This window comes from Adiantum capillus-veneris, chromosome 19 (genome assembly GCF_014529385.1).
Source record: "Adiantum capillus-veneris isolate H3 chromosome 19, ASM1452938v2, whole genome shotgun sequence".
Lineage (NCBI taxonomy): Eukaryota > Viridiplantae > Streptophyta > Polypodiopsida > Polypodiales > Pteridaceae > Adiantum > Adiantum capillus-veneris.
The window spans coordinates 148,728,368-149,016,725 of NC_140949.1; the positions used below are offsets into that span (position 1 = coordinate 148,728,368).

At 43.1% G+C, this 288,358-nt stretch overlaps 4 protein-coding genes and 2 pseudogenes across 13 annotated transcripts; 4 read left to right on the forward strand and 2 right to left on the reverse strand.

Moving 5' to 3' along the window:
* Positions 1-11,780: 11,780 nt before the first annotated feature.
* On the forward strand, positions 11,781-15,900 carry LOC147435045 (stromal cell-derived factor 2-like protein). Of its 3 annotated transcripts, XR_015185259.1 has the most exons (7): positions 11,782-12,053; positions 12,202-12,360; positions 12,485-12,625; positions 12,710-12,756; positions 12,842-12,971; positions 14,064-14,290; positions 15,680-15,900. XR_015185259.1 is itself a non-coding variant. In XM_086490079.1 (6 exons), exons 1-6 carry the CDS (start codon positions 11,958-11,960, stop codon positions 13,229-13,231), a joined length of 591 nt encoding a protein of 196 aa, XP_086346205.1. In that variant the 5' UTR covers positions 11,781-11,957; the 3' UTR covers positions 13,232-14,008. The 3 variants fall into 3 exon arrangements, 2 of the variants coding, with proteins under 2 accessions (XP_086346205.1, XP_086346204.1); XM_086490079.1 differs by lacking the exons at positions 14,064-14,290; positions 15,680-15,900 and adding an exon at positions 13,214-14,008 and having other exon boundaries at positions 11,781-12,053; XM_086490078.1 differs by lacking the exon at positions 15,680-15,900 and having other exon boundaries at positions 14,064-14,387.
* Positions 15,901-109,173: 93,273 nt separating this feature from the next.
* LOC147435046 (uncharacterized) lies at positions 109,174-114,779 on the forward strand. Of its 6 annotated transcripts, none has more exons than XR_015185407.1 (3): positions 109,174-110,054; positions 110,124-112,170; positions 112,236-114,779. XR_015185407.1 is itself a non-coding variant. In XM_086491411.1 (3 exons), exons 1-2 carry the CDS (start codon positions 109,511-109,513, stop codon positions 110,013-110,015), a joined length of 405 nt encoding a protein of 134 aa, XP_086347537.1. In that variant the 5' UTR covers positions 109,174-109,510; the 3' UTR covers positions 110,016-110,048; positions 110,124-110,188. The 6 variants fall into 6 exon arrangements, 4 of the variants coding, with proteins under 4 accessions (XP_086347537.1, XP_086347536.1, XP_086347534.1 ...); XR_015185408.1 differs by having other exon boundaries at positions 110,124-112,132; XM_086491411.1 differs by lacking the exon at positions 112,236-114,779 and having other exon boundaries at positions 109,174-109,875; positions 109,976-110,048; positions 110,124-110,188.
* On the forward strand, positions 111,214-114,397 carry LOC147435047 (dolichyl-diphosphooligosaccharide--protein glycosyltransferase subunit 1B-like; annotated as a pseudogene).
* Positions 114,780-131,807: 17,028 nt separating the features above from the next.
* LOC147435048 (imidazole glycerol phosphate synthase hisHF, chloroplastic-like) lies at positions 131,808-207,162 on the reverse strand. 3 transcript variants are annotated; one of them, XM_086491412.1, is made up of 15 exons: positions 206,650-207,161; positions 206,367-206,417; positions 206,192-206,290; positions 205,936-205,998; positions 205,560-205,622; positions 205,377-205,459; positions 134,227-134,335; positions 134,080-134,133; positions 133,910-133,997; positions 133,747-133,784; positions 133,458-133,563; positions 133,087-133,185; positions 132,549-132,715; positions 132,044-132,150; positions 131,808-131,951 (listed from the first exon to the last, which is right to left on the reverse strand). In XM_086491412.1, the coding sequence occupies exons 1-15, from the start codon at positions 206,722-206,724 to the stop codon at positions 131,942-131,944; spliced, it is 1,212 nt and encodes a 403-aa protein (XP_086347538.1). In that variant the 5' UTR covers positions 206,725-207,161; the 3' UTR covers positions 131,808-131,941. The 3 variants fall into 3 exon arrangements, with proteins under 3 accessions (XP_086347538.1, XP_086347540.1, XP_086347539.1); XM_086491413.1 differs by having other exon boundaries at positions 131,813-132,000; positions 132,098-132,150; positions 206,650-207,162; XM_086491414.1 differs by lacking the exon at positions 133,087-133,185 and having other exon boundaries at positions 206,650-207,155.
* LOC147435049 (uncharacterized) lies at positions 190,144-192,673 on the forward strand. Its single transcript, XM_086490081.1, has one exon. The coding sequence runs from the start codon at positions 191,112-191,114 to the stop codon at positions 192,168-192,170; it is 1,059 nt and encodes a 352-aa protein (XP_086346207.1). The 5' UTR covers positions 190,144-191,111; the 3' UTR covers positions 192,171-192,673.
* Positions 207,163-261,218: 54,056 nt separating the features above from the next.
* On the reverse strand, positions 261,219-263,612 carry LOC147435050 (uncharacterized; annotated as a pseudogene).
* Between the last annotated feature and the right edge of the window lie 24,746 nt (positions 263,613-288,358).

The following is a 288,358-nucleotide window of genomic DNA, read 5'->3' on the forward strand; positions in this document are numbered from 1 at the left end:
TGGCTTGCCTGATTCCTATTGGCCCGGAGGCAAAGGGGTCCAATGAGAGTTTAGTTGCATCTATTAACTACCTAAATCTCTCACAAAAGGGGAAAGGGGGACACATGTCAGAAGTCTATCACTTATGCTGCTTAATTTCCATTGGCTGAGGCTGGGGAGGTCCAATAGGGCTGTACCATGAGTAATTAGCAAGGGAGGTCGACCAAGAGAGAGGGGGGGGGTTGATTTTTGCAAGGCATTATCACACACACATACACTCACACAATCTTAGGTGTGAAGAAAAGAAGACTCTCTCTCCTTCTCAAGCTTTAATGGAAAGCTTACCACCTACTCCAAGCTTGTGAGAAGGGAGGCCTACACCAATAACTCTTGGATTTGTGATGCAGATCCAACCAAGGGCCAAGCTTCAATGCAGGCTCATCTCCTCTACTAAGCTAATCACTAAGCTAAGCTATGCTAATATGAGTGATTATGTGAGGATATGTACATCTTTCGCGTAAGAATACTCCTTCTTCCTCTCAATCTACTCTCATACCCCGCTAGCTCTCACCATCTTCGAAGGTGTGTGAGGTCTTGGGTCTGAGACCGTGAGGGAATTGATGTTGTGTGTGATAAGTGTTTTGCTTAGTGCATGAAGTTTCCATCGTCATTGCACTAGCTAGTATTAAAGGAACACAAAGAATTGTATTGTAAAATGTCTCTCTTGATCGTAGAAACCATAATACAAAGCCTTTTGGAGGGGGGACAGGCTCCATGCAAATCCGGTCCTCAACTGTTGTCCATTGCTTAATTTCTCTCTCTTTTGAAGTATTGTTCATGCTATCTAACTAGGTGTTATGCTTTTTGTTGCTCTCTCCACCCAAGCACTCTTGTTAATCTCATTAGGAATTTATTCTAATGAAATGCTCACTATGTTCATGCGATTTTCCGCTACACACAAGTTACTAGGCCATTAAATATTACACACGCCCCCAAGGGTTGGCCGTAAAACCCCTCCAAAGCCCACCAAAACTCATGAAACTCCAAAAAAGAAACTTGTTTTTTGTCCCACATTCAATGCCTTGGCTTTTCCTGCTCACTTGCCCAATCTCCCAGCAACAAAGTACCATCAATATCCTTGGTCCTCGACCTCGTCTCGTGTAGACATCACCACCTTCCCATATTTTAGGACCCACCAATCGAGATGATAAAAATGTCAAAAGACATCCGATTGCTCCCTGTTGATCACCACCGTCAACTTTCGACTGTTATAACTTGTCCATCCAGACTCTTTTTGAGATGCCATCACTTTCTACTAGCTTTGTTTGGTGTGCACTACCTCTGTGTACCTTGTCGAGCTTCAAAAATCATCAAATGGAACATCGATTGACGCGACCAACTCGGCACAAACCTGGCCCCCGACAAAACTTCGATCGGTCGTATCTCTGCATCCAGGACTCCGATCGACGATTTGAAAAGACTAACATTGTCAGGACAACGGCAAAGCCGCACTAGACAAGGGCAAGGCCGGGGTAGGCAGTGTGGAAAGGGAGTCTAACTAGGGCAAAGGGCTAGGAGCCATGCTATATAGTGGGTGGTTGGGAAGTGGACTCCTAGGTTCTAGTTCCCCTTGTCTAACATTGGTATCAAAGCTCAGGGGAGGGGAGAGCTATGGCGAAGGGGGAAGGACTCTCTCTCTCTCTCTCTCTCTCTCTCTCTCTCTCTCTCTCTCTCTCTCTCTCTCTCTCTCTCTCTCTCTCTCTCTCTCTCTCTCTCGCAGCAGCAGCAGCATGAGGCATGGCCTCCCTCTCTCCGAAGTCGGCTCTCCCTCCCTCGTTTTCGAGAGCAGGCCGTGCATGGTCTTGCATATCATGCAAGCCGTGGTATTTGAGGTCAAGGACAAGGCACACAGTGTGTGCATGAACAGGGACGGCGATGAAGCGGTGACCCCCTTGAGGCGACAGGAGGTGGTGTGTCGATTGGCTCCAAATCAAGCGTTGTAGAGCTTAACAGGAGCGCGCGGCCATGCCGAGGAGATTCCGTCACTGGGGCGAGCACAAAGCCATGCAGAGCGACTGGCAGGTGACCCTGCTCTTGACAGCACTACAGAGAAGGCATCACCAACGTTTATTTTTATATTTTACTTTTTTTTGTTTGTTGGGGGTTCACAAGCGGGTGGCCCAAGTTTGCAAACCTACTCCTAAGGGCCTTAGACCACGACAGAGACCGGTAGATTGACGCACGGCTCGGCAACTCAAAGCGACTGATGGGCATTCCAAGCCTATCAAGGACATGGGCAACACCTGCTCAAGACTACTCAAGGCAGCATGCAGATTTCGAATTTCCTATCAGGAAGGTATCCAAATTTTTGAATTTTTGTCGGCACAATTTTACCAAAGTGGTTTTTGACAGGGACACTTCGCCGAGTCGGTTATGCGGCATGCTAGATGTTTCTCAAGGGTATCAACAATACGAAGATCTATATGCTTGAGAAACACACGCACAAACACCATGGTCATCATGTTTGCCATTTCAAAATTCCAAAGGTTTCCTTAATCCCTATGTGAGGATATTTTGCAGAATTCTACGGATGGGTTTCCGAAAGTTTCTTTTAATGCAACAGCAAGGCCTGTTGTTAGTTCGGCTAATGGGTCCAAAGCTGTTCGGCATGGCCGGATTGATGATTGGCAAGGCCGATCCTAAAGACAATTCTCAGAAGCCAGCAATCAGCAATCACACATTCCAAGGATTTGAGAAAGATAGTACGCCTATTTTTCTCCAATCTTTAAAGACGGTTTCTTTTATTATTGGGACAAAAGAGCAAGGCTCGTCGACAACTACTCATGGCCACGAGTTGTATAACCCAACTTGAGCATTGAATTGCTCACAAGTTTCCAATTTGTTTGCGCATCGGGCAAGGCCCTTTGCAGCAACAAGTAGAGCATCTCTTGAAACAAACAATAATGTCTGGAACATACTTTCTCGATTTCTTTTTTATTGCAACTCATTTGGTTCTTATGACTGCAAGATTCGTCGACCGGTAGGTGTGCTTAATGAGGTACGTAGTTGATTTTTTGTTTGTTGTCATCTGCATAACTAGTTACACAATTATGGCCGTATCTCTACATAAGGTAATGTATGATACTAGCATGAGGCACTTAGCATACATATTTTGATCGTCGACCATGAATTGATGTAATCACAGCAGGGTTGTCAGAGCCATGCATGGCCTCTTTTTGGACTTGTTGAAGGAAGCAAGTTCCTCGGCATGGCCGACTCCTTGTCACAATTTCTACACGTTGACAAAGGATCCTATCCACACAGTACTGGTTAATTTCAATTGAAATTGCTCGACACGGTCGATTCTTTTTGTCATGATATCTGCCGCCACATCCATTGATTCTTAGCACAAACATATTTATGTGAAGCAAGGCTTCAATTTACAACTCTTGCATTGATATTTTTCCCGTTTAGGGGTATGCTATGAGCACACGCCTTTGGGGAATTTCTCCATATGCCTACAGGATAATTCAGGCCAACTGTCTCTCGCACAACAGAGATGGTTATGATCTACATTTGAGCAAGTTTTTCTTCCGACATCTTCAGACAACTGGTTACAGCAGGGTGACCAGGTTAGACCATGTTCAGTATTGTTTATTTTTCCATGTTTATACATTTACATTGGAAATTAATGCTTTTCTACAAAGAAAAGTTCTTTGACAATTTTACATGAAGCAAGGCTTCTCCCTTGTGCCAAGGTACTGCCCACTGCCTTGGAATCATGGGCAGTGACACACAAGTTTGAAAAAACTGGCAAAATAGGGCATATCACCTCACAGAATCCCTACCAGTTTAGATTGTGCAAGGCACTAAAGGTTTTGGCTCTCACGTTTGAGGCCATCACGTTCGCCAAGGGCTTTAAAAAAACTGTATACAAGGCATACTAACCAAGTGGCAGGTATTTCACCGCTTCGGAGATTACGCTTCTGCTATCACACCAGACACTCTGTCACAGACAAACTAAGTTCTGGATTTTTTTAATTTTTGGTTACTGAAAATGCACAATACCACTAAATGGAACCTAAATCTAGAACTTAATTCACAGGCAAAGTGCCATATTAAAGTCCTTTTTGTAAAGTCACGACCCCATACATGGTAAGTGGGTCAAGCTGTGGCTTGTGTTTTCTGTTCCCTCTCTCGATGAGAGCGTTATATAGGCAAATTGTTGCATGCTCATAGAATAAGCTGCAAGTCAGGCATAAGATGCATCAGAGCACACATATTGGGCACAACATATACAAAGTTGTCCCTTAAGGAAGTTCCTCAGCCCAGCATTCTCTCTCTCTTTCTTATTCATCTCCATGAATAATGAAAACTTTCTACGCAATTTGTGCTACATGTTTTATTTGGGATTCAACATGAGCCAAGGTGCTCTAACTCTCAGCTAGAAATTGGGCAAGATGCCGTCTACATTAGTCTTCATCGTCTAGTCGATTGAACACTAATTGCCATAAGGGCTATGAGCCACACACGCTGGCTAAGAGTCATTGTCAGATCTTGAATATGACCCAACTGTTGGCATTCCTTGGGTGATTGTTCTTAAGATCGAACAGATTACCCACTGGAATACACAACGACGTTAATGGACAAGCAAGAGTCTTATCATTACGGGTGTTTCGAGTGTCATGTTGCACTACATGTTTTCAGTGCGATGCTCGAGTTGAGTTTTTGAGTTTGTGATCTCTACCACGGAGTATAGATGCAACAATAGGTTGAGACAGCATGGCTATCCATAAGAGCTAGGCATTTCACTTGTGTGGATCTCTGGCTCCCTCTACAGCACTACGGATTGTCTATGGACATACTGTTTTGGGGTCAGACCCGACGGGTGATTGCTAAATCTCCCCATAGGCATTGAGGATCATAGTTTGATCTATCCCAGTTCTACTTTCAAGGAAAGAAGCCAGTAATCTACACGGGGTAGCGGACAAATTAAAATTTTTAAGTTGATTCCAATCATTCTGTACACGGTTGACTATGTTGGTTATCGTTACCTGCTAGTTGAGCAGTTTCTCCAAAGGGTCTTACCAAGGGGTTGACTACGTAGATTCTACCCAAGGGGTTTGGATTGCGAAGGCAACACCCAGGGTTTCCAGTGCAATGTTTCTTGTTTTTTTTTCATAGGTGGGAGACGTGCTCCTGTACATTTGAATACAGGTAAATGAAACTTCTGTTCCCCAGGGCCATGCCAAGGGCATGTCGGAACAAGTATTTTGGGCCGAGTGTCCAATGTACATTATGCTATTATGAATCCACTTGTCGGATTCAATTTGGCACATGTTGTCACATGGGATACAACATGGTCTAGGGACTCAAGGAGTTTGGTTTAGAAAGTGTGGAGCAATAAATGAGGGTCCCTCTCACTCTTGTCACTGAGTGTTTAGAGTTACCTCCACACACAAGTACATCTTATACTTGTAGGATGTTCTTTTTTCAGACATCCTTAGTTGAGACATATTCCACATGTCGAGAATATGAGTCACTGGGATTGGCACTGGCGCCCCCTATTCCAAGTATGTGTCACGACAAAGTCCCTAGGTACTAGTCAAATCAGTTTGCTAGACCATTTTCAGCATGACGTATCAGGAGCAATTTCAGTGGCTAGAAATTGTCGGATACTTAGAATGACTCGTTAAGGTACAAGTGCTGCTAAACAATATTACAAATGGTTGTTTTACATATAGAACGGCTATGAGTTCTTAATGAAAAAGTTTTATTGTTTGTACCTAGAAGTGATCATTGTTTCACCTTCTATTATGGTTCAGACATTTCAGCAAGGCTTGCAAATGATTGCAACTCACAGTATTTAGTTTCTTTCCAAAACTATTTACATTCCTCTTTAATGTGTGCTAGGCGCATCACATTTGCCATAAGTATTGGCAAGGATAATCATGGATATACAGGTTCGGATCTGTTTTTTGCTAAATGCATGCACACTAGGTGTTATGGGCCCTAGTGTTTAGCAAAGGCTGATTTGGAACGGCATGCGTAGTCATCAAGTTGTTGCTTCTGAAGCATTTTGCAATCGGTGTGCAGTACCTCTATGAGATTACTTTTGGGTCTACTAATCACCAATAGAGGTCATGGCTCGATTTGGGTGATTGTGGATTTTTTCCAGTTAACCACGATGGTTATTCCGGACATTGTTGATTCCTCAGCAATGTTATACGACATTATGATTCCCTTTTACCAGTCATCTGGGAAGATTGTCTGTAAACCATGGGGGAAACACACCTCAGTACTGTCAGTTATCCAAGGGGATAGGCAGATTACAAAGTGCAATCTTGGGCTAAAAGATATCCAAAGTGCGTACATTAGCACCAAGCACTATAATTAATAATCATTTATTGCTCCACTTGGAGTTTACTTACTATCAGTTAACGCATGGTTGCGACTAAGTTTAGTCTCTTCATGTATAAGTCAGGTTCCCAACCTTGAACTTGGCTGATAAGTCATGTTAACAAGTTACTTTCATGGGAAGTGAAAAGAGGTACTCTTTAAGGTACATCTTTGTGTGATAACTCGTTTTGCATACTCATGTGTGTTCTAAATGGAGTCTAGTATACACTATGATTGGATAGGAATCAGTAACACAAGATGGTTGCAAATGGACAACAATGTGAAAAATCAAGATGTTACTCTTGGTTTCATTGAACCTCCTGCTGAACCGTGTTCCGGTCAACCAAATAGCTAGATCCATGAAGGATGCCATTTGGGAAAACATTAGTGTTCTTAAGAAGAAGTTCCCCACTTTTGTTTTCGAGGACAAAAACTCTTCTTTAAGGGGGGAGTAATGTCAAGACAACGGCAAGGCCGGACTAACAAGGGCAAGACCCGGCTACGGAGTGTGGAAAGGGAGTCCAACTAGGGCAAAGGGCTAGGAGCTATGCTATATAGTGGGTGGTTGGGAGGTGGACTCCTAGGTTCTAGTTCCCCTTGTCTAACAAACAAGCTCCACATGATGAGCACTTCAGGCCCACACATTCACTTTTCCTCTAGTGCTCCATCTGCAAACTGCCCAATCCGGTACGACGGATCTGGTCCCTGATAAAACTTCGACTGCTAATATCTTGACATTCGAGACTCAGATCCTCGATTTGAAAAGACCGACATGCTCCATAAATCAAGCACTACACAGTTATAACTCCAAACTAGCTTGGACTACCTGACATCACTTGGCCTATCCGTCTTGGATCTGCAATCACTTTCAGCTTCAAAGTCAAATATCTTGCACTCTAGAGCTCCATTTGATGAGCTGTCTGGACCAGCTGAATCAACACTTCAAGCTCTACATTCCCAAGCCACAAAACCTCACCTTGAATCTCCTTCACCTACCATTATAATTGGTCCTTTCTGGAGCCCTCTTGGTCTAGAATCCCACATAAAGCATACATCTCCACCCTCTTTCTGACATAACAAATGTTAATATTATTCATAAGTTTGGCAAAAGCTCGAATATGTATGCATATTTGCATCTTTCACCCCGTGCGTTCAAAGCGGCACGACAACGGTTCCCCCAGTCTTATATCTGCATGGGAAGAGAAATTTTAATTTTTTCTTGCAAACATTATTGGGGCTAAACAAGGATGTCTATTGTCACCAAATCTCTTTGGTCTCTGCATTGATCAATTGAAACAAATGGTTCTTAACTTTATGCAAGAAGAAGGCATTGAAGAGGTCACTATTTGCAATACGATAATCATGCTTTTGTTGTATACGGATGATGTAGTGCTTTTAGCACACACTTTAGAGGATGCACAAAAGCTTATGGTTGTCCTTGAGAACTTTTGCTTGCACAATGGGCTGATTGTGAATGAATCCAAAACAAAGGGTATGCTTGTGAAAACCAACCATAAGGAGAATCCATGCATTATATACAACAATGAGACACTTGAACTTGTTGAGAGATTTAAGTACCTTGGCCTTGAGGTTCCGGCCAATCACAAGTGGCATGAATATGCTATGCATCATTTGGAAGCCGGGAAGAGAGCATACTATGCATTTGTGAACATGTTTAATGCGGGAAACATAAAATGTTAGGTTCTCACATTGCTGACACCGGTTCTTCTTTATGGAGTTGAAGTGTGGAGCGGAAGCATCTCAAAGTCTACTTGAAAAGAGTTTGAGAATGTCCAAAAGCGTTTTCTTACAAACTTTCTCCAAGATAAGACGCAAACACCATCTATGCTCTTAGTTCTTGAGTCAAGATCTCTTCCAATTGAGGCAATAGGCATGGAAAGGATTGTGGAGTACATGATAAAGATGCGTCAAAACCCCACATTGACTTCCTACAATTGCATGGAAAGCAAGTTAAAAAAATTCAAATGGTGCATAAAAGCAAGATCTTGAGCACGAGATGGATGCAAGACATAAAGAAGTGGTTTGGGAGATGGGATGCATTACACTTACTGCATGATGTCTTAATAGAATCCCAAGTGAATGAATCTTTTCTACAATACCAATGTAATATGGCTAGGGAGGAAGCCGCTGGGTCAAGCTTCATACATTACACCACCCATATTTCCCCCAACTACAAAACCATGTTCTTCGCTGCTTGAGCCTATCCCCTTGTCAGGGATACTCACTATCACAACCATTTGGCTTAGCTCCCAGTCCCTTTGATGCGAGGCAGGGTTTTTGGGCAATGGAGAAGAGTCAAATTGATTGTGCACATTATGCTCATTGCAAGTTCGAGAGTTTGAGTGCCACACACTACTAGAGTGCTCAACTTTTGGTCACATCCGAACTTGCTTCCTTCACATTTTAGCCATGACTTGGACCTACACACTTTCCTCTCCCAGTCATAGTGTGGGCTCTCCATTGCAACTCTCATAATTTTGGACCATCAAAAATCACTCATCAGCCGCACAGATACTACATCACATGTAACTTTGATCCCATAGGTCATATGTGACCTCCAAGGAGTGGACAATAAAAATATCTCTCTCTCTCTCTCTCTCTCTCTCTCTCTCTATCTCTCTCTCTCTCTCTCTCTCTCTCTCTCTCCATATGCTATCAAAGGTAGTGACGCTTGCACAGAGTCATCATCGTCCTTGTGAGGGCAGCCAACCCAAGGGTTCTCTATATCTCTCTTGCAAAGATGTGCGCACAGGTTTTGTCCAACATGGACGTTTGCAAGTTATCTTGCCATTGTATTGCCGACACTCCCTACTGAGGAAAATGTCATCGGGCCGTCATTGATCTCTTAAAAAATGCCACATGAGTGGCATTTTCTTTGAGGTTTATTTTATAACCTTGTAGTAGGGAGGTTACACATCACCAAATGCACATGGGTGCCTGTCTAAATAATGGTGGCCCATTTCACATATAGCGGGCAGGCTGCTCCAGGGTAATGACACTGTGAAGCTTAAAATTATTCACCAAAATAATGTTGATTGGTTGTTACTAAATGGTGGAGGCAATGCCATATTTGGGCAACCACACCCCCTGTTCAAAACTTTCAAGAAATGGTGGTGATGTGGGATGCCAGCAAGGAAATGGCAGGGCCGCATATATGGCATTGTGTAATACAGATGCTCGCCATTTCTTCTGTGTAAGCTTTTGATTGGTCATTGAAGAGGATGAATAGTGGGCACTACTAAATGTGTAACCAACCTTAAACTAACTCTCTATCTACAGAAATATTAAAGATAAGTTCCAGTAGGGGATACCAACTAGGATATATATATATTTTCTAAAGGGAATCAAGCGAGATGCATAGATAAAGAAAAGTGGGGCGACAAAGCACCCAGAGCAGGCAAGTTGGGTGATGGGCAGACAAACAGAGGTAGGGTGATAGGCAGAGCGCGCAGAGGAAAGGTGACGAGAAGGGATGCTCAAGTGGAGGCAAATTTCTAGCATTGTTTTTTGTCATAGGTGGCCAGGATGAGCACTTGACGTGCCCGCTAGAGTGGTTATGGGAGCAGTTCGAAAGATTTACCTTTGAATGGTGAGAGTTCTAATCTGTTGCTCCCTTTTGTGAAGGTAGTGAATCCTTGAGAGAAAAGTAAGGGAATACTGGAGACTCTCAGGAGGTATTCAATAAACTTACGAAGCTGCTAGTACATACAGGGTACCGGCCACATGTCTAAGTTGCACGAGATCTTAAATGACTCCGAGCAGTGAGATGAATGGAGGGGGTTGAAGGGGTTGAATCTTGAGGGCTTCAACAGTCAAAAAGTCAACTCGGAATGCATGAAGGTGGGTTTGAGCCTGAGCGGCCCCCATGAGAGGGTCATGCCCTATCGCACGCACGCGTGCATTTGGTTGTATATGGGGAAAACAAAACATATAAGCTAAACAAAAAAGTTGAAAAGTAAACTCTGACTTGAAAAGTAAACTCGGACACATCCAACAGGTGAGTGCCTTTTTGGTTTTTGTGTCTCGCTTCCCTCGCGTCGATCCTATCGCTTGACGCTTCCACTTCCTTCAATACCCCGTGTTCTTTAGGCTGGGTACCGATGGAGCAACGACACAATAGTGGACAGAGACGAGCTACTTGCGTGGCATGGTTGCATTGAATTTGCATGTCTTCGGACCCGCCATGAGATTGGGTCACAAGGTACAAACACACAACCCCCCCCCCCCCCCCCCCCCCCCCGCGTCTATAAGTGTCACGGGTAGAGACAAGGGATCGGCGGCTGGGTCTGATCGATCGTTGATCGATTTGAATGGAAAAAAAAAATTAGGGCTCCCTGCGTCGCCTCACGCCCTTGAACCCGCGACCTTCCACTCCACAGGCTCGTCTCTTATCCACCTGCGCTAACGCACATCGTTGCACATATGGCGAGTGCAGGTGTATATACTCCCGTCCCCCCCCCCCCCCCCCCCCCCCTGTCGATCCGACGGTCCAAATCACGCACGCCGCTGATAAGGAGCCCCTTTTGTCGATTCCTTGTCTCTCGTGTCGCGCACAGGGCGGGAGAGTTGAGGAGGTCTTCCGCGCAAGTTTTTGCCTTCAGTAGCTCTCACGCGATTTGCTGCTGCTCTGGCGCAAGTTTTCGCTTTTTGGCTTTCTAAAAGAAACCCTTAGTGTTGTGTTGGGTTAGGAAGACTCTTTTCATTTCATATCCTGACATGATGGAGACTTACCTTTCATTTCACATCTTGACATGTCTTTACTTTTCTTGAATTCTACTATTTTAGAATGCTAAAATGAAGCTTCACCTTGCATAAATTTAGTAAATTTTACACACACACACATACATGTTTTTTTTTAATTCTATTGTTTTAGAATGCTAAAGTGAAGCTTCACTTTGCATTCACTTTGCATAATTCTAATAAATTCTATACACACATATATATTAATTAGTTCTTTTTATTTCACCTTTCATTTCACAACTTCACATGGCTTTACATTTTTTGCATTTTATAGCTTGATTCCAATCAGTGTTAAGTCTCTTTTATTAAGCGGCTGTTGCTGATCAAGTTTCTTCCTCATAAAGAAGTAAATCGGAAATACTAGCAAAAATTTTGAGATTTGCAAAATGTTTGAACGGCTTTTTCACAAATTTCATCGATTTTTTTTTTGTTTACCATGGTTTGCAGTTAGCTAGTTTCGATTTTCAATCAGCTCAAGACTAAGCTGAGGCAATCCTTTCCCAAACACTGATATTAGTTTAATTCAACTTAACAATTTTATCACTTTCTTATTGTTTCTGAAAGCCATTGTGACCCTTTCACTTGATACAGTTGCTGCCGGCTTATGTGAAGAGAGAGAGAGAGAGAGAGAGAGAGAGAGAGAGGCGGCGTCCTGAGGGGTACCAACTACCAACTGAGAAAGAAAATTAAGTGAAAACTCTATCACCCCGACCGCGCACGATGGCGTGTTTACAAGGAATGGCGAATCTGCAATGGTCAGGAATTGCAACAGGGACGTTAAGCTTCTCGCGTAAACAGGACTTTACATATTCCGCACGATGCACCTCAGAATTTGTGCTTTGCTCGCCATCGTCATTGTGGGTCTTGTGGGCGCCCAAGCTTCACCCGAAGCAAAGACTGTGTTAGCAACGAATGTAAGCAGTCTAGACAGTTTACACCGTATCATATCACAATTGAGTTTGCATGCTCTCGTCATGCATGGGCACCATTCTGTTTCAGTTCCTTCTGTCTTTAGGGTTAGGCTTTTCACGCGTTACAAGAGAGCCATGTGTTCTTTGCCAGAATGAAGGTGTCGCAGTAACCTATGGAAGTGTGCTGAAGTTAATGCATGACACGACAAATGGCCGGTTGCACGCTTCTGATATCCGGTATAACGCAGGAGGCCCCCAATATTTCGTTGTTACTGGTCATAGAGGAGTTGTTAACTCTGACAGCTATTGGGTATGACCTTTTCTTCCCTTGCAACAACTCATGATGTTGTCGTAGTGTGCAATGTGGGAATTATAATGAGAATTTGTCTAAACCTTTTTGTGATTAGTGCTGACTGAGCTTTGGTTGCCGTTAGGTGGTTAAGCCAGTGGAAGGTTCCTCTTTAGAACAAGGTGATTTAATCCCTAATGGCTCTGTAGTAAGGCTGCAACACATGCGGACGAATAATTGGCTGCATAGTCGATCGTTCCCCTCACCTTTGTCGAGAAACTTAGAGGTACTTTGTTTTATCTATGTGCTCCATTTCTGTAAATTGTCGCATATGCTCATCAAACAAGAACAAACCCTTGCATGTTCTCAGGTAAGTTCTCGTGAGGGACAAGATGAAGATACAGGTGATTTATGGAGGTAAGCATTTGTGCTTTTAATTTATGATGAATCAACATTTGGATTGCTCTTATGCGTACTGCCTCCTGTCTGTTGGTGATTTCAGGCTGGAGCTTGTTGATGAGAGTGAGGTTTGGATGAAAGATCGTAAGATCAGACTGAAGCATGTTGTGACTGGAAGTTTCCTTCACAGTCATGAGATGACGTATGTGCGGGTGCTGCCGAGGCAAATGGAGGTACGTGGCAGACGTTTGCCAGCTATTTTTTAAAGACTCTGCCTGATGACCCTGGACTTGGAGATTAGAGCTCACTAGCTACGGAGGTTGTTTTTAAAGGTTTTGAGCTCGGGGGGTTCATTGAGGGCTACAGTATGGTAACACGTGAGTGTAAGGGAGGGGGGCTATTATAGAGGAAAGGTGAATTTCACATAGAAGAATCTCATATATAGGGCTAAAACTGGGACATTTGATGCACGCAGGTGTCGTCCCCTTATTAGTGCTAGTGAATCCCCTTGGGGTTATGAGGTGTTCTCTGTTGGCATATATGGAAAGATAACTTTGCAGCATGGAAACGAGAAAGTGGGTGCAGTTGCTGGCACCGGTTCTTTCTTTTATATTTCAGGAAAGATGTGGAAAATGGGTCGGAATCTTTCTGCTTTGGGGCCATTTGGGCAAGCTTGTGAGGTTTCCACTCATGCAATTGCCAAGTTATTTATTGGGATCCTATCAATTGTAGACGGCTTCGGCTATTACTGCTGATAAGGCATGACTCGACTCCAATTAAAGAATTTCAAAAGTTTAAAGAGGGGTTCATGAAGGGGCTAATGTGTTAACTGGGGAAGGTGATGTCCTTCATACGCGAAGGGTTTCGTTTATCTTCATTGTAGTTACTCCACAATTGTTGGGTCATTCTTCTGAGTAACTCTACCATTCTTCAACAAAAGATCCTTTGATAGGACCACCATGGGCTCTATTGACCCCGAGTGGTTTTATACAATCACGCTTTGCAAAAGAGATAATGACATTTTATAGTTCAAAGGGAATTTCAACGTCCACCTTGATGTCCGCCTTGGACAATTACTCCAATTACTCCAATCTGCTAGCCATCTTTGCATCCTTGCTCGAATCTGAGTCTCTTCATGGCGATAAAGTGTTACAGTTACGGACTAATTATTGTCATCACCTGTAACAAGGAGCAGTTAATGAGATGCCTCAACTTAAAGCCATGCACCTACCATAATTTAGGCATAGGTTTTTCTGTCACACCCAAAATTGGTAGTGTCTTGTAAACCCCACCATTATGTGATTCAATGTTTGAAGCTTTTGCAGGTTTGCAGTGTCGGTGAAGAGAGTGTAGACAACGTTTGGCTTGCCAGTGAAGGAGTCTACCTACAGGCTGGATCCGCAGCGACGCCCGAAAGTGTAGAAAAATAGACAAGCTGATGGGTTGTGGTGTGCCAAAGTTGGTGAAACGCCATCTTTTAAGGTTGTTAGATTAAAATGACCGAGGTTACCTTCAGGAGTCGATCTTCACTCAAGAGTCCGTTTTTTGTGAGGTGTGTATGTGCACGTCTCTCTCTCTCTCTCTCTCTCTCTCTCTCTCTCTCTTAACATGTCACATGTGTTCTAATAATCATTCAATTTATTATAGCAAAAAATGTTGCCTCTTGAGGCCATCATGAAGTTTTCACCATGTTTGATTTTTTGAAATGGTGTGGACCTAATTACCTAAGAGGATTTGAAATGGTTGTAGTTTCACATGTTAAAATTTCCTATAAAGACGTAAATGACATTAGAGTAAAGAAGTTCATATAATAATTGTTTCAGTTTCAGTGTATATATCACCATAATTTGTATCCATGGGAAGATGTCGCCATAGTGAACCACTAATGGGCCACCAACACAACACAAATTTTATTTAGATTGATTCCAAAAACCTAATAAATAATGGTTTTTTGTTTTTTGAATGACTTGTGTGCCAAACAAAAGCCTCGCATGAAGGTAACCCACAAATAACAAAAAATGTGAGTAAAATTACACCTTTGATGTCAAATGTTCAATTCACATCCCAAAAGTATAAATTCAATGTCATCTCAACTACCCCTTCAACCACCTAATGAGAAGAATGGCTCAACCCAATGAAAATATCCATAGTAGGAAAACAAGCACACCTTGACTTAGGCTCTAATGCCATTGTTAGTCCAAGAAGCTATGGAGGGTAGCTTAGTGTAGCATTCATCTGTGGGGAGAGAGAGAGAGAGAGAGAGAGAGAGAGAGAGAGAGAGAGAGAGAGGAAATGCCAACTAAAAAGTAATGCATAACTTCTACTACACAATAGGTCTTTGTAACATCACTACTTACATACGTGTTCTTTGACCTCAATGCTTAGATCACATCCTCATCTCTAGTCCATACAAGCTCCCACACTCAACACAACTAGACTCTCTGACACCCCATCCATATTGGTGTGCCCCAAGAGCCCAAGCATAAATACATTGCATCTAACATATGCTTCTCGATCATAATCTTTTGTTGTGGATGCTTGCCCGCAAAAGAGTGTTGATGCCTCTGGTAAGGCTAGAATGCATTACATTGATGTTGACTCCATGAAAGCACTCCAAACCTCTAATAGTATTCATTAGGTACTTCACGGACTTTACAAGGCTACAAAATACTCCAAAAAGCCTAGGGGGCCCACCTTCCAAAATCACCTATAGCATGTACAATTGAAGAGGTATTTTTCAACACACACACACACACACACACACACACACACACACACACACTTTGCCTTGAATTCAATGGCCCCTTTTCCTTGATAAACTTGTAAGTTTTTTTTCAAAAATTCTAGTTTTTAATCTCTCTTATAAATGTAATACTTTAACTCTTTGAAATTAAAAACACCCCTCCTGATAAACTCACTTGCTACACTTACACATTTCAAGGTGGTGGACCCATCGGGCTAAAAAGATGACCTTCAAATATCCAACTCCTGGGAGAACCTACCCCTACTTAACTTGGTACTGTCAAACTCCTAGTGTGGGAGTCGATTTAGTAAAGAATATGGTTTATGGTCAAGGACTGAGATCTCTCATGGATTATTGTTACAATTTTGACTGTGGAAGCCAATGTGGCTCTTGGATATTCTTTTAAGATATGGTTGTGTTGTCGAAATTTTCGCAGCCATGTTATGTACTAAAGTGGTTTTGTAGGATTGGATGTGAATCATCTGAGTTGGGTAGAGTACTCACCCATGTGATGAGATTGGATTATGGTTTATGGTTTTGGATTGGATAGGAAGTGGTTTTGATAGGTTATGGTGGATGTGTAAGGGTAGCAACCCTGTACATTTTGACTGCTTGGAAAAGATTATTTTTGCATATGGAAGATGGTATTGTGATTGGACTCATGTGTTATGCATTGCTACAAGACTATGATCACTTATATTGCTTAGCCTTAGACAAAAGGGTCGATGACTTGGGGCTTTGCTGGATCAGGGGTGTTCAATAGGCCTTCTTTCTTGTTAGGCTCATCTACACGGTTAGTGCGTCGGGGGTTGAATGACCTACATGGCTAACGCGTTGGGAATCTTGCCTTGGATTTGCATAAACACCCAATGTTGGGCATTGAAAAGAAGTGGCACATAAACTGGCATGGTTTATGTTGATACCCTACCACCCGCTGGTATTTGCGATCCTTTCAGAGCTCGGGTTCATGGATGGGGACGAAGCGACCTCAGTCTATGTCTGGCACAAGTAGGTTGAAGGTGTTCTAGCTCGCTCCCCAGTGAAGTGAAACTCTCTCTATCCATAGTAGAGCGGAAGTGGATGGGTGGACCGGTCGATCTCTACACAAGGTCCGGTGCTCTGCTAGTCATTTATATTTTTGATGTTATGGTATACCCAGATTTTGTTATTGCGTTAATTCATGGTTGCCTGTTTCATATAGATGGGACATTTGAAGTTTCTCTTTTGTCATTCTCCTGTGTCTGTGCACTCTATTTCACCCTCCACTCTTCTCTCTCTCTCTCTCTCTCTCTCTCTCTCTCTCTCTCTATTCTTCACTTATATTCACCCTCAACCTTGCTATTTTCTTGAGTATGATTTTATTCACATCCATTCAGAGGTGGCACTAGTCACTAGGTGCCTCTGTATGCAATCCGTAATGGAAATGGCCTATGATCTTTGAGAGTAGCGGAATTAGGAAATTAGCACTTTTGAGAGATTACTTTGTGAGCATAGCGGGTGAACTTAATTGATGGTAGCAACATAAACATGATACTTAGTTAACTTGGCATGAACAATACTTTTCCAAGAGAGAGAGTTTAGAGAACATGACAATAGTTGAGGAACGGATTCATATGGAGCCGGTCCCCTCTCCAATAGGCATTTGTATTATAGTTTCTCCCATCAAGAGAGACTTGGTAAAATACAATCTTTGTGTTCCTTGTGACCTACGTGATGCAATGAAGATGGGAAGCTTCATGCATCACAATCATAACATAAACTTGTAGGCATTTGTATTATAGTTTCTCCTATCAAGAGAGACTTGGTACAATACAATCTCTGTGTTCCTTGTGACCTACGTGATGCATTGAAGATGGAAAGCTTCATACATCACAAGCATAACATAAACTTGTAGAAAGCATTAACTATCCCAAGCCTCAATTCCAAGGCCTCCAACACCTTTGAAGGTGGAGAGAGCTAGCGGAAAATGAGGATAGGGAAGAGAAGAAGAAACATTCCATAGGAGAAAGAAATAGTTTCTCACTTATCATTACTCTTCTTGCTAGCATACATAATAGCATAGTAATGAAAATGGAGAAGATGACAATCTTAAGCATTGAAGCATGACTCTTGGTTGGATTTGCATTCCATAGCCAAGAGTGATGGTGTAGACTTTCACTCTCACAAGCTTGGAGAAGGAGGTGGTGTTCCTCAACTTTCACCAAGTGAGAATGGCCTTGCAAATGAGTGTGTGTGTGGAGTATATCCCCCTAGCACCCCCCCTTCCTTGCTTTGGGAGAAATTTCTACATGCTAGAAGCTCATTGGACCCCTCTCCCCTTAGCCAATAACATGCAGCATGCAGTCAAGCACATGGGTAGTCTTTTGACAAGTGTCCTCCTTACCCCTTAGAGAGAGAGAGCTTGAAAATATCTAGATATTTTTTAGATAGAGGTAGAAGCTCATTGGACGACTCTTTAGCCCAACCAATAGCATTCAAGCACACCATGTGGTTAAGCTTAGTGAGAGTCTGACATGCGTCCCATGTGCTCTTTTAGAATTCCCCTAACTTTGAGATTTTTATGCATAGAAAGTTTCTCAAGCAACTTCCTCATCAAGTGTGTAGGTTCTCTTTTTGACTCAAGCATCTTACCCCCTATGCATAGGAATCTTCTCAAGCAACTTCCTCATTAAATGTGACAAGTACCTCACGTACCTTAGTCATCCAGCATGACAAGCACCTGAGGTGGAGTTCCCACCTCAAGCACAACCCTAGCTTGTTTAAGTTTAGGTCGGGTTTCCACCTCAAGCACAACCCTAGCTTGCTTAAGTTTAGGTCGGGTTCCCACCTCAAGCACAGCCCTAGCTTGCTTAAGTTTAGGTTGGGTTCCCATCTCAAGCTCAGCCCTAGCTTGCTTAAGGTCAAAGGACTTATAACACTAACCATTGGAGGTCTTTAATGAAGCTAACCATAAGGTCTTTTAAGCTTCATTAGTTAACCTTGCTCTTTGACAGACCCTCTCTCATTTGGGCCCCTTTACCATTGGCCTCATGTTGAGATAGATCCGTAAGCACATGTCTATATTCTACCCTTGTTCCCGTTTATTATCCCATATTAAATGATCAGTTTAATATGACAAAATCATTTGGGTTGGTTAGATATTAGATATTTAATGACATTACCTCTCTCTTGAAATCATAGTCATCCTCGACTATGAGGTAAAAGAGATAAAGTCATAGTCATAGTCACTAGTCAATTTGTCTAGCGGTTAGATGATCCCTTTTTACCCTACGACATCATTCCAAGATGGATGACTAATTCATTTGGTGATTGGGAGACATAGCTGCCGCAAGCATGTCTGCTCTTTAGTCTATTTCATCCTCCGAAGTAGAGTGACAAATTCTACATGGTGTTTGAGAGACGTCTTCATCCCAAACATGATTTTAAGCATGCATACTTCTTAAATTTGTGCACAATAAAAAGAGAACTCGTCTTATAAGACAAAAACATTTTTCATTTAAAATGAATTTTTATATGCTTACTCTAGTGCAGCATTGTAAGCATTCACAAGGTTCATATTATCCTTAAGCTAGGTTCCTTGCGTCCATTTAGCATCTTAAAAAGGATAATTCTTTAACTTAATAAGATATCATCAGATAATCTTACCGTTTCTTAATACCTTGCCTTCTTGTCATAGGATGGACTTAGATTGAAGTACTTCTTCTTGATCTTCGATTTTTGGAGGGTCTGCAACAACTTTTGCTTCTTTTGATGGCGCTCCTTTGTAAGGCTTACGTAGGCTCTCATGGAAAACATGGTGCATGAGCCAATGGTTGGGCAACTTTAATTGATAAGCTATCTCATTGATTAGCTTAAGAATTTAAAAAGGACCATAATGCATCACATTCTTGGTGGTCCATAGGACTCTTGCCCGTAGTATGCCTCAAATGAGCCTTGAGGAACTTTAGCAAGACCCAATCATTTTCCTTAAAGGCTAAGACTCTTCTGTGCTTATTAGCAGCAATCCTTTTTGCCTTTCCTGTGAGATGGATATAGCCCCTTTAATCTTTGGAAAAAGATTCTTGTAGGTCTCGACTATATTCATCAGCAGCGAAGATCTTCCCATGTACTTTAAGTAGTAAGGGACTTTTGGATCTTCCTTCTTTAACCTCAAAAGGTACTTTCCCCATAGAAGTATGTATCATTGTATGCATAATCTATAAGAGGTAGGTACTTCTATCATTGAGAACATTGATCTACTTCCATGACATAGGCTTTTAGTAGATCAAGAATCATTAGTTTAGTTATTTCACTTTGGTCATCCGTTTGTGGATGATAGGTCGAAAGAGAAATTTAATCTACTTTCTAGATTCTCAAAGAGACCCTTCTAAAAATTACTGGTCATTCTAGGATCTTTGTCCGACACTATGGGTGTTGGAAATCCGTGATGCTTGAAAATTCCAAATCTTAAGAGGGTTGCCATTTGATGTGCCTCAATAGTCTTTTTGACAGGCATAGAGTGTGTTTTCTTGTTAAGCTTGTCAACTGAAACAATCCAAGTTTCTTCCCTCGATGAAATTTCAACTTTTAGTATACCACGCATTTTGAGACATACTCTTGTATGTTTAGTTTTCATGGTAGACCAACAGAAAAACATTTCTACTCCTTGAAGAGTAGATTATGGATTTCCTCTTTGCCCCACATAAGGAGATGTATGGGATTCATACATGACATTCTTATTGTATGGGTGATTAACACATAGTCTATGCAATTTGGAAGATAACCATCCTTCAAGGTGAATGGTTCTTGTTACTTACCCATTGCAAAGGATGTAATTACGTACTTAAAGTCTCGGTTAGTAGCAAACTCATCTATCATAAAAGATAGATCATTGTGAGTTGCCATAGACACCACATTGATCCATGGTCGTTGTGAAAGTGCATCGACCACTTGATTGTGCTTGCCAACAATGTGAGCAATATGAAATTTAAATTGCAAAAGAAATTTTGCCTACCTCATTGGTTTGTCGGGGAGCTTGGTTTGCATCATGAAGTTCTTGAGGCTTTGTGATCCATTCGTAGGATGAATGGAGTCCCCAAGAGATAGTGTTTCCACGTGTTTAGGGCATATAGAATAGCTAGTAGCTTTTTTTCGTATTTGCCCAATACTCACTTATTGAAGTTGAGTCTTTGACTCTCATATGCTATGGCATGCCCTTCTTGAAGCAAAATAGCTCCAAGGCAATCACCACAAGCATCATATTGGACCTCAAATGGCTTTGGGAGATCTAGTAGTATGAACACACGTTGAGAAATAAGATTCTCCTTAAGCTTCTTCAAAGGATTCTTGCACTTTTGCAGTCCATGAATACTTAACATTCTTTTTTTGTTATGTAATGGGCACACATACCTACAAATATTCGTACCTCTTTTAGATTCCTTGGATTAGGCCATGCTTTTATTACCTCTAACTTTGTTGCATCCATACGGGTGCTATCTTTAGAGATAATGTTTCCTAAGTATTGAATTTCTTGTAGAAAAAATTCACTTTTCTTTTGATTAATGAAAAGCTTATTCTCTCTCACAACTTGAAAGGTTACCTGGAGGTGTCGCTTGTACTCTTCAAGAGAAATTGTATGGCCTGAAGATTTTTGTCCATCATGAGTTTGAATGCGTCTGGTGCATTTGTCAGGCCAAAACTTGCAAATTATCAAATAGATTTTCTACCCATGGCACAGGAATTCTATTTTTGATAGTGATATTATTTAGTGCTCTATAGTCGACACACATGTGATATGTGTTGTCTTTCTTTTGCACTAAAAGCAATGGTGAACAAAATGGAGAGGAGCTAGACCTCACCATTCCCTTTTTTTTTAATTAAACAAATTCATGCACTTGCCTCATGATCTCCTCTTGTTGAGCTTGTGAAACTCGATAAGGAGGCTTGTTAGGCGGTGAGCTTCTTGATAGGAGCTCAATTGCATGGTCATCATCCCTCATTTTAGAGATAGCTCATTAGGGATTTCATCAATGAAAACATCTTGGATCCTTTTAGAAAATTAGACAACTCTAATTCCTCTTGATTCCCTTTATTGCAGGGATATGGTGTTCCCCAACTCATTAGCATCTATGTACATGCTCTTTTCCCTGTAGGTGAAGTAGATTCTCCTTTCAAGGAACTTCATGTTGAAAGCCATGCGGTTAAACCATGGTGCCCCAACGATAACATCCTCATGTTTGAGAGGGGAGATGAAGAAATCCTCTTTGTCCAAATAGCTTTGGAAATGAAGCCTTAATTTTCCAATGAAAGAAGTAACTGAGACGTCTTGCCCCTTGATAGCTCCATTGGCTTTCAATGCATCTCCCATCTTGTGGGCTTGCATGCCTAGCTTAGTGGTCAACTCTGTGGATATGAAGTTGTGAGTTGAACTAGGGTCAAACAAAATAAAGGCATTATGCTCTTGCATATTTCCCCAAGCATAGGAAAGGAGAAATCCTTGGCAATGAGCATCCTCTTTTGGAGCTTCAAACATAGAGACTCTAGGAGTCTCATTGCGAGCAATTCTCTTGGGGCAAGGACGATAACCATGGGCTTGCTCCCCACACTTAAGACATTTGTGGTCCTTACTAAAAGTTCTAGCTCTTTAGGAGAGAGTTTATATTTACCTTTGTAAACTCCCTTCTCCTCGGACCAATTGTTGTTGTTGTTGGAATAGCCTTGGTAAGAATTTTGGGCATTGGTTTTCCCCTTGGCATCATTTTTGTCTTTATTTTCCATGGGCTTGACATTCCATCTAGCCCCTTGTTGGAAATTGATGTGCGAGCAACCATGGTGTGGTGGATTACTTTGGTGATAGAACTAAGCCGTTGAGAGTTGACATACTCGGCCATCTCTTTGGGTAATCCCGCATAGAATTGTTGCTTTTGCTCGATCTTTTGAAACATAGTAGCCTTGAGATGTAAATCCCAAAACTTGTTCACATATTTGTGAATAGACTCATGAGAGAGAAGCTTTAAACTTCACCATTTAGTAAGCACTTTTTCCTTTGCATCACTTGCAAGGAATTGCTTCATGATGGAAACTCATAGAGTTTTCCATGTCTTTGGGGATTCACCGTTGCCACGAAGGCTAGCCCACCATTGACAAGCCAATTTTGGAAGTTCATAGCTACATGGTGTAGCTTGGAGGACTCCGTGAAGCCCTCGTCTCCAAAGGCCCATCAAATTTTTGGATGAAGGCCAATACTTTGTCGGTAGCATTAAAGGTGCCATCATAGGTGAGAAAGGAGATACTCTTTCCTCCCTCTTTGAAGTTCTTTAGCTTTTGTGACCTTAACCATGCAGGGTAAGATTTGCGATGTCCTCCCCTCTTGTATTCTCTAGGAGAATAGCCATAGCTTTCATCGGTAGAGGAGGAAGGTGAAGAAGAGGGAGAAGAGGGTGACCTCTTTCTTGCCCTTTTCTTCCTTTGTTTTCTCTCTTCCCTTTTGGAGGGACGAGGATAAGGACTATGGGTTAACCGTTTCCTCTTGGGAGGAGTTGGCAATCGTCTAGACCGCCATCTTCATGGAGCCCCATATTTTGAGGAACCTAGGGAGTCATTACTTTCTCGTTCTTTGGATTCCTCCTCTCGTATGGGAGAGAGTCTTCTTTTGGGGGTCTCACCAAGAGGCCTCCTAAGCTCTCTCTCCTCTTTGAGAGGAAAGAAAATCCCATAAGCACGAAGTTGTTGAGTAACTTCGGCTTGCAACGAGGGGTTGCCCATAGCATGTTGCAACCTAGTAACAAGATAATTAACAAACATGGGGGCATCATCATTAGCACCTTCATGTGCAAAATCAAAGTTATCAATGTTCATTCTACTCTCTTGGTTATTGTCAGCCATGTTAATTGAACTTATGTGTTTACTTAGTGTATGCTTTGGAAATTCAAAACCTTAGTTGCTACTCCTCTTAGCCTTTGAAAAGTATCTACACCCATGGCTGGAATTGGTTAAATATAGAGAGTAGTGGAGTGAGTCTAACATAGCGAAGTTGCCAAGGGATAGATCCTTTCGGACTTCTTATGGCTCAATAATGGTAAAGCCGTAGGCAAGTCTAAAAAGACTCCACTAGTAAGACCAAAGCTCCCGAGGTGTGCACTATATCCCACATAGAAGGCTCAACAAAACCAATAATAGATCCCAGTCCCACTTACCCTAATATAATTAACAAAATCAACCATTGATAGGCTACTTAAGGACCTCTCTTCTTAAGACGGAAAAGAGAAACCTAATGCTCTGATACCAATGTATTGGAAATGACCTATGATCTTTGAGAGTAGCGGAATTAGGAAATTAGGTGAAGCACTTTTGAGAGATTACTTTGTGAGCATAGCGGGTGAACTTAATTGATGGTAGCAACATAAACATGGTACCTAGTTAACTTGGCATAAACAATATTTTTGTAAGAGAGAGAGTTTAGATAATATGACAATAGTTGAGGACCGGATTCATATGGAGCCGGTCCCCTCTCCAATAGGCATTTGTATTATAGTTTCTCCCATCAAGAGAGACTTGGTAAAATACAATCTTTGTGTTCCTTGTGACCTACATGATGCAATGAAGATGGAAAGCTTCATGCATCACAATCATAACATAAACTTGTAGGCATTTGTATTATAGTTTCTCCTATCAAGAGAGACTTGGTACAATACAATCTTTGTGTTCCTTGTGACCTACGTGATGCATTGAAGATGGAAAGCTTCATGCATCACAAGAATAACATAAACTTGTAGAAAGCATTAACTATCCCAAGCCTCAATTCCAAGGCCTCCAACACCTTTGAAGGTGGAGAGAGCTAGCGGAAAATGAGGATAGGGAAGAGAAGAAGAAACATTCCATAGGAGAAAGAAATAGTTCCTCACTTATCATTACTCTTCTTGCTAGCATACATAATAGCATAGTAATGAAAATGGAGAAGATGACAATCTTAAGCATTGAAGCATGACTCTTGGTTGGATTTGCATTCCATAGCCAAGAGTGATGGTGTAGGCTTTCACTCTCACAAGCTTGGAGAAGGAGGTGGTGTTCCTCAACTTTCACCAAGTGAGAATGGCCTTGCAAATGAGTGTGCGTGTGGAGTATATCCCCCTAGCACCCCCCTTCCTTGCTTTGGGAGAAATTTCTACATGCTAGAAGCTCATTGGACCCCTCTCCCCTTAGCCAATCACATGCAGCATGCAGTCAAGCACATGGGTAGTCTTTTGACAAGTGTCCTCCTTACCCCTTAGAGAGAGAGAGCTTGAAAATATCTAGATATTTGTTAGATGGAAGCAGAAGCTCATTGGACCCCTCTTTAGCCCAACCAATAGTATTCAAGCACACCATGTGGTTAAGCTTAGTGAGAGTCTGACATGTGTTCCATGTGCTCTTTTAGAATTCCCCTAACTTTGAGATATTTATGCATAGGAAGTTTCTCAAGAAAATTCCTCATTAAGTGTGTAGGTTCTCTTTTTGACTCAAGCATCTTACCCCCCATGCATAGGAAGCTTCTCAAGCAACTTCCTCATTAAATGTGACAAGTAACGCAAGTACCTTAGTCATCAAGCATGAAAAGCACCTTAGGTGGAGTTCCCACCTCAAGCACAGCCCTAGCTTGTTTAAGTTTAGGTCGGGTTCCCACCTCAAGCACAGTCCTAGCTTGCTTAAGTTTAGGTCGGGTTCCCACCTCAAGCAAAGCCCTAGCTTGCTTAAGGTTCCCACCTTAAGCACAGCCCTAGCTTGCTTAAGTTTAGGTTGGTTCCCACCTCAAGCTCAGCCCTAGCTTGCTTAAGGTCAAAGGACTTTTAACACTAACCATTGGAGGTGTTTAATAAAGCTAACCATAAGGTCTTTTAAGCTTCATTAGTTAACCTTGCTCTTTGACAGACCATCTCTCATTTGGGCCCCTTTACCATTGGTCCCGTGTTGAGATAGATACGTAAGCACATGTCTATATTCTAACCCTTGTTCCCGTTTATTATCCCATATTAAATGATCATTTTAATATGATAAAATCATTTGGGTTTGTTAGATATTAGATATTTAATGACACAATCCGACTCATGGCCTAGATTCCATGCTAGATCGGGCGCTGAGAACTCCTTCCCTATGCAAATGCTTTTACAAATCTGACGTATATTGAAATTATATAAAGGTGTAAATGGTGTATTTTGTGCATAGACCCCTGGGGAGGGATATCTCTCACCTGGTATCAAAGAAAGAAGATTATACGCATAGCTTGAAGTCTAATACTAGTCGGGTAAGTTATGCATCATGCCCGCATTCATGCATGCTATTTGAGAAAGAATACTACATTCACAATGCATTTATGAGTGACATTGATTGGTGACGACTGCGTAAATTTTCCTCTTCTGCGGATTTACGTGGTATTGGGTTACAATGAATTGATTATAGTGTCATATAAGTGTATTAAGGATTTCTTTGAATGTTTATTTTATAGTTAAAAATGGATCTTAAGGTGACTTCTAATTACTTTAGCAAAAGGGTAGGAGGTTTTGACGATAGTATAACTAACTTGTGATACCTCATAAACTAGATCTTGTCTTTTGACTAGTTGTAAATGAATATCCATCCTTAGAAAATTATGGTTTAAAAATTCTACTCACATCCACCCTTTTGACTTATAGTACATGAATATATTGTTAACAATTTAATATAGGGTTTTGAATTTGACATGATGTAGTAATCAATCATGCCTCCTAGAGAAAATGGAGTGGTTGCTAATGCCAATGTCCAAATCACACCTTAACCTACTATTATTGATAGTGACATCGATGCTATGCTTCGAAAGTCACAACATGGGAGCTTGAGCGGAAGGAAAAGATGTGGGCAAGGTTTTTGAGGATTGGATTGAGCATATGGATGATTACTTTGATTTAGCTCATTCATCTTCTGGGAACAAGGCTATCATTACTAGGTTCAAACTTGAAAATACGGCTAAGCATTGGTGGATAGACCATTGTACTGAGAACAATGTCGACCCTAATGCCGCAACTTGCGATTATCTAAAGACTAAGCTAAAGAAGATTTATCAAAACAAGGTTTATCATTCGGACCACATGAATGATTTTCTTGATTGTACTCAAGGGACAAGAGACTTGGAGTTGTATTATGAACATTTCTTCACCCTTGTCAAGTATGCTTTAGCAAGAATGACTTAGGAATCAAAGTAGCATGATTTGTGTGAGGCCTACATAATCCTTTGACGACTATACTTTAGAGCTTACTCTTTACAAATTTTGCAAATGTTCTTGATGCAGGTAGGCTGATTGAGATCGAAATATCAAATGGTAGTAAAATAACTCGACTAGAGAGCCTAGATCTTCAATATATTAGACGACTCAAGAAGCCATGTTACATAGGAGGGAAAAAAGAGATCACCTTTGCTTTTATTTTTTTGAGCCTAACCATGTGTCTCAAGATTGTCCATTTAATGATCCACAAAATTATGAACTTTCAAGACTGAATGATGTTGAAATTTTTCACCCTAACAGAAACTTCACAAATTCACATCCTACACCTAATATGACACAATAGGACCTGTATCAAGAACAAAGACCACTTCAGACGAAGGAAATTTCAGACAAGAAATGGACCACCCAACAGACCACCTTGTGCAGGAGGGAATCACCAACCTCAAGGAGGAACCCAAGCCAATAGAACATAGAATGCTCGAAGTGGAGGAAATCCATCAAGTGTTCGTGTCCATGAAGCCACTGCCAAAATGAAGGAGAAAATGAAGCACTTTTGGTGCCTTTTAAACTTGCTTAACGCTTCAATATATTATTCCATATTGTCGTAACCGAAATATCTTCAAGACATTACCATAACTAGATATCTTATGTAGTAGTTAGTTTAGCTTATATTTATAAAGAATTTAAACTTCATTATCTAGATTTCATGTCGAGGTGAGAACAACTCCAATTTTTCAAGTGTGGGAGGAAGTAAGATCCCTAATTTTTGGGTCTTTTTTTAAAAATAAGAAAAAATAGGTTTCGATGCTTATTCCATAAAACTTTTGGTTTAGAATGCTTGTTTGGCATTGTTGTAAGGTTCTAAAGTGAAAAGCAAGGTCATTTTTATGTTTTGGTAGGTCAAACAAACATTTCGTTCAGTATTAAAAAAATAAGTTTTTTTAAGCCTTTTCATGCTTTTTGTGTTTTTCGGTGCTTTTTTGCAAAACTCAAGGTTGGATCCTTAATTTACGAGTCTCGAGGATGCTATGGTTCAATTTTGTAAAAATCTGCTTTTCAAATGCTTTTCATGCTATTTTTAGCTTTTTATGATTTTTTGTGTTTAGTTGAAAACGAGCACGCTTTCTTGTTCCGATGAATAAGAGAAACCAATGGTTCAATTTGCTTTCTTTTTTTGCTTCTTATGCTATTTTTATCTTTTCGTGCTTTTTGGCGTTTTGGAAAAGCAAAGCGCATTTTAGGATGACCTAAGCATAAAAATATTACTTTTAGTCACCTTCGTATATAAAAACGACCATCCGATGAAGAAACGAGATTAAACGATATTTTTATGGAAACTATTTCTATAAAATGCGACATCATAAATACGCCGAGGTAGTATGAAAAGGTCATAATCATGTCGGGGCATCACGTTGCAACATAGTTTAGTCACAGTCACATTAGTTGCCAGGATACTGTCTAATTAATCAATTTTTACTATAAAAATTGAAGGGAATGAGATAAGAGTTCACCACCAAAAGCAAAGCCATGTTTTTAGAAAAGACTAGAGTCTTTTCCCAAAAGCTTGCAGCTAATTCTGATAGAAGAGGGCAACCTGTCTCATCTTGGGCAACACTCTAGCCTAACACAATTCCTATAAATTGGGTTGTAGTGCTCAGTTTTCAATGCTGACACATGTATCTACTACTGCAGGACAATACCTACATATTATACAGAGTGGTGCAAGCTCTCCATCACCATCTCCATAAGATCTTCTCTCTCGTTTGCAGGAAGAAGAAGAAGAAGAAGAACACACACTCTCTCTACTTGCTTACTATCTTCTCTTCTCTTTTCATGATGTGCATGCTCTCCAATGACTTTGTAGCAAAAACTCTACTTAGTTCTCATTAACTCTCTCTTGCGGCAAAGCAAGAATCCTTTTCACAGCCCTTAATCGCTTCTAAAGGAGTGTGTTTTTTTTGTGAGCTTCTGATTTTGAGCTTTTGCAATGAAAACCATTTTTGCAAATGCAAGGTCACTCTACTCCTAGTAGAACAGGCATGCGCACTCCATCCCTTGCATCACATTATTCATTCTTTCATTATATAGCCCATGTTGCTAACCAATTAGCTCTAGCTTCTTTAGCTTGCTATAGGTTTGGCTCATGAGTGCAACCATGGTGATGTCATAAGAGCAACTCTTCATGCTCTCAAAAAGACCAAGTCTTTTCTGACAGGATACGACATTCTAAATCCCAAGAACAAGACCTTGGGTGTAACGTTGCTACATGTTGTGGCATCATATGGTACAACAAACGTCATTGAATGGTTGGAAACACCTTTAGAGAAGACCAAGCTTGTAAGTGCTATTTGCAATGGGTCTAGGGGGTCTCCTCTCCATTGGGATGCAAGAAACGGTAACTCAAGTTTCTTGAAAGTGCATGCGATTTCTCTCAATGCGGATCTTATACAGAAGAGCAAAACGCCACTGTGGGATGCAGGAAACGGTAACACAAGTTTCTTTGAAAGTGCATGCGGTTTCTCTCAATGTGGATCTTATACAGAAGAGAAAAACGCCGTTGTTTCTTTCTCTTGGAGAAGACATCACCTAAATTTTGCAAAGGAGCTTTTGAAGTGTGATGAGGAGGTTTAAATTGGACTCTACCAAGTGCTTGAGTAGTGGTGAGTGGATGAAGGGCGTGGATTTGTGGCTGAAAAGCTATTATGAGACCAAGGTGGAGGTGTAAGAAAGGATAGAGCTAGAGAGAAAATTTCTCTCGCAACATGTCTCCAATTTGAAATGATTCCATGTCCTTAGCCATGTTGGGCATCTCCTACAATCATCTCACTTCAAGAGAGACCATCCTTGAATAGATGACCATCAAGAATTCTCATAATAACTAATATCTAATTCTCCATGTTAAACTGATCATTTAACATGGGGAAGCACGAGGGGAGAAAAAGCTAGAATATTGGTAAGTCTTGCAGATTCGTCATAGTAGGGATCCAAGGTAGGGAAAATAGGGATCCAAAGGGGGGGCCATCTGCAAAAGAGAAATGTGCATGGTGCTTCAAAGACCGTAGGGTTTAGCCCATTAAGACTTCCAAAATGCTAAGGTTCCAAAATTCAAAGGTAAAGTCCAAATGGTCAAGCTTAACAGAATTGGATGCTTTTGTGAAGACCATAAAGTTTTCACATATCCCTATATGGAAGGGGGTGAGCCGATAAGGTAGGGGAAGAGAGAGAAGAGGTGAGAGAACACACACACACACACTCAAGGCTTCCCTTTACACAAAGGCCATATTGGACACCTATCAGGTTCCTAGCCCAGTTGCCCCCAAAGTGCATTCAAATCCTATTGGATAGCCATAGAGGTGGACCAATGTAAATTAGGGTAGAGTAAAGTTAGTTTAATTCTTTTATAAACACTTGATAAAAGAACCAATGATAATTAAGTCTCCTAGAAGATTATTGGACAACCTGCCAAGGGGTCCAATGGGAATTAAGCAACCCAATGGTTTGCTTAATTCCTATTGGCCAGAAGGGTAAGGTCCAATGGGTATTTAAATGTAATATTTGAATTAGCTAAAGCTCTCAATAAAGAGGAAAGAGGGACACTTGTCACAAGGCTCTTCATTTGACCTCTTATTTTCTATTGGCTAAACTTGGCAAGAGCCAATGAGGTGCCAGCAAGAGGAAATAGCTAGAGGGGACCAAGAGAGAGAGGGCGACTAATTTTGCAAAGGTATTATGGCACACACACTCACAAAAGCTCATGTATGAAGTAAACAAGACTATCTCCTTCTCAAGATTTAATGGAAAGCTCATCATCTACTCCAAGCTTGTGTGAGAAGGGAGGCCTGCACCAATAACTCTTGGCTTTGTGATGCAAATCCAACCAAGAGCCAAGCTCCAATGCATGCTCATCTTCTCTACCATGGTAATTACTAAGCTATGCTAAGCTATTAAGAGTGATAATGTTAGGAGAAATACTTTAGAATACTTCTTCTTCCTCTAGATCTACTCTCATACCCCGCTAGCTCTCACCATCTTCGAAGGTGTGTGACATTAGGTGAAATTTGGACTCACAAAGGGGCCCTTTAAGGAGTTTGACTTTACCTCTCTCTACCAAAACGGACGCATGGATAAATTTTTGTAAACAAACTCCAAAGTTGGCGAAGGTTTGACAGTTAGAATGTCCTCTTCAAGCTCTATCTACTGATATATAGCACGCCATCAGATTTCTCATATTTTATAAGATTCTTTGTTTGATATACCTATGATGTGACAACTCTATCAAAATCTAAGTGAATCAGAAAAAGAATCTTCTAAAATATGAGGAAACTCATGGCGTGCTATATATCACTAGATAGAGCTTGAAGAGGACATTCTAACTGTCAAACCTTCGCCAACTGTGGAGTTTGTTTGCAAAAATTTATCCATGCGCCCATTTTGGTAGACAGAGGTAAAGTCAAACTCCTTAAAGGGCCCCTTTGTGAGTCCAAATTTCACCTAATGGGTCTTGGGTCTGAGACCGTGAGGGAATTGATGTAATGATGCCCCTATGCTTGTAAATTACCTTGTTACTAGGGTTCAACAAGCCATGAGAAATCCATCCCTCCAAGGTGAAGTGCAACGGCAGTTACATACTTACGGGATTCTCCAAACTCCCCACCAAGAAGAGAGAGTACCTAGGAAGCCTCCTTGTGAGACTTCCAAAAGAGGCCTCTCTCTGATAATGGAAGAAGAAGAGGATCAGTACGAAGGGCTCAAAAATATACTACTTGACGACGCATCTCCTTCCCAGAGGGGAACTCAAGTTTCAACGATAGAGCCCCCACTGAAAGAACGAGAAAGAAGTGAGTCTCCTGCAACCTCGACGGAGATGGCTCCACAAAGACGGCGGGCAAAATGCTCTCCAATACCCCCTAAATGGAGAAGACCATCGCACACTTATCTACATCATAATTCAAAGAGGGACGAGAGAAAACAAGAGAAGAAAAATGTGAGAAATAGGTCACCCTCTTCTCCATCTTCTTCATCCTCTTCCTCTTTTGAAGAAAGTGATGATGCAGACAAGGAAGAACAAGGGAAGAAAAAGGTGAGAAAGAGGTTATGCTCTTCTCCATCCTCCTCATACTCTTCCTCTTCTAAAGAAAGTGATGGTGCAGCTCTTGAACCACCTAAAAAAAGAGGCCATAGGAAATCCTATGCCACGTGGAAGAGGTTGTCTAAGCTCAAAAAGTTCAAAGAGGGAGAAAAGAACATCTCTTTCCTTACCTGTGATGGCATCTTTGGTGCTACAGACAAAGTCTTGGCCTTCATCCAACAATTTGATGTGGCATTTGGAGATGAGGGCTTCAGGGAGTCCTCTAAGGTACGTCATGTAGCTATGCATTTTCAAAAGTTCGCTAGGCATTGATGGTCTAGCCTACGAGCAAACGGTGAAGCTCCACAAACGTGGAAAGATTTAAGAGCTTCCATCATGAAGCAGTTTTGGCTACCGATGCCAAAGACAAAGTACTCACCGAATGGCGAAGCTTGAAGCTCTCTCCCTACGAATCTGTTCACAAATATGTAGACGAGTTTTGGGATTTACATCTCAAAGCCACTATCTTTAGAAATATGGATTTTCAAGAGCAAAAACAACAATTTTGTGCGGGTTTAATGAAGATATGCGGAGTATGTCAACTCCCAAAGGCCACGCACCATATCTGTGATCATACACCATACCATGGTGGCTTCACGAATCAATTTACAACAAGGGGCTAAGAGAAATCTTAAGCCCATGGAAAACAAGGACCGTAAAGAGTCTAAGGGGAAGGACAATGTCCAAAAGTCTCCCAAAGGCAATGCCAACAACAACAAAGCTAAGGAAAAGAGAGTTTATAAAGGCAAAAATAAACTCTCTCTTGAAGAGCTAAAACATTACCAAAAAGATAACCGTTGTTTCAAGTGCGGGGAGCAAGGGCATGCCTATCATGCTTGCCCCCACAAGAATACACGTAATGAGCCTCCTAGAGCTATCTTGGTCAAAATTCAAGAAGAGGATACTCATCACAAAGGATCTCCTCTATGCCATGCTTGGGGAAAGGTAAGAGAACATGATGCTTTTATTCTCTTTGACCTTGGTTCTACTCACAATTTCATATCCACAGAGTTGGCCACCAAGCTGGGCATCCAAGCCTATGAGATGGGAGATGTCCTACTTGCTGATGGTTCTTTCAAGGGGCAAGAAGCCTCAGTCACTCCCTTAATGGCTCCATGTCCAAAGCTATGTGGACAAGGAGGATTTCTTTATCTCTCCTCTCAAGCACGAGGATGTAATCCTAGGGGCACCATGGTTTGATCGCATGGCTGCCAATGTTAAATTCCCTGAAAGGAAAATCTACTTTAGGTTCATGGAAAAAGATATGTACATAGATGCTAAGGAGTTGGGTAGTACCATACCTCTTGTACATAAGCAAGCTTTCAATAAGTCAATAAAGAGCTCTATTTTCGTGTACATGATTTTTGTTAAAGATTCTCAAAATGAACCTAATGGTTTACCAAAAGAAAATATAAACAATCAAAAGGAATTAGAGCTATCCAATTTCCTCAAGGGGTTCCAAGATGTTTTTATTGATGGTATCCCTTGTGAACTACCTCCCAAACAAGGCAATGACGACCATGCAATTGAACTTCTTTGAAGGAGTTCACCGCCTAATAAACCTCCTTATAGAGTTTCCCAAGCTCAACAAGAGGAGATTATGTGGAAAGTGCATGAGCTAGTTGAGAAAGGCATGGTTAGGCCTAGCTCATCTCCATTTTGTTCACCCGTGTTATTAGTGCAAAAGAAAGATGACACATATCATATGTGTGTCGATTATAGACCACTAAATAGGATCACTATCAAGAATAGGTTTCCCGTTCCATTGGTAGAAGACCTATTTGATAAGCTAAAGGATCGACCTACTTCAATAGGATTGACCTAAAAAGTGGCTACCATCAAATAAGAATAGTTAATCGAGACATTGTAAAGACTGCATTTCACACTACGTTTGGTCTTTACGAGTACATTGTCATGCCTTTTGGCTTGACCAATGCAACAACCACATTTAACCGCTTGATGGAGAAGCTAGTCAGGCCTCACCAAACCTTTAATGGAGTGTTCTTTGATGATATAATCATCTACTCTAATTCACTAGACAAACACAAGCAACACCTCCAAGTAATATTTCAAGTTTTATGAGAGAATAAACTTTACATTAATTTAAAAAAATTGAGTTTTTCTTACAAGAGATTCAATATTTAGGTCACATTATCTCTCAAAATGGCATCCAAATGGATACATCAAAGCTGGAGGTAATAAAAGGATGGCCTAATCCAAGGTATCTACATGAACTAAGAAGCTTTATAGGTATGTGTGCATACTATAGATGCTTCATAGAAAAGTTCTCACAAATCGCAGGACCATTACATGACCTAACAAAGAAAAACGTTAGGTATATATGGTCCACCAAGGAGAACAATGCTTTCGAAAAGCTTAAAGAAAAGCTTATCTCTCAACATGTGCTTACACTGCTGGATCTCTCAAAGCCATTTGAGGTCCAATGCGATACTTGAGGTGATCTCATTGGAGTTTTTTTGCTCCAAGAAGGGCACACCATAGCCTATGAAAGTCGAAGGCTCAACCCTGTTGAGAAATCTCTAGGCATATGAGAAGCAACTCTTAGCAATTCTACATGCTCTAGACTCGTGGAAGCACTATCTATTGGGGACTCCTTTCATTCTGTGAACGGATCACCAAAGCCTTAAGTACTTCATGATGCAGACCAAGCTCTCCGACAAACAAATGAGGTGGAAAAATTTCCTTTCTCAATTTCATTTTCATATTGCTCACATTACTGGTGGCAGGCATAATCAAGTAGTCGATGCACTCTCAAGATGACCAAGAGTGAAAGCAGTTTCCATAGCAACTCACAATGATCTATCTTCTATGATAGATGAGTATGATATACACCCCGATTTTAGAGATGTGATTTCAGCCCTTGCACTAGGGAGAAAGAAGAACCATTTACCCTACAAGATGGTTATCTTCTATATGGCAATAGACTATGTGTTACTAACTCACTACGTGAGAAAGCAATGTATGAATCTCATGCTCCTTCTTATGTGGAGCATAGAGGGATTCAGTCTACCCTAAAAGGGATAAAAACATATTTCTATTGGTCGACCATGAAAGCAAACATACAAGAGTATGTTTCAGAATGTGTGGTATGCCAAAAGATGAAGTTTGATAGAGGGAAGCAACCCGGATTGCTTTAACCTTTGTCAATCCCTAATTCACCATGGGAGAGCATATCCATGGATTTTATCTTTGGATTGGTTAATTCTATCCATGGGAATACAAGAATAGACAATAGTAGACAGGTTTAGTAAACAAGCACATTTCATACCTGTCAAAAAGACTATCAAAGCCCATCAAATGGCAACCCTCTTTATATCACAAATCTTCAAGTACCACGGCTTGCCAATGTCCATAGTGTCGGATAGAGATCCTAGAAAGACCAGTAATTTCTGGAAGGGTCTCTTTGGGAATCTAGGTACAAGACTAAATTTATCCTCAGTCTATCACCCACAAACGGATGGACAAAGCGAGATAGCTAACCTATCAATTCTTGATCTACTAAAAGCTTATGTCCCAGTAGTAGACCAAAGATCCCAATGGGAGAAGTACTTACCATTGGTGGAGTATGCCTACAATAACACTGTAAATATCTCTACGAGAAAAGCACCTTTTGAGGTGATTGAGGGAAGATAAAAAAGTCCCCTGCTACTTAAGGTGCGTGGGAAGATCTTTGCTGCAGATGAGTATAGTCGAGACCTACAAGAATCTTTTGAAAAGATTAAGGATGCTATATCCATCTTACAGCAAAGGCTGTTGCTAATAAGCACAGAAGAGCTTTAACCTTTAAAGAAAATGATTGGGTCTTGCTTAAGTTTTCCAAGGCTCGATTAAGGCACACGACGGGCAAGAATCCTACGGGACACCAAAAGTACTATGCTAAGCTAGCAAAAAGGTACTATGTTCCCTTTCAAATTCTAAGGCCAATCAACGAGACGACTTACCAACTCAAGTTTCCCAACCATTGGCTCATACACAATGCTTTCCACATGAGCCTATTGAAGCCTTACAAAGGAGAGACACCCCATGAAGCAACCATTGAAGATCCACCGGAGATCAAGGACCAAGAAGAGGTGTTGCAGCTCAAGTCTATCCTCCGATGGTATCTTATTAAGTTTAAGAACTATCCTTTTGAAGATGCTAGATGGATGCAAGGCATACAGTTAAAGGATAATCTAAATCTTGTCAATGCTTACAATGCTTCACATCATTCTACCTCTATAACATCTCCTTCTAGATTTGCAACCTCTTCCTCCATAGCTACAACATCTCCTTCTAAACCTGCAATCTCTTCCTCCATAGCTACAACATCTCCTTGTAAAACTGCAACCTCTTTCTCCATAGATACAACATCTCCCTTTAGATCTGCAACCTCTTTCTCCATATCTCCAACATTGAATCTCTTTTTACTTTGAAATTATAAGGATTCTTTATCAATCATCTCTTGTTTGCGGCAGATTCTCGTATATTCATCAACATTGAAAACTGGTACTAGTGCCTCTAAAAGATTTATTTGAAAGCTACTATCAATGGTTGGAAAACTTGAGTCCGATGCATTTCAGCAATGTAGGCCACAATATGGGTTGGTCTAAATTCAACAATGTTCAAATACTTGCTCTTGGAAGAGGTGAAGTTTTGAATGTTTATATTGCAATCAAATTCAACTATGGATTTAAGAAACTCACATTGTATTTAGCTTCTGATGTTGGATATCTATGTGTTCATGTTTTATCTGCAGAAGGTGTATCGCAAAAGTTAATGACGTGGAATTTCATGTGTGCAATATTTAAATAATCAAGCCCTAGGGAGATATAATCAGTCACTTTGTGGCTCAATTGCAAACCAAGAACCAACCAAGCCAAGATGGACATTCAAGAGTGGAACCAAATCTCAAGAACCAAGAATCGGTTGAAAGTGTGTGCTAAACTTACAATTGCAAAGAAAGGTGCTGCAAATGGGAGGCAAGACGAAGGGGCCAAAAGGCGGAGCAATAGAGTGGTAGTGAGAGAGAGAGAGAGAGAGAGAGAGAGAGAGAGCCTAGCTTTGTTCTCATGTACAGAACACTTAAGTACAAAACTCATATGCTAATCCAGTGGTCTCATGTAATTCATTAATGCAATACAACCTTTACCATCTTATTGTGTCATCTCTTTACTTGCAGTGAACTTTGTCATTGTTTTAAAGTTACTTTATGTTGTCATTCAGGTTGATTGTGTGCACTTGTCTTGAAATACTATTGTTTTCCTCATTTTCTAGGCCCCACAAAAATTGTGGTGAGAACCAGGTTAGCCAAGAATGTTTGTAGTTGACACATTCTTGTACATAATTGGATATCAATAGTGGTTGGTGAAAGGATGGTCAGAAGGCAATTAAGTCCTTTCTCTCAAAGAGGAAGAAAAGGACACACGTCCCAAATGATGTAATTAAATATTACTAGAGAGAGAGAGAGAGAGAGAGGTGTGGACCAAGCAAGAGAGGGGGGGTATACTCTCCCACACACACACACACATTCTCTCATTGTGTGGAGTGGAAAGTGCAAGAGCTCCATCTCCTTCTCTAAGCTTGTTGAGAAGTGGAGAGCGTACACCAAAACTCTTGGCTATGGAATGCAAATCCAACCAAGAGCCATGCTTCAATGCTTAAGCTTTCCATCTTCTTGATCTTCATTACTATGCTATTATGCTATGCTAATCAAGAAGAGTGATGATTTTTGAGGAACTATTTCTTTCTCCTATAAATGATTCTTCTTCCTCTTCCCTACCCTCATTCCTGGCTAGCACTCTCAACCTTCAAAGGTGTTTGAGGCCTTAGGATAGTTAATGCTTTTTGCAAAGTTTATGTTATACTCATGATGCATGAAGCTTTCCATATTCATAGCATCACCAAGGTCACATGGAACACAAAGATTGTATTGTACCAAGTCTCTCTTGATGGGAGAATCTATAATACAAACGTCTTTTGGAGGGGGGATTGGCTCCAAGTAAATCCGGTCCTCAACTATTTTCATGTTCTCTAATACTCTCTCTCTTGCAAAAGTATTGTTCATGCCAAGTTAATTAAGTACTACGTTCATGCTGCTACCATCAATTAAGTTCACCCTCTATGTTCTCAAAGTAATCTCACAAAAACGCTCACTCTAATTCTCATAATTCCGCTATTCTCAAAGTTCATAGGCCATTCCCATTACAAGAAATGGGGAAAGAATTGATCAGAATCAAGATGGAAGACAACTATAAACAATATTTAGCACCTGCCATGGCCACATAGGATGAATATTTTCGTGTCGAAGGTTTTTAGGAGAGCCATGCTGATTTGTGTGAAGGTGTTCTTTAGGGAAATTGGTTTTAGTAGCTGCCCACAATGCAGATCAGCTAGGGAAGACCTCACTCACCTATATAAAGAGTGCCCAACAATTTGTGGTCTAGCAGGGAAAATTTGCAAATGGGTCTATCAAACTTGGAAAATAGGAATCTTAAAAAATTACATATTCTTGGGAGGGAAGGTATTCAAGAATGAAGCGCTACTCATAGTCACACAAATGGTGAGATACTGCTATTTTCTTTATGTTTGGAAGGCAAGAGGCGCGGTTGGATATTCAAGAACACATTGACACAATTATATTCCCAAATATAGTCCAAGAAAGTAGGGAGGCGATCATGTTCTTTGGGAAATAGATTAACTATGATGAATGGAGCAAGGCCGTAGGTGCCTTTATGAGTGACTCTCTTGGGTGAAAGGGTGGGTTTATCACTTACCATAGGGTGTCTCCCCTTCTAATCGATGTAATAATGACCCGGGAACACTGTCATGATAGACTTGAGCATGGCAAGAACCTGTAATGTTTTTGTTATGTTAATATAATCTACTCACAATTGTGAGTTTTGAAAAACAAAATAGTGTCACTTTCTATTTTTCTCTCACACAAAGAAGCCTCTTATTATGAAATTCTCTTTTATTTTTTTCCATACTCACAATTGTGAGTTGACAAAATTTATATTATCTAGAAAAGAATACAATCTCCCTCAAGCACTATATGTGCCTTGAGGGGGCTAGGATTCTAATAGAGCCTCATATTATGAAAGTCTTCTCAATATCCTTACGAATACCATAGTAAAGTCTCACCTTGTTTCAAATTTTGGAGACCTAATCACTTTGAAATTAAGACACTTGGTGAAGGATATCAATTTTTAATTGCATCCAATAAGATCCAAAAAAATACAAAGTTCTTATTGGTCAAGGCAAAAAGAGAGCAAGTCAAGGGAATGTCCCTTGTACATGCCAAAAATGGGTTAATGCAAAATGATCATCTCATATTGTAAATATTTTTCTTTGTCAAATTCACAATTGTGAGTATATGATTTGTTGGATGGTTTGAACGTTGTACATTGGTAGTCTCACATTGTAAATGTTAAACCAAACATCCTTTTAAAGTAGATAATCAAATACATCAACTAATTAGGAGAAAGATATCTTCAATATGTTTGGATGATTTTTTGTGAATGACTACTTTTATAGTGACTTGCATGATTCTTAAGGCTCCAATCTCTCTCCATGGTAGATGAATAGAGCAAGATGTATTGTAAGGAGGCATGCTAGGTTCCTTTTAATGAGGTTCTCTAAGAATGCATAGGAAAACCTTCCAATGTGAGTCTGCTAGGCATCCACTTAAAAAAAAGAATGCATAGGCAAACAAATAATAGCTCAAAATCTTTTAAAATGTGAATCTCTAATCTTTGTAAGTGGCTTTTCAATAAAAATGATAATTATCCATTTCTATTTTTGTATCTTAATTGTTATGGATGAAGTTTGTGCACTTTTAATCATAAATAGCAATTACTAGCTAAGATTTTGTAATTCCACCCTCTACATTAAGGGCCAAGTAAAATGTTTCTTTTAAACTCTACCCTCCCTCTTTCTCTCTCTTCCTGGGAGATCATTATGAGTTTTAGTACATTCAAAATAGATGTTTAGGGTGGATGCATGGTAGGGTGGATTGAAAAGCACTATCCCGGACATAGTTTTCTAGCATTGAAAAATTACATTTCTTGGGAAACATTTTCTTTTTAAAAAATGGCTTTAAAAATTTATGAGTGTGTAACAAGCGAAGAAGGTGGGTAGTGAACCACAAAATGATTGGAGCCCATAGAGCAGCAACTCGTCTCCCTGTGTGTGTGTGTGTGTGTGTGTGTGTGTGTGTGTGTGTGTGTGTGTGTAATGCCTCTCTTTCTTTGTTTTCCTAGAGACAGGGCATCACAAGATAGTCAGGCTTGATTGTAGCTCCTTCTCATTCAAATTTAGTAAAGCTTCATTTCTCTAGAGGTAGGTGCTGAAGAAGATGTTTCTCTTCATCTGCAAGTGTGTGTGAGTGTGCATAGCTGGAGGCAGGTGCTGAAGAAGATGCTACTAACCATTTGCAAGTGTCTACATAGCTCAAGGCTCATGATGAAGAAGCTTTTGCCAACCATCTACAAGTGTCAGCATAGTTGTCAACCATCTGGAAGTTTGTGCACAACTAGTACAATGCAATCTGAAGAATATCGTGTAGAGCCATCACAAGAACTGCCATGCAATTACTCATGAACAAGGGACATCATAAGGTAATACGAGGTTGAACTTAAACGGGAACAACAAGAGAGGGCCAAACTAAACGAACCACTTTGCTTTATAGAAAACAATGATATTAGTGAGCAAAAAAGATGCAAGATCTGCAATGAAGTGGCACATTGTTTTGATACGTGCATGAGGGGCCTAAACTCAACAATCAGAAAAGAAGTGTTTGATCAACTCCTCCTACATTCTTTTTTTGAAGGATGTTACAGATTCAAGGGATGTGCAAGCTGTTCAAGTAGCACTTGTCTCAAATATTTGAGACACCCTGACATTTGTAAAGCAACCAAGATCCTCAGATGAACAAAAATGGATCTTCTGAATGGAAGGAGCTAAACAGTGCAATATATTCTAGAGTTTTGGGAGTCCACAAGAGGAATTTCTACTCAGCTGAACATCGCATGAGGCTGGAAGTAGAGGATAGCTCATTGCCATTGGCAACATGCTGAGGAAAGCAGCATAGGAGCACCCTTACCCATGAAGTGAAAGACATTGTTTTTGACTTTTGGACTACTAAACAAAGGTCTCTCCGTGCAAAAAAGATTTTTACTATAATCGCGTAGGAAGAAACACTTACATCAAACATCCTACTCATCTGCTGGACATACCACAGGTTTAGAAGATTACCCTCTCTCTTCAATACGATTTATAACATTATTGTTACTATCTTAGTGCTGGGTGTCTTGCACACCACTATGGTGTTGATCTACTTTTGTGGTGCTTTCAACCCTGCTTAATTGTATTTAGCATGGCTCAGCTTCTTTCTAACAATGTTCACGGATTTGTATAAGTGCAAGATTAGTTCTTAGTACAATAATTGTACACCACTTTTCTTCCAATTTGATTGGTTTGTATTCTACCACTAAATAGGTGTTTCAAATTAGTAATGTTTTTCAAAAGTTGTAGTACTCTTGTATGCATGGTTAGAAGCATTGCAAGAAGTAGTGTATAAGTCATGGGCACACATTGAGCATGTCCAATCACATACAACTCCATGTAGGCCAAAACACTTCTGTCGCATGTGATTTATCTCTTCCCTTAAATATGTCATTTGCACATGCACAATGCAGCAACATGCAATTCTTTCCTTGAGCTTGCACACAAAATATGTCTTCAGATGCTGAAAACATTGTTGTTGAATTTGAACGTTTGGATAAGCATCCTTGAACCTTTCAAATAGCTCCACCTAAGAAACAACACAATAATCAAATCTAGAAACCAGGTAGTCCAATCACCAAAGCACAATAGAACTACAAACCACAAGAAAACTGCTAGAAACCTCCCAAAAATAGCTAAAAAACTCCCAATCAATGATGACAATCAATTAGTGAAAGCTAGGTTTTTTGTGCCCCAAGCCCACAAATTTATCTTTTCACGAGTACAATTGTTTAATGGGCAACTGTGTTGATTGTGACACCAAAAAATCGACTTGTGTCCATCAAATCTAGTTTTGAAGGATTTGCAGGTTTTTGTTAAAGTTTTTGAGGATGTCGAAATAGTAGTCGATGTTAACGGCGTTACTGGTAGTAAGGGAGAAGAAATAAAAGAAAGGATCTTTTTCACAAGAAACTACCCTGTAGTGAGCTTCTCCATATGTTTCATATGCACCTTTAGAAGTTCATTAAACATAATTTCATTTACAAGTGGCAAGCTGAACAATTTAAGGAGTCTCTTCAACAATTTCCAGCCAATACAACTATTTCCATTGTTGATTTTGCTAAGAATTACACTTTTAAAGAGCAAAATGAAATCCGGTCCATGCATTGCAACTACTTCCAAGTCACAATTCTAGTGCATATAAACCACTTCCAGGTGAACGCTGCGGTCAGAAGGTTGTTCATTCTTATGTATCAGATAACAAAAAGAATGATACATTGTTTGTTCAACATCGCTTATTGCTGCATCATAAATCGTTGAAAGAACAAGAGCTGGCACCAAAGTATCATTGGGTGTGGTCAAATAGAGGAGCATCCCAATTCAAGGAAAAGTGGCAGTTTTACTTTGTTGCATGATACAAACATATCACACGTACTGAAATGCTATGGAACTTCTTCTGCTCAAGTCATGGCAAGGGTGAACATTATGGAGCATGTGTAGTTATTAAGATAGCGTTGACACAAGAGCAAATTAAGGTAGATGGTGTACCTATGTAATGTTCAAGAGATGTTGTGGCCTTTCTATGGCTCATGTTCTCAAGTTCAAATGACAAGGTAGAATTTTTGGGAGACAAAGAAGGGGATGTAGACCACAACATTAGTTGGGATTGTGAAGCTATTCCTCAATCATGCTCCATTCATATTGCTAACAAATATAATTCACACAATGCCCGAGCGCTTAGATTTAGGTGGCTGGCATGATTCTGCACTTGGTGCTTGTAGGGGCTTGGAGAAGATGCACAAACGATGCCTATGCTGAAGCAAGATCTATTACATTATTGTCCCTATCAATGCATTAGGTAGTGATGATGAAAAGGATGCTGATGAGCTCTTGTACTCAAGCCATAGTTTATGACAACATGCTGATAGATCTTGTGGTAGACAATAGAGTAGCCGTTGAGGAGGATGAGTGTTGAAAAATATGGACAATGTATTCAAATCCATTCATAAGAATGTACTACATTTTACTGTCACCTCTTCTCTTCTCAAATCCGCTCATGAGAATGTACTGCATTTGATTGTTGCCTCTTCTCTTCTCAAACCATCTCACTGTTTCTAAAAAATGTACGATGTTTCTTGTCCATTTTCTTTCAAGCAGCTCAGTGCAAGGCCATCTAGCCATTAAGTTTCTAAATGGTTTCTATTGGTTTCTACCATTGGTTGCTACTAGGACATGGTTTCTACCATAGTATGTTACGGTTTCTAGACTGATTTCCACCAGGCTGAAACCAATGTCAGAATGCTTTCTACCAATCCATGAGTGGTTTCTACCATTAAAAAAGTGATTTCCATTCAAAACTACCAACAAAAAGAACAAAGAAGGAAACCTACTAGTAGCTACACACAGGTTTCCCATAAAAAATTTTCACAAATTGATAAAAGCTTTTGTATATCAAAAGGGTGATTCCCATGATTACAAAAGCTATTAAGAGAGTCTACAAAAGGGTTGCTATTTTTGCCGGGGTTCTAATTGTTTACTTTTCTGTGGGCATTTGTAACTGACCTTTGGTTTCTCTGCTTCCTTCTCTCGCCTGAGATGCTCTAACATTTCTCTCTCCACTCTTTCCATCTCTAGCTGTTCCTTCTTATGCCTTCGAGCTTCTAGGTTGGCCTCCATTTTCCGCTGCCGGATTGCTTCCCTCCATTGGGCTTCATCGTGAGTTATCTGATCAATTTCTAGTTGGCTTATTACTGCATCAAAAAATGCATCCTTGCCGATATCAAACACGTAGTCAGCCGTATAAGAATTACGATCCTCCGATTGTAACCATAGAAACAACCAGTCTTTAAAGTGTCTGCCAAGAAGTCTTGTTACTGCTTTTCAGTTTGGTGCTCCAACTTGGGAGCAAGAAGCCAAGTTCTTTCATCGTTTTGGCAGACTTTGTATCTACTATCATCAATGATAAGACTGTTGTCTTGAATTATTTAAGAATATAGGCTTATTGAGCATCAGCCAAGATGCCCTTCTGCAATCTTGCTGTGACCTAACACCTAATAGCAAAGGGCACTACAATTTGAAGACACTGTCTAGAGTTCCTTCCGCTTTATGGGTCATGCAATTTCTTCATATAAATACATTGAAAAACATGATGCACCAATCCAAGAATCTGTGGCTATCTTTGTGACTATACACTTCTCGAGAGGGTCAATTGTATGTGTGCTTTATCATTTCTCCTGCATATACAGAAGGCTTTTCACCAAAGTGGGTCTCTACAACAGTAAGTAAAAAGCCATTCAAATCAAGTATGAGAGCCTACTTATTGTATTCTGTATGATACACTTACAACCACTGGGTCAACAACACGGCATAACTCAATTTCTGTATCAAAGTCTTATCTTCTGAGAGTTATGAAATGCTGTGGATTATGGTTAGAACCATCAATTGTAATAAGTAGCTAGTCTAGTTGCAAAAGCCGGGGTGCAATGGCACTTCCAGATTGTAAATACAAAGCCATTTTACCCCTTGAACTCTATTTTAGGTTTAACCTATGGTAGCCTTAGTATATAAGGTACCTAGGTCATTTTTTTTAGAAAGAAAATTTATCATAATCAAGTTTTAAGCGGCCGTCGACTGTGTGTGAAAGAGAAAGAGAGAGAGCATGAGATTCATCTTGACACAAATCCCCACTCGTTCATCACATTGGAGATCCACCTGCACCATCGTGCTAGGCTCGGCAAGAGCTACACGACAACCCCAAGCATTCCTTGTGGAATGGAGCACGCATGTTGATGCATCTACGAGCTATTTATGGTTGTAAGTGTATCAAATGGTGTCTATTTTTTGCTTGCAAGAAGTCATTAGAATCGTGGCGACATAAGCTATGCATAGATTTCAGTTTCAAGCACTTTCAAAGTTTGGCTTTGTCTTCATACATGTATTTTGCAGATGGGTTTAGATCTAGGACTTTGAGTGTAGAGGCTTTGGGACAGGTGTATCCTAGTGAGGGGATGGTGTTCCTTGTTTTGTACAATTCTAGCATGATTTGGTGAGTTTCCTTCCGTTTGTGTGCATGTGGCTTGGTGGTGTAGCTGAGAGTAATGAGATTCTAGATTGTGGTTTAGTTAGCCTTCCATAGTGTTGTATGAATGGGATGGTCTCAACCTGACAAGCTAAAGAGATGGCCTCCGTGCGCCCTATTGTGTCATCTATATCCTCGATTGACATTATTTTGATCTAGGTTGTGTTGCTTGCACTTTATAGGTGGTGTAATTTGCTCCCACAATATTGGCGCCGTTGCCGAGGACACAAGGAATTAGGTAGGTATTCCTATAAACACTTGTGTGATGGTTGCTTGCTTTTGTCTCGGCTAAAAAAATATTTTTTCTTAAGTGGATCCGGAAGAGGTTATTCCAAGATCAAGTGGATACCCAGGAAGCGTGTGTCTTGCCGAGGGTCTATGACTAGGTAGATTTAGTTAGAATTTGAAAATTAAAGTAGTTGTTGGTGGTCGAGTGATTTGTGAGGTGATAAAAGCGTTTGCTAGTTCGTGTGTGGCATTGAAGCATTTTTCTATTCATAGATGCAAAACCCCATATGATGTTTAGGAGTAGCTATAGGTAAGTGATCTAATTTTGATCTAGAGCTATTCATCACTGAAATATTTGCTAAAGTGCTTGTTTGCATTCATGATCTCTAAAAAATCTTCTTTTGAGGAAAAAATGCAATAAACAGCTTTCTATTGACATTTTTGCATGATTGATTGTTGATATGCATATAAGAGGGTATGTGCAAAGGTTTTGTGTACAAAAACTGCAATTCTTTAAACTTGGACATCATACATGTATGATATCTCAAGGGGTATGTGGAGACCAAATTTGAAAAATTTGATTGCACCAAAGTGTTCAAAAGGGGGGTTTTACCCTAGGTACACATTGAAACTAAAGTTTTGACCAACTCTTGATACCCAAAAGACAAAAGATGGAGTGTGTGAAACAAAAATAAGAAAATCTTGTGATTTTGAGCACATTTTTTGTATGAAAATTTGTAGATGTGCTTGAAAGCCAATGCTAGAGACTTGCGGATGCTTGTCAATGAATTTTGTGCAAAAATTCATTAGCAGACATCATACGTGTATGATGTCTGGGGGGTGATTATGGCAGAAAATTGAACTTTTGACATTATACACATCTTTTGCATGTTGTGTTGAGCACATACACCAATTTCATTTCATTTGGGCTTACAGATTGAAAATTAGGGGGATTTTACTCTTTCAGGGGATTTCCTTATGAAAAGTGATGATTCTGTGCATTTTTGAGTTCCAAAACTTGCTATGAGCACATATTCTTGTTGTACACACTAAAGGGCACCTCTTGTAGTGTGCGCGTATGTCGCACGTGTCAATGCAAGGAACTTGCCGATACACCGTGTGCGAGCCACAAATGGCTCCAAGCACACAACAAGCTTAAACTAGTAAGCTCAAAGATGGCGTTGGTGTGTCACTCACCGCTCTACGCTTCTTGTCGTGGAGGATTCCTTGCCGCGAAGAAAAGGGAGATGTCGCTACGCCACGCTCAACTGCCTCGCCACCGTCATGCCGCCGCAATGCTCGATCGCACACTCTCTCTCTCTCTCTCTCACGCATACACACACACACACACACAAGGAGATGAAGAAGAAGAAGATGGAGATGGAGCAAGAGCACTCTTCAATTACACAAATGAGAGAATGAGTGAATTTTAGGTTTAGTTTACTTTTATATGAGCTCACCCCATTCACACTTGGGCACCCATGCTTAAACAACTAATCCCTTGAATGTTCCAGTTAGGGTGCGCCTCTCATCGGCGATCACTCTTACCCTTTTCCTATTGGACCGACAAGCCCGGTACCTGAGTCTACCAAGTAAATAATACAACATCCGTTGTAGGTGATAGGGTGTCCGTGAGCCGTGAGGGTTAACATGCCCCCCTTCTTGATGTAGATTCTGTCCTCGGAAGCTATTGAGTTGAAGCTCGTTCGTCGAGGTGGAAGAGCATTTGAGATGAATGTCCTTAGCCTTCTTCAGTCACTGCAAAATAAAACAACATTGGCACAGTAATTGCATTCTCATATAGAATTAAAAAGCATATGCAGTTGTAGGCAGACAATGTGATTGGTAACAGAATTTTAAACCATTTGTCAGCAATAAACATTAAATTGCAATATAATCAAATGCATAAACAGCTGTAAAGGTAGAAAATTAAACAAGTCTGGGGTCGCTAATTTAACGGTCGAAAGGCACTAGAGACCGACTATTAATACCATGGGTAAGCGTCTTAATTTTCTCTGGTCAATTAAGTTGTTTAATCGCGAGAGCCAAGTATTTCATGTTCGAGGGCTGACTAGAGGCTATACCTAGAAGACCTTGTAGTTAAGCTACGATAAAAGGAATTGCTCATGAAATCATCGCCTGACTTATTTCCTTTTCTTTGACCCCCCAAAGTCTTTTCACAGTGATTCAATTTTGATGTGTGTGCTTATTTTGTATGCCTTGGGTTTTTTGCTTTTCAAGGAAAAGCGCCCACACTGGGAACCTCTAGGGCTCTAGTACCATAGGTGATACATGTGAGTGAAGTACCAAATCAAGCTAAGATTTCTCTTCCAGCCTAAGATTTTACATTGTGGACTTTGATTTGTTTTTGTTTGTTCGTTTTTCAGCATTTTAAGTTTGCAACTTTTGGGGGGTCATATAACACTGTTACACCTCCCCATGCTCATCACACTAGTAAACTCTCTTTATAATACTTAAGCTAAAGGTCAATAGGGTCAAGCCCACTAGAAAGCCCTAGTACATTTCACACAATGCTGCCTAAATCGGATTAAGAACCTAAGTAACCATTGATTATTAGGAAGGCATTCCCCATGGTATTAAGAGAAGATCTCTAACACCTAACTTGGTCAAACTAGCTTAGTCGGACTTGCTTGATGTTTAAACCTAGACAAGTGATTATGACAAAAAAAGACATCGAATTAAATGTTTGATACTAAGCAAATGTGTTGGATATTATGCTACTAATCACAATCAAAGCAGACAATCATAGATGCAAAAAAGATAAGGGGCAATGCTAATGGACAAGAAACACCTGTTTGTGTTGATGGTCGCGCTTGATTTGAAGAGTGAGTCGAGATAAAGGTTCCATCAAGGTCCAAATCCTAACAACAGCAACATGCTAGCGCTCCTGTACACACTAGGAAACACAAAGAATACCTCTAGGAGGCACATCAGTGGGAAAAGGTCTCAACACTTATTGAACACAGCAAAAAACATAAGGAACCCTAATCTAATTATTTGCACTCCCCCTAGAGAGTCAAGGGAATAGGATATTGTAGAGATTGGGGGGAAACCCTAAGGCTAAACCCCTATCCTCGTCGTCGAGATAAACAAAGTCATCATCCATGAGACCATATGTGTCATCCGTGTAGTCATGTAAATCTTCTTCTTCATCATAGGTACCCATGTTCACTAAGAAGGTCACTAGATACCTATAGTCATCTTGGTCAAAAGGGTAGGCTTGTGCAATGGGAGAAACGCTCTCTACTAAGTATGGATCAGTCGTGGTCAAGAGACATATCAACCACTCTAACTCCTCAAAATACCTCTCACATGCTAGCGTACCTACCAAATCCCATTCACATGCAAGCACCGGAAAGACCATGTGAAACATTTGAGAAAAGTAACGAGGGTACCTCTCACCCAAGGCAGGAGTGGATGACTCTAGCGTACTAGCCATATCTGTACACGCAAATAGATGATGGTTAGAGTGCAAATATTACAAGGGTCGTGTTCTTGTGCATAATGTGTTTTTATGATTTTGTGTTATGGCTCTTGCTCTTTTACTTTTTTATCTTGTTTTTGTGAGTATAAGGCTTTATATATACATTCCCTAAGATTGGAGATTAAGAGGTTAGGGAGGAAGGTTGTGAGGAAGCAAGTGAATGATGGATGTCAGCAAACACTCCCCCCTTCGTTGGGTAGATCATACCTTTTGGAATGATGTCGTCACCTTTTGAAACCAGTTGTTCTAGTTGGTAATAGGTGAGGATTTTTGCCAATAGTTTTCTATTACCTTAGGTGCCTCGTCGAGTTGCAAGGGTGGTAAGGTACTCTCCCATGATTTTATTTGCAACATTGTTGTAGGTGGTGAACTTACAACGGGAGGTGTAAACTCTTTCTTGGTTGTATGGATATGTACAATGGTAGGTGGAGGTTGTGTCGAAGCTTCTATTTCCGTATAGGAACTACATGAAGAGCAAGAAGCTTCATTTGATTTCCATGTTCTTGAGCTAGGTGGAACAAATTGTTCTTTCTTTGGTACCCAAACTAGATCTGGAGCAGGTGTATAACATTCCGTGATTTTTTCCTTTCCGCGATCTTCAATTCGTTTTGGAGCCACAGGATTGAGCTCACATGGGCCCCGTGACAAGTAAGAGCACAATTTACGTTTTGGCACCCATATTTGATCATTTCCTTCATAGTAGCCTTAGGCATCCAATAGTTTTTTTAAGAATCCAACGCAACGTTTCTTTACATTTCTTGGGGCGAATGGGACATCTCTTACCAAGCTCCTATCTTTTAGCACTGGCTATGGTCGCTAAAGAAGCTTTAGGGACCCACTTGTATGTTTTCTTTGTTATATTGGGATGGGTCTTGTGTGTCTCAAGCTTTATTTCAGCTACATCAGTTGAAGCTCTAGAGACTTGGGCTATGGGGACATATGGTTCAACCTCTTGGACATGCAATGTTTTGGGTTTTATTTCCTTAAGAGGCAATATCTCAGGGAGTATGGCTTGAGTGGCAGGGCTAAGAGTTGGTTTCTGTGTTGTGACACTCCCTGTCCCCCAATCAATAGTACATTTGGTGGCTATCATCCTCGTTCGTCCTAGATTTATATTACCCTCCATAGTTCCAACAGGCATGACCAAAAAGTATTGAGCTACAACCCCATTGTCATAACTGAAAGAAGTGTGCCAGATTCCAAAAACCAAAGTTTTTTTCTTGTTGACACCCTTGACTTGGATAATACTCTCAGATAGAGGTGGCTTCCCTAAGTGACACCACACTCCATATGATAGCAGATTATATTTAGCACCCGTGTCCAATAAGGCATTATATAGCACTTTTCCATAGGTGTTGTTTAGCTCAATAGGGTATCGTAGAGGTATGTAGGAGTCCAACCAATCCTCATCGGTTTCAACGTGGAATGCATGTGTGACTCCAAGGTTAGCCTCTCGTTTTTGTCTTATGCGTTGTTGTCGCTCCTTAGCCTCAGCTTGAGCTTGTATCTTCTTCAGTTCTGTTTGTGCATTGGCTACTTTTTTTGTATGGATGGCATGTAGCTCCTCTTGGCTTAAAGGATCATAGTATCTTTTAAATTTGCTCCCATTGAGGAATCCAATGGTTTCAACTCCATCAAGAGTCTCCACATGAATGGTTCTTTGTGGGGTGATCTCACATACTCTATATGGTCCTTTTTCCGCATATTTCAACTTTTTCTTTTCGTTACGCACTCCATACATAAGGACTATATCACCAACATTGATATCTTTGTTCTTTAGATGACGGTCAAACCATTTCTTCCTCCTATCTTTCTCCACAAAAGAATTTTGCACAGCTAATTGCCTCTCTTCATCTAGCCTTTCAAGGATATATAATCGCTCAACTAAGGGGTTACCATCCCAACCTTCTTGAGAAGCTACTCGAAGACTAGAAACGACAAATTCTAGAGTAAGCAAATGTAAATATTTTTAAATGAATAAATTTTTTGTCTTATAAGACTCTCTTTTTCTTTACTGTGCACAAATGCTAAGAAGTATGCATGCTTAGGATCATGATTGTGGACGTCTTCCGAACACCAAGTAGAGCTTGTCACTCTAGTATGGAAGATTGATAGGACTGACGTGCAGACATGCTTGCAGCAGCTAAGGCTCTCAAGCGCCAAATGGATTAGTCATCCATTCTGGAACGATGTCGTAGGTAAAATAGGGATCCTCTATCCGCTAGCAAAAGGACTAATGACTAGGCTTTATCGTTTCTACCTCGTAGTCAAGGACGACTATGATTTCAAGAGAGAGGTAATGTCATAATAACTAATATCTAATTCTCCTAAATGATTTTCTCATGTTAAGCTGATCATTTAATATGGGGAAGTACCAGGGGAGAAAAAGCTAGAATATTGGTAAGGCTAGCAGATTGGTCACGGTAGGGATCCAAAGGAGGGAAAATAGGGATCCAAAGGGGGGGTCATTTGCAAAAGAGCAATGTGCATGAATGGTGCTTTAAAGACCTTAAGGTTTAGCCCATTTAAACTTCCAAAATGCTAAGGTTCCAAAATTCAAAGGTAAAGTCCAAATGGTCAAGCTTAACATAATTGGATGCTTTTGTGAAGACCATAAAGTCTTCACATATCCCTAGATGGAAGGGGGCAAGCCCTAAAGGTAGGGGAAGAGAGGGAAGACGTGAGAGAATACATACACACACTCAAGGCTTCCCTTTACACAAAGGACATAGTGGACACATGTCAAGTTTCTAGTCCAATTGCCCCCAAAGTGCATTCAAATCCTATTGGATGGCTATAGAGGTGGACCAATGTAAATTAGGCTAGAGTAAAGTTAGTTTAATTCTTTTAAAAACATTTGATAAAAGAACCAATGAAAATTAAATCTCCTAGAAGATTATTGGACAACCTGCCAAGGGGTCCAATGGGAATTAAGCAGCCCAATGGCTTGCTTAATTCCTATTGGCCAGAAGGGTAAAAGGTCGAGTGGGTATTTAAATGTAATATTTGAATTAGCTAAAGCTCTCACTAAAGGGGAAAGAGAGACACTTGTCACAAGGCTCTTTATTTAACCTCTCATTTCCTATTGACTAAGCTTGGCAAGAGCCAATGAGGTGCCAACAATATGAAATAGCAAAAGGGATCGACCAAGAGAGAGAGGGGACTGATTTTGGAAAGGCATTATGACACACACACTTACACAAGCTCATGTATGAAGTAAAGAAGACTAACTCCTTTTCAAGCTTTAATGGAAAGCTCATCATCTACTCCAAGCTTATGTGAGAAGAGAGGCCTACATCAACAACTCTTGGCTTTGTGATGCAAATCCAACCAAGAGCCAAGCTCCAGTGCATGCTCATCTCCTCTACAATTCTAATTACTAAACTATGCTAAGCGATTAAGAGTGATTATGTAAGGAGAAATACTTCTTTCTGGTAAGTTCTTCCTCTAGGTCTACTCTCATACCCCGCTAGCTCTCACCATCTTCGAAGGTGTGTGAGGTGTTGGGTTTGAGACCATGAGGGAATTGATGTTGTGTTTTTCAAGTGTAAGCTTGGTGCTTGAAGCTTCCATCTTCATTGCACCAGCAAGTTATTGAAGGAACACAAAGTATTGTATTGTTAAATGTCTCCCTTGATGAGGAAAACCTATAATACAAAGCCTCTCTCATCCATGTAAAGGTCTTGTGTAAGGCGATAGGTCTTCATGATACATGTATACATGATTTTTTTTTTTAGAAAGACCTCTCCACATATATATTACATAAGCATTGCCAAGCTCAACGTGTTTCTCCAACAACCCTTGAGGTGCTAGCATTGGTGATTGCATCTAGAAAAAGACCTTCCTTTGCATCTGGTTTATATATCCCATAGCTTCCTTGCCACAACCATGTTGGGCATATCCAACCATCAACGTGGTCCAAGAAATGAGATTTTGGCCAGAAAGATCATCCAATAACTTTTTGTGCTTTTATAAGGATACTACATTTGATATACATATTATCCAAAGATTAACCAAGCAAATGTTTCACCAATAGACCCTAACTAGAAATCTCATCGTGAATGCTGTCACCCATGTAAACGTCTTGCATAAGGATATAGGCCTTCATGATGCAAGCGTAGGTAAATGAATTTGAAGAAAGGCATTCTCCTTGCATCTCGATAAGAAAACCCAAAGCTTCTTTGCCACAACCATGTTGGGCTGTTAACCCTCACGGCACACGGACACCTGATCACCTACGACGGACGTGTATTATGTATTTGGTAGAGTCAGGTACCGGGCTTGTCGGACCAATAGGGAAAGGTAGAGTGATCGCCGATGAGAGGCGCACTTTAACTTGGACATTCAAGGGATTAGTTGGTTAAGCATGGGCGCCCAAGTGTGAATGGGGTGAGCTCCTATAAAAGCCAACTAAACCTAATTTTTACTCATTCTCTCATTTGTGCAATTGAAGAGTGCTCTTGCTCCATCTCCATCTTCTTCTTCTTCTTCACCTCCTTGTGTGTGTGTGTGTGTGAGAGAGAGAGAGAGGGAGAGTGTGTGTGCGATCGAGCATTACGAAGGCACGACGGCGGCGAAGCGGTTGAGCGCGGCACGACTGCAGCTTCTTCTTCATCGCGGCGAGGAATCCACCACGAAGGCGAGCGTAGAGCGGTGAGTGACACACCCTTTGTTTTCTTGAGCTTGCTAGTTTAGACTTGTTGTGTGCTTGGAGCCGTTTGTGGCTCGCATACGGTGTATTGGCAAGTCCCTTGCTTCGACAGTGCGGCAAGGAGCGCACATTTTTGGCGCCGCTGCCGGGGATATGCCCTACACTAAGCTCGGTTAGCACTTTACGCTTCCTTGTGGTGCAATTTGTATCATAGGAAAGGGCAGGGAAGGAGTGTGTGGAGATTTCTGTTTTTTGCGTTTTCTGCATTTGCTGTCAAGTTTCAATTTCTGCTATTGTCTGCGTTTTTCAATTTCTGCATTTTCAAGTTCGGCGTTTTCAATTTCTGTCAAGTTCTGCAATTTCTGCGTTTTTTCTGCATTTTCTGCGTTTTCAGCAATTTCTGTGCATTTTCTGCAATTTCTGCGTTTTTCTGTCAGTTTTCTGCAATTTCTGTTTTTTTGCGTTTTTTTTGCATTTTTTTAATTGCTGCGTTTTTCTGCATCAAAAAAAAAAAAACAAAAAAAATAATTTTTTGGAAAAAAAAAGTTTTTTGAGAAAAAAAAAAATTCGAGAAAAAAAAAATAAAAATAAAAATAAAATCGGAAATAAAAAACGCGAGTGAGTGGGCGGCGAAATTTTTCGAAAATAAAAAACACGACTCTTAAAACGTACGGGTTGGTTTGTATAAAAGGTAGATCGGGATCGGGATCATTTTCCCAAGCCCAAGCCCAAGCCCAAGCCCAAGCCCAAGCCCAGGCCTTAGTCCTCAGTCTTATGATATATACTAGACTCACTCTTATATATATACCCTACTCCCTCAAGAGAGAATGAGAGCATGTGGGACAAGTCCTCCACTCTCCTCCTTTCTCTTCCCACTTGCACCCTTAGACTTTCTAGTTTGGGCCTAGTTCCCTACTGGAAATTGACAGTTTTAGGGATTCCGAGGGCATAAAGTGACCAAACGGAGGGCTGTAAAGCACGGCACGACCCTCTGACCGATACGCTCGTTTTGAGCTATCACACGGCCCATTCCACGACACGCTCAAAAAAATCTAGCAAAAAAACAAACAAAAGACACGCTAAAAACTAGTCACAAGGCCTCCTAGAGCAGCTTTTTGACACCTTAGGGTATCAAAAGCACATGCACTTACGCTCTGGGCGGGTGCTAGAACACGAGCATATTGAGAGTGCCTCTGTTCATACGGATACCCATTACCCATCCACGATAAGCTCTAGACCCTCAGCGGGGACACAAGGTAGCACCACCCAAGACCCTAAAATAGCCGCTAGTGATTCCTCCTCCGACTCAGAAATCATGGAAGCATACCCTACCCAAAACACTGTGAGAGAAGGCCATGCACCTCCCGAAGCTCCACAGCCTAGTACTAGTATGTTTAGCCGTTTCATGGAAACATTAGGTAGAGCTACTCGCTCGGAACCTGATGCAAATGGAGCACACGAAGAGGATGGGTTGGACTCTGACACACCTCTACGATACCCCATTGAGTTAAATAGTGCCTATGGAAAAGTGCTATATAACGCCTTATTGGACACGGGTGCTAAATACAATCTGCTATCCTATGGGGTGTGGTGTCAGTTAGGGAAGCCACCTCTATCTGAGAGTATTATCCAAGTCAAGGGTGTCAACAAGAAAAAAACTGCGGTTTTTGGAATCTGGCACACTTCTGTCAGTTATGACAATGGGGTGGTAGCTCAAGACTTTTTGGTCATGCCTACTGGAACTATGGAGGGTAATATAAACCTAGGCCGCACGTGGATGATAGCCACCAAATGCACTATTGATTGGGGGACTGGGGGTGTTACAACGCAAAAACCAACTCTTAGCCCTACCACTCAAACCATAGTCCCTGAGATATTGCCCAAGGAAATAAAACCCAAGACATTGCATGTCCAGGAGGTTGAACCATACGTCCCCATAGCCCAACTCTCTAGAGCTTCAACTAATGTAGTTGAAAGAAAGCTTGAGACACACAAGAACCATCCTAATATAACAGAGAAAACATACAAGTGGGTCCCTAAAGCTTCTTTAGCGACCATAGCTAGTGCTAAAAAACAGAAGCCTTGTAAGAAACGTACCAATCGCTCCAAGAAATGTAAAGAAACGCTGCGTTGGATTCCTAAACGACTATTGGAAGCCCAAGGATACTATGAAGGAAATGATCAAATCTGGGTGCCCAAACGTAAAGTGTACTCTTACCTGTCACCTGGCCCATGTAAACCCAATCCTGTGGCTCCAAAACAAATTGAAAATCGCGGAAAGGAAAAAATCATGGAATGTTACACACCCGTTCTAGAGCTAGTTTGGGTACCAAAGAAAGAACGATTTGTTCCACCTAGCTCAGGAAGGGGGGAGTCCCATGAAGATTCTAGCTCATCATGTAATACATCCATAGAGGTAAAAGCTTCTACACAGCCTCCATCTATAGTAGTGGACCTCCATGAAGCTAAAAAAGAATCCACACCTCCCAGTGTTCAAGAATCACCTAATGAACCACTTCAAGTTCAATCCTGGGAGAGTACCTTACCACCCTTGCAACTTGACGAGGCACCTAGGGTAATAGAAAACTACTGGCAAAAATCCTCATCTATTACCAACTGGAACAATTGGTTTCAAAGGGTGACAAGCTCATTTCAAACGGTATGATCTACCCAAGGAAGGGGGGAGTGTTTGCTGACAGTCATCATTCATTTGTTTCCCTCTCAACCTTTTGCCCTGACCTCTTAATCTCCGATCTTAGGGAATGTACATATAAAGCTTTATACTCAAAAAAAAAAAAAAAAAGAGCAAGAGCAATTAGCAAACGAGTATGCACAATAAAAATCAAAACATTGACTCAGACCTACACATGTCACATCTGGTACAGTGAAACAGAAACTTATGCCATAAAACACCTTTGATCCTCATCACTTGAGTGATGAAGGGTAGGTAAGATTAGTACGATAGAGTGTTTCTGTTTTAGAGTTGCGTGATTAGCGAAGTTCTCTTTTCCCACTGATGTGCCTCCTGGAGGTATTCCTTTTGTTTCCTAGTGTGTACAGGAGCGTGTTGCTATTGATAGGATTTGGACCTTCATGGAACCTTCAAATCAAGCACGACCGTCGACACAAACAGGTGTTTCTTGTCCATTAGCATTGCCCTTATCTTTTTTGCATCCATGTTTGTCTGCTTTGATTGTGATTGGTAGCATACTATTCAGCGCATTGGCTTAGTAACCAACATTTAATTCAATGCAATCTTTTGTCATAATCACTTGTTTAGGTGTAAAAATCAAGCAGTCCGACTAAGCTAGTTTGACCAAGCTAGGTATTAGAAATCTTCTCTTAATACCATGGGGAATGCCTTCCTAATAAGCAATGGTTACTTAGGTTCTTAATCCGATTTAGGCAGCATTGTATGAAATGTACTAGGGCTTTCTAGTGGGCTTAACCCTATTGACCTTTAGCTTAAGTATTATAAAGGGAGTTTACTAATGTGATGAGCCTGGGGAATGTAACAGTGTTATATGACCCCCCAAAGTTACAAAATTAAAATGATGAAAATGAACAAACAAAAAATCAAAGTGCCACAATGTAAAATTTTAAGCTGGAAGAGAAATCTCAGCTTGATTTGGTACTTCACTCACATGTATTGCCTATGGTACTAGAGCCCTAGAGGTTCCCAGTGTGGGCGCTTTTCCTTGAAAAGCAAAAAACCCAAGGCATGCAAAATAAGCACACACATCATAATTGAATCAGTGTGAAAAGACCTTGGGGGGTCAAAGAAAAAGTAATCAGCCAGGCGATGATTTCATGAGAAATTCCTTTTATGGTAGCTTAACTACAAGGTTTTCTAGATATAGCCTCTAGTCAGCCCTTGAACATGAATACTTGGCTCTCGCGATTAAACAACTTAATTGACCACAGAAAATTAAGAAGCTTACCCATGGTATTAATATTCGATCTCTAGTGCTTTTCGACCGTCAAATTAGTGACCCCAGACTTGTTTAATTTTTTGCCTTTACATCAGTTTATGCCTTTGATTACATTGCAATTTAATGTTCATTGCTACCAAATTGTTTGAAATTCTTTTACCAATCAATGTGTCTACCTAAAGCTGCATATGCTTTTTAAGAGAATGCAATTACTGTGCCAATGTTGTTTGATTTTGCAGTGACTGAAGAAGGCTAAGGACATTCATCTCAAATGCTCTTCCACCTCGACGAACCAGCTTCAACTCAATAGCTTCCGAGGACGGAATCTACATCAGGAAGGGGGGCATGTTAACCCTCACGGCACACGGACACCTGATCACCTACGACGGACGTGTATTATGTATTTGGTAGAGTCAGGTACCGGGCTTGTCGGACCAATAGGAAAAGGTAGAGTGATCGCCGATGAGAGGCGCACTTTAACTTGGACATTCAAGGGATTAGTTGGTTAAGCATGGGCGCCCAAGTGTGAATGGGGTGAGCTCCTATAAAAGCCAACTAAACCTAATTTTTACTCATTCTCTCATTTGTGCAATTGAAGAGTGCTCTTGCTCCATCTCCATCTTCTTCTTCTTCTTCACCTCCTTGTGTGTGTGTGTGTGAGAGAGAGAGAGAGAGGGAGAGTGTGTGTGCGATCGAGCATTACGAAGGCACGACGGCGGCGAAGCGGTTGAGCGCGGCACGACTGCAGCTTCTTCTTCATCGCGGCGAGGAATCCACCACGAAGGCGAGCGTAGAGCGGTGAGTGACACACCCTTTGTTTTCTTGAGCTTGCTAGTTTAGACTTGTTGTGTGCTTGGAGCCGTTTGTGGCTCGCATACGGTGTATTGGCAAGTCCCTTGCTTCGACAGTGCGGCAAGGAGCGCACATGGGCATACCTTGCAATAAACGCACTGTAAGAGAGATGACATCCTAGAGTGGATATCCATCAAGAACTTTTTGTGCTTTTGTAAGGGCACTACATTCAGCATGTACATATAGATCAAAGCATAAACAAACAATACATATTTCTTCAATAGACCCCAATCAACAGTCTTGTTGTAAAGTCTCTCACAACTATGAAGGTCTTTCATAAGTCCATAGCTCCTCAAGGTGCAAGCATAGGAGAAAACATTTGGAGAAAGGCCTTCCCTTCGCATCTAGTTGAAACATCCTAGAGCTTCGTTACCAGAGTCATAGTGAGCGTATCCTACAATCAATGAGATGACATCTTTGAGAGGATGCCCATCAAGAACTATTGATGATTCCAATAGGAAATCACATTTGGCATACAAATTGACCAAGCATCACTGAGCCAACATCTTGCACAAGGCCACAAGCCTTCAAGGTGCCATCCCTCCTCACATCCAATGAAAACAACACAAAACTTCCTTGCCACAGCCACATTGGGTATTCAATGCAATCAATGCATTCCAAGTGATGACATTTCGAGCAAGAAGCGGCTTTCATGAGCGTACCACATTTGATATACACAATCAACAATATACTCTCTAAATATGTATCTTTCATAGGTAACCCACTATTGTAGAGCTTGTTGATCCTCTGCATGCACGGATGATGAGGCTGCTTTTGAGCACATGTTCTAATCCTTTTGTTGGTTGTCTGCACACACTCCCTTTACATTTGGAGAAAGGCCTTCCCTTTGCATGTAATTGAAAATACCTTGAGATTCCTTGCCAGAGCCATACAATCAATGAGATGACAACTTCTAGAAGATGCCCATCAAGAACTATTCATGCTTCAGGTAGGGCACCACATTTAGCGTACACATTGACTAAAGCACCGCTGAGCCAATATCTTGCATAAGGCCACAAGCCTTCAAGGTGCAAGCTCTCCTTTCACATCTAGTGAAAACAACACAAGGCTTCCCTTCCACAACCATGTTTGCAATCAACACGTTCCAAGTGATGACATTCCAAGAATTTCATGCGGGTACTACCTTTGACTCAATAATTTACTCCTTAAAATATGCATCTTCTTGAAGCAGCCAACCGTCGTAGAGCTCACTGGTCATCCACGTGCACGTGAATGATCAAGCTGCTTTTGAACATATATTTTAAGTCTTCTACATGTCGTATTTTCATCTAGTTGAAAGAGCCTAGAGCTTCCTTGGCAGAGTCGTGTTGGGCATATCCTACAATCAACGCATTTCGAGTGTTGAGTCCTAAAATCCCGGGCAGGAAGTGACTTTCATGAGTGTACTACATTGATATATACACTCAAAAATATACTCCCAACATATGCATCTTTCATGAGTAACCCACTGTTGTGGAGCTCACCATTCATCCGCGCACGCGCGGATGATCAGACTGCTTTTGAGCACATGCTTGCAAGTCTTTTGCTAGTCTCAAGGCACTCCCTTTGCATTTGGAGAAAGGCCTTCCCTTAACTAGGTAGCCTTGAGCTTCCTTAATAAGCCATGTTCGACATATCCTACAATCAATGAGATGATAGGCTGCCCTTCAAGAACTGTTCATGCTTCTGGTAGGGCACCACATTTGGCATACATATCGACCAAAGCACAAGCCTTTCAACGTGCTGCCACATCTTCTCCTTTTACTCCAAAAGGCGATCTCATCCTGCATGGGAGCTTCCTCTCCCCGAGATCCATATAGGCACGTTCGCTTATATAGTTTTTGCGGCTCCACTTCAAGCAGATCGGGAGCTATGACGCGAGCGCTGTACATCATCGTTCTCGTAGTTCTGGCCCAGCCTCCTCCGGATACAGCTCTCCACTCGACTTTTGTGTTTTCTTGCCACTGCGTGTATAGCCGTCGATCGCAGATGACCATGCTGCTCAATGCCGCAGGGGAGAATGTCATGCAATGTTTGGAAAAATCAATTTCACAAACGAACAATCGCTCGTCACTGATGACCATGCTGCTCGGGGCAGTATGGGGAGAATGCCGCGCACTGTTCGAAAAAATCAATTTCACAAACTTCCATAGTATAGTAGTGTTGGGGAAAAATCATTTTTCCAAACATACAAAATTCCTTTTCTTGAGAGGAAATTTTAAAAAATTGGGTTATGTTTTTGAGGTTTTACACTATTTTTGACTATTTTGAGGTGAAATTTCTCCTTTTCCCCTTGCCCTCAATCGGCATTTTTGAAATTGAAAAAAGGCACGATATTAAGTAAGCTAAGACACATTTTTCCTGAACCCTACTTCCATACGACGCACTGTTTGGAGATATCAATTGCACAAACTTTCAAAATTCCATGAGGGTAGATTCAAAGAGGAAATTTTTCAACATAATGGGCAATTTTTGCAATTTAAATCTATTTTCTTAAATTTTTAAAGCCTCTTCTCTAAACCTTAAAGCGGCTCAAGCCTAAGCTGAGGCACACTTTTTCCGAACGTGGACATAGGTAGTGAGAATATTTTGGAAGGTGTTCAGTGAGAATTGCCAGTTGGTACAAGAGGGAGACGGGGTAGATACAAATTCCAGAAGCACCATTGTAGGTCATGGCTGCCCCTCGGGAGGGCGTTTGTGTGAGGGGCATCCTTTTGTTAATTTAATGAAATACACTTACCCAGCAATGTATCTCATTAATCTACATGCATAAGTGATTGCATCTAGAAAGAGACCTTTGCTTAGAAGCCCATCAACAAACTCTGTGATGGTACTATGCTATATCTACCCTTGCTTAAATCTTGTCGTAGTAGTGGAGCAAAAAGCACTTGACTGGTGCATGTTGCACTTGACTAAGTTGGAGAAAGAGTCTGCTCTAAACAATTGATGCTTCAAGCATATGTGAATGCATTTAGATAAAGGCCTTCCCTTCACAATTTGTTAAACCAGCCCATAGCTTCCTTGCCACATCCATGTTGGGCATATCCTCTACAATCAATATGTTCCAAGTGTCAACATTCCTAAAAGAATGTTGATCAAGTACTTTTACTACTTTTGTGACAACACCACATTTGGCATATGCATCAACCAAACCGCTACCAAGCACACCTTTCTGCAATAGGCCCTGACTAGCAATCACACGGGTGAATCCTAATTCCAGTTTCATTTCCAGTTCTAGTTCCATTTTTTCTCTGGGTTTTAGTCCCTTAACATGTACTAGGGAGCTATGGGATGCTTTCAATTGATGCAAAGTGAGGGGTGGCATTGGGCAAGATGCTTATATGGGCTTCCATTTTTTCTCTGGGTTGTAGTCTCTTAACACGTACTAGGAAGCTATGGGATGCTTTCAATGGATGCAAAGTGAGGGGTGGCATTAGGCAAGATGCTTATATGGGCATATGATATAGCTAGTTATGGATTTTCCTGACAAGAAACCTATTGCTTAGCAATGCCTTGTACACCTTGCGTGCCAAATGCGGTGTACATAAAAAACCACAAAAATTATTGAGAAGATTCGTCTTTGGGATGTCGTCTATTGACTCACACTGAATGCAAGATATGCCCAACAAAGGTACATCCAAGAAGCTATGGGCTGCTTTCAATGGATTCAAACTGACGGCATCTCTCTAGCTGCAATCACCTATGTTAGCATATTGAAGGCATGTTGGACTACACAAGTTGTTGATTTAGGCAAACGGATTGAGAATGCTATTGTTAGTGAGGGGTTATTAGGAAAGAATGATGTGCTTAGAAATGCCTTGGTTGACATGTATATTAAGTGTAGTGTACTTCAAAAAGCACAAAAAGTGCTTCTTATCTGGAGCATTGTCTCTCGGAATGCACCGATTTCCCTAAAGGATCAAGGCTAATAAGCTATGGGCTATTTTTAGTAGATGGCAAGCAAGGGAATCTCTCCAAATAAAATCACCTATCCTTGCATCTTAACAGCATATGGCATTAGGAAAGATGTTGATATGAGCATAAGAATCCGCGATAGTATTATTGGCTAGGGGCTATTGAAAAGAAACGTAGTGCTTGGAAATTTCTTGGTGGACTTGTATGCCAAATGTGGTGTAGTTAGAAATCACAAAAAGTTCTTGAGGAGGTTCTCTTGGATTTCATCTCTTGACACACATTTTCTAGGATACGGCCGTGTTTTCATTTTGATGTTTTGATTTGCGTGTTTTATGTACATGGTGGCCACATGACTTGCACATGATCATGAGCATACACTCCTACAAGAAAAGATATGCATGCATGTTACATTTGATTGTTTGGTGATTGACGGAATGCACAATCTAATGTAAAATTTTTTCATGCCACACTAATATTTGAAGATATTGTTAGTGTAATACGAGATCTAAAAAGCTCAAAAATAGTGTTTCACTTGCAAAATTTAAAAAATGAAAACTTGAAAATATAAAATCCCCCTTCTAAAGCACGCCAAGAACTATAAACTCCATAGCCATCATCTATTTCTCTCTGTACTTTGACTTTTTGAGTAACTATCCTCTCGTGGTTTCTTTTTCATGTACGACGGTATGTATAGACTTTTTGGATGTATATGGGGATTCTCCATGCTTTTTTCATCATGGTTAGCATGTTAATTTATACACACAGTGTGTTTATGGTCATGTATGTACATAAAAAATGCTTTTTGTTCACGTCATGTAAGCAGTAGGAACATTGTTTTGGTCATATCTCTTAAATTGCTATGAATCAGGTCAAACCCCTTTAAACCACATATTAAACACATCATTTAGAAAATTTTATCTATCATGTAGAAATGTTGCACGAGCAAAGAATTATGGTCAAAATACATCTTGCTATTGACTACACAATCAAAAGTTTGGACCTCATGCTCCTTGGAGAACCACCATATAGATTCATCAGATAAGAAAACTCACTTAACCAAATCAAAACCTTGATTAAAATCTCAAATAAATAAATTTAGATCTCTAAGATCACTTTGTGAATGCAAATTATTAATCATTACGCGTGTATGGGTGCTACCAAGGGGGAGTACCATATGACATCGTGAGTTGGATGAGTGGTTCACATATGGTTTATGGTTTGTTTGATGAGTTGATTTCAACTGTTTGATGTCCATAAACTTATATGGAGGTATATGGTTAGTCATCCCAAACTGTACAGGCAAATATGAATAAGATGGATTTCTTTTTGTGTTACGATTTGTTGCATGAGTCTCTAACGGACAAAGTGATGTGATAAGGTGCTAGTTTATGCTATGGGGCTAAGATTGATGCATTGTTTTGAGGACAAATACGTTCATTTGTGTGTTATGCATGCACCCAACAATGGCAAAAAGTTATTTTTTTCATGTATATGGTGTTATGGTATATGGTTGATCATAGTGATGGGGCTGTTTTGAATCATGGTTAAGCTGATAGGATGATGTCATATGATGTATGGAACCGCATAGATGGATATGGATGCCTCATGTGTATGTGTATTTTGCTTTCCACCCTTCTAGGTCAAAACTAGCTCTATGTGCTAGGGGGTGAGATGCGGTCATAGTGCATCACTTATGCATGGTTAGACATTGTAAAAATAGGATTTTCTATAATTAGTCACTTTTTAGACTTATTTTTTGCATAAAAATTTCATGTCTCAAGGGCCATGTGTGTGGATTCAATTTAATTGCAGTGGATATGTCAAAATCCAAGTGTGGGAGTTGATGGTTTATGGTCAAGGGCTGAGATCCTTCATGGATTATGGTTACAGTTTTGATTGTGGAAGCCAGTGTGACTCTTGGATTTTTTTTTTGGAATATGGTTGTACTGGCAAAATTTTCGCAACCATGTTATGTACTTAAGTGGTTTTGTAGGATTGGATGTGCATCACCCTGAGTTGGGTAGAGTGCTCACCCATGTCATGGGATTGGATTATGGTTTATGGTTTTGGATTGGATCATGAAGTGGTTTGATGGTTTATTGTGGACGTGCAAGGGTAGAGAACATGTACAGTCTGACTGCTTGGAAAAGATTATTTTTGCATATGGAAGATGATATTGTGATTGGACTCATGTATTATGTTTCTCATGGTAGCATTGCTACAAGACTAGGATCACCTAAATTGCTTAGCCTTAGACAAAAAGATCCGTGACTTGGGCCTTTGTTGGATCACGAGTGTTGCCTATGTCTTCTTTATTGCTAGGTTCATCTAGACGGTTAGTGCATCGGGGGGTGAATGACCTACACGGATACCATATCAAGGATCTTGTCGTGGCTTTGTTTAAACAATTAATGATGGTCATCAAAGAGGAGTGGTGCTTAAACTAGTATGGTTGGTGTTGATACCCTACCACCTATTGGTATTTGGGATCCTTTCAGAGCTCGGGTTCATGGAGGGAGGCGAAGCGGCCCCAACCTATGTCTAGCCCAGGTAGGCTAGAGGTGTTCTGGCTCGCTCCTTGTGAAGTGAAATTCTTCATGTCTGTAGTAGAGTGTAAGTGGATGGGTGGACCGGTCGGTCCCTACACAAGGTCTGGTGCTCTACTAGTCATTTATATTTTTGATGTTATGGTATACCCATATTTTGTAATTGCATTAAATCATGGTTGTATGTTTCATATAGATGGATCATTTAAAGATTTTCTTTTGTCATTCTCCTGTGTCTCTATACACTCAATTTCACTCTCCATTTCTCTCTCTCTCTCTCTCTCTCTCTCTCTCTCTCTCTCTCTCTCTCTCTCTCTCTCTCTCTCTCTCTCTCTCTGTGTGTGTGTGTGTGTGTGTGTGTGTGTGTGTGCAATGCAGAGTACACATATATTCACCCTCTACCTTCTTATTTTCTTGAGTACACTTTCATTCATATCACCCATTTAGAGGTAGCACTAGCCGCTAGATGCCTCTGAATGTATTCGTCTCATGGCCTAAACTACATGCTAGGTCGGGAGCTGAGAACACTTCCCCTATGCAAACACTTCCATAACTTTGATGTATATTGAAATTGTATAAAAGTGTAAATTGTGTATTTTGTGCATAAACATCAGGAAAGGATATCTCTCAACACCCTAGGCACTGACCCAACCATGATATGGACCAAGGAGACCACCCATACCAAAATGGGCCACATTCAATGCTGACATGAAGTACTTTAGCAATAGGTGATCTTTGGGCAATTCTTTGGGTGAAACCAATTCCTAGGGTGTGATGGGTGGTGTGTACAAGGCTTGGGTACATATTCACCACATCATGCTGACCACATTACTAGTGATTCCAACTTCATGTTCTTGAGTTACAGAGAACAATTTGAATTGAGGCAATATTTATGGATTCACTCCGCCTTACGCCTTGCTTTCTATTGTAATTGCCGTTGTAGCACATATGTGTAGCCCAAGACATAAGGGTCATGCCATTGACATCATCCCCACCTTTCTCCATAGTAGAACTTTACGTAGTCTCTTGTGAGTACAACATCAGCACAAAGAAAGTGTCATCAATTCCATACCGCCCTGCTGACAAGTAAATAATGACATTGATCCTTTGAGAGTAGCATATCTAGCAGCACAAAACAAGGGTTTCGATTGTTATAGGAGGAAGTGACATGCTCTGAGGACATGATCAGTCCACAAAGGAGAGTAAGCCCAAAGCTTTGCGGAAAGCTTCAAACTTCTCACGAGACAATGCCTTTATGAAAATATCTGCAAGGTTGTCCTATGTTGGCACATAAGCCAAGTTGATCTCTCCTGCTAAGAGCCTCTCCCTAACATAGTGGCAATTCACTTGAATGTGATTTGTGTGAGCATTAAAAAGTGGGTTCCTCACAACTGCCAATGTGCTCTGACTGTCAGTGTGGATAGTGTTGACAGTGTCCTGTTCAACACCCAAATTAGTTGTAAGGCGTCTCCTCCATACACACTCAACCATAACTATGAAGACTGCCCTATAATCAGCCTTGAAACTAGAAGTGGCCACATTAGGTTGCTTCTTGCTCAACCATGAGATACATGTACTGCCGAGCATGACACAAAAACCACTTGTGGACACTCACGTGTCAAAACAACTAGCCCAATCTGAGTCCGAAAAAGCATGTAATTTTGGCGGCAATGATCCCCCTTGGGATAAAACAAGACAAAATGTAAAGTGCCAGTCAAGTAGCAAAAACTACTCTTGACATCCTGCCAATGCTTAAACCCTAGGCTATGCATAAATCTACTAACCTGTGAGTGCAAACTGAATATTTGGCCTCATGTTGCATACATAAATGAGGCATCCAACATCATTTTGTTAAAGAAAGAAATTGGCAAGATCACCAGCATCATGAAAACTCAATTTCAAACCTATTTCCATGGGAGTCGCAATAGGTTTGCAATCCTCAAGTCCAAACTTACATAGCAATGTCTCTGTGTAACTTGTCTAACATAATGCAATACCACCATTACACTACTTAAACTGTATACCCAAGTAATGATGCAACAACATTCAAATCAGCCTTAAATTCAGCAATATGTCTCTCATTTGGTCCAATGATTAGCAAATCATCCACATAGAGAATGACAATGAGAAGTACATCACACACCCTCATGCTTTACATACAATGTGCTTTCTGTTGGACTGTTACGAAAGCCTTGTTTGACCAAATGAGTGTCAGCCTTCTCATACCAAGCACGAGGAGATTGCGTCAGCCCATGCAAAGCTTTCTTACATTTGCACACTTTATCTTTCTGCCCTTTAATGACAAATCCACGAGGCTACGTTACATAAACTTCCTCAAAGATGTCACCAGTCAAGAAAACAGTAACAATGTCTGAGTGATGTACATCCCAACCAAATTGAGTTTCCAATGCACATAAAAAATGCACAGTAGTCATACAATAGGTGGGAGCTAAATTCTCTTCATAGTCTATTCCTTTTTGCTGTGCATAACCCTTTGCAACAAGTCAAGCCTTATAGCAATCAATCTCACCATCCGCCTTGCATTTCAACTTGTAAACCCACTTTGTACCAATGACATTTTTTCTAGCAGGAAAATCACATAGAGTCCATGTGCCATTTTCTATAAGTGCATCATATTCAGACTGCATGGCAGCCATCCAATTTTTTGAAGTTTGTGCTTCAATAAAAGATAGAGGCTCCTCAACATTACATAAGCTCACCATAGCCAAAGCATAACAATCTGATGCATAAGATGCATGGAAAGAACTTGAATAAGTACGGCTAAACAAAGGTGCATCCAATTTACTATCACACAAACTATGCACCAAACATTTTGGCATACCTCTAGCCTGCTTTTTCTCAGCCCTTTCCTCATCATGTACATCTGCATCAATAATAGGCTGGTCCGTAACATTTTCAAAAACACCCATAGGTTGTACATTTGCCTCATTGGAATTTACATTCAAAATTCCACCACTGAAAAGAGGCAACAAAGTGTCATAAATGTCATGTGAGCTTACATTAATGTCTCTAGTACATGCCAACAAGGGCTAAACAGAAGCTTCCACAAACAAAACATCCCGCGAGACCAAGGTACACTTTGTTTGCGGATGATACAACCTGTAACCTTTGCTTTCAGCACTATAACCAACAAAAATACATTTGACAGACTTATCATTCAATTTTTTGCGTTGCGTTTGTGATACCAAATCATATGCCAAACGCCAAAAACACGCACGTGGTCAATAGAAGGATTTCTATCATGCCATGCTTCCTATGAGTCATAGACTGCAAAGCTTTTGTAGGACACCTGTTAAGTACATAAGTGGTACACATGATGGCCTCAAGCCAAAACGAATGCGAAAAAGCTTGACTTTTGACCATACATCGTGCCATTTCCGTAAGTGACCTCTTTTTCCTCTCAGCAAAACCATTTTTTTGAGGTGTATACGACATTGTACATTGGTGTTTTATCCCACGACTAGCCAAAAATGCATTAAATTTATGAGGCATATACTTCCCCCCTCAATCTGAACGGAAGGTGCCCATAGTACATTTCAAGACATTTTCAACCATAGCAAGAAATGATTTAAAGCACATATAAACACTTTGGACTTCGCTTTAAGCGGATACACCCAAGCATGCATGGAGTAATTATCAATGAAAGTCATGAAGTAAAGGTAATTGCCCAAGGACAAAGTTTTCATGGGCACACAAACATCACTATGCACAAGCTACAACTTGCATGTGGCCCTAACTGAACCATCCTTTGGAAACTTAGAATGTTGCATCTTACCCAAAATACAGCCTTCACAAACATGTTTGACAGGTGATTAAGAGGCAGCAAAGAAGCAACCATATCAAATATCTGTCAAAATTCAAATGTCGAAAACGTGCATGCCAAAGTTCGTTCGAATCCACAATAGCATTTGAAAAATTTTGCCCACACTTCTCATACAAAGTGAGCTTATACAACCCATGACATAAAATGCCAAATGCAACAATTTTATCACCGAAACTGAGATAATGTACAATACATCTATCATCCACAAATTTGAATACAAGACCAAGTCTAGCAAGTGCAGATACAGACAAAAGATTCTTCTTGATCCCAAGTACATAAAGTCCATCAACAAGTGTGAAAAAACTGCCATTCGCAGTAGTCAGCACAATCTTTCTAATTTTCTTGATCAAATAAGAGGCATTGTTGCCACAAGTGGCTGAATTCTCACATGAGGGACATCCTTGAGAGAGGTAAACAAGTCACGATGAGAGGTAATGTGCTTTGTAGCACCACTATCAAAGTACCACGCATGAGCACCTGCAGTGACAAACATGCATCATGGAAAAAAGGATCATAAGTGCACTCTGCACTAAAAGCCCTTTCTGCATCAACATCAACATCATAGTCTCCTTTTATAGAAGACTCAACAATAGCTACATTTGTAGTGGAACCGACATTTGTAGTGGAATCAACCTCTTTCTTCTTAGCCTCTTTGGCCTTCAACTTAGGACACTCCTTGATCAAGTGATCATTATCTTTACAATAATGGCAATGCATCTCCTTTTTGCACTTATCACTAGAATTCCCATACAAATCATTGTCAGCAGAAGCATTAGGAACAAGTTATTTACCACTCGTAGAAGAACCATGAGAAGTGGCTACATTGATGTTACCACCTTGTTTGGAGGAAAATAGCAAAAGCACAACCAAGGAAGACAACGACACGTCACAACCCCTATATTCTATCTTTTTTTGGGTTTGGAGGAAACCTTGTAATCATAGAGTGATGAGTCAAGAGATGTAATCATAAAGTCCTTTAGTCCTTGCATTCTGCTACAAAACCCACAAAGCCTTGTAAATGTCCAATGACCTTGGGAAAGGGTCCCAAGCCTTTGGGTCAAAACCCTTAGTTTTCAAAGTGATAATGTCATTATCTTTAGAGAGTTTCTAGATGTGGACTGAGAACTGCACTTCTGCTACAATCTGTAATCAACCTTTTTCCTTGTCTGGTAATCAGAACTTGATTCTGAATAGCACATTGTGTTCGTTGTCTCTTGCTCTTTAATCTAAGTGTAATCATTCTCAATTCTGTTGTGGCTCACAACGTCTTATCCGTGAGCTAAATGTGTTGATTTGAGGGATCAAATGGTTATTTTTTTATTTCGACCTTGGAAGAGTGTTTCTAAGCCTGAAGGGAACCTTTCCGTGTAGTTATGTTTCAGTTTTCTATACATTTTTTGGGATGGATCGTGATTTTTGTACCTTCCCATATGACTCCAAAACTTGGTAGGATTATGCCTTTAGGTGTTTTAACACCCCTCCTTAAGTTTCATTGCATTCTGAATCCGTTTGGATGCCAAAAAGGCGTGATGACCTAGAGCAGTGAGACTGGACATAGGCTAATTTTCTGACTAAGTGATTGATTTGCTATTGTAGATCCATGAACAGTTCTTTAGGTTCACTTCTTTGAGATTGAAAACCTCATTGAGTCTCCGTGCCCCATCCTAAGTCGCTTTCTTGTGTATTGACATTATGTTAGTGCCAGATAGCTATGCTATAGATGTCCATCGCGTGGTGACCCGCTAACACTGGTGCCACTGCCGGAGAAGTCGATCCTTAGGTGGTGAGTTACCTAGTTGTACGAAAAATTCCTTTCCAGAGGTTTTGACACCCATTCCATTTACGCCTAGATAGTAAAGCAGCTAGACATAGGTTTTTAGTGCTTAGTAGAGACTGAAGTCAAGGACCGGCCAATTCTACTCTTTATAAGCAAAGAGACCTGTGATTGACGTACAAAAGGTATTTTGTTCTTTGATTTTCCCTATTCTTAAAAAGGACCGTTTCACCATACATATCATTGTCATTTTTGCACTGTTAAACTCATTTATGTTTGTAGATACATTTCAGTTTATAGGAGTAGCTTAAGTAACAATCTCCACCATCAACTGGGGCTAAAAGAATCAGGGTAAAAACTGTCTGAAACCTTATTTTGGTACCAAAGACCATAACTGTAAAAATTTACAAAATTGATGGTCAAAGCTTCAAAGCTGAATTAAACTCAACAAAACCTCACAAAAAGGGATATACAAGCTTGCAGGAGGCAAACTGAACATTTTCCCCCCAGATTGGCTGCCAAACATGGATCACAATCCATATACCTTTATCGCCAATTGATTAGAAATTGCCCTCATTTGATCAAACCGACTCTCAGATACCAAAATCTTCAGTTTGGCCAAAAATAGACTGTTAATAGAATATCCAAATCAAGAAATTGGGCCAATCTATACAAAACCTTGAAAATTAAGTAAAATTTGTGGGAATTGAACTTGTAGTTGTCCAAATTCAAAAAGGGGTGAGATTTGGGTTCAACAAGAGGCAAGGAATCAGCGGGACAAATTTCATCACTAGATGCTTCCAAACATGGATCACGATCCATGTACCAAGTTGACAGTTGGACATGATAATTGACCAATACACTCCTGAGAACTGAGGGATAAACTTTTCCAAAAGAGACCTTAGCAAAAAAGTGTAAAGAATTGATAAAAAAACAATATTTCTTCCTAGATGCCAAAAACCGCAAAGCATATACAAAATCTTGGCTTTGGGTGGGTATAAGTGATCCAAATTCAAAAAGATTAAGGGAGTAGGGTCATCTTAACATAAGTAAGGATATTGACCAGCTTCCATGCCAAATTGATGCCAAACATGGATAGCAATCCATGTACCTATTCAACAAGATTTGACAAAAACACTGCCCAATGGATAACTGATATAGTTTGGAACACATATCCCAAAAGAATCAAGAGAAGAAAAGCTGAAAGGGGAGGGCTAAATGGCCAAAAACAGTATATATCCAAAAATTGCCAAAACAGACTCAAGAATTCACTCTTGACTGATAAAAATTGAGTCAAATAAAAAATTCTCAATACCATAGCATCTATTAAACATGTTGATCCCAATGGTATTATCAAAACTCCATGTGGCTTCCAAACATGGATCGTGATCCATGTATTTATAGTGAAATTCTGCACAAAACTTGGGCCAATAAGGAGTTCTTATCATACTGAACAAAATTTCCAAAGTAAGGAAGTGGAAAGAAACTCATAAAGGGGTCAAAAAGGGTGGAAACAGCCTGGAAAAAAAAAGTGCCAACATAGACCAAGTGAATAGCTTTTGATCACCCACGTGAGACTCAAACCTCACAAAAAGCATCTACTTGGGACCAATAGACCAAGGGCAAGGTCGGAAAGCAATTTTTTTTTGAAATTGCACCAAGGTACATGGATCGCGATCCATGTTCTTTTGAGACAGATTTATTCCAAGACTGAACCAAGGCTGAGGATAGTCACCAAAACCCTTGTGGACTTTCCAAAATTGAATTTGGACTTAAGGTGAAGGAATTACAAGGAGAATTGTGATTGGAGAGAGTAAGAAATAAATTTAGTTAGCTTTGGGTCTTGCCTAACTGAGCGGCTGCAAACTCATAGCCATCAAGTATTTTGTATAGGGTATAGGTGCAAGAACATGTGGCATGCCGAGAAATTCAAAACAGAACAACAAGCAACAATCAAAGAGGTAACAAGGTTAGGGTTTTGCAAATCATTTTTTCATGTATTTACGGTATGGAAGATTGTACCATAATAGAAACCCCAACCAAAAAGACCAAGTAAGAAACAATTCAATAGAAAAGAGAGTGAATCAAGGGCCACAATATTCACTAAAGACCATTTTAGAGGAGACCCTATCTTCATAAAAAATATCATATACTATAATGACTGAAGGAATTAATAGGGTGAGTTTCAAAGAGGGAACCTCAAGCGGGGCAGGTCCTTCACACCCAGCAACTAATGTCAAGATATTGCATTTAAAATTCCAATTTGAGAATGAGTATAACCAAAAATCTATAAGGATGGTATGGACCACTACTGTGTTAAGTTGGAGAGTAAACCAAGCAAGTTCAGAGACCTTGTAGATGTAGACTATGATGGGTACAGATACTTTGACCAGGAAGAAATGAAGGCACAACCCCTTCATTGTGGACAAATGGGGATTGATTGGCACCAAGGACAAGGTGGATGAGGAATTAGTAGATGAAGCACCCAAGTTAGACAAGCAAAATAACGAGACAGAACAATTCAATACAGATAACTCTTATGTGGGGCTATATAAATACAATAATGGAGAACAAATACTCTATTATAGATGTGATAAACCTCGCATGGAGCCGATGGACCACAAGAGGATGCACGTATTTACATACACTGAGGGGAGGAACATTCGGGTGGTCATGATGGATAAGTATGTACGCAAATACTCTCCTATAGATTGTAAGGAGTTAGAACATTACACATATTTTGGTGGACCACTCCATCAATATTATGTAAACCTTGAGCAAGTTAGACCCTCGATGTCTCAAACTAGACAAGAAACTGGATATAATGAGTCCAATAAAAACGAGAATGGAAAATCCTGTCGATCTCCAACAATTTTTAATGCAGATCCCATGAGATCCTTGGGCTCTAGAGTTTCACTAAATGCGCACATGGGTAGTGAAGTGCATGATATGTTTACACGAGATCGAGCGATACGATTAGATGAACAAGAAACAGAGAGGACACCGTCTATAGCATCAAGGAGAGAATACAAAGTAAGAGAGACTCTATTAGGAGGACCGGGAATGGTTAGGATGGTGGCCAAGACAAGATGCATGCGACCACCTCAATTAGCCAAGTGTGTACCAAAGAAGTATAGTGGGTTGGAGGATCCATATGCACATGTTTTGATCTTCAAGCAAGTGTTGAGGGTGGAGCAAGTTATGGATTTCCATACTCAGTATGAAGTATTTGGACTGACTTTGAAAGGAAGGCTTTGACCTGGTTCCAACCATTACATAGTTGAGAATTCAAAATATAGAATAACTTCTACGGGAATTTGCGAAGGAGTTCTCAAAGAGAGGAATCAAGCATAATACCGTCTCCCAAATCTATGCATTTAGGCAAAAGGATTAGGAAAAGGTGAAGGAGGACTCACTTCAATTCAGTAGTATATCAAAAGATGTCCTACCCTAGAATTATCTCAAGATGAGAGACTGTTCTTTTCATAGAAGGATTGCGGAATGACACCCTAAAAAAGGATTTTCACTTGAAGGCATGTGTTACCTTTGAGAAAGTCACCAAAGAAGCATTGTACCTAGTAGACAACTGCAAGGCATACTTGGAGGTATCTGAGGACACTGCCAAGGGACAAGTAGCGCCTCTTCGGTTGCTAGTGAATCCACAATGAAAATGGGGGGCCAAAGCCTAACTATGCAAAACGTTGATCAAATGATCGAGAAAGTGATCAGAAGGATGAACCAAGGTAGCAAACCGAACCCGAACTTATGACAACCAAAAACCACAAAAATGTGACACTTCTGGAGGAGATCATCCTACTCACTAGTGCAACATGCAGCCAAGACCAGGAGAAAATATATTGCATATATTGAAGTGGTGTGCTATTAAGAAAAATGGACAAATCATGAGACCCACGAGTGTTTCTATAACAGAAACTACGTTAGGGAAAGACATTATGGGCGTCAAGGAGCACAACAGTTGCCACCACCTCCAAGATACCCAATAGGGAAAAATAATGCAGCCCAAAGGGGAGAAAAACCTCAGTAGTGGGGGCAACAACCTCCCTTACCACAAGAAAACAGGGCTATGGTGAGAATTTTGCAACCATTAGAGGCGCCAGTGGATCAAAGAATGATTCCAATGGCCACTTACTTGAAGAGTCCGACAACACCTACGCGAGAGGGATAGACAACACTGTTTATACAAAAGGAGAGAAAACCCCCTGGATAGATTCTGAAGAAATGGTCAAACCATCTTACATAACACAACCCACAAAAATCCATAATTACCTCGTTGATGAAAATATGCTCACGCTCATAGAAAACCAAAACTAGAAACCGAGGGGATATCCTCCTAGAATGGGACCACCTATGGGAGCTCCTCAAGCTTCTTTACAACCAATAGGACCTTGCTTTGAGTGTGGAGGTGATCATTGGACAAGAAGATGTCCGCACAAGGGAGAGTGCATCAAGATCTTTGGATATTGTGAAGGATGCAGAGTTAACCATTTGGTTTCCCAATGTCCAAAAAACCCAGATAACAAAGGGAAAACACCATTAAACAAAATTGGAATCATACCTAGCTCAAGTGGATCAGAAACGGAACCAACCATCCCAGTGAAGGCGGTGACTAGAGCAAAGTTCATGAAGCAGAAAGAAATAAGCCCATGGGAGACAAAAATGCTTTGTCCTGTCAAATTGAAATAGAAATCTTGTTTGTTAGAAACCCCAAAATATCTTGGAAGGATAAAAGGGACAAGATAAAAGCCAAAAGAATGAAAAATCAGCCTTAGAAATCAATTGCAAATGAATTTGGAACGAAACCATAACGTAAAAGCAAATGCAAAAAAACCATTTGAAATACCTTCGGGAGGGTCGTGTCGGTGGACAAGCATTTAGGGCCTCTAGAAGCTATTTTAAAGGCGTTCAAAGATAGATTACAATCCAATCAAACCCAAGAGCATAGATGGTTGACTTATCCCCATCTAAGGTATGAAAAAGAGAGGTTATTGATGTGCAAAGAGCTTATCCAGGCAGCCGAAGCCCTTATGGAACTACAAGTTCCAGACACTCCAAAGACGAAAGTCCTAATCCACAAGAAGATCCAAGAAATAACAAACTAGGATATCAAAAACAAAGACAAGGAAGGTCGAGAAGTCGAACACCATTAGACATGAGGGAAGTAGCCAACACCATAGATGGAATGGGTTCACAAGCAGTGATGCCAATTCCGAAAGTGGAAGAGTAGTGGCCGCAAGATCTATGGAAAGACATCAGAAACAAAAAGACGGAAGCGCAACTCTTAAATCAACACCTATCCCTGAGATAAACTTAGACCATGAGTTCTACTCTGGTGATATTCGATCACTATATGGTGATGTAGGGACATATGTATCAAAGGAAAACAAACTTGGAACTCTAAAAACCTTGCCATTATTCATTAGTGACCACAAAACAAGATTAGAAATTAAAAAAAGTACCATCCCAATGGAAATTTGATCTTAAAATGATGGATACTAAGACTCTTCATGAGTTGATGTCATCTCGCATACAATGTACATTAACTCTATCTGAGTTACCACAAAGTAGACCGCATCTTTGGAAAGAGGTGGGAGAAAATTTAGAGAAACTAGGGCTGAAAGTCCCTCGACAGCTGAGCTCGTCAAAAGAATCAAACTCCCAAACACTAGAACATCCTAAGGCAAAACCTGTACCTATAAACAAAGTTGGAGACTACTGTGAGGGGAAAGAGGGAAATACAACCTTGCCTGTGAAATACAAAGGGGTCAAGACCATGGCTAAATTGGAGAGCAGGGCTGGTAATTCCATAGCAACCAAGGTAATGTGGGTAAAATGGGGAAAGCTTGCTCTAAGGAAAACTTGAATGAAACTGCAATTAGCAGATGGATACATGGAGAAACCGAATGGAATATTAGAACAAATAATTATATCCTCTTGTCGCATTGCGTATGAACACAGCTTTGCTGTAATGAATTTTGACAAGAGTAGCAACTTCAATATCATATTGGACAGACCGTTTATGCGGCAACTCAAAATGGTACAAGATTGGGTCTATGACTATATCTACTTAAGACAAAAGGAAATCACTACAAAAATTTGTGTCAAAGATAATAGTTATAGAGATGTTGAACGAGCCCCGAGAGTAGAACTAAACTTTACTACGGATAAGAAGAGGGAATACCGGCCAAGCTAAAGACAAAGCACATATTTGGATGTATGGAGCTCCCAAGAGTGTAAGTCTAAGGAAGGAGGATTGTATTCTTGATCGACTTGTGGAGGACACAAACTATATTCCAGAACCTTTTTCTGAAGAAATGTCAAACCATTTGGATGGCAGCAAATTCTTGTCACTCTAGACGTGTGTGTGAATGAGGTGACAATAACAAAATCTTGTGACAAAGAAGGATACGACTTAATCCCCTTCCGGATGATGAGTGTCGTTATGAGTTTAGAACCAAGGTTAAAAGAGCTCAGAGTGGAAGAAGTTGTAGATGTAGAAGCATAAGGGATGAAATATCCATCAGATACCTTAGTGAGAACGATGATAAAGTATTCCAAGATTCCCAAGACAAGCTGTTGGAGGAAGATGTTGAGGATGGATGCTCCAGTTGTTCTGATTCTGACATCGAGCACAAAGATCTACAAGCAGCCTTTTACGAGTTTCAGAACCAAAAATCACAAAGACAACGAAGGTATCCAAAAAGATGTGCTAACAAACTAAATCAAGAAAAAAAAAACCATGCCCTTGTTAGTAGACAAAATGCAATACTTAAGGCTGGGAGGAGCGACCAATTGTCTTAAAGACAAGATCTCGAGAAAACTCAAGAAACATATCTCAACAGGAGGAGGGGACTCGATAATGAAAAACAAACCAATTTTTTTTTTCCAAGAACACCTCTGAGAAATCAACGAAGATGTCAAAAATGGAGCGTAACAAAAATACAAAGAATTGAAATCAACATTGAAAGAAGTGTGGACAAAAGAGACTGAGAGTGAAGAAGAATCTGATGATAAATTAGACATGCCATCCCACTACAAGAGGTACACAATCCAAGACAGAAATATTGTAGTTCAAATGCCAAAACAAAACCCTAAAGAATGAGCAACCTCATCTGATGGTCCAGAAAAAGCTAAGTGTATAGACCTAGCTGAACCAGGAGGAACGAAAACTAGCATATATTGCCACAGATCTTTTACGGAAGAAGAAGAGTAATTATTGATAGCAACGCTCTGACACTATAGAGATGTGTTCTTGGACTTACAATGATCTTAAGGGAATAGATCCAAAATATGTTGAGAGCGAGCTTTTTGAAATGGGGCCTCTAAACCCAAACCAATGGGCCAACCCTCACAAAATGTTTGTAGAGAAGTATGCACACTACTTCGGGCACCACCTTCTTTTGGGAGTGGAGAAGGAAACCAATCAAATAACACTTGCACCAACCCACTCAAGCAATGCACTTTGAGAACCCCTTACTCCATATACACTTTGGACGCTTGACACCATCAACAATTATACAACCCAATGCCATGCATCAAATGTAAATATGAAATTCGTGGAATTACTTTCACCTTCTCCCCATAAGAATACCCATGATATATACAAACTCCTTCTCTCTCAAGCACCCATCAAAAATCATGCGCACAAGACTTGCCTCTCAACAAACACAAGGAAATCACCTAAACCAAACTAACACACTTTGCATAGAGAGCTCATCTCCATCTATGCAATGCCGTGACAAATAAAATCACCATGAGAGGTAGCCACATGCATATGTAATGAAGCAAACGAGAGTTGGAGTGAGAAATTCCTTTAGACTAATTGAATAACTGTGGAGAAACAAACCAATGGTAAATTGAGAGTAGAACACTTACTTGCTTTCTCGCACACTTTAAGGGGAAGAAAGATGTTGGCTAACCATCACGAATTGCGACACTTGATTGTTTGAAGATGATTTAATGATCATTAAAATACTCATGAGAGGGATCATGATGTATTTACAAGTATTGAGGTGCACAATGATTTATTGGGTTGATGGAATAAGAGATTGTAGAATAGAAAGAGTGGAGGATAGAGTTGCACTCCCTCCAAAGAGGAGGGTTAGGAGGGAGGATGTGAAAGAGGGAGAGGTGGGGGTTTCTCTACTATTGATCAAGAACACATGGAGTTGAAAATATAGGTGTGTCCTTGAGTCTCTCCAAGGGGGGCTATTTATAGTTGTGCAAAAGTGGGATTATGCTACACTTAATTAGGGTGAGTGACTAGCCCTAATTAAGTGTCCTTTGACCACTTATTGAATATTGGACATAAAATGGACTATTTACTCACAAAAAATATCATTTTAGACCGTGAAGGCTCCATAAGGGTGCATAATGTATGTGGGCCCCACCATGAGGCCCTACGGGTGGCTCCTGCGGGGTATCTCAACTTGTCTGTCTTGGCATTAGAAGCATCTTTAGGTCGGTCCCATCACATGCAAGTGACCTTGAACACTCATTGCTCTTCTAGAAGATGAGTAAGGGAAAGATAAGATCTCACCCTCTTGATTTACTTGATTTACAGTCCCCTTTTGCTGTGATTCTGACAGATTTACATTGTTTTGACCAATGGTCTTCGGGTCATTTTTGAGGATGACAGATGTGTTGTACGAGATCGAGAGAATGGTTATTCTCTTATCACTACAGGTACGCTGGAAAATGGACTATTTGTGCTAGATCGTTATGAAAAGAAGATTCAGGTATGTATTGCAGAAACAAAGACTCGGGCCATGCAGGATGCTGAGTTGTGGCATGCTAGATTTGGGCATGTTGGTTATGGTATTTTGATGACTTTACAACGTCATAATATGGTGCATGATTTGTATTTATTGGAGATGCCACCAAGACATGTATGTGAAGGTTGCGTTCTTGGAAAGATGCACAGATTTGCATTTTCGCAGGATGGTTCAGTTAGAGGGACACGAAAGTTGCAGCTTGTACACAGGGATGTATGTGGTCCTATGAGGACGCCATCTATGGGAAACAGCCTTTATTTTGTGACCTTCATTGATGACTTTTCCAGGTTTTGTTGGGTGTATCCACTCAAAGCAAAGTCAGATGTGTTTCCAATTTTTCAACATTATGTTGCCATGGTTGAAAATGAAACAGGTTGCAAAGTACAGACTCTTCGTACCGATCGAGGAGGTGAATACATGTCAGGTGAATTTAAGGATTTTTTGGGAAAGAAAGGCATTAAACACCAATGCACTATGCCATACACACCACAACAGAATAGTGTTGCAGAAAGGAAGAACAGGTCTTTAATGGAGATGGCTAGATGTATGCTCAAGGCTAAGAGTTTGCCTCATAAGCTATGGATGGAGGCAGTTGCTTGTGCAGCACATGTTTTGAACACGTGTCCTACTCGTGCCTTGAAGACCATTACTCCATATGAAGCTTAGTATGACAGAAAACCTTCAGTCAGTTATCTTCGTGTTTTTGGTTGTCTTGCTTATGCTCACATCCCTCAGCAGTTACGTGGGAAGCTTGATGATAAGGCAATCAAATGTATATTTGTGGGGTACAATAGTGGAAGTAAAGGTTATAGACTTTACAATCCTGCTACAAACAAGATTTTTGAAATTCGTGATGTAATTTTTGCAGAAACTACTGCTCAACCAATGGTTGCTTTTGATGTACCTCATATGCAAACACATGATGTATTTGAAGGTTTGCTTCCTTCTTTTGTGGAGAATCAAGAATCACAACAGGTTGATAATCTTGATCAATCTTTTGATCAGCATGTGACAACTCATGATGTAGAGGAAATTGTGTGTGAAGAGCAAGAAGTTCTCAGGGAAGAAAGAACCTTGCCTAAATGGGTTCAAAAAACTTTGCAAGATAGCAAGTTGGATGCACCGTTGCCACGAAAAACACGTGTTGGTACTACTTTTGGCAGAGAGCAAGTAGATTTGGCTTGCTTTAGCACTCTTTGTGATGTAGATAAGCCTGATTCATTTGAACAAGCTTTAGAGTGTGTTCAGTGGAAAGATGCTATGCAGCAAGAAATTGATTCTATTCATAAGAATCATACATGGGATCTAGTGGACTTTCCTACAGGTAAAAAGCCTATTGGTACAAAGTGGGTTTTTAAGGTAAAAAGGAAACAAGATGGTACTATTGACAAGTACAAAGCAAGGCTTGTGGCAAAAGGCTATGCACAAGAGAAAGGCATAGATTATGATGAAACCTTTTCTCCTACTTCTCGTGCATCCACAATTAGATCACTAGTTGCAATTGCTGCTCATCATGGTTGGAAAGTGCATCAGTTGGATATCAAAACTTCTTTTTTGAATGGTGATTTGCAGGAAGAAGTTTATGTAAGTCAACCAAGTGGTTTTGTTGTAAATGGTCAAGAGCAAAAGGTATGTAGATTGCGTAAAGCTTTGTATGGTCTCAAACAGGCTCCAAGAGCATGGTATGAGAAGATACATACTTATTTGATTGGCCAAGGATTTCAGAATAGTCCAACAGAAAGTACTTTGTATGTCAAAAAGAGAGATAGAGTTCTCATTATGCTAACACTTTATGTGGATGATATGCTTCTTACAGGCAATACTGCAGATGAAATTGAAGCGTTTAAAGATGCTTTGAGAAAAAACTTTGAGATGTCTGATCTTGGTTTGCTACATTATTACTTGGGTATTCAGTTTTTGCAATCAGAGGATGGCATATACATGTTGCAGGCAAAATATTTGCATAAAATTTTGGACAAGTTTGGTATGCAAAATTGTAAACCAATCTCTACACCCATAGAAACTGGATCAAAGTTGCTCGCACAATGTTGGAGAACCTTTTGATGTACATACTTATGTAGCAGCGGTTGGTTGCTTGATATATTTGGCAGGCAACACTCGTCCAGACATTCAATTTGGGGTTTCACAAGCAAGCAGATTTATGCACAGCCCAGGTATGCATCATTGGCAGGCTGTGAAGCGCATACTTCGTTACCTTTCAGGTACCCCTAATCTTTCCATGTTCTTTCCAAGGGGGGATATGTATGGAAAGCACAGTTCTATACAGCTTCTTGGTTACAGCGATACAGATTGGGCTGGTGATTTTGACACACGACATTCCACAAGTGGGAATTGTTTTTTCTTGGGAAACGCATATATATCTTGGCAAAGCAAGAAGCAACCCACAGTGGCTACATCAACTTGTGAAGCTGAGTACAGGGCAGCTTTCACGGAAACAGTTGATTGTGTATGGATACGCAGGTTATTGGCAGGTCTTTGTGAGTGTCAACATGCACCCACTACCATTTTCACTGACAATCAGAGTGCTATGGCAGCTGCAAGGAATCCAGTATTTCATGCAAGAACAAAGCACATAGAGGTTCACTACCACTATGTCAGGGAACGGCTACATGCAGGGGAGATCACACTAACTTACTGTCCTACGCAGGATAACATTGCAGATCTATTTACGAAGGCGTTATCACGAGAAAAGTTTGAAGCTTTCCGAAAAGCTTTGGGCTTACTCTCTTACACATGGTGATCTGCTACCTTGTACGGATTCACACTATCACTACAGGGGGGATTTGTAGACATGTAGTAGTGTTAGTGTTTTATACGCGCTTCACCAGGGGCACTTTTCTCCCACTGGGTTTTTTCCCCTGGACATCTGGTGTGAAAGGACACCTTATCTCTTAGGGTCTCATATAAGCTTTGTAGCTCTGAGTTTGAAAATACTCTATTATTCTAATGCAGAGACATAGACTACAGAGATCTCGTACGCAAGCTCTGTGTCTTCTCCTTCTCCATCTTCTTCCTACTCTGAGTTGCTATCTTTCTTCTGTTTCCTATTTCATCATCTTCAACAGGAGTGACATGCACTCTTCTACTCCATTAGACGTGCTTTTCATTACCTCAGTCCCATAAATGGAAGATGGGAGGGTTGCCTTGGGTATGTTCAGATTTCAAGGCTGGGTCTTCTTTGCACATCAAAGCTTTAAAAATAGGGGGAGCATTTGCCAAGCCAAAGGGAGCCATGCCAATTTGGAGCTTAGACGATGTAGGTAGATGACTTCCTACCAACGGATTGATACGTCAAAAGTAGGGCTTCAATCTCCATCCATTGACTCTGGTCTTGTGGAGTTTTCCTGATAAATCTGCTAATCTTTAACTACCATTCCCAAACTTCGTTTTTATCATGAAAGGTCCCTCCCATCTTTCCAAAAACTTTTTGTCAAGTAGAGTATCAAGTCAGTTATCATAGCGAAGAACCAACATACCTTCTTTCAATCCTTTCCCCTTGAGCTTCTTGTTGATTTTGTCCCTTTGGCTTGTAGCTTGGGTGATGTAGTGATCAATGGACTCTTCTTTATCTAGCTCAAGTCGTTGGAGATCTAAGATCCTTTCATGTAGAGCCTCTTTTGGTTTTTTTGCCACTCTTGCAAGAACGCGGAAGCTTGAGAGCTCTACCTCAATGGGGAGAAGTGCCTCCTGTCCATAAACTAGATGAAAAGGGGTGAATTGGCTAGATACCTTGAAAGATGTCCTATATGCCCAAAGAGCAGCAGTCAAATGGCGATCTCAATCATTAGGCCCGTCCACAACCTGCTTAGAAATGATCTTACATATCATTCCATTCACTTTTCCAACAATCCATTGCATTGAGGATAGTAGGGTGTGGAATGCAAGTGTTTCACTTTTAACCTCCTCAAGAGATCATGCAGAAGGTCAGCCCTAAAACCCGCACCTCGATCTGATAAGATTTCTAGGGGTGCTCCAAACCTACTATAAATATGATCAAAAATAAACTTTGATACCTCTTTAGCAGTGGTTCGGGTTGTGCTTGTTGCTTCCGCCCATCGTGTCATGTAGTCATTAGGAAAATTTTGAACTCATTTTTGGGCCTTTTAAGAGTGCCACATCATCAAAGTTGTACTAAAGAAAGCAACCTGGTAGACCCCTCTAAATATTGCTTAGAACCCCATGATATGACCTATCATTGGAAAGTTCTTGATATGACCCCATGATATTGCTTAGAACCCCATGATATGACCTATCATTGGAAAGTTCTTGAAAAATGGATTCTAAAGAGTCAAGGTCCGAAAAGTTTTGATGACTTCTATGAAAGTTATGCCATTTTTTTTCAAACAGCCAGGTTTTGTTACCGTTACGGTAATCTAAAATCACCTTTTTCTAGATCTACATGAAGGCAATGTCCGATACATGCATGCTATATATCAATAGATAGCATTTGAAGAGTAGATTCTAAATATCCAACCTCCGACAAGTTTGGATCTTATTTGCAAAAAATTTACCGATCCCCACTTTTTGAAAGCTATGCCACATCAACAATTCTTACAAGGCCCATTTTTGAGTCCAAACTTTTCCTAATGCAACACCCATGATGATGAAACCTTTTCCTGTAGAAGTATGAGGTAGGGGACCTATTGCATCCACACCCCACATTTCAAAAGGGCCATAAGATATTATTGGGACTCGAGGCTCATATGTTAGTCATCTATCCCTAGCAATTTGGCATTGCTTACATGCCTTACACCAATGTTGGACATCACGATGTAAGCTCGGCCAAATAAACCCTGCTTGTAAAATCTTCCTACTTGTAATATCTTGAGAAAAGTGACCACCACAGACATCATCGTGACATGAAAGAAGAATTTTCTCTATCTCCTGCACACCTGGTACTCTCCTCAAGACCAAATCTTTTCCTTTGTGATATAAGTCATCCCCGATCAACTCGTAAGGTGTGGCCTTCTTAACTAGTCTATGTCTTTGCACCTTGTCTAAGTGTTTTGGACACTCACCTGCTTGTAGGAAGAAAATAATGTCTTTTAGCTCCTCTTGAGCTTGATATTTGGGTTCATAAAGTTTCACACCTCCTACCGCCATTTGAAGCTTTTCATTTGCGAGTAAGTTTGCTTCCATGTTATGAGTTCTCACAATGTGTTGTACCTATGTTGCTTTAAAACCCTTCATCAAATCTCTTACACTACTGAGCCGCTCAAACAATGTACGATTCTTGCACCTCCAAGTCCCTTGGATTTGCCTGACCACTAGCAAAGAATCACCTTTTATAATAAGTCTTTGTATGCTTAATTCTTTGCATTCTTCTAACCTAAGGGCTAGAGCAGCATACTCAGCCTCATTTTTAGAGTGGACATTGGGTAGAGTGATACCTTTTTAACCATTACCTCCTTTTGTGGGTTCAAAATGATGATCCCTCCTGCTGCTTTGTCATGTTGGCGTTGATAAGCTCCGTCAAAGCACAAAGTATGGGCATTATCAATCTCCTTCTCTTTGAACTGTTTTGAGCCTTCCTCTCTTTGTAGTCGTGATCCTTCCCTTTCTCTCACTTTGTAGGTGAGAATGTCTGCAAGTCCTGCTCTTGTGCTATCTTCTACCAGGAAAGTGTATTCAAATTCTTGGAGTTCAAGCACCTACTTTGCTATTCTAGATGAGAGGCTCATGTGTTGCACTACATATGGTAGATTGTGCTCCAAGGTGAGAAAAACAAATGGCACGAAAAGAAGATACGATCGAAACTTCCTTACAACAAACAAGATTGAAAATACCACTTTCTCCATCACCTTGCTTGCAAAATAGATCGGCCTCATGTATGATGTTTTAAGATCTTTTTGCATCAAAACAACACCAATTGCTTCCAAACCTATACTTGGAGTGACATAGTAGGTCTCCTCTGAATCTGGTGGCATTAGGCTCGGGAGAGAGCTAAGAATGCCCTTCACTTCCTCAAAACATTTTGCGTGTTCCCTCCCCCATTCAAATGTATATTGATTTGCAAACCTATGCAAAAGGGCGATGGCTTCTGCTAGAATATGGATGAAGCGAGACATGTACCTCACTTTGTGGTTGAAGGTCATTAATTCCTTAGTTGTTGTTGGTGGAGATAATGACAAAAGGGCCTCTACTTTAGAGGGATCCACTTGAATAACTTGTGAAGAAACCACATGGACTAGCAAAACCACTTGAGATTCACCAATATGACACTTCTCTGGGTTGATTTGTCCCCCAAATTGATGGATCCTCTTAAGCCCCTCTTCAACCTTTTGGCAGTGAAGTGATCTACAACTATAAATACAAAAATCATCCATAAAGACTCTTATAGATTTTCCAAAGAATGGCTGAAATACAAATATTGTGAATCTCATGAAGGTGCTAGGAGCATTGCTGAGCCCAAAAGGCATTACTTTAAATGCAAAACATCCCCAAGGTGTGATGAAAGTGGTTTTTGGTTGGTCTTCTTCTGCTATTCTAATTTGAAAATATGATGAATACCCATCACACACAGTATAGCATTCATGACCTGCTACTTCATTCAAAATTTTATCTTGGAAAGGGAGAGGGAAGTGGTCCGGCCTCTTTGTCGCAGCATTGAGGGGTTTGCAATCCATGCAGACCCTCCACTTACCATTCTTCTTGGGAGTGACCACAATAGGTGATACCCATTCGGAGTTGGATACTGGATAGATGAAGCCAGCCTTCAAGAGTCGATTCACTTCTTGTAGGAGAGACTTTTGTTGCACAGATCCTAGTCGCCTTAACTTTTGAGCCACGGGTTTGGTCCTTGGTTTCAATTCGATTCAATGCTCTATTACATCTACACCTTTTACTTGTGAGTAGTCAGTGATAAACAAATTGGGATACCTCCTTAACATATTGATGTAGGACCTCTTCTCCTCACAAGTTAGATCTTTTGCAAGAATCTTCTCAAATCCTTCTTCTAGGTGGTGGTATCTTTCATCCCCTCATGTGTGATTGTCTCTCGATTGTCTGTTGGCTTTTCTTCTACGGAAACATCTTGGATGTTGGCGTTAAATACAATTCCCATTACCTCCAAAGAAGACTCCTCTTCACTAGCTGATGCACTGGTTGAAGCCTTCTCATCACTTGAGTAAGGACTCGCTCTCTTCATCTGCCGTGGTTTCATAGTTGATATCTAGTTGCTTTCCTTCTCGCCAATCATACACCACTGGTTGACCCTTCTTAAGAATCAATCAACCACTTCCCCATTTTGATATGCATTCACAGCAATGAGACAAGGCCTCCCTAGGATGATGGGATATCCCTCCCCCTTAGCTGGCATGACATACATATCCACTCGTGCATCTATGTTACATACAGAGACTTTTACATTTTCAATGATCCCCAAGCACTTCACACTTGAGTTTTTGGCTAGCCTAGCTTGACAATTAGAGGACTTTGTAATTTCAAGCCCTAACCTATTCATTGATTTTTTTGTGATCACACGCATTTGGGCGCCACCATCAACATATACATTAGACACCTTTTTACCCCTTATGTAAGCATCCACAATGGGTTCCACATCTTTTTGTAGCTTTGAGGCCACAACCTTAATGGAAAGATTTTCTTTCTTCTTTGGAATTCGTGTACTTACCAACTTTGGCCATTGCCTTCTTACTTTGGATGATAGGTGTAGAAGTTGAGGCCATGAAATGTTTGGCTTTTGGGTTTGTAAATCCTCCAGGATGTTGTAGGGCTCTAGCTCCTTTCCCAATGGGAAGTCGTTGATACCAATTTCCCTTCGCCTTGATCTTTTCTTCCTGCTACTTTCAGTTTCTTCCATCTTTGACTTCTTCTTCTTGTCCCTTCTAGCTGAATTTGTTCCTTCACTTCTCATGTCTTCATCCTTATCATGTGCTCTTGTGTGTTTTTCTGCCGGCATAACATCAAAGTTTAGAGTATGCTCATCCATTACCTCTTCTAGCTTGATGAATTTGACTCCTCTTTCTTCCTCCTTGTGTGGGACAGGGGGTATATTTGCTGGTGGTGGTGGTCGACAAAGGATTTGTGAGCGTTGAGCAAGTTCTTGTTGCACTGTGAGAGGAGGCAGTCTAGGGGGGTATATGTCTCCCGGGAGTCTCCTTGGATGTGGACAATTGTACATGCCATGGCCCATTTCATTGCAATTCCAACATCGCAACTCTTGAGCTTGTTTTCATTGATTGCGATTCCCTTCTCTTGGTTGTTGTTGTTGTTGAGGTAGGCCCTGTACTAGATTCAGAGTGAGGTTCTCAAGCTGTTGAGTTAGCCTTTGTAAAATCTCTTGTTGAGAGTTATCTCCTATTTGTGAAGATTGTGCAAGAGGGGCCCTAATTGGTGCTTCCATGGTTTGTGAAGACTCCCTCTCACTCACTTCATTCAAACCCCTTGCTCTATGTGCTTGGAAGTGTAGTTTCCTAAACTTGATGATGGCTACCTCATGTGCTTCTTCGAAGGTGGATGGGAATTTTAGCTCTACTTTAGCCTTTAAAAGTGGATACAAGCCAACCATGAATCTCTCTTTTTTTAGAAAGTTAGGTGCACCACCATGATTTTCTAATGTAGCCTCCTACCTACCCCATAGATTGACAAAGGTTGCTTCATAAGAGGGATAGTCTTCAAGTGATACCTGCTTATGTCCAATAAGACATTTCCATAGTCGTTCTGAAGTATCACCTTGCCCAAACTTGGAGAGGATTTCCGAGTAATAGGCTTAAAAGGTTCATTGTTTTGATCATGATTCATGTGCTACTCCTCGTTGTTGGTTTGAAGACCTCGTTCCTTCATATGTCCCTTGAGCACCCCTTTACGACTCCTTGTTCCTGCCTTTAAAACAAAATGAACACGTGAACATCAAAAGAAGTTTCATAATTGATGATTGGAAGTATGATTGGATTGGTTGATGCCAGTATTTCTCTAAGTCTTTCTGCACCAAACATAAAAACAATGCGTTGCTGGAAAAAGACTTTTCTATCTATGTGAACATTTACTCTAATATGTTGTGGAAAATGAAATGGATAGATGGGAACTCCATTATTCATCACTAAAAAATTGAAGGTAACTTGGAAATATGTTCCTCAGTGGGGGCACCACTTTTAAGAGAGCGAGCTTTTTGAAATGGCGCCTCTAAACCCAAACCAATGGGCCAACCCTCACAAAATGTTTGTAGAGAAGTATGCACACTACTTGGGACACCACCTTCTTTTGGGAATGGAGAAGGAAACCAATCAAATAACACTTTCACCCACCCACTCAAGCAACGCACTTTGAGAACCCCTTACTCCATATACACTTTGGACTCTTGACACCATCAACAATTATGCAACCCAATGCCATGCATCAAATGGAAATATGCAATTTGTGGAATTACTTTCAACTTCTCCCCATAAGAATATCCATAATATATCCAAAATCCTCCTCTCTCAAGCACTCATCAAAAATCATGCACACAAGACTTGCCTCTCAAAAAGCACAAGGGAATCACCTACACCAAACTAACACACTTTGCATAGAGAGCTCATCTCCATCTATGCAATGCCGTGACAAATAAAATCACCATGAGAGGTAGCCACATGCATATGTAATGAATCAAAAGAGATTTGGAGTGAGAAATTCCTTTAGACTAATTGAATAAGTGCGGAGAAACAAACCAATGGTAAATTGAGAGTAGAACACTTACTTGATTTCTCGCACACTTTAAGGGGAAGAAAGACGCTGGCTAACCATCACGAATTGTGATACTTTTTTGTTCGAAGATGATTTAGTGATCATTGAAATAATCATGAGAGGGATCATCATGTATTTACAAGTATTGAGGTGCTACAATGATTTATTGGGTTGATGGAATAAGAGATTGCAGAACAGAAAGAGTGGAGGATAGAGTTGCACTCCCTCCAAAGAGGAGGGTTAGGAGGGAGGATGTGAAAGAGGGAGCGTTGGGGGTTTCTCTATTATTGATCAAGAATACATGGAGTTGAAAATATAGGTGTGTCCTTGAGTCTCTCCAAGGGGGGTGTGCTTTGACCACTTATTGAATATTGGACATAAAGGGACTATTTACTCACAAAAAATATCATTTTAGACCGTGAAGGCTCCATAGGGGTTCATAATGTATGTGGGCCCCACCATGAGGCCCTATGGGTGGCTCCTGCTCTGTATCTCAACTTGTCTGTCTTGGCATTAGAAGCATCTTTAGGTCAGTCCCATCACATGCAAGTGACCTTGAACACTCATTGCTCTTCTAGAAGATGAGTAAGGGAAAGATAAGATCTCACCCTCTTGATTTACTTGATTTACAGTCCCCTTTTGCTGCGATTATGACAGATTTACATTGTTTCGACAATAACTTTTTACCTGTAGCTCGGAATGACATGCTTCAAAAGAAAAATTTGACCTTCTCAACATGTTTGATATGAATTTTGACTATTCTTCATGCCCATGCACCAAGGAATTCGGTTTGGAAGGTCCACACTAGGCTAGGGAACCTTTTGCTTCCAAGTCTTCTTGTATGGGCCCTTTGCTTGTATGCATCCAAGGGGAATCATGCTTTTTCAAAAGGGTATGATGCTTAAACAAAGAGAGGAGGGAACAATCTTATTTGCTTGTGAAAAGAATACACAATTTCAGTCTTTTTTGAAAGGAGAAAAACTATATGTATATTCTTAAGAGATATTGGGCCACCTATGTAGGGGGCATAGAAGACTTGTAGAGGTAGACCATAATCTTTGGTAAAGACAAGTGGAGAGTTGATTTACATGTTAATTTATCTATATGGGTGGAATATAAGTATGTTATTTTTCTACTACTAATTTACAAAAGGTAAGAAAGTTTGGAGGTAGATAGTTGGTTATTCTACACTTAAATTTATTTACAAAGCAAAAAGGAAAAGGATGGTAATATAAATATATGACTAAGGTGAAATTTTTGGGAAGAGTACGATATATGTGTTGCCACAAAGGTTAAACAAAGAGAGGGAATTTACTCTAGATAACTTAATAGCGTAGAAAAATATATAAACATATGAGGAAGAAGACGTTGAGTAGGCTGAAAATGTTGCAAAAAGATGGTTGCCATTTTATGCCACTCAATGTCAACACACGATATCCCTCAAGAGTGAGGGCAAACCTCACAAACAACGTCCCTACACATACAACAAGACAATTTCCAAAAGAATTAAGGAAGAGATAGACAAACTCAAAGATGAAAAATTCATCTACGAGATTAAGGAAGAGATAGACAAACTCAAAGATGAAAAATTCATCTACGAGATTAAGGAAGAGATAGACAAACTCAAAGATGCAAAATTCATCTACGAGATGAACATATTGATTGGGTATCTCCTATTGTCGTAGTACCCAAAAAATTGGAAAGGTAAGAGTCTATGTGAATCTCAAACAGGTAAATGTAGCCACCATTAGAGACAACTATCCCCTACCAATAACAGATTATGTGATCCAAAGAGTTGCAGGAAAAGAAGCATATAGTTTCTTGGATGGGTTTTTCTGGCTACAATCAGTTAACCATAAAACCAAAAGACCACCATAAGACGGTTTTTGCAACCAAATGGGGCATATTCTCATACAGAGTGATTCCATTTGGCTTGACCAATGCATCAGCCACCTTCCAGAGATTGATGAGCCATGCATTCAAAGAATATCTCAGACAATTCTTGGAGATATACATGGATGATTTGTGTGTCCACTCTCAAACAAGAAATGAGCACATAGAACACCTAAAGAAATTCTTTGAGAAATGCAGACCTTATCATATTTGTTTAAACCTAGAGAAGAGTGTCTTCATGGTAAGGCAAGGTAAGATTTTGGAACACATTGTGTCCAAAAATGGGATTTCTACCGATCAGGATAAAATAAAAGTCATTGCGGCACTTTCGAGACCAATCAAAGTAAAAGAGGTACAAGCTTTTATGGGAAACTGGGGATATTACTGGCGATTCATATACATGTACGCCATTATAGCTAAACCTCTTTACGCTCTCATCACCAAGTTCGAGTTGACATAAGAATATGAAAAGGCTTTTCAAAAATTGAAGCAGGGATTAATTTATGCTCCAGTTTTGCAAGCCCCTGATTGGAATAAGATCTTTCACGTCGATATAGATGCCTCAACATACATCATATGATGCATTTTAGCACAACCAAGAGAGAACAACATGGATTTTCCCAGTTGTTACTCCAGCAGACATCTAAACAAGGCAGAAAAGAACTATACCACTACAAAAAGGGAAGATTTGGGAATGATCTACGTTGTTAAGAAGTTTAGACATTACCTACTTGGGAACAAATTATTATTTTTGTAGATCACGAGGCATTACTATACTTACTAAACAAACCTTGCAATACGGGAAGGATTGTTCGTTGGTTCATCATATTTCTTGAGTTTGATTTCACAGTGGTTGTCAAGAAAGGAACAACGCATCAAAGAGAAGATCACCTTTCAAGGCTTCTCCATGGAAGCACACATAGGTATTGATGATATGACCTTCTAGATTCCTATCTGTTCAGCATTGGTTCCAAGGTGGAGTGAAGAATCTATTCCTCTACTCACCATAGGATCATTACAAATAGAGAGGCAACCATCGATTATTCATCAAACCAGAACTCTACAGCTTTTGGTTGAACAATTTACAAGAAAGGGAACGATAATATCCTGAGACTATGTATAGAATCGAGCGAGTGAAAGCAATACATAATACTTGCTCACATACAAAACACGAGGTATCATCATGGGAAAGCGCAAACATTCCAAATCTTGATGAGACTTAGGGTCTATTGGCTACACATGGGACGAAGCATCCATGATTACTTAAAATCATGTGAAACATGTATAGAACAACCACCAGTGGAGCACGCAACACTCTTTAGAGTAATGGCAGCTCCCAAATGGGGTGTTGGCATTGTGGAGTATTTACAAAACAAAACCACCCCGAGGAGACTGTCTAAGACACAACTTAAGACCTTTTGAAGAGAAAACGACACACTATGTGCTGATTTCAAATCAACTATATAGAAAAAGAAAAGACAATAATTGCGACCATGTGCCACTAAAGGCGAATATTACTCCACGATAGAACAAGCACATGCAGGCCAGGCAGGTGGACATTTCTCTCTTGACTAAATAGCCAAGCTAATACTTTATGTGAGGATATGGTGGCCAACCTTGTCCTCAGGTGCAAAAATATATGTAAAATGGTGTGATGAGTGCCAACGCACTAAGACACTCATGCATAGAGACGAAATGCCATTACGATCAATTATGGGAGCCCGAGCTTTTCCCAAGTGGGGCATCAATTTTGTGGGCCCTATAATGTCGCCCGCATATCGCACACATGCTCAATATAGTATAATTGCAACAGAATATTTGACCAAATGGATAGAGGCCAAAGCAATACATAGGAATTACACATGCATGACATCATAATTTTTATTTGAAAACATTTTTATCAGATGCGGCCTACCCATTGAGATAGTAAGTGATCGGGGAACACACTTTTTGAACACTGGTATTGAGAGTTTGTTAGATGAATTCATGTTGATGCATAAAAAATATGCCCTCTATCACCCCCAAGCTAATGGACAAACGGAGAGTACAAATGAAATATTATGCACAGTGTTGACTAAAATTGTTGGTGACTCAAGAAATGATTGGGATCTAAAATTGCACTCAGCATTGTGGGCATACATGGTAGCATATAAAACGTCCATTGGAACCACTCCATTTAATCTTGTGTTTGAAATAAATGATATACTACCTATGGAATTCTTGATATCAACCCTTTGAGCTGCAACCCAGCTAGGTTGGACGGGGCACAAACTCTCAAAAAGATTAGACATCTTAGAACAACTAGATGAAACACGCTTAAAGGCAATCGCAGGGATCTATGCGCACAAACAACAAATGAAGTCTTTCCACGACCACTACATCAGAAGCAAGGAGTTTCAGAATGGGGATTAAGTACTTGTTTATACTATGAAGCAACACTCCAAGAAACTCAAAAAGCGAGGGAAAGGACAATTTGTGATCCATGATACATCACAAAGCGGTGGCATCAAACTTGCAACATTAGCAAGAGAGGAAATTCCTAAATGGATAAGTGGATGCAGGTTTTAAAAATACCTTTTCTCGCTGACACCAAAAGAGTTAGGAAGGATTCATGCAGCCAATGAGAGGAAATGACAAATTATTGTTATTCAGTCATAGGAAAAAGAGGAGGCCAAACTATGATATCAAAGCAAAAAGAACAAGACAACTACAAAGCATCAAGGACGCATCCTCCTCCAATTGCATCCCTTCAAACGGACCATACATGGTTAGGTGGCATAGATCTATAATTTTTTCTTCAACTTCATGATGGTTCCATAGAGCGGGCATTAGTGGACACTGGAGCACGAGCAAATGTCGTCAACTACTTAACATTTTTAAAAATGACAAGGAAACCTATAACGCCAAATACTATAGGGTTCAAAGTGGCCAATCAAGGGACACTCAACAGCCTGGGTCACATCAATTTATCAATAATGGTTGATGGAAGTCTTATCCTCATCAAGTTCATGTAGACGTGGATACCAACCTTAATGAAGCAGTGATTCTAGGAGTGCCATGGATGCGCATATATAAAGACACACCGAATTGGCAGGATGATACCTTACAACTCACGTTAGATGACACATCCTTCGCCACCCCATTCGCACTCGCAGATCACCTATGTGAACCTCTTCTATCAACACCTGAACCTATACCACAATGTTTTACAAAGACGATAAGAAAATATGGGTTAAAAAGTCCATTATGCAAGCCCATCCAAAGAAAGTATGGATACCCAAAAGATGTTGTACTGAAATTCAACCCATGCCAATCCACTGAACCCCAACAAACCCAAACTAAAACCCAAACGAAAAAAGCTACAACTTTTGTTAAGACCACAAAGCCAATACAATCAAACCATCGACAACCCACAAAAGTCACTTGGGAATGGAGACCAAAACCAACTTGCCAGCAGCCGAATAACTCAAAGTCTTCAAAATCCACATCAAAAAAATTCAGTGGCATACAAAAAAGAGCCATCAATCTAAAGAAGATGTAGTGTCACGACTACGAGGTTTCATCGTCAAAGATAGGGCACGTCTTCTTCAACTTCTTTTGTTTGGATCACGAAGCTTCAAACCAAGCCCACCATCAACAGCCCCTAAACATACAGTTCAAAACCCATATCTTGCACTGCATTTGTTACCCCATGCATATCTTCCATTCGCATCCTAGAGCCACAGCATACGGCTATGCATAGACGCTTACTTCATACCCATGCACCTTGACACATGTTTGTTCGGGGCAACTCACTATTGGAAGGGTGGAGACTAGAAGCAAGATGATCATCATTCTTTATATAATATTGTCTTGTTATTTACATATTTTTAAACATTTTTTTATAGCTTTTATCTCTTAGCAGGCGTAATAATGGGCCATATTGACACCATTCATGAAAAATAAGATGTCAGGCTGAGAGTATGTATATATGAGGGATTACAATAATTTTGGTAAAATTTTGGCCAATTATTCATAATTATGGGTAATTTTCTTTTTTTCTTTAAAGCTAAAAACTAAAAGGGTAATTAATCAAAAAATTAATAAGCCGAGCCAAAAAGGTCAGAATTGACTTTTGAAAGCACACGCAGAATCTCTGAAGCAAGGGCTTCAAACATGGGAAAAATGGAAAGGTTTGGCATCGAACGGATTTTGAGCCAACTACTGAAGGATCAAAACTGCAGATTAAAGGCCATTAGTCAACTAAATACTCGAATGAGGAACGGTTTCAACCGCAGGTGATATGAACAGGAAGATATGAGCAATGGAGGTAAGTATAAATGGGGCATTCCAAGTAGGTAGGGAACGTGTAATCAAAATGGGGCAAGTAAAGCTCATTTGCATTCATTGAGGGAGAGAGAGAGAGAGAGAGCAACAATAGTCTGACATCTCCTGCACCAACTATTTCATGCATTGAACCACCAGCTAGACACACATGTCCAAGCATACCACTAGCATATGTGCTAAACCACTCATGACTTGGCGTGACATGAAATGTAGCACTCACATCTAGTATCCGATCCGAAGGTAATGTGTCATCAAAAACCGACATAAGAAAGTCAAGAGTAAACATGGAAGCAAAGGCGACATCTCCATCATGCGTAGCCACATACGCTACATCTGCTCCCACATCATCCAAAGTGATAGCATCCCTCTTGTGATGTCTCTTGCGTTGTCTCATCCATCGAAAATAACGCCTATGTACATGTTCCCAAAACCCTAAATCCCATAAAATTTGGGTAGTAAGCTCCCCATAATCCTAGAAACAAACTCAAGTACTTGGATTTACAAAACATGTTCCAACATGGATTGCGATCCATGTAACTTGATGACAAAAACAAGACATAAGTAGGCCACTGGCTGGAGGAGGCAAGGGCTGACTGGCCACGCAAGTTAGGCACAAAATGGATCATAAAATCATTAAAACCAAGTGATTTGGTACTTTTAGTCAGTAAATGGTCTTTTTTTATCTAACCAATGCTAAAATGATCCAACTTTCAAAAAACACTATCACATGGGGCTTGGGAAGGGAACATGAAGCTAACCCACTAACTAGAGTAGCATTCAAAACTTCTAGTGGATTCATCCAGAAGAAGTACAAGACAGAAGGGAATCAAATAGTGTGTAAAACCCAAGGTTCAATAGAAGCAACACTCAAGGTCTAAGTAGTGATAAAACAAAGCAAAGGGATACTTGTAAGGTCATGAAAATTGCCTGCCTGAATTTCTCACCTTAGATGAATCCAAAAAATGATGAAACTTGGTGGGAAGTTGGGCAACAAAGTGGTTCTCATGTAAAAATCATCAAGAGTCAATGAACCATCAAATCTTAATTAAGGGTAGTTCTCAAAAATGGAACCAAAAAACAGATATGGTCAAGACAGACAAACATGACCATGAACTAGAAAGTTGAGTAAACTCAGGAAAAACAAGTCCAAACTTGGAAAAATTTCACTAGTGTGCTAGGATGACCTATAGGAACATGTGTGCAAAAGGTGCTCCAATACCCTGCCAAAACATGGATTGTGATTCATGTACCTTTTTCACCACACTAAGAAAAATCACCACCATCTGAATTTGAATATCATACCAAGTCTAGCCATGAAGTATCAAGTCATTTGGATCTCAAACTCCCAACCAAAAGGCCCAAATTCTCTAAGTCTGAAAGAAATCGCCAAAATTTGGCCTAAATTCTTAATTAGTGATCCAAACCTCAAAATTTTTTGACCCAGGCATCACCTTGATGAGCCCTACCAGATGGTACCCCAAGATCTTCAAACTGTTATCCAACATGGATCGCGATCCATGTAGCTCAGAGCCAGATTTTATCTGTGATCTCATGCCTTTGTAACTATAGTAGTCCTAGATTCACTGGTGAAATATGGTCAAATTTGGAGTAGTTTTGACAAAGTAATGCTTATTTTTCAATTTTATGGTTAAGTTTGTGTTTTTTCCTTTTTTCATGACAAATTTTGATCATCTTCTGATGCGATTGAAATTAGTCACAGAATGCCCCACAAAAAAATATAGTCAATGCAAACTTAAGGGGAAGCGATAGAGGCAAGTCATATGTGAACGTTGGACCAGTGCTTACTCGGTAGCTTACAAAGCACTCAACATGATTGATGACCTTCATGAAGCAGAATCTCAACTAGACCTATTACACAGAGAAAAGCACGCAGTACAAGCAACATGCAACACATCTGCAGCCCAATCAAAGAGGACCAGAAGAAAGTCCACAAAGACAAAGTCCTCAATAGTGAGAGAACTGACTCTGATATATATTTAAGCGGAAAAGTAGCAGGTAAAGAGGATGTCCCCTCTGAATACCACTCTTCTGAGGAAGAAGTGGATGTAACAATTCCTCTAGAGCACAAACCAAAGAAAGTCTCTAAACAAGTTCCTCTCACGCAAACACAAAGAACCATGGAAGAAGTGCAAAAGGCACAAGAAGAGCGAGAGGCAATAAGAGCAAATGTGGAAGAGCAATCCCAATCAGCAGGTTTTGAAGAGCTCAATGCCAAGATGGACAAGATCAAGGGAGAACGTCGTCGAAAAGCTCAAGTAGAAGCGGATTTGCCTGCAGACACCAGAAGGAGGATAAGTGAGACTTTAAAGCGAAAAGCACAACATAGAAAGGAGGAGGATCAAAACGCCAAAAATTAGTAGATCCAAAATCTTCACTTGACAGCCCTTCAAGCTCTCTTGAACATCAAGAATATGCCGGCAAGGATGAAGACAAAGCAGTTGGACAGCAACCAAAGGTTCCCGAGTTACCACCAAGGGAAGACACAAAAGCAGATGAATATATTGCAAAATAATTTTCCCCTCCCCGAAGTTCAAATTTACTAGAGATGGAAAGCACACAAAAGGGAGAAGTATTGGCTGACATGGCGGTTGAAGTTCAAGAAGAACAATCAAAGGAAAAGAAAACCAGGGAAGACGTTTCCAAAGGGAAACAAAAAGTGGAAACCGAAGCAGTTGAGATGATTGAATAGTTCAACATAGATGACCACTTGGAGAGGCTAAGGCTTCAATATGAATGCCAACGTGCAATGATCCAGCTAAATACCCAAGATGTTCAAACACAAGAGCAGAATGTGCAGAGGCCCACCAAGAAATCAATCGATTAGTGCTCCAAGTTTAGCAACTGCAAAAAGACAAACAAAAACTCATAGATGAAGTGGCCAAGGAGAAGAAAGATGCAGAGCTATATTATGAAGCCTTGGAAAAGGAAAATTTTGCGCATACAGTGGAACAAATAAAAAATCAAGCATTAGAAGGGTCTATGGAAAAAGAGCAAGCCAAATACACAAAGCTTTGCATCTCATACGATTCAGTCAAGAGCACCCTCTCAACCCTCTTGGAAAATAAAATTACAAACCCATCTATCTTCTCGCAAAAATTTGTATCAACTATGGAGGAGATTCGGAACTTAAAAGCAGAGCTGGAGAGAGAAAAGTTGCAAACACAAACACTAATGGCAGGTATACAAGCAATGACCAGCCAAAAAGACCAACAGCTCAAGGAGCTACAAGATCAATTGGAACAAACACGTGCTGAATTGGTAGCACAACAAGAAGACAATCAAAGTAAAGAAGCTGAGGCTACCAAGAGGATCTTAAATGCTCCAACCTCAGCAACTACGCACACCTTTTCTCAACCACCTAAAGAACCACAACACATTGACATGCCAGACTTGCCAACCACATCGACAATGGAAAGTGTCCAAGAAGTGGAGGACATAGAAAATTCAGTGGATGCCAGGGCTGAATTGAAAAGATGGATTTCTAAGATGCCTAACGGGTTCAAAAAAGATTATATGCAGTATGAGCTCGAAGTTCTCGATTCTGCCACTCTCTTAATGATCAAAGCAAATGAACAACTAAAGTATTATGGTCATAAGATGCTAGTCATGCCTCTGCTCAAGCAAGAGTCCATTCTCTGGAAGAGAAAATCATTACCTAGTCTGGATCTCAATCCACAAGGTAATTATGAGGGAGTGTCAATTACAACAGAGCAGGCCACACTAATTGTGGAAAGTCAACCACTATGGAGATAGAGATGGTTTGTAAAGCGTCCAATAGATGAAACAATATACAAAAACACTTCTCAACACCTAAGGAGCAACCCAACATATTGCCCAATTGCTAGAAGGATATTCTGGGAGACATTTGCGACTTGGCAAAAACGCAGACCATTAGTACTGAATTATCCAGTACTTGTGGAGCCACCTCACAACCATCCACCAATAGAAAATTATATCAAGCACACACTCAAGGCAACCATTGACCTCTTGAGAGATGTTCCAGATTTCACATGTTAGATGACTTGAAAAATTGCCAAGATGATCCTCACATGCATAGATGCATTCAATGATGCAGAGAAATCTGATCACCCTTGGCAAGTATTTCTAGAGGGAACAAGAGGGATGAGCTAGAATCTAAACAGAAAAGTGCCCAACATCAACGTCATAATGGGCATGTATGCCTGCATCATGTTCTTTCCTTCACACTACTTGCAGACTTTTGAAGAGGCTTTTGTCACTAGATTTTTTGAATCAAATTCGACAATCTTCAATCCGCTCACAAAAGACCTCCAGGCAAGGTGTTGCTTATTAAAGCACTCTGCTCAACAATCCCTTCAGAGAGATATCAACTAAAGTGGATATCATGGCACAAGTTGCAAAATTCAATAGAGTCCTCCAAACAATGGAAAAATGTAGATTCGAGTCGACTACTGAAGGGTCACCATGACTGCAGGAGGACGTGCAACAAATAGAAAGGGGGGAGTGTTTGGAGGAAAATAGTAGAAGCGCAACCAAGGAAGACGGCGACATGTCACAACCCCTATAATCTATCTTTTTTTTGGGTTTCAGAGGAAACCTTGTAACGATGAGTCAAGAAATGTAATCATAAAGTCCTTTAGTCCTTGTATTTTGCTACAAAACCCACAAAGCCTTGTAAATGTCCAATGACCGTGGGAAAGGGTCCAAGCCTTTTTGTGAAAAACCTTAGTTTTCAAAGTGACATTATCATTATCTTTAGAGAGTTTTTGGACTTCGACTAAGAGATGCACTTCTGCTACAATTTGTAATTCTCCTTGTCTAGTAATCAGAATTCAATTCTGAATAGCACATTGTGTTCGTTGTCTCTTGCTCTTTAATCTAAGTGTAATCATTGTCAATCCTATTGTGGTTCGCAACGTCTTTTGTGTGAGCTAAATGTGTTGATTTGAGGGCTCAAATGGTTATTTTTTGATGTTTTGACTTTGAAAGAGTGTTTCTAAGCCTGAAGTAACCTTTTCGTGTAGTTCTGTTTCAGCTTTTTATACACTTTTTGGGATGGATCGTAATTTTTATACCTTCCTAGATGATTGAAAAACTTGGTAGGATTATGCCTTTAGGTGTTGTAACATCCCTCTTTAAGTTTCATTGCATTTTGAGTCCATTTGGATGCCAAAAAGGTGTGATGACCTAGAGTGATGAGACTGGACATAGGTTGATTTTCTGACTAGGAAGTGATTGATTTGCTATTGTAGATGCATGAACAGTTCTTTAGGTTCATTTCTTTGAGATTGACAACCTCATTGAGTCTCCGGGCCCCATCCCAAGTGAAGGTGCCGCGGGAAGCCTGTGCGAGTGCAAGTGCGAGAGCAGAGAGAGAGAGAGAGAGAGACCTGCTTTGGGTGGAGCGCACAGCAACGTTATCCTGTTTTGTAGCTCCTTATTCTGTTGTATTAAAGAATAAGTATATAATGGTTAAGTTGGTAGATGGGTTAGTAGTAAGTGGGATGTCCGGCCAGTTGGCCTGAATCCTGAATCCCAACAAACTCCCACTTGAAGGCCAATGCAGCCCAAGTGACCTGGTATGTAAAACCGTGAAGTAATCTAGTGGCTTGAACCTATACCCATCAACTCACTGCAATGTGTAAACCACCCCAAAGCTAAGCCTTTCGTCAAAGTATCTATTGGGTTGTCGTCAGTGTGTACCTTGACCAAATCAATGAGCCTTTTGGCAAAGAAATCTCTCACGAGATGATACCTGACTTCAATGTGTTTTGATTTGGAGTGAAACATGGGATTCCTTGCCAATGCAAGAGCACTCTGACTTTCACAATATATCACTGGAGTCTCATCAATGCCAAGATTTTTGACCAAGCGAAATAACCATACAGCCTCTTTACTTGCATCTGACAATGCAACGTACTCTGCTTCCCTAGTGGAAGATGACGTGCAATCTTGAAGACATGACCTCCAACATACTGCTGCTCCAACAAATATGAAGACATAGACAGATGTCGATCTCCTATTGTCGAAACAACCCGCATAGTCTGCATCGGCATAACCCACGATGGATGCATCATTGTTCCCAAAGCGTAAACACCTGTCGACCGTACCTTTGACGTACCTAAGAATGTGCTTCACTGCTTCCCAATGCTTACTGCCAGGACACGACTTTGAGTGCGACCCCTCTGACTATCACTAGCAACATACGCATCACCATCCTTCTTGCCTTCAAGAGATTTCCTACGAATCTCCTCAGTAAACAGACTCTCAAGGACGTCATTGTACACTAGACCGGTACCAGGTGCTGAATTGCTAATCACAGTACAAAACGTATCCCAAGACAAGGGTAAACTGCATAGCAAGAAGATAAATTTGATTTTATCATCAAAGACCAAACCCTGAGTGGTCAACTGAGTGAAAATAATATTGAACTAATTAATGTGAGTAGAAATAGTGTCCTCTTCCTTCATACAAAGGTCAAACAGCTTCTTCATCAAGAAAACCTTATTAGTGGCACTTTTGTTCTCATAACTGGAACACAACTTATCCCATACATCTCTAGCGGTCCTTTCTCCAACTATAGTAAAGTACATAGATTCGGCCAAATGCAAACAGAGGGTAGATTTGGCCTTAGCATCAAGTTTCTCCCACTCAACACCTGTATACTCGCCCTCTTGGCGCTCCATGATAGGATCTAGCTGGCCATTTTGTATAAGAACATCTTGAATCTGCTCTTTCCAGATAGTAAAATTCGTCCCATCAAATTTTCGAATATTGTAAATATCCTTACCACTAGATCACATGGCTGCAAACTAAAGATAATATGGCGATAAACACTGGTAATTCTGGGGAAAATTTGGCAGAGTTTTCCCAGAAAAACTGATAGAATCTCAATCCAAAACTGTCACAAGAGATCAGTAATGCATCAAATGTAATGCTCTCAAAGCATAAGATAGGTGCATCAACCACTAACTCTACATAAAAATTCAAAAGCTGACCCAAGACTGCCAACACAGTGTCAAATGCATCTAGCCCTCTCTATACATGTCCTATGGAGAGGCCACGAAAAAGGGGTATTCCAGCAACCTGTATCACCGAAAGGATCTCACATTCGAGAATCCCCCAGATCAAGAAAACCTCACGCTATCGACCTTCACAAAAGGTTATGCAGACAAGAAACCAACCCAGTCTCAGAAAGGGCCTCCCAGTCGAGTCTAAGAAACAGTCGAGACTGCCATAAACAAGCCAAATCGGCTCCAAAAAAGGTACATATTGAAGTTTCCTCAACTCAACGTACATCCACTGTCAACAATACTGCAAGGTGTAATATATGCGCTCAAACAGGCGCCAAACAAAATGTGCAAGCAGTAAACAAATCCCTACGGGGAGTAAAACCGCTCTCAAAAGAGCTCAAGCACTATCAAAAGTGCCAAAACAATGCATATCCGCATCAAGTACTCCCACTGAAATCTGTGATGATGCTAAAACACTGCAACCTGTAAACCCGAATGTCCTGTATGTATGCAAGAACCTATGAGGAGATGGATGCCTGAAAAACCCAAGACAATGTCGATGCCAAAAAGTGCTCCTTATAAGCCCTTAAACACCATCTCAATAGCACATAATAGCCATAAAACGGCTATATGCAATCCCAAAATAGTCTTTGAACAGCTTGCACCTATGTCCTGTACCTGTACCTGTATCTATAGCAAAAGTGGAGTTGAAAAATACAACTCCTGAAGTGTAGCTCGGATGAAGCTTTTGACTGCACGAACAACTTCGAAAGGGGGGTAAAACGCCAGGACACCTGGTGGAAACGCTCTCGAAATGCTGAATTTGCCAATGCCAAAATTGGAAACCTATTTGCACTTTTGAAAGTGTGCGCGTGTGCGGACGCGAAAACTGCAAGCACAAACCCCGCTCTGATACTAGTTGAAGGTGCCGCGGGAAGAGTTGGTGCAGCCAAAGTTGGTCCGAGCTAGGAGATGGTCTATGCCAAGCAAAGGTAACAGGCAAGTGCAGTGCAGAAGGCTAGGGAGGGTGCCAAGGACCTGGGCGGCCAAGAGGTAGCGGGAAAGTATGCTCAATGCGGATTTTTAGGCCAAGGAGGCTCAAAAAAGGCTCAGTTGGGGTAGTAGATGAAGGTGTCCAAAGTGCTCTATCAGTGTCCTGAAATGTAGGTTCAATGTGCTCTAGAAGCCGGTCCAGACGGCTCGTCAAACGGAGCCCCGGTGTGCAAGATACTGAAGTTTAAAGGAAGAGTGTGTAGCAAATCCCCGACGGGCAGGGCAATTGGGGACAGGTGGCCCAGGGAGGTGTCAATAGATACATGTGTAGTGCTCGAGTTCTAGAGCATGCCTGCCTTCTCGGATTGCGAAACGGAGCTCGGAATAGCAAGTTATGATCAGTTGAAAATTTTTTGGGGGCCGGGACTGAGCCCACTTGACCGCATTGAAGGATGCGCCATCTAGCATCATTTCGGCCTCGCCAAGGTTCTTGGTGATAGTATGCATCATGTGGAGATAGCACAAATTGGCGGCACGTCAGTCAAACACTCAGTCAGCAAGATATGGTGGTTCAAATGTGAGGGCCATTGCTCGAGAATGTAGTGACAGATGCCTTTTCTTGTCTTTGGCGGCCTTGTTGGGAGGGCTTGGAAAAGTCGAAATGCAAAGGGGATTATGCTGAAGCAAACCGGCTATGCAAGCTTTCTGCCAGACTTTGCGGCTTGGCAGTCTGACAAAGAGGCAGTACATGGATGCATGGGGAAATAGGACCCAGGAGGGAGGGTTTTTTTGTACCCTTTTGAGGGGTTTTTTTTAAAGGCTTGAGGCCATGGACCATGGGGCTGCCACATGGGTGCCTTAGTCCCACATGCGCTGCTTGGTATTAGAGATGCCGACTATTTAACCTACGACATGAGCCCCTTTTGAAGTGTGTAAAGGGAGGCGAGCTCCCTTGGAGCTCCGTGAGCTATGGAGTTGGGCGTTGTTGGCGCTGTGTTGGCGGGCGGCGACCCTGCAAGGCGGAGACACCGGTGTTTTGGCCTAGTGGGTTCCGGCGCGGTGGCGTGCCCCCGCGTGGGGGTGAGATGGCTGCAGTCGGTGCAGGTGATGATGTGGCCGCCCGGAGAGAAGGGTCCCATGGCCCGGTTGGGCGCCGAATTTTTGATACAATAAGGGAGGGGCAATAGCGACCTTGCTATTGCCTCCCCCTTGCATGAAAGGGGCACATCCCACAGAGGTAAAGAGAGGGCCGAGGCAGCAAGAGCCAAGGAGGGCTGTCTCGCGAGCAGTGGGGGCATAGAGAGAGAAAGAGAGCTCGAGGGCAGCCAAGTGGACCAAGCAAAAAGCAAAAGGTCTAGTCGAGCAAAGACCAAGGCAAAAGCAAAGGTAAAGCCGGGCCAAATGAAGAGAGGGAAAAAAGAGAGGTAGGAGGCTGATAAAGGGTAGGTCAAAGGAGCTGGACAAAAGGTGGCCAGGGGTCAGAGCTAGATCAAAAGAGCAGTGCAAAGGGTAGCCCCAAAGGGGTAAAAAATAGTGAGGAAAAAAGTAAAAATAATAAAGAGTCTAGGGGCAATAGCGATGTCGCTATATCCCCCCCCCAAAGTGCAAAAGAGAGAGGAAGAGAGCAGATGGAGTAAAGTGGTTTCCCCCTTCCCAAAATGCCAAATCAAGATGCGAGATGGGCCAATGAAAGTGTAAATTCCAAAATTAAAGGCCCCCCCCTATAAAGATCAAATTTTAGTCAAATTAAGGGCTTTTTTGGTGCCGTTTGAAGCCTACAAAGCGGAGTTCTCTGATAGATCATCCCTTTGTAACTTTTCCTTGAAAATGGCCATGGTGATGGCAGTGCAAGCCGGTGCACATGCCTTTTGAAGTGAATCAAGCCACTGTTGCCCCTTCTTGTTGTTGTTTCCCCTTCCCCCCTTCTCTTTCTCCTGCTTTCATGTTTCCCCTCGGTGCCCGGCTGTGTGGATGTGTGTGCCTCCCCGGACGGACGGTGTTTTGTGTGAGAGAGTGAGATTGAGTGGTTGTGAAAGTGTGTAAGGGTGGAGAAAGGCCGTGGCAGTAGGTGTGCGTTGTGTGGTGGGTTTGTGGAGTGTGTGTGTGTAGTGTAAATCGAGCAGGCAGTTGTCTGCTAGTGTTAGTTGTGTTTTCGAAGGTGTTTTTCGAGAGGACATGGGTGTTGTGGATACCTTGAGCTATAGAGAGGCCCTTATGTTTGTGCCGGGCGTGTTCCCCCATTCCCCCTCTCCAGCGTGTGCGAGTGCAAGTGCGAGAGCACACACACACACACAGAGAGAGAGAGAGAGAGAGAGAGAGAGAGAGAGAGAGAGAGAGAGAGAGAGAGAGAGAGAGAGAGAGAGAGACCTGCTTTGGATGGAGCGCACAACAACGTTATCCTATTGCAACTCCTTATTTTGTTGTATTAAAGAATAAGTATGTAATGGTTAAGTTAGTAGATGGATTAGTAGTAAGTGGGATGTCCGCCCAGTTGGCCTGAATCCCAATGCTTCCTTGCATATTGACATTATGTTACTGCCAGATAGCTATGCTATAGATGTCTGTTGTGGCGACTCGCTAACACACCTTTTCTTTGAGTAGCAATAAAGGTTTGTTCAACTGTATGCTGTCTAGTCCTGTTTATTCTGGAAAGTGACTCTTGCAACAACAATGTGCATAATGCATCAAACTTGACAGCTTATGGATTTCCTTGGGTCATAAGTCTCCAAGTACTAGCAAAACTCTATTAAGAATCTGGCAAAGCATCAAGAACAATCTGCACAAGGGATTTGTCAAAAATGACTTCACCTACAAAAATAATTTTCTCATTGATATCCTTGACACGAGCAATGAAAGTGTCCATATCATCTTCCTCATGCATAATATTCGACTTCAACTCTTTAAAATGCAGCAATGCAGTTTTTGCCTAATTGCGACTTCTATAAAGACCAGCCAGAATATCCCAAGCATCTTTTACAGATTTTGTTGGCGAACAAATGTGAGGAGTAATAGCGTGTTTCATAGACAACACAATCAATGGAGCCTGCACATCTTTTACATCCCAACGAGCTTGCTCAGCTGTAGGCAAAACAGCTCTGGCAGCAACAACTATGCCACCAAAACATGCAGCATACTCAACATTGCATACATCCTCAGAACCAGGATGTACATCAATGACCTACAAAATATACCAAACACCATTTGGAACAAGGAAATATTGCATCCTATAACCACACATAGAGTAATTGTCCCCATCCAATCTATTCTAAGCAGCAAACATCTTGAACACATTTGTGTTGCTGTCAACCATGAATATCAAATGCTGCACTTGATGTGAAAACTGTTCAAAAAGAGGATAAATGAAGCGAGAACAACATGTGCTATATAGCATAAATCATAAAAGATTGTACCTGTTATGCAAAAAACAACATTGACAAAAAATGTGCACAAAATAACAAAATTTCCTATGTAGTATTGTTTGTAGTGGAAACAGAGGCTGAATGAGCCCCAATAAAAAATCTGAGCTTTTGACCTGCTAACACTCCCCAAAGCTCACAGAAATCGAAGAAAGTGAGCAGGAGTGTACTAGAGCTGCTAGCAACTAAACGTGGGAGGACGTAACCTAATCTGATACCAACTGTTGGAATTAGGGTTGCAGGAAAACACACATAGCTTGGAGAAGACAAAGGAAGCTCAAGGCACACAATAGAGAGTGTATTACTAAGTGTGCAATGTAAAGATAAGATAGGCCTAGAGTGATGGACGTATATATAATGCACAAGGAAAAAAATCTCATAGTGAGGGCTGGCAAACCTAATGCTCTATTCAAAACTCATTACAAGAACAAAGTCTCGTCGCCAAGCTCCCCCAGCAACCAAGAGAATTCGTGGTCAAGAAGTGGGTAGAGAAGGCTCTTCCCAAGACTTCTCAGCAAAAAATCCAAGAGACTATTTGGATAGAAGGGCAAGGAAGCTATTTAGCAACCCTCCTCAGGTAGAGAATGCCTCATTAACCTTGGAAAGTCCATTTGACCCCTTGAATTCTTTACGTAGGGAGCTAGAAGCCCTGAAGTTACAACGAGCTCTGCGAGAGGAGAGATCATTCTCTCTTCAACACGAGAAGCCTCCACATTAAGAGGCTTTGGACTAGATCAAGCACGAGCTAGAAGAGCTCAGGGCTCAACAAGAGTCTAAGGTTGTGGTTTGGTGTAGCTCATTCAGTCTCTCGGGCATCCTTAGCAAGCATTTTTGCTTCAAGCTCATCGCCACTTCTATGAAAAGTCTCGACATGAGGACAAGGATTTCTACTACCTTAAGGGATTGCAAAAAATCCAACAAAGTCTTGCTCCTTCTCTTCAGCAAGGGCCGACATCTACATCCAACATGGTTTCCCCCATCCAAACTACATGCCACCCTTATGAATATCCCCCCCATGCAAGGTATGCATAGAAATTTTCCATCTTAGAACTTTTATCATGCTAATGCTCTCTCAGCCACTCAAAGCTTCTACACCTCAGCCTCCTCCTCCATGTAGCAGGAGCAAAGAACGTCTTGTCCTCCAACTCGCCCATCCAACTAGCCCATTTTGTGCTACAAATATGGGGAACATGGGCATTAACAAATCAAATTTCCCTTGATAGAAGGGTGTCTTCCTTGCCAACATTTCTTTGAGGCTTAGGATCGCTATCATAAGAACTATCCAAAACAACACGCATCTACGTCTTCGAGCCCAACTTGAATTCACCTTTCCCAAAATCAATTTGATAGCAGCTAGCACCATCCCTCAATTGCCACGTTCTACTTATGTGGTAGCCCCTAATGGAAAGGTAGAGGAGCCCACTGGAGTCTTCACTCAGACTCAGAGGGCATCCTTGGGTAACATCTTCCGAAGAGTGAGATTTCACGCATACTGCACAGAGGAGCACCCATTGTAGAGAGCACGACTCACTTTCCCTACTACAAGTGCTCTCATTTCTTGGCACGCACGATGAGACCTCAAGTGAAGTCTCACTCCAATCCATTGATCCTACATGTTGAGGAGCTAGCGGGTTCAGCTCCTCGCATGTCTAGTCTGCTTGTGTGGTTCAGTTTGGTCTAGACCAGCTTCGCCCTAGTCCAACTTGGTCTAGTCAATCTTTGCCTTGTTCATCTTGGTCTATCTGGTCTAGTCTTTCTTGTTCATATCTAGCACAGGGAAAAAAATCTCAAAGTGAGGGCTGGCAAACCTAATGCTCTATTCAAAACTCATGACAAGAACAAAGTCTCGTCGCCAAGCTCCCCCAACAACCAAGAGAATTCATGGTCACGAAGTGGGTGGGGAAGGCTCTTCCCAAGACTTCTAAGTAAAAACTCCAAGAGACTATTTGGATAGAAGGGCAATAGCAAGGCAAGGAATCTATTTAGCGATCCTCCTCAGGTAGAAAATGTCTCATTAACCTTGGAAAGTCCATATGACCCCTTGAATTCTTTACGTCCGTAGAGAACCCGTAGAGAACTAGAAGCCTTGAAGTTACGACGCTCTCTTCAAGAGGAGAGATCCTTCTCTATAAAACACTAGAAGCCTCCACTTCAAGAGGCTTTGGACTAGATCAAGCGCAAGCTAGAAGAGCTCAGGGCTCAACAAGAGTCTAAGGGTGTGGTCCGGTGTAGGTCATGTCAGTCTCTCGGGCATCCGACTTGCCCCGAGGCAAACATCAGTAAATCAAGCCACACTGGGGGAATTTTCCAAGCAAAGTTCACACACACACACACACACACACACACACACACACACACACTCGACACTTGCAGGGGAATTGGGCAATCAAAGCCTGCAGCGCTAGAGACATGGAAGCCCACAAGCGGGCAGAATCAAGCGAGCAGGTGTGGTGTGTTGCACGCGCGCGCGCACACACACACACACACACTCCCTACAGAGTTGACAGGTTTTTGAAATCGACAATTTTTCTACAGAGCCAGCAGTGTTTACTTCGTTAGCGTAGTAGCCAAAATCTCAATTCTGGCTCCACGATCGTCCACGTGGCTTTTCGGTTTTTAAAAGTTGTGCACACATTTGGAGATCATTATTGCGCTTTTGTCGGTTCGTCGAGTGCGCACCGGTTGTCGTTCCCCTTCCTCTCCTCTCCCGCTTCTCTTCTGCAGCGGACCAGCACAGTTGCAACATACTTTGCTTACAACGTCACAGGGCCCTGAACGCAGCTCTCGAAGCAGCGGCTTTTGGACCTCCTTCAACATCATTTCAAGAGGCAGAGCATGTCTCTGCATACCAATCTGCTACGAACACAGGCCTTTGAAGTCCTCAACTCATAAAGGCATTTTCATGTTGAAGGAAGTAACTTCCCAGCTGTAGATGCACTGGTCTTTTTGTCGAAGTAGTCAAGGGAAGCAGGCAGCAGCAGCAGACCACCCAACAAGCCTCATGAGATGGCATTGGGTGCAATCGAGGAGGGCCTGGAGGACCTGGATCAAAAGCGGCAATGCCTTTATGAGTCCAAGAAGGAGTCACCGCGCAGAGAAATTGAACAGTTGCGAGACTTCTTCTCTTCCATGGAGAAGGAGCGTGAGCTCTTGGAATGCCAAGTGAAGGCTACACAGGCCCTTTGCCGTCATAAGCTTGTGAAGGCAGAGAAGGATCTTCAACAGGCCCAATCTCGCCTTCGAGAAACCCAAAATGAGGTTGCTGTGTTACTTGAAGGCAAGCACCAAGAAATGGAGCGTCTTCAAAAAGAGAGAGATGATTGCAAGGCTCAAGCTGGGCACCTTGCTGGTGAATATGACTTCTCTAAAGGGTATACTCATTACTTTGAAGAGAAGATATGTGTTCTGGTTGCAAAGCTCCATGAGTACCATCAAGACCTTCACAGGAAGACTTTCAATGTTTTTTTCCAGCTTTCATCAACTGTGCTCCTGCCTCTGCCTAAAGCTCTAAAAAAAAAACGACCTCCTGCCAAACAGTTCGCAGGTTCAGGTTCTCTCTCTCTCTCTCTCTCTCTCTCTCTCTCTCTCTCTCTCTCTCTTATCCACAATTGCTTCGCAGGTTCAGGTTCTCCCTTTACCGTCAAGGTCGGGGGTCGGGGGGCAGCGGATCCTGGCCGTCCATCACCTGTACCTTATTTAGCGGAATTAGCCATGCAGCTGGTGGATGGACGCCACCTCAGCTCCTGTAATTCAGGGTGCAGGAATGACCGGCAGCCAATGTATTGCATGCGCATCAGCATGGGGAATGCAACCTGGTTCTGACAACTCAGCGGCTATAATTTGAGCCTAGCTGAGATTCATGCTATAGGAGCCACATCAGCAATCGGAAATTCACAGCACCATCGCCTATGCAGTGACCGTCTGGGCCAATCAACGCTGTGCAGCTCAGCAGCCAGAACACGAGCTAAATCTCAATAAACTGTGCTATCTACTGTCACCTGTGCCGTTGTCGCCTTCTGTCCTCCTGCCTTGTGCAGTACTGGCCCCCCTCCCCCCGAGCCTTGACGGTCGGGAATGGTCCCTCAGGGACCATTCACCACAATTCTCCTCCCCCATGGCTCCCAGCATCCGCCGGTCGCCAAGGGGTCGAAGAATTATGGGAAATGGTCCCTCAGGGACCATTCCCTACCCCATCAAGGTCGGGGGTCGGGGGGCAGCGGATCCTGGCCGTCCATCGCCTGTACCTTATTTAGCGGAATTAGCCATGCAGCTGGTGGATGGACGCCACCTCAGCTCCTGTAATTCAGGGTGCAGGAATGACCGGCAGCCAATGTATTGCATGTGCATCAGCATGGGGAATGCAACCTGGTTCTGACAACTCAGTGGCTATAATTTGAGCCTAGCTGAGATTCATGCTATAGGAGCCACATCAGCAATCGGAAATTCACAGCACCATCGCCTATGCAGTGACCGTCTGGGCCAATCAATGCTGTGCAGCTCAGCAGCCAGAACACGAGCTAAATCTCAATAAACTGTGCTATCTACTGTCACCTGTGCCGTTGTCGCCTTCTGTCCTCCTGCCTTGTGCAGTACTGGCCCCCCTCCCCCCGAGCCTTGACGGTCGGGAATGGTCCCTCAGGGACCATTCACCACAATTCTCCTCCCCCATGGCTCCCAGCATCCGCCGGTCGCCAAGGGGTCGAAGAATTATGGGGAATGGTCCCTCAGGGACCATTCCCTACCCCATCAAGGTCGGGGGTCGGGGGGCAGCGGATCTTGGCCGTCCATCGCCTGTACCTTATTTAGCGGAATTAGCCATGCAGCTGGTGGATGGATGCCACCTCAGCTCCTGTAATTCAGGGTGCAGGAATGACCGGCAGCCAATGTATTGCATGTGCATCAGCATGGGGAATGCAACCTGGTTCTGACAACTCAGCGGCTATAATTTGAGCCTAGCTGAGATTCATGCTATAGGAGCCACATCAGCAATCGGAAATTCACAGCACCATCGCCTATGCAGTGACCGTCTGGGCCAATCAACGCTGTGCAGCTCAGCAGCCAGAACACGAGCTAAATCTCAATAAACTGTGCTATCTACTGTCACCTGTGCCGTTGTCGCCTTCTGTCCTCCTGCCTTGTGCAGTACTGGCCCCCCTCCCCCCGAGCCTTGACGGTCTTAGCGGAATTAGCCATGCAGCTCGTGGATGGACGCCACCTCAGCTCCTGTAATTCAGGGTGCAGGAATGACCGGCAGCCAATGTATTGCATGCCCATCAGCATGGGGAATGCAACCTGGTTCTGACAACTCAGTGGCTATAATTTGAGCCTAGCTGAGATTCATGCTATAGGAGCCACATCAGCAATCGGAAATTCACAGCACCATCGCCTATGCAGTGACCGTCTGGGCCAATCAACGCTGTGCAGCTCAGCAGCCAGAACACGAGCTAAATCTCAATAAACTGTGCTATCTACTGTCACCTGTGCCGCTGTCGCCTTCTGTCCTCCTGCCTTGTGCAGCACTGACCCCCCTCCCCCCGAGCCTTGACGGTAGGGAATGGTCCCTGAGGGACCATTCCCCATAATTCTTCAACCCCTTGGCGACCGGCGGATTCAACCCCTTGGCGACCGGTGAGGGACCATTCCCTACCCCTTCAAACAGTTCGCAGGTTCAGGTTCTCTCTCTCTCTCTCTCTCTCTCTCTCTCTCTCTCTCATCCACAATTGCTTGGCAGGTTCAGCTTCTCCCTTTACCTTCAAGTTTGGCAAGTAACTTGGCCTTTATTGGGGTCTCTGCATACGAAGGCAAAGTGAAAAATAGAGCTACACCAATCAACTTACCTGTGAAGCTGATAAAATCTGAGGCCATCTTATCAGAAGGGGTGGTTCTGTTCTCTATTATTCTGAACAAGCCTTTGAAAGCAAGCGAGTCAACATTAGTGGATGTTTACACAGTCTTTACACATCTTTTGAAACCTTTTCCAGAAGAAAGTACTTAATCAGATGTACAGCTTGTGCTTTATTATGACAGTGTGTATGTTCTGTCTCCTTATCCTGTAAAAGTACAGACAACCTCCTTCAAACTGCCTAGCAATCCACGGATTGAGTCTTACACAAAGGTTAACCCAGTAAAGCTAGCAGATGCTGAAATAAAATATGGTCCTTATGAAAATATTCCAGCATTTTCTTCTCTACCCATCACTGTACAGTATGAGAACAACCAGCCATTTGCTGTTGTGGAAGAGTTGGTGCAGGAGATAGAAATCTCTAACTGGGGCAATATTTATGTAACTGAAAACTATCAGCTTACTCATGGTGGAGCTAAGCATAAGGGTGGTTTTTCAAGGCTCGACTTTCAGGCTAGACCAGGAATAAGTGGGAGGGCATCCCTTCGTGGCTTGCAGGCTCGCCTTCCTCCACGAGCTCATTCTGTCTACTATAGAGATGAGATTGGCAATGTTTCAACATCAGATCTGCGTCTTGACAAGGACAAGACAGAGCTTCTATTTGAGCCAAGGTACCCCTTGTTGGGAGGTTGGCATGTGACTTTTACTATTGGTTATGGAGTTCCTTTACAGGACTTTTTTTTTCGGGCAGCTGATGGGCAAAGATACCTGAGATTTCCTTTTAGATGCCCTATTCAAAATGTTGTTGTAAAGAAACTTGTTGTGACGGTGGTGCTACCAGAAGGGTCGAAAGAACCTTCTGTTCAGGTTCCATTTACTGTGGAGGAATCAAATGAGGTCAAGTACAACTATCTTGACAGTGTTGAAAGAACTGTTGTCGTTTTGACAAAAAAGAACGTAGTGCAGGAGCATAATGTTTTCTTAGAGATATACTTTAAGTTCAACCCAATGGCAATGCTGGTTGAACCACTGATGCTCGTTACTGGATTTTTTCTTTTTTTCATTGCCTACGTTGCGTATGCTTGGCTAGACTTTTCTATATCAAAATCCTCAGCTTCATACCAGGCTCGCATTCAGCGTGCAGAGCTTATCGATGTCGTCGGTCGGACTGCACTTATTGCAGGATATGCCCGACATGGACATGTTCACGAAGCTCTGGGCTGTTTTCATCGCTTGTGAAGCGAGGGCCTCTCTCCGGATGCAGTCACCTATGCTTGTGCCTTGAAGGTATGCGGTATTATTCAAGACGTTGATCTGGGTAAACAAATTCATGACGAGACTGCTAGTCAGAGGTTGTTGGAGAAGAATGTCGTGCTTGGCAATGCGTTGGTATATGTGTATGCTAATTGTGGTGTATTTTGGAAAGCACAACAAGTTCTGGAGGAGCTTCCCAACCGAGATGTCATCTCTTGGACTGCATTAATTGCAGTATATGCCCAACAAGGCCAGGGCCAAGAAGCTTTGAATTGTTTCCATTGTATGCGAAGTGAGGGTTTCTTTCCAGATGCAGTCACCTATGCTTGCATTTTGAAGGCATGTGGCATTATGTGAGACATTGTATTGGCAAACAAATTCACGATGAGATTGTCAATCAGGGGCTGTTGTAAAGAAATGTCATGCTTGGCAATGATTTGGTTGACATGTATGCCAAGTGTGTAGTACTTTTGAAAGCTCAACAAGTCCTTGACGAGCTTCCTGATCGAGATGCGGTCTCTTGGAATGCATTGATTGCAGGTTATGCCCAACAGGGGCAAGGCCAAGAAGCATTGGGATGTTTCCAGCGGATGCAAAGCGAGGGCTTCTCTCCAGATGCAGTCACCTATGCTTGCATTTTGAAGGCATGTGGCACTTTGAAAGACGTCCACACAGGAAAAAAAATTCATGATGAGCTTGTTAGTCGGGGACTGTTCAACAAAAATGTCGTGCTTGGTAATGCTTTGGTTGACATGTATGCCAAGTGTAGTACTTTCCGAAGCACAACAAGTTCTTGACGAGCTTCTTCCTAAAGTTCCTCCATCCAAATAGTCACAAGCTTATCTCCTTCATCCTCCATTGTCGTCTCTTGCAGCGGGTTAAGAGCAGGAGATGCCCATCATCATTGATGCAAGGTGCATCGACGACAGGCATTCAATCGCGCGGTGAGTAAGCATTATCATTCTGTGATGATTTTTGACATATTTGACACTACGAACGTAGTTAATGAACACACTGAGAATTGCACGCTGCCGTGGGAATGGCACGTTCCCTCGTATTATAAAAATTGGGGAGGACTGTGCAAACTCCTCCGTGCAAGGAAACTTGCATGTTTTGTTTTTTTTTTTAACATAAAAATTGGAACAACAAACAATTAATAACATTGACATCTTGTATGATTACGAACATTGAGCTTGACAAACCTCTAACCTTCCTCGTGGTTTTCTGCAAGGTACCCCTCTGAAGCACTACGATCGGTATCTCATTCTTTCGAGGTATACCTTTGAACCACAGAAATCGGTGGCCTCTCTCTCTCTCTCTCTCTCTCTCTCTCTCTCTCTCTCTCTGTGGCATCATGGTTCCAGTCGCATGGTCTCAATATGGATAGATTACCTCCGCTTCAATACTCCCTGGATGCACCCTCCTTGTCTCTAATACGGACAGAGATCACTAGGCTTTGTGACTAAACCACCATACATGGATACACACTTATCTCATGGAATAAGATGCGCTATTGGACAGATACGCACATCCTCACATCAGCTCCAGATCGAGACTGGCCGACTCCGAGGGGTGCTGGCAGGAGCCAGGATATGTCACCTATGTAACTTAGAGCCAGAGACAGAACTGCACTACACATGCCACTGCCCGGCATACTATGAGATACGCAGACGCTTCCACTGCTTGTTTAGAGAAGGGTTCGGACCTTTTTCTAGAGTCATGAGATACAAGGATCAGAAGTGTCTCGGATTGTTCCTGCTAGAGCTGCGCAGACTTAGGGAGAGCTTGCTGAGGACATCAGGGGAAAGACAGTCTCAGAGACGAATCACAGAGTTCTTTACACCAGACAGAGGAGAGCAAACGGAGCAGTCATTACAGCCTACTCATACTAGAGGTACACTGCTTGACAGAGCCACTGAACTTGGCAGATCCAGACGTCCACGACCTCGGGGGGTCTCCCACTACCGACGAAGGTTGCAACAGAAGATACAGATCACTCTAGCTCGTCATGCAAGACGCCCAACCAGAGTTCTGACCATGGAGGAAGTCGATGAGATCCGACAGCGACCGATGAGAGATTTCATCTGAACCCACAAACCCCCCTCCTTTTTTATTCCCTTTCTCCTTAGTGCCTTAGTGTTTTAGTGTTAGTTCTTTGTAACTTGGTAACTTTGTAACCTGGTAATTTCCGTACTCAGACATGGTATCAAATTCACCAATTGTAACTTTTTGGTCTCATAGGTCATTTTGGCCTTTTGAAGACGTTAATATAACATTTCATTTCATTTCTCTCTCTCTCTCTCTCTCTCTCTCTCTCTCTCTCTCTCTCTCTCTCTCTCTCTCTCTCTCTCTCTCTCTCTGTGTGTGTGTGTGTGTGTGTGTGTGTGTATGTCATCCATTCATAAATTTTTTTACTTGAGAAATTTTGAAATGGCATATATAGTTTTCAATATTTTGCTCGAGAAAGATTTAGAAGAGTTACGGCAACAAGGAGAGGATGCCTCACTGGTATCTGGAGGGGGACGTATGCATGTAACTATGGATCGCTATGAGGTACCTTGTGATTACCAAATATCGATAGTAGTTGCCTTTTGGTTTGAAAGAGCTTGCTAAGATTTCAATATGGGTCTTAATGCATCCGTGCAAACACCTTAAGAGCCAAGATAGGATCAATAGGAATTGTCGTTGTTGATTGTTTCACTTTGATTTGGGTCTGCAATGCAGTCTTGAAGAGTTAGTTTTGTTGGGACATTATGAAATAGAATGCCTGGAATGTCGTAAAAAGAGGTTGGGATGCACACATTTTGGGAGAAGCTCCTAACAAGTTCAAGAGTGGTATAGAAGCTCTTATGCAATTGAAGACAGATAATCCAAAATTCAATGACCAATACTGTCCTCCAAAGTTGCAAACTTGATGGTTTGTAGTATTTGGTAGACTTTTTATTGGGCATCATAAACACATTCATATTTGTGATGAATTAGATTGGAAATAATTCACCTTCGAATTTTGAAACTGCTTCTCAAATTTTCAGCCATGACCTATACCTACATACATTCCGCTCCAGCCATAGCGTGGGCTCTCCACTATCTGGTCACATAATCCTTGAGTATTGAGCGTCACTTATACATATAGTTCATCACATGTATCTTTTGGTCCCATACATCATATTTACCACCCAAAACGATAATAAAAAATCACGTGTACCTTTGGTCCTTCAGGTCATATTTGTCCATCCAAGACTAATCAAAAATATACCTCTCTCTCTCTCTCTCTCTCCCCCAACTTTTTGTCTTCTAGAGGTTCTTATTTTCTCTTACCCTCGGACTCTGTGGCTAACGAAGCACTCTAGTTCAATATTGATAGAGAAATTAAAAGCAATCTTTTTTTTAAAGTTTGTGCGTACGGTCAGTTTCCTACACACCCAATGAACCCCGAAATTGACTTACGATCGAGAAAGAGAGTGTGGAGCCGGCATTGGTAACACAAAAAGATAAAGAGAGAGTGTTTTGAACCTCTCTTGGTTGTGAAAAAGATAGTGGGCGTGTGTGCTCTCAGGGCACACACACTCACATAGGTATTTGCGAGTAATCTTGGGCGTACCTAAGCTTCGACCCGATTTTTGTTTCAACGATATCTCTTCTGCTTGGACTATGATACACGCTTCTTTCAAAGGGTAGTTATCGACATCTTCTGAATTTCAACTTTTGACGGCTCGACACTGATTTCGACTGCTACGACTTTGATGTTTTTCCTCGGCATTGGTAGCTACGACAAGGGGCCCAAATGAGAGATGGTCTATCAAAGAGCAAGGATAACCAACGGAACATAAGACCTTAGGGTTAGCTTCCTATGTTTAAGAGAGGACGAAGTTTATCAAGTTTTAAAGGCATTACATGATGAGCCTTGTGGAGGCCATTTTGCAAGGGAATTAACTGCAAGAAAAGTATCGATGGCATGATATTGATGGCCGACTGTTTACAAAGACTCCTTTACACATTGTAAAAGGTGTGATAAATGTCAGCGAGTTGGTCGACCCACTGTGCCATATGCAACCTCGTTAATGCCAATACTAGCTTTGAAGCCATTTGAGAAATGGGGAATAGATTTTGTAGGACCCATAGATCCTGCACTTCGATAGCGCTTTCGTCCAGCAACGGAATAAGATACTGACCGTGTTTTATCGTCTCTGACATAGTGAGACCAAAAGAGAGCAGTTGGGCTCTCCTCCACCAGTGTAGCTTCGCCAGCGATTTCCCTAGAGCATCCCGTTTTGGAGAAGATTTTCTCTGACGGTTCCCCCTCTTGGCTTCGACAATTTCTTAGTTTCCAGCTTCAGCGGTACACACCGACGCATAACTGCTCCGACGAACCATTTCGGAGCACTTTTTTGCACAACTGCGACTCTTGGATGGCGATTTCGACCACAGGCAGTTGGTTGTGCTTTGCGCTTGGTTTTTGATTGACGTACTTACCAATCGACTACACAGTGTGCCATTTCAAGTAGTTTTGCTCACAATTTGTGCTTTTCTTATAGTATACATGTATGATTGTGGGGCATCCCAAAGACAGTTTTTTAGCACATTTTTGTGCACCTATGCTATGCATGCATTGTGCGGATACAGCTTGAGCTAACCATAACTTGCACGTAGCAGGTTCACAGGTTTACATCATTTTTTGCCAGGTACAAGTCCATAGAGTCACACGTTTATGAGTGATCCATTTTGTTAAAGTTTTGGGAGTGTATGTACCATTTGTGGATATGTTATGCGGTATTGGTGAGATTTTTTGAGCTTTCACTCAGTTTTGAGGAAAAACTCTGTTAGATATTTCCTAGATTCTAGCCATGTTTTATGCGTATCCGCATTTATGCTCTCTGATGGTTTAGTGGTTGAGTTTAATTTCCACTTTGACAGTGATTGAGAGTTTACTCTCACTTTGACAGGTTTTGTCAGCTTGGACATAGTTTAGTGTTCTTGTACCCACTCTCGCAGGGGTGAGGATTGTGTATGCTTGTGTGGCTACATACAAACAATCACAAGTTTTACAGGTTTTTTATAGATTTTTGTAGCCAGTTTCTCTTGTGGGATGCGTTTTGAGCTAGTTTGCTCTCTACTTGCGTATATGGTTATGCACTTTACACTCGATTGAATGCTTGCAGTTTGTAGATTGTGGAGCTGATTTTATGCATATGCGAGCATCGATTTTGATGTGTTCGATCATGGGTTTCATGATTGTGTAGTGGTTGACTTGACTCCTACTTTGTTGCCAATTTCGGCATGGTTTATGGTAGAGATTCTACTTGACTTTTTTTCTCAGTTCAAAAGGGAGACTCTGCTAGTTTTCTCTTAGGTTTTCCCGCCATAGTTTCTTGGCATTCACTTAAAAGTTGCAGCTATGTGTGACAATTTAGAGTCTACAATGATGACTCGGTCTCATTCTTGCTGATATATGCGTTGTCGGCATTGTTGTCACACATGGCACATTAGGTGGCGTTGTTTCAGATGTACGAGCCAGAGATCTATGCATGGTGCAAATGAGGTTTTGACACATGCTAGAGCAGTTGCTTCATCTACTAGTGATGGTGATGTCACTTTTGCCTTAAGCGTTCCTTCTAATTACATGTCTTTGAGAGGTGACACTTCTCCTCATTGATTGTTACATGAGGATACAATTTTCCACATCACACCACATCATGATTGGTTTAGCACCTTCTCTAGTGTGAGCTAAGGTTGTGTACACTTGGCCAATGGTTTGAATTTGACATTGCAGATGTAGGGGATGTTTTCTTGTCATTGCCCAGTGGTGCATCATACACGCTATGACATGTTCACTATGTTTCTTAGCTGAGACAGAGCTTGATTTCAGTGAGATAGTTAGCAAATTTTGGTTGTCAGACACTTCTTAGAGAGCAGTCTTTCCAGATGTATTGCAACTCATTAATGATTTCTAGAGGAGTCCGCACTGGCTTGGTATATTCTATGCATGTGTCTGAGGTTTGAGATGGCATAGTCTTGGTTTGTTGCTGGCATGCTTTGAGCGAGAGACGAGACGTGTAGCCTTCATGGGTAAGCTCCACCATGCTTACGAGACAGAGCATTTAGCTATGCAGGACATGCTAGTAGACTCTGTATAGACAGAGGTAGAGCAGAAGTGCTCTAGTGAGACACAACATGCATTGTCAACCAGGGCCTGTGCAAACAAAAGTAGAGCGGGTATGCTCCCTAGAGACACAGACAGAGATAAGAGACATGGATTTCTTTGACATGATCATTCTAGAGGCTGATGAGTTGGTGCTAGAATGCATCGTTCTGCCTATGGGTGAGAGATGCAGCCATCCCAGTGTTAGCGTTGACACATCCATACGCAACAGGTAGTCTTGATGATGCAGTGATTGCAAATAGCGTAGAGGAGGCAAGTATAGCAAGGTTTGCACAAATTTTGTCAACATTTGGGTTTTCATGTACAACCTACTAGTGTCGAGGCTCGACCTAGCAGCTGCAATGGGAGCATTTGCAACAGGGATTGTCAGTTGTGCATTGATTGATACTAGCATGATTCATAGTGGATTTTGTAGACCATATAGATTATTCTGTAAGATTTACATGCAGGCTCTAGTGTGGGTAGCATGCTCGCCTACCACTAAATTCAATACGGCTACATGTAGATTGATTGAGCGATCCAGTGGGTGTAGGTTGAGAGAATCTCTCACCTATTTTCTTGTACATACTAGTAGTTTAGCTAGCCTTTAAGTGGGAGATTGTTGGAGTAAAGGTGTACCTTGCTCGATTGCCCAAGTTATGGGCGCCTGCCCACTAACACCACCTTATTCTTGTACATTTACCAAAAATAAGGAGCTCTTCACTTAAAGGTTGACTCCACCCAGACACTTGCACTCTCTCCCTCTCCACATCTTGCACACACACACACACACCCACACCGCACTCTCTCCCTCTCCCCTTCTCGCACACACACACTGTACCGCTAACAAACAAAGTTCAACTTGCATGTGTTAAGCATATCGTGTGCATTCATTGTGAGCCACAATCAGACTCAATTTTTTGGTTAAAAAGGTCAATATTTGTCGTTGATGATCTCTTAAATGGTTAACAATTCTTGCCAATAATCGTAAGCAAAATGGCCATCGGCAAGGCTAATCATCTTACATCTCCGGATTGGGACCTAATGGGGTTAAGCATAATCTCATTCAACAAAGCAGTGCTTAACTAAATAATAGATATTATTGCGACCTTTAAGATCCAGGAAAGCAACCGGACTTGAACCGATTAGTTTCCTTTCTCAGAACACAAGAATGCTCTTTTCTTTAAGTGTACTGAGCCAAATGGCCCAACAACCCCAAGCCCTTTGTTACTTTGTCGCTTGTGCGTCTCTTTCTTTGTTGAGTTCCAAAAAACAAGATACTCTGTCTATCCAATTTCATCCCATTTATGATTGATAGTTGACCAATACACAACATAGCTATCAATGGCTTCACCTCTTAGTTTATTGGTTTGTGTAGTAAAGGATGGCTAAAGCCTAAAGAGAAAGATTTTCTAGCGTTCTCGTATAATAATCAAATGTAAATATGTGTGGTTAGTGGATATACGATCAACTGTTGACTTGCGATGTTGAGAAGTCCCCACTTGCACTTGGTCCCAAATCCGTAAGGAATAGTTTGGCTTTAAGGCGCTCCAACAAAGCCATTCTATATGCTTATGCAATGTGTTAGTCAAAGAAGAAGAAGACTCAATTTTAGCCATCTATGCTCTCCTTGTCTTAGTAAGAGATTTTATCCTACTTGGCTTTGTAAAAAAAAGAAAGTTGAATTGTGCTTGATACAAATCTGCAAGGTTTCAGAGCCTTTCCAATTCCAAAAGCATGCCTCTTTGTTGCAATGGGCACAAAAGAAGAAAAAAAATATCTTCCGCTTACGGAAAGCCTCGGAACAAAACCTAAACCAAACAAGAGCATGGTGCAATCGACGCTTTTTTTAAATTTGTTTTTACAAATTTTCATAAGTTCTTTTTATGTAATGTAGCTATTAGAAAAGAATCTAATGTCTAATGGAGTAAAGTAGTTGGCCGGCAAAGATTGGCCAGATGGAGGTAGGCTTTGTTGGATTAGGTGGTGGCTCTTTATGATATACGTATGGGTGGTTGGTTCCAATCGTGGACAACAGATCATCATCCTATTTCTATGGTGTAGCGTCTTGAGTCTTGAGCTTGAGTCCAACACCACACACTTGCACTCCCCCTGCACACAGGAGCCTTGATTTCCCCCATTGTACCTGTGAGTCTTGGGCTTGGAGCTGAGTGTGCTGCCATCCACATTCTATATGGTTCTATGAGTCTGTCTAGTTCCATTGAGTTCTGAGTTTGTTGTTGTGCTTTAAGTTTTTGTTCCATTGCAGTGTGAGGTTTTCTTCATGTGGAGTGAGATTTCACGTATATTGCACAGAGGAGCACCCACTATAGAGAGCACAACACACTTTCCCTACTACAAGTGCTCTCATTTTTGGCATGCTCGATGGGACCTCAAGTGAAGTCTTACTCCAATCCATTGAGCCTACATGTTGAGGGGCTAGCAGGTTCAGTTCCTCGTCTATACAGTCTACTTGTGTGGTCTAGCTTGGTCTAGACCAGCTTCCAGCTTGGTCTAGTCCATCTTCCCCTTGTTCAACTTGGTCTAGCTAGTCTAGTCTCTCTTTCCCATATCTAGCAGGAGTGGTCTAGCCTAGTCTAGTCAGGTCTCGCCCAATGGGTCTACACTATCCACCAAGTTCAAGGATCTCGACCCCCGGAGCTTAGATGGGTTGTGATTAGTGCATAAAAAATACCAGGAACTCCAATGATCGACAAAGCCCGCTATTGATCCCTCTGAAGTACTACCATCAAAAGCGCCAACTTTTCATGCCGAGTAGAAGTCCACCAGCTTTGTTACCCCTACCCCCCCACGCATCTACTTTCACTCTCTCAACTAGTTCTTCACCTTGCAGGTCACCTTCCCTAGTACAATCTTCACCCAATCTCGAGCAACAAGCTCCCGAGAAAGTATCCATGGAGGAGCTAACCAATGTTTTAGATAAAGTGAATATAAAGTTTCCAACTTTATACGGACTCTCCACAGAGGTTATTCACGACCATGCTAGGAGATTTTTCTCCCTCTACAAGGGTCGTTTCTAAATAGAGAAGATGCTTACCTCGTGCTCTTCTCATCAACCTTGGATAGCTTAGCCAATAAATTGTACAATCACTTTGCTGAGAACCACTTCACTACTTGGGTAGCACTAAGGCAACAGTTTTGTGAGGCCTCTAGACTAGGTGATTTCCAAGAGAAGGTTCTAGATGAGCTGGCAAACCTAATGCTCTATCCAAAACTCATGACAAGAACAAATTCTTGTCACCAATTTCCCGCAGCAACCAAGATAATTCATGGTCAAGAAGTGGGTGGAGAAGGTCATCCCAAGACTTATCAGCAAAAACTCCACGAGACTATTTGGATAGAGGGACAAGGAATCTATTCAGCGACCCTCCTCTAGTAGAGAATGCCTCATTAACCCTAGAAAGTCCATCTGACCCCTTGAATTCTTTACATAGGGAACTAGAATCTTTGAAGTTACAACGAGATCTTCAAGAGGAGAGATCCTTCTCTATTAAACACGAGAAGCCTCTACAACAAGAGGCTTTGGACTAGATCAAGTGTGATCTAGTCGAGCTCAGGGCTCAACAAGAGTCTGAGGTTGTGGTCTGGTGTAGGTCATGCTAGGCTCCCATGCACCCTTAGCAAGAATTCCCGCTTCAAGCTTATTGCCACTTCTGTGAGAAGAATCGACATGAGGACAAGGATTTCTACTACCTTAAGAGATTGTGGCAAATCCAACAAAGTCTTGCTCCTTCTCTTTAGCAAGCGCTGACATCTGCATCCAACATGGTTTCCCCCTAGAGCCATCCGAATTACATGCCACCTTGATGAATACACCCCCCATGCAAGGTATGCATAGCAATTTTCCATATTAGAACTTTTATCATGCTAATGCTCTCTCAGCCGCTTCTACACCTCAGCCTCCTCCTCCATGAGGCAGGAGCAAAGACCGCCTTGTCCTCCAACTCGCCCATCCAACTGGCCCATTTTGTGCTATAGATGCGGGGAATATGAGCATTACTAAAGCAAATTTCCCTTGCTAGAAGGGTGTCCTCCTTGCCAACATTGCTTTGAGGCTTACGATCAATATCATAAGGAATGTCCAAAAAAAATGTGCATCTACATCTTTGAGCCAGCTTGAATTCACCTTTCTCAAAATCAATTTGATAGCAGTTAGCAACATCCCTCAACCTCCACATTCTACTCATGTGGTAGCCCCTTGTGGCAAGTTCAGGCTGGTTGTGGAGCCCACTTGTATCCTCATTTGGGCTCAGAGGGCATCCTTGGGTCTCAACCTTCCAACAAGTTCCACTCTTTCCATGTCTATTTTGGGATGGAAAGTGATAGTGGATGTTAGATCTGGCATCAACTTGATGCCTGAGTTCACTATGTTGGCTTTAGGTGTGCAAGGCTACCCGACCTTCTCCCTTCACAATTACGTTGGTCGACCAGTCTATCCATGGGGCATAATGGACAAACTGCCTCTGTAGGTACAAGAATTTACCTATAGCTTGGATTTTGTTGTGTTTGTCTTCCCCAGGTTGAGGGAGGATTTCCTTAGCTCATTGGTAGACTATGGCACACTAAAGCATTGCATGATTGGGAAATGACACAATGTGGATACATAATCTTGGCTCCCCAATTAAACCCATTCTCCTTGAAGGAGGCATGGATCCAGTAGTGCAACATAGTTCTTCGTTAATGGAGTCCAACCCTGAACTAGAACAACCTACTCCACCTGATGGGCCAGAAGAAGACCTATTGGAGTGGTTGGAAGCTATCAAGTTATGCCTTGTTATGGGTCTCTATTGAATCTTTGCATGAGAATAAACCATCTTTCGATATCCTTATAGTAGTTGGCCCTCGTGTGCCACCTAGCTAGGAAACAGGTTGATAGTGGGACACATTTATGTGTATTTTCTAGTTTAACACCAGGTTGATAGTGGGACACATTTTATGTCCTCTTAAGTCACCTTTTTGCTTGCATTACTTGAATAGTTTGAGAATGGATTTTTAGGTGCTATATATCCACAAAGTTGTCTTATGATTTGAAGAAAACATGACGTTTCTATGGAATATCAATTTCACCACTAACCCTTACTCTTGCACACTATTTCTCAATCTAAATTGCGTTAAAAAAGAATCCTATTTTTTGTCGTTTTTAAAAATTTTGCAACTATACCACGTTAAAATTCATGTTTGTGAGGTTTAGATTGCCAAAGAATTAGCCTTAGTAGTTCTTAACATGTTATGATGCTTCTAGGGAGAATTAAGTGTTAAAGTTGGAAGTTATAACTAAATTACAAAAATTGTGTAATCATGTTTTTTGGCCAAATTTAGCAGTTTTATGATTTTTTTGATGGCTTTCTTGATGTCCAAATGGAATTGTGACTGTGTAAGTTGTATGTGTAACATAAACCTAATCTTCCTTGAGTTTTGGGAAAACTACTACCCTATTTAGCATCGTATGTGACGATGGTTGGGTTTTTCAATTGCAAAGAATACAAGACAGTCTAGTGTAGCAAATATAGCTTTCTCAATATTGTTAGTTTCTTAAACCAATTGTGTGCATTTTGTAGGTAGCAACCATATCTTATCATAAACTTCAAATTTGGATAGACATTTATAGTATCTATGGGATTCTAAAGGTTATAATGCTAAACCCATTTATTTCATGTTTGCTGTATCTAACACTTTATCATTGTCTCCTAGATTCCACTTGGTAAGAGCTCTATTATTCTTTTGAAATGCTTCATGACTCCTTTTGAATCCAAGGACAAAAAGGAACTAAGAAAACATATACATAGTATCTCTATTAAGCGTAACAATAGAAACTTTGATGATAGGTTCGTAGAATGGTAAAAATGCAGCTTTTTGGTATCTAATTCTTTTGCCAAAAAACAAAATAGCGAGGCAAAAGAAACCATACGTTTTAATCACCAACCCATTGAAGTTAACAAAAAATTTATCTTGTCTTAACCACGTAAAAAAAAAATCCCCCTCTTCATGCCAAGCGCCCAAGGGAGAAAGAACCCACAATCATGACATTTGAAGCACAAGCCCTACCAATAGGTTGCAACTAAGCATTACATGACATTAGAATCTTCCATCATTATACAAGGTATTTACAACCTCTGCACGCGATTTCATATAAAAGAGTAGATATTCATCCTTGTTTTTTAAATGCAATGTTGGAATTGGATATTAGTACAAATTCCATAGTAATTTTGCCAACTGACTCTATAATTCCATATTTAAAAGATCGAAAGTGACAGCAATGAAAATTTCGCTCCTAGTTTAAATTTGAAATTTTCTATTTGTAAATGTTGGTGAACAAGATCCAAAGTGCATGTATGCTAGTCCAATGTTGGGTTCGCTCACATATGGTTCCATGTTTCTGATTTGTATGCATACCTTTATGGAAAAGGGGGAACATACTTGGCCTACTTAGTATCTATCAAGGAGAGTTCACATGTTAAGATAGTTGACGTTGATTCTACTTTGGTGACTCTTTATGCATTGGAATTCATCTCAACATCTCTCAGCTGTGAATCAAATGTTTTACTTATGAAAATTCTTTTTTGCAATTTTGAAATGTAAGCATACAATTTCCTTACCTAAAAACTATTGGAGACAATATTTGAAGTGTGTATATGCATAAAGTTATGTCTCTTATATCTCTGTAACAATTGTTTTTGTTAGTCTTGTCCATATCAGGTTAGGGGCTAGATTGTACTCTATACTTCTACACCCTTGTGTCTGTTGTACAGTCATGTATTGAAAAAGCTATCTCCTAATCATAGATGATAAGCAAACTCAATTTTCATAGGCACATATGAAAATTTCTTGTCCTTTCTAAATATCAAGTTAACATGAGGCTTATGGTTTATTTGATCCCACCACAAAAGCATGAGCTAGTTAGGAAATATTACATCCTTTAAGATGGCCTGCCTTTGAAAACGTTAATGAGCAAAGGGAATCAATGAGAATGTTATATTCACGTCTTCAAAAGGCCAAAATGACCTATGAGTGTTACAAAATGGTGAATCTAATACCATGTCTGGGTACAAAGAACTAGAACAAAAATACTACTACTAGCATCCATCCTCATGTGCACTCTGGATGTCGAGAGAGTATGGCTCGAATGCTTTGATGTAGTCTCCGTCGATGTTGTGGAGCCCCTCTCCTCAATCGTGACCGTCTGGATCTCTGTAGCTCCAATGCTCGGTCAATGAGAGTGTCGGTAGTGGTCGAATGAGTGTGGGCCAAGCTTTGGAGCGATGGCTGCTCCTCTGGCTATCCCATATCAAGTGAAAAGAAATCTGTAATCTGTATGTGGGACTGTCTCTCTCTATCTCTCCCCAGTAAAGTGCCTCTATATCTGTGTAACTCAAGTAGATATAGCCCAAGACATCTCTGATCGTCATCACTCATGACCCTACAGAAAGGACCAAAACCCTCTTTGAATAAGCAATGGAAACAGCCCCGTATTTCATAGTACATTGTGCAATGACATATGTAATGTAGCTCCGTCTCTGGCTCTAGCTGGCATAAGCGGCATATCTTGCTATCTGCTAGTATCCCTCTGAATCTACAAGTCTCAATCTCCAACTGACGTGAGGTTGTGCGTATCTGACAAATGGCACGCCGCAAACCATGAGACATATGTGTGTCCATGTAGCTGGGTCGAATAACAAACCCATCTCATGTGAGGTGGAAAAGATGCCCTCTATAGAAAGCCATCTTCATGCCCAACTCCTGTGGCGGCTCTATACGTGTCCTGGTATCCAGCTAGATCAAGTCGTGACGAATGAGTCTAGTAATCTCCACCCGTGTAAGAGACATCGAGGGTCCTTGAAGAGAGTACTGGAAAGGGAGCAACCTGTCCATGGTAAAGCCATGCGTCTGAAACCATGATGTCATTTGTGCATATCAACATGAAGTGTCCCCTTGAAGAGCTAACTGTCTGGAAGACTCAAGGGCCAGTCTAGCATATCTGTCTCTAGTAGTATCCCACAAGTTGTGCACAAAGGAGACTGATCTGGTAAGCGCCTCAATCTCCATAGGAGGGGCAGCTGGCTCTGCTCGAATGATAGCGTGGGGTACGGAGGCCTTGGCGATCAATCGAGAGATCATAGATACCAAGGCCTCTCCATACGTCTCCAACCATCCTGGCCTACAGAAGGTCCCCATATCTGCATCTTGTACAACATAGCTGACTATCAAAGGGCCATAACTTTGTACGAGATTCCTAGAACTGAACCTACAGATACATCCTCTCCAAGCCTCCCAAGGCCGCAAAAGCTCTAGTCAGTCTAGTCTTTGGTGCTCTCCCCAAAGAAAATCTCAGCCCAGTGAAGACAAGCCCAAGGTAGTGTATGCATCTGTATACACTACAATCTCCTGACCATATGTGAAAGTCGATGCTTATCTCTTGACCCAATGTGGTGTGGTGTTAAACACTATAACCTTGGTTTTACCAAGGTTTACAAACAATCCACTATCCTTTGCAAAGCTGTGTAATCGTTGCATACTCTCCGGTGAGTCAGAGATCAACAAAATATCATCAGCATATAACAACAATGGGATCCACGTCCCTGCCAGCTAGGCACCTCTATCACCCTCTCTGTCAATGTAATCAGACACCTCATCAACATACATACCAACTAGAGTAGGAGACAATGGGCAACCTTGTTTCACCCCAATGGTGGAGTGAACTAAATCAGATATCCTCTGTGGAGCGTACATGTCCCATCACTGATCTGTATAGAGCCATAATCCCCTAAATCAACACTATGGGCACCCCCATCTCCTGTAGTCTGCACATCAATTGAGCTCTCGGTACCATGTCAAATGCTTTGCGAAAATCCACAAAGCTACAATAAATTCGTCTCTTATGTGACCTGCCCTCCTCAATGATGGCTCTCAGTGTCAGAATATGATCAATAGTAGAGAAACCCCTCCTGAAACCGGCCTAGCCCTTTGCTCGTACACCCTCATCCTCTACCTAATTACTCAACTGCTGCTCAAGAATGGATGCATACAACCGTGTCAATGTGTACCCAACCATAATAGTACAATAATTCCCAGGCTCTGTAGGATCACTTGCTTTGAAGATAGGCACAATGGTAGACAACCTCCAAGTCTCAGGTAACCCCTCACACATGGCACGATTGAACAACACTCCAAGAACCTCTACCAATATCTCTAGCATGTGTAAAGTGCTCTGCTACTAGACCATCATGATCATATGATGTGGTGGTCCTCATCCTATCAATGGCTCTTTTTACCATCTTAGTGAAGGTGACTGTAGGTGGGCATGGCTCTGTAGGATCTGGAAGGGGGTCCTGTCCAGGAACCGTATACAACGGTGAGGCATATTGGCTCCACACATCAGGACAAGTAATCACTGAGAGAGGAAGGTGCTCATGAAAGAATCGCCATGCCTCTCTTGAGTCTCTACTCAAGAACGACTGATACAAGTCTCGCTCCATCTGGGCCAAGTAAGGTCGTTTCTTCCATCACACAAGGCGCCGGGAAGCAATCCGATATTCTGTAAGTGATGACTCCTAAAAGATGATCCCTTTGAAGCTAGGCTCTCATCTCTCTGCACTCCTCATCTTACCAACTATTCTGGGGCATGCTCCCCGAATATCGCCTCCAACCCGGCTGAGTGTGTGGGTATGCCTTTGATGTTGCACCGTGCAGTGTCTCAGTCAGTAAAGTGGTGCACTCCTCCATTGAGAGGCCAGGACTAGCGGTGCATAGACGGCTATAGATCTCCTCTGTATAAACCGAGTCAGTCTCTGGTGTAAATGGATAACCGGTATGTGACTTGCCTCCCGTTGTCTAGGCTGTACTATACTGAAATGAAACAGACAATGTCAAAAGTGCATGATCCACTGTTACGCCCACTGGTCTGGCTCCCACTATGAAATAGAGAGAGAAATGAAATGAAACGAAATGTTATATAACGTCTTCGAAAGGCCAAAATGACCTATGAGACAAAAAAGTTACAATTGGTGAATCTGATATCATGTTTGAGAGAGAGAGAGAGAGAGAGAGAGAGAGAGAGAGAGAGAGAGAGAATGAAAATGAAATGAAATGTTATATTAACGTCTTCAAAAAGGCTAGGGTGACCTATGAGACCAAACTGATACAAAAGTGGTGAATCTGTTACAATGTCTGAAAAGTGTGAAAGTGTGAAAATAAATGCGAAAAACTAAATACAAAGTATTAGATAGACTTCTTAGGAGAATTCTGGGTGTCTGGCTAGAATGCTTCTAATCCTTTGTTGTAGTCTCCTCCGGTGAAGTGTGCTTCTGCATCTCGGTCGTGGTCGTCTTGATTTTCTAAGCTCAATCGCCCTGTCAATGAGGGTGCCTTTGGTATGAATGTGGGTACTCCTTTGTGCTCGCTGCTGGCCTCTTGCTTCTCCTTCCATTCCTGCTTCTATCGATCCGAAAAAATCTGTGATCTGCCTCTGAGGCTGTAGTGCTCTTTGTCTTCTCATTAGATTATCCCTGTGCCGATGTAGTTCCAGTAGGTACAGGCCTAAGCACCTTTGATCTTGGTATTGCATGACTCTATCTAGAGGTCCAAAGCCTTCTTTGAATAGGCAATGGAAACGCCCACGTATCTCATAGTATACGGTGCAATGGCATATGTAGTGTAATTCTGTCTCCGGCTCCATTCCGCATAACTTGCAAATTCTGCTCTCAGGTGGGATTCCCCTAAATCTGCCAAATTCAATTTCCAGCTGGTGTGAGGATGTACGAATCTGACCAATAGCACATCTCAAACCATGAGACAGGTGGGTATCCATGTAGCTCGGGCGAATCACAAAACAATCTTCAGATAGCTGTAGGAACTTTTCTTTGTAGTCGGCCATCTTCGTGCCCAATTCTTGTGTAGGGTCTACCCATGTCCTCTTAGTGTCTAACTCTATAAGATCCTGGCGGATGATTTTATTAATCTCCGTTCGTGTGATTGCCAGTGATGGAGCCTCAAGAGAGTATTGGAAGGGGGGTAATCTTTCCATACTGAACCCGTGTCTCTGAAACCACGAGGACAGTTGCGCATACCAGCATGATGTATCTCCTTTCATTGCTAATTGTCGAGAGGATTCGAGGGCCAATCTAGTATATCATGTTTGAGAAATGAAATGAAATGAAATGTTATATTAACGTCTTCAAAAGGCCAAAATGACCTATGAGACCAATCAGTTACAAAATAGTGAATCTAATACCATGTCTGGGTACAAAAGAACTAGAAAAGAACTAGAAGTGGAACAAAATACTACTACTACTACTACAATCTAAAACTACGTGGGTGTAGCAGCTGATACAATAGGTACCCGGTAAACTGGATGTAACAGTGTGTGAAACAAAGATGGAAGAAATGGTGAGGATCCATCCTCATCTGCACTCTGGATGTCGAGAGAGTATGGCTCGAATCTTCTGTTGTAGTCTCCGTCGATGCTGTGTTGCTCCTCTCCTCAGTCGCGGTCGTCTGTATCTCTGTAGCTCCAATGCTCGGTCGATGAGAGTGCCAGTAGTGGTCGAATGAGTGTGGGACGAGCTCTGCAGTGGTGGCTGCTCCTCTGGCTGTCCCATATCTAGTGAGAGAGAGAGAGAGAGAGAGAGAGAGAGAGAGAGAGAGAGAGAGAGAGAGATGGATGTTGAAGGAATGAATGCAGAGGTTAATAATTAGTATTGGTTTTCTCAAGACCAACCATGATTTAGAGAATCACCATTTCAAACCATCATTACCTCATCTCCAAAGCGAAAAACATAACCAAACACTAAGGCCTTTGCCACAGGCATGCCATAAAGGCTCAACATTTTTTTTGTGATTAACAACACTCCAGATAAACTTTCTCTAATGAGGGAAAACAGCCAAATGCCTTGAACCTTCTGATTAAGCTGGCTGTGGTTTATCTTACATTCTCTTATGATGCTGCTGGAGGTGTAAAAACCCAGAAACTATCCATCCTCTGGGCAGGGGCACACTCTTTCTTCAGTACTGTAAAATCTCATTAAAGTCTGTCAGCTAGGTTATCGGTTCGAATCCGATAGTTGATTGCAGTAATCGTTCAGCATCTTACAAGAAAAACAACCTCTGTCGGTCTTCAGAATCTTGATGCTTTTCGAATCTTGAACGCTTTCGGCTACACCATGTCGCCCATCACATTTTGTGGATCTTAAATGTTTCTTGAATGAAGCCATCCCTTTGCCTCAGTTTCTTGCCTGTCCTATGTTTCTATCAAAACCAAAAGGAAATTTCTCTAACCTTAATCCCTCACCTCTGTTTGGCATACAGAAAAGGCCTTGCTCTGTCTGACAGCAAAGAGTAAGACCTGGTCTCCACATGCTCCCCCGCCAAATGCTCTTTAACTTCTGCTATGTTTACCTGAGTACAAAATGGCCATTTCAATCATCGTCGTGAACCCATCCACATTTCCATCTGGAAAAATGTCCATTAATCCTTGTATGAAATGTTTCAAAATTTCAAGGCAAGCTCTTTATAGTCAAAACAATTTTAAAAAAATGAAAAAAAAAAACACAAATATGTGCCTAAACAGATGAATATAAACTAATAGCAAGAAAGCTACAAATTTTTTTTTGACCTCCTACTAATCCATGTTATACAACAGTCCAGTAGTTAAGCAAACTATGTTGGCTCAATGGTGAAAATTCCTGTAAACACCAAGCTTGATACAATTAATCTTAACAGCTTGTGCTCATCTTTGTTCTCTTATTTCCCATTTTCTGGGAATTCAAAAGTTAATAACCTTGGGTATGGCATACCTCTTGTCTGTGGAATATTCCTGCTGCAAGAGCAGCAGAGGCTGATGTCTTCTGAAAAACTTGTGAGAAATGTTCTGGAGCACCTGCACCACTACTTGCGATGACAGGTATGCTAACAGCATCGCAAACGAGCTTGACAAGATCAAGATCAAACCCTTGTCCTTGACCTGCACATAAACTACTGATTAAAGGAAAAACCTGCGTTGACACCTCCTTGAAACCACTAGTTCTGAATAACAACCAAACAAAATGTCTATTGCAACCTTGAAACGTTAAATGCACATGATCAACTAACGCTCTAACAATCAAATCCTTCAATTTGGCACCAGCCATGAACTCTTGCACATGATCAATGCACTAGCAGTCAAATCCTTCAAGTCCAATTTGGCACCAGTCATGAATGCTTGCACTTGTGAAATAATACCACAACATAAAACGTAATTGATGTTGTTAGAACTCCAGGAAAATCAATCTTTAGATATGCGGATCCCAATGGTCATACAGGGAGGTCATCAAATAATAGCTCCCCATGTCTTACAATAGAGAATAAATGGGATGCCAGTCGATGCTGCTGAAGCAAACATAGCTGGAAGTTTGAGCATAAGTGGGTCTGCCTGTAATCTCCACTGGATCCCACCTAGGTCAGAATATTCTTTCTTTCTTAATGATTGGAATTTCATCATAAAAACTCTGGCTCCAACGAGGAACATTTGGTTGACTTACGCATCAGCAGAGAAAAAATTTTAACGGGAATCACAACATGTACAAGCGACAGTGAAAACTGCAAATCTGTTACCATTTTCTGTGCTTAAAAATACGCCTTCCCACATGCTCAAGCAACAGTAGCCAAAAATAACTGCTCCACAAAATGTCACATAACCTTAAATCAGCAGAATAATTGACTCTCACCATCACAATCTATACAATTCAGCAGAATCTCCCCTGCTCCCAGCTCCTCCACAGCCTGGGCAAGTTCATATGCCCCTATCTGTCGATTTTCACGCCCTCCACTCACCTGATGAGTTTAAAGTTGGTTAGTAAAGAGATAGGTTCTGTTCACACAATCTAAAGCTGAAACAGCTAGTACCCTTCTATAACAACATAGTTTCAAATCCACAAGGTCGTTTTGGCGGAGAGAACAACCTAAAAAGACCACGCAACAGGTGCTATAGAAGCACTAAAATGATAACAGCATTACCGTGCATTGATACCAAGCATACTTTTCACCATTTGGGCCTACAAAAAGAACGCAATACTCTCCACTGAATAAATCAGTCAAATCATCCAATTCTTAGCATGAAACTGGTTTGACTCTTTGCATAGAACTTGTTTAGCTTCTTATTGATCACAAAAAACTGTACCTGGTTTCTCTAATTCGATGGTTTTGAAGGAAACATCATTTGGGTTCTTAACATAAACACGTCGTGGGTCAATGCTCACGACAACAGCCTAAAACAGATTCAAGAAGTTTTACTCAGCGCAGAGAATTTGACAACCACATCCACTCTTGGGGTCATGAATCAAACTTTACCTGATTTCCATAAACATGAGAAATTTGCTCTAAACTGCTTTTTCCTGTCTTTATCTGTAGAAGATCAAGGTCGTAGAGCAATTCAGTAATATGCAGGTATGAAATCGAAAAGTACAAAAAAGTCCAAGCAAGCGTAGGGGAGCTTACTCCAGTGTTTACAAACTCTTCAGCTGCATAAACAGCGTCGCTTCCAATAGAGATTTTGTCTGCTCCTGATCTGAAGTATTCTGCTGCTACTTCAAGACTTGAGTAAGACCTACAATAATTTTTTGCTTAACACAGTGTAGGGGCTTCATTCAGTACATTCACCTAGCCTCAAGCATTAACAACAAAAAATGCACTCCTTTCACTAATATAATGTTGTTAAATAGACAACACTTTTCCTTATGTACAATGGCACGCTAGCTAGTGTACAGACAAAGGTACAATGGCCACATGGTAGACAAATCATGACGCATGAACTACAGCTGAAACACCTTGTGGAGGTAACCTAAATCTTAGAAAGGGCTTGATTGTTATTGTAACCGCAAGGTTAAATACTTCAGGAGACCAAGCAGAACAAAACAGGAAGTACACATTAAATGTGACTACAGATGCCACTGCTTTCATCAGATGTAAAGGTGTTGTGTGTGGTACCTTTCTGCATTTCCAGAAGTTCAAATATCCTCCAGCTGTAAACATTTGAAGCCCATCTTTCCCTCAAACCATGGCAACAATAAAAGGACCAAAAAACTTCAGTACCACACATATATAAGGGTATTCTAGGTCGACCAAGCTGAACCACATCCCTAGGTTGCAGATCGGATTTCTTTAAGACATGTCATTGAGGGGATTGAAGTGGAATTTTAAGGCTCCTTGGGGGTGGGTGAGAAGTGGGACTCTAGAGCTTTAGTATGTTGAGGAAATTTAAGTAATGTAGGGTTTGGGTGAACTAAGCCAGTCACAAGAGTTTGGCTAAACATACAAAATTCGGACACAAAAATGGTATGGCTAGGCTCTCAACACCAGGCCCTAGTCAAACCAAAGATCTGGTAGAGTCAAGTCTGTCAAGTATGGAGCCTGATTCACCCCTTGTAATTTTTAGTCTCAAAAATGCGCACTTGTAAGGCCCCGGCCTATAGCCTTACTAAAGGGCGGTAAAACTTTTACTTTCACCCAAAACTATGTCGTCTAAATTTCATTGCATTTTATGACACAAAGAAACTTCACAAAGGAATCTCAACTGGAATTTACCACTTTAAAACAATCTACGACTAGGTGGCTAGAGTGCTCCCAAGTAGACAATGACACCTTGTTGGGCCCAAAGATTGGTGCCCCTTATTCTTATTGAACAAGAGAATACCTGTCATCTTCTACAAGCTGTCCCACTTTTATTGGGCTAAATGGCGAGAATTTTCAGCATGATGAATTCCCTATTTTTTGCCCCTAAATTGCACCAAAACACTTGTTTGATGATTCCCAAGCTTCCCCAAAGCTCCTGGGACATTTAAACATCAAAATGGACCAAAACCCTAAACCTCTGCAAAATTACAGCAAGCTAAACTGTTTGTTGAGCATATTATTCAAACTTGTAGCTCTTTTTTGCTCGCTGCTCTGCCCCAGCCCTGCGCATCTCCTTCCCAATGCTCGCTCGCCCTACTCCCAACCTCACCCCACACCATTCTTGCCCCCTCCCTGCCCTCCTTTCGCCTCCTCGGTTGCTTCGGCGTTGCCATGGTTTCGACCCAACATTGGATGTTCTTGTCGAGGAGGCAGACATGCCCATTTCGGTCTACTTCCTTGGCTTGAGGAGGAAGTACTTGCCGCTTCTTTCCAAGATTAGTTCCAAGATCGAGACAGTCTTGGAGAGCCCACGTACGAAAGCTTTAGTTGCACCCAAGGATGCTGATGCGCCTTCAGTACGCGTTCTGGTTCGTGACACTCATACTCTATTGAAGGTGGTCCTTCTACCTAGAGTGAGTGGGGGGTGGTTACGCCAGACGGTGGAGTATTTACTATTTGGGACTCCTGAACCAGTGCTTCATTTGCAGGTAGATGGGCCACTTAGCGAAGGCCTGTCCTCGCAGGAAATCTCAACCCACAGCGCATGCTCAGTCTCTCAAGGCTGAACATGCCCAACAGACAGGTACCCAAGACACATTGGCTGGTACCCCGACAGAGGCCAATGATTAGCTGGCTGACGGTTGGCTACAAGTGCTAGGCCGCCCGTCGAGAGGGACGGGCTCGCCACACTGTCCCCCTTGGTGGCGGACCTCTTGTATCTCAACAACATTGGGTTCCGACAGGGAACTATTTTGACCCCCTACAGCAGGAGTCCTCTGAGGAGTCCCTCCTCCACCTCAGCTTCACCACCGCCACCACCTTTCCCCCCTCCACCTTCAGGGCCCAGGCTCCTTTCTTCTGCCTCCCCCACCTCCCCCTCCTCCACTCCCGCCTCCCGCTCCTTCCCTTTCCACAACTTTATAAGTTGGGAGGGGTTAGGAAATTGAACCATGAGGGGCATAGTGGACACATGGCTGAGAGAGAGCCACCTGCTTGACAACTCGCCACTCCAGAAGCCGAGGGCAAGCTTGGGGGCACCCAAGAGAGGGGAGGGGCTGTTTTTGCTCATTTGTGAGTGGATTTTCAGGTTCACAGCTTTAAAAGCTTGCCTTCTCCTCAGTCCTATGTAGTGCGATGATGTGCTCTCTCACAGCTCCCTAGCCCACACATTCAGATCATAATGCCCCACTAGATGGGCTTCTCAATTGATCATGTACAATTGTGTGGATTTATGCACATTTTCCGAGTCAAGATCCTTTTGAACAAGAACAAGATTAGCTAATTGCTAATCCCCCACATGTGCGCAAGTTTCTGTTGCGAAGAATTGCGAATTTGGAGAGTTTTCTTGCATGAAAACTCATCCAAATCAAAGGTCAAGTGTCCCATTGTGTGCAAGAGGACTAGAGATGCGTGTAGACATGTTCTCTTCGTCCATACCTGTTGGGTTAAAGGCCTAAATAACCCCTTTGTACATTTTTTATACTTTCTCCAGGTTCACATTGAACCTGGACACCTGGACACATTTTTAAAGTCACTTATAATAAAAGTGGGATGGCCACAAAAACCATATCGTGGGTTTTCCCAAAATCGTGCAAGCCTTCTCTCTCTCTGCTTTCGATCCCTAGCGCTTTTGCTCTGCTGCACTTGTGTCTCACTCTACTCGGCCAAATCTTGCACTCCTTCACCTCGCGTATCTACCGGTAGCCTCTCCTTCGCGCTTTCAACTAGTATCAAAGCCCTAGGATCCGAAACAGGCCCTGCGTAGGCTACTAGACAGTAAGATACATTGCTCTCCCGCGACCAATTTCGCTTCCATCGCGAAGCCCCTTGTTTCTATGGTCAAGGTCACCAAAACTGCCAAAACAGGTTGTTTTTAGGTCAAAACAGGTGATTTACAGATTATTACAAGTTATAACAGCAATTCGCAGGTGTACCAAATTTATGGGATCACATGTATTGATGTTTTGTGCGAGGATTTGAGTGAAAAGCTGAGTACAGGTGATTTAAATCGCATATTCAGCTGAAAATTCAGATTTGGACAGTTTCATGTAAAGATGCAAAGTCTTGTGGTTGCTCCTATTTGCTGAAATGTTCAGCCTATTGTATCTCATTTGTATACACACTTGTAGTTGAGTTAAGATGGCTTCTACCTCTTCCACATCTGACACTAAAAGTTTGATGGTCAAGGCTTCGACCTTTGGCAAGAACGCATGCAAGGTATCCTTTTCTTAAAGGATTGTGAAGATGCATTGGAAGAGAATAAGCCACAAGGTTTGTCTGACTTAGAGTGAGCTAGGTTGAATAAGAAGGCCATGGCTTACATCAAAATGGCTATCAATGATGACATTTTGATGGACATCAAGCATTTGGACTCTGCTTATGCAATATGGCAAAAGCTAAAGTCCAATTATGAGAACACTACGCCTGTGAACCAGGTGCATTTGGTGCGAAAGTTGGTGAATATGTAGCTTGATGACTCGAAGTCAGCCTCTGAGCATTTGAGTGCTTTCATAGGTGTCTTGAGTCAGTTGCAGTACAGTGGGCTTCAGCAATTTGACGATAAGCTAAAAGCTATTTTCTTGCTTATGACGTTCCCAAATACTTGGGAAACATTGGTTGTTTCCTTGAGTAACAGTCCCAGCCTCACGTATGACGGTGTGCGAGGGTCTATTCTCAATGAAGAGATTAGACGCAAGTCTAGTGGGGCAAGGTGGAAGTTTTGCCTACAATGCAAGAGGTAGAAATCAAAAGCGTGATGCGAGCAACACGACTCAAAATAGAAGTAAGAGAGAGACAAAGTGTCACTTGCTGTCAATGTGGTAGAAAGGGTCACAAGAAACCCGATTACAGGTATTTCAAGAAAGAGCAGGATAGGAAGAAGGAAGCGCAAGAGAAGAAGAAAAAAGATGAGAAGAAAGAAAGGGGAAGAATTAGCAGGTGATTCCTCCAAGGATGCTGAAAATGCAAATGTATCCTTTAGTATGGTCATAGACGTTGAGGAAATTTTGGTTGCGGCTTCATGCCCCTCAGATTTGGTGATAGCTAATGCAGAAGACATGCTTATCTCGAAGAAAAAGATGTTATTGATGCATTGCTTAGTGCTAATGATGGCCTATCCTAGTCTTGGATAGTAGACTTAGTGCTTCTTTCCATGTGACTCCATCTTTGGAGTGTTTTGCTACATATGGTACATGCAATTATGGCAAGGCGTACCTTGGTGATAATTTTGCTTGCAATATTGAGGGAATGGGTACCATGCGTTTGGCTCTTAACAATGGTGAAGAGCTTGTATTGAATGATGTCAGGTTTGTACCAGGCATTAAGAAAAGTTTGCTATCTGTTGGCCAATTGGATGCACATGGTTTTACTACCATCTTTGCTGGAGGTTCATGGAAGTTGCTTAAGGGCTCTATGCTTGTTGCAAAAGGTTCTAAAAGAGGTACTTTGTACTATCTTCGATGTAAAGCTTTGCCTGGCAAGTTTCTTGATGTTGTTGAAGTTGCTTCACATACAGAATTGTGGCATAAGAGACTTGACCATATGAGCCAAAGGGATATTGATGTGCTTTCCTCTCTGAAGAGGGTTAATATAAAAGGCAAAAACTTGGATTTTTGTAACAATTGTATGGAAAGCAAAAGAAATCTTCTTATTACTCTGGTGTCTCTCGCAAAGCTAATCCTTGTAGCGCGGATAGTGTGTCGTGCTCTCTACAGTGGGTGCTCCTCAGTGCAGTGTGCGTGACAATCTCACTCAAAACAGACTGGAATAAAGGAACAATAGACAACAACTGAGCTCACAGAGACACAACAACGAATAGCAGCAGACCACAACATATGACTCGACTATCTCAAAAAACTGATACAGACTCTGGAGTGGCAGCACACTCAGCTCCAGCCCAGGACTCACAAGTACAACGGGGTGTCGAGGCTCAAATGTGCACAAATGGTGAAGACGTGCTGTGTGTATAGACTCTATGCTCTAGACCACGACGCTAGACCAAACGTGAAGAAGATCATACCAATGACCCAACCGCTACTACTCGTATGTACAACCATAAAGAGCCACCAACGGCTCATAAATGTCAGTTATCTAAGTCTATCCCGAAACTAAGTGGTGGTGACCTGGCCACGATGTCCACTAGACCACCGTCCGTATCCTGCTACGTGTCACTGTCCAGCCCAGAGAGTCCGTCCAGTGTGAGCCAGACCAGACCAACTGTACTAACTGTATGTCCTGTGAAAGTGACACTGTAGACCTGCTACAGGTTGCCCGCCACGAAACCACTCACCGTCTCGGTGAGAGAACCACTGAAACTGCTAAAAGACTGAACTGCAATAAGAAATTACTACTGTACTGTCATGGTGAAAAGACTGTCAATCATCATCCCAGAGAAAGAGTAGTCGCTATAACTGCACTCGAAGGATCAGTCTCCGGAGGTGGAGCCATCAAATCAATGGTGAAACTTCGTTGTAGGGACTGCTGAGCTGGTAGAGGCTACCTGGCCGCCTGTGAAAGGAGCCGCCAGCTGCTGCACGGCAGAGGGTAACACCTGTCCGGAAGTGAAATGAGGACGACGAGTGACACAACCATGGCGGTGTGCACCAGCAACACCGTTGCAGCAAGGAACACTATGCATGTGGGACGATGGCCATGACTGAAACCCCTGAGGGTACTGTGGACTGTAGTACTGAACTGGAGGCCGAGGCTGTGTGTATAGTCCCATAAAGTGTTGAGAAGGACCTGCAATCTGCAATGGTGGCCCGGATCCAGTCCATCCAAACCCCCCGCCAACTTGAGCCTGAACCTGAGCATGAGCCTGAGCCCGACCTTGCCTATCTCCATGTAGAAGCATTTCCCTAGACATTTGTACTTGTGCTCGAAGGTCTTCAATGATGTCTGACTTTATTTTCAAAGCTTGTTGTAGCGCGAAAATCGTAGCATCCCGATCCGAGATGGCACTTTCGGCCACCTTCAGAGATCCCGCCATAGTTGCGTATATGGCAGAGTGGCGCTGGTGCGTGGCAGCTAACTGTTCCGCTCCAAGCTCTATGGTGGCGATAGCATTCTTGGAGTCTTGTAATACTTTCTCCGAAAGGTGTAACAGAGAAGTAGAGTCGGCCACCCCTGATGATGATATTGGAGGAGTCCCAAGTGGCACAGGTGGCTTGCTATGAGGAGGTACTACTGGTCGAGTAGGAGTTGAAGTAGGAGTTGAGACGGGAGCTGAGATGGTAGTTGTAGGTGGAATCAGACGCGTATGGGTGAATATTGGGGAAGAAGGTAGGGGAATCTCCGAGGGAGAAGCCGCCGATTTTTCATGAAATACGGGAGTCGACACTGGTGGCGTACAAAGAGGGGTGGAAGACAAAGAATGCCGCGGAAGATGTGTTACTTTAGTCTGTTGGCTCTCAGATATTGGCAAAGAGAGTAGAGCCTCTACTGTATCTTTGGCCACCTTTGCTTTGATCTTCTTTTTCTTGTGGATTGAAGGATCAGCATGAATGTTTAGGGATTTCCTTTTCCCTTGCACACTTTGTGTATCATCTACTTCGTCTGGTGTAACATGTATACTAACAACCCACGCCAAGAGAGGGGCTGCAAAGCATTTGAAGTTGAGCTGCAGATCTCACCTGCGTTCAAAACCTTTTGGCCCGAGACTGTAAAGATGAAAAAAGGATCTGGTGATATCCACAGGGTTGGGCATGGAGCAAACAGTAAAGACCATCCCAATGAGATAATGTAGTGGGCAGTTCACATTTCCCTTTATCTTCTTTGGCATCTCTAGCTAGAAAGTAGTATCTAAAGATTACTGAGATCTGTTTATTTCTTTCATAATTCGGGTGATTTGTACTGAGCATTTCCTCGCATGACTGAATTGTGGCCTCCTTAGAAATCTGAGAGAAGGTTCGAGTGGTGGCAGGCTTCACAGCTGGAAAGGTTGTCATACCCATAGCATGGCCTAATCTTGTAGCGGTGAGTTTATGATCCCTGACCTTGGAAAAGTTCTTCAGATGATCATGAATCATCTCTATAGGAACAGTGGTTGGGAGATCTTCGGCCAGTGCTGTGAGACCCATAGTCTGTAGCTAGTCCTTGGAGAGGATTTGGCTGAGAGACGCTCGAGGCGGCTGTAGATAAACAGCCAAGGACAATGGTGTGCGCCTTTTAGATGTAGCCGGCCTACTGATTTCCTGATGGATGATTTCCTGATTGCGTTTCTTTTTACCTGTTGTTTTCAAGTTTGTTTCTTTTGATGCATCCGATTCAAAGACAGCTTCGAAGTTGGGGATGCTTTGTAACTTTCATCGTTGGCATCACTGGAAGTGAAGTCATCCACATCTTGGCTGTTAGTTTCCGAATCCTCCTCCTCTTCAGCAAAACTCAGCTGTGGAGGTGGTGGCTTCTTGACTGCTTTTCTGGAGGGTTTGCTGGTACCTGCCATGATAATTGCAAATCTTCTAGACACTAACTGATGTGCACACCCTGTCCAGAGAGACTGAAGTTGTTCCAATGCAGAGCAGAAGAACGTCAGACACTGAACAGACTCAAAAACTGATCCACAATCGCATACATATCCACACTTGCATACATGTGATAATTCTGTGATAACTCTTCAATTCTGTATATTGTTATCCCAATTACTGTATACTGCGTTTAGAAGGAGAGAAAGCGAATTGTTGAAAGAAGGCGAAGAGGCCAAGCTGTCGAATTGGGTAGCACGGCGACAGATGCTCGCTATCAGGGACGCTTGGAAGCAAAGCTTACCCACTTTAAAAACGTTAGTTGTTTTTTACGAACCCGAGACGGCCGAGGCGACTTGGTGAGGAGACCAGTTGGTAGATGGGACCGGGTTACAAATTGGGAAACTTCCGAATTGGGAACGGGTGGGCGAATTTGGAAAGAGGGAAAAGATGGCCGAATTGGGTGAATTGGAGAGGGCAGGGGGCGAATTGGAGAGGTGGGGATGAATTGGAGAGGAGGGGCCAATTGGGAGGGAGGGGGCGAATTGGGAGAGGGCCGAATAGGAAGAGGTGGATAAATTGGGAGGGGGGCGAGTTGGGAAAGGGGGGGGGGGGGGGGGGGAGGGACAAATTGGGGAGAGAGGGGGGGGCGAGTTGGGGAGAGAGAGGGGGGGGGGAATTGGGAGGGGGAAAGGGGGCGAATTGGGAGGGGAGAGGGGGGGGGGGGGGGGGGGGGGGGGGGGGAGGGACGAATTGGGAGAGGGAGAGGGGGGGGGGGGGGGGGGGAGGGACGAATTGGGAGAGGGAGAAGGGGGGGGGGGGAGGGACGAATTGGGAGAGGGAGAGGGGGGGGGGGGGGGGGAGGGACGAATTGGGAGAGGGAGAGGGAGAGGGGGGGGGGGGGTGAATTTGGGAGGGGGAAAGGGGGCGAATTGGGGAGAGAGGGTAGGGGGATGAATTGGGAGAGGGGAATAGGGACAAATTGGGAGGGGAGGGGTGGGACGAATTGGGAGAGGATAGAGGGGAACGAATTGGGAGAGGGAGAGGGGGACTAAATATTAGAGGGAAAGAGGGACGAATTGGGGAAGAGGCGGAGGGACGAATTGGGGAAGAGAAGAGCGGAATTGAAAGTGGGAAGAGGGGGAATATTTGGGTGGAAGTGCGAATTGGGAAAAATCAACAATGCTTGCCCCAAGTCCTTACCTGACAAACTCTTTATATGTGGGAGACCTTGATCCCAATGTCAATGAAGCACAGCTGTATGACGTGTTTACCAGTGTTGGGCAAGTCCTGTCTACTAGGTTTCGCCGGGACTTGTTAACAAAGAGATCCCTTGGTTATGCCTATATGAGAGTAGAGGTAGAATGGGTGATACACTTGCAGACGAGGTTGTTCTTCTGGAGAATAAGAGCCTGTTAGTCGGTTGGGATGAGACTGCAACCATAGCTCCTTGAAGTAAGTAGAGGTTAAGTTTGTCTCAAAGACAGCCGAGGATGTTCTTGGAAAACACCAAGGCCAAGGCACCCGATTTGGGCTTTAGCGAGTAGAGATGGCAAGGACGTACAATAGAGACAGACAACTCCATGCTACAGAGAGAATCGTGTAAACTTAAAGAAACTATCACAAAACAGACTAGGAGTTTAACTTGAAAGACCTTAGCACTAACGTCAAATAACACTGATGATAGAAATAATTAGAGAAAGAGTGATTGGATTGTAAGAAGTTCGAGACAATACCCAAATTACCGAGACTGAGTGGAGAAAGGATACCTTAGGAGGAAAGGTGGAAACTTCTACAGGCATAGCAGAGACTAAGAGTATTGCAGAGATTGAGACAGTGATAGAACACCCGTTCTGGTGGAAAGGTAGTGGAGAGGAGAGGGATGGGATATTAGAAACCTACAGATGGCGAAATAGTTGCAGACTTTTTACTCAGAGGCAATGGAACACCGTCCAAAGTTACTAATTGGATTGCTCCTTGTGGCAAAATTTCCTGTACCCTGAATGGCTTTTGCCAGGCTGGGACCAGCTTTTTAGCTTTTTTTAGATATTTAGCTTGATAGAGTAGCACCAGTGTTCCCTGTGTTATTTTCGGCTTCCTGAGATGGCGATCATGCCACGCTTTGCGACAAAGTTGCTCGGTTTGGAGAGCATTTGATGCTAACATCCTGCTTTCTTCTAACTGTGAGAGACGAGAGAGGTTTGTGGAAGCAATCCCCGCTATGACGCGAACTTGAGTTGAATTCATATGGTGCAATTGCTTCAAGACCGAAAGCTAGCTGGAATGGGGAGTAGTTAGTGGTTGCCTTGAAGGAGGTGCGATAAGACCAAACTGTGCCGAGGATAGCCTGAGCCCAAGAAGCTGGATGCAGGTGACAAGATTTCTTGAGAAGCGCGACTAGAACTTTGTTAGTGCTCTCAGCTTGCCCATTTTCTCTAGGATAGTAAGAGCAAGATTTACGATGAAAAATCTTGTAGTTCGTGAGGAGTGTTGAGATTAGGTCGTTCACAAAATGACTACCTCGATCACCGGTGATTTCCAGAGGGCACCCAAACCTGCAAAAAATATTTTCATACAAAAATTTTGCGACAGTGACGGCTGTACAGTCCATGGTAGCCACCGCCTCAGCCCACTTTGTTGCATAATCCGTTGCTACCAGGAGATACTTACGACTGCCGGGTTGAGCAAGTGGAGTGATTGGACCAAAAAGTCCAAGCCCCATCACTCAAAGAGCAACCACGCCATAGATACTTGCAGAGGGCAATTGGATTGCTTGCTAGGCTTGGGCGCACATCGCTAACAGACATCACAACTTTTGACATGAGCAATAGCATCTCTGAATATATAGGGCCACCATAAGCCTGTTTGTAAGATTTTTTGCGCCGTGATGTGACCAGGGTAATGGCCACCTGTAGGACCACTGTGTGCATCTTCCAGAATGTGGTCTACTTTATGAGGAGAGACACACCTGTGTGCATCTTCCAGAAAGTGGTCTACTTTATGAGGAGAGACACACCTGTGTGCATCTTCCAGAATGTGGTCTACTTCATGAGGAGAGACAAACCTGCGTAGCACACCCCCTGGCCCAAATTTGTAGAGTTGTCCCCCAATCAAAGAGAAGGGTCTAGACTTCAGCAATAGTCTTCTTTTTTGCAAGGGAGAAGTATTCTCAGCATATAGGCCAGTAGAGAGAAGATGCAATACATCTCCATACCATTCTGGGGTAGTGTCGACCTTAAAGAGATGACTATCTGGGAAGTCATCATCAACCCCAGTATCGGGCTCACCTGTATGTATGCGAGAGAGATGGTCAGCCATGACGTGCCGCTTGCCTGGACTAAGTACTTCGAAGTCGAATTCCTGGAATATCAGTAGCCACCTCTAGACTCTTCCTGCAACTTGGGGTTTATTCAGAAGATAGCGTAGCGCATGATGATCTGTGATGATAGTGAAGTGAACCCCTAACAAGTAATGACGAAACTTTTGTAAAGAATATACCATAGCCAAACCTTCCCTTTCTGTGGTGTTGTAGTTGCACTCTGCCTTGGTGAGCAGGCGACTTGCAAAGTGAACAAGGCGATCCAGGTTCTACTCTTTACTAGGCTGAGTCGGCACAGCACCCACAGCCAGTTGAATGGCATCAGTATGCACATGAAAAGGGAGAGACCAATCGGGGGCTACTAAAATAGGTGCTTCACTCCGGCGTTTGTCGAGGTATGCAAATGATTCAGCCTCAGGTTTTGACCATTTGAAGGGTACAGTAGTACTAGTGAGTCGGGTCAATGGTTGAGCCACCTGCGCATACATTCGTATAAACCTGCGATGATAGCCTGTGTGACCTACAAAGCTCTGAACACCTTTCGGGTTGATGGGAGGTGGTGACTTCAAGATGGCCACGATCTTCTCCAGGTCAGGCGCTAAACCTTTGGCGGACACCACATGGCCTAGAAGTGTGCCCTCAATGACCAAAAAATGACATTTGTTAGGATTGAGCTTTAGGCGTGCCTCTCTACACCTGAGGAAGACAGCAGAGAGCTGAGCGAGGTGCTCCTCTAGATTTTCCACTGGGGTTGAACATTGGAAACCTGAGAAGGTCGAAAAATTGTCCATGAAGATGCGAAGATCATCCGTAAGTAAAGGATAGAATATAAGATATACTACTCAATTGAAGGAAGGTAGAGCGTTTTTCAACCCAACGACATCCTAGTGTAGATAAAAATACCCCAGGGAGTCACAAAGGCAGTTTTAAGCTGATCACCTGGATGGATGCCCAACTGCTTGTATCCACTGAACCCATCCATGAAACTGTACAATACATGCCCTCCTACATCTTCGAGCACATGCTAAGTGAAAGGTGTGGGGAAACCATTTGGGATAGTTACTTTTTTCAGAGCGCGGTAATCTACGCACACATGGATTTTATTGGACTGCTTCTTAGACGCTATCACCATGGGTGATAACCACTCAGAGTGCTCCACAGGTACAATGATCCCTGCCTCTTGCATTTTTTCGAGCTTTGACTTGCCAACCTCTGCATACTTTGGGTTGAGCTTGTAAGCTCGGCCCCTGACAGGCTTAGCCCTCAACCAGAGGGATAGTGTGGAGACCCAATTCTGGTGGGATCCCTTCCAAATCCTTGTAGGACCAGGCAAAAAAATCCTTAAAAGAGTGTATAAAAGAAACTACATGATCAAGTAATGCGGGATGCTCCCATAACTAAGCTGCTAAGAGGACGTGCTGAGGGTTGTCAGGGTCGCACAGGTTGACTTTTTTGACTGGGTCAGGAGGTGTAACTGTGGAGGGTACTTCGTAAGTTGAGAAGTGAGCTGCCTCTTGGAGCTTCGAGACATCATGGGTTGGTGTTAGATTGATTGGAAACTCTGCATACTCTTCTTGTAACCATCCTGGTGAAAGCTCCTCGAAGGGTAAATCTTCAGACACAGACATAGCAGAGTGCTTTTGAGGGGGCGGGACATCCAACATGGGAGATGTTTTAGGAAGGTGGGAATCATTGGCAAGTGCATGCAGAGGAGATTTCTTCCCCCTTCGGTGATGTGTTATAGTTTCACCAAGGCCGACGGCTTCCATCAGGGGAACATTTGAATCATGGGAATTAGGAACTAACACACTTACTTCTTCGACTGGCACACTTTCTGCTGTAGGGCTTGGGACATTGGTGTCCGCCTGAGGAGCTGAGAGAGAGAGAGAGAGAGAGTGTTACCGGTATAGGTGGGTTTTGAATAGAGACCACATAGCATGGCATCGTGGTGGTAGCTTTCAACCACTGCAGCAGGTCTTCGTTAGACCCGTCAAGTGGGATGGGCTGCTCAGGTCGGGGTTGGACTGTACTGACAATGAGCTGTGATGAACCACTAAATCCATCCCTCCTTCAAGCCGGATTGGTTGCATGGGGGAGCCAGGAGTATGTATCCACATGGCGTCGTTTCCCCAATCATGAAGTGCCTTAGTATGCCGCAACCATGGTCTACCAATAAGCAAAGGAAATCCTCCCTCCACCTGAGGAAGACTGATCACCACAAAATCCAAGCTAAATGTGAAGTCTTGTACCATCAGAGGCACCTTCTTTACTATGCCCACAGGGTAGACTGTCCTCCAGTCCGCCAATGTAACAGTGAATGGAGCAGGGCGGGTAGGCTGCAGACCTAAGCCCAACATGGTAAATTCTGGCATCAGATTGATCCCAGATCCACCATCCACGATGACGCCTGAGAATTTATGCCCAAGAATAGACACAGTGAGACGAGGACTTTTGTAGTCGGTGAGGGGAGCAGCTTGATAAGAAATCATATAGGACTCCAAGGGCTACACAGGTAGGTGCCCGCCACTAGGCCCTGCACCTGGGTACAGAGACTGGATGATGGACAGGGTGTCACTTCTAAAATTTGTATCAAGTCGAAGCATGTCGTACAGTGACACTTGCTGAAAGGTGTTTTTCAAGATAGACTTTGCTGAAGGCTTCTCTCTTTTGATTAAATCTTGCTCTGGTATCTTAATCTTTTGCAAGTCCTCTATTGCTTCCATGAAAGCACCATCAATATCTGAAAGAAGAGAGGTAGGTTGGCTCTTGGCACTACCTACTGGTTTGTCAGCTACTAAAGAAGTTTGACTCATTTGTGTGACTGGAGATGGAAAAATTGGACCGCCAGGAGGCTGAGACCAAGAGCAGCTCTCTGTGCTTGCGTGAGCACACCAGCCAGCTCTTCCACTTGCTTCAATCCATCTCGAGAGGCAACTACAAGAGTGGAAGGCGGGGCCTATGGAATGGTGCTTACTATGATGAGGTTAAGCTTTGGGAATGTAAACTCTTGCTAGTTCTAGCTTGTGCTTGCAGATGTGGATGCTCGTTGTTTTGGGCAGTCCTTACTATAGTGATCCTTAGCTTCAGGGCAATGTCAGCAAGGAGGGGACCCTTCTGGTAACGGACATTTTATTTGATAGTGTCCATACCCCCTGCACCTGTAGCACAAAATTGGCCTATTTGAGGGGCGAGGTGGTCTCGGCCCTTGCTGCATGGGACCGGATGCTGACGTGTAGAAGCTTTGGGAAACTGAAGGAGTACTAGCATGATAAAAGCTGGGGGATGTAAAGTTGTTGTGCATACCTTGCATAGGAGGTGTTGTCAGCAGAGGTGGCATCGGGTTCTGATGGCTATAGGGTGACACCATGTTTGATGCAGGTGCTAGCCCTTGTTGGAGAGGACCTAGACTTTGTTGTATCTGCCGTAATCCCTTGATATAGTAGCAATCCTTGTCTTCATGCCAAGACTTCTCGCAGAAGTGGCAATAAGCCCGAAGGGGACAGTCCTATGGAGGATGTCCTGGAGAGCGACACGAGCTGCACCATACCATAGCCTTACTCTCCTGTTGAGACCGAAGCTCTTCTAGCTCTCTCTTGATTTGATCCAAAGCCTCAAGATGTGGGGGTTTCTCCTGGAGAAGAGAGATTGATTTCTCCTCTTGAAGAGTGCGTTGTAGTTTTAGGGCTTCAAGTTCTCTACGTAAAGAAGTCAATGGATCAACAGAACACAGAGGGGGTCTCTATGTGAGGGGAGTTGTTGAACAGCTTCCTACCTTCCTCTATCCTAGTAGCAATTGCGATGAACTCCTCCAGAGTGGCATCGGGTCGGAGACTCTCTCGGAGTTTTTGCTGAGAAGTTTTGGGAAGCGCCTTCTCCACCCACTTCTTAACCATGAATTCATCGGGTTTCTGGGGAAGCTTGGCAACCAGAGACTTGGTTTTAGTCATAAGCTCTGCAAAAGTCTCCTCTGGATGGAGCACCATGTTGGCCAACTCATCCAACATCTTCTCCTGGTAGTCACCTGGCCTGAAAGCTGCAAAGAACTGTTGTCTTAAGGCTGCCCAAGTTGCAAAATGGTTCTCTGCAAACTGGCTGTACCATTTGTCTGCTAAGCCATCCAAGGTGGATGGAAAGAGTACCAAATAAGCATCTTCCCTGTTAAGACCATGACCCCTACAGAGAGATACAAACCTCCTTGCATGGTCGTCGGCATCTTCTAAAGAGAGTCCTTTGAAGGTAGGGAACTTGATGTTTACCTTGGCCAAAACACTAGCCAACGCCTCCATGGCCCCTTGCTGAGCCTGTTGCTCAATAGCCTGCTGTAGCAGAATAGGAGAGAGCTTTACTGGAGAAGGTGATCTGGAAGATGTGGAACCGGATGGAGGAATGGGTGATGTCGTATGTGGAGGTATGGATGATGAGGTTGATGGACTTCTACTAGGTACCAAGGGTCGTCTTCTGCTGTAGTACTTCAGAGGGCTCAGTAGTGCGCTTTGACGCTTGACTGACCGCCTTGTATGTGTCATGCAGTAACCGCCAATCCAACCAAGCTTTGGGCAAGAAAACCTAATAGCTGGTTGAAGACAGGTCTAGACTCTACTAGACCCAGGCTGAACCAGGGACGAGGAGGGACTAGACCAAGGACGAGGATTGATTGGGCCAGGCTAGAGAGACCAGACCAATTGGACCCGTGCGAGAGAGGACCAAAACAGATGGACTAGTGCGAGAGAGTACCAGACCAACAGTCTACACAGTGCAAGGCAAAGTAGGCGAAGCTAGATAAACCCAACTAGCTTCAAGATTTGTACCTCACAGAGAGTGAGACTTCAGTTGAGGTCCCACCGTGATCGCCAAAATGAGAGCACCTGTAGCACGGATAGTGTGTCGTGCTCTGTACATTGGGTGCTCCTCAGTGCAATGTGCGTGACAATCTCACTCAAAACAGACTGGAATAAAGGAACAATAGACAACAACTGAGCTCACAGAGACACAACAACCAATAGCAGCAGACCACAACATATGACTCGACTATCTCAAAGAACTGATACAGACTCTGGCGTGGCAGCACACTCAGCTCCAGCCCAGGACTCACAAGTACAACGGGGTGTCGAGGCTCAAATGTGCACAAATGGTGAAGACGTGCTGTGTGTATAGACTCTATGCTCTAGACCACGACGCTAGACCAAACGTGAAGAAGATCATACCAATGACCCAACCGCTACTACTCATATGTACAACCATAAAGAGCCACCAACGGCTCATAAATGTCAGCCATCTAAGTCTATCTCGAAATTGAGTGGTGGTGACCTGGCCACGATATCCACTAGAACATCGTCCGTATCTTGCCACGTGTCACTGTCCAGCCCAGAGAGTCCGTCCAGTGTGAGCCAGACCAGACCAACTGTACTAACTGTATGTCCTGTGAATGTGACACTGTAGCCCTGCTATAATCCTTTTGATCTTATTCACTCCGATGTATGCACTATGCTTGTTAAGTCTTTTGGTGGTGCATTGTATTTTGTTACATTCATTGATGACTATATTAGGAAAAAATAGGTGCATTTGTTGAAAAGTAAGAGTGAGACTTTTAATGCTTTTAAGAAGTTTCATGCTTTTGTCACTACTCAAAAGAGTGCTAAGCTTAAATGTCTCAGGTCGGACAATGGAGGAGAATATGTATCTGCTGAATTTCAACGTTTTTGTGATGATAATGGGATTAAAAGGGAGTTGCTCTTCTAATGGTGTGGTTGAGACGTACAACTGTACTTTATGTGAGAGAGTGCGTTGCATGTTGTCCATCGCTAATCTTTTCCAAGAGTTTTGGGGGGATGTATTAAAAACTGCAGTTCATATTTGCAATTGCTCTCCGAATAGTACGCTGAAAAATGACATTTCAGAGGAGGTTTAGTCTGGCAAACCTGCCTCTTATGATCATTTGAGAGTATTTGGCTGCGAAGCTTTTGTTCATCTACACAATGACTTGAGAACAAAGCTTGATATGAAATCCATTAGAGGAGTCTTCCTAGGTTATGGGGAAGAAGGTGAAATGGGCTATAGAGTGTGGTTACCACAATGTAGAATGGTAATTCGCAGCCGAGATGTAGTGTTCAATGAGGCAAAATTGCTTAAGAATGCTACAAAATCTGATGCTGACGAGAAAACATTCAGATTTCAACCTTTCATGCCACCCATTGATGTAGAAAAAGAGCACTATGATATATCCGCCACATGAATTGGCTAAAAATGGTTTTCAACAGCATGATAGAGCTGAAAATGAGTTACCTCGTGATGTAGAACCGTTGCCTGAGAATGTAGATCATTGGGTACGTAGGTCAACTCGTTTGAGAAGGCAACCGCAGAGATTTAATCCCTCTTTACATCATGTAATGTTGACAAATGAGGGTGAACCTCTTACTTATAAAGAGGCTAAGTCATGTGAGTCAAGCAGTAAGTGGGAGCTTGCAATGCAAGAGGAAATGAAATCCTTGTATGCAAATGATACTTGGATCTTGTGCCATTGCCTAAAGGGAGAAAGGCTCTTCCTAACAAATGGGTGTACAAGATTAAGATCGTGGATGAAAAACCCAAGTACAAGGCAAGATTGGTTGCAAAAGGATATGCATAGAAAGAAGGAATTGATTTTCAAGAAATCTTTTCCCCTGTTGTAAAGCTTACAACATTACAACATTACGTGTCCTTTTTGCTCTTGTTGAGGTGCTTGATTTGGAATTGAATCGAATGGATGTAAAGACAGCATTTTTGCATGGTGACATTGAGGAGGACATATACATAAAACAACCAGAGGGTTTTGTAGTTCCTACACAAACTGAAAAGGGCTCTGTATGTTTTGAGACAATCATCACGGAAGCGGTATAAGACGTTTGACACTTTTATGCTATCTCAAGGCTTTAAACGCAACCATGCAGATCATTGTTTGTATACGAAAGAAATACGGGTTATCAAGGAAGATGAGGAGAAGTCGTCATGGGCCGCAGTCATCTCCGCAACACAAAAGAAAGTAGAGGAGGCCGAAAAATGGATTGAGGTCACCAAGAAAGGGAAAGGTAAGGAAGCTCCTTGTACACCCACTCTTATTAACATGATGCTCAAAGAGGAACAAAGGAGGAGGATGCGGGCTCTACATGTGAGGGTAACCGGCCTCAAGGACATAAACAATGTGGAAAAAGAGGTCACAATCCTCACATCCATGATGGGGGTGGACAAGCCTTCACACACAAAGGTATGGAGAGTGGGCAAGAAGAGTGATGGCCCAGGAGAATCTTCAAAGGAGAGAGCTCTCATACTACGCTTCCCCTCCTTGGAAGAGGAGAAGAAATTCCTCAAAAAGAGACCTACTCTCAAGAAGACATGTATTTTCCTCGGTGATGATCTCACTCTCTCACAGCTTGCGCATATGAGAGAGGTAATGCCGAGATTACGGCGGCAAGGGAGAAGGGAAAGACGGCCTTTTACAGAGATGGTGGGGTGATAATTGTAGAGCGGCACTCTAAATGACGGTGTGAGACCTATGGGACCACACTGAAGATGGCTACTTGGAATTGTAATGGATCTATGAGGTTGGACGTTGGTGCCTTTAAGGTCATTTCAAAGACAGGGACACTGTTTTCTTCTCAAAGACTCATCAGGCCCCTGGACAACTTATGCCACATGTGGTAGGATACAAATGGGAGACAGCCCACACGACAATCGCGAGATCTGAGCATGGGAGTAGAGGTTCAGGAGGAGTAGCAGTGCTATTTAGGGCGGAGTTACAACCACTACTACATATTGTACCTAGAGATGATCATGCTAGATACATGTGGGTAAGGCTGAGAGCTCACACACGCCGATTTCTATACATTGCCATATGTTACTTCCCCCCAAGTACGTCAGTATATGATGCACCCAGAGAACAGTCGCCTTTATCTATACTAATTGATGATATACGGGAGGTTTCTAGGGATGGTGTTATCATCCTCCTAGGGGACTTCAATGCCGGAACGGGAAACTCTTAGACAGTCTTCTACGACACTTCAAATGAGATGCTTAGAGAGCTAGATGTGGGTGACTTGGGGCATGACAACTACTCACATGACAGAGAGCAGATGGAGTATGGGAGATACCTCACGCAGATGACGACCACACATGGATTAGCCATACTTAATGGCTTACAGCGATTTCCTGGAGCAGCCGGTTTCACATGCTTTCCACACAGACACAAGGCCAGTACACTGAACTATGTTATGGCATAGCCGAGCTTTATTCCTTGTATTTACGATTTCATAGTGGGAGCCAGACCAGTGGGCGTAGAAGTGGATCATGCTCTTTTGACATTGTCCGTTTCATTTCAGTATAGTATAGCCCAGACATTAGGAGGCAGGTCACATACCCGTTGTACATTTACACCAGAGACTGACTCGTCGGTTTATATAGAGGAGATCTATAGCTGTCTATGCAGAGTTGGTCCTGGCCTCTTAGTGGAGAAGTGCACCACTTTACTGACTGAGACACTGCATGATGCAACATCAGAGGCATACTATTCTTCTGGTGATTCACGTATTTCCCTTGGAGTACTTGATCAATCTTTTTATGCACATGTCAACGTGAAATTGACTTTTGTACTCCATTCTATCGAGATTCCTCGCCAGAAATTTGTGAAGATCTTCCGACTCCTCGGAAAAAGGCTTACTCCTATTGGAATCTTTGTTGGTTTCCTTTGTTCCCGCGTTGGGATTTGGCTTTTCTTCATCTCTCCACAGACTAACAACCGGAGGGGTGTCGTCTCTTTCGCGTTCTCTGTGAGAACCCACATGTGTTGCAGAAAGGATTGGATCCTTCGTAGAAGGAGGATTGTCTGATCTCTGATACCAGTGTTATAGGCTTTGACACTCCAAGCAAGAAATCAATAACAAAAACTGCAAATAACTCAACTGAATTTGAATTAGAGAGAGAGAGAGAGAGAGAGAGAGAGAGAGAGAGAGAGAAGAGGAGAGTTTACATGGAATGGCGGGGTTTTGTCCACAGATGCACTGGCCCCAAAGATTGGTGTCCCTTCCGGTATTTCTTTATTATTGCTTCGCAAAGGTATAACTCCTCGAGGGTTCAACAGTCAACTCTTCAAAACTCTGCGTCCAGATCCTCTCTGAAGAGTGGCCAAGGGGCTCTTATAAAAAATACAAGGACATATACATATACATATACATATGTATGTATATACATATACATACATAGATACCAACAGATGCACACACGACAAGATGCAAGTTGAAGGAGTGTATTTCTATTGATATAGGCAAGCAAGAGGGTAAATACACAAGTGTGCAGTCGATCGTTAGGAAGATTAAGAGTGTTACGAGACTCCACTCAAGAGAAGGCTTCACTTGAGATAGGCTCACCATAAGATGATTTACAATGAGGGGAGGCCTTGCTTATATAGAGTTCCAAGGAAGCTTCATGAACAAGCTAGATGAAACCGGTCCGTAGGGCGGTAGACTTTGGCTTTTCTAGTGCCCCCAAATTTTCATAAGGAATTGTTTGCAACATGGGCACTGTAGTAGGGATCATCGAAATTCCTTGGTCATTGACATTTTGCACTGAAAGTGCCATATCTGTCTGCTATCTAGAAAAACCAGCCATGCCAAAATTGCCATGTGGCACCCCAAAATGGCCCTGATTGCTCCGAAAGCCTTGTTGCATGCTTAGATTCCCATACAGGGGGTTTGGCATCATGCCTTGCATTCCCCCAAACACTGTTCCCGGCATATACTGATTGTTTCCAGGCGCGTAACCAGCCATACTTTGGAACACAGAGCCACCTGCGAAATACCCAGGATGTACCGTGGGTGGTGGAAAAACCTGATGCATTGCCTGGAAACTGGTCCCTATCCATAGGTGGCGGGCTGAACTTGAAAAACCTGTGGAATTGGCCTCCTAACCACCTGTTCATGGACGGAAGGAACCTGTCTTGGAGCCCCTGACTCCGCAACGTGCAAGTGCTCCCTCTCTTGCTGAGAAGCATGAAGTACCTGGCCTTGAGCCTCAGCGGCCTCTACGGGCTTTGTGAGTCGCCTTGTTTGTTGTGGCACTGGTGGCGCTTACAAAAACTCCATAAACCTTGGGTTCTGCACCAATCGAGAAAATACATTCACAGTGGCAACTAACTGAGTCATGAACGCATCATCTTCAAGTTGCCAGTCATAAAGCCTTCTACTGGTGGAGCATTCACATCAAGAGGTACAGACATACGTGGCCGTGAACTCTCGCCAACACTGTAGGAATTGCCTGCCTGTCCTGTGAAGAGGAACCCTCTTCCATAATGCCTTTCCCTTTGTCGGCCATAGTGTAATCCCGCGTTCCTATACTCTGTGTCTTCACCAAAAACCAACTGAGGCTTATTTCTTGAGGAAAAAGCGATTCTGTCCCGGCGACGGAACCATGTGAGCACATTGTCTTTCAAGAAAGTAGCAGCTTTCTTGAGCTTAGAGGCCTTTGTAAAATTCCCTCCTGCATAAGCTATATCAAACTGCTGGAGGAAAGTAAGAGCCTTTGCCTTATCATCAAAGCCGCTGAAAGTGCTAAATTTTACAGCTGCACCACCTTCTTTGTAAGCTTTTGGCATCCATATGGCTGAAAAACAGTCTAAAATCAGCACATAACCAGTGCTGAAAATGCACCTGTACGGGGAGGTTATTACCCTCACCGGTGCCTACTTTTGGAGTAGCAGTTAACTACTTCAAAGAGGCTCTTGCCTCGGCGCAAAAGCATATGACCACACAACTGTACATAGGTCAAATGAAAAGCCCTCTTGTGGGGCATCACATAACTGCACGGAGGGGGGAGAGAGAGCAGTGAATGCTGTGCAAGGCTTCAGTTCTTCCACTTCACTATACATAGAGGGTAGGCAAGCACACAATAGCTTTGGTACCTACAACAATTCACAGCCCCATGTTTAATTTCAACACCTCTCTCTCTCTCTCTCTCTCTCTCTCTCTCTCTCTCTCAAGCTGGAAAGTGCCCAAAAATGTGCCAAATGGCACTCATGCATGGTTTTCCCGTTTTGTACCTTCCGGTCTAAAAATATCTAAACCGGTTACTCAGTTGACTTAGCGGCAGAGTAATAGAATGTTCCTCTTGTCATTCCGGAGCTAATGACGTGAATAGATTTCATGGCCCAAAATAGTAGTTCCTTAAATTTTAGGAGATGCTTCCATGGCACTTCCACTGGTCATCTGACCATCTATCACCACTGGGACCACATCCAAAAATGCAATGTAGCCCAACTATCGGGTGATATTCTCTTCGAACTTTGAGTAGAGACTAGACATACTTTTACTACTCGAGTTTGAGTGTTGGTCGGCCCAACCAACTCGTGGCAACAAGGCCTTCCTGTCTGCAGATGAAACTCTCGGCCATCGGCCGTTTCACACTGGCCATACAGTGTCCGACCATTTGCAACTTCAAAAAGAGGGTCCCAAAAATTAAACAAAAATCAAGGGAAAGAAACCAACAACTACGGTTAGCATTTTCCACGTCCTCGTAACATACCCCGCTCTTGAAATCACAAACGTCCTCGATTGCATGCCATATATACATGCCATTGATGATCTTGTGTTGTTAGCATTTTTTTATCATCGCATGTACCCGCAAGAAAGGTCATAACACATAGATACAAATGAATTAATGAGACCTTCATACTTTTGTCATTTCTATCTATTATAGAAGTGAACATTATACCTTTAACGTTTAAAGAGCGATGCACACTTCTATTGCACTGAATCAGCATGTACAGTTGATGTTCTAACTCCATCATTACCCTTCCTTTTCTTTAACCTTGCCTTTTTAAACCGTAGGAGTACCCAATCACTAGGTGAAAACAACAATTCACGACGGTGATGATCAGCAACCCTTTCCTGTTTTGCGTGAGTCTTCTCCAAGGCAACTTTGATTTTCTTATACATTTCATCCATGTTCTCAACATATGGATATGCCTCAAAGATCTTGTCCTTTGTATGCAAAATGGGAGGAACTTTCTTGCCGCCTTCAACAATCTCAACAGGTGCCTTTCCAATTGATGAATACACCATATTGTTGTACGCATACTTCAAGCATAGGCAAATACTGTTCCCACTTGCCCTTATTATCTGACACATAACACTTCAACAGATCAAAGACAATAGAATTAGCCTCTTCTGACTGTCCATCAGTTTGTGGATGAAACGAAGATGAGAGCTTGAGCGTGGTGCCCGTGTTTTCAAACAATCCTCTCCAAAACAAACTTGTCATGCGAGAATCACGATTACTGACAATCGATTGTGGCATACCATGGTACTTGAACACATTGTACATGAACAACCGTGCCATCTGATCAGATTTTATCTTCTTCCTGACAGGGATAAAATGGGCCTGCTTGTTGAACCTGCAAATAATGGTCCATATACCATCATTCCCTGTTGGTGTTCTTGGAAGGTCAAAGATAAAATCCATAGCAATGCTTTCCCACGGCTTATCTAGAATTGACAGTGGCTGTAACAACCCTAGTGCCTTTTGCATGCCAAATTTGACCTTTTGGCAAATCAGGCATGCTCGCAAAAGGCATCCACATCTCTCCTCAAAGTAGTCTAATAAAAGAATGTCTCTACCGCTTTCACTGTCACATCAATTCCACGATGCCCTGCATACAGTGGGACATAGACTTTCCACCATGACTTTATGTCCAATGGCCTAGTGACACAAAGTCTGCCATGCATCATTATAAAATTTTCTCTGAGGAGGTAGTGCACATGGCGTCGCCCATCTTGCAATTGTTCAAAGATCCTTGCAAAATATTCATCAGTAGCATACTGTTCCTTCATGTCATCAAGCTCATGATGATAAGGAATCTACACAACTGAAATTTGTGGCTTCCTTAAACTGGCCCGTAGGGCGGTAGACTTTGGCTTTTCCAGTGCCCCCAAATTGTCATAAGGAATTGTTTGCAACATGGTAGGGATCATCGGCATTCCTTGGCCATTGACATTTTGCGTTGCAAGTGCCATATTTGGCCGCTGTCTAGAAAAACCAGCCATGCCAAAATTGCCATGTGGCACCCCAAACTAGCCCTGATTGCTTTGAAAGCCTTGCTGCATGCCGATATTACCATACAGGGGGTTTGGCATCATGCCTTGGCAACCAGCAGTATATGCTAGGAACGATGTTTGGGGGTATGCCAAGGCACGTAACTAGCCATACTTTGGAATGCAGATCCACCTCTGAAATACCTAGGATGTACCATGGGTGGTGAAAAAACTTGATGCATTGCCTGGAAATTGGTTCCTTGTCCATTTAATGTAACATGTGGACTCTAAAAGGTGGCAGGCTGAACTGGCAAAACCTGCGGAATTGGCGACCTAACCACCTGCTCATGGACGGAAGGAACCTGTCTTGGAGCCCCTGACTCCGCAACGCGCGAGTGTTCCCTCTCTTGCTGAGAAGCATGAAGTACCTGGCCTTGAGTCTCAATGGCCTCTACTGGCTGTGTGAGTTGCCTTGTCTGCTGTGGCATTGGTGGCGCTTGCAAAAACTCCATAAACCTTGGGTTCTGCACCAGTTGAGAAAACACGTTCACAGCGACAACTAACTCAGTCCTGAACGCATCATCTTCAAGTTGCCCAATCATAAAGCCCTACACTGGTGGAGCATTCACATGAACAAGAGGTACAAACAGACGTGACCATGAACTCTCGCCAACCTCAAACATTGTAGGAATTGCCTGCCTGTCCTGTGAAGAGAAACCCTCTTCATGATGCCTTTCCCTTTGTCGGCCATAGTGTAATCCCGCGTTCCTGTACTCTGTCTTCACCAAAAACTAATCGAGACTCACTTCTTGAGGAAAAAGTGGTTCCGTCGCAACGCATTGTCTTTCAAGAAAGTGGTAGCTTTCCTGACCTTAGAGGCCTGTGTAAAATTCCCTTCTACATAAGCTGTACAAACTGCTGGAGGAAAGTAAGAGCCTTTTCCTTATCCTGAAAGCTGCTGAAAGTGCTACTTTAGCTGCACCACCTTCTTTGTAAGCTTATGGCATCTATATGGCTGAAAAACAGTCCAAAAACAACACATAACCAATGCTGAAAATGCACCTGTATGGGGGGTGGCTGCTTTTGGAGTAGCAGTTAGCTAATCTTGTTCCTGCTCAAAGAGGCTCTTGCCTCAGCACAAAAGCATATGACCACACAACTGAGCATAGGTCAAATGAAAAGCAAAGTTACTTGGAACGGGAACGGGACGGTACCGGCACGGAGAGGCGGGGACCGGAACAGGAATGCTAGAATGGTCCACCAAAAAACGCTGAAATTAGTCTCAAAACAGTCATAAGTTTGTAAACAACTATAAGTCAAGCTTCTAACATCTAGTTGGACAATTAGAATCATGTTTAGGACCGAGGCATGTTTCAACATGTCGCCCGTGCGCGTTAGTGGTTGCGGATGTAAATTGTAATGAGACACCTCACAACATACTAAGCGCATCACAAATAACATTATCTAGGAAGTGCAAAGATCGAAGAGCTCAATAGACAGAAAGATGGAGTAAAAAGACCATGACTATACGTTAAAGCGTGGCTTATAAGGCCAGCTAAGGCACTACAAAAAGGTAAGCACTGAGACTTGAAAGAAAAGGTAAGAGTCGAGGCTCAAGAGTCAAGACTAGCCACTTGGGACTCAAGAGCTCAATACATAGATGCCAAAATGCCAAAATGGAAACATGTCAAGGACCAAGGCTCAAGGACTAGAAGAGCCACTAGCCTGCCAGTTTGTAGTGGTGGCGTGGAGATCATGGATGCCATCCCAATCCTCATCCCCAATAGGCTCATCCGCATCATCCACTTCATGCAAAACTTCTGTAAATCCTCCTGCCTCCCCTAGTATCTCCGCCTCTGCCTCCATCTCCCCATGTAGAAAGGGATCTGATACTTTGGATGCCGACTTGCAAAGCATACGCAAAACAAATACAAGATCATTTGCTTTCTTCACGGCAGGTCAGTTTCTCTTCCTGGATGCAAGGTGGTTGTAAACACTCCACAATTGCTCTAGGCAAGAGGAGTTAACCGCTTGGCTGAGGATGCGGATAGCGAGTCGCTAAGCTCTGGCCCATCTGAGCCATAGTCCTGCCACCACAAAACTGAGGAGATCTTGGTGCGATCAACTTGGGCATTGGCAAGCCCAAATTATCCTCGCATATCCCTGTACATAGCAAGCTGATCCTTGATTTTGCGGCGTTCTTCTCGATCAGGGTGAAACATGCTCAAGGTCTCGTTCCATTGCTTGGTCACCTCCCCATTATGCTCCTGTCTTGCACCTTCAAACTTTGGATCCAACACAAAAGCCGCACCATGGAAAGGGGAATCATAGGATTCCCATCTGCTCTGACATCTCTGGCTAATCTCCTCAAACCTGTCTGCATCTGACTCAAGTGTTTGGAGGGCCTCCACCATGCAATCCATGGCCTCATAAAGCTTGACAATGCAAGGTTGCATGCCATCAACTGCTCGAAGCAAGTGGAGTACAGGCTGCACCATTTTGTCTATAGTCTTCAATGACTCCTAAAACTGGGGATCCTCTCACTTGCCTGCATATAAGATCCCTGCGACGACTGAACTTGTGTAGGATGAGGAAGTGTACTCCGTACTGATGAGGGTCTGCCACACTGCACTCTGACATTCGCATAGGCAATGAACCATTAGGTAGTTGTAGGCAAAGCGGGTCTCACAATACTTCAAGAGAACCTTGCCCCCTGACCGCTTCAAGAATGCAACACGAAGCAGATTTTGATTGTTAATGAAGGACACTAGCTTGGACGCATCTGTAAATGAGTGGCTCAATCCAAGGTAGGCGCCCTTTATCCTTTAAAAGGTTGTTAAGGCAATGTGCCATACAAAATGACACTTTGATGCGGGGATACATGCACTCCAAAATGGTGCCGGCTGCCCTGTTTGATGCCTCCCCATTTTGTAGCATACACTTGATCTTTGAAAGCGGGATGTGTGACACCCACACGCTTCACATGTGCCCATCTTCCCTCTCCTAGCTGTGGAGCTTGGATATTGAAGACGGCTGTGTCGGGTAAAAGGTGTAAAATAGGTGGTAGTTGAGAGAGTTCTAATGTAGCAACGGATGACGTTGTAGGCTCTGTTCTAAGAATGATTTCTGGTTCAACAGCAGCTTCAGAAGAGCTGGCTTCCACTTTTGCACGCTTTGCTGGTCTTTCTAACTTTTCCTTGCTCTTGAACTCCGTGTAAAGCTGTTGCACAAGATGTATGCGCTCAGCTATGTTTGGCAAGGAAGTAATTGTAGGATTTTTCAGTTCTTGAAAGGTTTTCATGATTTGTCCAATGGTTTGTTTGACCATGTTTACTAAAGCACCTGATGTCAGGAGGGCTATGTCAAAAATAGCTGGTGCAAACTCTGCCTGGAGCTGCTCAAACATAGACTTGGTTAGAGTCTCTGTAAGCTGATAAAAATGCTCCGGAGTGACAGGGTTTAAACAACGCCTAATCTCTGCCTCTGACGAGTAATGGAAGTGTCTCACAATCACTTCGGAGATGAACTTTCGTTGATGTTTCGCTAGCTTCGTGTCTGCCATATCTGTATGACAAAATTATAAATTAAGAATCTTACGAAATGATTGTACACCATAGTAACATAGTTATTATATAATGAGTGTTAACCCTATATATATATATATATATATATATATATATATATATATATATATATATATATATTAAATGATGATTCAAATTTATTAAACAATACTAAATTATTGCAAATTAAAGAGAAAATCTTATGATTACAAACCACATTGTGCGAATTGACCATGAAAATTAATTTAGAGAGAGAGAGAGAGAGAGAGAGAGAGAGAGAGAGAGAGAGAAAGAAAGAAAGATTTTTAACGTCTATGTCAGGCCGAAATCGGCCTATGAGACAAATCAAATGTACATGGTGTGTATGTCATCCGTCTATCGGAAAGACAAATGAAACAAAACTGATACAAAACTGAACTGAATGTAGGTAGTGGAGTATCTGAGGAGGGATGGAGCTCTATCTCTAGGGGTATATGCATGTCTATATGCTCAAGGTAGTACAATCATGAGAATGCATCGAGCTATCTAGCTCCATCCTGTACTAATGGGGGGATGTAAGATGTGGTACATGGGCGGGTCTGGTGCCAAGGCTACCCGGATGAAAGCTGTCGGGTCGGCCCTCATCTAAGCCACTCGCTCCTCAGTGGCACGGCGCTCCCGGGCTCGGATCTCCTCGATCTGTCGGTGGTGGGAGCTCGCGCCCCTGTAGCCTGTGACTCGTGGTCGTCGTCTAGCTCGGCTCACCTCCGCCTGTGGGAGTGTCACTCCCCTCTGAGTGTCTGGTGAGGGAGGGGCGGCAATCCTCTGAAAGAAGTCTGTGAGCTGCGACTGCCTCCCCTCTGTCTGTGTAGCTGTGTGTGGCTGTAGTAGTGTGTCCCGATGGCTCTGTATCTCTAGTAAGAAACGTCCGATCTGTCTCTGATCTCGAGAGTCCATGATCTCTCGGAGAGTGGGTTGTCCTCTGAATAAGGCCTGTACTGAGAGAGAGAGAGAGAGAGAGAGAGAGAGAGAGAAACAGGCCAGGAGTGTGAGATGCTCTCAGCACAAGAACTGGACCCTGCTATGTGCAGAAGTATGAGATGATGAAAGAAATTACATCTAAAGGGTTGGAAAATCGTATATGTGAACAACTCAGCTAGTGTGAGATATTCTCAGCACAAGTCCTAGATGCTGTTGTAAAATAGATTGATAGTTTTTATCAATCTAATCCCTGATAAAGTGTGTGGAACTCACAACACAACTATCAGCGGATAAATTAACAATTGCAGATGTAAGTTACCTATCATATGTGTTTACGTCCAAAACAACACCAAGTCATTTAATGATGAAAAATGATATTCTTTTGGAATATGAAACACACGAGTAACCAGTATGTCACATTAAGATGAAGAGGGCATGAAAATATGCATCTCTTCACTCTCAATATAACGAGCGGTAACACTTATGTTTCTATGTAACACATATGACAGAAAAACTTAATCTAAAATTGTAAATTTTATAAGCTATTTCTAATGGAGTGTGTGACACGCACAACATAACCATCAGCAAACAGCTCAACAACCTCAAATGTAAATCAATTGTTGTATATATCTACCTTCAGAGTAACACTAAGTCATCTGCTGATGAACAATGATGTTACTACAGAAATAGAAGCACAAAAATAATGAAAGTCGTATTAAGATGAAGAGGGCATAAAGTATGCATCTCTACACTCTTAAAATGACGAACGTTAATTTTTGTGCTTCTATGTAGAATAATCAATAATGATTTACTTTAAGATTGTAAATTTTATAGGCCACTCTGAAGTGAGAGGTGTAGCATCATGCCTACTACACTCCACGAGTCAACCTCTAATCCTAACTCATCTCTATGGTGAGAGATATACTACTACACCATACGAGTGAGAATCTAAATTTACCCTAAGCCTTCCGTGGAGTGAGTTATATAACTACACACCACGGGAAAGGAAACTATATTCTATACACCTCTGGAGTGAGCCATATGGCTACACACCACGAAGTGGTCTACGACCTGCAGGCCAACTTTGTGGTGAGAGCCGAAACTACTGCACTACACAAGTCTGGCACAACACAAAAAAAAGTTAATATTTATTGAAAATTTAAAAAATATACCTGAAAACCGCTGTTAATCGAAGTCGCTGTCTCTATCTGGCAAACTCTCAGAAGCTCAAAGCTCTCCAAACTCCAAAAAAGTCCACAATGCTTTTCGATCGAATACGGCGACGATTGTATATATATACTTTTTTTCGATCGATATATTTTTCGATCGAAATACTTTTCGATCGAAAAATATATCGATCGAAAAATGTTTTATACGGCTATTCGATAATTATTCGGAGATACGGCGTATATTGACGTTTTAAACGTATAATTTTTGTTATATGGGTGTATAAATGCAACGCAGATTCCATGTGCCCGATTATGATTCTTAACACATTCTTCTATCATAACATTACTTGTGTGAGGCAAGTTGAACAGCCATTAAAGGCGTAAAAAGACTTTAAACTACAGGCATCTTTTAAAGATGGTATGTTAACCTCTACATGTATGTTGTATGGGCTAACAAAGGGCAGTGATATCTCGTATCTTCGTAAGACATATCACACGCATGTCCTTTGTGTCTATTATATTGGCCCGGATGATTAGTGCATGGTTGTGGCCATTCTTGCTTGATGTCATTCATGCATTCTTACGGACAGATGCTACTTGGACATTTCTTTCATCTTTTACGAGGCTATTGAGTGGGTGAGACAGTCAGGCCAGCCACTTGCTTTCATCTGTCCTGATTTTGAGAAGGTGTATGACCGTGTTGGTTGGGGCTTCTAGGAGGGTACTTTGCGGACGATGGGACTTTTGGAGCAGTGAATTGGTGGTGTAGCATCCTCTCTTGATCTGCTTCTAATGTAGTCACTGTCCGTGGGTTTCTAGGTCGGTGTGATAGTAGCCATGGAGTTTTAAAACAAAAGTTTCGAAATGGGTTAAGAGGTTTGTGTAGGTTTTGGTCCATGTTTGAAACGTCATTGCCATACACGGGTACTAAATAATTTGTGCATTGCACAACATGTCAAATTAAGACATGTATTTAGGTGTAAGTTGGTTAGAGAACTCATGGTTTACTTGAAACATGAAACTTGAAATGAAATAGATGGGAACCACACAAGCGAAAATTTTGGTTTTCAAAGAAACGCAAGGATTCGAAAACTTGTCCCCAAGATCTCCTGTGGAAGAACTGGGTTTCGTGGCTACTATGGTTGGCTCTTTGTCCCATCTCTTGTTGGCGAGCTCGAGTCTGCCATTTGGCCAATTTCCTCTCATCATTATGTTGTAACATTAGTAACTCAGCCAAGTGTTGGTCAAGTGTATTAATCTGTGACAAGTATTTTTTGCCTGCTTAACTTGGTCTCTGTCACGAGGACGTGGCAGTTATTAACCATGTCACAGAGATGTGGCAACTGCTAACCTTGGTTGTTGGTTTCTTTCCAATGGGGTTTATTTTATTTGTTTAAGACCCTCTTCTTGAAGTAGCAAACGGTCGGACATTGTATGGCCAATGTGAACGGTAGATTCACCCGCAGACGGGAAGTGGTCGGCACTGGAATTCGTATGGTAAGAGGATGTCTAGGCTCAGAGCAAGATCATATAGGCACTGTAACAGGGAACGGGGGGAACACAGCCCAAACGTTCCGAAACGGCGTTCCGGATGAGTCCCGTTCCCGAAACGGAGATGGGAACGAAGCGCCGTTCCGGAACAGGGTGTAACCGGAACGGTGTTCCGGAATGGGCGGAACATGAGGCGGAACGGCGAAACGCGGGGCGGAACGGGCAAAAGTAGGCATTTGGGGAGAAAAAAGTGGGCTTTTGGGGGCAGATTTAGGGCTGTTCGGGGAACATATTTGGTGCTGTTTGAGGGCAGGTTAGGGAGCAGTTTTGGGGTTGTTTAGGAGTTTATTTGAGACTAAGCTGAATGGAGGTAATTCAATCCTTACTTTAGGTGGACCGTTCCAGCCCCGTTCCCGTTCCGGCCCCCCTCCTCCTCCCCGTTCCCGTCCCGTTCCGGACCCTCCCGTTCCCGTTCCCCGTTCCCGTTCCGGGTAACTATGCATATAGGTCCCCCCGTCGCACTTAGCAAGTTGGTGGATACTAGGAAGTGAACTCAATTAAGGCGTAAAGTCAAGGTGGGACTTCCAACAAAAAAGTATCCGATAGTTGGGCCACATTGCATTTTTGGATGCGGTCCCAATGAGGATAGATGGTCAGAAGACCAGTGGGAGCCCAACGGAAGCATCTCCTAAAATTTAGGGAACTGCTATTTTGGGCCGTGAAATGTGTTCGTGTCATTACCTTCGGTATGACTAGGGGAACACTTTACAACTCTACCGCGAAGTCAACTGACGCACCAGTTGAGATATTTTTAGCAAGGAAAGCCCAAACTCGGAAACTGGGCGACGTGTCAGCTTGTGAGCGATTCTGCCACTCTGGGAGGCAAAAACGAGCTGCATATCATCAAAGGGGGCGCCATTTTCAGCCATAGGCGGATTGCAACAGGTACAGAAGCTATGGAATGCTTACCTTGCCCTCTATGCACAGTATGGTGACGGGAGTGATGCCCCGCACGCTACATACTGCTCTCTTTCTCCCCTACGTGCAGTTATGTGATGCCCCACAAGAGGGCTACTCATTTGACTGATGTACAGTTGTGTGGGTTCATGCTTTTGTGCTGAGGCAAGAGCCTCCTTGAGCAGGAACAGGGGTAGCTAACTGCTGCTCCAAAGCAGGCACTGGTGAGGGTCATAACCTCACCGTACAGGTGCAAAATCAGCGCTGTGTATGCGCTGTAATTTGACTGTTTTTCAGCTATATGGATGCCAGGATCATTGGGAATCGTGCCCCACTGGCAAAGGACAGTTAGGGGACTGTTTCGGGCTGAAAACAGGGCAAAAACCAGTAAATACAGCAAGCTGATGTATCTCTGTTGTGATATCACCAACTTCCAAGGCAAACCGCAAAGACTGCCGAAGGGAAATCTTGAAGAAAGGTAGTGGATCCATATGAATGCGATGGAACATATAGCCATTACGCTGTCGCCACAGGCTCAAGTATGCCCAAAACCTGACCCACATGAAGAAGGCTGCAAAGCACTGCAACGCCGGCGAGAAGATACCAAAAATCCAGAACCGCTTATGGAAGACTGTCGTGGGAAAACGTAGCCGCATACATGCAAAAACCCAACGAAGTAATTCTCGAGTGACACAGCAATCCCACAAGAGGTGACAAACATCCTCCTCGGCAGATAAGCAACGGACACATGATGAAGAGCGGATACGGCGCATCCTAAGAAAGGTACCCACTGGGAGCACACCAAGTAAACACCGCCAAAGAACAAACGCTCTTTCAACGGCAAACGACTTTCCCATATTGCAGATATAATCCTGCGCCACCAAATATCTGATTTATGCATGTGCCAAATGGCGTTGCAATGATCAGCAATCCATGGACGAGGCAGAAGAAGAGCATATGCCCGACCAGCAGAAGTATCTTGAAATGGCATTTCCCCAAGCTTCCAGTCAGACATGCGATCACCATCAGCCAAAGGTGAAACCGGCAAGAAAGCTGTCAACATTTGCTGTAATTCTCTCCAAAACTGGCGATAGTGCATGCCCAATCCAAAGCGGCGAGCGGCAAATGGAAACTCGAAAGTGAAACCATTTGCATCCACCAGATCCTCAACCACTCGAATGCCACGGTAGGAGAGGAAATACGCCTGGCAAGGCGAGCGGTCGACCAAAGTAAGAGAAAAAGCCCGACTCCAATGAAGGCTCTCCGCACGAAGCGAGTTTCCTTCCCTCCGAGCATTCCATGAAAGATGAATCGTAACTTGTTTCCATGCAGAAAGCAAGGTGGAAGAAAGTGGGCATCCTGGAATACGACCATCCATCTTACCACATATTGCCTCCCACATGGATGATTGCCAGTGACCAAATGAGGATGTAACCACATGCTGACTCAAGTGTGCAAACATAAGAGTCCACGGCTGAGATTGTTGCACAAGTGTAGGCAAAAGCATAGCCTTCCTAGCAATGACATGCCTACGCAGGTCCAAAATATTCAAACCACCAAAGCGCTTTGGTGTACAAAGTTTTGCCATCGATATCAAGCGCAAACCTTTTTTGTGAGCACGTGTTCGCCACAAATGAGACAAAATGGCCGACATGAGAGAGTTAAGACAATGACGGGGCCAATGCAACAGTGGCAAAAAGAACTGAACATATGCCACGAGGAGACTCTGAACAATTCGTAGGCGAACATGTAGCGGCCAGGTAGAAAGCTTCCAGTAATGCAGTTTAACATTCAAGCGATTCATAACCCAATCCACTTTCTGCATGTGAGTAACATTCCATCCAATTGGATAACCCAAATGCCTAGTGATTACATTTGGAAGAACAATCTCTCCTGGCCACAACAGAGCATGCCAATCACAAGAACGAAGCGGCAGAAGCTTTGATTTACGGAAATTGACTTTAAGACCAGCCGCAAGCGCAAAAATTCCAAAGCGTTCATAATCTCTTGAATATCGTTTTGCTGATTGCGGGGCATAAATAGCGAGTCATCTGCATAAGCCTACCCAATAAAAGTATGACCCGATGGTAGTTGCAAACCATGAAGACGCTGCGCAGAGGTCAAGTGATCAAGATACATCAACAAAGGATGAGAAGCAATCGCATACAGCAAAGCACTAATAGGGTAACCTTGCCTAACCGAACAACCAAGCGGCCACGATTCTCTCAACTCCTCGTCCAGGATTCCTGAAGACGTACTACAATCATACAAGAAATAAACCACATTGGCCAACTTAGGACCAAATCCTAGACATCTCATTGTGGCAGCAATGAAGTCCCAATGCACAGTGTCAAAAGGCCTTTTTAATATCAACTTGCATGACGAGCACATCTTGTTGCGTATACTTAGCATATTCCATGCCAATCATAAGATTGGCCAAATTGTCCATGATTTGACGACGAGGAATGAAACCATATTGAGCTTGATGAAGTCCTGTAAACAAATAGTCCTTGATGCGGTGGACCAACATTTTAGCCAAAATCTTGTATATCACTGGCATCAAAGTTATGGGCCGCCAATGAGAGAATTGCTCACAAAGCGCTTGCTTGGGCAACAACTTAAGTAAGCCCTCTTTCCATGAAATTGGTAGATCCTGTTTTTTCCATGCCCCATTTATCATGAAGATCAGGGGTTGTTTAAGGGCATCCCAAAACGAGAGGAAAAATTCAACAGTAAGTCCGTCCCAATCAGGAGATCTCCACCGGCCCAAGGCAAGCAAGGCACCATGGAATTCGGCGATAGAGAAAGGATCCTCAAGGTATTTTGCCTCCTGCGAAGACAGGATGGGACGAACATAAGAAAGCAACAATTCACGCGCTCGACAAGCTGTCGAAGAAGGCTGAGATGGGGCAGCAAACACCGTACGATAATGTGAAACCATAACCTCAGCCAATTCCCGCTTCGAAGAAGTCCAAGCACCAGAGGGAAGCATAACCCCTTTAATCGATTGCGAGACTCTCGAATGATGCAACTGCTTAAAAATTTCTTCGAAGGACAACCTTTATCCATAAAGGCCTGTTGTCGGGCACGCGTCTACCACTTAGCAAGCTTCCTCTTATCATTTTGCTGAATACACACTTTAGCTTCACATAACTCCGTCATCTCAGAGTCAGACAATGGGCGAAAATCAGCCAACTGCTGTAATCGTTGACTAACCTGTTTCACATCACCGACATTCTCATGAAGACGCTGCATATGCTACCTACCATAGTCAGAAATCACAGTTTGTACTCTCATGACAAAACGATACCAAGCAACATCCAAATCAATATGCATTTGAGCCAACAGCGGGGGAATAATATCGGCAACCATGTGACGAAAAGCTTCATAAGTAAGATAGGCATTATTAACATGCAACAAATGTTTCCTGTGAAGAGGCCGATCACAAAGAGACTGTCCAAAAGACAACGACAGCAAAAGCGGATAATGATCCGATAACTGCAGAGCATAATCTATCCTCATGTCACATAAAAATTCTTCATACTGTTGCCCATTAAGCAAATACCAACGATCTAATCGTGCTCTGTAAGAGGAATGAGCAGCATGCTGAAAGGTAAAACCAGAGGCATCAAGATGCAAAGAACGCCATATATCAATCATTTGAGCAGAGGCAACAAGAAGATCCCAGTTATGTTTCTCCGCAAGCAGCATACGCGATTTCCTGTGGTGCTGTCAAGCAAATCAGGAGTATTATTGAAATCTCCACCAAAAATGCATTCGATGTCCATGGGCGAGACGAGATTTCTCGCCACAAAGCAACTCTTTGCCCAGAGGCCGTATATGCATATGTACCTCCAAATTCATCACACACACACACACACACACACACACACACACACATTTTCTTTTGTAAATCTTTGGAATTAATTTACAAGTGGGAAACCTCAAGGTAGGAAAACCCACACAAAAGCACGAACACAGAAGGGTTCATTTGTGAAAGAGGGCTAAAAGCATTCATAGGAAAGTTGATGCATCTTTGAGGTGATATCACCAACTTCCCAAGCAAAACATAAAGATTGCCTAAGGGAAGCTTGAAAAATAAAAAAGGATTTGCATCAAAGCGAAGGAACATGCAGGCGTTACGTTGACGCCATAGGGTCCAATAAGCCCAAAATCTAGCCCACTCGCTGTCAGGAAGGTGGGAGAATGCCAAAAGCCCAAAACCTTTTGTGGAAGACCATAGAGGGGAAACGAAGCCGCATAAAAGGTGTTATGCGCGAAGAAAACCTCTAGTAATGCAGCAATCCCAAAGCAGGTGACTCACAGTCTCTTTCGCAGTCGAGCAATGCATTGAGAAAAGAGCCCACCTGGAGAACTCCAAGCAAGCGTTGCCAGAGAAACAATCGCTCCTTCAAAGGCAAGTGGCTCTTCCAGAGGGCAAAGAGTGGCTTCTTCCACCAAGTATCAGACTTGTGCATTGACCATAAGGCATTACAATGGTCAGTAATCCAAGGCCGCGGTATAAGAAGAGCATAAACTTGACTAGCAGACATAGCCTCAAAAGACATGTCCCGAAAAAACCAATGAGACATGCGAGCTCCATCTGCCAAAGGCCGGATGGACAAAAAGTCAACCAACATGTGCTGAAGCTCCCTCCGAAGCTGACTGTAATGCATACCCAATTCAAAACGTTGAGCGGCTAGGGGAAACTGAAAAGTGTAGCCCGCCTCATCAACCACATTACCAACTACTCGAAGGCCGTGACAAGAGAAAAAGTATGCCTGGCGAGGCAAACGGTCGACCAAAGTAAGAGAGAGTGCCTCACTCCAATGAAGACTCTCCAATTGAAGCGAATTCCTTTCCCGCTGCTGTCGACCATGCCATGATAAATGAATTGAACATCTTTCCAAGCAGGAATCAAACTGGAAGTAACAAGACATTCAAGAATGTGTCCTTTCATCTTGCCAAACACGACCTCCCAGAGAGATGGTTGCCAATGACCAAAGGAGGAAGTAACAACATGCCGACACAAGCAGGCAAGCATAAGAGCCCAAGGCTGAGTTAGTTGCACAAGAGTAGGTAACAACGTAGCTTTCCTAGCAAGAACATGCTGGTGCAAGTCCAAGATATTGAGATTTCCTAAGCGCTTGGGAGTGCAAAGTTTCCCAATCGACATCAAACACATGCCTTTTTTGTGAGCATGAGTTTGCCACAAAATGAGACAAAATGGATGACATAAGAGAAGTGAGACAATGGTGAGGCCAATGCAACAATGGCAAATAGAACTAAACATGAGCCACGATTTGCAAGCAAACATGTAATGGCCATGTGAATAATTTCTAGTAGTGCAATTTAACATTCAAGCGTTGCATAACCCAATCCACTTTTTGAGTGTGAGTGACATTCCATCCAATGGGATACCCCAAATGCCTGGCAATCACATTCAAAGGAACAATCTCTTCTGGCCACAACAGATTATGCCAATCACAAGGATTCAGCAGCAGAAGCTTTGATTTGCGGCAATTGAAGATGCAAGCTCATACAGCTCCAAAGCGTTCATAATCACTTGAACCTCGTTCTGGCGATTGCGAGGCATAAACAAAGAGTTATCAACATAAGCCTGCCCAATGAAGTTGTGACCTGAGGGTAAGTGCAAGCCATGAAGACGATCAACGGAAGTCAAATGTCGAGATGCATCAACAAAGGGTGTGTGGATAGAATACAACAATGCACTAAGGGACAACCCTACCTAACTAATCAGCCAAGAGACCAAGATTCCTTCAGTTCACCTTCCGAAGATGAACTGCGAGCATACAAGAAATGAACGATATTGGCTAATTTAGGACCGAACCCAAGACACCGCATTGTAGCAGCAATGTAGTCCCACTTCATAGTGTCAAAGGACTTTTCAATATCAACTTGCATAACAAGTACATCCTGCTGCGTATATTTTGCATATTCCATGCCAATTCCAACATTAGCCAAGTTGCCAGTGATTTGGTAGCGTGGTGTGAAAAAATAATGAGGTTGATGAAGTCCTGTAAGAAGGTGATCTTTAATCAGGTTCACCAACTGGCAACAACTTAGCCAATATCTTGTAAACAACTCACATCAAAGTAATTGGCCGCCAAAGAGAAAATTGCTCGCAAAGTGCTTGCTTAGGCAACAATTCAAGCAAACCTTCTTTCCAAGATACTGGCAAGTCTTGTTTCTCCCATGCCGCATTCATTATGAAAAGCAAAGGCGCTTTAAGAGTCTCCCAAAAGGAGAGGAAGAACTCCACAGAAGCTCATCCCAACAAGGGGATCGCCAATGGCCCAACGCAAGCAACACACAATGCAATTCAGAATCAATGAAAGGTTCCTCAAGGCATTATGCATCTTGAGAAGAAATGATTGGTTATACATGAGAGAGCAACAATTGTCGTGCTTAACAAACTGCTGTAGATGGCTGAGGAGGAGCAGCAAACACTTGTCCATAATGCGAGACCATGGCATTAGCAAGTTCCTGTTTGGATGATGTCCAAGCCCCTGAAGGAAGTTTTAGACGTTTAATGTCATGGGAAATCCTTGTGTGATGCAGATGCTTAAAAAACTGTTTCGAAGCACAACCTTTATCCACAAAAGCTCGTTGACAAGCACGCGTTTGCGATTTGTCAAGCTTCGGCTTGAGCACTTTGCTCGGCTGCATCTATTCTGGTCCTTTTCCATTTTTTCCTCATTTATGGGTTTTTTGTGTATGGTCGTTGGGGCTTTTGGTCTGCCCTACCTACTCCCTATTCTCCTATATATAGGAGAGAGGGATGCACTCTCCCATTCATCTTGCCATCTTGTACACAACAGTTTTTGCCATCTGGAGTTATTGGGGCTTGCCAGCCTTTTCCATCTGTCTCTTGTGTGTCCATCACCATTCTCTCTCTCTCTCTCTCTCTCTCTCTCTCTCTCTCTCTCTCTCTCTCTCTCTCTCTCTCTCTCTCTCTCTCTCTCTCTCTCTCTCTCTCTCTCTCTCTCTCTTCCGCTGCTCACTCTGACATGGTATCAGAGCTCTAGGCGTGGATCAACCATCGCCTACCCCTGGGAGGTCACTGCGGAGGATTTCATCTCGAAGAATTGCTTCATCACCATCCGCGTTTTTTTTTTCTGACTTGCGTTTTTTGCTTATAGCTAGCGGTTTTTGGTGGACGGTGTCTTCTTCTGCAACCTTTGCTAGCCCCCTCCCTCCCTCTACCTCATCGCCACCACCTGCCCTCTCCTCTTGAGTTTGCCTTGCGTTTTTCCCCATCCTTGGCTTAGTGTTTTTTGCAGGAGGGACTCCCTTGCATCAGCGTTTTTCAGCCAACCTGTGGATCTAGCGTTTTTGCAGGACGGCCGCCCACTGATCTGCGTTTTTCAGCCCTAATACCTAGCATTTTTGGGGAGGACAGCAACCAACATTCCTAGCGTTTTTTTGTGGCAGCCAGGACACGATTCGACTAGTTTTTTTACCCTCTGCTTCAGCATTTTCTTGCTTGCCGATCTTGGACAGCCGGAGCCCCGCTCCTTGCCCCTTGGTCTTCCCACTTGGAAGCTGAACAGTTGTGACTATTTCCGGCAATTTCTCGATCACCTACCTCCAGATTTTCAGCCTGTTTTGGTGCATTTACAGCCCTCACCTTACCTTATCGGCATCCGGCATTCATCACCTGGCGATTTTTGCTCAAACCCCTGCATTCTCGTGGTGTTTCGAGCTCCCTTTTGCTGCAATTTCAGGTTTGGACAGCACCTCGACTTTGCTTCATCGGCATCCCTTTGGGTTTCCCTTGCCTCTCCCGTCACTTACCCTCTATTTCGCGGTCTTCTGGCATTCTATCTGGTGTAGTTTTCCGATCCTAATCTCACCTTTGCTTTTGATTTTATGCACGAGACTTCTCTGCTGATTTTTTTGTTTGTATCTATGGCAACACTACTAGCCATGCCCATCTTTCCTCCCGACGAAAAGTTTGACGGCTCCAACTTTGTCGTCTGGAAGATGAAGACCATGGCGATGCTGATGCAGTTTGACCTTTGGGACTGGCTTACTGATCCTGCCAATGCCGTGTGTCCCGGCCTTGCTTTTGCATCTGGTGCTCCTACATCGAGATCATTAGCTACCACTTCTTCTGTAGCTACACGTGCTGGCTCCTCATGTACTTCTTCTCATGGTACGCTTCTGGCGGATCAGGTTCTGTGATTGCACAGGCTATGGTGGATCAGTGGAATCTGAACCATCGCAGAGTTTACTCTTTCTTACTCATCAAAACTGTGCGGACAACGTGTTGACGTCTTTACGCTCTCATAGCATTGCACATGAGGTATGGGGTTTCCTTTGCAACATGTACGAGGCGAAGACACCTGGAAGGATCCTTGCTTTGGAAAAGACTTTGATGGACTTACAAGTCGGGTCATTTTCGACACTATAGGACCTCATATCCCGCATGCTTCTGCTCCATGATGAGCTAGTAGCATGTGGACACTAGATCTCTTCCGAGGGTATGGCAACTCGGTTGCTGCTCAAGCTTCTCGACACTTATGATTCCTTGTTCCAGTCACTTACTACCTCCATGCGCCCTACTTCTATCACCTGGGAGGAGCTCTTACCCGCTGTGCAGTAGATAGCTTCGCGCATTCAGGACAGAGCCACCCCAGACGCCTCTGCGGGTTCTACTGCATTGGTTTGCTCCCCGACAGTCTGGACTTGGTTGTACACCTTCTCGCCCTGACATTACTTGTATTTATTGTGGAAAGAAAGGTCATTTTGCAGCAAAATGTTATAAACGACGGCGGGACCGCAAGAAGGATTCAGATCCTGAGGATGGGACGGCTTCTCGACAGACGGCTGCCACCGCCATGTCTAGCCCTTTACAGGTCGATGGCTTCACCCTCTTGTTTCATCCACCTCCTTCTTCCCTCTTATGATTGAGATCACTTTTCGGCTTGGAGTTTTCTGGTTTACCGCCTTGGCCTTCTATCCTTTTGTGTGAGAGTGCTCTGCTTCAGGGGGGGTTCTCTCTCTTCCACTGATGAGCTCCCTGCTCGTCTTCCATCTTTCCCTCGTATATATCTTCTTCAGCGACTTGTTCTGTTGTTAGCCTCTCCATCAGCTTCCTTTGTGCGACTTCATCAGCCTGACCTAGCTTCGGTCATCATCACATTGGTGTTGGACGGTTCGTCGTTTTTTGTTTGGCTGGCGCTTCTTCTTTTCACACTCCAAATTTGCTAGGCGTGTTGCATCTTGTTCCTCAGCGATTTTGCATCTGTCGTTGAGGGGGGGTGTTAGATTCTTCATCTCCAGATGCTTCGCACCCTGCCTACAAGCTTCACACACATCCCGTGCACTGGCCCTTGGTTGTGGGTTGACCACCCGTACACCTACTGGACAGGGATCTTCAGACACATTTAGGGTTTTGCTCAGCACGTTGCCCGGCCGGACCTATTTTGGTCCTTTTCCATTTTTGCCTCATTTATGGGTTTTTTGTGCATGGTCGTTGTGGCTTCTGGTCCGCCCTACCTACTCCCTATTCTCCTATATATAGGAGGGGGGAATGCACTCTCCCATTCATCTTGCCATCTTGTACACAACAGTTTTTGCCATCTGAGTTATTAGGGCTTGCCAGCCTTTTCCATCTGTCTCTTGTGTGTCCATCGCCATTCTCTCTCTCTCTCTCTCTCTCTCTCTCTCTCTCTCTCTCTCTCTCTCTCTCTCTCTCTCCACCTTCCGCTGCTCACACTGACAAAATCAAGCATCTGTGTAGAAGTTAGAAGATGATTCCATGCTTGCCTCTCCACGAGCAACATGTGTGAATTGCCTGTGGTGCTATCATGCATATTAGGAGTATTGTTAAAATCACCACGAAGGAGTGCATTGGAGATCCATGGGTAAGAAGAGATGTCTCGCCGTAAGATGGCCCTTTGCTTAGAGGCTGTATATGCATAGATGCCTCCAATTCCATAAATCTGACCATTCAACAAACATTGCACAATCAGCCAGCGATTGCATGGGTCATTATTCACAAGAATTGGCTGAAGCTCAAGCCGAATCATTATCAAAACTTTTGAGTAACCATACAAGCGAGCATACGCAATCCAATAAGCGTCAAAATAGGAACTGACCAGAAAACTTATGCTGATTGTGTTCTTGAAAAACAACTATATCTTCTCTACATGTATTTGCATAGTGCCAGGTTAGTCGTTATTTATCAAGCTGATCCATTGATTCAGGTGCAGAAAAAGTTTCCACAGAATTTACATTTAAGGTGGAAGCCTCACCAATGAGTACATCTTAATAAGAATGCATCGCTTTTTCCCATGCCTCAATCAATGTGCGATTATCATTACATGGAAGTTGCTTGAACAAAGCATTCTTATTAGCATTGACAAATGGAGCATAGTTACGAGAGGAGGGTGAAGTGCAAATCTTCACCGTGTTTTTAGGCACCTACCAAGTGCTAGAATCACTGGACCCCACATTCTTACCCTTCAGAACATTGCCATCACCAAGAACAGTAGACTGGGGAGGCTTGGCTTTCCTTTTTTCCACATTGGGAGCTACATTAACAATCGAGCCTCCATTTTGCTTAGCCTCATCAATAGGTTTTCTCGTAGGGACAAGAGCAGATGACGGAACTGCTGAAGGAGAGGGCTGCAAAACGGGTTCAAGGCATTCACATTGCATGTGCCCAAAATTACCACATCGGAGACATGAATTTGCAAACTTGCCCCATTTGAGTTTGAAATTTGAATGGGCGCTTGCCCACCCACGGGTCTCCCGGATCAACCATAAAGTGTTCGTGTCTAATTTCGGGGGACATATCACCTTCCCAAGTGTGCAACCAACAACGATAGGAAGTGTCTCCACGTGCGAAGGAAGTCAACTATTTCCAGTCACACTGGGCATTTATTGGTGTGCCAAAGATAGAACCTATCTGCCTCAACGTGTTTGGCAACCAAAATTATGCTTGTAGCTTTGGAAAAGCTATTTTTACTGGATTCTTCGGAACCTAATGTTCTTCCTCTAAAGCAACTAATGAAAAATCCTCGTACCATGGGTGCAAAAAAACCAATGTGTCCCCAAAGCTGAGAGGAGTGCGGCTAATGACCCCCGAGGCAAGTTCCTTTGATGAAAAAATAGCAATGAAAATACCTCTACTGAGCAGGATGATTTCCTCTAACGTGCCTTCATCCGAACCAGTTAAAGTGCACGGGAGCCACTCCCAAATGTTGACACGTGCATAGGAACATCCCACCAAGCCGCCAACAACTCCTCTTTGAGAGAGAACCTCAACACGATCACCAATCTTGTTCTCTAGATTTTCTGAGATAACCATTGAAGGTGCCATAGTCTTGAGAGAGAGTCTTAGGAAAACGGCTCAAAATGTGAGGCTGGACTAGACTGTAAGGCGGGTTGAACTGGTAGGGACAGCAGAGCGGCAGGTGGACAGGCAGGGTAAGCAGAGCGGCAGGTGGGGTAAGCAAGGCGACAACGTGGCAAGGAAAGCAACAGCGCGGGCAGGCAGGTAGGTTGGGCAAGGCAAGACAGACGAGAAGCAGTTGTAAGGTGGAAGCTGTGGCGCGAAGCGTCGTTTGCAGCAGGGCTTCGCGCAGCAAGCAGTAGCACAAAGGCTTCAACAAAGTGGGGGTACCAGTGCGACAGGTTTCAGAGATGTGGGGCAGCAGCACGAGGACAAACGACAATGGAAGGGTGAGCTTGCTAGGGTTTTGACAAGCAAGGTTAGGGTTCGACAGACGCAGGTCTAGGGTTTTCAACATTGAACTTTCTCTCTCCCTGTAACCTCTCTCTCTCTCTCTCTGTGCAACAAAAGGGAGCTGTATACTGTGTACAAGAGACATCTAGGGATGCTCAGTGTGTTAAAGTTATAGCACCTCATGTGAATAGCCCAATGTGTTCCTAGTATTTATTTTGTCTTTAGGTATTCATTTTACTTAGTTGGGTAGGGAAATTCTTTGCGGGGGGTACTTATCGACCCCAAATAGTATATAAGAAGCACCCAGCCCCCATTGTATCATTATCTAATTTCATTGCCCAATTGGTTGGTTCAAAAAGAATCTCTCTCTCTCTCTCTCTCTCTCTCTCTCTCTCTCTCTCTCTCTCTCTCTCTCTCTCTCTCTCTCTCTTTGTAGCAGGCTACAATGTCACTTTCACAGGACACATAGTTAGTACAGTCGGTCTGGTCTGGTTCACACTGGACGGAGACTCTAGGCTGGGTAGTGACGTGGCAGGGATACGGACGGTGGTCTAGTGGACATCGTGGCCAAGCCACCACCACCACTTAGTTTGGAGATAGACTTAGATGGCTGACATTTATGAGCCGTTGGTGGCTTTTTATGGTTGTACGTATGAGTAGTAGCTGTGGGGTCATCAAATCATCTTCTTCATATATGGTCCAGCGCCGTCGTCTAGGGTAGAGAGTCTATACACACAACACGTTTGAACTTTGCACCATCCCTGCACATCTGAGCCTCGACACCCCCATTGTACCCATGAGTTCAGGGCTGGAGCTGAGTGTGTTGCCACGCCAGAGTCTGTACTGGTTCCTTTGAGATAGTCGAGTCCATATGTTATGGTGTGCTACCGTGTCTTTGTGTTGATTTGTTGTTATCGATTGTTTCCTGTGTTTTCATTCTGTTTGAGTGAGATGTCACGCACATTGCACTAAGGAGCACCCACTATAGAGAGCATGACACACTATCCACGCTACAGGTGCTCTCATTTTTGGCACGCCCTGTGGGACCTCAACTGAAGTCTCACTCTATTGAGGTACAAATCGAGGAGCCAGCTGGTTTTTACTTAGCCTCGCCTACTTCGCCTTGCACTTGCTGGTTTGGTCCCGTTTCACCCTAGACAGCGTAGTCTAGCTGACCTAGTCTTTTGCCCTGCTGGTCTTGTCCTCTCTCGCCCTGGTCCAACCAGCTCTTGTCCTGGCCTAGTCCTTCCTCGTTGTTGGTCCAGCCAGGTGGTCTAGTCACTCGCCCTGGTCTAGTAGAGTCTAGACCGGTGTTCAGCCAGTTAAAGGTCTTCTTGCCCAAATGGGTTTGTGGTTACTACATGACACATACAAGGCGGTCATTAGAGCGTCAAAGCGCACTAGTGAGTCCTCTGAACTTTGAAGTACTACCACAGAAGGCATCAACCCTTGGTACCTAGTATAAGTCCACCAACCCCATCACCTTTACCTCCACATACGGCATCATCCATTCCTCCATCCGGTTCTACATCTTCCAGGTCATCTTCCCCAGTAAAGCTGTCTCCCATTTTGTTACAGCAAGCTATTGAGCAACATGCTCCTGAGCAAGAGGCCATGGAGGAGTTGACCAGTGTTTTTGCCAAGGTAAACATCAAGTTCCTTACTTTCAAGGGACTCTCCTCAGAAGATGCAGACGACCATGCAAGGAGGTTTGTATCTCTCTGTAGAGGTCGTGGTCTTTATAGAGAAGATGCTTATTTGGTGCTGTTTCCATCAACCTTGGATGGTTTAGCAGACAAGTGGTACAGAGAATCACTTTTCAACGTGGGCAGCTTCAAGATAACAGTCCTGTGCAGCATTCAGGCCAGGTGACTTCCAAGAAAAGGTTTTGGATGAGTTGGCCAACATGGTGCTCCAGCCAGAGGAGACTTTTGCAGATCTCATGACTAAAATCAAGTCTGTGGTTGCCAAGCTTCCTCAACCACCAGGGGAATTTATGGGGAAGTAGTGGGTAGAGAAAGCTCTTCCAAAGACGTCTCAGCAAAAACTACGCGAAAGTCTTGGACCTGAAGCATCTCTGGAGGAGTTGATAGCGGCCGCTACCAGGATAGAAGGAGCAAGGAGGCTATTCAAGGACCCCCTTCAGGTGGAGACTGCCTCAACACTCACGGAAAATCCCTCTGACCCCTTGCTTTCTTTACGCAGGGAGTTAGAAGCACTGAAGTTACAAAGAGCTCTTCAAGAGGAGAGGTCCTTCTCTCTTAGACCAGAAAAATCTCCACATCACCAGGCATTGGAACACATCAAGCGCGAGCTAGAAGAGCTCAAGTCTCAGCAAGAGACTAAGGCTATGGTTTGGTGTAGCTCATGCCGCTCTCCAAGGCACCCTTCACATGCATGCCCCCTCCGGGTTTACTGCCACTTCTGTGAAAAGTCCGGACATGAGGACAAGGACTGCTACTACCTCAAGGGATTGCGACAAATACAGCAAAGTCTTGGTCCTACTCTTCAACAAGGTCCAACACCTGCATCCAACATGGTTTCTCCTTGTGGCCATCCACACCACATGCCACTTTTATTGACAGCCCCTCCTATGCAAGGTATGCAAAGTACTTTTTTGTCTCAAAGCTTTTATCATACCCATGCTCCCTCATCACCTCAAAGCTTCTATGCCTCCATCTCCAACTCCATGCACCAGAGAGCAAGGACCACCTCGCCCTCCTTCGACTCGCCCATTGAATCGGCCCATTTTGTGCTACAGATGCGGGGAATATGGTCATTACCAAAGCAAATGCCCTCTGCTTGAAGGGTCACCTCCCTACCGCCGTCATTGCCCTGAAACAAAGGATCACTACAGTAAGGATTGCCCTAAACTTCGTGCATCCACGGCTTCGAACCCAAGTCAAAGCCAGAATGAGTTTACCTTTCCCAAGCTCAATCTGATAGCAGTTAGCACCGTTCCTCAACTGCCCCCTTCTACCCACGTGGTTACCCCTCAAAATAAGCTGCAATTGGTAGAGGAGCCATTGGGTGTCCTCACTCGAGTCTAGAGAGCCGCTCTCGGTCTTAGCATTCCAACAAGTTCAACTTGCCCACACATTCTCACAACAGTGGATACCCTGCCTTCTGCTGTTGACAAGCCATCCCCCAGTGCCAAGAAAGAATCCAAATCTTTGCTCTCCAATATTGATGAAGCTTTCTTGGAAGCAGTTTCCGATCTACAGAAGATCAAGGTACCAGAGAAACCACTGGTAGAAAAGAAAAGCTTACAGCAGAGACAATCTTGAAGAACACCTTCCAACAAGTCTCCCTCTACGACATGCTTCGACTTCAACTGTCTGTCACTTCACAGGACAGACAGTTGAACAGTTGGTTACAGTTGGTCTGGTTCACATTGGACGGACCCTCTGGGCTGGGGAGGGACACGTGGCAGGGTACCGACGGTGGTCTAGTGGACATCGTGGCTATGTCACCATCACCACTCAGTTTGGAGATAGACTTCGTTGACTGGACATTTATGAGCCGTTAGTGGCTCTTTATGATTGTACATGTGAGTAGTAGCTGTTGGGTCAGGATCATCAGCGACGTAGTCGGGGGGAGTGAGTCTATACACAGAGCAGTTATTCACCATCCCGGCACATCTGAGCCTCGACACCTCATTGTACTTGAGAGTCCTGGGCTGGAGCTGAGTGTGCTGCCACGCCAGAGTCTGTATCAGTTCTTTGAGATAGTCGAGTCATTTGTTGTGGTCTACTGTTGCTGTTGTGTCTCTGTGAGCTCAGTTGTTGTCTATTGTTTCCTGTTTTCAGTCAGTTTTGAGTGAGATTGTCATGCACATTGCACTGAGGAGCACCAACTGTAGAGAGCACGACACACTATCTGCGCTACAGGTGCTCTCATTTTGGCTACCACGATGGGATCTCAACTGAAATCTCACTTTGAGATTTGAAGCTAGTTGGGTCTATCTAGCTTCGCCTACCTTGCCTTGCATTGATCTCCTCTCGCCTGGGCCAATTGGTCTAGTCCTCTCTCGCCCTGGTCCAACCAGTCCTCGTCCCTTGGTGTAGTCCTCCTTGTCCCTGGTCCAGCCTGGTCTAGTAACTTGCCTGGTCTAGTAGAGTCTAGACCAGTCTTCAGCCAGTTCAAGGTTTTCTTGCTCAAAGCTTGGTCGGGCTTTTGGTTACTGCATGACACATACAAGACAGTCAAAAGAGCGACAAAGCCCACTACTCAGTCCTCTGATGTACTACCACAGGAAACGTCAACCCTTCGTGCCAAGTAGAAGTCCACCAACTCCAGTACCCCTACCTTCCCCTACAGCTGCCTCCATTCCCTCAACAAGTTCTACACCTCCCTAGTCACCCCAATCAATAAACTTCTCATCCCCTGGAACAACTATGGAGGAGCTCACAAGCGTTCTAGCTAAGGTGAATATTAAGTTTCCGACTTTCAAGGGTCTCTCCTCAGAGGATGCTGACGGCCATGCTCGGAGGTTTGTTTCTCTCTACAGAGGTCGTGGCCTCAACCGAGTGGATACCTACTTAGTACTCTTCCCATCTACCTTGGATGGTTTGGCAGACAAGTGGTACAGTTAGTTCGCAAAGAACCATTTTGCAACTTGGACAGCTTTAAGACAACAGTTCTGTGTAGCATTCAGGCCACGTGACTACCAGGAAAAGGTTTTGGATGAGTTGGCCAACATGGTGCTCCAACCAGAGGAGACTTTTGTAGAACTCATGACTAAAACCAAGTCTCTGGTTGCCAAGCTTCCTCAACCACCAGGTGAGTTCATGGTCAAGAAATGGGTAGAGAAGGCGGTTCCAAAGACTTCTCAGCAAAAACTGAGAGAGAATCTCCGACCTGATGCCACCTTGGAGGAGTTTGTTGCTCCTGCTACTAGGATAGAGGGGGCAAGGAAGGTGTTTACCGACCCTTCTCAGGTAGAGACTGCCTCGGTACTCTTGGAGAGTCCGTCTGACCCTTTGACTTCCTTACGTCGGGAACTTGAAGCCCTAAAACTACAGCGAGCTCTACAAGAGGAGAAATCAATCTCTCTCAAACAAGAGAAGGCCCCAAATCACGAAGCTTTGGATCAAATCAAGAGGGAGTTAGAAGAGCTTCGGTCTCAGCAAGAGACTAAGGCTATGGTATGGTGCAGCTCGTGTCGCTCTCCGGGACATCCTCCATAGGATTGTTCCCTTCGAGCTTATTGCCACTTCTGCGAAAAGTCTGGGCATGAGAACAAGGACTGCTACTACCTCAAGGGATTGCGACAAATACAGCAAAGTCTTGGTCCTACTCTTCAACAAGGGCCAGCGCCTGCATCCAACATGGTTTCTCCCTGTGGCCATCCACACCATATGCCACCTTTGCTGACAGCCCCTCCTATGCAAGGTATGCAAAGTACTTTTCCGTCTTAGAGCTTTTATCATACCCATGCTCCTTCATCCCCTCAAAACTTCTATGCCTCCACCTCCAACTCCATGCACCAGGAGCAAGGACCACCTCGTCCGCCGACTCGCCCTTTGAATCGGCCCATTTTGTGCTACAAATGCGGGGAATATGGGCATTACCAAAGCAAATGCCCCGTGCCAGAAGGGTCCCCTCCTTGCCGTCATTGTCCTGAAACGAAGGATCACTACAGTAAGGATTGCCCTAAACTTTGTGCATCCACGGCTTCGAACCCAAGTCAAAGCCAGAATGAGTTTGCCTTTCCCAAGCTCAATTTGATAGCAGTGAGCACCGTTTCTCAGCCGCCCCCTTCTACCCATGTGGTTACCCCTCAAAATAAGCCGCCGCAGTTAGCAGAGGAGCCATCGGGCATCCTCACCCAGGCCGAGAGAGCCGCTCTCGGTCTTAGCATTCCATCAGGTTCAACTCCCCCACACATTCTCACACCAGTGGATACCCTGCCTGCAGCTGTTAACAAGCCGTCCCCTAGTGCCATGAAAGAATCCAAATCTTTGCTCGCCGATATTGATGAAGCTTTCTTGGAAGCAGTTTCCGATCACAGAAGATCAAGGTACCAGAGAAGCCACTGGTAGAACAGGAAAAGCTCACAGCAGAGACAGTCTTGAAGAACACCTTCCAACAAGTGTCCCTCTATGACATGCTGCGACTAGATGCGAATTTGAGAAGTGACACCCTTGCAATTATTTAGTCACTTTACCCTGGAGCAGGTCCTAGTGGCGGGCATCTCCCGGTGCGACCGTCAGAGTCCTATATGATATCCAATCCCGCTGCTCCACTCACTGATTATAGAAGCCCTCGCCTGACAGTGTTCGTTTTGGGTCGGCAATTCTCGGAAGTGATAGTGGGTGGTGGATCTGGCATCAACCTGATGCTCGAATTCACTATGTTAGCTCTAGGTCTACAGCCTACTCGCCCTGCTCCCTTTACAATTACATTGGCCGACCAACGGACAGTATACCCAGTGGGCATCCTAGACAATGTGCCTCTGCAGGTACAAGACTTTACTTTTAACTTGGATTTTGTGGTGGTTTGTCTTCCCCAGGTTGAGGGCGGAATCCCCTTGCTCATTGGAAGACCATGGTTGCGACACACTAAAGCACTCCATGATTGGGGAAACGATGCAATGTGGATACATACTTCTGGATCCCGTGGTGCAACAAGTTTCTTTGTCAATGGAAACCAACCCTGAACATGAACAGCCTACTCCACTTGACGGGTCGGATGAGGATCTGTTGGAGTGGTTGAATGCTACCAAATCTATGCCTTGTTATGGAGTCTCTATTCACTCTTTGCCTGAAGTTACATCCTCTTCCAATGTTTCCACAATAACTAAACCTAATGAGCCACCTGAGCTAGCTCAAAGGTTGCAGGACACAGAGAATACTCCTGATGCGCCCTTGGTGGAAGCCTTTGAATTTGGTGAGCCTATGAAGAATCATAGAAGCGGAAAGAAATCCCCTCTACAGGAGTTCACCCCCCTACAAACATCAGCCTCAGTGGTGTCTGCTTCTCCGACCAGAACAAAGCTCTCCTCTGGGTCTAGCGAACTCCCTTCACATAGCACGTCCTGCTGGATGAACTCCCTGCTCATGATAGTTGTCTTGCTCATGGTACCTCCTCATGCTCTCCTTCAACTGCCGCGCTCTGTAGCATCTCAACTTTCAGCCAGTGGACAAGGGAATTCGTCTGCAATGGAACACGAACTCTTCCGGTCATATCTTGCATTTGAGACTGATAATTGCTATCGGCCACCCCCTCACACTCTCTCACTCCCATCTACCCCCTATCCCCTACACCCTACCCTTCCCCTCACACCCCCTCGTTCCCCTACCATTTTCCCCTCGCCCCTACCCACCCCCTCCCTTCCCCTCACCCCTACCCAGCCCCCCTCGCCCCTACCCTCCCCCTCACATTCCCTCGCCCCTACCCACCCCCTCCCTTCCCCTCGCCCCTAACCAGCTGCCTCGCCCCTACCAACCCCCCTTGCCCCTCCCCAACCCACCCCCTCTCTTACCCTCGCCCCTACCCACCCCCTCCCTTGCCCTCGCCCCTACCTAGCCCCCCCCCTCGCCCCTACCCACCCCCTTCCACCACTCGTCCCTATCTAGCCCTCCCCACCCCTCTCAGCCTCAGCAAGTTTCCCCCCCCCACCCCCCACTGTCTATCCTCTTCTCTCTCTCCTGCGAGGAAATGGAGACCTCCTGTAATTAGATTCTCAAGCGGCCCTCTGGCTTTTTTTCCTTCGTCACGAGAGATGGCCAGAGACACAAAGGGGGAGAGCAATTTTGTGTAATCCTATCACAGCAGCAAGCTTAAGAGCTGTTTCGTTGGGGCTTTCAAGCATTCACCTGGTTGCCATCGCAATGCTGTTAATGCTTTTCATTCTGCCATTACGATGGAGCTTAACCTTAACTGCGGTGTTACTCGGGCTTATGGTCATCCCTCTTTTCGAGAAGAGGTGGTTGCAAAAAGTGTGGCAAGGTTCATCTGCAACTGCAAGCATGGACTATGGTTAGGGAAGATAAAGATGCGTTGGAATGAAACTGAGCTTATCTCTTTGCTGTAGAGCCTCATTTTTTTTGCCAATTGAGATTCTTAGGCTATGCAATCATACATATTGGGTTCCTGCTTAGTTAGAGGCTTAAGGCGATTGCAAGCAGTGCAGTGTTTTTAACTCCACTTTTGAGGTATGTAAGGTCATGGGCCTAACACCTGCTTCAAGAAAGATGTACGGATGAAGTACCTAGTGGTTTTCCTTCACCGTTTTTTTAGTATTCCTCTCACCGAGACGGTGAGCGGTCTTCTGGCGGGCAACCTGTAGCAGGGCTACAGTGTCACTTCATTGGACAGACAGTTGGACAGTTGGTTACAGTTGGTCTGGTTCACATTGGACGGACCCTATGGGCTGGGGAGGGACACGTGGCAGGGTACCGACGGTGGTCTAGTGGACATCGTGGCCAGGTCACCACCACCACTCTGTTTGGAGATAGACTTAGCTGACTGGACATTTATGAGCCGTTGGTGGCTCTTTATGATTGTACATGTGAGTAGTAGCTGTTGGGTCAGGATCATTATCTTCACCTCGGGTCCAGCGACGTAGTCGGGGGGAGTGAGTCTATACACAGAGCACTTATTCACCATCCCGGCACATCTGAGCCTCGACACCCCATTGTACCTGAGAGTCCTGGGCTGGAGCTGTGTGTGCTGCCACGCCAGAGTCTGTGTCAGTTCTTTGAGATAGTTGAGTCATTTGTTGTGGTCTACTGTTGCTGTTGTGTCTCTGTGAGCTCAGTTGTTGTCTATTGTTTCATGTTTTCAGTCAGTTTTGAGTGAGATTGTCACGCACATTGCACTGAGGAGCACCCACTGTAGTGAGCACGACACACTATTTGCGCTACAGACACTTTCCATCATTCAATCTCTGTATCCTGGTGCAGGGTCTAGTGGCGGGCACCTACCAGTGCAGTCCTTAGAGTCCCACATGATTTCATTTCCCGCTGCTCCGCTCACTGATTATAGGAGTCCTTGTCTCACCGCGTCTATTCTAGGGCGCGACTTCTCCGGTGTCATAGTGGATGGTGGGTCGGGTATCAACTTGATGCCCGAATTCACTATGTTGGCATTGGGTCTCTAGCCTACCCGGCCCGCTCCCTTTACAGTGACTTCGGCAAACCAGAGAACTGTCTACCTTGTGGGAATAGTAGACAAGGTCCCTCTGCAGGTACAAGACTTTACTTTTAACTTGGATTTTGTTGTGTTCCGTCTTCCCCAGGTTGAGGGCGGATTTCTCTTGCTCATTGGTAGACCATGACTGCGACACACTAAATTACTTCATGATTGGAAAAACGATGCCATGTGGATACATACTCCTGGCTCCCCGATGCAACCCATTCACCTAGAAGGAGGCATGGATCCCGTCGTACAACATAGTTCTTTGTCCCAAGAAACCAGCCTTGAATTGGAACAGCCTACTCCACCTGACGGGTCAGACGAGGATCTGTTGGAGTGGTTGGACACTACCAAATCTATGCTTTGTTATGGAGTCTCTATTCACTCTTTGCCTAAACGTACACCCTCTTCCAATGTTTCCACGGTATGTAAACCTAATGAGCCACTTGAGCCAGCTCAAAGGTTGAAGGTCATAGAAGCTACTCCCCATGCACCTTTGGTGGAAGCCTTTGGATTTGGTGAGCTTATGAAGAATCATAGAAGTGGAAAGAAATCTCCTCTATAGGAGTTCACCCCCCCTCAACATCAACCCCATTGGTATCTGCTTCTCTGACCAGAACAAAGCTCTCCTTTGTGTCTAGCGAACTCCCTTCACAGAGCTTCCTCAAGACCGGATACAACCAAAAAAATGTTGATTTCAAGCTTGCTCATGCTCATGATATCTCTCTATTCCTTGACCTTCCAACCTCTTCACCTACAAGCTCATGATATCTCTCTGCTCCTCGACATTCCAACCTCTTCATTTACAGGCACCCACTATTTTGGAGTGTCATCATCTCCAGCCTCACCCTTCACTACCCCTCTCTCCCTAATCGTCCTTACCCCCCCCCCCCTCTTCTACTTGCCCCTACCCACCCCCTCCTCGCCCCTCACTACCCTCTCCCTCCCTCCTCGCCCCTATACACCCCCTACTCGCCCTTCACTACCCTCTCCCTCCCTACTCGCCCCTACCCACCCCTTCCCCCCTCTCGGCCCCCTACTCGCCCCTCGCCCCTCGCCCCTTATCTACCCCTCGCCCCCTACCAACCAGCCCTCGCCCCTAGTCCCTCCCCCTAGCCCCTTATCTACCCCCCCCCCCCCAACCCACCCCTCGCCCCCTGCCGAGGCCTCACCCCTACCCAGCCCCCTACTCGCCCCTTACTCACCGTCTCCATGCCAATGTATTCTACACCTGGCACAATGAGCTAGATCAAAGGCATTGCTTGGAAATGTCTCTTAGTCCCCATCTCTGCTAAAAGGGCAGGTATGCCTCATTCCAGGGCAAGCTGAATCTGTGCTTCATGCTCATCCTTCGGTGCAAATGACATCGTGAGCACATCTCTGTCAAAAAGGAATCCTCCAAAGCTTGCTACACCATAGCCACAACCCATTATCTTTCTTTGAAGGTTCGGTCCGAGTGGCATTGACTGTTAATTCAGTATCAGTTTCATCATTCTCTCCTTCAGTATTAAGAGCTATCACCTCCTTTGATTCAATAATCTGAGTGCTCCAATTTCGTGACTTCTCCTGATTTTCCATACTAAGCTCTGACTCTGCAGCAGTTGTCAGGGAAGGTTTTCATTGTAGTCCCCAGTTGCTGTACCGGTCCCATTTTCCTTGTGCTTGTCCCAACTTTCCTTGAACAGATTTTTCTCCTCAGTAGGTTTAGTATCATCAGACTCCGCATCCTTTCCAAGTGCAGGCCCATTCTTTCTCTGCAGCTCAAGGTCTTCGTTCGCTACAGAGTCCTCACCTTTTGGAGAATCTTGGTCAAGATTTTTGTGAGTATCTTCAGGCTCAGAGTGTTCCTTTTACAAGACATCCTCAACTTCCTCATCAGTTTTGGTCTTTTCATGCACTGTTTTGCTGGAATTTTCCTCAAGCTATAAAGTAGACTCTTCATGAACTACCTCAGAAGATGGGGAAAGTAACCAGAAACTAAGCAAAAAACACCCCAAAACTCCTATGACCCAAAAGTGCCATGACATGAGTGAGATGTCACGCACATTGCACTGAGGAGCACCCGCTGTAGAGAGCACGACACACTATCCACGCTACTCTCTCTCTCTCTCTCTCTCTCTCTCTCTCTCTCTCTCTCTCTCTCGTGCGCGTGCGTGCATTCTCTCTTGGCACGACACACTATCCATGTGTTTTCATTCTGTTTGAGTGAGATGTCACACACATTGCACTGAGGAGCACCCACTATAGAGAGCACGACACACTCTCTCTCTCTCTCTCTCTCTCTCTCTCTCTCTCTCTCTCTCTCTCTCGCGCGCGCGCACGTGTGCGTGCATTCTCTCTTGGCTCTACGCTTCAGCATGGTCAACTTTGACATGGTATTAGAGCGCATTGCTCATTGATTGCGAAGGGAGAGCATGGCATGGTGTTGAGGAAGGAGGCAACGACTCGGTGGCTTTGAGGGTTGGCTTGCAAGCGTTTCCCATAGCGTTCCAAAACGCAGACAAAGCAAGTAATTGGCGAGCACGCTGGAAACACAGCACAAAAGCACACCCCTGCAATAGCGTTCTGAAATGCCATTGCCCGCGATGGGCTGCCCGGTGTGAAACGCACAGCCAAATAGGGCCTAGTGACACTTTGGAGTAGAGCGTTTGGAAACACCGTGTGCAGCGACATAGAGTTAGAAGAGCTCAGGTCTCAGCAAGAGACTAAGGCTATGGTATGGTGTAGTTCATGCCGCTCTCCAGGACACCCTCCACAGGACTGTCCCCTTTGCTCTTATTGCCACTTCTGCGAAAAATCGGGTCATGCAGATAAGGATTGCTATTATCTAAAGGGATTGCACAAAATACAGCAAAGTATTGGTCCTTCTCTCCAACAGGGGCTAGCACCATCATCCAACATGGTTTCCCACTACGGCCATCCCAACTACATGCCACCTTTGCTCAATACCCCTGCTGTCCAAGGTATGTCAAGTCCTTTCCCGACTCAAAGTTTTTATAATGCTAATGCCACCTCAACCCCTCAGAGCTTCTACACTTCAACCTCCAACTCCATGCAGCAACCACCTCATCCCCCGTTTTGTCCTTCCAATCGGCCCATACTCTGCTACAGATGCGGAGAATATGGGCATTATCAGAGCAAATGCCCTCTGCCAGAAGGCTCTTCTCCGTGCCAACTTTGCCCCGAGGCTCAGGATCACTACACTAAGGATTGTCCAAAACAATGCGCCTCTACCTCTACGAGCCCAAGTCAGAGCCAACCTGAATTCACCTTTCCCAAGATCAATTTGATAGCAGTTAGTACCAACCCCAAGCCACCACTTTCTGCCCATATGATTGCCTCTCAAGACAAGTTGCAGCTGGTAGAGGAGCCAGCTGGTGTCCTCACACGAGCTCACAGGGCAGCCCTCGGCCTCAATCTTCCAACAGGTACAGCCGTTTCCTCCCCAATGCCTACACCTCCTCCAGCAGCTGACATGCCATCCCCTAGTGCTAACAAAGGATCTTTTACTATGCTCTCCGATATTGATGGGGCTTTCTTAGAAGTGGTTGCTGACTTACAAAAGATCAAGGAAACTGAGAAGACACTGATCCCAAGAGAAAAACCTACAACAGAGACTATATTGAAGAATACCTTTTAGCAAGTGTCATTGTATGACATGCTTCGACTTGATGCAAATTTTCGAAGTGACACCCTTGCCATCATTCAATCTCTGTACCCTGGTGCAGGGTCTAGTGGCGGGCACTTCCCAGTGCAGCCCTCCGAATCCTACATGATATCCTATCCCGAAGCTTCACTTACTGATTACAGGAGTCCGTGTCTAACCGTTTCTATTATGAGCCGCGAATTCTCAAGGGTCATAGTAGATGGTGGGTTGGGTATCAACCTGATGCCTGAATTCACTATGCTGGCATTGGGTCTCCAACCCACTAGGCCTACCCCATTCACAGTGACTTTGGCCGACCAGAGGACTGTCTACCCCTTGGGCATTGTAGAAAAGGTGCCTCTACAGGTTCAAGATTTCACATTCAGCTTGGATTTTGTGGTGGTTCGCCTTCCCCAGGTAGAAGGCGGCTTCCCATTGCTCATTGGCAGACCATGGCTACGACACACGAAAGCACTACATGATTGGGGAAACGATGCAATGTGGATACGAACCCCTGGCTCCCCAATGCAACCGATTTGCCTTGAAGGCGGAATGGATCCGGTGGTGCATCATAGTTCCCTGTCCATGGAGTCCAATCCCGAACTGGAACAGCCTACTCCGCCGGATGGGTCAGATGAAGACCTGCTAGAGTGGTTGGAAGCTATCCAATCTATGCCTTGTTATGGGGTATCTGTTCACTCTTTGCCTGAGAATACCCCACCTCCATCCTCCAAAGTTCTTACAGTAGCTGAGCCCAATGAGCCACCTCAGTCAATGGCAAGTGTAAAGGTCACAGAGATTGATCACTCAGATGCTCCCTTTGTGGAAGTGATCAGAATGACAGCTATCAAAAACAGTCTCTACACGCAATTGAAGTCTATGAAGTCTTTCCTCTTGATCTTGTGTGAGGTATTGAAGGATTTATGGTCTACTGCTTTTCCCAACTCACACTTGAATGGCTTTGTTTCCAGTCAATGGAAAGATATGGGGTGGCAAGGGACTGACCCATCCACAGATTTCAGGGGTGGAGGATTTATCTCTCTCGAGAATTTGTTGTTCTTCTCAAAATGATACCCGAAAACATTTCAGCAGCTGTTGTACAAGAAAGGAGGTAGATGAGCAACGTGGGAGTATCCGTTCTCAGTTGTTGTTGTTGTGAACATCACCTTTATGCTAATTCAAATGCTTGACCTTTGGTCAGGAAAGCCGAGGTCTTGGGCTGCAGTTTGTTTCTTGAGAATTCTTGCTGAAGACGAGATGGCCTTCGAACTGTTGTATTGTGTGGCATTCAAAGTTATGGATGCTTTGTGGCCTGCCATGCGTGCTTCATACACGGAGTTCAATGTAGTGATGAAGGCTACACGTGGGCAGCTTGAACATGAGCTGGCAATGGAGTCGGTAAGTCGAATTGAAGACATGCCTTCATACACACTACACCAGATAGCTACATTCAAATATCGTTTGGTCAGTATTTGATCGTGTTTTAGCAAGTAGAAGCTTCAAACCAAGGTCCTTTTAGTTGTGTGATGGAATGCCTGTTCAAGTGTTTGAACCTGGTTTTCCTTTCATGCTAATTAGCCACTAGTCTAGATCACCCTCTCGCCCCAGCCCACCCCCTCTCGCCCCTATCCTTTGGTCTCGCCCCAGCCCAATTTGGCTCGCCCCTATCTAACTAGATTCGCCCCTACCTAACTTGATTCGCCCCTATCCTTTGGTCTCGTCCAGCCCAATTTGGCTCGCCCCTATCTAACTGGATTCGCCCTACCTAACTTGATTCGCCCCAGCCCAATTTGGCTCGCCCCTATCTAACTTGATTCGCCCCTACCCAATTGTCTCGCCCCAGCCCAGTTAGGATTCGCCCCTACCCTCCCCCTCACTTACCCTCGCCCCTATCCACCCCCTCCCTTCCACTTGACCCTAACCAGCCCCCTATCTATGCCTACCCACCCCTCTCAGCCTCAGCATGTTTTTCCGCCATCCCGCAAGTTTTCCCCCAGATGGCAAATGGTTGCCATCCTGTTGCTGCTGAGAACGCCTTTCTGTTCTGCCATTATGATGGAGCTTAACCCTATTTGCGGTGTTACTCGGGCTTATGGTCATCCCTCCTTTCGAGAAGGTGTTGTTGCAAAGTGTGGCAAGGTTATCTGCAAGAATGGATCAGTTTTTTCAGTATTTCCTCTCACCGAGACGGTGAGCCATCTTGTGGCGGGCAATCTGTAGTAGGGCTACAGTGTCTTTCACAGGACACAGTTAGTACAGTTGGTCTAGGCTGGTTCACACTGAAAGGACACTGGACGGACCCTCTGGGCTGGGAAGTGACACGTGGCCGGGTACCGACGGTGGTCAAGTGGACCTCGTGGCCAGGTCACCACATGGCTGACATTTATGAGCCGTTGGTGGCTCTTTATGGTGGTACCTATGAGTAGTAGCGGCAGGTCATTCGAGGGTCATCTGCTCCTATCATCTTGTACGTAGTCGTCTAGAGCAAGTCTTAGACAGAGCACTGCTTCACCATCCCTGCACATCTGAGCCTCGACACCCCATTTGTACCTGTGAGTCCTGGGCTGGAGCTGAGTGTGTTGCCACGCCAGAGTCTGTACATGGTTCTTTGAGCTAGTCGAGTCCACATGTTCTGGTCCACTGTTGTGTCTCTGTTATCCATTATTTCTGTGTTTCATTCTGTTTGAGTGAGATTGTCACGCACATTGCACTGAGGGGCACCCACACTGTAGAGAGCACGACACATTATCCGCACTACAGAGAGACCCGAGGTCCATGTGATAGATTTGGTGCCAGGCAGTAGCCCACCAAATAAGCCTCCGTACAAGGTTAGTGCGGCTCAGCAGAAAGAGATAATGAGCCAAGTACAAGAGTTGTTAGAAAAGCGGCTGATTCAGCCCAGTTCATCTCCATTCTGTTCTCCAGTATTGTTGGTGCAAAAAAAGGATGGCTCATGGCGTATGTGCATCGACTACCGTGCATTGAACAAGAATACCATCAAGAATAGGTTCCCTATACCTAGAATTGATGATATTCTGGACAAATTAGCAGGAGCAGCTATGTTTAGCAGGATAGATCTAAAGAGTGGATACCATCAGATCCGCATTAGATCAGAGGGTGTGCACAAGACTGCTTTTAGAACGGCGTTTGGCCTTTACAGATTTTTAGTGATGCCTTTTGGTCTCACAAATGCTCCTGCTACGTTCAATAGGATGATGGACAGAATTTTCCGTCCACACCAGCAGTTTGCTGGTACATTCTTTGATGACATGATAGTCTACTCAAAGAATGAAGAGGAGCATAGGCATCACTTGGCCATTGTGTTCAAAGAGCTACGCAGCCATAGGTTGCTCAGCAATGCAAAGAAAAGTGAATTTTTTCTGGAAGAGATTCACTTTCTGGGACACATTGTCTCAAAGGATGGTGTCAGAATGGATCCTGCAAAAGTTGAAGCGATCAAGTCATGGCCAGATTTGAAGACGGTGCACGATGTCCGAAGCTTCTTGGGACTATGCTCCTATTACAGAAGGTTTATCCGAAATTTCGCTGAGATTGCTTCACCTTTACATGCTCTTCAAAAGAAGGCAGTCACCTTTAGATGGACACAAAAAGAGATTTCAGCTTTTAATCTCTTAAAGGAAAAGATGACTTTAGATCTAGTCATTGTGTTGCTAGATCTTAGGAAGTCATTTGTGGTCCAGTGTGACGCCTGTGGTAGTAGCATTGGTGCAGTGCTAATGCAAGATGGCAGGGTAGTAGCCTATGAGAGTAGAATCTTGCGAGGGCCAGAAAAGAACTGCAGGCCGTCATTCATGCGCTCTTAAGTTCGAAACACTACTTGCTAGGTGCAGATTTCGTTGTCCAAACGGACCATCAGACCTTGCGATACTTCTTGACACAGACAAAGTTATCTGAGAAGCATATGCGATGGGCAAATATCTTGTCCATGTTCCACTTTCAGATTGTGCATGTGGAAGGCAAGAAGAACGTTGTGGCTGATGCCTTGTCAAGGAAGCCACAAATTTCAGCTGTGTCGATTCCTTATCATCATGAACTTGATGATATGAGGGAACAGTATGCAAATGATAAAGATTTTGCAAGGGTCTTCGAGCAGCTAATGGATGGACAACGTCATGAACACTATCTTCTCAAAGATGGGTTCATGATGATGCATGGCAGATTGTGTGTCACAAAGCCGTTGCGATGCAAAGTTATGGAAGAGAGTCATGTCCCACCATATGCAGGGCATCGTGGTATCGATGCTATAGTTAAAGTGGTTGAGACATTCTGCTACTGGCCTACATTGAGAAGAGATGTGGATGCCTTTGTGCGAGAATGCCTAATATGCCAGAAAGTCAAGTTTGACAGGCAAAAGGCACCAGGGTTATTGCAACCACTACCTATTCCAGATAAACCATGGGATTTTATCTTTGATCTTCCGAGAACGCAGACAGGAAACGATGGTATTTGGACCATCATTTGCAGATTCAGCAAGCAGGCTCATTTTATTCCTGTCAGGAAGAAGATAAAGCCAGATCAAATGGCACGCTTGTTTATGAGCAATATTTTCAAGTATCATGGCATGCCACAGTCGATTGTTAGCGATCATGATCCACGCATGACAAGTTTGTTCTGGAGAGGCTTGTTTGCGAATGTGGGCACCACACTCAAATTCTCTTCGTCATTTCATCCTCAAATAGATGGGCAGTCAGAAGAGGCAAATTCTACTGTCTTAGATCTGCTGAAGTGCTATGTGTCAGAGCATAAAGGAAAGTGGGAGCAGTATTTGCCATTGGTGGAGTATGCATACAATAATACAGTGCATTCATCAACTGGCAAGGCACCTTTTGAGATAGTTGAACGTGGCAAGAAAGTTCCTCCCATACTGCATACAAAGGACAAGATATTTGAAGCAGATAAGTATGTTCAGGACATGGATGAAATGTACAAGAAGGTCAAAGTGGCCTTAGAAAAGACTCAGGCAAAGCAAAAGAAAGCAGCTGATCGTCACCGTCGTGAAGTGGTATTTTCACTTGGTGATTGGGTGCTTCTACGCTTTGAAAAGGCAAGGTTAAAGAAGATGAAGGGCAAGGAAAGACTGTTTCCAAAGCTCAGCATGTGTTACTATGGGCCTTTTCAAGTATGCGACATAATCAATGTTGTATATAGGCTGAAATTGTCTGACAGTTGAAAGATTCACAATGCATTTCATGTGAGTCTTCTTAGACCCTATGTGGGTGATGTGCCAGAGGATATGCCAGCTGAAGATCAGTCGGTAGTCGAGGAACTTGATGAGATCTTGGTCCCGGAACAGATTTTGGCACATAAAGAAAGAAAAGTGAAAGGCAAGGTTGCTAGGCATTACTTGGTCAAGTTCAGAAACTATCCACCAATGGATGCTAAGTGGATGGAAGAAGGTGAACTTGCAGAATCACCAACTGTGTTATCACTGTACCTTGAAGCCTTCGATTTGCAACCTACCTTGACCCCTTGAGTTTCAAAGCTACATGAATTGTCAGTGTGACAATGGATTCTGAAAGAAATGATGTACATGGTATTTAAAGTGAGCTCAAAACAAGTACATGTTACACGAATGTTAGAGTTGTACACATTGTCAGTTTGGCAATTGCCCTTACGGAATGTCCAAAAGTGTGGTTAGTGCTATAGAAGTGAGTATCTCTTGTTAGTTTGTGAAGGATACAGTAATTGCTTCTATTAAAGGGTACATGTGTAACTGCATTCTTAAACTGTCGGTTTGGGTATGCTCGAAAGTGTTACTGGATCCAACATGTACTAAAAAACAGTGGCAAAATGCGTAGCTACCATTTTGTCATTGGAAAGATAAGGACTCAAAGCAATGGCAGAGTGTGAAGCTACCACGGTCCACTATGTCATTGGGACAGGGTTCACACGCAGGCAATACATGTGTCAACGAGGTGTTGAATACACCAGGGTTGACAATGAGCATGTATGTGTCGACAGGTGTTGAATACACCAGTGTTAACTGTGAGCATGTACGACATAGATGCAAACGAGGACGTTTGAGATTTCAAGAGGGGGGTATGTCACCAGCGTGTGACTACTATCTATTCTTTTTGTTGATTTCTTTCTTATTATTTATTCATTTTCACTTTTTGGAAACACCCCTCGGGAAATCTAACTGCCCTGCATTGCATAGCTAGTGTGGAACTGTTTAGAGGGACTCCAGGCTTGAGGGCAAGAGAGCACTAAGGTTGGACAAGGACTATGGTTAGCCAAAGTGGGGTCATTGACTAGCCAGAGTGGAATCCTTTGCTACAAAGGCTACATTTCAGTTCTTGGTGTGGCTGCAGTGTACAAAGAGGGTCAGATGACCTAGAAAGATACAATGGCAGCATCTCCTAAAATTTAGGGAACTGCTATTTTGGACCTGAAAATGTGTTCGCGTCATTACCTCCGGAATGACAAGGGGAACATTTTATTACTCTGCCGCAAAGTCAATTGGGCAACTGGTCGGGAGATTTTTAGGCGGCAACCCCGAAACGGGAAATGGCCTGTAAACGTGCCAAGTGGCACATTTCTGTGCACTTTCCTCATGCATGAAGAAGTGGCGCTGAATTTAGAGAAGAGAGGCTCATTTTTCCAGCTTCTGTCACAGGTTAAGAGCTATGGAGTGGTTCCTTTCCCTCTTATGTACAGTGCGGTGCCAGGAGTAATGCCCTGCACACTATGCACTGCTCTCTCTCTCCCCTACGAGCAGTATGTTATGCCCCTCTAGTGGGCTTTTCATTTGACCAATGTACAGTTATGTGGGTTCATGCGCGATTGCCGCGGCAAGAGCCTCTTGCACATGTACTGGATTAGCTAGCGGCTAATCCCCCGCAGGTACAGGTGAATTCGGAGAGGTTTCATGTCAGAAATCTCGTCCGATTCAAAGGGCAAGTAGCCCTACAGGTGCGGGAGCTCGAGGGCTTGCTACGGATGCGACCGGCACGCGAAACGGAGCCCAAAACAGTGAATTACAGCCTGCTGTGTATTTTTGCAAGTTTAGGGTTTTGGCCCTTAACGGACCCTACTACCCCTAGGACGTTTGGGGATGCGAGGGGACCGCTGTACAGGTGATCTGGCGCATTTTTGGGGCAGAAAACAGAGAATTCAGCGTGCTGCAGATTCTCACCAGGTTTTGCAAAGTGTCTGTATGCGTCGGGAAAGTCATCTAATGCGTGGGGATACTGACTGTGAAGGGTCCTAGTACATTTATGCTGCCGAAATTGGGCCAGAACAGAAGAAATTCAGCCCAGATTGTGCGGGGCAGCTTGTAGGGAACCACAGCTTTTATTCCCTCTTTTAAAGAATAAAGAAATACCGAAAGGGGCGCCTATGTAGGGGCCAATCTGGTGTTGGTCTTCTTATATAGGTGCAATCTAGCAACCTGTATCCCTTTCCCCTTTGTTGTGTCTTGAAAGTACAGGTAAAGTGGGTGACAAATTAAATGGGTGAAAGCAAATAAAGTTTAAGTCTAAGGTTTACCGCCCTTTTTGAAAGTACAGGCCGGTTTCACTTACCAGAGGGTATGCAGCGACAGTTGGATGCATTACACAGTTTTGCAGACGATAGTGGATTGTCTGTAAACCTTGGTAAAACCAAAATTATGGTGTTTAACACCACACCATAGTGGATCAGGAGATCAGCATTGACTTTCACATATGGTCAGGAGATTGTAGAGTATATAGATGCATACACTTACCTTGGGGTTGTCTTCACTAGGCCGAGGTTTTCTTTTGGGGGAAGCAGCAGAGACTAGACGGACTAGAGCTTTTGCGGCCTTGGGAGGCTTGGAGAGGATGTGTTCGCAGTTTCACTTCCAGGAACCTCGGACAAAGTTATGGCTCTTTGATACTTTAGTAGCCTCAGCTAATGTTGTATGGGGTGCAAATATGGGGACCTTTTGTAGGCCAGGATGGTTGGAGACGTATGGAGAGGCCCTTGGTATCTATGATCTCTCGACTGATCAAAGCCAAGGCCTCCGTACCCCACGCTATCATTCAAACAGAGACTAGCCGCCCCTTCTATGGAGATCGAGGCTCTTACCAGATCAGTCTCTGCTATGTCCCGCTCACAGGAGAGGGGATCTAGCCCAGATGCCGTCGGGATGGGCGTCCAATGTCCGGGTGGACGTAGTGTGAACTCGGCCAGTGTGGCCGGCCATTATTATAAAAGGAGGGGTGAAAGGGGTTCGACCAAGTAAGTCCCCGTGGGGGGCGCCAGTGTTACTTTCTCGAAAGAAGGATAACACTATGCGCTTCTACGTGGATTACAAGGGGTTGAATAAGCTCACTGTCAAGAACAAATATCTGCTCCCGCGCATGGCAATGGACGATCCAATAGATTGGCTCCATGAAGCGTTGTATTTTACGAAGATAGACCTGCGATCAGGCTATCATCAGATATGGATCAAACTGGAAGATATTCCTAAGACAGGCTTTCATACGTGTTATGGTCACTACAAGTTTTTGGTCTTGCCTTTTGATTTGACCAATGCTCCAGCTACGTTTCAGCAGATGATGAATGATCTGCTGAGACCATTTTTAGGCAACTTCGTTGTTGTATTTCTCGATGATATCTTGATCTACAGCTGAAGTTTTCCTGAGCACCTAGCGCATATACACATTGTTCTCGAAGTACTGAGGACCGAGAAGCTTTATGCTAAGGCTTCTAAGTGTGAATTCTTTAGGAAAGAGCTTCTGTACTTGGGTCATATCATTACTCGCGATGGAATTCGCATTGACCCTGAAAAGCTGGATAAAGTGCGAAATTGGCCCATTTTGAAGAATGTACGCCAAGTAAAGTCCTTTTTAGGCTTCACTGGATTCTTTCGCAAGTTGATCAAGGATTACTCTAAAGTTGCTACTCCGCTTACACAACTTTTAAAAGGAGGGGTGAAAGGGCCAAAGACTTCGGGTCCTCATCGTAAAGGTAATCCCCCTGTTGTCTAGAATGAGCGTCTCGACGAGAGCTTTCTGACACTAAAGCACTTGATGACTACAGTGCCAATATTGCACATTGTGGATCCTAGAAAACCATTTGTGGTTGAGACGGATGCCAGTGATTATGCCATTGGTGCGGCATTATACCAGAATGGACGTCCTGTTGCGTTTGAAAATAAGAAACTTTCTGACGCTCAGATACGTTATCCGACTTATGAAAAGGAGCTTTACGCCATAGTCCACGACCTGAGGAAATGACGGCACTACTTGTATGGCTCTACGTTTGTTGCATGGACATATCATCACTCCTTGCGCTATATCTGTGATCAGGGTGATCTCAAAGGCCGGAAGGCTAGATAGGTTGAGCTTATGCAAGAGTTTGACTTTGAGATCCGTTACAGAAAAGGATCCAGCAATCGAGTTGCCGATGCACTCAGCAGGATTCCTGAGGTTAATGCCTTGTCTATGGCTGAAATCTCGACGGATTTCTATCTCTCTCTCCGAGGGCTATGTCGTTCTGATGGCCATTTTGGCAAGATATGGAACGAGGTCGAAGCGGGGCATGATTCACGTACAGGCTTGGGTGATCCGGAGACCCAAGTGAGTCGTGCTAGAGAGACGAGACAGCGACAATATTCCATTAGAGGTGGAGTATTGTTTAGAAATGGTGAAGTCTGCGTGCCGGAAATCGATGAGATTCGATGAAGGATTTTGTGCGAACGCCACGATGTTCCTAGCACTGGGCACCCAGGCATACAGAGAACTTTGGCTTTGGTCGAGTGATATTTCTATTGGCCAAGGATGCGCTCTTACATAGAGAGCTATGTGAAGAGATGCGCTCAGTGTCAAGTCAATAAGGCAAGGCGCCTTAGGAAAGCTGGCCTGCGACACCCATTGGAAATCCCAGATGCCAAATGGCAAAGTATTTCCATGGACTTCATCGTTGGTTTGCCAAATACTAATCTGGGCAATGACGCTATTTGGGTTGTGGTCGATAGACTCACAAAAATGGCGAAGTTTATACCAACGAAGTCGACAGTAAAAAGCCATGAGTTGGCGGTTTTATTTGTCGATCAGCTTTATAAGCTGTATGGTCTGCCAGAGGATATCGTCGGTGATCGAGATACTAAGTTCACTGGCCGATTTTGGCGAGATGTGTTTGCTCATCTTCAGACGAAGTTGAGTATGTCGTCTTCTGACCATCCTGAGTCCTACGGACAAACTGAGAGGATGAATCAGACATTAGAGGACATGTTGAGAGCCTGTCTCTCACAGGCAGTCTGATTGGGAAAGGTATCTTCCACAGTTAGAATTTGCCTATAATAGTAGCAAGCATTCTGCTACTGGATTTAGCCCATTCATGCTGATGTATGGATTCGAGCCTAAATCCCCGATTGCTATTGGCTTAGAGAAAGTCAAGGAACGCCAAGCTCGTGATTTCCTGTATGACATGCAAGAAATGCTCAAATTGGCTAAGGATAGTATAAGAACGGCTCGTGATCGAGTCACTACTTATGCTAATCAAATAAGATCTCCAAGGACTCTAGATGTGGAACAATGGGTCTATCTGAAGATACCCCAAGGATTCCAAGACTATGCGAACGGGAAAGCATTATAAGCTTTCAGCTAGATATTGTGGTCCGTTCTTGATCACAAAGAAAATTGGCCAAGTTGCCTACAAACTGGCTCTTCCTTCGGATGTTAGTGTACATCCGGCGTTTCATGTCAGCCGCCTTAAAGTGAAATTGGGCGAAGCCGACGTTGTGCCTATCGAGGAAAATGTACAGCAAGATATGCAAACTGAGTATATTCCTCGAGAACCAGAAGCAGTTTTAGACCATCGTACCTGTCATTCGCGCCAAAAGGCTTATGACGAGTACTTAATTAAATGGAAGGGTCAATCTGAAAGGTTTGCTACTTGGAAACCTGTTAGAGCTCTGAAGGCTCAGTATCCCCACTTCATCGATGAGGACATCAATGGTTCTTAAGGGGGGGAAGTATGCTATGTCCCGCTCACAGGAGAGGGGATCTAGCCCAGATGCCGTTGGGATGGGCGTCCAATGTCCGGGCAGACGTAGTGTGAACCCGGCTAGTGTGGCCGGCCATTATTATAAAAGGGGGGCCAAGGCCTCATTTGCAGTTATCGACCCCCACTGGCAGAGTGCCAGTGGTTAGCCCACGAGGCTAGGAGTGCGCGAGGTCACCTCGAGGAGGCCAGGCCGGGTGGTATGGGACGCCGGGTCTTACAGGTGCACGCCTACGTCCTCGGACACTGGCCCCAGCACAGGGGAGCTTCCGGATGGTGACTATGGTCGGGTGGTTCGTCCGACGCGTATCTGTAGGTGGTCTGTGTAGCCGGGAGATCCTCTCTCCGCGTCCGGTCCAGTCTCATTTGTGCACAGCTTGTGGGATACTACTAGAGACAAATATGCTAGACTGGCCCTTGAGTCTTCCAGACAGTTAGCTCACTTCATGATGGTATGCACATATGACATCATGGTTCCAGACGCATGGCTTCACCATGGACAGGCTGCCCCCTTTCAGTACTCTCCTCAGGCACCCTCGATGTCTCTTACACGAGTGGAAATTACTAGACTCATTTGTCAGGACCTGATCCAGCTGGATACCAGGAGGACATGGATAGAGCCGCCACATGAGTTGGGCATGAAGATGGCTTTCTATAGAGAGCATCTTCTCCACTTCAAAGGAGATCGGTTTGTGATTCGACCGAGCTACATGGACACACATATGTCTCATGGTTTGCGGTGTTCTATTGGTCAGATAAGCACATCCTCACATCACATCAGCTGGAGACTGAGACTGGTAGGGATACCAGCATGCAGCAGGATATGCCGCTTATGCCAGCTAGAGCCAGAGACAGAGCTACATTACATATGTTATTGCACAGTGTACTATGAGATTCGGGACCGTTTCCACTGCTTATTCAGAGAGGGTTTCTGTCCTTTCTCTAGGGTCATGAGTTATGAGAATCAGAGATGTCTTGGGCTATATCTACTTGAGTTACACATATATAAAGACACTTTTCACTAGATATGGGACAGCCAGAGGAGCAGCCATCACTGCAGAGCTCGGCCCACACTCCTTCGACCACTACCACCACTCTCATCGACCGAACACTGGAGCTACAGAGATCCAGACGGCCACGATTGAGGAGAGGGGCTACACAACATCGACGGAGACTACTGCAGAGGATTCGAGCCATACTCTCCTCTCTACACTGATGCATACACATATCTTGGGGTAGTCTTTAGTGGACCGAGGTTCACACTGAAAGTGGCAGCAGACACTAGATTGACTTGTGCCTATGCAGCCCTAGGCGGTTTAGAGAGAATTTGTTCGCAGGTTCAGTTCCAGGAACCTCGAACAAAGCTCTGGATTTTCGACACTTTGGTCGCTTCAGTTATGCACTACGGGGTTCAGGTTTGGGGACCGTCTGTTGACAGTGCTGGATGGAGTAATATGGAGAGACCCTTGATATCTATGATTTCTAGGCTGATTAGAGCCAAGGCCTCAGTCCCACATGACATCATACGAGCGGAGCTGGCTGCCCCACCTATGGAGGTTGAGGCTCTCACCAGATCAGTATCATTTGTACACAGCTTATGGGACACCACCAGGGACAAGTATGCCAGGCTTGCTCTTGAGTCATCTAGACAGCTGGCATTACAGGGAGATACATCATGTTGGTATGCACAAGTGAGCTCATGGTTTCAGCATGGACAGGCTGCCCCCTTTCCAGTATTCTCTTGATGCACCATCTTTGGCTCTTACACGGATGGAGACTACTAGACTCATTCGGCAGGATCTTATCCAGCTTGATAGCAAGAGGACATGGATAGAGCCATCACGGGAGTTGAGTACGAAGAGGGTTTTCTATAGAGAGCATCTTCTCCAACTCACGACAGACAGATTTGTCACACGGCCCAGTTACATGGACACACATCTATCTCATGGGTTACGATGTGCTATAGGCCAGATTCGCACATCTTCACACTAGCTTGGGATTGAGACAGGTAGATTCAGAGGCATACCAACAGACAGTAGGATATGTCAGTTATGCCATGCCAGAGACAAAGTTTCACTACATATGTCGCTGCACAGTCTACTATGAGATACGGGGACGCTTTCATTGTTTATTCAAAGATGGTTTTGACTCGTTAGATAGAGTCATGAGATATCATGATCAAAGATGTCTCTGATTATTCCTACTTGAGATACAGAGACATAGAGACACTCTATTGAGTGGGAAAAGACAAAGACAATCCCAGAGACGCATCTCAGATTTCTTCAGTCTGAGTACCACAGAGGCAGAGGGGACACCACCATCACAGAGCTCGGTTCCCACCCATACACACACCAGCAGTACTCTCATTGATCGAGCTATAGAGTTAGGGATATCGAGACGACCGCGACTGAGGAGGGGAGCCACATAGCACTGGCGGAGATTGCGGCAGAGGATCCACAGGATTCTAGCACGACACCCAGAGTGTCGATCAAGATAGGCTTCATGCTATTGCTATATTGTATTATGGTGACACTTATCCCCACTTTGTACCTTTATGGCATGATACCATTGATCAGCCTGCCAGCCACCCATAGGAGTCGGTAGCACTCCTATCAGTTCTTTGTTTGTAGTTTTCTTTGTTTGTACCCAGACTTGGTACTTGACACATCATTGTAATCAGTTGGTCTCATAGGTCATTTTGGCCTTTTGTAGACGTTAATATATCATTTCATTTCATTTTATTTCTCTCTCTCTCTCTCTCTCTCTCTCTCTCTCTCTCTCTCTCTCTCTCTCTCTCTCTCTGACTTTGTATCAGATCCACCACTTTGTAACTTTCGGGTCTCATAGGTCATTATGGCCTTTTGAAGACGTTAATATAACATTTCATTTCATTTCTCTCTCTCTCTCATTTCAATACATTTCTCTCTCTCTCTTGCTCACTCTGAGACTAAAGTCTAGGGACGAAACACCTTCCCTCTTATATTCAACTCCCTGCAAAGATACAGGCCTATTTAAATTCAAAACACCTTTACACCCAGAGCCTTAACATTGGACCTCCGTGTCTTTTGTCTTCAAATGTGTTGTATCTCTCTTTTGTCTTCAAATGTGTCGTATCTCATTAATTATAAAAGTAAGTTAAATTCAATTGAAGCATTATCTGTTGCATTTAAATTGATCCTTTGATCTTTATACTGAGATAAAACCATTAGACCTGTTACTCGACTGGTGTACTTTTTTAAGATTAGATTACTGACATGACAATTGCACGCTAAAACAACAGCTTACACTCCATTTTTGTCTTTAAAATCTCGAATGCCACCCCCCACTGTCAGTGGTACAAAAACTTTTTCGGACGTCTGCCGAAGCACCTGCAAGAAATGATACAACATGCCATTTCGTACCCTTTAAACCATAGTATAAACTCGATAGACTAGATAATAAAGATTTCATTGAACACAATCTTTTCACCTCCAACATGGGCATATCACCTAATGGAAAGTCTCTGAAACCAGTAATATTAAGAAATGCCACCTGTCCATAAGAACAAAGGAAGCTAACAATAAAAATTAATGCATTGAAAAGGTTCATGCAACAGACAAGGCTTTGCTTTAAGCAAAAATTTTCCATCCATTTGCTGACACTAAAAGACAATTTTAGCAGTACAGCAGGAGGAAAAAACAATGCCAAACGACAGAATTAGAGGGGTGTATTCAAACTTTCCTCACACCATCCTGATGGGCATATTCCTAATAATCAAGGCACTCCACAACACCCACTTCATGTACAAGCAAGGGTATGACATGCAAAAAAAGATCATGCCTTACGTCTAAAATATAAGTCTTACCTCATCAGCTCCTTCCTGATAATATCGACTTGCAAGTTCCACAGGCTTGCCCAAGTTGCGAACCTTTCACACAACAGTCTGAAGTGTTTAACTATGGAAATTATGATAGCTATGAGCACAGCTATTTTCTTAGTCAAGATTCAACTTGTGAATCGTTAAGCTTTAAAGCTTCCAATTAAGAGACAACAACGTCTTCACAAAGAACTCAACAAATAGAGGCATGAGCCTGTGAGACAGCAGAAAATGTGATGCGAACCTCTCGTCCATCAGATTGTTCCCGGACATCATATTGATCACCTTTTGTAACAACTAAATCTCCTCTATCATTTGATCTCACATCTAGGCAAGCAATAACCTGTCAAAAGCTCATGCTTTAATACCCTAAGCCTCCCAAAAATGCTTTGCAGAAGATAGCATTTCTCTATACAAACCCGCGCTAAAGTGGAGTGCACCCCGGGCTTGTCAAATACCTCTTCTTCCTCCTGCAAAAGAAAAAGAACCTACATATTCATGACTGCAAGTGTAGGAGGTGCTAAAGAGTAGAATGCAAAATCCATAGCTTTCCGTGCATTGAGCACAAACATTCCAAGAAAGCAAGGAGCACCTCATTCAAGGACAAGTGCACAATAGCACACTCAGCTGGAGAAATATGAAATAAATAAATATCATCTATACATGCAACTCTTGAACAGACACAAACAAATCATTTGATACTTGAACAAAAGAAAGTGTTCTGATACTGCAACTAAAATCATGCATCGTATATCCGTTGCCAAAGGGATTTTGCATAATACAAAGCTCTCATTCTTCCAGTAAAAAGAGCATAATGGCACAAACTGGTGCTTGTAATGTTGTTTAGTCGTGCATAATGCATTAACAACAAAAAAAGGCAAAAGTGACTGATGATTTGGGAATCTCCAGTAAGATAAAGCAAAGCATGTTGCTCCGGATAGCATGACCACCCCATAGTCAAGCCCTCCAAAATGTTTCCATCAAGTTAAGAGCACCCCACACATAGTATCCACTTTGAACTAGACAACGAGATCCATCTGTCTTAAAATTAGGAGTCAAAAGTTATTAATCGCATCCTGGTCATGAGACAGCTTGTCATTACGTGAGGATATCATGAGAAGGTCTTCTGGTCTCTACAGGACCTCCAAAGCACCTCCTGGTGGAACTAAGTCTTAGTCTAGACTCTCCACGTATGAACAACCAACCCAACAACCAAATTAGAAGGAATGAAAAATGGCAAGTACAACTAAGCATGCTTGTATGACATAAAAGCACAGTAAAGTTTATTTCTTCCATTCTCGTTGGTTATCTGAGACATAGGACTTTAAAATGTCTAGGACTATGGAGTTAGGGATTTCGCTTTGTCCATCTGTCCGAGGATGATAAGACGAAGAAAAATTCAGCTTAGTTCCTAAGTTCGTAAAAAGTGCTCGCCAGAAACTAGTGGTCAGTCGTGGGTCGTGATCACTTATAATCGTTGGACCCCAAAGACAGGTACAAAACAACCTTTTATGGTACAGCTGAAGAATGTTTTGAAGTCGGACATAACTTCTTTGTTGGCAAATTGCTGATGCATTTGAAACTTAGGATCCAATACAAAAGCCGCACCATGCAATGGCGTATGCAACTGCACCCAACTATTGTTAACAATTGTAATCATGGTAGCTTTATCCTTTGCACCAAAACTGACATTTTCTCTTAGCTTGCGTATAGCCTTTGACATATACCAGTAGACCCGACCAAAAATAAAAGAATCTGTGTCAAGTGCTCTCAAAAGATCTACAAATGGCTTAGACACAGTTACTATTCTTTCTACATTACGCCAAAAGACTGGCGAGTTTACTATTTGTGCACATCGACCAGCTGCTTCCTGATAACTTGGATACTTGCTGAGCCATCCATCCCATCTTCTGTCTGCTAAGGTTTCCATCAATGCAGGCTTCAACTCTTGCAAAGCAGCAAGAACATAGTATGCCGTAGCAAACCTTGTTGCGCAAAATATTTGCAGAGCTTTATTTGGTGACTTGGTTCGAAAAAGAGCATACGAAAATTGATGCTCTCTAATGAATTTCACCACATGATTTGCATCCAATAAAGTTTTCTTCACACATGCCATTTTACCAATATCTTTTAAAAGCAAATTTAAAGTGTGAGCTGCACATGGTACCCAAGAAATCTCCGGATACTTGACTTGAATAGCTCTTCCTGCTCCTTTGTAGTTGGCCGCATTATCTGTGACAATAGCAGTCACATTCTTTGGTCCACCTGCCTTTGCAATTGCACGCTCATACACCTCTGCTAGGTAGGTGATAGTCTTCTCTTTCAATGAGCTGTCAATTGCTTCCACGAACATAGCCCCTCTAGGGTTAATAAGCATTACATTGATTAAAGGTTTTTTCTGACAGTTAGTCCATCCATCCAATGCTATGATGCATCCATATGCTGGAACAAACTCTAGGACTGTGCGTTTGAGAATGGCTTCAGTACAGTCTTTGACTTTATCAAGATATTCAGTTCGCATCTTGTTATAGTCAGGAAGCACAAATCCTTTTTTGGTTGTACTCATCAAAGCATCTTGAAATATTGGATTGCGCATAACATTGAACGATATGCCACACGCAACAAATGCTTGTGTCCGTTTTAAATGCAACTCAAGCAACCATTGTTTACCTAATGCTTCAGGCACTGTCTGTCCATTGGATGACGCTCTGCCGGATTTGCTTGTGCTAGGAACTTCTCCTGATGTAGAAGCATGTCCATGAAGAGGGTTCAATTGAGAACTTTGATCATTTACTTGAGTGGTACACACCTCTTTTGTTGCCTCATTGTATACAGATGGTTCAATATTCGCATGAATATCTTAAGAAACATCACCTTTATGTTTAGTTGCAAGAATCAACTTTACTTTGCGAGAATACATGGCAAATTTTTCATGAATATCTTTTGGGGGTGCCCCGCACTTTTCAGCATTGCCAGGGACTTTAAACAAATGCTCTTTAATTCTGGTTGCATTACCACTAAACTCGTGGCCACAAGATTTACATTTAAGTCGAGATGTATTTCTCCCAGCTTTCAACTCATGCACATAACTCCACTCTTGTCCTTTCACCATGATGCACAAAAATAGTTTGCTAGTAAAAACAAAGTCAATGATCATTTTCATAATCAAAATCAATTAAAACATTAAATTAATTTAACTAACAATGATTGAACAAAATTAAAATAATTAAAAACAATGATTGAACAAAAATACAATAATAAAAAACAATACCATTGGATTACATATAAATTGCATCGATTTATCTAAAGTGCAAGCTTGTATCTTTAACACATTACGATAATCAATAATTACAATTAAATCAAGTATTAAAATGATTATCATTATAAATTACTATACATACAAGAGCTATAAGTGACATTTTTAAATGTCAAAACGATAATCACGTACAATACTTGATAATTATCGTATCTATGTAAAGTGCGAACAAAAAGTTCTTACACTTTACCATAGATTTTTAAGCGATTATCTATCTACAATGCGAGCATATGTATGCTCTCACACAGTACGGTAGATTTTGCAGTCCAAATAAAGATAAGAGAATATCATTATTTTTGGACATGTTTTTCCTAAATTTTTACTGTAGTGAGAGCATAGCAGTGTGAATAGCTCTACACAAAACGTAAAAATATAATTTTGTTTCATTATATTCATTTTGAAGTGAGAGAAAATCTCTACACATCAAAATCGAACTTTAAATTACATAAATTAATTTTTATGTAATTATATTTTTAAACTAATTATCTCATGTGAGAGTACACTCTACACACAACGATAATATCTTACTTTTTTTTTTTATTAGTCACTTTCAAGTGTCAATTAATTGAACACATTGACAAGTGATTCTTATAATTACAGTTTGTATCAGGTGAGAGATTAACCTCTTCACAAAATACAAACTTTCAACTATTTACAAAGTTTTTCAAAACAAATTCATATATTTGAATCACAAAACTTAAAATTCTATTGAATTTTAATTTTTATTGCATTCAAATTGTTTTATTTTTTTACAAATTACATTTTTTGATCGTTTGGTGAGAGTACTCACATGGAAAACACTGACTTTGAAAGCTGGTATGAGGCCTTTCGCTTGTTGCTATATATACTAACATATTCGATCGTTATAATTTTTGATCGAAAATACTTTCGTTCGAAAATAATTTCGTTTGAAAAGTTTTTCGATCAAAAAATCAAGAAGTTATATAATTGGCCGTTTCTGCTGATGTGGCACTGTATAATACGGCCGTATAATTTAGATAAACGAATAATACGCCCATTATTCGCGTATTATACGTCTCCCGAATAACGAATAATGCAACTTAGCATGGAATCACATTTATTTTCATTTGGTGGGCATAAAGAAACCTTACATCATGTATGTGGTATCCAAGAAGCTGAATTGCATTCCGAATACTGCGGACATTTCCATCACCATAATCCAACAAAGTCACCACTGCATAAGACAGGACCATAGATATAGACCCATAAGTGTCTTCTACTTGGGCACGAAATAGGATCACAAACCTCTATGTTCCACTGAGGACCCATCATTTTGATGTGTAGATACGGCTATGGAAGAGCTGCTACGTTGAGAGGACTGATGAGAAGAAGGGAAGCTCACGTAATCGTTGCAGCAGAAAACTTGACTGTTGCTGCCGGGAAATGGGCGCTGACTCATGGTTACTCCGCTGCTGGAGATTGCAATGAGAGCCATATCGCTATACAAGCTGAAAGCACTGAGCCTCTTTCAAGCGGGCATATGTCTTGAGTGAACTAGTGCATGAGACTACGTATACTCTATTTTGGAAGTTTCTTTCTTCAAAAACATTGACAATTTGACAGATGGCATTGACTAGCTAAATTGAATTATTGAAGTAAAACATTATTAACTTTGATTTTTGGCACTATCGGAGGCAATTGCTAATGCATGGTTTTTTACTACAAAAATGCGGCCTTGTATCTTGGGCCACAAGTAGAATTTTTCTATTACGAGAACCATCTCGCGGGTAAACTTTCGAAAGACCTCCAATCTTTCCCCGTTTGTGTGCTCGCTATTTACATGTGAAAGATGAGACAAGAGGGCTTTTCTTTTACAATGTGGGGTGTAGTTGAAGAGCCTGGGGGTACTCACAACCTCTCTCTCTCTCTCTCTCTCTCTCTCTCTCTCTCTCTCTCTCTCTCTCTCTCTCTCTCTCTCTCTCTCTCTCTCTCTGCGCGCAAAATGCAAGCAATATACCATTTGAGGTGAAGACGACCTTCAAGAATTTGCAAGAACTTGAATATGGGATAAATATAGTGATCAAGGTAATAATTTTGTGTCCAAGGAAATGCACTATTGATTGGTAGGCTTGTTTCTTGAATGCCTCTTCACATCTAAAGTCAAGGCTCCTTTGACATGCGTGCCTCTGCTCGATTCCCGGTAGAATGAGCTTAGTCTAGTACTAAGGAAGTTGAGGTTTGTTCACTATTACACACTCATGATGCTAGCAGTTGAGTCATTTCATAGCAATTGGCTCTGTTCTGAAACAAGTTAATCTTGGCTTTGCAAATGCCTCCAGTAAAGGTAACTTCATCCACAGATTGCTCAACTGACATTGTTCACATGAATGAAGCTGATGCATATAGGCTTATGGTGTCTCATTTCACTTATTAGTTTAACATCTCGTGGAGATGGCTTTCCTTTTTATTCCACAGAAGAATGTAGATACCTAAACTTAAATCGCTAAATTGTGCATGCAAATCTATATGAATTTCTTTCATTCAGTTATGTGTTGATGGGTAAGACATAATCGTTGGTTTCATATGAGTGCAAGTTTTCATGCTTGCAATAGGTGTGTTCAGAGGAATGTGTATGTAAAGGAAGTGTGCATGGTTGCAAAAGTGTCACACACCACATATGATGAGCTTAACTACCTCTCATGCTTCCATAAGCTTTTAGATCTCTTTTCATGGACCAGGATCTCGATCAATCTTTTCTTTGTCAACTTTTTGCAGCAACAAAAGCAATGTGAAAGCTCAATGAGATCAAAGATTGGTTTAACCATTTTCATATTCTTGTTTGCCTTTTTGAAATGATGCTCATATCCAGGTAGCTAGCTCTCCATGAGGCCATGTCTACATGTTGTAATAGCTCTTCGCATACCTAGTGTGTGCCTACACCATGGTATGGTAATTTCTTTTTGTGTATAGATCAAGGTAGCCTTGTATTCGGAAATTTTTTTAAGGACTTCATGTCCTTTTGAATTCAATCTACTCTATTTTCTAAGGCTTACACATTCCTCCAAACATCCCTAGTCTTCACTCTTGTCTCTTTGGCTTCTTATCTCCATGAAATGGCTGTATCAAGTACTTAAATAATGATTTAGAATAGAAGTAGTGCAGTTATCATGGCACTGACATCGTGGTGAATTGAACCCAAATTGTGGTTGATATTTGATTTTGACTACAATGACCACATATTTCTCCTCTCAATATTGTTGCTTTGAATCTTGGTGGAGCAATCTTTAGACTCTCTCGAACAAAGTTCAAATTGTGTCTTCATATCAATTGATTCTCCTCTCTCTTTATCTCTCCTCCGGCGGTGCCATTTGTCCCTATGGACGCCTTGTTTTATTAACATGAAAGCGATGACATATATAGGGATGGGCACCCAATGCTTCTTGCCAAGGTTCTCCATAATCTGCTGATAACTTTCACTCAAAATACAATGTATGCACGAGTTCCAATTATCGCATACATCCAAGAACCAATCGCTATGCATATAACCATCTCAACATTTTCCTTAACGTTTTTGAGGCAATTCTCTTAGATAAACCTCACATATGGAGGCAATAGAGTAGAAATCGATTTTCTAACCTCCATATTTAAATGTTTCAATACATGGACAATGTATTCTATATATTACAAGTAAAGAATCTTCTTCACACGTCCTACACAATGCACATGCCATTCATTTGGTTTGGTTCTCTCAACTCCCTCATGTCAAAGTTCTCACATAACTTTGTTGTCAATGCATCTACCTCAAAATTATCCTTCCCAATGATGAGCATATCATCCATGTAAAGGATCACGATCACAAGACTACCATCTATAGCTTTCTTTGCATAGAGGAAATGATATTTTGGTTTGCCTATACCCTTGAGACTTCATAAAATCATCAAATCATGGTACCATTCCCTTGGTGCTTGCTTTAGGCCTTATAGTATTGTCGTAAGCTTACACACCAACTTCTCTTTGGTATTTGTCAACAAAATCCTTTGGCTATTGCCTGTAAATGTCGTCATGAAGATCAACATGTAAGAAGGATGTCTTAACATCCACTTGTACCAACTCCATGTCCTCTTCCAAAGCAAGTACTATCTTTACAAACAACAAGAGAGAGAACATAGAGAGAGCGAGAGACGAAGAGGAGGGGGTTGAAAGTAAGATATGGGTGAAGCTTCCATATTATCGCATCAGTGTTTGGTGTGAGCTCCTTATTGTCTTCTATGAAGATAATCAATCATATGGATGGTTAGTAATGAGGTTAGTAAAGTGGACAATTCGACATAGCCCTTTACCCAATAGTATCAAAGCTATTAGGGTTTCATGAATGCTAATCATACTTTCATCCTGTGCTAAGTCTCGTTTCTCTATGCTAAACCTTGTGTGCACAACACTCTTTTGTTAATTAAAGATCCCTTCTGATTGATAGATTGTGATCCCATCTATGTCAAAGGCCTCTAAGGCTTTAGTGTTCCTCCTTTTTTCCATGGAGTAGTCTCACAAAGAATTCTGCCTCAATTCAGATTTACTAAACACACTATTATTATGAGGCGATATATCAAGCATAAAGATTTGGCAAGTTTGGTGCTTGTTGTGCTTAGTGTGGACAATTGCATTTGTATTTGGCAAGGACGAAATCAATCGAGTACCATACATGCATCTAGGAAAAAAATTAGCCCAAATTTGGCCTTTCTACTCTCAATGCATTGCGCAATCAACTCACACACACAACATTACACACACACACACACACACACACACACACACACACACACACACACACACACACACCCATTGGTGACAAGATAACAAACATGCTACATTTTGGTACAAATTATTGGCTCTTTTTTGCAAGTTGAGGCAAAATCTTTGTCTAGAGTCCAACATTGAGGGTAGTCATCAAAGCAAGCTTCCAATCCCACATGTTGTTTGGTAGCCCCGCAGCTTAACAATGAACAACTAGTAGGAGCAACCTAGGTCAAAAGTTCCTTTTTCAACGATCTCAAGGTTTTTTACATAGAGAATTTACATGGAGCACCCACGATCCTTCATGCTTTGCCCCAATATAATGCCTTCAGAAAAGAGGAGTAGTTTATGGCCTCATTCTCCATCAAAAATTGCATGAATATGGTAACGGGAACGTCATTAAATTTCTCATACATTTATTGGTTGACTCTCACACACAAATCATTAGTCGGCAAATCTCGCATGTTCAATGTCAAAGCACTCAAACATATGCAACGTATGATGTTTGAGGACATATCAAACGGGCGTCCACCTAGCCGGACACGTAGCCGGACACCACATTTTTACTCTATTTATTGTCCAGGCTAGTGTAATGATAGTCTTTGTAAATCTTGATTCCAAAGTAGTGGATCAATCCCCTCAGTTGTAATGTTGTAATGACAATTGTAAAGGTCCGTGTGAGCCGGCCAATGGCCATTTAGAATGCCCTAGGTATAAAGGTCAATAACCTTAATGTGAAAACAGGGCTTATCTTGAGAAGAAGTGGGAGCTCAAAAAACATACGCTCAAGCTACGAGCTACTCCAATTTGTAATCGACGCAACTAATGACTAGGTAATCAGTTTTCAAATCCGAAAGTTGCATTGTGTTCCTCTCTCTTTGCTCTTTAATTTAAGTGTAAGCATTGTCAGTTTTGCTATGATTCGCAACTACGCATCTGTGAGCTATAATTGCAGATTTGAGTGCTTAAATCGTTGTTTTTAGTCGTTTTGACCATAGGAGAGTGTTCTTAGACCATAGGATGATAGTTCTGTTGCAGTTTTCAAGACCTTTTTCATGATGGATCGTGATTTTGTTACCTTGTTGGATTGCGACTAGACTTGCTAGGATAGTGCCCCTAGGTGTCCTAGACCTCCTCCTAAAGTTTCATTGCATTTCGAGTCCATTTGAGTGCCGAAATGGCGTGATGACCTACAGCTGTGAGAAAGGACATAGGCAGATTTCCCTCATCATTGAGTGTTGGTTTGCTTATAGAGTTGTTGTGTTTACTTGTTAAGGTTCACTTCATGAGATTGACGATCTCATAGAGTCTCTGTGCCCCATCCGAGTCACTTTCCCTGAGTATTGACATTATGTTAGTGCCAGAAAACTATGTTGTAGACGTCCGTTGCGGCGACCCGCTAACATTGGCGTTGTTTGCCCGGGATATGATCCTTAGATGGTGAGTGACCTAGTGTGTATTTAGAGCGTTCTTTTTCTAAAGATTTGTCCTTCCATTCCATTTACACTTTAGCAGTGAAGCAGCTAGACACGAGGTTTAGTGTTTGATAGAGTTTAGAAGTCGAGGACTTGCTAGATCTATTCTCGATAGGTAAAGAGGGTTGTGAGTGAGATAGCCAAAAGCATTTCATTCTTCGATTTTTTGTATGCTTTCAGAGTGCTGTACCATTTCTCCACTACAAGAGGCTATTCATATTAGCGACGCTCACACAGCGACGCTCAAAAAAAAATTTCCCGGCGTCGCTATGAGCGTCGCAAATTTCTTTGTAAATTTGCGACGCTCATAGCGACGCCGGCTGGGTTAAAAAAATAACCGAGCGCGCCCAAAAACTCAAATCTCAGATCTGAGTTTTTCGGCGCCCTCAAGCAAGGAGCAGGTAACGCTCTCCTTCACTCTCTCTCTCTCTCTCTCTCTCTCTCTCTCTCTTTTTCTTCTCCACACACACACACACACACACACACACACACACACGAGGAGAGGAAGGAGAGCCAGGTATGCTCCTTCCCTCTCCTCATTCTCATGTTCCCTTCCCCTCTTTCTCTCTCCCTCTCTCTCTCTCTCTCTTTTTCTTCTCCACACACACACACACACACACACACACGAGGAGAGGAAGGAGAGCCAGGTATGCTCCTTCCCTCTCCTCATTCTCATGTTCCCTTCCCCTCTTTCTCTCTCCCTCTCTCTCTCTCTCACACACTCACATACACACACACACATAGTGTTTTTGAGAGAGAGAGAGAGAGAGAGAGAGAGAGAGAGAGAGAGAGAGTACAAACAAAAACAAAAACGCACACACACATACATAAACAAAGAATGCACACACACATTGAGAGAGAAAAAGAGAGAGAGAGCATGCATAAACAAAAAACGCACGCATTGAGAGAGGAAAAGAGAGAGAGAACATGCATAAACAAAAAACGCACACATTGAGAGAGGAAAAGAGAGAGAAAACATGCATACGATCCAAAAAAACGCACACACATTGAGAGAGAAAGAGAGAGAAACTAATTTAACGTCGTAGGAAACTAATTAAAATTAAAAGAACTAAAGATCTAGCCGACGAGGAGTTGAACTCAAGACCTATTATTCAAGAGGGAAATGGCATAATCAATCTATCATACTTGGCATGGGTGATAGAAAGGTTATACCATTTATCTCTTTTTATTGGCACACACATCCACACACGCGCACACACACAAGAAGAAGAGAGTTATAACGTCGTAGGAAACTATCTTAAAAGACATTAAAGATTAGGTTATATGTAGACTTACATTAAATTAGATTTAGGTTTATTTTTAACTAGATTTACGTTTATTTACGCTAGATTTAGATTTACGTTATATTAGATTAGATTTAGGTCTCCATAGACTGCGATGCCTGCATGAAGCGGGTGAAGAAAGCCCTCAATGGAATATAGGGTATTGCTGCCTTCACTCATGGTGGGCTCCGTCGATCCAAAAGTACTGGTGAAATGTCTTCAGAAGATAGGGAAGAAGGTGGATCTTCAGGGCGGCAAGAGTCACTACATCCTCGACACAATGACCATCTAGACAACCTCTAGTCATTCAACAGCAACTTCAAAGTTAGTAACAAGAGCAAGAACGGTCTAAAGGGCCAATTGCTGTCGTCAGATGTGGATGGAGATGAGGCAGCGTCACCGCCGGAAGTTAACTCTCACATCTTTAGTGATGAGAATGCCAACTCTTGCCGAGTTATGTGAAAAATTATGTGTTAAATCAGTTTTAAGGTTCTTATAATCCCTGTTAGTTTAGTTCTTTGTTTTTAATATAACATAATTTACGTTAGATTTAGATTTATGTTATATTAGATTAGACTTAGGTTTATTTAGGTTTACCCACACACACACACACACACACACACACAAGAAGAAGAGAGTTTTAACGTCGTAGGAAACTATCCCAAAAGACGTTAAAGATTAGGTTAGATGTAGACTTACGTTAAATTAGATTTAGGTTTATTTTTAGTTAGATTTACGTTTATTTAGATTTACGCTTATTTACGTTAGATCGAGTCCACGCAAGAATTACTTACGGTTTAGGGTTTAGAGTTAGACGAACAGTGAAAAGATCTACTGTGAAAAGATGTTAAGATGCTGTGAAGTGCTACAGCTACAGAAGAGGCAAAGGGGTTTTGTCCACTACATGCAGTATCATGTAGACGTGGGTGTGTAGATTTCTTGTGCCCACAAATATAGGTATTGACCAATAAAGACGAGATTATAACCCGGTGGTTCTGATCTCCGTGCACCTCTAGACCGAGGTGTGCGGGGATTGGACATGACTAGAGAATGTGAGGTAAAGAGAGAGAGAGAGAGAGAGAGAGAGAGAGAGAGAGAGAGAGAGAGAGAGAGAGAGAGAGAGAGATAGAGATAAGATGAAGAATGCCAATAGAATATTAAATTTGTTGTCCAGGTTATAAGTTTTTTATCCTCATTATGAGTAGCGACGAGGATGTGGGACCGTCCAACCGAAACACCTATCTCTCAACGAGGGTCTTATGTCCTTGTAATCAATGCAAGCATGCTGTGCGACGGACAAGACGTGTTTCTTTGCAGCACGTTCGTGAATTTGGCGAATTCGATCCATCTATTATAGATCGAGTTGTTGCCAATTATAACTCGTCGGACTCTGACGCTGGCCAACAAGCAGCAATCTTGCAACCCAATAGACGTGTTCGCAGGCGCTTTGGTCAAGCAGCATATGTGAGGCCACAAGATGTAGCCTCTGACAGCTCGGGGGATGATCATGCAGAGCACATTCCCAAGGAGGCAATGTTTGAGCCCGAGATTGATGAAATGATCGAGACGATCATGGATTCAGAAAGGCTTATCTATGATGATATGAAAAGTGAAGCCGATACGCCATTGTATAATGGAGCACGTATGTCTAGATTGAAAGCACTCCTGGTTCTTCTCAACATGCACGCAAAGTTTGAATGGAGTGACACTAGCGTCACAGCGCTTTTCAGGTGATCTATTACAATTAGTTTACTTTAATAAAACTCTAAATGTATAATGATCTGATAGATTTTTACACGACTGTATCATATTTTTATGTTGTGTAGATTGCTGAAAGAGCACATACTACCAGCTGACAATGTGATGCCAAATTCCCGAGATGAAGCAAGAAAGATTTTGCGAAACTTGGGGATGGATTACAATTCTATCCACGCTTGTCCTAATGACTGCATTCTTTTCAGAGGAGAATACATAGACATGGAGAAGTGTCCGAAATGTGATTCCGAAAGATATCGAGTAGATCTCCACGGGACAAAAATTCCACAAAAGGTTTTGCGACATTTCCCTCTGCATCGACAAAAAGCGTTTTACTCAAGATTGTGGAATCATGGCAAAATTTGAACAGTTTAGTCGACGACGTTCCTCTGATGCAGATCCTGTGGTGGCGGAACTCACTTACTTCGGCACGCTGCAAGAGATTTTGAGGATCGATTACAGAGGATTTTTTGTCGACTTGTTCGACGTGCAATGGTTCAAGATAATCATGGAGGGTCGCAACGCTACTGTGCGTAGAGGAGAGTCTGGTTTTCTTGAGGTGGATTCTACTAAGAAATGGACTGACCTAAGAGACACTTTCGTACTACCCGAGCATTGTGAACAAGTAAGTATGTAAATAGTTAACATCCCCCTTTTACAAGTTATGTGCTTGAAAGCTCTCATGTAAGTTATGTGGCTCTGGCAGGTAATATTTCATCCTACAAAGTCTACATCAAACTGGTGGTACGTCATAGAGGTAGCCCCTCGTAGTGCAAGGACGTATGAAGGCTACCATGTGCCAATCACAACGACATCAATGGAGGAGATCAGAGAAGATGCTCAATCAGAAGCCGCTGCGGTGGTGCCAGACGAGCATCAAGATGCTACTACTCTATATGGGGTGCATGCAGAGGAGCTACAAAATGAAACAGAGGATATGTGTTTAAACGGAGAGCTCTATATAGATATAGGAAGTTATGCTGAGTTATGCGAGGATGAGAGAGAGATCTCTTAAAGCCACAAATATTGTATTTGAACAATTTTGCTCCGTGTTGTAAAAGCTCTGGCTCTCTACGTACCTTCCATGGTGTATAACGCTCTTTTCTACTCGCGCTCACATCTTTTGATTGAAAATTCTGAGTTTTCGACTTGCCTCTTCTATCACTCAATTCATTGCGTCATTGTATTTATATGCGTCATTACGTCATTGTATTTAATGGTCTTTGCGTCATTGTCTACTCTATTCATTCAATATTAAGTTTAAATATTCGTGTGTTTAATGCAGGTATGGATGATGAGGAGTTTCTTTCTTCTTTGTCACCGCAGCAGAGACAGTGGTACGTGGAGCGTCATCGCTCTGGCGCATCATCGCGCGCTCCTACTCCATCCGCATCTCCCTCTCTTTCGGAGCATTCGGCGCGCTTCGAAGCTTCGGCGTCGACGAGACGAGCTTCACACTCGTCTAGACACCGGCGCTCTAGTGGTGGCGGTGGCGGTTGTTGTGGGGATTCCGCCACCGATGCCTCCACACCGCCTCGTGTTCGACGAGGCTCTTTACCCTCCCCTTCTTTGCTCGCCCCCACACCAGCCACAGCATCGCCATCTACGCCAGGTTTTGCACGGCTGACTGTTCCTAGAAGCTACACACCTCTACCTACTCCGCCAGGAGCCACCCCACTCGACACTCCTCGCTTCGGGGCCCAGACGCCGGTGGAGACACCTTACGTCCGTACCCCCATCGACACGCCGCTAGAGACCCCTACCGGGACACCCAGGTTCACGCGTCACCGTCCAGAGGGCTTGCCTTACTCCGTCGACATCAGCGGCGGCATCATCATGGATGATGACGGCAAGAAGGTGATCTCGCGCATGCGTGGTCTTTGCTCTCAGCTGTTTAGACACTACATACTAAACAAATGGAGTGAAGTACCAAGTGATTTAAAAAACAGAGTCATCAGCATACTTCATGATGAGTTTCCCGTTCCAACACGGGATCAGCGCTTCAATGAAGACCTGATGAAGATTCGAATGCGCGAATACTGCAAACACAAGCGTTCCGAAGTGCAAAAAGCAATCAAGAATGGGTGGAACAGGCCAGATTGGCTGGCCAAAGAAGATTGGAAGAATGCGAAGAAAGCAGCGCGCGAGAATCCCGACAAGTGGAAGCAACAAAAGGATGCAGCCAGAGCGCGAGTAGAGGCAGGGAGCTCGCACCACTTGGGGAGCGGTGGATGGGCATCATTTGAGGCCGATTTTGTAAGTGTTTTCACATTGCTCTTTATGTTCGATAGTTTAGGGTTTATGAGTTTTTTAATTCTAACATAATGAAATCTTTGTATGTTTTCACAGTGGTCGATGACAGGACGTGATCCCACACCGTACGAGCGTGAGTACTCAGGCAGGAAGGGCTTAAACGCCCTGATGGACATTCTCAGTTCTCGCGGCGGCATGGTTAGTATTAGGGTTTACTCTTTTTTATTTTTTGTATTGTTTTATAAATGTCGTTATATGTTTATACTTACTGAAAGCTATCTTATTGTCTTTTTTTGCAGAATCCGACAGATACGCCGCTTGGACGCGATGAGACGTCTGACTAGACGACGTCAGTTTAGCCGTAGCTAGATAGCATTAGTTTAGGGTTTCTCATAGCTTATGTATCATGAGACGGATTTTATACGTCTTTTTGAACCATGTATATTATTACATTTGTCACCGCAGTTCCTTTTGCCAATCAATTCTTTATGCCTATGATGTTGTACAATTGTCATTATTACATTTGCCAATCAATTCATTTTGCCTATGATGTGTACAATTGTCAATTTTGCAAACAATGCGTCTTGTGGGTGACTATTTTGGGTCTATTATCTACCCTTGCACTTTTTTTAAAAAGTGAATCAAGTACAATATGGTTGATGGGTGATGCCCTGCCACCAAAAAAAAATTCTCTCGGGCGTCGCTATAACCGTCGCTATTTATGGCTCTGTAGCATCGCTATGAGCGTCGCTATAGTCTTCTGTGTAAACGTCGCTATAGCCGTCGCTATGAGCGTCGCTATATAGCGACGCTTATAGCGACGCTCTCGTTGCGACGGTTTTAGCGACGCCGGGGGTTATAAAAACCCAGTGTATTTCCGTCGCTAACAGCGTCACAAGAGCACACAACCTCTTGTAGTGCTCGTTTCAACTTTATTTTGTACCATTTTAATTTTTTTTGTTTCATGTTTCATTTCAGTACTTAGGAGTAGGGTAAGTAGAAACTACCACCATCAAATTTGGGCTAAAAGATTGAGGGTAAAAAGGGTGAAAACCATATTTTGGCCAAAATAACCATAACTCTGAAATTCTGAAAATTTGATGGTAGAGACCTCAAAAGTGATCCAAATTTAAAAATAAATTGGATCAAGGGCATCAACATACTCTCTAGAAGTAATCTAAAAAGTTTGGCAAGAATTTGTGGAGGAACATGGATCGCGATCCATGTACCCCAAAAAACCATTTTTGGTGAAAAGTGACCAGTTACAGTGAGCATCAGTGGAAACTGCTCTGATCAAGTTTGCTTGAAAGAAAAACTCAAAAACCACTTCAGAATTAGCTATTAGGGCAAAAATAGTAAAACAGGCATTGCAGACACAAAATTGAGTTAATCTTGAGATTTTGGGATCCAAATTCAAAAAGGGGTGAGACTTGGCTTCTACAGGGCATAAAGAACCAACATAACAAAATTCATGATGCCAAACATGGATCACGATCCATGTACCTTTTTGGCATTTGGGGCTAATATTTGACAAGTACATTCCTGATATCATTTGGAACAACTTTGCCAAAAGGGACCATGTCAAAAAATTGAAAAAAGTTGGTCAAAATAGCCAAATACAGAAACTAGTCAAAAACCACAGGACAGACAGAAAAACTTGCTTTTGAATGACAAAAACTAGTCCAAATCCAAAAATTTGATACCATAGCATCTAGTAAACATGCTGATTCTGATGGTACCAAGAGATGTCAATTTGGCTTCCAAACATGGAGCGCAATCCATGTACCTCATGAAAAAAATTTAAAAATTTTGTGGCTGAGATTTGAGCAGTAGGTAGTTGGTACCATTTGGAACAACTTTTCCAAAAGAACCATATGCAAAAAAGTTGTAAAAAGTGGTCAAAAGAGCAAAAAACAGAACATTCTCTAAACTGTCACAGCAGACTGTAAAATTTAGTCTTGGTTGGGCAAAATTGATCCAAATTCAAAAATTCTTGGTGAGCAGTCTATAAACATCAGAAGCTATCAACACCAAAAATTCAGATTCGAAAGTGGTGGAACATGGATCACAATCCATGTACCCCTGAGAAATTTTTGGAGAGAAACTTTTCCAGCCAGCAGAGACTATTGTGAACAAAAGTCCCCAAAGAAATTTTGCCAAAAGGTTCAAAAATTGGGTCAAAAGTGCCAAAACACTTCAAGGTGAAAACCCTAAAACAAACATGTGAATTGACTTTTGCCTGGCCTAAATAAGTCTAAATCACACAAAAACCACAGAGCAAGGATCAGGAGACCAAGGGGAAGCTGTGTGCCAAGTTTCAGTGCAATCTGACACATAGGTACATGGATCGCGATCCATGTTCCTTTGTCACAAATTGATACCAAATTTGCACCATAGCTAGAGGACATCACAAGGAGTCTAATGGTCTTTTCAAAAGTGAATTTGGATACCAAAAACTAAACCAGAAGCCCTGAACTGCCAAGTACTCTAACACAGTGCCAAAACTGGCCTAACTTTCAATCTAGAGGTCCATTTTTAAAAATTTTGATACCATAGGACCTACTAATCATGTTGAATCTGATGGTACAAAGAGAAGTCAATTTGGGCTCCAAACATGGATCGCGATCCATGTACCCATAGTGACAGCTTGAGTTGAAACTTTCTAGATTAGTAGTGCTTACACAAGAAAACATATCCCCAAGTCCAATTTTGGAAAAAATTGAGCAAATTTGGGTCAAAAGGGAGCAAAACATGTGACACACTGAAAATCGCAGTACAGACCTAGTGTTGGCAGTTTGACATATCAAAACAAGTCCAAATCCAAAAAGATTTGAGATTTAGCTTGTGGACATAGTCAAGAACAAACTCCTAAGAGAACAAGTCCAGATGTTGTAGCACAGATAGTGTGTCGTGCTCTCTACAGTGGGTGCTCCTCAGTGCAATGTGCGTGACAATCTCACTCAAAACAAACTGAAACAGGAAATAATAGACAAACAACTGAGCTCACAGAGACACAACAGCACAATAGACCCGACAAATGACTCGATTATCTCAAAGAACCGATACAGACTCTGGCATGGTAAAGAACCGATACCGATACAGACTCCAACCCTGGACTCTCAAATACAATGGGGTGTCGAGGCTCAGATGTGCGGGGAAGGTGAAGACGTGCTCTGTGTATCGACTCACTCAAAACGACTACATAAAGATAACCTGACCAAGAACGCTACTCCTCATATATACAACCATAAAGAGCGACCAACGGCTCATAAATGACGACATCTAAGTCTATCCCGACTGACTGGTGGTGGTGACCTGGCCACAATGTCCACTAGACCACCGTATCCATGCCATGTCACTGCCCAGCGTGACCGTCCAGTGTGGACCGGCCAGACCCAAGACCAACTGTAAAGTCCCAACTGTACTAATTGTGTCCTGTGAAAGTGACACTGTAGCCTTGCTACAAGTTGCCCACCACAAGACCGCTCACCATCTCGGTGAGAGAAAGACTAAAAAACTGTGAAAGAAAACCATTATCCACTGCATATTTACAATGGTGAGCTCCTGAATGAATCTATCATCCAAGAGATAGAGTGGTGGCCACTGCTGCACCCGACATATCAGCCTCTGGAGGTGGAGCCATCAGATCGATGGGGAAACTCTATACTCTATGAGGGGTATCCACAAACCTACTCTCAGCGAAAGGAGCAGCCACCTGCTGCTCGGAAGATGAGAGTACCTGACCTGAAGTGTACTGAGGCCTCCGACTCGCACACCCATGCCTATGTGCACCTGCGTAGCCATCACAGAAAAGTGTCTGGGAGGATGACATGTGCGGTAAGGAGCCAAAGGTGCCAGGCTGCTGAAATCTTTGAGGGTAGTAGTCAAACTGTTGCTGTGAAGCTGTACCTCCCCCAAACTGTCGATGATTATAGTCAGCATATCCCATAGATGGCTGGACTGATCTAGCTGGACGAACATACCCGTACCCCATGGTAGGTTGAGGCTGCTACTGAAACTGCATGTCCCCTTGGACTAGCATGTCCCAAAATCCTTGCATTTGAGCTCTGAGGTCTTCAATAATCTGTGTCTTTATGTGCAGAGCCTGACGCAAGGCAAAAATTGTAGCATCTCTATCCGCTATGGCACTCTCTGCAACTCGCAAGCAGCCTTCCATGGCCGCATATGTGGCCGAGTGCTTCTGGTGGGTGGCTGCTAATTGCTCTGCACCAAGTTCAATCATTGCTATGGCATTTCTTGACTCCTGTAGGTTTTCTTCAGAGATTTTGAACAACAAAGATGAGTTGCCTCCACTAGAGGAAGCAGTAGTAGCACCTGGAGATGTAGTAGTAGCAGGGTTACCCGGAGGCACTGCAGTGGTCAGGGTGATCGGAGTGACACTGGTAGTAGGCTCAGTAGGTGAGCTGGAGATGGGGGGGAATGACGAGCCTACTACAGGTGTTGCCGAGAATGGTGTTGTAATATTGGCAGTAGTATAAATGGTAGCAGTGGGAAAAGATACCTGTGGAAGAGAGACCACCTCAGTAGCAGTGGTGGGCGTACTAAGAACATCGGAGCTCACAACGGCCTCTGGCACTGTAAAGACGGGAACGGGGTGAGAAGAAGAACTTCTTGGAGGAACTGTCACCCTAGTCTGACTCTCTGAAAATGGCAAAGGTCGTAGTGTCTCTTCCGTATCTTTGACCACTTTCACTCTTTTCTTCTGTTTCTTCTTTTGATCATCTGTGCCGAGAGATTTCCTTTTTACTTGCAGTGGTACTGTTGTATCCTTATCCACTTCCAAAGGGTTGATACGGATGTTGATCACCCAGGCCAATAGTGGCGCGGCAAAACATTAGAAGCTGGATTGACACGATTGAACTTGTGCTCTAAACCTTGTCGCCCTTGTCTGCAATGATGTAAAGAGGATCTGATGAAACCCACAAGGAATGTTCTTGATTAAGCAGTAAAGACCATCACATAGTGGGAACATGATTGGCACTTCTACTTTTTCCTTTGCTCCTTGCACATCTCGCACCAAAAAGTAATATCTGAAAGCTGCTAAGAGAGCTTTGTGATGTTGCAGCTCATAATGATCGGGTTCGAACAATGCCTTGCATGCATTTATGGTATCAGCTTTGGAGAGCTTTGAGTAAGACCGGGTACTAGGTTGCAAGGCGGGAAAGTTGGTCATCCCCATTGCATTTCCTAGACGTGCAGCTGTCAAAATGTGACCTCTGACTTTTGGAAAATTTTTCAACATTTGATGAACCATGCCGACAGGTATGTCATCTGGGAGGATAGCTTTAGCTAGTGATTTGATACCCAAGTTATCCAATTGGGCCTATGAGAGAATATCTCTCAGAGATGGTTTGGGCTGCTGCATGTGAAAATTTAGTGAAAACTTTGTTTTATGTTTTGTTTTTTCAGGCCTAGCAACCTCATGACTGATTACATGACTCATGATTTTCCGTTTTCCTTTTGGATCTTTCTCCTGATCACTTGAGCTGCCGTTGGAAGTGCTATCACTATCCACGTCCGAGTTGGACTCTGCCTCTGGACTCTGCCTCTGACGCCGAGGCCTTGTAACTTTCGTCGGATGGAGCACTAGAAGACATGTCAGTGACCCCATGGTTGGTATGTTCTAATTCTTCGTAGTTGCATCAATTTCCTCTTTGTGTGGTTGAGCCTTTTTCCTGCAACAATTTTTTACCGCCTGCCATAGCAATTTGTTGCCGGCTGTACACATTGTAGTAGTGTCTTTTATACAACCCAATAGCTTATATCAAACTGACTGCAAGCTTATATCAAACTAACTGTAGCAGAGTGGATTTGTGGGATTCCAAAGATCATACATGGACAATATCCCCAGTGAATACATACATCCTTGTGTCTCTCACACAATTGCAATTCAATCCCAAAAATTGCAGCTCTGTTAAAGCCTCTTTCTATCTGTTCTGTTCTGCTGAGAGAGAAAACGGTGGATTAACGCCTTTCTCAATTGGTTGATTAACGCCTTTCTCAATTGGGTGCAGACCGGCTGATGTAGCTTTAATAGGTGGAGGCCCATCCAAAATCAAGGATCTGCGCGAGAAGGGGGGCGAGGACTTGCCAAGTAAGGCAGAGGTGCGGGTTCGACAGGGGGCTAATTTGAAGGCTAGGGAGGAAGCGAGTGTCGATAGGGGATGGCGAGTGTTCGAGGAAGGGAGGGCAACTTCGATAGGGGAGGTCTCGATAGGGCGAGGGCGAGGGCGAGGGCTGAAGAGGGGCGAGGGTTCGATAGGTGGGGATGAGGGCGAGGGCTCGATAGGGCTGGAGAGGGGAGGGCGAGGGGTCGATAGGGAGGGGCGAGGGCGAGGGCGAGGGCTGGAGAGGGGAGGGCGAGGGCTCGATAGGGAGGGGCGAGGGCGAGGGCAAGAGAGGGGACGAGGGTGAGGGCTAAAGAGGGGACGAGGGTGAGGGTTGAAGAGGGGGGTGGTCTAGGGGTTGATAAGGGGAAAAAGGGGGGTGGTCTAGGGGTTGATAGGGGGGAAAAGGGCGAGGGAAATTAGTGGCTAGGGTGAGGTGTAGAGAGGGGAAAGGGCGAGCGGAATTAGGAATCTGGGGCCGACCCTTACAACAGGGGGAGAGAAGGTGGGTGAGGTTAAGAGATAATGTGGTGCTCATTTAAGCCAGGGAACACAGCTGAGGGAGAGAAGATGGGGGAGGTTAAGAGATGCTAAGGTACTCATTAAGCAAGGGAACAATGCGGGAGAAAAGGAAGGAACAAGGTCGAGATAGAGAGCGAGATATAAATGCTGTCAGAGATAGAGAATAACACTTTTAGGCACCTGTCTTTTAGGCTATGGAGTCTCACTACCCAGGACGGGGCTATTGACCAGATGTGTGCTTTGGAAAGGTTTTTTGAAATTCACACCCTCGAGAAACTGACCTTGCACGTGTGTGAAAGAGAGGAAACAGATACCCAATTGAAAGGAGGAAGACATTAGGATTGAATCAATTTGAGGAGTATTACAAAAGTGATAGCCCCAGAAAGGCAAAGAGAGAGATGTGATGGTGAAAGAGTGCATTTAAAAGTTAGAGACAAAAAAGGGAGATGCAGTTGAGTTGGTTTAATCGTCGAACACTATCCGATAATCAAAATGTCTATCCGATGAGACTTGAACCTCGAAAATTACAAGAACAGAGGACAGCAGAGACAGAACATCAATAAATGATGCATCCGTGAAACAAGGGGAGTTTTCCAAGATAAGAACTATCATGATGAAGATTGGAGAAGAGATGAAGATGGTAAGCCATAGAGAAATACAGGGAGCTGGGAGTTGATAATCATATGGTGGTGGGATGGCTATCATCATTAGCTTTGTATATAATTAGGGCGAGTGATAGCACTTAATCCTTGATCCGTTTACCAGTGGCAAAGGAACTCCTGTCAGAGTGACTAACTGGACAGCCCCCTGTGGCAGAATCTCTTGTACCATGAATGGCCCTTGCCACGCTGGGACCAGCTTCTTAGCTTTCTTCAAATACTTATCTTGATAAAGTAGCACCAGGGAACCCTGCGTTATTTTTGGTTTTTGGAGATGGCGATCATGCCACACTTTGCGACGAAGCTGCTCTACTTCCAGAGCCAAAGAAGCTAAACCTCGACTTTCATCCAGAAGGTCGAGATGAGAGACAGATGCTGATCCTAAATCCACATTGGCACGCTGACTACCCACTCGCGGAGATCCTGAGTTGAATTCGAACGGCGCTATCGCTTCCAAACCGAAAGCTAATTGAAATGGGGTGTGATTGGTTGTGGCTTTCAGAGAAGTTCGGTATGCCCATAGGGTGCCGTGGATAGCTTGAGACCAAGTCGCAAGATGGAGATGACATGCTTTCCACAGAAGTGCTATGAGAACTTTATTAGTGCTCTCAGCCTGTCCATTTGCTCTAGGGTAATAGGAACAAGATTTGCGGTGAAAAATCTTGTAGTTGGTGAGCAAGGTTGAAATTGTTTCATTCACAAAGTGACTACCCCTATCACTTGTGATTTCCAGTGGACACCCAAACCTGCACAAAATATTTTCGTAGAGAAACTTGGCTACATTAGTGCCAGTGCAATCCGTTGTTGCCAGTACCTCTGCCCACTTTGTTGCGTAATTTGTAGCCACTAGTAGATACTTTCGATTGCCTGGTTGGGTGGAGGGAGTAATTGGGCCCACAAAGTCAATGCCCCATCTCTCAAAGGGTTGCCATGCCATAGAGACCTGCAAAGGACGGTTTGACTGCTTGCTTGGTTTAGGGCCACAGCGCTGACACACATCACAGACTTTTACATAGGCAATTGCATCTCGAAAGATATCGGGCCACCATAAGCCACACTGGAGAATCTTTTGAGCAGTAATATGACCAGGGTAATGGCCACCAGTGGGACCACTGTGGGCATCCTCCAAAATGTGCTCCATGTCATGAGGGGAGACACACCACCTCAAAACACCATCTTGTCTTGACTTGTATAGCTGGCCCCCAATTAGAGTGAATGACCTAGATTTCAACAACAGGCGTCTCTTCTGCAGTGGAGAAGCGTTCTTTTGGTACACTCCAGTAGAAAGCAGATGCAAGACATCGCCGTACCATTCCGGAGTGGTATCCACCTTAAAAAGACTGCTATCTGGGAAGTCGTCAACAACCCCCGTTGCTTCTTCACCTGTGTGAATGCGAGAGAGGTGGTCGGCAAGGACATGATGTTTGCCGGACCTGAGTACCACTTTGAAATCAAATTCTTGAAATAAGAGTAGCCATCGCCATACTCGACCTGCAACTTGCGGCTTGTTGAGCAGATAGCGCAGGGCATGGTGATCAGTAATAACTGTGAAGTGGACCCTAATAAATAATGCCAAAATGTTTGTAGAGCATACACAATAGCCAAACCTTCCCTTTCTGTGGTGCTATAGCTGCGCTCTACCTTGGTGAGTAGAAGACTTGCATAGTGAACAGGATGATCCAGGTTGTACTCCTTACTAGGTTGAGTCAGCACAGCCCCCACAGCCAGTTGACTGGCATCAGTATGCACATGAAAAGGGAGAGACCAATTTGGAGCCACTAGAATAGGCGCTTCAGTGAGGTGTTTTTTGAGATATGCAAAAGCCTCAGCCTCTGCATTCGATCATTGAAAGGGGATAGCAACACTGGTTAGCCGGGTTAAGGGTTGAGCCACCTGTGCATACATGCGTATAAACCCGCGATGATAGCCTGTATGGCCTACAAAGCTCTACACCCCTTTTGGGCTGATGGGAGGTGGCAACTTTAAGATTGCCATGATTTTCTCTGGGTCAGGCGCTAAGCCTTTAGCAGATACCACATGGCCTAGAAGTGTGCCCTCAGTGACCAAAAAATGACATTTGTTAGGATTGAGCTTTAGGCGTGCCTCTCTACATCTGAGGAAGACAACAGACAGTTGAGCGAGGTGTTCCTCTAGATTTTCTACTGGGGTTGAACATTGAGCACCTGAGAATGTTGAAAAATCGTCCATGAAGATGCGAAGATGATCCGTAAGCAGAGGACAAAAGATGAGATATACCGCCCGATTGAAGGAAGGTGGAGCGTTTTTCAACCCAAAAGACATTCTAGTGTAGATAAAAATACCCCAGGGAGTCACAAAGGCCGTTTTCAGCTGATCACCTGGGTGGATGCCCAACTGATTGTATCCACTAAACCCATCCATGAAACTGTACAAAACATGCCCTGCTACATCTTCGAGCACACGCTCAGTGAAAGGTGTTGGGAAACCATCTGGGATAGTAACCTTATTCAGAGCGCGGTAATCTACGCACACACGGATTTCTTTGGAGTGCTTCTTCGGCGCTATCACCATGGGTGATAACCACTCAAAGTGCTCCACAGGTACAATGATTCCAGCCTCTTGCATTTTTTCGAGCTCTGACTTGACAGCCTCTGCATATTTTGGGTTGAGCTTGTAAGCTCGGCCTCTGACCGGCTTAGCCCCTTCCACTAGGGGGATTGTATGTAGACCCAATTCTGGTGGTATCCCTTCCAGATCCTTATAGGACCATGCAAAAATATCCTTAAAAGAATGTATAAAGGAAACTACCTGATCAAGTAAGGCGGGTTGCTCCCATAACCAAGCTGCTAAGAGTACATGTAAGAGTACGTGCTGAGGATTTTCATGGTCGCCCAGGTTGACTTTTTTGACCCGGTCAGGAGATGTAACTGTGGACGGGACCTCAGAAGCTGAGAAGTGAGCTACCTCTTGGAGCTTTGAGACATCATGTGCTAGTGACTGATCGATTGGAAACTCCGCATACTCTTCTTGTAACCATCTTGGTGGAAGCTCCTTGAAGGGTAAATCATCAGACAAAGACATGACATAGTGCTTTTGAAGCGGCAGGGCGCCCGGCCTAGGAGATGTTAGAGGAAGGGAGGGATCATTGGCGAGTTCATGTAGAGGAGATTTCTTCCCCCTTCGGTGATGTGTTATATGTTTTGCGAGGCCGACGGTTTCCATCAGGGGATCATTTGAATCATGAGAGCCAGAGGCTAACACACTTACACTTACTTCTTCGACTGGTGCACTGTCTGCTGTAGGATTGGGACTTGGGACATTGGTGTCCTCCTAAGGAGCTGGGAGAGAGAGTGTTACTGGCGCGGTTGAGTTTTGAAAAGAGATCACATAGCATGGCATGGAGGTGGTAGCCTCCAACCACTGGAGCAGGTCTTCGTTAGACTCGTCAGGTGGGATGGGCTGCTCAAGGTCAGGGTTGGTCTGTACTGACGATGAACTGTGATGAACCACTGGATCCATCCCTCCTTCAAGCCGAATTGGTTTCATGGGAGAGCCAGAAGTATGTATCCACATGGCGTTGTTTCCCCGATCATGAAGTGCCTTAGTACGCCGCAACCATGGTCTACCAATCAACAAAGGAAATCCTCCCTCTACCTGGGGAAGACTGACCACCACAAAATCCAAGCTAAAAGTGAAATCTTGTACCTTCAAAGGCACCTTCTCTGCTTGCCCACCAGGTAGACTGTCCTCTGCCAATGTAACAGTGAATGGAGCAGGACGGGTAGGCTGCAGACCTAAGGCCAACATAGTAAATTCGGGCATCAGATTGATCCTAGATCCACCATCCACAATGACGCCTGAGAATTGATGCCCAACAATAGACACAGTGAGATGGGGACTCTTATAGTCGGTGAGGGGAGCAGCTAGATATGAAACCATGTAGGACTCCAAAGGCTGCATAGGTAGGTGCCCGCCACTAGGCTACACAGGTAGGTGCCTGCCACTCGGCCCTGCACCCGGGTACATAGACTGAATCACTGAGAGGGTGTCACTCCTGAGGGTTGCATCTAGCCGAAGAATCTCATAAAGGGATACTTGTTGAAAGGTGTTCTTCAAGATTGCTTCTATTGTAGGCTTAGTTCCTACACTCTAGACCTCCTCCTCAGGAACTTTGACCTATTGCAAGTTTGCCACTGCTTCCAGAAAGGCTCCATCAATGTCCGAAAGCATAGAGATTGTCCTATTCTTTTTTCCACTTAAAGGCAATTTGATCGGGTTGGTGAAGTGATGGACGAGATTGTCCTGTTGGCAAGCTTAAACCCAGGGCTGCTCTTTGTGCCCGAGTGAGCACGCCAGCAGGCTCTGCCACTTGTTGTGGCCGAACTGTATGAGTAGCAGGTGTTGGCTGAGGGTTGTTGTTTACTGCGATTAGATTGATCTTTGGGAATGTGAACTCTTGTTGGTTTGGAGTCGAGCCCGAAGATGAGGATGCCCTTTGCTTAGGACAATCCTTACTGCAGTGGTCCTTAGACTCCGGACAATGTCTACAGGGGGGAGATCCCTCAGGGAAAGGACACTTACTTTGGTAATGCCCATATTCACCACATCTGTAGCATAAGATAGGCCGATTGGATGGATGAAACGGGGGACAAGGTGGTCGCTGCTCTTGTTGCTGCATGAAGTTCGAGGTTGATGTGTAGAAGCTCTGAGAAGCTGAAGCGGCCTGAGTATAAAAATTTTGATGTGGAAATGTACTTGACATACCTTGGACAATAGGGGTATTGAGCAAAGGTGGCATGTAATTTTGATGACCCTAGGGAGAGACCATATTAGATGTTGGCGTTAGCCCTTGTTGGAGAGGAGGACCAAGACTTTGTTGTATTTTTTGCAGTCCCTTGATATAGTAGCAATCTTTGTCTTCATGCCTCGACTTTTCGCAGAAGTGGCAATATGCTCGAAGGGGACAATCCTGTGGAGGGTGTCCTGGAGATCGACACGAGCTGCACCAAACCATAGCTTTAGTCTCCTGATGCAACCGAAGCTCTTCTAGCTCTCTTTTAATTTGATCCAAGGCTTCGAGATGTGGGGACTTCTCCTGTCTGAGGGAGATTGATTTCTCCTCTTGAAGAGCTCTCTGTAACTTCAGGGCTTCAAGTTCTCTGCACAAAGAAGTCAATGGATCAGCAGGACTATTTTCCAAAAACATGGAAGGAGTCTCTATGGAAGGGGAGTTGCTGAACAACTTCCTAGCCCCCTCTATTCTAGTAGCCACTGCGATGAACTCCTCCAGAGTAGCATTGGGTCGGAGACTATCACGGAGTTTTTGCTGAGAAGTTTTAGGGAGCGCCTTTTCCACCCACTTCTTAACCATGAATTCACCAGGTTGCTGGGGAAGCTTGGCCACCAGAGACTTAGTTTTAGTCATAAGCTCTGCAAAAGTCTCCTCTAGCTGGAGCACCATGTTGGCCAACTCATCCAACACCTTCTCGTGGTAGTCTCCTCACATGAAGGCTACACAGAACTGTTGTCTTAAGGTTGCCCAAGTTACAAAATGGTTCTCTGCAAACTGGTTGTACCATTTGTCTGCTAACCCATCCAAGGTGGATGGAAATAGTACCAAATAAGCATCTTCTTTGTTCAGCAGACCACGACCCCTACAAAGAGATACAAACCTTCTTGCATGGTCGTCAGCATCTTTTGAAGAGAGTCCTTTGAAGGTAGGAAACTTAATGTTTACCTTGGCCAAAACACTAGCTAACGGCTCCATGGCCCCTTGCTCAGCCTGTTGCTCAATAGCCTACTGTAGCAGAATAGGAGAGAGCTTTACTGGAGAAGGTGATCGGGAAGATGCAAAACCAGATGAAGGAATGGGTGATGTCGTATGTAGTGATGAGGTTGATGGACTTCTACAGGGTGCCAAAGGTCGTCTTCTGTGATAGTACTTCAGAGGGATCAGTAGTGCGCTTTAACGCTCGATTGACCGCCTTGTATGTGTCATGAAGTGACCACCAGTCCAACCAAGCTTTGGGAAAGAAAACTTGTAACTTCTAGACTCTACCAAACCATACCAGGTACGTGACTAGACCGGCTGGACCAGGGACGAGACCAAGTACACGACTAGACCCGACTGGACCAGGGACGAGGAGGTCTAGACCAGGGCCGAGGAGGATTAGACCAGGGTCGAGGACAGGTTGGACCAGGCCGAGAGATGACTAGACCGACCAGTTGGACCAGGTGAGAAGAGAACAATGCAAAGCAAGGTAGGCTCAGCTAGATAGACACAACTAGCTTCAATATTTGTACTCACAGAGTGAGATTTCAGTTGAGGTCCCACCGTGATTGCCAAAATGAGAGCAACTGTAGCGCAGATAGTGTGTCGTGCTCTCTACAGTGGGTGCTCCTCAGTGCAATGTGCGTGACAATCTCACTCAAAACAGACTGAAACAGGAAATAATAGACAAACAACTGAGCTCACAGAGACACAACAGCACAATAGACCCGACAAATGACTCGATTATCTCAAAGAACTGATACAAACTCTGGTGTGGCAACACACTCAGCTCCAGCCTTGGACTCTCAGATATAATGGGGTGTCGAGGCTCAGATGTGCGGGGAAGGTGAAGACGTGCTCTGTGTATCGACTCACTCAAAACAACTACATAAAGATAACCTGACCAAGAACGATACTCCTCGTATATACAACCATAAAGAGCCACCAACGGCTCATAAATGACGACATCTAAGTCTATCCCGACTGAGTGGTGGTGGTGACTTGGCCACGATGTCCACTAGACCACCGTATCCATGCAACGTCACTGCCCAGCGTGACCGTCCAGTGTGGACCGGCCAAGACCCAAGACCAATTGTAAAGTCCCAACTGTACTAACTGTGTCTTGTGAAAGTGACAATGTAGCCTTGCTACAGATGTGGTTGAACATGGATCGCGATCCATGTACCTCCACCTCAGAATTTACTAAAAATTGATACAGAGCCTGCACATGACCTTGTCTACACACAGTCAAAATTTGGAAATTTTTTTTTGAGAGGAACATGGATCGCGATCCATGTACCTCTCAGCATTGTGGGGGTATCCGACTTGGTGATCTTGTAGAGATACTTGAGAACATCCCAAATCTCAAGTTTGAGCTAAAAATACCTTTGGGAGGCCAAGATCCAAGCCAAAGTTCCCGTGTTCTGGTCTTGAGACTGTTTTGAGTGCTGTTTCAAGTGTAGTTCACTAAAATTGCTCTAACTTTTGATAGACAACTCCAAAATGAGTCAGGTATAGCTAGGAAGAAAGCTTGCGGGCAATAGCACACAACTTTGGTTTTAGAGCTTAATTTTACAAGGTTTCCCAAATCCAAACTTTTAGGGTACCCCAAGACAAGTTTTCAAAGACCAAAAGAGTCACAAATTCCTGGCTTTTGAGAGACCTTACCAGGAGCAAAAAGGGATAAGTTGCACTAAGCCAAAGTGGGCTTGTCAAGGACAGTCTTGAGAGATTTGAGTGATCTTTAATCATGATAAATCATTCACCACCAGGGTTTTCTACTCCACTCAGAGACATGAAAAACACTGCAATGCCAACAACAGGGGGATTGGGAGAATACCTAGAGGAGAGGCATCCTCTGATCAACAAACCAAACATGAGATTCATTAGAACCAATGAAGCCATGCAAGTTCTAACGGATTATACTCATAATGGCTTATACAGTTTCACAAACAGGGAGCCATATATTTTCTACAAGTGTGTAGAGCCCTATGCTAGAGAGTTGACAACCCATAAGAACCTCTAGTATTCACATATACAGATGCCCACGGAGTGCAAGTTTTGATGGTAGATAAGTATGGATGTGAGTACAAACTTGTTGATCCCATTGACCTCGAGAGATATACGTACAAGGGTACTCTGATTCCAACTTACTTTCATCCAAAAACAACGCCAGAGCGCATATCAGAGAGGATTCCGCCAGGATTTTCTCCAAGACACGAGGATAGGGCAAGAGATGTCTTTCCAAGAGAGCACAAATTGGTTAAATTGGTGAATGAATCACAACGATTAAGACCATATCAAGTGGCTCAATGTGTCAAAACAAAGTACAGTGGGTCAGGGGATCGATATGCTCATGTCTCACTCTTCAAACAAGTTTTGAGAGCTGAATAGATTGCGGATTTCCATACTCAGTATGAGGGATTTGGGTTAACATTGGAAGGAACGGCTTTGAGTTGGTTCCAACCACTAAATAGAGATGATTTTCCCAACATAGCACAACTCTTACAAGAGTTTGTAGAGGAATTCTTGAAAAGGGGAATCAAACACAACACAGTGTCCCAAATCTACACTTTCATGAAACAAAAAGCGAACGAAAGAGTGAAGGAAGCTTTGCTTCGCTTCAAACAATACATTGATAGATGTCCTGTGAGAGAGTTACTACAAGATGAGAGATTATCAGTTCTCTTCATAGAGGGGTTGAGTAATGAAACTCTCAAAAAGGACCTACATCTAAAAGGATGCACAACGTTTGAGCAAGTCACTAGAGAAGCTCTATATCTAGTTGACAATTGCAAGGCCTATGGAGAGGTGACTGAAGATACAGACAACACGGTCAGTAGCGTCTCGTCTCCGAAGAATGAATCAACCATAAAGCAAGATGTTCAAACTCCTTGGGAACCAATCATTGATCAAGTGGTCAAGGGAGTGATTAGAAGAATAAACCAAGGCTACATCCAGAAACCCAATTGTACGACAACCTCAGTTAAGGATATGTAATACTTGTGGAGGGGATCATCCCACTCCATGGTGTAACACTTAGCCAAAGCCACAATGTGTGCTAGGGCAACAACCACCACTTTTGAATGATGGGAGAGTGATATTCAACTATGCTCAACCAATGTATATGCCACAACCCATGAGAAACCAGTACTCCATGGATGCGAATACGCTCATGTTCATAGCCAATCATCAGGAGTATGGTTCAAAGAACATCCTCACAAGGCAAGAACAACCATTAGCTGGATCACCAGCTATGAAACAAGAAGGTCCATGCTACGAGTGTGGAGGTGATTATTGGGCACGAAGTTTTCCAAACAAGGGTCCACAAATAGAATTATTTGTGTTCTGTGACGGTTGTGGTATAGACCATCTACGCCAAAACTGTGCTAAAGATCCTGACTATTGTTGGAATTAGGGTTGCAGAGAAACACACACAGCTTGGAGAAGACGAAGGAAGCTCAAGGCACACAATAGAGAGTGTGTTTCTTAGTGTGCAATGGAAAGATAGATAGCCCTAGAGTGATGGGCGTATATAGATGCTCGGGTTAAAAAACCTCCTTAAGAGGGAAAAAATGCCCCGGTGGTCCTAGTGTGTTCACACACATCACTACCACATGTATATGGTAACAAATCCCCCCTGGAGTGATGCGGTGAACGAGAGCTGGCACATGAGTAAAGGGAAGTGACAAGCCCCGAGGACATGATCAGTCCACAAAGGGGAGTAAGCCCAAAGCTTTGCGGAAAGCTTCTCACTTCTCACAAGACAATGCCTTTGTGAAAAGATCTGCAAGGTTGTCCTATGTTGGCACATAAGCCAAGTTGATCTCTCCTGCTGAGAGCCTCTCCCTGACATAGTGGTAATGCACCTCAATGTGCTTTGTGCGCGCATGAAAAACTCGGTTCCTCGCAAATGCCAATGCGCTCTGATTGTCAGTGTAGATGGTGTTGGCAGTGTCCTGTCCAACACCCAAATCAGCCATAAGGCGTCTGAGCCATACACACTCAACCATAGCTGTGAAGACTGCCCTGTACTCAGCCTCACAACTGGAAGTGGCCACAGTAGGTTGCTTCTTGCTCAACCATGATATACATGAACTGCCAAGCATGAAACAAAAACCACTTGTGGACACTCGTGTGTCAAAACAACCAGCCCAATCTGAGTCCGAAAAAGCATGTAAGTCTGGCGGCAATGATCCCCCCTTGGGATAAAACAAGCCAAGATGTAAAGTGCCACTAAGATAGCGGAAAATCCTCTTGACAGCCTGCCAATGCTTAGACCCTGGGCTATGCATAAATCTGCTGACCTGTGAGACTGCAAACTGAATATCCGGCCTCGTGTTGCATACATAAATGAGGTAGCCAACAGCAGTTTGGTAAAGAGTGGCATCAGCAGGATCGCCAGCATCATGTAGACTCAACTTCAAACTTGTTTCCATGGGAGTGGCAATAGGTTTGCAATCCTCAAGTCCAAAGTTACATAGCAATGTCTCTATGTAACTTTTCTGACACAAGGCAATACCACCATCACACTGCTTAAACTGTATACCCAAGTAATGATGCAACAACCCCAAATCTTTCATCTTGAAAGTAGCATTCAAATCAGCCTTAAATTCATCAATATGTCTCTCATTTGATGCAGTGATCAGCAAATCATCGACATAAAGAACCACAATGAGAAGTACATCACCCTCACGCTTTACATACAATGTGCTTTTTGTTGGACTGTTATGAAAGCCTCGTTTGACCAAATGAGTGTCAGCTTTCTCATACCAAGCACGAACTCTACTCGTACAAGGTAATCCATTGAACAATCAATGGAAATGCTGCTTCATTTTTATTTAGGAATTTGGGATGTGAGGGTCCTTCACTTTCCTGCTGTCATTGTGCGCACTCTTGCACATAGCTCACGACAAAACCTTTCATGTGTGACCAAAAAAAATTACTGTCTCACAAAGGCCAAAGTTTTGTGTATGCAGGGTTCCCTGCACTAATTGCATCGTGACATTTTTATAAGATATGACAATGGATATCTTGATCATTGGGCACACAAACGCTGCCTTGTATGAAAAGTAGACCTTCTTTAATGGAATGTTTTTTGACTATCTTTTAGGTGTCTGGACTAGCATAGCTTTCCTTGCTACTTAATCTCCCTTGGACTTTCTGCCAAATCCCATGAAAGTGAGGGTCATGTTCGTAGTGCCCATGAAGAGAAGATACAAGTCAGTTGAGATCTCTTTAAACAAGAGAGTCTCGACCTCATCAATTCTAATAGAGCATATGCAACTTGATTGGTTGCTCTGTTTTGACAACAAATTTCATATTCGAACTCTTGCATGTCGCGGATGTTGTGGTTGGTTATATAGATATTTCAAGGAATGGTATTGAGTCCAAGCGGAAAAGTGGACACTATCAAGCAATGAATGACCATTCGCAAGTTCGTACATTCTGCCACATTAGCAGCGTCCGTACTATAACAAACTTGGACACCCCAAGTCAAGATTCAATTGCGACACTTCAAAGATTCACTTCAAAACATTTCACAAATTTTAGAGTTGACACGGCCCAGCGTAGTTCCGTGCCAAGAGAGATTGGCCCCAAAGACTGGTGCCCCTTTCGGTATTTCTTTTATACTAATCTTTGAGCAAAAGTACAACTGCCTGCGGGTGCTCGCTCTCAGACTCCGTGTCCAGATGCTCTGAGAAGGGAGTCCCCTTGGGTCACTTATAAAGATTTCAAAGGATGCTAAAAGTAGAGTCCCAAAAGCATTAAACTCAAAAGCAACTTCTCCCAAAAGCTGCTAGCCAAAAACAGTTAGCGGAAATCGCAGACAGTCAGGCCGCGTCAGCAGCCAGTGTGTTTTGCGGCAGTCCGTACAGTTGTCAGCTTTAATCGTGGCCGTCTGTACAGTAACCACGTCAGCAGATTCTTACGCTCCTTTTGATAGCCTAGTGTCCCTTTTGGCCCTCGGTAGTTGTCCATAAGTTGGAACAACTTGATAGTATGCCACGTCATCAGTTTGTGATACATATAGTGAGTGCAATTTTCGAAAAAATTGCCACGTCAGCAGCGTTCGTCAGTTCAATCAACCACGTCCAGCAGGGGACTATAGAGCTCTCAATAAAATCACCATCAAGAACGATTCCCAATTCCAAGGATCGATGATATTCTTGACAGACTTAAGAGATCCTCTTATTTCAGCAAGATGGATTTTAAAAGCGGATATCATCATCAGAATCGCTCCAGGAGATGTCTACAAGACAGCCTTTCGGACAAGCTTTGGTTTATATGAATTTTTGGTGATGCCTTTTGGACTTACCAATGCTCCAACAACTTTCAACCGAATGATGGATAGGATTTTCCGAGAGCATTGATCTTTTGTGGGCACTTTCTTTGATGATATTATAGTTTTCTCCGAGAATGAAGCAGAGCACCGACACCATCTTCCACAGGTCTTTTGGGCATTGCGCAATCATAGATTGGTTATTAATGGCAAAAAGAGTGAGTTTTTCTTGTCGGAGATACATTTCTTGGGACACATTGTCTCAGCAGAGCAGGAGTACATATGGACCCGTCCAAAATTGAGACTATCCGCGATTGGCTTGACTTGAAGAATGTTCATGAAGTTAGAAGCTTTTTGGGCTTGTGTTCTTACCACCGACGGTTCATTCGGAAGTTTGCAAAGATAGCCTCGCCTTTACACTTATTGACTCAGAAAGGAGTCCCTTTCTCGTGGGGATCGACAGAGGTGACTGCTTTTTAGACACTTAAGGAAAAATTGACAACTGGACCAATATTGGCTTTGCCAGACTTGCAAAAGTCATTTGAAGTTTATTGTGATGCTTGTGGTTGTAGTCTGGGAGAAGGCCACGTGATTACTTATGAAAGAAGAATGATTTCAAGGCTAGAATTGGTAGCTGAGATTTATGAGAGAGCTATTAGCAGTGATCCATGCTCTTACACAGTGGCAACATTATCTACTCGGAGGCGACTTCACAATTTTTGCAGATCATCAGAGTCTGCGCCACTTCTTGTCACAGAAGCAGCTTTCGGAAAAGCAGATGTGGTGGGCTAACATCTTGTCATAGTTTCACTTCCAGATTGTCCATGTTCAGGGACATAAAAAATTTAGTGGCAGTTGCATTGTCTCGGAAGCCCTTCATCTTTGGCTATTTCGGCGATCCATCATAGAAGCTTTGAGGATAGGTTGACTAGTACGTCACAAATCCGGACTTTACGAATGTTTTCACTCGGCTACAGAATGGGGAGACAGCTCGAGGATATTCCATACGGGATGGCTACGTGATGAAGAAAATGATGTTGTGTGTCACACAACCTTTGAGGGAAAAAGTCTTGACAGAGTGCCACTGTCCACCGTTTACGGGTCACCGCGGCATTGATATCACCTTGAAGGGGGTAGAACGTTATTTCTTTTGGCCGAGACTCAAGAAGGATTTGGACGACTTTGTTTGCAATTGTTTAGTATGCCAAAAGGTCAAGTTTGACAAGCATAAGGCACAAGGATTACTACAGCCTTTACCCATTCTCACCCGCCCCTGGGAAAGTATTGCAATGGATTTCATCTTTGATCTCCCGAAGACACAAAGTGGGCACGATGGCATTTGGACTGTCATTTATAGATTTAGCAAGCAAGCTCACTTTATTCGAGTGAATAAAACAGTCAAGTCGGACCATTTAGCTAGACTGTTCATTGCACAGATATTTCGGTTACATGGCATGCCTGAGACAATAGTTTCCGACAAAGATCCCTGATTCACGAGTTTGTTGTGGAAGGCTATTTGGGAGAACATTGGCACACGGTTGCAGTTCTCGTCATCTTTCCACCCGCAGACAGATGGGCAAATTGAGATTGCAAATTCAGTTGTTTTGGATTTGTTGAAGTCTTGCATCTTTGATCAGAAGACTCAATGGGAATTTTTTTGCCTTTGGTGGAATTTGCCTACAATAGCACGGTTCACTCTTCGACGGTGAAAGCGCCATTTGAAATAATTGAAGGTGCTCAAAAGGTTCCTCCCTTTCTCAGCACTAAAGACAAGATTTTTGAAGCCGACCAGTATACGAGGGACTTGGACACTGCTTTTGCCAAGGTCCGCGAGGCTTTAGAGAAGTCTCAAGTACGACATAAGAAGGCAGCAAATCGACATCGACGCGACTTGAAATTAAAGGAAGATGAATGGGTGCTCTTACGTTTTGAAAAGGCACGCCTGAGAAAAAGGAAGGGAAAGCAACGACTGTTTCCAAAGCTTAGCATGAGGTTTTATGGCCCTTTCGAGATTAATGACGTCTCCTTTCGACTCAAGCTGCCAGATACTTGGAAGATTCACAATGCATTTCATGTGAGTCTCTTGAAACCTTTAAAGGTGAGGTGCAAGTTGAAGGGGAGCCAGATGAGCAACCTGAACTGGAAGAGAGCGAGGAGATACTTGCTCACACAAGGAAAGAAAAGTCAAAGGTAAAGTGATTCGGCAGTTCATAGTTAAATTCAAGGACTATCCGGCATTAGGTGCGAAGTGGATGGAGGAGGAGGACCTAGTAGATACTCCTCAGATTTTGGAACTTCACCTTGAAGCATTCGGTTAAGCTGCGTCTACTCCTAGAGATCCCGCAGATCAGCAGGGTTGAATCTGGTGCAAAGGGATTGCACAAGAAGGGAGTCACTCCGCTCCTTTGTCATAGATTACCTGGATTGAATAGAGTCACTTATATCCCTTTGGGTTTCAAGGATGCTACTGTGCTGACAGTATTCTATTGTATGACTTTATGAAATGGAATTCCCGAAATTGAACATGAATGATTTGTACTCTCTCATCTGACTTGTTTGAGTGCAGGAATTGAAAGACGAAATGACTGCAACATTTTAACCCATACAAATCCTTCTTACATCTTCACACTTTGTCCTCTTGTCCTTTTATGACAAAACCGTGAGGCTACGTTACATAAACTTCCTCAAATATGTTACCATTTAAGAAAGTAGTAACAATGTCTGATTGATGTACATCCCAACCAAAATGAGCGAGCTGCCAATGCACATAGGAACCGCACAGTAGTCATAGGACAAGTGGGAGCAAAAGTCTCTTCATAATCTGTTTTATCCCACGACTAGCCAGAAATGCATTAAATTCATGAGACATATACTCCCCCCCTCGATCGCAACATAGGGTGCCCTAGTACATTTCGATACATTTTCAACCATATCCAGAAATTGTTTGAAGCACATAAAAACTTTGGACTTCGGACTTTGCCTTCACAAACATGTTTGACAGGTGCTTTAAGAGGCGGCAAAGAAGCAACCATATCAGATTTCTGCAAACGTGCATGCCAAAGTTTTGCATCTGAAATAGCCCTTGAATCTGCAACAGCATTTGCAATATTTTGTCCACACTTGTCATACAAAGTGAGCTTATACAGCCAACGGCACAAAAGGCCAGATGCAACAATTTCATCACCAAAACTGAGATCACGAAGTGTACATCTGTCATCCACAAATTTGACTACAAGTCCAGGTCTAGCAAGTGCGGATACAGATAAGAGATTCTTCTTGATCCGAGGTACATAAAGTGCATCAACAAGTGTGAAAGAACTGCCATTTGCAGCAGGAAGCACAATCTTTCCAACTCCCTGGACCGGATAAGAGGCATTATTGGCACAAGTGACTGAATTCCCATGAGGGACAGACACGAGAAGGTGAACAATTCACGATGTGAGGTAATGTGCTTTGTAGCACCACTATCAAAATACCACACATGTGAATCTGCAACAACTGACAAGCATGCATCATGGACAACAGGATTGTCAGTGCACTCTGTGCTAAAAGCCCATTTTGTATCAACATCAGCATTACAGTCTTCTTTTACAGAAGAGTCAGCAATGGCTGTATTTGTAGTGGAACCAACATTTGCAGTGGAACCACCCTCTTACTTCTTAGCCTCTTTTGCCTTCAACTTAGGACACTGCTTGATCAAGTGATCATTAGCTTTACAATAATGGCAACGCAGCTTCTTTTTGCCCTTATCACCAGAATTGCCAGACGAAGTGCTGCCAGCAGAAGCATTGGGAACAGAAGTTTTGCCACTCTCATCAGAACTATAAGAAGTGGCTGCATTGCTGTTATCACTCTTTCTTTGAGAAGCAATAAAAACTTGTTCAACTGCACGCTGTCTAGTCCTGTTTTTTCTGGAAAGTGACCCTTGCAACAACAATGTGCATAATGCATCAAACTTGACAACTTCTGGATTTCCTTGGGTCATAAGTCTCTAAGTACTAGCAAAAGTCTGGTAAGAATTTGATAAGGCATCAAGAACAGTCTGCACAAGGGAACTGTCTGAAATGACTTCACCTGTAGAAATAAGTTGCTCATTGATATCCTTGACACTAGCAAGGAAAGTGTCCATATCATCTTCCTCATGCATAATCTTCGACTCCAACTCTTTATGCAGCAAAGCAATTTTAGCCTTATTGCAACTTGCATAAAGACCAGCCAAAATATCCCAAGCCTGTTTTGTAGATTTTACTGAATGGGTGTGAGGAACAACAGTGCGCTTCACAGACAACGCATCAATGCATTAGCCTGCGCATCCTTTACATCCCAACGAGCTTGTTCTGCCGTAGGCAAAACAACTCTAATAGCAGCAATCCTTGCAGCAAGAACTGCAACATCCTCAACATCACCTGCATCCTTAGAACCAGGACGTACATCAATGCCCTGCACAATATTCCAGACGCCCTTTAACACAAGAACATGTTGCATCATCTAAGCCCACATAGGGTAATTGTCCCCATCCAACCTATCCTCAGCAGAAAACATCTTGAACACATCTGTGTTGTGGTAAATGCTGCACCTGATGTGAAAACTGCCCAAACAGAGAAGAAATGAAGCGGGAACAACACGTGCTATATAGCACAAACCATAGAAGACTATAAGGCACCTGTTATGCAGAAAATGGAATTGATAGAAATTATGCACAAAATGACGAAATAGCCTATGCAGACCTGCCTATAGTGGAAACGGAGACCGAATTGAGCCCGAATAAAAAACTTGAGAAATATCTGTTGACCTGCAAACGCTCGCCAAACCTCACTGTAATCGGAGAAAGTGAGCAGGCGTGTGCTGGAGCAGCTGGCGACTAAGCCCCGGAAGACGTAAGTTGCTCTGATATCAATTGTTGGAATTAGGGTTGCAGAGAAACGCACACAGCTTGGAGAAGACAAAGGAAGCTCAAGGCACACAATAGAGAGTGTGTAACTTAGTGTGCAATGGAAAGATAGATAGCCCTAGAGTGATGGGCGTATATACAATGCTCGGGGGAAAAAACCTCCTAGAGAGGGAAAAAATGCCCCGGCGGTCCTAGTGTGTTCACACACATCACTATCACATGTATATGGTAATAATAGCATGCAAGAAAAGTCAAAGGAAAGTCAAGACATATCAAGATGTGAAATGAAAGATGAAATAAAAAGACTCATTTACTAATTTAAAACTAAGATAACATTTAAGGTAAGCCTCTATCATCACTATCATCACTGAAAACATTGAAAGTATGCTTAACCCAACTCTTCTCTAAGGCTTCTTTTAGAAAGCTAGAAAAAGTTATTATCATTAGCTTGCCATGTGGCATTGATTCGCAAGCTATATCCGATTTTCCATAGATGCACCCAAAATCCAACCCTTTACTAAGGACTACTTATGTAGTCCAAAAAAGTAATTGAGAGAGAGAGAGAGAGAGAAGAAGAAGAAGAGAAAAAAGTTTAATGCATAATATGGAGTTTCCATAGTCTTCTTATGTCATGATACATTGGTGAGAGAAAAAAGTAATTGTGTGTGTGTGTGTGTGTGTGTGTGTGTGTGAGAGAGAGAGAGAGAGAGAGTACAAATGAGCACATCACCAACCTCAACACTAAAGACCACGAGGTCTTTAATGAACACCAAGCCGTGGGATCGACGACGCACAGGCAGGCTCAAAATTCAAAAACATCATGCACCGTCAAATCTGGTCCAAGTTTACTTTTTCACGTTTGTGTCTACCATATAAGGGTTTGTTTTGCCTTGGATGCCATCAAAACCTACATACCCACGTGGTTAGAGAATACACCTCTCAATGCGAAAATCAAGGGTTCAATTCAAATGGCCGGCGTTGGTCGTGGCTTTTTTTCAATCCTCCACTCACCTCGAGATTCACGCGCTTGGCCCTAACCGTCGATCACATCTCTCCCACTTCATTAAATACCCCGTGGCACTTAGTGACCAGGCATCACCAAGGAGAGATTTTTCAAAAAAAAAAGTTCATAAACATGAAAATCCTAAAGGCTAAATTACTTTACTACCAAAAAGGCTTTGGAATCTACCTATATAACACTCTAAGTCGTGCTATTTCAATAGGATCAAGATATTGAGATGGAGCTCGACACACTTCTGCTAAATCTATTTTTTGAGCCCAACTCAAGTAAGTTTTGTAATGGCTAGCATGGAATCCTTGCTTGATTGACGATGACACACGTGGATAGCACCACCCTCTGACACCTCGCACCATTCACCACTTGCGGGCCTATGAGAATTAAATTACTCTCTCTCTCTCTCTCTCTCTCTCTCTCTCTCTCTCTCTCTCTCTCTCTCTCTCTGTGTGTGTGTGGCAAGCTAACAACATCTATTTGATGGGCATTGTATATATTTTTGTGTGTTTGATCCCCCTGTCCCTCATGTACCATGAATCACCCCCCTCCCCCCTTACCACAAGACCACATTTTGTGTCAGCTACTCTTCCAAAAGTATACTAAAATGCCAAAGAATTAGAAAAATGTTTTAAATTTGAAAAGGAAAAGGAGTTGACGTGTAGATAGGGTGACATCACGATAGTGTGTGTGTGTGTGTGTCTTTGCAATAGTTCTTACACAATTATGAGTTCACCAACAACTTGTCATAGATCCTCCTCCTCCTCTCTCTCATGTATGTGTGTGTGAGTAAGAAAGAAAATTGGATTAACCTTAGCCGGTTCTTAAGTAGGGCACCCAAGTTTGGCAACCAAGCTCATTAATCTTAGCTCCTTCTTAGTTAAGGCACCTAAGTCTGTTGATAGATCTATGGCAAGTCTTTGATGAACTCATAATTGAAGCTATGGCTATCTCTCTATCTATCATAGAAAGCTTATTCCTATTTTTTCTTTTCTTATAGATAGAATCGACATTGCTACTTCCCTTTATTTTTCTTATAATCTATATCTATCTAGAGCCGAGTTTGGTAGATTAAAGGAAACTTTAGGAAAATATGGCTATCTATCTATCCATCACTCTTTGACTCCCTAAGTTAAAGAAGAAGTAGAGGCATGTCTATTTATACAATCCTTATAAATGTGGTTGCCTCTAAACCCAATTTGAAATAATTAAAGACTCGACAGCTAGATCTTTGTAGCGCGGATAATGTGTCGTTCTCTCTACAGTGTGGGTGCCCCTCAGTGCAATGTCCATGACAATCTCACTCAAACAAATGGAAATTCTCTCAAACAGAATGAAACACAGTAACAATGGATAACAACAGACACAATAGTGGACCCGAACATGTGGACTCGACTAGCTCAAAGAACCATGTACAGACTCTGGCATGGCAGCACCCTCAGCTCCAGCCCAGGACTCACACGTACAAATGGGGCGTCGAGGCTTAGATGTGCAGGGATGGTGAAGCAGTGCTCTGTGTAAGACTCGCTCTAGACGACTACGTACAAGATAACCCTCATGACTCAACGGCTACTACTCATATATACAATCATAAAGAGCCACCAACGGCTCATAAATGTCAGCCAACTAAGTGTGACCTGGCCACATGTCCACTAGGCCACCATCCGTATCCCTGCCACGTGTCACTGCCCAGAGTGTCCGTCCAGTGTGCCAACCAGACCAACTGTACTAACTGTAACTGTGTCCTGTAGCAGTGACACTGTAGCAGGTGTAGCCTGCTCTACAGGTTGCCCGCCACAAGACTAGTCACCGTCTCGGTGAGCTAAACACTAAATGAAACTGCAAAAGTAACTATATGTACAATGAAAGGTGGGGCAAGAGCACAGTCCTGTCACCCAAGGGAAAGTGTCGTCGCCACTGCTGCCCCAGAAGTATCCGGATCGGGAGGTGCCATCATATCGATTGTGTAACGATGTGGTTGCTGGACTGTGCTCTACATAACCTGGCTTCCTGTGGTTTGAGTAGCCATCTGCTGCACAGCGGATGGAAGCACCTGCTCTGAAGTGAACTGCGGACGCCTAGTAACACAACCATGGCGGTGTGCGCCAGCAACACAGTCACAGCAAGGAACACTCTGGTTCTGCATGGGTGGCATCTGGACCTGTGACCCCTGCTGAGTAAAGTACTGGAACTGGGGTTGTGGGTAGTGTCCCATGAACTGCTGAGAGGGCTGAGAGGGACTTGCTGGTGTTGCAAAGCCTGCTGGATACTGGACCTGTATCCCTGGCCCAGTCCATCCATATCCCACAGGAGCCTGGGTAGGCCTGTTACCATACATAAGCATTTCTTGAAATCCTTGCACCTGTGCTTTTAGGTCATCAATAATCCTTGACTTTATCTTCAATGCTTGCTGTAGTGCAAAAATCGTTGCATCTGGATCTGCGATGGCACTCTCTGCAACTCGCAGAGATCCTTCCATAGATGCGTATGTGGTGGAGTGACGATGGTGCGTTGCAGCTAGCTGCTCTGCGCCTAGCTCGATGGTGGCAATAGCAGCTCTGGAGTCCTGAAGTAACTTCTGTGAAAGCTGAAACAGAGAAGTGGAGTCGGCCATACCTGAAGATCCCTTAGATGCATGTGATGCTGGAGGGCGCACATGTGGCACAGCCGGCGAGCTAGCAGTAGGTACAGCTGGTGTAGTGGGTGCCTCTAGGATTGTTGTTGTAGGTGGAGAGAGAGATATGTTGACCGGTGTATGAGTGAAGATGGGAGAAGAAGGAAGAGGATCCTGTATGGGTAAAGTGACCATCCTGTCCTGAGGAGCAGCAGTAGACACTGGCGTCGGCACAGCAGAACCAGGGATAGAAGTAGACGTGTGACGCTGAAAATGTACCCTACTCTGCTGGATCTCAGAAACTGGCAAGGAGAGTAGAGACTTCACTGTATCCTTCACCACTTTCGCCTTGATCTTCTTTTTCTTGGTGACTGTGGGGTCAACCTGCATGCTCACGGTTTTCCTTTTCCCTTTCGAGGTTCCCTGCTCCTCATCCACTTCATTTGGGTTGATAGGTATGTTTATGACCCATGCCAAGAGAGGTGCTGCAAAACATTTAAAACTTAACTGCACAGACTGCACTTGGGCCTGAAATCTTTTAGCCCTAGTCTGCAAGGAGCTGAAGAGAATCTGGTGGAATCCACAAGGGATAGTGTGGATTAAACAATATAGCCCTTCGTAGTGTGAGAATGTAGTGAGAAGATCAGTTTTTTCCTTGTCTTCTTTGGCATCTCGATCCAGAAAGTAATATCTGAAGATTGCGAGAAGCCGTCTGTTTCGCTCATAATCCGGGTGATCCAAACTCAATAGCTCTTGACATGCTTGAATTGTCGCATCCTTGGACAGCAAAGAGAAAGTGCGAGTAGTAGATTTCATAGTTGGAAAGTTGGTCATACCCATGGCATGGCCAAGCCTTGTAGCTGTTAGCTTGTGGCCTCGGACCTTTGGAAAGTCTTTCAACAGTTGATGTATCAGCTCTGCTGGAACCGTATCAGGTAAATCTGCATCAGCCAATGCTGTGAGGCCCAAAGTCCATAGCTGAGCAGTCGAAAGCACCTCACTGAGAGATGGTCGAGGTTGCTGCATATGAAAATTTAATGAGAATGCAGTGCGATTTTTCGAAGAAGCAGGCCTCTTGATTTCATGAGTGATGATTTGCTGCTTTTCTTTCTTCTGAGCCACTTTTGAATGTTCCTCCTGATCATTGGAAGCACCTGACTCGGAATTTACATCTGAATCATCAGATGCTGCTGAGTCTGCTTTGTAGCTCTCATCACTTGGGTCACTGGAGGTAAAGTCATTTATGCCATGGCTGCTGCTTGCAGATACTTCCTCTGCTTCGCTCTCTGATTCTGCAACCAGAGCTTTCCTCTTCTTCAACTCTACCTTTTTCTTGCTACTTCCTTCTGGCTGTTTCTCCTGTTGCTTGCTACCTCCTGCCATGGTGAGGTCGGGTGGATGAAAAACAGTGAGCAGTTGAGTAGACCAAGGATGGAAAAAAACACCACGATCAGACCCAGGCTGATTATAGAAATGATTTGGGGATTGGGCTAGGCAGAGGCTGGACAGAAGGCGAGCTTGGGCGATTTAGGGTGGGGTTGGGTGATTCGACTGAGGATTGGGTATAGGGGCGATTGGGTAGGGGAGAATCAAGAGGTAATAGGAAAGTGAATTTAGGGCTGGGGCGAATTTTCAAGGCTGGGGCGAATCCAAGGCTGTGGTGAATTTTCCAGCTGGGGCGAATCCACTAGGAACTAGATAGGGGCGAATTTTCGAGGCTGGGGCGAATCCAAAAGTAACTGGGTAGCGGCGAATTTTCTAGGCTTGGGCGAATCGAAAATAGGGTAGGGCGAATCCAATAGAGGTCTGAGGAGAATCCGATAGAGGTATGAGGCGAATTTAATAGAGGTCAGGGGCGAATTTAATAGGCAGAGGAGGGCGAATTTTTGCAGGTCAAACTCCTGTAGCCGGCAGCAAGGAAAAGGGACGAATTGGGAGGGAAAGGGGAATTGGAATGCAGTGCTAATTAGGAGGGCAGATGTGACCAGATGGCGAGTTTGGGAGATAGGGGACTAATATGCGGCACATGGCGAATTTGTCAAGGGAGGGGGTCGAATTGGGAGGCATAGGGGACGAAATGGGCAGGGTCAAAATGGGATGGGAGAGAGGGACGAATTGGGAACTAGGGGAGGTGTTCTAATTTGTAGGAGAATGCAAGAGATGGACGAATTCCTGGAAGGGCTAATTCAGCCTGGGCGAATTTGGGAGGGAAGGGAGCCGAAATTGGAGAGAGGAGAGGAGGGCGAATTTAAGAGATAGGGGAGGGAGAGAAAATGGACAAAGGGGATGATTGGCAGCCAATGTTAAAGACAAAAATTTGAGGCTGTGCCCCTCCGGTGAGGATACCATACATCACTTTGCACACTTTGCAGAGAGGCATACAGCAAAGAGTTTACCGCTGCTTGATACCAAGCATGTCCTTGAATTTTGCCCATTGTGACCACAGTGGGAACAATGCCCAGCATGTTAGGAAATAAAACGTAGCTAAATAGATTTTTGAGTAGATTACTTAATGGAGAGAGATAGATTTCACACACAAGAGATTATAGAGTAGAGTAGAGAGAGAGAGAGAGAGAGAGAGAGAGTGTACACACGATATACGTGGTTCACCCAATGTGGGCTACGTCCACAGAAAAGCAGCCACTCAATGGCTTTAGCACTTCAAAAGAAGTAGTAGTTTACAAAGGGATTAAACCCTTAATAGAGCTCCCGCCTTGCTTCACTCTCACCACCTCACACTCACCTTCACTCCCACTCACCTCACACTCACCTTGTTGCATCAACTTCACACTATAAAATGTGTGTAGAAATGGCCTCCTTTTATAGGCCAAAAGGGCTGCCCTATCTTATGAGAGGCAGGCATGTGTAGCCGCCCTTGTTCGAATAAGTCCAAATCGGACCCTCCAATCCGTCCATGTGTGGCCGCCCTTGAGAAGACAAGTACGCTTTTGAATTCGGCCACCGGCCACCGGCCACCGGCCATTGACTTCCGACCACCGGCCAACGGCCATTGACTACCGGCCCCACCGGCCAACTGACCGGTTGTTTTCCGACCACTTTCCGACCGCCGTCCTGCCATAATATTCCAGCGAGGAAAAAAAAAGTCTCGGGGGCCTCCGCCCCCGAGGCCCCTAAAGTTGCCCCTGATTCTTGTCCGTGAAAATTTTGGTTTCCGGTGAGTGATTTTCCTTCACGCACGATGGCTTCTCCTCATAATGGGGGCCTTACAAATGTGCGCTTTTACCACAGAAAATTACAAGGGTAAATTAGGCTCTATACTTAACAATCTCCCACTTGACTGAACTCCAAACCAAACCTGTGACTGCTTTCCATTCTGGCTTCTTATCCTTGAATGCCAATTGAAGATGAGCAAAAGCTCAACTTCTCCTTGTTGACCACCTTTGTAAACATGTCTGCAGGATTTTCACTTGTATGCACCTTTCCTAGCTTTAGCTATCCCTCTTCCAAAAGAGTGCGTATGAAGTGATATCTCACCTCAATGTGCTTTGTCCTTGAATGAAAGACTGAGTTCTTCGCAAGATGGATAGCGCTTTGGCTATCACTGTACAAGACACAATTGTCTTGTTTGAATCCAAGATCTTCTAAAAATCTCTGAAGCCATAGAATTTCTTTGCTTGCCTCCGTCATTGCTACATACTCTGCTTCCGTGGTAGAAAGTGAAACCACTTTCTGCAGCTTTGAAGCCCAACTTACTGCTATGCCTCCAACCATGAACACATAGCCGGTAGTGCTCCTTCGAGTATCTTTGTCACCTACCATATCTGCATCAGCATACCCTTCTAGAAAAATATCAGTTCCTCCAAAATACAAAGCATTTGTTGTTGTCCCTTTTAGATACCTAAGTATCCACTTCACAGCTTGCCAATGCTCTTTACCTGGGTTGTCCATGAACCTACTCACAACTCCCACTGCATGTGCAATGTCTGGCCTTGTCCAGACCATAGCATACATTAGAGAACCTACCGCTCCAGCATATGGAACTTTAGACATATAGGCTATCTCCTCTTGTGTCTTTGGACACATATCCTTCGTTAGTTTAAAATGACCAACCAAAGGTGTAGAAACTGGTTTTGCATTTTGCATTGCAAACCTTTCTAGTACCTTCTTGATGTAATCTTCTTGAGATAGATTTATTGTCTTCTTCGTCCTGTCCCTTGATATTTTCATACCAAGTATCCTCTTTGCAGCAACTAAATCTTTCATTGAAAAAGATTTAGACAGCTCCTCTTTTAGGTCTTTGATGTCCTGCATGTTAGCACTTGCAATCAGCATGTCATCAACATACAACATTAGGATGATGAACTTCCCATCTCCCAAATTCTTCGTGTAGACGCAGTGATCCGAGTTGCATCTTGTGAATCCATGATTCAACATCCATGGATCAAACTTCAAGTACCATTGTCTTGATGCTTGCTTTAAACCATACAAGCTCTTTTTTAATCTGCAAACCATTTTCTCCTTACCTTTTACTTCATACCCCTTTGGTTGAAGCATGTAGATTTCCTCCTCTAAGTCACCGTGAGGGAATGCCGTATTTACATCCATTTGCTCGAGATTTAAATCATGAGCAGCCACAAGGCTTAAGACAAGCTTAATTGAGTTCATTTTTACAACAGGAGAAAATATTTCATTGAAGTCAATACCTTTCTTTTGAGAAAACCCTTTTACCACAAGCCTAGACTTGTACCTTTTCTTCCCACCTTCTTCTTCCTTCAGTTTGTACACCCATTTGTTTTGAAGTGCCCGCTTACCTTTAGGCAACTCAACCAACTCCCATGTTTGGTTGCGATGTAGTGAGTCCATCTCCACTTGCATGCTCTTCGTCCATTCTTCTTTGGATTCATGTTGCATAGCTTCTTCGTATGATTCCGGCTCTCCAGAATCTAAGATCAAGATATGGTTGAAGGAAGGAACAAACCTTTCTAGAGGTCTACTTGCTCTTGTAGATCTTCGGGGAATCGATTGAGACTCCTCATTTGGTTGACGTTGTTGCACATTGTCACCGTTTGCAGTTCTTGAGTCTTCATCGTCCTCAAGCTCCATGTACTCATCACCTGTTTCTTTTGTTTGTTTTCTTTCCAAGTAATCTTTGTACATATTTTTTTCATTAAAAATTACATCCCTACTCCTTAACATTTTACCATCTTCAGGATTCCATAGGCGATACCCAAAGTCACCTTCTCCATAGCCAATGAAGAAACACTTTTTGGACTTTGCATCTAGCTTTGATCTTAGGCTTCTATCTATGTGCATGAAAGCCTCACACCAAAACACTTTGAGAATTGCATAATTCACTGGTTTACCTGTCCATGCCTCTTCTGGAACTCCCCCATCCAATGCCGTTGAGGGTAACCGGTTGATTAAGTACACAGACGTACTTACAGCTTCCGCCCAAAGCTCAAGCGGTAGGCCTGCATGTAGCCGCATGCTTCGTGCTCGCTCCATGATTGTCCTGTTCATCCTTTCCGAAATCCCCATTTTGTTGAGGTGTCCTTGGGATTGTCCTTTGCCTCCGAATGCCATTGCTAGCACAAAAGCATTCAAAAGCTTGGCTGCAATATTCACCTCCATTGTCGGATCTGAGGCATTTAACCTTGGTACCTGTTTCATTCTCCACAAAGGCTTTCCACCTTTGAAATATGGAAAATACATCGGATTTATTCTTCATGACATAAACCCATGTTTTTCTAGTCGCATCATCTATGAATGTTACATAGTACAATGAGCCACCAAGTGATGCTGTACTTGCAGGACCCCAAACATCAGAATGAACCAACTCAAGTTTTTTATTTTTTCTTTCATTTCCTGATTTTTGAAATTTTATCCTCTTTTGTTTACCATAAACACAATCTTCACAGAACTCTAAGTCCACTTCTTTCAAACCTGGTAGAAGCTTCTTTGTTTGAAGGATTTGCATTCCTTTGGCACTCATATGCCCAAGTCGATAGTGCCACACCGCACTATCAACTTCTGTAGTTGCTGCACAAGCTGAAGGTTGCATGCTAACAGTACACAAGTAAAGTGTACCGACCTTTTCTCCCTTGGCAACCACCAAAGATCCCTTTGAGATCTTCCACCGTTTGTTTCCGAATGCAATGTTATGACCTTCATCGTCCAATTGTCTTGTAGAGATCAAATTTTTGCGAAGAGAAGGAACATGCCTAACATCTTTAAGCTTCCATTCATTTCCGTTACCAGTTTTGACAGAAACTGTACCTTTGCCGACAATCTCACAAGCTTCATCATCTCCCAAGTATACATATCCAAAATTACCTTTGGTGTAATCTTGGAAATGTTGCTTGTGTGGTGTCGCATGGAATGAAGCCCCGGAATCTACTATCCAAGAATTAGACACATTGTCTAATGAGAGAATTAGAGCATCTTGCTCTACTTTACCTGCCACATTGGCCTCCGATGTTGTCTTGTTGTCTTGAGACTCAGTATCCTTCTTCTTCTTGGACCAGCAATCCTTCTTGACGTGGCCCTTCTTGCCGCAGTTCCAACATTCAAGAACTGACTTTGTGCGTGACTTGCTCCGTCTTGAGCGATCACGACCCTTTTGGCATTTGAACCTCTCCTTAAGCCTTCCTCTTGTTTCCACTGACAATGCAGCACTTGATGATTCTCCTGTGCTTCTCCTTCGTATTTCCTTGCTTAGGAGAACACCCACAACATCATCAAACTTAAGAGTATTTGTACCAGAGATAGAATTACTTACAGCCATCACAAGGTTGTCCCAACTATCCGATAGAGATGATAGTATAAGGAGAGCTCGCACTTCGTCATCGAAATTGATTTTCACCGATCGAAGTTGACTTATGTTTGTGTTAAAGTCATTTAGGTGTTCTGCAACTGAACCATTCTCTACCATCTTTAGATTGAACAAGCGCTTCATAAGAAATACCTTATTGGATGCTGATGGTTTCTGGTAGAAGTCATCAAGTTAGTTCATCAAGTCCTCCGTGGTCTTCATCTCCGAAACATTGAAGGCCACCGTTGACGCCAAGCTTAACCGGATTGTTCCCAGTGCCTTTCGATCAAGGACAATCCATGCTTCATCTGCCATTGTTGCGGGCTTCTTCGCAAGACCGCCTAGTGGCAAATAGAGGTCCTTCTGGTAGAGATAGTCTTCAATCTGCATCTTCCAATGTTGTTAGTTTTTGCCGTTGAACTTCTCAATCTTGAGCTTCCCTTCCTCCGCCATAACTCCCACTCAATTTAAGAAATCCTTTCCTTGAGATAATTTAGCTACGAGAAAACCTTGCTCTGATACCAGTTGTTAGGAAATAAGACGTAGCTAAATAGATTTTTGAGTAGATTACTTAATGGAGAGAGATAGATTTCACACACAAGAGATTATAGAGTAGAGTAGAGAGAGAGAGAGAGAGAGAGTACACACGATATACGTGGTTCACCCAATGTGAGCTACGTCCACGGAAAAGCAGCCACTCAATGGCTTTAGCACTTCAAAAGAAGAAGTAGTTTACAAAGGGATTAAACCCTTAATAGAGCTCCCGCCTTGCTTCACTCTCACCACCTCACACTCACCTTCACTCCCACTCACCTCACACTCACCTTGTTGCATCAACTTCACACTATAAAATGTGTGTAGAAATGGCCTCCTTTTATAGGCCAAAAGGGATGCCCTCTCTTATGAGAGGCAGCCATGTGTAGCCGCCCTTGTTCGAATAAGTCCAAATCGGACCCTCCAATCCGCCCATGTGTGGCCACCCTTGAGAAGACAAGTCCGCTTTTGAATTCGGCCACCGGCCACCGGCCATTGACTTACGACCATCGGCCAACCGACTGGTTGTTTTCCGACCACTTTCCGACCGTCGGCCTGCCATAATATTCCGGCGAGGAAAAAAAAAGTCTCGGGGGCCTCCGCCCCCGAGGCTCCTAAAGTTGCCCCTGATTCTTGTCCGTGAAAATTTTGGTTTTTGGTGAGTGATTTTCCTTCACGCACGATGGCTTCTCCTCATAATGGGGGCCTTACAAATGTGCGCTTTTACCACAGAAAATTACAAGGGTAAATCAAGCTCTATACTTAACACAGCCATTTTTGAAGAAGCCAAGCAAGGCCAAGGCTAAGAATTTACTTATCAAATATTTACTGACAAGCTACTTATATGTGGCAGACCTTGAGAGGAGATAGTAACCTTAAAGAAAAGATCACCAAAGAGACTAGGAGCTTAACTGAAAATACCTTAGTGCTAATGTCAAATAACACTCATGATAGAACAATTAGAGAAAGAGTGATTGAATCGTAAGAAGTTGAAGACAAAACCCAATTATCGAGATTGAGTGGAAATGATACTTCAGACTGAAAGATGGAACTTCTACAAACCTAGTAGAGATTGCGACATAACAGAACTCTCGTTCTGGTGGTGGAAAGGTAGTTGGGATGAGAGAGATGGGAGATTTGAACCAACATATGGCGAAATGCACAGATTGTTACTCAGAGTAATAGCACTTGATTCTGGAGCCATTTACCAGAGGCACTTGGACACCTTCTAGAGTGACTAACTGGACTGCCCCCTGTGGTAAAATCTCTTCCACCACGAAGGGCCCTTGCCAAGCTGGAACCAGCTTCTTTGCTTTTTTCAAAAATTTTGCATGATAGAGTAGCATCAATGTGCCTTGCGTTATTTTCGGCTATCTGAGGTGGCGATCATGCCACGCTTTGCGACGAAGTTGCTCCGCTTGCAGAGCATGAGAAGCTAAAAGGCGGCTTTCATCCAATAAGGTAAGACGGGATATAGAAGCAGCTTCCATGCCCCTACTTGCACACAGACTACCCACCCTAGGGGATCCGGAGTTGAACTCAAATGGAGCTATGGCTTCCAAATCGAAAGCGAGTTGAAAAGGCGTATGATTCGTTGTTGCTTTGAAAGATGTGCGGTATGCCCAAAGAGTGCCGTGCACAGCCTGAGCCCACGATGCTGGATGGAGATGACATGCTTTCCTCAGGAGTGCGATCAGAACCTTGTTGGTGCTCTCGGCCTGCCCATTGGCACTAGGATAATAAGAGCACGACTTGCGATGAAAAATCTTGTAATTGGCCAGCAAAGTTGAGATCAGGTCATTGGCAAAATGACTGCCCCTATCACTGGTGATCTCTAAGGGACATCCAAATCTGCATAAAATATTTTCATATAAAAATTTGGCTACTGTATTGCCAGTGCAATCTACTGTCGCCATTACCTCTGCCCACTTTGTGGGGGATATATTGGACCCACAAAGTCCAAGCCCCATCTCTCAAAAGGTAGCCACGCCATCGAGACCTGCAGAGGACGGTTGGATTGCTTACTTGGCTTCGGCCCACAGCGTTGGCACACATCACAAACCTAAGAATATGCTATTGCATCCTTAAAAACGTAGGGCCACCATAGACCACTCTGTAGAATCTTCTGGGCGGTGATGTGACCAGGGTAATGGCCACCAGTGGGACCATTGTGGGCATCCTCCAGAATATGCTCCACCTCATGAGGCGAGACACAACGCTTCAGAACACCATCTCGTGCCGATTTGTAGAGCTGGCCCCCAATCAGAGTGAAAGGCCTGGACTTCAATAGCAATCTCCTCTTCTGCAGTGGAGGTGCCTTCTCTGGGTATAGCCCAGTAGATAGAAAATGTAGGACCTCGCCGTACCATTCCGGTGTTGTATCGATTTTAAAAAGACTGCTATCTGGAAAGTCATCCGCAATCCCGGTAACTTCTTCACCTGTGTGAATGCGAGAGAGGTGGTCAACCATTACATGATGCTTACTAGGACAGAGTACCACTTCAAAATCAAACTCTTGGAATAGGAGGAGCCATCGCCATACTCGACCTGCGACCTGTGGCTTATTAAGCAGATAGCTCAAGGCATGGTGATCAGTAATAATTGTGAAGTGGACCCCAAGCAAATAGTGACGAAATTTTTGTAGAGCATACACTATAGCCAAACCTTCCCTCTCTATGGTGCTATAGTTGCGCTTTGCTTTGGTGAGCAGGCAACTTGCATAATGTACAGGGCGATCCAAGTTGAACTCTTTGCTAGACTGAGTAAGCACAACACCCACAGCCAGCAGACTGGCATCTGTATGCACATGAAAAGGTAGGGCCCAATCCAGGGCAACTAGAATAGGCGCTTCAGTGAGGCGTTTTTTGAGGTATGCAAATGCTTTGGCCTCAGGTGTTGACCACTGGAAGGGAACAACAGCACTGGTGAGCGGGGTCAATGGTTGAGCCACCTGTGCATACATACGTATAAACCTGTGATGATAGCCGGTGTGGCCCACAAAGCTCTGAACACCTTTGGGATTTATGGGAGGAGGTAACTTCAAGATGGCCACTATCTTCTTTGGGTCAGGTGCTAAACCTTGAGCAGACACCACATGGCCCAACAGTGTTCCCTCTGTGACCAAAAAATGCCACTTGTTCGGATTGAGCTTCAAACGTGCCTCTCTGCACTTGAGAAAGACTGCAGAGAGCTGAGCAAGATGCTCCTTTAGATTTTCTATTGGGGGTCGAACATTGAGCACCCGAGAAGGTGGAAAAGTCGTCCATGAATATGCGAAGGTGATCAGTAAGCAGAGGACAAAAGATGAGATATACTATGCGATTGAAAGAAGGCGGTGCATTTTTAAGCCCAAAAGACATTCTAGTGTAGATGAAAATACCCCAGGGAGTCACAAAAGCTGTTTTGATTTGGTCGTCAGGATGTTTTCCTAACTGATTGTAGCCGCTGAACCCATTCATAAAACTATACAGTACATGGCCAGCGACATCTTCGAGGACTCTCTCAGTGAAAGGTGTCGCAAAACCATCCGAGATTATGACCTTATTCAGATCCCGATAGTCGACGCAAACTCGAATTTTGTTGGATTGCTTCTTTGGGGCAATAACCATAGGGGACAACCATTCTGAGTGCTCTACTGGTACAATAATACCTGCTTCTTGCATTTTTCCAACTCGATTTTGACTGCTTCTACATACTTGGGATTCAATTTGTAAGCCCGTCCTCTGACCGGCTTAGCCCCCTCAACCAGATGAATTGTGTGGACTCCTAGCTCAGCTGGGATTCCTTCCAAATCGTGGTAAGACCAGGCAAACACATCCTTGAAAGAGCACACGAAAGAGATTACCAGGTCGAGAAGAGCAGGGTGATCCCATAACCAAGTGGCTAACAAGATGGGCTGATGGTTGTCAGGGCCGCCTAGGTTGACCTCTCTGATTGGGTCAGGCGGTGCAGTGGGCGAGGCTGCGTCAGGGAGAGAAGATCGTGCGGCCTCTGTTAGCTTCTGGACATTATGAGCTGGTGTATGATCAATGTTGAAATCAGCATACTCTTCCTGCAACCATCCTGATGGAAGCTCTGCAAATGGTAAATCCTCAAATACCTCAAAGTGCTCCGGCATGGGTGGAGAGTCAGATGGAGTAGAGGCTAAGGAAGGAGCTGGGGTGTTGGCCAACTCTTGCAAGGGAGACTTCTTCCCCCTTATATGGTGGGTTATAGGCTCCCCCAGGCCGACGGTTTCCATCAAGGGACCCTCTGAAGGATGGGCACCAGAGACCGGTCCACTTGGATCTGGGTCACTTGGCTGACTCGGATTACTGGCTTCAGCTGTAGCTTCAGGTGTGGGATCAGGGAGAGAGGGTGAATCTGTTGGTAAAGGTTGAAGAGAGACTACATAGCATGGCATCGAAGAGGTAGCTTCTAACCATTGCAGTAAGTCTTCATCAGACCCATCAGGAGGGACCGGCTGCTCCAAGTCAGGGTTGGACTCTACTGACAAAGAGCTATGCTGAACGATCGGATCCATACCTCCTTCGAGACGAATTTGTTGCATAGGAGAGCCAGGAGTATGTATCCACATGGCATCGTTTCCCCAGTCATGAAGTGCTTTCGTATGTCGTAACCATGGCCTACCAATCAACAAGGGATAACCTCCCTCTACTTGGGGAAGATTAACTACCACAAAATCCAAGTTGAAAGTGAAATCTTGTACCTTCAGAGGCACCTTGTCGACTATGCCCACTGGGTAGACTGTTCTCTGATCGGCCAATGTAACAGTGAAAGGAGCAGGTCGGGTAGGCTTTAGACCTAAGGCCATCATAGTGAATTCGGACATCAAATTGATTCCAAATCCTCCATCAACGATGACGCCGGATAGCTGGTGCCCAAGAATAGATACAGTGAGACGAGGACTTTTATAATCGGTGAGGGGAGCATATGGATAGGAAATCAAATAAGACTCTGAGGGTTGTACAGGGAGGTGCCCGCCACTAGGCCCAGCCCCCAGGTACAGAGACTGAATGATTGACAGCAAGGCCTAAAATTGACAGGTACCCCCTAACTTTTTTTTGACAGACAAAATTTAGGAAAGACAGGAAACAAAAAAGTAATGACGATAAGATCCTATTCAAATCCATTATCCGTTTGAGGCAATGTTGTGCACAATACAAAAGTCAAAAACGCAAAGGTTCGAAACGGGCTAGTCCGTACATAGATAGTAGTGCCAAAACAAGAAATGATAAATTGCAATAAATCCCAAAATCTATGCGATTTTTCAATTATGCTAATGGCATGGCTCTCCTCTTCTTTGCATTCACCCAAATCTCAAAAACATCATTCTAGTCAATCAGTGAGCTTCCACGTGCATCAATAGACAATAGCATCAAAGCATCCAAAGTATCCAATCCTAAGGTAGATCTTGAAGCACTTTTTATGAAATTTTGACGCGAGAATCCATGTTCACATGCAACAGTGCTTGCTGGAATGACTAGACTTACCTGCCATAAGCTCATTAGTGTAGGAAATAAGTCCCACCAAGTCTTATTTGCACTACAAACCTCCCATGCATCATGCATACTCTTGTTTCCCGCAACTCGATATAGCATTCCAACAAAATCTTCTCTCTCACTCATACATCTCCGGATGTCAACAATACTACTATCCACATTAAGCCGATTAAGTAATCTTTCCAACCATTCTTGTGTTCTCTTCTCTCTATCAATCTCATTTGATGGATAGGATGATGTACTAAAGATTTTGAATGCATTGAACACTGGGAGATCCTCAAATCGTCGATTCAAAGCATCCAAAATATTTTGTACATATAACTTTGCCATAGAAATACATTCTTCAAGAGATCCAGTCTCTTTTGCACTTTCTTTGGGCGATGCATTCAAGTCCAAGTTCTCCCCATCTTCATTCTTAACATCTTGGTTCTCAACATCTTCTTCGTCACACTCACCTATTTTCGTTTCCTTTTTTCTCTTCCTATCTTTGGAAATAGGCTTAAACTTCAATACATGGCTATGAGACTTCCCACTTGCATCTGCATAAACCAATTTGCTCTCTTTTGCCATTCCTAAAAAAGTTGACAAATAATTTGATCCAAGACCGAAGTTATTAGCATCACTAGTAAGATATCTTCTAGTGAGCTTTTCAAACGTCAAATCAATCAAAGCACCAACAGTGGTCACATCCATCTCTTGCCTTTGGAACTCTACATTAAGCTTGTTAAGCTCTACAAGCACATCGGCAGAAAGATGAATCATAAATTGTACTTGAAAGATAGTAGCATACCCATACCACTTCTTTTCCCGAAGTTTCCATTGTGCAAGAACAGCAGGCATAATTTTGACAAGTCTTTCCATGACTTTGCCTCTTGAAAGCCATCGCACTGAGTGAATCTGTAACGCTTTCACATCCTGAATATCATACTCGCTCGTGATCTTCCACAATTCTTCATGTCTCTTCCCAGACTTTCCCAACCATGAATACACTTTATTTGCAACTTTGTCAACAAAAGCGTATACATGAGGATGAGACACAAACCCATCCTTTGATGCCAAAGCGTGTCTGTGTGCAATGCAGTGTACACCCATGATACGAGGCACATCTTTTTGAAAACGCGCAATGAGACCTGTCTTATGACCAGTCATCACTGATGCACCGTCGGTTGCAATAGCAATGAGCTTGTTTACATCTAATTCATTGTCTTTTAAAAATTGAATCATTGCATCATAGACACCCTTTGCATTTGCATTTTCCATGGGAAGCAATTCAACATAGCAACATCTAGCACGTCCCTTCCCTTTGTTACCCACATATGTCACATAGACAATCAAGTGCTTTTCCATAGTACGATCCGTACTCTCATCAATGAGCACAGAGTAAAACAGACTTGCACACATCTCTGCTAGCATTTGCTTCTTCACATGATCCTTTATGGAAAGCATCATCTCTCTGCCAGACACTGGATTCACATGCGAGCCATACTCTTCAGAAGCAGGCATATTTGGCATATGCATCTCACGAAGAAATTTGCAATGACTGAGATATTTATCCAATGGAATATCCTCACATGCACAAAAGTAAACCAACTTCATACATGTCACAATAGGCATTTGCTCCAAATGAACCATTGAGTCCATACCATCATCAAGAGGACCTCTACCCGTATCCTCCATACGTTTCTTGGCATTTAATAAACGCACAGAATCAGTATGATCATTGGTGAGAGAATGGTCATGCAATGCTGAGATCATAAATGCAGAAGAACCTTCGCAAATATACACATTGAGCTTCTTACATTCCTCACAAAACGTGCATTTAATAATCTCCTCATTCAACATGTTCTTACATAAGTAAGCCCAAGGATGGAGAAGATTCCATTGTTGCCGCCATCTTCTCTTAGTTATCTTAACAACCTCGGACATAGCTACATCAACACCATTTGCCTTACTACCAAGACCTTGCTTTGCGCTACCACTCATATTGTCCACACATGGATTTACATTTGATACATTTGACATTGCATTTTCCACATTTGTCAATGTATTGCCACCTTGGACACTACTTGTACGTTTGATCAAAAACGCATCTAGCTTAGGCTGAGACTTTCTCTTCTTCTTTGCAGAAGAAAGAGAAGATGATCCTACTCTCTTGCTAGACTCCATTCCAATTTCTCAACTCTAACGATACGAATAACTCACCTAATCTGCAAAATTAACAATACATAGCAAACTACAAGTCACATACTGTTTCTGATTCAACAACATAGTGCAAGCAAAAGCCTTGAACATTGCATAACGAATAATGTTGAGCCAGCAGAGGATCACACCCACATTTTTGCTCACACTCATCATTTTTGTAACCATTGATTGTAATAAATGTCTTTCCGACATTGATTTTGAATTGAGCCATTCATTAAGTAACGGGACTCAATTGAGTTTCCAGCTTGTAATCCCGAAGTAATTTCACTGGCTGATGTAATTAGTTAGAGATGTTCTCACCTCCAAGGCTGAGGTATATAAGCCAAAGTTTTTGTAACCTAAGGGGATTCAGATTATTAATCAAAGTGAGTTTTTGAGCGCCGTGACTGTGTCTGAGAGAGTGAGAGAGAGAGAGAGAGAGTCTTATCTACTTGCTACGCGAGCTACGGAGCCGCCATTGGAGAAGCGACACCGCCATTGTGTTAGCAACGGTGAGAGCTACGCACTGATACCAAGAGTGCGCGCTATCGGCTTCTATGTGTGGTAAGTTCCTACGAGCTTCGGTGTGAGTTTTCTTCCAACTCGTGTGTCGGAATAGAGCGTGCATCATATCTATAGAACCACAACGAGTAGAGCTACACATTAGTACCATCGGGGTCAAGTTTCGGTCACCTGTATTTTTCGGCCTGTCTTCATACGCGTTTACCGCACGGAGTGGTTATAGGTTGATTTTGCAGTTCAAGTCTTAAGGGTGTTGTTCTTACCTAGTGTATAGACTTCCCCTTGAGTTTGAGATCGATTCAATGATTCTAGATCCTGTTTCGTATAGCATCCGTTCGTAGTACGGATTTCAGTCACTTGCGTATTTTAGAACTTAGATTTGATTTCCTTAGTAGTGATTGTCATTAGAAGGTCGAGTAGGTGATTTGACACCCACCTAGTTGTTTCCATGCGCCTGCGGGTCAAGCTTCGTCCTCGTCTGACAAATTCTGTTGTTGGTTGAGTTCTCGCTATTTAGCTTCCGCTAGCGGCGTAACCGCCTTAACATTTGGCGCCGCTGCCGGGGACGAGAGCCCTAAGTAGGTGATTTAAGACTAATCCTACGAGGTGAGTCGTATAAACTACTTTGTATACTTTAGTTAGAAAAAATCTAGGAGTGGTGGACTCCAAAGATCTCGAGAGATACTAGGAAGTGGGGTATTCCTGGGTCTTCCGTGTTGACAGTAATTTTAGTTTAGCTTAGATTTGTTTGTTGTTTTGTTGGTGTTGAGTAGTTGTTGATAGAAGAAGAATTTGCTAGTCCGTGAGTGGCAGTGGATCTCTTTAAGATCACAATTACCAAACCCATTTTATGATTAGGAATAGCTTAGGTAGGACTTCATTTGATCCTGATCTAGAGCTAGTAATCATTGGAGTATTTGCTTGATATGGTTGATTGCATGTTAGATCACTAAACCGTCGAGTTAGTAGTGAAACTTGCAATAAACAAAAGTCAGAGAAATTTTCTGTGTATCTGGGAGTTGCTGAGCACTTGAGGAAGCTTTAGGAAGGATTCTGTGCCAAAAAAAAATGGAAATGTGCAACTTTAGACATCATACGCGTATGATGTCTAAATGACCAAACAGAGACCAAAACAGAAATTTTGACTTTACCAGAGTGTTCAAAAGGGGGGTTATACCCTAATTTCAACTTAAAACAAGAGCATTAACACTCAAAGAAACCCAAAAAGACAAGTCGGAGTCCAAGAAACGCAAAGAAGAGGAAAGTTTGGATTCAGATCTTGTTTTTACATTTAAACCTGACAAAAACACTTGAAACTCAATTGTAAACATTGGAGAAGGCTTAAAACCAAGAATAGTCAAAATCTGGGACAAAAGACATCATACACGTATAATGTCTTTTAGCACATCCACTGCTTATTTTTGATATCTGACCTGACAAGATTGTTACAAGCACTGTAGGAAGCATAAATATCAAGTTTTGACCCAAATTGATGAAAAAGACATCATACGCGTATGATGTCTTTGACCTAATTTTGGACATATTTTGATACTTTGCCAACACAGATCCATTGTAATAGTTGTCTAGAGGTTATATTTCAAGTTTCATCCCATTTGGATCACAATTGACCCAAAAAAACAAGTCAAAAGCGGAAAATTTCCAAGAAAAGCCTAAATTAGCCATAACTTGCTCAAACAGAGTTTAAACTAAATTTTGTGAGTGGAAAGAGCATAAGGGGGCTACTGAGAGTGAGCATAACCAAAATAGTCTAAATCTGTGAAAAAAGACATCATACGCGTATAATGTCTTTTTCAGCATAACTGCAACAAAATTCTCACTTGATGAAATAGAAGTTGTCCAACTGACAAGATTAAACAATTGACCAAGTATCAATCAGTTTGGATCAATTCTGACCACAAAAACTTGGGGAAAACAAATTGCTGAGACGGAAAAGTTAAAGTCCTTTAGGGGAATTAATGAATTTGAGATCGGGCAGGAACCTCCAGAATAACCAACCAAAACAAGGGGAACCAGCAAGTGTCATATCAACCGAGGGAAGTGTAAACCAAAGTTGGGTGCAACCATTAGAGCCGATCTTTGAAGGAAGTGTTTCTGATACTTCTTCGGAGAGATCTTACGAGATTTTCACCGAACACTTGGAACACTTCAACCTGAACAACAGAGAAAATATGGCAGCAGGATCATCAAACCCTTCCGCCACAATGAAGCTATTGTTCATAAAATACCAGTACGACAATGAGCAAGGTGCCAAGATCTACAAAGATGGAATGGACCGCTATTGTGTAAAGATAGAAGAGAGACCTAGTCAGTTCAAGGACTTAGTGCCTGTGAGCTATAGCGGAGATAGATATCTAGATGACGAGGGTACCATGTACTTGGTAGTCCTAAACCCTAACATTGTGGACAAGTGGGGATTGATGGGCACCAAAGCCAAAGTAGATGAAGAACTTGAGGAGAAAGCACCAAAATGAACTTCCCTGATGCGAGGTTAAGAAGAGAGAATGAAACTACAAGGATCAACACTGATAACATCTATGTGGGGCTATACAAATATAATAATAGGGAGCAGGATCTCTATTATAGATGTGAAGAACCCTACACTGGAGAGTTGACAGACCGAAAGAGACTTTATGTCTTTACCTACACAGAGGGATCGGAAGTGAAAATTGCCGCTTACGACAAGTATGGGAGACAATACTCAACAATGGGCAAGAAAGAATTAGAAGGATATACATACTTTGGGGGACCACTACATCAGTATTATGTTACTTCTAGCTCACAAAGACCAGCACCAACAAATGGAGGGCAAAACCTAATGACGACAGGAGGACAAAGAACTCAGGCTGCTGACTCTTTCAGTCAACCTCAGTACTCGAAGCCCGGACCAATGGGAACATTACATTCCAGAGAGTCAATGGATACGAATCGAGGTAGTGCAGTTCCAATCCCCACGTATACCACTCCAGGTCCAAGGTTCGAAGCGGAACCATCACATTTACCTCCTAGTAGTAGATTCAGGGCAGGGGAACCGACAAGGGTAACCCATGAAGTCCATGATGCTAGAGAAAGCTTTACCGGGACACAGGAGCAATGAGATTGGTAGCAGACCATAGACGTATGAGACCATCTCAAGTAGCGAAGTGTATGCCAAAGAAGTATGGTGGTTCGGGAGATCCGTATGCACATGTGTCACTCTTTAAGCAAGTCTTAAGAGCTGAGCAGATAACAGATTTCCATACACAATACGAGGGATTTGGTCTTACTCTAGAAGGTACGGCATTGACATGGTTTCAACCACTGAACATAGGGGGATTCCATGACATTGACCATTTGCTAAGAGAGTTTGCTGAGGAATTCTCAAAACGAGGGATTAAGCACAATACGGTCTCACAAATATATGCTTTTAAACAGAGAGAACACGAAAAAGTGAAGGAAGCTTCACTTCGCTTCAAACAATACATTGAGAGATGTCCAGTACGTGAACGACCACAAGATGACAGACTATCTGTTCTCTTTATTGAGGGACTGAGAAACGACACTCTCAAGAAGGACTTGCACTTGAAAGCTTGTACAAGTTTCGAGCAAGTAACGAGAGAGGCATTGTACTTAGTGGATAACTGTACGGTTTATGGAGAGGTGTCAACGGATACAAATTTTGCATCCAGTAGCTCCTCCTCCGTAGCGAGAGAGACTACCACTAAAAATAATGTTCAAACAACAACCATGCCAAATGTAGAGCAAATGATAGAAGATGCTCTAAAAAGGATGGCACCATACCAAAAACCATTGCCAAAAACACTGAAATGGTGTGCTATTGAACAAAAATGGACAAACCATCCAACAGAGGAGTGCTATTACAACAAAGGGTATGTAAGGGAGCGTCAGTATGCACCTCCTGCTCAATTAGCACCACCTCAAGTACATCCAGTACCTCGATACCCAACGGGAAATGTACCAGGACCTATGGGGATAGAAAGACCGCAACCGGTATTGGGACAACAACCACCTTTACCAGGAGCAAGACCAGTAGGCATTAGAGGAGGTGACCATCTGATGAATGTTTGCCCACATACGGAAATCATTAGAATTAACGCTTATTGCACTGAGTGTGGGGTTACTCACTTCATTGAGGATTGTTCAAAGAATCCAAACAAAGTGCAAAAGACGACATTGAATATGCTAGAAACTATTCTTACCAGCAGTGGGTCTGAAAATGAAACTCTGATACCAACGCAAGTTGTTACTAGAGCTCAAGCTAAGAAAACCACTAGAGAACCTGAGAATGGAAAGTTAGCGACTGAAATGGTTAGTCCAGGACCGCGGAGTCAGAAAAACACATGGAAAGCTAGAAAAGCACGCATGAAGTTGAGAAAAGAACGTGAAGACGCTATTCTAGCTGAGGAACTAAAGCGAACTAAAGATAGATTAGAAAAACTTGAGAGTCAAAACGGGAAACGAGAGATGAGCCCGGAAAGAACGAAACAAAAGAGTATCAAAGAAACAACGAGCTTAAGCTCAGAGGGATCAGTGCTAGTCGACAAAGTACACGAACCATTGGACGCACTGATGAGAGCTTACGAAGCTAGGTTAAAGAACAACCAAACACAAGAACAGAGGTGGATGACATACCCAAACACGGAATTGGAAAAGCAGAGACTTGAAATGTGCCAGAGAATGATCGAGACTGCACAAGCCTTATTAGAACCACCAAAAGAAACAATGAATTGTGGAACGGAAAACCCAATTCAGCAAGAGACTATCGTTTCACGGGTAGCTGAAAAGACTCCCAGTGCACAAAAGCCTGAAAATACACACAAGGATGACCGCATAGTGTTGAACACAACCGATCAGGAGATAGAGAGTTTTCATCCAGTCATACAGAGGTCTTACGGAAGAGATGAGGATTACAATGAATTTTGGAAACAAGTGAGAGAGGCAAACTTTGCAAACGAGCTAAGTTGCCAAGCTAATCAGACAAATTGGGAAAAGGACATCAGGAACCCTCCCATAGTGGAATTTGAGGCAGGATCTCAAGTGGACTTGGATCTGCAATCTTACTGGGGAGATGGGGGCTCTGTTAGAACAACGGAGAGCAAACCTCACTCACTGAATACCTTACCTTCATACTTAGGAGAGTATGAAGCAAAATCCGAGACTAGAGCACTTCCCTCACGAAGAATCTCATCAGAAAAAGTCATGGACTCGCAAGGATTGATAGAGATCTTGTCAACACCAGTGACATGCACTATCACTCTAGCTGAGCTTTTGAGGCTAAGACCACATATGTGGACCACTGTAGGAAAATGCTTGGAGAAATTCGGATAAAAGACCCAACATCGAGACTGAAAGAGGGTATACAAGAGCTGAGTAAACCACAAAAGAACGCTAAGCCTGTACCCTTAAACAAGGTCGGAGAGTATTGCGAAGGTGAAGAGGGGAATACAACCTTACCAGTTGAATTCCAAGGAGTGAACACGATGGCAATACTAGACAGCGGAGCTGGGGTAGCCATTGCTACAAAAGAAATCTGGAAAAAATGGGGGAAACCAGCAATAAGGAAGACTAGGTTGAAACTCCAATTAGCAGATGGACACATGGAGAAACCTATGGGGTTATTAGAGAAAGTTGTAGTGACTTCTTGCGGCATTGAATACGAACATACTTTTGCTATTGTCGATTTTGGCAAGGAGAATAACTATGATATCATATTGGGAAGACCATTCATGAGACAGTTGAAAATGGTCCAAGATTGGGGCTACGATCACATATACCTGAGAAATATGGAAACCACTACACGTGTGAACCTGAAAGACCATAGCTACAAAGATGTGAACCGAACACCGGTAGAGGAGTTTGATTCAGCTACTTTGGCGGGATCCGAATTTCCAGCTTGGTTAGGTAAGCCCAAGGAGTTATGGATGTGTGGAGCTTCGAAATGTGGAAGTCTGAAACGAGAAGAATGTGTTTTAGAAAGGGCTATCGAAGACGAAACTTATATAGGAGAACCCTTTCCAGAGGACACGCTTGAACCATTAGAATGGACACACATTCTAGCAACCCTAGATGTTTGTGCAATTCCGGATGGTCCCACAACGAAATTTTGCGACAAGGACGGGTACGACGTGGTTCCGTACTTCATGTTGAGAACTGTACTCGAAAAAGAAACTGAAAAGAACGATACACTGGAAAAGGAAGATGAAGAGGAGGTGTTTCACGACATCCCCGATCATCCTGAGTGGGGAAATGAAGCAGACAACGAGTCAACGGACAATTCAAGCGGAAACGAAGAAACTATAACGGATGTCCGATTTTATGATTTTCCGAACCAAACTAAACAACGCCAGAAACGCTATAGAGCAAAGAAAAAAACAAAGGGGGTTAGAACCAATCCGATGCCTAGAATAAGAGGAAAAAATCAATTCCTAATGCTAGTAAAGGCAGAAGATTGTGTTAAGGACAAGCTTTCTGGAAGAATGAGAGGCAATGATCAAAAGAGCTTACGAAAAGACAAAAAAGGTTCAAGAAATCAAGTTCAAAGGAATGGAACGGAAACAAAAACAGAAAAATCAGAAAAGAACAAGCGCAACAGAGAACACACGGAGTCCAAGCTAGAACGTAGAAACAAGTACAGAGAGCTCAAGAAAACTCTGAAAGAAGTTTGGACGACAGAAATTGAGAGTGGAGAGGACGAAAACGCCAAAATCAAGGAAAACATGGATGTTCCCTCTCACTATAGGAAATTCACAATAGAAGATAGAAAGGTGGTATTAACCCCACCTATTCGAGAGAGGAAGGAGAACGAATCTTATGACGGACCGGAGGATGCAAAAAAAGTTGATTTAGCAGCTCCAGGTGAGCCACCTAGACCGGTGTACATAGCCACAGATTTGTCTCCAGGCGAGGAAGAGAGACTTTTGAGTCTTCTCAGAGAGTATAGGGATGTGTTTGCATGGTCTTATAAGGACTTAAAGGGAGTTGACCCATCGATATGCCAATACACAATCCCACTGAAACAAGACGCAAAGCCTAGCAGACAGAGGCCATACACATATAATGATACGTTTGCTAAGCGAATCAAAGAAGAGATAGATAAGCTAATGGAAGCTGAATTCATATACGATATTGAACACACCGATTGGGTATCTCCAATTGTGGTAGTACCCAAGAAGAACGGAAAACTCCGAGTGTGTGTCAACTTAAAGAAAGTGAATGCTGCAACAATCAGGGACAATTATCCCTTGCCGATAACTGATCATGTTCTAGAGCGTGTATCAGGGAAAACAGCATACTCTTTTCTTGATGGTTTTTCAGGATATAACCAGCTAGCCATAGCACTGGAAGATCAACATAAAACAGCTTTTGCAACGGAGTGGGGAATTTATGCTTATAGGGTTATGCCTTTTGGTCTAACCAATGCTCCCGCAACCTTCCAGAGGCTGATGACGCATGCTTTCAAAGAATACTTAAGGTTGTTTCTAGAAATATACATGGATGACTTGTGTGTACATTCTCTTCTGAGAGATGAGCATCTAGGACACCTAAGAAAAGTATTTGAGAAATGTAGGACATATCGCATTTGTCTCAATCCTGAGAAATGTGTGTTTATGGTCCGACAGGGCAGAATTCTGGGACATATTGTCTCACAAAACGGAATATCCACGGATTTAGAGAAGATAAAAGTTATAGTGGATATGCCTAGACCAACCAATGCGAAACAAGTACAGAGCTTTATGGGACATTGCGGATATTATAGACGATTCATTTACATGTACGCTATAATAGGCCAACCACTTTACAGGATAATAGTGAACTTTGAATGGACCAAGGAGTGTGAGGAATCTTTCAAGAAATTGAAAGAGGCACTCATTACTGCTCCAGTCTTGAAATCACCAGATTGGGAGCAGAAATTCCATGTGCATATAGATGCTTCGGCATATGCAATAGGATGCATTCTGGCTCAGCCAGAAGAAGGAAACATGGATTTTCCTATCTGTTACGCCAGTCGACAGCTCAACAATGCAGAGAAAAATTACACCACAACAGAGCGAGAAGGATTAGGAATGATATATGCTGTGAAGAAATTTCGGCATTATCTTCTAGCCAACAAGTTTGTGTTTTTTACGGATCACCAAGCCTTGCTCTACCTAGTGAATAAACCATGCAATACCGGGAGAATAGTGAGATGGTTCATTATCTTACTGGAATTCGACTTCACGGTAGTAGTAAAGAAAGGAAAAACACATCTTAGAGCTGATCATCTTTCGCGATTGACGAATGGAGAAGACCCTATAGGAGTAGATGACGACATGCCAGACGCGTACTTGTTCAACATAGAAATGATACCGAAGTGGTCTCAAAATGTCGTTAACCTATTAACCTATGGAGGAGAGTTCGATAGAAGAGAATACAACCAGAAACATATTGCTATTCAGCAATCCAAGAATCTTCAATTGGTTGCAGGAAGGTTGTATCAATTGGGAAATGATCATGTTTTACGACTATGCATCAATCCTGAGGAATATAATATATATTTGCGCGAAGCACATGTTCAGGAATGTGCATTTCATTGTTCAAGAAGGAACACATATAGGAATTTGTTACAATTGGGAGTCTATTGGCCAGGAATGAAAGAAAGCGTACATGAATATGTCACTGTATGTATTGTATGTTCATCAAAACCGCCAGCAGAGTATTCGACATTATATCAGATAATGATCGCTCCAGATTGGAGTCAGTATATTGTTGAATATCTCACAAATAGAACTTTCCCAGAAGGAACGTCAAAAGCTTGTCAGAAATCTGTAGAGACAGAAGCTAGAGATTACGCTTTAATAGGAGATCAACTCTATAAGAGAGGTAAAGACAACCAGCTTAGGATTTGCGCATCAGAGTCTGAGTATGTGATAATCCTGGAGCAAGCTCATGGAGGAGTAGGTGGAGGCCATTTCTCAGGTGATAAGACAACAAAACTTGTCTTAGCCGCAGGAATATGGTGGCCAACATTACATATGGATGCTGAGGAATACGTTAAACGGTGTGATGACTGTCAGCGGACCAAAGTACCACTTAAAAGAGATGATATGCCGCTTAGACCAATGATGGGGGCAAGAGCTTTTGCAAAATGGGGGATTGATTATGTCGGACCCATTTCACCTCCTGCATATAAGACTCATGCACAATACATCATTGTGGCTACAGACTATCTAACAAAGTGGGTCGAAGCAAAGGCAACTCAAAAGGCAGATGCCAGGACCACGACACAATTTCTGTATGAATACGTCTTTGTACGATATGGATTGCCAATAGAAATTGTGAGTGATCGAGGCACACATTTTATAAATGAAGTGATAAAGATCCTTCTAGATGAATTCATGGTAATCCATAGGAAATCAGCCCCGTATCATCCACAAGCAAACGGACAAGCTGAAGCAACAAACAAAACCATATGCACGGTCCTCACGAAGATTGTATCTGAGTCGAGAACTGACTGGGACCAGAAGTTGCATTCAACATTATGGGCATATAGGGTAGCATATAAAACATCAATAGGAACGACCCCATATAACATGGTTTTTGGGCTAAATGCTAGCTTACCAATAGAATTCTTGATTTCAATCTTAAGGGTGGCTAAGGATCTAGAGTGGACAGGGCACGAGCTTTCTGATAGAATAGATGACCTGGAAAAGCTAGATGAGCTTCGCCTAAAAGCAGTAGCTTCTATCTACGCTCAAAAAAGGCGACAAAAGGAATTTTTTGATAAGCATGTGCGGACTAAAGAGTTTAAGGTTGGGGACTATGTCCTAGTTTACACTCTGAAACAACATGCTAAGAAGCTTAAAAAGCGAGGGATGGGACCTCTGGTGATTAAAGATCTATCACCAAGTGGAGCCGTCAAGCTTGCTACATTAGACGGAGAAGAAATGCCCAATTGGATTAGTGGATGCAGAGTGAAAAAGTATCTTTTGCCGCTAACCCAAGACATGCTTCTCAAAATACATCAAGAAAAGCTGCGTGTCCAGAAAAAGAAAAAGATTGAGGAGGAAGCGCAAGCCGAGGCGAAAAAAAGAATGGAGAAAAGAAGACTACTGCGTCAGAAATAGCGCAATGAAGGAGCAATACGAATAAACGCAGTCAGTATAACAGAAATGGATAATGACAAAGAAGAACCCATCATTGAATGCAAAGTAGGAACCAACCAAATCAAAGCCAGAGCACTATTGGATTCAGGAGCTCAAGCTAACCTACTTTCACTCAGTTTGTATAGACAATTGACAAATGACACTAAACTACAAACTGCCAAGCAAGAGTTAAAGAGTTACTCTGAGAATTCAATCAAAACTGTCGGATGTACAGTTTTACATATACAGATTAACCATTATGTGTATCCTCATATGTTTTACGTGGTTGAAGACCAAGCTACACAACATCCATTATTGCTAGGACAACCATGGCAGAAGCAATACAATGCAATGATTGACTGGAGTTCTAAATCAGTGCTTATCAAATACGAAGGTGAAAGTCAATCAGTTAAGTTCACCAAAGGATCAGAGACAACTCCAAAGGAAGAATCCAAGAACAAAGGTAAACAACAACCAGAGAAAAAGAAGAAGCAATGGCAACCAAAAGTTTCTATACAACCGGATTACTCTTCGACGAGGAATTCTCAACAGTGGATAAGGAAGACAAGCAATAATATAACAGCTCAACCTTGGGAAAAAACGGAGTCAAAGTTGGTATGGAGACCAAAAAAGGTTGTGCCAGAGAACACAAAGGTGGAAAGCAGAGTCTTCAATACCAGACAACAGAGTGATTCCAGACAATCAAGGACAGTGAAACAGATCTGGATTCCAAAGAAGTTCATGACGGCACAAAGCTATAGCAAGAAAATTTGGATCCCAAAGATTTGTAAACAGGAACTCCCTTCAGTACAATCAACGGACACTCCTAGGTATTTCAAGGCGAGGAAATCAACACAAAGGACAAAGCAGGTTTGGGTCGCAAAGAGTTTGTGGCAAGCACAAGCGAAGCGGAAGCAGATTTGGATAGTGCAAAAGAACAACAGGGTAAAGATGAATCCATCTACTGATTCTACTACCGAAGTATCATCAACCCAAAACCCGACCACCAATCCTTCAATCAAACAAAGAGCAGCTTTATTGGAAAGACTGTTGTATCATCGCTCTGCAATTGCATTGGGAATTTATGACCAAAACAACTACAATGCTTCGCCCACAGACACTTCATAGTCGTCCGGGAGGACTCAGACTAGGAGGGGGGGAGGTATACAGGCATACAGGAGTTACAAAGCATCTACAAGCGCCGAAAACAAAGAAAAACAAAAATTATATTACAAGGGCAGTGTCTTACATGATTTTGCAATTTTTATGTTTGATTGCGGATATTGATAATATTTATGCCCTTATATACCTTGTTTTGCAACAAGAAGAGATCAAATGATGAATTTGGGTCTCTAGACGTGTAAATATCACTAAATAAGAGTGTTTTTGGAGCTAAAAAGTGGTAATCCAAGTCCAGAAATCACAAATAAGTGTATATTCATATACACAGGGTTACCAGCTATTTATTGTGTATGTTTGGAATTTTTTGGCTTCAATTTGCTATTTTTCTTTATTTTTTATGATTTTCTTAATAAAAGTAAAATAAAAATAAAAAAGCAGGTGAAATGAGATCGGAAAAAAGAAAAGAATAGACGGTGATGGTCCTAATGACAAGGGCAACCCATGGTAAAAATTGGGTACAATTCTGAAAAAGTTGCGGAAAGCCCGAAATGACAGAATTTTGGCAAAGTGGACAGATTTCTCAGAAACAGGTCAAACGGTGTCCAAATTGAGAAATTTCAAATCCTAAAGTGCATTTCACGACGAGATAGGAGCACATGTCAAATTTGGTAACAAGTGATCCGGGAAGTCCGAAGTTAAGTATTTTTCACATCACTTTCAAGCTCATTTCCACTACTACCTTCTTGGAGAGAGCAAAGAGCACACAGGAGCATCCGACCTTCTACCGCCTTCTACGACTGCTACGAGAGCTCAGAGGACACCAGACATGAGAGGTAGACTCGTTGCCATAAGCTTTTGATGCTTATCGTTAACTTTTGTCGCGAAAACTGACCAAAACCAAGAAACAAGAGCAGACGGGGAATGGGGAGGAACGCTAGGTAGGGGCACAACCGCCTAACCAAACCTTGCAAGAACTTAGAGGTGGGTTACCCTAACATAGAAGATGGGTTTCTAACACTCAAAGCTCGAGAAAGAACGACTGGAAAAACCCTAGGTCAACAGAGCCTGCAAGAGGCAAACAGGAAAAAGTTGTCGAAACGACACAAAACTTCTCAGGAAGCTTAACAACATCGAGGGCAATGCAACCATGGAGTATCTACGGGTTTGGATCACCAAAAGTAGGTCGGAGCAACCGATTCGGCGGCGGACACACAAAGCGTCATTTTGGCATAACGGCTAAAATTGACGACCAAATGACATGAAACTTCACAAGCAGCTTCAAATATACATGGATGACTTATGTTTGCAAGCAAAACCCAAAAGAAAGCTGATTCACTTACCGATGGTGAAAAAGACGCTTTCGGGCAACCAAATGGAGAAAGATGGAGAACGGGGAGCCAAAGTCAAGTTCAACCAAATAGGTGGCTCCACAACATATCCAATGAGCTGGAAATGCAACTCTCGAGAAGAAAAGTTGAAGAAATTCAACTCCAAGGCAAAAAGACGACTTCGGAGACTGAAATGCCTAAACGGGGCTTTTTAGCTAAACTAATGACTTTTTAAGTTGAAAACTAGTTAGTAGGGCTTAGGGCACTAGCACAAAGCATTCTTTGCACAAAAAGACCAACATTTCAAGAAAAGACATCATACGCGTATGATGTCTCACAGCATGATTTCACATCCATTTCAACATTTGAGTGCATAGCCTCATTCCACATGTTAATCACATCCTATGAACCAAGTATCATGAGAATTGGAGTTAGAAAACCCAAGGAAAACCAAAAAGATGCAAAGTAGGCCATAAAATTGATTTTTGGTCCTAATTTTGTCAAAATAACTCCAAACTCATTGAAACTTTGTAGGATTGTTGATTAACACATCTACAAGCTATCTGGAACCAAAAAGCACCATTTTGACACAGAAGACATCATACGCGTATGATGTCTATTTGCACTTACAGAGCCAAAACTGCTCATTTGTCATCATACATCCATTATATATATCTAATACATGCTACATATGAAGTTTGGAACCATTTGGTCAAGTGGATCACCCCATTAGCCCAATTGAGGGAAAATCCTTCATCCAAAGCCTATTTTAGCCCAAATCCAACATACTCAAGTCCAAACCAAGATTTGAGTAGAGACAGTCCTTCACTAGTACATGGGGAGTCCACAGAATCAATCCCATGAAAAATTGATGAAAAAGACATCATACGCGTATGATGTCTCCAGAGCCATTTTTAGCCCAAAATCTATCCAAAATTCATAAATCCACTGAATAAGCCTATCTAAAGCCATATCCAAGCTTATAGAGAAATTTGGTCCAAAAATACACTAAAAGACATCATACGCGTATGATGTCTCACTATGTGATTTTGGCACCTCAGGGCTTCAACCACCAAACAGAAGTGATCTACATGCCATTTGAAGGTGAACCACCAAGTTTTATCCAATTTGGATCATAAAATCCATTTCCCTTTCAAAATTTTGCCAAGAGCCTGAACTGGACTAAACTGGCCAAAACTTGACCAAATGGGATCCAAACTCAAATCCAAGCATATGATACTCATGTATACACTATCAGCTACAAGCACAACCAATATGAAGTCATTTTGACACAAAAGACATCATACGCGTATGATGTCTCCAGCATGATTTTGAGCCCAGTTTGCATATTTTTTCACCTACCCTGCATCCTTAGGCCCTGAATAGCTCATGTTTCAATTTTCAAGTCATTTGAATAGTTAAAAGCTTCATTTATGCCTTCAGTACTAAAAAGACGCTAACTTCTGAAATTGGAGTTACAGGATCCATGGATTCCGCCAAGTTATCGGCAACGAAGAGAAAAAGACCGACAATCAAAGATGCTCTTGCAGAAGCGGAACCCTTTGACATTCCAGCAGAAACCCTCAAGCCAACCAAAACTTGGGTGGAGGAAGCAGTACTGGAGCAAGAGGGAATAAAGATCTACCAGGGGACTTTCAGAGATCCTCAAGGGCAAGCGGTGGATATACCGATGATCCCACAAGAATTGGTGGATTATAGCAGGTCAGAGAACATCAACAGGTACCTGGAAAGGGCAGACTTGCACAGATTCTTCACCTCGAGACCATCAGGTGTAGATACAAGAAGAGTGTATGAGTTGGCAACCTCCATTCAGAAGGATGGGAAAGCCACATTGACAGCAATAGATGGAGAGAAAGTAGAGGTACAGATCACTCCACAGCTCATTGCAGATGCATTGAAGCTGAACAACAAAGGGAGCTCTGTCAGGGAAAGAAGGGAGGCTATAGAGGTTTATGGGTCCAAGAAACAGAATGCAACTTATGGAGATATGGCAGACCAAAGAGCGGTAACCCTTTGCCGATTGTACAACCAATTTCTCCATATTTGCAGTAAAAGACCGCAAAAGTATACGACACCGCCCCATGCCATTGCAACTACCATCACATGGGCATTGAAGAGCAATATGCCAAAAGAGGTGAATTACGCTCAACACATCCACGAGCAAGTAATTGCCATGCACAACGAGAAGCCAAAGTATATAGGAGGAGCTGAAGTTCTGACAAGAATAGCTTATGAAGCTATTGGAGCCAGAGATCAATGGCCAAAGGTTCCCTCCCAGAATGAGTGGCTTAGAGAAGCCGATGAGGAGGAAGAACAGCCTGAAGTATCCAAGAGGGCGTCCACAAGAGCACGCAGGAAACTAGAAATAGTTTCAGAACCTGAAGAGAATGTGGATGAGCCGATTATGAAGAAAGCAAAGAAGAAGGTTGCTCCCAAGCAAACCAAAAGTCAGAAAGCGGCACGAATGGAAAGACTAGTGGAGCAGTTTAGAGCGGAAAGAGCTCTAAAGGGGGACTTTGAAGAAAAGTGGATGCCAGACCCCACTAAAGTCGGAACTAGCTCAGCCAGGCCACATGTTGATCAATATGATCAATATATTAGAGCTTATGAGGAGTCAGAGGCTATACTGGAGCAGCAACCTGTCGAGCCATACACTGAAGAGGAAGTACAACTTTTAAAAGCTGAGCTGCAAAAGGACGACAAGGGGAAGAAGAAAGTAGATGAGTCTACTGAACCTCAAGAGAAAGACGGGCAAGCAAACAAAGGGAAAGCCAAGATGACTGAGGACAATCAGCCCTCCTTTACTGATGTACCCAGCCCGAAGAAGACGGAAATAATTGTGGAAGAGACCACAGTAGAGATGGACACGGCTGGTATGGAAAAGCCGGAGGCCGGGACCAAGGAAAAGGAGATAGATCCAATTCAGCAAAAGAAAAACGATTATAAGGATCTGGTAGCAATAGGGTACACTGAAGAAGAGGCCCTTGAGGCGGTTTATGGGATCACCCTACAAAAACGAGATGATCAGAGAGGGACAGAGGAAAATACAAAGAGTACAAAAGAAAGTGATGAAAAACTGGACGAGCAGAACGTACTAGAAGAGCCGAAGCCAGTGGAGGTGGTGGCCAAAAAAGCTTTAGAGTTGACAGATGAAGATGAAAAAGACATGCACATGGTGCATGAACTGCTCAACAAGATCAAAGAAAGATCCAAGGCAAAGGAAGTGGAGATTGAGATAGCCAAACAAAGGGAAGCCGAGTTGCAGAGGAAATTAGAGGATGCTATGACTGAATCTGAAAGTCATAAAGCATCACTCTACGATGCGGAAAACGAGAGAGACGGCTTGATACTCCAGCTAGCTGAGGCCTCAAGAGAAGTAACAAGTGCACAGGAAGCAAGGGAGCGGATGGAAGACGACTTGGAGGCGGCTAAAGATGAGCTCATTGAGCTAAGGGAAAGAGTCGAGCTCCAAGAAAGAACAATCACGAGACTCAGGACTACCCCTAGAGCTAGCAGAGCAGGAACCGAACAAGAGGGAGCTCTTGTACCAGCTCTGGAAGACCAGGTCCAAAGCTTACAAAGAGAGCTAAGATTAGAGCAATTGCAAAGGTTGCACATTGCGGAGGGATCATTGGAAGCAGAGGAGAGGCTCACTTTAGAAAATCAAACACTAAGAACAGAGAATGAGACCCTCCGCAAACAGCTCCAAGATCTACAAGAGCAACAAAGAAGAGAGACAGAGACACCACAAGAAGAATCAGGTGGAGCAGCCATAGAACTATCAGAAACTGGAGAGGCAACCACAATTGAAGATCCAGCCCCAGTTCACGAGGTGACCTCAACTTCAGGAATCTCTGAAGAAGAAGAACAAAGGCTCCATGACCAAATAGAAAAGTCAGCAGAGGAGAGTGCCAAGGCGGAAATGGAATGGGAGAGGAGACTCCTCATCTCCATTAGACTTCAGGGATTAGACACAAAAGTGCTCCATGAAGAGTGGATGCAACCCAGCCTGCCTTTCCCTTTGATCAAGTTTGAAGTGATAAAAACGAAAAAGAGAATAGAGGAGGAGCAGTATGTCGCTCTTTACGAAGGCGATATCACAAAAGAGGAACAATCAAAGAAGATTGTAGATTTGCAGCTTAGATGGAGGAAAGGTTGGCTGAACAAATACCCAGCCTACCTCATCTACTTGGTGGAGGCACCAAAGGAGATTCGGGAGAATGCAACCTTCTGCCCGGTGCCAAGAGTCAGAAGCTGGAAAGAGCATGGCAGGATTGTAGAAAAGAAGCCAAATTGGCTTAATTACCCCAGGATGCCAGGACCAAAGGCAGGAGAGAGAGAATAGGTAAAGCCTACATGGTGAAAACCCTAACGGGCACCATCAAGCTCTTTACTGGCTCTCCTGACCTTTCGTGTCAGATGCTCAAGAAAATTTGCAGGACTCTCTTAGCTTGCATTGAAGTGTTCGCGCCAGATAAAGCCACGACCTCGAGTCTACTATCGACGGCCGACACAGTGACTGATATGATGTATGACCTTTCATTGCAGCCTTCTCCAAAAGAGTTGCACCTCCTATACCAGAGGATTATGTTTTTGCCTAGCTTCCACATGTAAACATTCGAAGAAGCTTTCTACACCGGCTTTTTCACCCACGAAAGCAAAATATTCGGCCCAACCTTGACCATCGGCAACCTGCGATACGAATCACATTTGCAAATGCTCAAGACGACAGGATTTTATTGACCAAGCATAAGGGTCATGTCAGGGACGACATGAACAGGGAGGGGGGGAGTGTTGAGCCAGCAGAGGATCACACCCACATTTTTGCTCACACTCATCATTTTTGTAACCATTGATTGTAATAAATGTCTTTCCGACATTGATTTTGAATTGAGCCATTCATTAAGTAACGGGACTCAATTGAGTTTCCAGCTTGTAATCCCGAAGTAATTTCACTGGCTGATGTAATTAGTTAGAGATGTTCTCACCTCCAAGGCTGAGGTATATAAGCCAAAGTTTTTGTAACCTAAGGGGATTCAGATTATTAATCAAAGTGAGTTTTTGAGCGCCGTGACTGTGTCTGAGAGAGAGAGAGAGAGTCTTATCTACTTGCTACGCGAGCTACGGAGCCGCCATTGGAGAAGCGACACCGCCATTGTGTTAGCAACGGCGAGAGCTACGCACTGATACCAAGAGTGCGCGCTATCGGCTTCTATGTGTGGTAAGTTCCTACGAGCTTCGGTGTGAGTTTTCTTCCAACTCGTGTGTCGGAATAGAGCGTGCAGCATATCTATAGAACCACAACGAGTAGAGCTACACATTAGTACCATCGGGGTCAAGTTTCGGTCACTTGTATTTTTCGGCCTGTCTTCATACGCGTTTACCGCACGGAGTGGTTATAGGTTGATTTTGCAGTTCAAGTCTTAAAGGTGTTGTTCTTACCTAGTGTATAGACTTCCCCTTGAGTTTGAGATCGATTCAATGATTCTAGATCCTATTTCGTATAGCATTCGTTCGTAGTACGGATTTCAGTCACTTGCGTATTTTAGAACTTAGATTTGATTTCCTTAGTAGTGATTGTCATTAGAAGGTCGAGTAGGTGATTTGACACCCACCTAGTTGTTTCCATGCGCCTGCGGGTCAAGCTTCGTCCTCGTCTGACAAATTTTGTTGTTGGTTGAGTTCTCGCTATTTAGCTTCCGCTAGCAGCATAACCGCCTTAACAAATAATGATTAAAAACATTGAGCAAAAGCTTCCTTGGTTCGAGCACTTACAACTTGGGTATACTGTGGGTTGATGAAGAGTGTTTTCTAGATTGCTCTTAAGCTCTAGAGATTGCAAATATCCTCTCCTAAGTTCGGCGAATCAGCTCGTAGCAGGTTCAACTCCGTAGCATTTCAAATAGTGGACAAAATGAAATCAACAGTGCACTGTGCATTCTCTTTAGACTCAACAAGAACCAAGGCTCTCAATGTATACCTACTGACTGTATCCACCATGTGGAAATGACTCTGTTCGTCCAGCTCTACTCAGCACGCAGCCATGTTCACATGTGGTGTAGCCGTGTACTAATGCAGCCAGCAGCGCAACCTGCTTCAATCTTGCTCCCTTCGCGCGCCAGGTCTCATGCTCTCTGTTCGGCTGCTGCAACGCGCAGGTCTGCAAAGCGACAGAAGAAGTTTTTTGGCGCTCTGGTTTTTTGAGGCATTCGCGAATTGCAGGGCTACGGGCTATTCGCGAATTGCAGGGCTACGGGCTGCCGCAGGTTTTATGCGCAACTAACTTGCAAGGCTTAGCCTTTGGACTCGTGTCCGGACTCCAGCCTTAAGATTTTGAGCCACGTTAAATTTGGGCCCTGGCCAATGGCCACTTTCCATGCTCAATGCCTCTTTAAAGTCTGAAAGGGGACCCCGGACCATTGACTCATAGCACATTATACATATGTATCGTATTATCTATATCTACTATTATGTATCCTTCATATACTGGAAAAAATGACAGGTGATTCACAAATCAGGACTTGTCATTTGACAGCCATAATTTTTTGCGACTTGTCGTTCGACAGAAAAATTCTCTAGCTGCACTTGTCATTTGACAGGTGAATTTTTCTAGAACCTTTTTTGACAAGCAAATTGGGCCTTGACAGGTAAAACAGGTGTCAATTTTAGGCCCTGATTGACAGGGTGTCACTTCTAAGTGTTGCGTCGAGCTTTAGCATGTCGTATAGTGACACCTGCTGAAAAGTATTTTTCAAGATGTCTTCTGCTATGGGCTTGGTGCCTTCGAATTGATCTCCCTTTGGGACCTTGATCTGTTCCAAGTCAGCCGCTGCTTCCAAGAAGGCTCCATCAATGTCAGATAACAGGGAAGTTCGTTTGCTCTGAGCAATTTTGAAGGACTCGTCCTTTGGGTCAGGTAGACCAGATTGAAGAAGTGGGGACTGGCGAGGTGGACCTGTGGGCAGACTGAGACCAAGAGCTGCTCTTTATGCCCGAGTAAGGACACCAGCAGGCTCCTCCACAGGCTCCTCCACTTGTAGCGGCTTAACCACATGAGTAGTAGGTGATGGTTGAGGCACGGTGTTCAAAGTAATCAATTTTATCTTCGGGAAGGTGAATTCTTGCTGGTTCTGAGTCGAGCTTGAAGACATGGATGCCCTTTGCGTGGGACAATCCTTACTGTAGAGATCCTTCGAATCAGGGCAATGACGACAAGGAGGGGACCCCTCAGGTAAAGGACACTTGCTCTGATAATGCCCATATTCTCCGCATCTGTAGCAGAGTATGGGCCGATTGGAAGGACGAAACGGGGAACGAGGTGGTTGCTGCATGGAGTTGGAGGCTGAAGTGTAGAAGCTCTGAGGGGTTGAGGTGGCATTAGCATTATAAAAACTTTGAGTCGGGAAAGGACTTGACATACCTTGGACAACAGGGGTATTGAGCAAAGGTGGCATGTAGTTGGGATGGCTGTAGTGGGAAACCATGTTAGATGATGGTGCTAACCCTTGTTGGAGAGTAGGACCAATACTTTGCTGTATTTTGTGCAATCCCTTTATATAGTAGCAATCCTTATCTTCATGACCCGATTCTTCGCAGAAGTGGCAATAAGAGCGAAGCGGACAGTCCTGTGGAGGGTGTCCTGGAGAGCGGCATGAACTACACCATACCATAGCCTTAGTCTCCTGCTGAGACCTGAGCTCTTCTAACTCTCTTTTAAGTTGATCATAAGCCTCTTGATGTGGAGGCTTCTCCTGTCTGAGAGAGAAGGATCTCTCTTCGTGAAGGGCCCGCTGTAACTTTAGGGCTTCCAGTTCCCTTCTTAAAGAAGTCAGGGGGTCTGATGGACTATCCACGAGTACACATGTTAAATCTTCTATACATTTCTTGTACCCATTGAGCTTATACTTGCACACAAAACAAAGTACTAGACACCACAATAGTATCATCAAAATTGAGATCATGCGCAATACATTTATCATCCACAAACTCTACTCCAAAACCAAGTTTTTCAAGTGTAGACACAGACAAAAGTTTCTTCTTGATCCCAAGTATACATACATAGCATTCAAAATTGTAAAAGAGCTTCCACCTACAACAATAATCACGATCTTGCTAATTCTCTCAATTGGATAAGAGGGATTTTTGGCACACATGACAATGTTCCTATTTGGGATAGTCTCAATAGAAGTAAACAAATCATGATGAGACATAGTGTGCTTCATTGCATCATTGTCAAAGTACAACACATAATTTATAAATTCTGTAATACATGCATCATGAATGGAAGTGTCATAATGACATTGACATGCAATGCCATATTGACATTGCATCATTGTCTTAGTGCCACACATAATACATAAATTTTGCAATACATGCATCATGAATAGATGTGTCGTATTGGCATTGCACACTAAAAGTCCATTCTCCATCTTACACAATATTTGCTAAATCTCCATTAGTAAAAGCATCTACAATGGTTGCATTTGCCTCTTTCTTACAAGCATCTTTAGCCTTAAGCTTAGGGCATTGCTTGATGAGATGAAAATTTACACTTTATTAATGACATTTCAACTTCTTATTGCTTTTATCACCCAACTTCTCAAACCTATTTTTGTTTGAAGAAGTAGTAGTTGTGGGGTTGGGCATGCTACTTGCAAAAGAATTGAAATTGGCAAAAAAGACATTTTTCCATTAATGTGTAGCCACAAAATCATGTTTAACATCACACAGCTTAGGCCTATTTTTTTTGGATTGGGCCTCTTGTATCTATGTAGAGACAAGACCATCAAACTGCACTTCATCAAGTTTATTGGAGGCAAAAATCTGGTAAGAATCTCGTAAAGCATCAAGAATCGTCTACACATGAGAATTATCACGAATAATCTCACCAATTGCATTAGTTTCTCATTGAGATATTTAATTGCCGTAAAAAATACATCCATATCATCCTCCTCGTGCATAACCTTGGAAAGTTTTGCCAAAATTTATACCTGCATACAAAGAAGCTAGCCTATCCCATGCATGTTTTGTTGTATGTGTTGAGCAAATGTGTGGAGTAATGGAGCGCTTAACAAAAAGTACAATCAATGCACAAGCCTACACATCTCTAGCATTCCAATGTGCTTGCTCAACTCTAGTAACATAACTATAAGAACCTAGTCCATCATCCACATAACTTGTATCCATGGAACCAAGCCTTATATCATAACCCTACACAATGTTCCATATGCCCTTTGCGACAAGGACATGTTGCGTCATGTATGATCAAAGTGAGTAGTTGTCTCCATCCAATTCTTTCTGAACTGATAGCATGCAAAAAATATCATTGTTGTCAGCCATGGTTGGTGACTGCACCTAATGCAAGAAATCCTCTCCCTGTATCGAAGAAAAATTGCACAATACCAATCCGTGCTATATAGTGTTGAAGTGGTATAAATGCTCGTAGAAGAAAATTCCCTCATCTGCAAGACTCTTGCTAGTTCTTCCATCATACTGTAAAACACCAATGTCAGCGTGGGTTACAAAGATGAGACCTATATTACACTCCACTAGCTCCCATTCCTCGTATGCTGAAGCATAAACATCTGCAATTGCAACAACAAAATGTAATAGACACCTAGTCTAACTACTGAAACGAATGAAGAACTTATGAGAAATTGATCTTGCTCTGTTAATATTGCTCTACCTCTTCAAAAAAATAAAAAAATAAAAAGAACAACAAAGTCTAAAAGAAAGAATAGAGATGGAAGGCTATGAACACACTTACAATTGCATCGAGGATGATAAGCCAATGAGACATCTCTGCCATTAGCAATCACATCGGAGTGACTCTAGACATGCTGTACCAAAACCTCCTTATCAGTTTTCTTGCCCACCTCCACTTTGAAATCTAGCACTCGCGCTTTCCATGCTGAACGAAATAGATTTACTGTTGAGGATCTTTTCCTCCTTCTTAAGAGGGAAAAAAGTGTCATGATGTTCCTAAGTGTGTTCACACCTCGTTCACGCACATCACTACCATGGTAACAAAGATGTCAAGTAATAGGAGCTTGATGGTGATGCCATGTATAGTGCTTGGTGTTGTCGTAAGATTACTTCTTGAAGAGCCTCCCCTTGAAGCAAAGACGTCATGAAAGAGTGTCTGCACTCAGGTAGTGGCAAAGTGGATTCAAGTGATAAGTGATTACGAAGTGATCATACCTCTTCATGCATCACTAGCCTCCAAGGTAGTGTCCGAAACTCCTTACAAAGAGTACTTCGCTTTCATCTCTTTTTTTTTTGCTATCAAAGAGACTTTCCCACAATGATAAAGAAAGTTACAAAATTTAACATGTTTTTCTTGAAGATTAGTAATGAAATTTTGAATGGCATGTTTCATCTTTGGCCTGCATTCGTTGTGAAACCACAACAAAAGTTTGGAGATCCAATCATGTGATAAAATTGAAACTTGAGATGAAGAAGATCTTCTATAATTCTATGAAGACTTTCAACTATAATTTCCTCATGTCATATGTTAGCGGGTCGCTGCGACGGACGTCTGCAGCATAGCTTTTTGGCACTAACATAATGTCAATACTCAGGGAAAGTGACTCGGATGGGGCACGGAGACTCTATAAGATCGTCAATCTCACGAAGTGAACCTTAACAAGTAAACACAACAACTCTACAAACAAACCAACACTCAATGATCAGGGAAATCTGCCTATGTCCTTTCTCACAACTTTAGGTCATCACGCCATTTCGACACTCGAACGGACTCGAAATGCAATGAAACTTTAGGAGGAGGTCTAGGACACCTAGGGGCACTATCCTAGCAAGTCTAGTCACAATCCAAAAAGGTACCAAAATCACGATCCATCATGAAAAAGGTCTTGAAAACTGCAACAGAACTATCCAGAACTGTTGTTCTATGGTCTAGGAACACTCTCCTATGGTCAAAACGACTAAAAACAGTGATTTAAGCACTTAAATCTGCAATTATAGCTCACAGACGCGTAGTCGCGAACCACAACAAAATTGACAATGCTTACACTTAAATTAAAGAGAAAAGAGAGAGGAACACAATGCAACTTTTGGATTTGAAAACTGATTACCCATTCATTAGTTGTGTCGATTACAAATTGGAGTAACTCATAGCTTGAGCGTACGTTTTTTGAGCTCCCACTTCTTCCCAAGATAAGCCCTCTTTTCACATTAAGGTTATTGACCTTTATACCTAGGGCATTCTAAATGGCCAGTGACCCGCTCACACAGACCTTTACAATTGTCATTACAACATTACAACCGAGGGGATTGATCCATTACTTTGGAATCAAGATTTACACAGACTATCATTACACTAGCTCGGACAATAAATAGAGTAAAAATGTGGTGTCCGGCTATGTGTCCGGCCAGGTGGACGCCGGTTTGATTTGTCCTCAAACATCATATGTTGCATATGTTTGAGTGCTTTGACATTGAACATGCGAGATTTTCCGACCAATGATTTGTGCGTAAGAGTCAACCAATTAATGTTTAGGCTTTTTGGCCCAAACAATAATGTTTCCTTCGAAGTAGCCTTGAGCAGCGATTGACTCATTTGATGCTACCCACCTTGTCA

Bases quoted from the DNA above. Each gene is read 5' to 3' on its own strand.
- LOC147435045 (XM_086490078.1), top strand. From the start codon at position 11,958: ATGCACCTCAGAATTTGTGCTTTGCTCGCCATCGTCATTGTGGGTCTT. The intron at 12,361-12,484 runs GTATGACCTTTT...GGTTGCCGTTAG, and splicing joins TTAACTCTGACAGCTATTGG to GTGGTTAAGCCAGTGGAAGG. The intron at 12,757-12,841 runs GTAAGCATTTGT...TGGTGATTTCAG, and splicing joins GATACAGGTGATTTATGGAG to GCTGGAGCTTGTTGATGAGA.
- LOC147435046 (XM_086491408.1), top strand. From the start codon at position 109,511: ATGGCATTGGGTGCAATCGAGGAGGGCCTGGAGGACCTGGATCAAAAG. The intron at 110,055-110,123 runs GTTCTCTCTCTC...ATTGCTTCGCAG, and splicing joins CAAACAGTTCGCAGGTTCAG to GTTCAGGTTCTCCCTTTACC.
- LOC147435048 (XM_086491412.1), bottom strand. From the start codon at position 206,724: ATGCAAAATCCCTTTGGCAACGGATATACGATGCATGATTTTAGTTGC. The intron at 134,336-205,376 runs GTAAGCTGTTGT...AAATTATTGTAG, and splicing joins TTTAAAGACAAAAATGGAGT to GTCTTACTCAAGTCTTGAAG. The intron at 133,564-133,746 runs GTAATGCTGTTA...TAAACTCATCAG, and splicing joins ATGCTTGGTATCAATGCACG to GTGAGTGGAGGGCGTGAAAA.
- LOC147435049 (XM_086490081.1), top strand. From the start codon at position 191,112: ATGCTTCGACTTGATGCAAATTTTCGAAGTGACACCCTTGCCATCATT.